Source organism: Scyliorhinus torazame, chromosome 11 (assembly GCF_047496885.1).
Source record: "Scyliorhinus torazame isolate Kashiwa2021f chromosome 11, sScyTor2.1, whole genome shotgun sequence".
In the NCBI taxonomy this organism is placed as follows: domain Eukaryota; kingdom Metazoa; phylum Chordata; class Chondrichthyes; order Carcharhiniformes; family Scyliorhinidae; genus Scyliorhinus; species Scyliorhinus torazame.
The window spans coordinates 15,382,640-15,626,432 of record NC_092717.1 but is presented as its reverse complement, the minus strand read 5'-3'; the positions used below and the strand labels follow the sequence as shown (position 1 = coordinate 15,626,432).

Sequence of the window (243,793 nt, the reverse complement as noted above, 5' to 3'; positions counted from 1 at the left end):
TACCTTGTTTAATTTTCGAGATGAGAATGTTTCTCGCCTGATCAAGTCAGACAGAGAGGAAATCCAGCCCCCCCCCCACCCACCAACCACACACACACACACATCCCGGGTTTTGTCCCAGGGCTCAAGGGATCGAAGAAGCAATCGGATTTCACAGATAACACCCACTGACCTTTTAAAGTGGATGTATTCCTCCCCGCTGGAATCGAACCGTCGAAGTTTACATTCACAATCTCACCTTGTTTGCACTTCAACAAGTTGCTCCCCCCCCCCCCCTTTTTGCAGGACCTGTGGCTTTTCCCTGTCAGATTGCCTTCCAATTGTGCCCGACGAACTGATTTGTTTAAAAATTAATCCTGGCAAGTTGCGAATTACTGAGCAGAAATCGACACTGTCATAACAATGGAAACTGACATATATATATATAAACACAGGAAGCTTATGGCCAGCCATTCTCATGTTACCATTGCCACAGGGAGAAATACCTGAAGTTAATGAATTTTTTTTAAAGCGCTGGCCCTCATTTATTGCAGCTACGAGTTAATAATGACCCTCCTCGCGTTGATTAGAAACGTTTTAAATTCTCCGGATGTGTCCTGTCCAATGCTCCCAAGACCTTGGAATGAACGAGGGAATAGTTCACCCGCGGCAGAAGGCACCGAATATTGAATGCACAGCAACAAAATAACCAGAGGGAAATATTGGGACTTTCGAAACAGCTTCCAGTTCCAGTTTATTAGTTTGCCGTGCGGGGTGAATCATGAGCTTGAGGTGGTGGACAGGAGGAGGAGTGCTGCGTGGGGTTGGGTCTCGAGAGGCTGATGAGAAATGAGGGTTCCCCAACTCCAGTCCGCTTTGCCTGCCAGGAGTGCTAATTCCGGTCCCGCCGCTGGCACAACCAGCAAGTAAAACAAACAAACAAAAAACAAAGCAACTGGGGGTTTAACAGAAGAGAGGAAATGTCTTCACTGGTCACAATCAGGAGCACCAAATCAAGTGACTTACCCAGAAATAACCTGACACCCAATGTTTATTCAGTGTAAGACCTCATGGGTAACCTAATTAGAGAGGGAGGTGGGGACCCTCTGGAAAACATAATGAACAGACCCCCCCCCCAAAAAAAAGGAAAACATGTGAATTTTGAAAATATTCCACATTTTGGTGCTAAATGAGATTTTAATATCCTGTCAAAGAGCCTTGATGCAATGCAAATGTCTGTTCCCCGAGCAGATGTAATATTTTTCTCTTCCCCCCCCCCCCAGAAAGGTCTTGTTTAAAGAAGAAATCTTTAACATAAGCAGCGATCTTATCTTAAAATAGTCTCCGAACCAACTGGGATGGTCACCAAATCAGTAATGAATCAGCCACCGGGCTGTCGCCCGCATATCCCACCTCCGAGGACTGGAAATGTGCCATCGAAACCCAGTCCTTATTACTGAGTGTGTCCGAAATTGTACAGAGGTGGGGGGGGGGGGTCCACACATTCTGGATGGCGCTGGAGACAAAAAGGAAATGACAGGTTACATGTTCACCATTCTGCAAAGGCACTCAGCGAGGGAGGAAATAATCGGCAAGTGTGACCTCCCCCAAATGTTAGCGTGAGCCGTCCCTTGTCAATTAGCAACAAAACGTGGCACCATCACATATTTAGGCACACCTCCGCTTTGGAACATCGATCCGAAACCAATTCTTGTTGGAGCGGGGCGCAGCCAGCCGAGAGTTAATTGAAAAGTATCCGCGTGTGTATGTTTAACACACACAGCTCAACACCAGAAACTGACAGGTTAACAGCGCGGTTCCATTTCTGTTGCCATGTCAGGCAAGGTCCATGTCCCTCTCAGCAGGGAGAGGGGTGGCCGAGGCAGAGGCGAGGGAAACGTGCACACAACTGGAATCGAAACATCTGACTGAGAAAAAAACCTCAGCTGGCTAAACCGTGTTCTCCAAATCATCTACCTCGTTGTGTAGAAATTACAGTTCACTCAAAATAGTTCAGGGGTTAAGGGGGGGGGGGCGGGGGGAAAGAGATACCTTTCCATTTTAAAGGCGGTGAAATTGGGATTGGTTAGTTGCCTGCTAGAATTCCCTTTCCACAGTTGCCAGCTTATTGCTGAAGATCATTAATTTTGAGGGAATCCTTCCAAAGTTTAAAGCGCTGACATCAGTTTCAGCGTCCCAAAGATTGACTCATTGTTTTTTGCTGCCTGTGTCGGTGGTTGTGATGTGTCCCTAATCTAAGTTGTACATTTACACGTGGAGGTCGCTGTGAGACTTTGGGATTCAGGTGGAATTTCAAACTTGCAACAAGGAAGCAGATGAAGGTATGTCCTAAACGGAGGACGCCACTTTATTCCACGTTGGGGGTGGGGGGGGGGGGGGGGGGGGGGGAGGAGATATCATTGAAATGTTGACGGCTCACATCACTAAAGCGATTTGGATGACTGACAACACTTGTCGGCCGGAGTGAAAACATTTGCGTTCAACACAGATTTGCTGAGTGTAAACTGAGAAGTAGGTTCCAATACTTGCCACAGACTAGTGCAGTGACCCCCCCCCCCCCCCTCGCCCCTCCCCCCGTGTGCTTGTAAACGCGTGGAAACGATTCAGGGTAACACAGGAGCTGCAATGCATAAGATTAGCCACCACCCCCCACCCCCATTGCAAGATATCATCTCAACTATTTAACTCTGTAACCGGGGTAGTTACCATACGAACATGACTTGCAAAGTCGATCTGGAGCCTATTGTCAAGTGTCTGCTATCACCTCAGTAAGATCTTCTCACTCTCAATTGGTCGTTTTTTTTTCAACACGGATGCCAGCCTGCTGTGGGAAAGGAATTATATCCGGGAAAAGTGCCGTTACAGTGCTAAAACCCCCCACAACCGACCATTTCACGACCAAACATTTAAAGACAGTGCGGTGTAATAGAGCTGTTTAAACCGTGCATGTTGAAGATGAGTATAGTTTAAGACACATTTTACAATCCCGTTTTATTTTCACTATATTGGCTCAAACCGTTTTTGGATGCACACACACCGCACCCCAGTGGGAGAAGAGGAGGGGAGTCTGCCTTTAGTGGTCCGTGGTCATTGTCCTAATGTTCTGCTAATGACCATTTGGCGGGGAGACTGTCCCTGATTATTCAGAACTGAGTTGTTTCTCCTCTGCATCTTTGACAGCCGACAGCAGGGCTGGCATCAGCTCATCGCCGCCAACTGGGTTAATTTCTTCATGTGTTCTTGGTTTACCCTTCTCGCTTTAATTTTATGGTTTTTGTCTTTTCTTTTGCATTGGCAATGCCATGTGGGCACAGCCACTTTTATTGGCTGCTTTGCATTGTGCCGTGGGTACCATTTGCAAATGGTCACTGCGGTTTTAACCCGTGGAACTATTCGGCAGAAGAGCGGGAGAGTTGACTCTGGTGCCCGAGGGAATATCTATTCCTCAACCAAAGTCGCTGGATCAGATTAGTTGGCCATTATTGCCTTGCTGCTTGTGGGAGGTTGCTGTGCATAAATTGGCTGCGGTTGTTCCCGACATTACAACAGTGGAAAGTACCTCAGTGGCTGTAAAGTGCTTTGGGATGAAAAACACCCCTATGAATGCAAGACTGTCTTTTCCCTTGATATTTCAACTTCATATTTTTACTCTTACAAAAATCTTCCCTAAGGATTTCTTTCTCTAATTAGGACCCACCGCTCTTTGTTTACTAGTATGTTGAATATTCAATCATAGTTTTTGATTTCGCCATGGGGAATTTGGGAATATGTTTCCTGGGGTTGTAGTTTAATCGTTTAAACTTTTGTGGGTAACTTCATGTGAATGTGTTCGAAATCTACTCACGACTGTGCTAACATATCAGGTTTCCACCAGTCTTATACAGTTTGCCTATTTCCTTTGATGTGAAAGTGCAGCTGACTGTGACAAGGGCATAATTTCTCCCCTCCATCCCCACAAAAAAAACAAATTAGTTTCACAAGTGATAGAAAGATGCATTCGCATTTTATACTGGAATCAAGACCATTGACCTCAGTTGCAGCACTCTATGGCAATATGGAACTATTTAAATTGCATTAATTCATCCACATGTTTAAGTGTAATTAGCACATTCTCTGACATTGGATATTAAATTGGTGGCGATGCTTTACCTTATTTTGGCTGGAGAGCTAGATTTAAAACTTTAAATAATTTAACTTTTATTTACTAGCCTATTTTTGAAAAATACACATTTCACATGCATAAATGAAACCTGTTTGGTTGTGCAATTTGATCTTGTTTGAATGAGCCTTTGTCTTCGCTAAGAATTTGAATAATGTTGCACGTATTTTTCAACCAATTCAACTATTGGTATTTAAATGGGGTCCATGTGTCCCCCTAAGAACTCGATGATGTTACCAGGTAAACGCAAGAAATCATTCCAAATCTGTGACATGATTGATTCAGTTTTGTGTGAAAATGATTTATTGTGGATTTTTGGTGTGATGTAGTTTATACATCATCCCAATAGAAAAGGACCAGCATAACTTGAGGGACAAAGTTGGCAATTAAATGGTGCATCAAATTTTGGCAGGCACCATGGTCATTGTCCTAATGAGGTCACCTTGAGGAGGTGACTGTTTTTCAGTGTTAACAAATAAATGTCCTGTTGGTTCTTTGCTCACACTAAAAAGAAATTTGGATGTTCGTGTGTGAAGCATTAGCAAAGGACTGCATTTGACACTATGGGTGAGATTTAACTCATTTGAACCCCTTCCACTAGCAGAGAGTTAAAATCAGGCTCCACAATTCAGCATTGCTAGCTGTGCATCACTACACGCAGATACCTGTATGATGGGGACTTGCTATTGTTCTTTGTTTATGTATTTAGGTACTCTGACTGAAGTCAAATTGGAACACTTCATCCAGATACAACAGTTTTAAGTATTCACAAAGTTCCCTTGCATACTATGCCAAAACAAATGCATTTATTAACATATCTACATGCTTTTTAGATGTTTATCATTTGAACCCTTCATTTTGTCATCTAAAGTTTACTTAGGTTATCTACATCTTTAGTTGCTTCGAAGAGATTGTATGAATGGACAAGTTCATGCACTACTTCCCGTGTGGTTTCTCCAAAGGAGATTCTGTATTTTAAATCTGGGATATACTTAGCATATCCCACAGAAGCACTGAGATGTAATTAGTATTTTCACTGCTGATGCTGACTACAATGTGTTTTCAACTTCAGTTGCGAGTTATTCAATCCACCTCCGGTATTGAAAATACAACAGGCCATTTTGCCTCTGGTCGTTACACAAGTTCTTTATACTTCCCTCAGCCCTTATCTCACTGGCCTAGAAAATGGAAGAAAGTGAAAATGATACTCCGGTATTTTATATATTTTGTATCTCATCCATATCCAAGAAGCATTTATTATCAGTGAGGATCTTGTTTTCCATAGAATCCCCACAGTGCAGAAGGAGGCCATTCGGTCCATCGCGTCTGCACCAACCCCCCGAAAGAGCACCCCATCTAGACCCAATACACTGCCCTAAGCCCATAGCCCCACCTAACTGACAGATCTTTGCACACTATGGGGTAATTATACCCCATATGGTGAAAGGTGGACGATATAGGAGGGATATCAGAGGTAGGTTCTTTACCCAGAGAGTAGTGGGGGCATGGAATGCACTGCCTGTGGAAGTAGTTGAGTCGGAAACATTAGGGACCTTCAAGCAGCTATTGGATAGGTATATGGATTACAGTAAAATGATAGTGTAGATTTATTTGTTCTCAAGGGCAGCACGGTAGCATTGTGGATAGCACAATTGCTTCACAGCTCCAGGGTCCCAGGTTCGATTCCGGCTTGGGTCACTGTCTGTGCGGAGTCTGCACGTCCTCCCCGTGTCTGCGTGGGTTTCCTCCGGGTGCTCCGGTTTCCTCCCACAGTCCAAAGATGTGCGGGTTAGGTGAATTGGCCAATGATAAATTGCCCTTAATGTCCAAATTGCCCTTGGTGTTGGGTGGAAGTGTTGAGTTTGGGTAGGGTGCTCTTTCCAAGAGCCGGTGCAGACTCAAAGGGCCGAATGGCCTCCTTCTGCACTGTAAATTCAATGTTAATCTATGATTAATCTAGGACAAAGGTTCGGCACAACATCGTGGGCCGAAGGGCCTGTTCTATGCTGTATTTTTCTATGTTCTATATTAATTTAGCATGGCCAATCCACCTAACCTGCGCATCTTTGGACTGTGGGAGGAAACCGGAGCACCCGGAGGAAACCCACGCAGACACGGGGAGAAAGTGCAAACTCCACACGGTCACCCAAAGCTGGAATCAAACCCAGGTCCCTGGTACTGTGAGGCAAGAGTGCTAACCACTGTGCCATCATTCTCTCGGATTTTCAATTGGCACACAACACAAATGCTAAATGCAATACAAAGTACTCAAAGCATTGTTAATATTTATATTTCTAATGTTCAAAGTTGTTAACAATAAATCAGGATGAAAGACATGATTGTTGCCCCCCTGCAGGAACAATGATCTTATGCTACGTTACTGCAACCTACACAGCAATTTTAAAGACAGGCAATATTGTTTTGTGTGAAACCATGCAGCTTTTATAGAAATGGGGGATTTAGGCTACATTGTATGTCAAGATACTTGTTTTTAAATTTCAGTCATGGGATCTGGCCCAGCCAGTGACCCGTAAGGCCATTTCAGAGGGGATTTTTAAGAGTCAACCACATTGCTGTGGGTCTGGAGTCACAGGTAGGGCAGACCTGATGACAAATTTCTTTCCCACATTAGTGAACCAGGTGAGCTTTTAACGACAATGGTCATCGTTAGACTTTTAATTCCAGATTTTACTGAATTCAAATTTTACCATCTGCCGTGGTGGGATTTGAACCCGGATCCCCAGAGCATTACCCTGGGTCTCTGGATTATTAGTCCAATAGCACTGTGCCACCACCTCCCCATAAATAAACATAGTGAAATTCAATCTATGAAGTCTGTGCTAGTGCAATGGTCCAGCCATTTAATATTGGCAGGGGAATCAAAGTGAACTTTGTAGGCTAAGGATCTTACGATTCAAATCTTCGCTGCTTGTTTGGTGAGTTGGACATTCTGAATTCTCTCTTAGTGTACCCAAACAGGCGCCGGAGTGTGGCGACTAGGGGATTTTCACAGTAACCTCACTGAAGTAAACCTACTTCTTTAAAAAAAAAATTTAGAGTACCCAATTCATTTTTCCAATTAAGGGGTAATTTAGCATGGCCAATCCACCTAGCCTGCACATCGTTTGGGTTGTGGGAGCAAAACGCACGCAAACACGGGGAGAATGTGCAAACTCCACACGGACAGTGACCCAGAGCCGGGATCGAACCTAGGACCTCAGCGCCGTGAGATAGCAGGGCTAACCCACTGCGCCACCGTGCTGCTCGATGTAAACCTACTTCTGACACTAATAAAGATTATTATTATATCACTGACACAGGTAGCTCCCTGGAAATTGTCTTTAAAGAGTTATTGCTTAATGAACACAAATTAAATAAGGTACAGCATCTCTACTTTCAAAATAATGCTCTAGTTCACAAATTAAGAAATTAACCAACGAAAGATTCTCCCACTTTAACCCCCAGCAGATCATTTAATAATTCACATTTAATAGTTTATTTTAAATTAGATAACACTTACATCAAGTTCCGTTCAAAAAAAGGATACTGCAGGATTAAATACTCTCATTGACAGGTTCTTTAGAAGGACATCATCATTAACCACAAACTTCTATGCCAGTATTCTGGTTTTGAAAATTGACAGGTCAGGAAAGAAAAAAACACTTTTACCTTGCAAATCATATCCTGCATTTTTTTTATTTATTCCATATGACAAAATAGTAACCTAGACTAAGACATCCATTTCAATCAGTAGATGTGTCAAGCCAACAAGGTTTAATAAAAATATTGGATATAGGTAACAATTCCCAACTGGTTCAGGTTGGTTTCCCAGCCCTACATGGTATCGCAGTATAAAAATAGTGTCTCTCTTCACCATGTAGAGAGGAACAACCAGTACCTGAATACAAAAGGGTTCCGTCTACCTACTGCCCTATTTACATTGCTTTAGAAGTCTTAAGTTACAGATCCTTATGGACAAAACACTACATGGTACCAAATGCTAACATTTGGCTAACAAAAATTCACACCAAAAAATGACACAGATAAATAAAACATTCAACTGCTGAAAATACAGCAACGTTAAGCCACCTTACAACTTGTTTTGTTTCATTTTATTTATGCTCTTGAAAGGTTCCCAAATTGCCCACACTTAGTGCTTAAAAGGTGGAAGTAACACAGGATTGATGCATTGTTCTCACTGTAGGAACAACTCCCCTTGCGGCAAATACAATAGCTTTAATGGGGGCATAACCAGCTCTTCTAGGATCAGTCGAGTCTCTCCATGTTGGTTGATTATGACAAGATGGCAGAAACAACCACCTAAAGTGATTTTTAAAAAATGTTCCTTTAGCGAACCCTAAATTCTTTTTTCAATAAGCAGATTGTCCCACTTTCAGTCCGTTCAAAATACCCGCCATGCAACTCCACCGTGTGATTACCGTGTCTTTTGCCCAATCCATATTGCAATATCTCTTCAAAAACAGTTTCATACAAATGGAAGTTTTCACACCACCGTCCACCGTGCTTTCAATGCAAAAAAAATGAGGTAGTACTGTACACGAAACGGTTACTGTTAGTTCAAGTTTTGATTAAGCTCCACCCATCCCGATTTACTAGCTTAATAATATTGTAGATTAAAAACATTGCCAGACTTCTTACTATGGTGCACCATTGATAAATGATCACCAGTTTTGTCATTCTTTTGCCATTAAGGACAGTTGTGCTTGATACCCAAATCATGCCGAGAAGACAATTAGCCAGTCCGAATGGAATTCCCAGCACTTTAAAAAATAAAGAAAGTTTACAACACTTTCATCAAATTCATAACATATGTCTCCTTATCTTACATTTAATACTTGTCTTCAGACTATGGAAATTTGTTGCTCAGTTCTCAATTTGCTGTGTTTAAAAAGGTCAAAAAAGATTTGCACAAATCTCTTTTACTCATCTCAGTCATATAATAAGGTGCAAGGTATTTTACATATCCCAGCTTCATTACAGAATTTAAATTACACAAATCGGTTTGATGTGAAATTCCTCCGGTCAATAATTTTAATGTGAAAGATCACTGCGAGTGCAAAATGGGATTTCCCATTCTGTGTTTCTGCTGCTATATTCAGTTAAATTGTTCACAGGTAGAGTTTCACCATCTTAATGATCAACTGGCACAAAGATCAGACTTAGAAGGGGGTTCAATAGTGTCAGAAGACCCTTCAGATGCAAAATGAAATTTGTATGACTTTGTTTTGCGTCATCCCTGCGTCCTCGTTTTGTCTCATCAGAACAGTTTTACTCTCACACTTCTCTGCCCATGGCCACTGCTGACTTTATGAAGGATGGGTGCAGCCATAATAGCAATGGTTACTGCTGGTAACCGAGCAGTACTTCAGAGTCACTGCCAACGTTTAAAGGCGAACGGATGCAAGTGAAGTTACGCACGTCACTTCAATCAAATGAGATTTCACAGCATCTGTTCCAGATGTGCTTTTACATTTGATGAGACCGAATAAGGATGACGGGTCCAGCCGAAGTAAACCCTAAATCAGCAAGCTTAATGGATTTGAAGCAAAACTCACTTCTCCAACTTGCGGTTAATAGTGGCATGCAAATGGGAGGTACAGTTTCATAATCTAAAGGCTGCTTTGCTTACTGCTTATCCAAAACATGTTGTCAACATAGAAGGTGAAGGCTCCATGAAGTGTGCAAAATATTAGCGACTCTGCAGAGCAGGGGGGCAGAAAAACATGTGCTCCAGTGTACAAATGCCCCTGTCTATGGTCACTGAAAAATGGAGCAAAGCCAGATACCTGCTGGCATATGGGTTAAAAAAAGAATATTTCTCTGTGCCTCACAAATTGAGATTCTGCTGCACCAAAGACAATGGAAGCAGGATGATAAAAGTTCGGAATGCCAGAGTAAAATTACCATGATTATAACACTTAAAAGTGGATTTTCATTTGAGAAAATGACAATAAAAGATTTCATGTTGCCACCTACTTTAAGGGACAAACAAAATGTTCTGTTAACAATTTCTAACCAATTAAAAAATATAGGACTCTGGTGGATTCAATTCCTTTTGTACAGTTTTAACGCACCCATTAACACGTTTGCATAAATTCCTGTCTGCGCCATTTCAATGTAGATGCTAAGCAGTTTGAAATAATTAAGTTACATCAACGTTGAAATAGAAGAGAAAGGATTTATTTTAGGAAGGTGTTAACTGTGCTAAAGATAGTTGTAGTACATCTGTAGGTGCTTTAATTTTTTTTTTAAAAAGCACACGTTATGTGATACAAGTAAGTTTTAAAATTGTACGCAGATCCATGGTATCAAGCATATCCTAAATGGACTCTTGACCCCCCTCCCTCTGCAAATACATGCCATTTAGTAACATACTAATACTGGGTTGGGCCAGTAACAAATATGTACCAGTTGATCAGTTAAATATATAAATAATTAAAAGAGTGTAGCAGGCACCATTGTTAAGGAGGGAATCATCACGTCTTTAGTAATGGGTCTGTGAAAATAACATTTTAACACAGGAATGTTAAAATCAATCAGGCTAACATTTGCTGGGAGGGCTGAAATACTATATTTCAAGATTAAATTAAGAGTGCTGCAGTATACATATGATTTCTGACAGTTTAGAATTAGAATTTACAGTGCAGAAGGAGGCCATTCGGCCCATCGAGTCTGAGCTCCTGGAAAGAGCACCCCACCCAAGGTCCACACCTCCACCCCATCCCCACAACCCAGCAACCCCACCCAACACCAAGGGCAATTCTGGACACTAAGGGACAATTTAGCATGGCCAATCCACCTTACCTGCATATCTTTGGACCGTGGGAGGAAACCGGAGCACCCGGAGGAAACCCACGCACACACGGGGAGGATGTGCAGACTCCGCACAGACAGTGACCCAAGCCGGGAATCGAACCTGGGACCCTGGAGCTGTGAAGCAATTGTGCTAACCACAATGCTACCGTGCTGCCCCTAAGTAACAAATAGGGCGTGCTCTCTCTGTGCAACTGAAGTTGGAAGTGAATACAGTTAGATTCAGTCCCAGTCTAAATTTTAAAAAGTTCATTTAATGGAGGATTTCACTTGTTCAAACATAATCCTACCCTCTTTTATTGGAAATACACATCTCACCTATAAGGGCTAAATAGCAGCTTCTTTAAAACAGTTTAAAATTTTCAACAAAAAAAAGGTCACAATGGCATTCAGTTGGATTTGGGAAAAAGAAAGAAAAATTGACAACTCTACAAGTTTTTGTTCTTTTCATGGGTGAGAGGAGATCTTCCAGACATCATCACGTATCTGGCTACAATTTAAAAACATGTAGATATATATATGCATACACCTTGCATATAATTCTGCCAATACCAAAATTGAGGGAGGGGCTGGATACTTTTTCTGACCCGCATAATCTTGACAGTATAAATAGTACAGACAAGCACAATTTGTTTTTATAGTTTACATCTCTGGGGACACAAAAATCACCTTTTTTTTCTTTTTAAAGAGCAGGATATCTTAAAAAGGAAAACAAAATTAGAATTTCAAGTTTCTACTTCATGTGAAGACAATTAGCACACTTGTCCAGCCATACTCCAGTCAGTTTATGGTTTCCAGGCCCTTAGCGATTCCACTCACAGTATCGTTGTCAAGGAACTTAATTAGAGCAGTGACCCCCACCCAGTTTCCAATCCACCAAACAGTTCATCTGTTCACAGTAACCAAGGGTCTATTAATTTTATGAACGTACAATTTTCTTTTTAGTTTTGAAGTAATTTTCTGCAAAATTTACTATTGAAACAAGTAGTACCATGCAATTCTTGCAAGACAACTCAAACCATAACCAGAATGTGGAACTTTCGTGATTCTGGGTATGATAAAGGAGCAAGAAAACACCAACAACTGAGTATTTGGAGTTGAAGTCATATCTTAACAACTATTAAAGGTATGCTCCAAAAACTGTACATCATATGGTACAAGATTCAAAACTGTCCATGTGTTACTTGTGTTTAAGAGTGCCATGTTTTAGTTAATGCCAATTTCTTTGTTATCTTCAATAAATCTAGCGAATGGCCGATTTGCTCCTCCTTCTGTGCTTGGTTTCTCCAGCCCAGGGATAGGTGGACTGCAGCCTGTGTGAACCCTGTCCATTCCGCTGATCATATTAGTTAAAGCTGGGATACCACTGCCCCGCAGGTGACCAGGGAGCTGAGGAATGCCTCCATTCTGTATAACAGAAATCTCATTATTTTTCAAGGCTAGACCATTCGTAATAGCAGCAGCGTATTGGTTCCAGAATGTTGCGTCAACATTCATTGCCCGAGCTGCCAAATCCTTTTGAAAGATCTCTGAGAACTTCATAGCATCACCACCTAGTAAAGCCAATGGGTTCTCCACTGACAGACGCCTCCCTCGCCTTGCCGGAGCATTATTCCACATATGCGTTCCCATGTGAACCTAACGGGAAACACAAACAGTAACAAAAAAAAAATTGCATTGTTAAAAAGAATATATTTTCACACGCAATACATTTTTGATATGCAATTTTTTTTATTTCAATTACCCCAACTATTACAAACATCTGCACAGACTCGCTTTAAGAGTTTCATTCCGCAGGGAAATCTTGAAACAGTGAAGTGTGCCAAATGGAATTCTGAAATAGAAGCATAAAATGCTGGAAATGTATAGCAAGGCCAATCAGCATCTGAAAGAGAAAGATAGGTTTACATTTTGGATGTGACCCATGACCGAACATTAATCAATCTTTTCCCTTTCAGAGGCTTAACAACCTGAGAGGCATTTCCAGCATTTCCTGCTTTTTACTTCTGATTTCCAGTTTATGTACACCAATCCACAAATGCAATTTTGCTTTGGTTGCAATCACTCAGAATATTCATTCATAGTCACTTTTTACAAAACTGAATACTTAAAAGTATGATTGCAGTTTACACCTCTTAATTGAAAGTTTATAATTCAAAAGATCTGATAATGCAAATCTTTTAGCACCAAATTTCTACTTTCCTTTGCTATTTATGTTGCTTCGTTTGCTTTATTGGATGAATCAGCAACGAGAACTTAAGTCATATCGTGCCTGTGATGTAGAAAGACATTCCAAAGTGCTTCGCTGTAGGTAATGAGAAAGAAAATGTGCCGAGCCAAAGAAGGAAATGTCAGGAGAGGCGACCAAATGTTTGGTGAAAGAGGTAACGATTTTGTGGCCGGGTTGGGGGTGGTGGGGGACACACACAATTACTTCAGTGCCTCTAATGGTTAGCTTGATGCAATGGAGCTTCAGCTAAGAATGAACAGCGGACAAGTAATGAGACAGCACAGTGAGGGCGGAGGGGTACAGAGGTAGTGGAGATGTAGGGCCAAGTGTCACCATGAACGGAAGCTGACCTCACGTCTACAGGCGATCTTGGATAGAGGCAACGCAGGAGATTTTCAGCTTGGCACCCAGGTGTGAATCTGGTCTTGTGGATTGGTTAACCATTGCAGGAGCTGTTAAAAAAAATAACTGGTTTCCGTAACGACGGCCAGTTTCACAACTGGGTGGCAAATTAAAAATCTACCTCAGGCAGCACGGTGGAGCAGCGCTGAGGTCCCAGGTTCGATCCCGGCTCTGGGTCACTGTCCGTGTGGAGTTTGAAAATTCTCCCCGTGTTTGCATGGGTTTCGCCCCCACAACCCAAAGATGTGCAGGGTAGGTGGATTGGCCATGCTAAATTGCCCCTTAATTGGAAAAAATGAATTGGGTACTCTAAATTTATATTTAAAAAAAAATCTACCTCAGCATGTGGACGAGGAACAGGTGAGGAGTCAAGGAGGAGGAAAATAACAGTACATGGGTTGGAAGAGAATCCATTGCTGGAGGACAACCAGGGAGGTAATAGTAAAAAACAAGTGATGGCAGCCCTACAAATTGTTCAGTGCAAAAACACTTTGAATTATGAGTACATTATATTCAATTTTGTGTAACCAAATCCCCCATGATATGATGCATGGTTAGGTGGATTGGCCATGCTAAATTGCCCGCAGTGTCCAAAAAGGTTGGGAGGGGTTATTGGGTTATGGGGATAGGGTGGAAGTGAGGGCTTAATGTGGGTCGGTGCAGACTCGATGGGCCGAATGGCCTCCTTCTGCACTGTATGTTCTATGTTATCCAGATTATTCTGCCCTGCTGTCTGCATGGCCAGGGTCAATAGCCACCCAGCACAGATTGGAAAAGTTGGCAAAAGATTTTCAAATTCTCATCCTTGTTTTCAAATCCTTCCATGACCATGCCCTTCCCCATCTCTGTCTCCCCCTTCCAGACATACACATGTCCGAATTCTTTGCAGTCCTCCAATTCTGGATTCCTGCACATCCCCAATTTGCGTCACTTCATGACTGGTGGCTGTGACTTCAAATGCCCCGGCCTTTACATTTGCAATTCCCTCTTGAAACATCTCCAGCTCTCTACCCCCCTTTAAAACCTACACCTTTGACCAGGTTTTTGGTCACCTGTGCTGACCATCTCCTTATGTGACTCAGTGCCAAACTTTGTTTCATAACGATCCTATGAAGCACGGTGGCGCAGTGGTTAGCACTGCTGCCTCAAGGCGCCGAGGTCGCAGGTTCGGTCCCGGCCCCTGGGTCACTGTCCGTGTGGAGTTTGCACATTCTCCCCGTGTTCGCGTGGGTTTCGCTCCCACAACCCAAATATGTGCAGGGTAGGTGGATTTGCCATGCTAAATTGTCCCTAAAATTGGAAAAAATGAATTGGGTACTCTACCTGTGCTTCAGTGGCTTGTTGTTTTAAGGCCACAGGGTTTAATTGTTAAAAGGAAACACTGCCAATGGTCACTCAGAATTCAACTGTTGCCTGGCCAACAGAATTTGCAAATTGGAATGGGCTTGTCTGTTTCATTTTGCATCTCAGTCACCAGAGTTTTAAGCCTGCTTTGCATCTGTGGTAAAGTGCACCAACTGAACTGGGATATCCACAGTTCAGGTAAAAATAATTTGTATTCGAGAAGATGCTAGGGTAGATATTTACACTCTCCACAAGGTGGATTCTGAGAGTGGGGGGGGGGGGGGAACTTGCCCACACAGATGCAATTTTACGCTTAGGTGGGCAGCGCCTTGGGCATGAATCCTTATTCAGTTTCTTAAATGGCCACTTATTGGCCATATCCCTCCCAGCTTCAAATTTTAGGCTGGTAGGAGCGGGTGCAGGTAAGGTTGGAATGTGACTTGTATACTTTCCCCCACCTTGGGCAGAAAGGGGCCTCACTCTGAAGGACCACTTGGAGAGGTGGTGCTCTTCCCTCCGGGAGGTTGGAGCTCCCGGAAGGAATTCCCCCAACCTCCGGCCTATGACCCCCGACGGCATGATTACCTCCCTCCCGAACCCCTCAGGTATCCCATACCTGTCTGTTCCCGGAATCCTGGGACTTACCTATTCGAAGGTCTTGGGACATAGTCCTAGGCAGAAGGCTGCAGTACCGCTTCTGGTCACTGCAGTGCTGCGCCTGGCCGGGTTGAAGAGCTGTCGGCAAATCTGATTGGTCGGCAGCTGTCAGGGGCGTGACTTCCTTCCAAAGGCAGATGGAAATCCCGGCCACTGCCATTTAACACTCAAATGAGCCTTAAATGGCAGTGGGAGTTTGAGAGATGGCAGCTGCATGTTAGGCACCGTCTCTCGGGATGGCAGGGGAAAGGGATCGCTCGACATCCTTAAAATCCTATCACTAATGTTTCTGAAATAAGGTTTGAGTGCAATCTGAGGGCACTGTTCTGCTGGGGGTGGGGTTGGAAAATGTGGTGAGTGGTTCAAATAGATTTTGACGGGGCCAGAAGATCCCGTCAGTGCGAACGGCCATACAACTTTGTCCCATTTATCGTTCTAGTGTTTGTGAGAAAATGGGCCGCACGGTGACTCAGTGGTTAGCATTGCTGCCTCACGGCGCCAAGAACCCAGGTTCAACCCCGGCCGTGGGTCACTGTCTGTGTGGAGGTTGCACATTCTCCCTGTGTCTGTGTGGGTTTCGCCCCCAAAATCCAAAGATGTGCAGGGTAGGTGGATTGGCCACGCTAAATTGTCCATTAATTGGAATACAATTGAATTGGGTACACTAAATTCATTTAAAAAAACATCTGTAAGAAGAATACATTCTGACTGTGGTCTTCGGACTCCTTTAAAAAATTTAAAAAATAAATTTAGAGTACCCAATTATTTTCTTTTCCAATTAAGGGGCAATTTAGCGTGGCCAATCCACCTACCCTGCACATCTTTGGGTTGTGGGGGCGCAACCCACAAGGACACTGGGAGAATGTGCAAACTCCACACAACAGTGACCTGGGACCGGGATTGAACCTGGGTCCTCAGCACCGCAGGCAGCAGTGCTGCCCCGTCTTCAGATTTCAACGGGCATAGTCTTCTCAGTTTGCTGAAAGCTAAAGTGGTATTGGAAACAAGGCAGATTTTGGGACTTATATAAGAATGCATTTGGAAGCATTTTTTTTAAGGGGAGGGTTGGTAGTCTTAGTTGGGTTGAAAAAGGGACTGTCTTAAAGTGCTACTTGTGCAAACATCCAGCAAAGTTATACTGAGAGCAATCTTGGCAATGGCGATGTGAACATCATGGGAACACCCTGAATTTATGAAGTCTTTTTGGGGAGAAGAAATTGCAAAATATATCTAAAAAAGATGAGGGACATCAAAAAATGATTTCCCCTTGTATTATGCCATGCCCATTTGCTCAGAGGTGTTGCAAAGTGGGACAGACTATGCAAACAATTTCCTCAGGGCTTTGTAACTTTGGAGAAAATCCTGTTTTCCTGTACAAAAGGATCTCCAATGAAGGTCTGCTAAAATGATGGTGACAGAAGCCTTCAAGAAACATGCGGCAATCCATTACTTTGAAGGGTCGTGGCTGTGTTTTCTGGGCAAATGTAGGGCCATTTGGTCGTCTGCAAATTCCTACAACCATCATTGAGATGAATGATTGGTTAATCTGTTTCTGATGGAGTCGATTGAGAAGTGAATTGCCCAGGACACTGGAAGAACTATCTGCCCTTCGACAAATGGGGCTATAAGGTCTTTACCATCCACTTGTACAGAGCTTCCTGACATGGCATTGTCTCTCAAACTACAAGATGTAGAGTCATTTACTGAGCAGAAGGAGGCCATCAGGCCTATTGAATCAATGCTGACTCGCTGTGGAGCAATCCAGTCAGTCCCACTGCCCTGCTGTGTTCCCTGTTAGTTTATTTCCTTCAAGTGCCCATCCAATTTCCTTTTGAAATCTTTGATTGTTTCTGCATCCACCACTCCCATGGGTAGCGAGTTCAAAGTCATTATCACCCACTGTGTAAAATAGTTCCTCTTTACATTTCCCTGCATCTCTTGCAATAGATCATGTTTGTGTTGCCTACCAGCTAATGGAAGAGTTTTTCCTTGTGAACCTGATCCAGGCCTGTTATAATCTGGCACACCTCTACCAAATCGTCCCATTATCTTCTTTGCTCCAAGGAGAACAACCTCAGCCTTTAGAACCTAATCTTGTAACTAAAACCCTCCCATTCCTGGAAAATCCCCCCCCCCCCCCCCCCCCCCCAATCCCCAGCACCCTCTCAACGGCATTCACAGCTTTTCTAAAGATGTTATAGATGCTGGCCTAACCAGAGCTTTAGATAGGTTTAGTGTAGCTTCCCTGCTTTTGAATTGAATGCGTGCGATTTTCTGCCCCCACCCCCCACCCCTTGCCATTGTCCTGCGGTGTTCAGCATTGTTTACTGACTGCGCCACCAGGGAAACTGGCACGGGGGAGTAACCATTTGCGGGCCTGGAAGTGGAGGGAAGGGTCAGAAAACATGGCCCAATATCTCTATTTATGAAGCCCAGGATCCCGTTTGCTTTGCTAACCATTCTCTCAGGAGGTCCTGCCAACTTCAAAGATTGAACATGCGCCCTGAGCTCTCTCTGTTCTTGCACCTTTTTTAGGACCCTGCAATGAAGTCCACATTGCCTCTCCAGATCCCTTCTGCCAAAATGCCAACTCAAACTTTTTTGTAATAAATTTCATCTGAGGCGGCCCGGTGGTGTAGTGGTTAGCACCGCTGCCTCACGGTGCCAAGGACCTGGGTTCGATCACGGCCCCGGGTCACTGTCCGTGTGGAGTTTGCACATTTTCCCCGTGCCTGCATGGGTCTCACACCCACAACCCAAAGATGTGCGGGGTAGGTGGATTGGCCATGCTAAACTGTCCCTTAATTGGAAAAAAAAGAATTAGATACTCTAAATTTATAATGAAAAAGAAAATAAATTCCATCTGCCTATTCTGCTGGTCTATCAATGTCCTGTTGCAGGCAATTTGTATCATCCTCACTGTCTGCCACTCCTCCAAATTTGTTACCATTGGAAAATCTTGAAATTTAGCTCCACGTTTCATGATCCAAGTTATTTATATGCAGCAGAAATTGCAGTGGTCCTATCACTCACCCTTGGTGGACAACACTGTACCCTGCCGGTCTGAAAAACAACCACCTGCCATGACACGCTGCTGTTTGTCCTTAAGCCAATTTTTTATTCATTTGCACACTGGCCTCCCTTAAGCCTCAATTCTGTTAACCAGCATTTTATGCGTATCTTGTCAAATGCTTCCTTAAAATCCACATAAACAACATCCACCACATTCGCATCACCAACCCTCTCTCTGTTACTTCATCAAAAAAGTCAATTAGATGTGTCAAGCATGATCAGCCTTCTACAAATCCATGTGGGCTCACTCTAATCAACTCCAAGTTCCTGTCGATTTTTCCCCCCTGGTTACGGATTGCAAAACCTTCCCCGCCCCTCCCCCATGTTCGATTAACGGGCCTTATTGCTGGTATTGTCCCTGTACCCTTTATTGAATAAAGCTGCCACATTTGCCTCTCTCCAGTCTTCTCGCACCATACCCATTTCTAAGGAAACCTGAAAATTTAAGGCAAGCCCTTTCTGCTATCTCTACCCCTACTTCCTTTGGCAACCTGGGATGCAAGCCCCCCCACACCAAATGATTTATCTACTCTCAGCATAGCCAGCCTTTCCCTTTCAATTTTCACACCATCATTGCATCCACTATCGATAGTTTTGTCTACAAGAATAGTGCCAGAAGACTGGAGGATAGCAAATGTTGTCCCCTTGTTCAAGAAGGGGAGTAGAGACAACCCAGGTAACTATAGACCAGTGAGCCTTACTTCTGTTGTGGGCAAAATCTTGGAAAGGTTTATAAGAGATAGGATGTATAATCATCTGGAAAGGAATAATTTGATTAGAGATAGTCAACACGGTTTTATGAAGGGTAGGTCGTGCCTCACAAACTTTATTGAGTTCTTTGAGGAGGTAACCAAACAGGTGGATGAGGGTAAAGCAGTTGATGTGGTGTATATGGATTTCAGTAAAGCGTTTGATAAGATTCCCCACGGTAGGCTACTACAGAAAATACGGAGGCATGGGATTCAGGGTGATTTAGCAGTTTGGATCAGAAATTGGCTAGCTGGAAGAAGACAAAGGGTGGTGGTTGATGGGAAATGTTCTGACTGGAGTCCAGTTACTAGTGGTGTACCACAAGGATCTGTTTTGGGGGCCACTGCTGTTTGTCATTTTTATAAATGACCTGGAGGATGGGTGAGTAAATTTTCAGATGACACTAAAGTCGCTGGAGTTGTGGACAGTGCGGAAGGATGTTACAAGTTACAGAGGGACATAGATAAGCTGCAGCGCTGGGCTGGGAGGTGGCAAATGGAGTTTAATGCAGAAAAGTGTGAGGTGATGCATTTTGGAAGGAATTACAGGAATACAGAGTACTGGGCTAATGGTAAGTTTCTTGGCAGTGTGGATGAGCAGAGAGATCTCGGTGTCCATGTACATAGATCCCTGAAAATTGCTACCCAGATTGAGAGGGTTGTTAAGAAGGCGTACGGTGTGTTAGCTTTTATTGGTAGAGGGATTGAGTTTCGGAGCCATGAGGTCATGTTGCGGCTGTACAAAACTCTGGTGCGGCCGCAGATGGGGCTGTTCAGCACAGGGCTAAATCGCTGGCTTTGAAAGCAGACCAAGGCAGGCCAGCAGCACGGTTCGATTCCCGTAACAGCCTCCCCGAACAGGCGCCGGAATGTGGCGACTAGGGGCTTTTCACAGTAACTTCATTTGAAGCCTACTTGTGACAATAAGCGATTTTCATTTTTCATTTCATTTCATTTTTTTCATTTCATTTCAGTTGGAGTATTGCGTGCAATTCTGGTCGCCGTATGTAGGAAGGATGTGGAAGCATTGGAAAGGGTGCAGAGGAGATTTACCAGAATGTTGCCTGGTATGGAGGGAAGATCTTATGAGGAAAGGCTGAGGGACTTGAGGCTGTTTTCATTAGAGAGAAGAAGGTTAAGAGGTGACTTAATTGAGGCATACAAGATGATCAGAGGATTGGATAGGGTGGACAGTGAGAGCCTTTTTCCTTGGATGGTGATGTCTAGCACGAGGGACATAACTTTAAATTGAGGGGAGATAGATATAAGACAGATGTCAGAGGTAGGTTCTTTACTCAGAGAGTAGTAAGGGCATGGAATGCCCTGCCTGCAACAGTAGTGGACTCGCCAACACTAAGGGCATTCAAATGGTCATTGGATATACATATGGACGATAAAGGAATAGTGTAGATGGGCTTTAGAGTGGTTTCACAGGTCGGCGCAACATCGAGGGCCGAAGGGCCTGTACTGCGCTGTAATGATTTATGTTCTATGTTTGCCAGATCCTTAGTCAACACAGATACAAAGCACTCATTAAATATTCTAACCTTGCTGTGCACCTCGAGGTATATATCAGCCTCTTTGTCCCTAATAGGACCCATTTCACCTCTTATTACCACTCAAGAGTTTGTGCACATCTTTGTGATTTTCCTGTATCTCTGACTATTTGCAGGCCTATTTAAACCCCAAATAGCATGATCCTTCCTTTTTTGCTTATCAACTCTAACCAAATGGACTCTGTCCTTGGCCCTCACGGATATCTTCTCTTTCTAATATTACAATGTCTTGCTTCATCATTAATGCCACCCCACCTCTCCTTATTTATTTTCTATCTTTTCTGAATGCTTTATATACCTGTATACTAAGTGCCCAGTCCTCATCATTTTTAAGCCAGGTTTCCATTATTGCCACTACATCATATTCCTCCACTGCCATTGGTGCTTCTTCACCACTTTGTGTGTTATGTACATGCATTGTAAAGCTATCTTTGCATTCCAGTAGTCCTTCATAGTTTGCTCCTATCTAACATGGTACTACTCCCTTGTCTGGTGGTGTCTCACACTCTCACTTTATACACCGTATTCTTTTCCTGATACATATTCTGGTCCCTATCCCCCAGCGAATTTAGTTTAAATCCTTCCCAACCACACTAGTGAACCCCTCCTCAAGGACATTGTTCCCAGGCCTGTTGAGGTGCAAGTCATCCCTTTTGAATAGGTGCCTTCTGTCCCAGAACTATCCCAATGGGCCGGGAATCTGAAGAGCTCCCTCCTGCACCGCGCTTCAAGCCATGCATTTCTTTTTCTATTCTGGCCAACATGTGGCACTGGGAGTAATCCAGAGATTACTACCCTCAAGGTCCTACCTTTTACCTTCCTCCCTAGCCCCAGAAAATCCGATCTTAGGACCTCAATACCTTCACTCTCTATGGCGTTGGTGCCAACAAGCACCACGACTTAGAACCATAGAACCACTACAGTGCAGACAGAGGCCATTTGGTCCACCAGGTCTGTACCGACCCTCTGAAAGAGCACCCTACATAGGTCTACTACCCTGCTCGACCATCATAACCTCACCTAGCATGCAGATCCCCGGGGTACAAGGGGCAATCTAGCATGGCCAATCTCCCTAACCTGGCTTCTGGTTCACTCCTTTCTCCCTGCAGAATATTCTGGCCCCTCCCTTTACCATCGCACCAGGGTGGTACACACCATGTGAGACTAACAATGACGGTTACAGAAATCCCTTTCCTGCAACAAATGCTTGACAAATCTGATTAGGGGCTGATTTAGCACAGTGGGCTAAACAGCTGGCTTGTAAAGCAGAACAAGGCCAGCAGCGCAGGTTCAATTCTTGTGCCAGCCTCCCCGAACAGGCATCAGAATGTGGCGACTAGGGGCTTTTCACAGTAACTTCATTTGAAGCCTACTTGTGACAATAAGCGATTTTCATTTTCATTTTTCATTCATTCTATAACTCAACCAGCAACAAGAGCCAATTATGGAACTGCTTGCCATTATTTTAAAGGAAAGCTACACAACAAAGAAAAGAAAATTGCTTTGGCCCACAGTGAGCCATTTTGTGGAGGAGGGAAGCATTTTATTTAGGACAGGGAGGGAGCATTCTTCAAAATGACAATTGACTTCAGCGAAGCATCTAACAAATGTTCACAGGGTTGATGGTCCAGGGAGAGAAATAAAACAGCGGTGGGGATCCCTGACTCATTCAATGATCCCTGTTGGATACAGCAACACCTGGATGTCAAATGCAGAGAGGACTGATAGGACTGTGATGATTCGTATATTGTGGTTAAATAGATGAGTGACACTCCAAGCTCAGCCAAAGTGCAAGTAAAACAAACACCATTTGTTAGATTAACACTTCCGATTAAGAACAAAAGTTGCAGGTTATTCCCACTGGGAGCAATTTTCATTAACTTACTTTTTGGCTGGACATTATTTTTGCGACTGAAAGCAGAGGTCAGATTGTTAAAAAAACATGGTGTATAAGGACCATCAGGATGTGTAGTATTTAAAGGAACTTACAAGCTGGTAATGGAAGTTGACTGCTTCTCTTCTGGTTACATATCGGGCGCGCCCCCTAACAGAAGGGCAATTACTCCCCAGGCAATCCAATACAATCGGGCATAAATCAGTAAAAATACCCCATGAAATCAACCTATGATTGAATGTAATCTCTCATTTAGTCCTGTATTGCTCATCAGCCCTCAGTCCTCATATTCACAACAACTGGGAAACTCCAAATAGGTTTACAATTTGTTAAGAGAACTGCGCACATGAAACTCTGTACCTTTCAAAATAAATAGTTATATCTATGAACCCCTCCTGTCAGGTGCTTGGCAAGTATTTGATTTTTTTCCTGCGTTCCCCCAAAATATGTTATTGTGCTCTCCTGAAAAATGTCAGTTACCATTACATATAGCGATTCTGGACCGGGTACTAATTAGGAAATCAAGATCCAAACTCAAACTACTTAGGAGAACCAACACAAATTTATTTCTGGAGGGCAAAAATTCCACAATGTGTTAATCTGTTCATAAACATTAAATATGAATATTAAAAGAAAGTTTTTGCGTAGTTGGGTGTAGCATGATGAATTTAACGTAACAGTATGTTAATATGATGTTGGATGATGCTGCTAATTTCCCTCTCCTTTCTCTCCTATCTGGCTCTGTGTTTCGAACAGGCATGTCAGCACCTATGTGAAAATAAGCAAGCTATATATTTTGTAAGTATTGTGCTATTTTACCCTAACTCAGCCCGTCCAATTGTAATAATGCACCAGGTGGGAACTGACGGAAACAGGCAGTACACAAATTTTCACCCAATCCAATGGGGTGTTTAAAGTCTACCCCACCTGTCGGGAACTAATTGGGTGCAAAGTTGGTTTCATACCTGCCCAATTTTAATCCCCACTAAAGTCAACATGTGGATTGGCTGGGGTGAAAAATGCACATTCTGCCTGATCCCGTGGGTTTTCCACCTGGTGGCTCAGTTTGAAATTGCTCCCACTCTCTTGTTAATCCAAAACATCCAGTTTGAGAAGTCTGCACGCAAGTGCCTTAAGTATTATACATATTTGGAAGCTCCACTCGCTCCCGGGCTCTTTCTTTTTGATTGGGCTAAAGGTGTAGTGAGGGTAGGGGATTGAAATTTGCCTCAGGAAGAATTATGCCGGATGCAAGTTCCAACTGCAATAGAACTCATCAGGGTACCTCATCATCATGAATCTAACTGGGGTTGGCAGGGAAAGTCAAACTGGACTGGTTGGACCTTACTTAACCACAACTGACATGGATCTGCACTGAATCTATACATAGGACTGGATTTTATGGGGCATGTAGTCCCCACTTTCCTCAGCAAAAGTGTCAGTGGGGATTCCACCTCGGGAAGAATGGCTGCCCGCTGTCATTCAATCTGCCATTGCTAGGCTGGAAGTGGGATTTCAGTCCTTCAGAGACAGGAAGGCCCGCCTCAGAGAGCTTCTGGCCAATCGGATAGCTGGCAGCACTGTGCTCCCAGCAGTACCAGGAGGGAGAGGTGGCCACTGCTGGAACTACAGGCAGTCCCCAATAGAGATTGTCGCCGGAGCCAGTCACCAAGTCAAACAGAGGGGTTTCACGAGGGTCATGCTGGCAGGCCCTGGTGAGGAGGTGAGCCGCTAGGGCCAATGAGTGGGTAAAGGTTGATTGGAGGAGGGGGGGTGGGGGGGGGCTGGAGTGAGGTGTCTCAATTGAACACAGGGCACCTGCAAAGGAGGCAGCCGCCCACTTGTCAGACCCAGCCTGCGCAACTTCCACGTGTCATGGGCATCCCCCTGTTGTGAGTACAATAGTGGCAGGGACAGGGTGGGGCCATTAAGTGGCCATCAATTGGCAGGATGGACAGGCTGCTCGATGCTTACTTCTGTCCCACCCCCCAACCCCATAAGAATTTCATGCAGATCGGGGCTGGGTGGGCGCGTGGCAGGAAGGCCACATGCTGCGTTTTACGAGCCACCCCTAACTCCACCTTCAACCCCGCTGGTGGGGTACGGTCAAATACAGCAGCCCACGGCAACAGAGTAAAAGTATGCAGTGCATATTGAAAAATGTACCATTGCTGTAAGGTTTAAAAACAAGCTTTGAAATATGTGCATGAGCTATACATGCAAATTTGTGAAATGCTGAAAGCGACAGCTTTAATAAGCTAACATAAATTTTCAAGGTTTAACTCTTGTAAATTTATATCCACCATCCTTCCTATAGAGAGTGGTTTGAGATGAAGCAGTGACAAGAGGCAGAATGCTGAATTTTGGCAATAGCATCGGAGAAGAAAAGGAATGTTAAATGCAATCTTACACAGCATGCAGACATTCAGTTTCAATTTTACAGGTTTAGCATTAATTCACTAGAACAAAACAAATTTTAAAAAGTAAATGTTTTGTTGAAAGAGAAATATCAACTCTGCTCATTTTATTGTTTGTGGCACTTTTATGATTGACAGTTCTGGAGTGCCAATGACCATCATTGTATTTACAGTAGCTGCATAAACTATGAGCAAAGGCTGTTTAAAGTGCAGAATGAAAGTTAGTTTGTATTCAATCTTATTAACTGCATGGCTCAAATTGTATGTTGTATGTTTAATCAGGTTTCAGCTGAGGCTCCATTCACTATAATAATCAACTCTTGCACGCCTTTGGATTCAGTCAGTTAAACAAGCAGGCAACTATGGGAGGCATGGTAGTGCAGTGGTTAGCACTGTTGCTTCACAGCGCCAGAGTCCTGGGTTCGGTTCCCGACTTGGATCACTGTCTGTGTGGAGTCTGCACCTTCTCCCCGTGTCTGCGTGGGTTTCCTCCGGGTGCTCCGGTTTCCTCCCACAAGTCCCGAAAGACGTGCTTGTTAGGCAATTTGGACATTCTGAATTCTCCCTCAGTGTACCCAAACAGGCGCCGGAGTGTGGCGATTCGGGGATTTTCCTAGTAATTTCATTGCAGTGTTATTGTAAGCCTACTTGTGACAATAATAAAGATTATTGTTGTAACTATATTATAGAGCATTCAAATGCTTGAACAGTACATGCATGTAGCTTGAATTCCTCATTTATGGTATATTGTACATATGGAACCCTTCTTAGAATTGCAGAAAATAAAGAGTTGTAATTTGCTTCATGACAGGAAAAACATACGTCCCAGAAATTTGTATCTTTGCTGGTGCAACCTGGAATATTTAGCTTAAGCAACTACTCCCTGGCAAGGCTCTTGCAGTGATTATGATGTACCCTGAAATTCGATATTTATCTAAGCTGACCTGTTTGAAGGTATAAGTCCATCCCGCCTGCTGGTTTTGTAGTGAGATATTTTCTATCGGTCTATGCTGGTCAGATGCATTCCAGTGACAAATTAAATGACAAAAGCAGATAGGCTTGAATGAACCAGATGGGGGCATGTTGTACTATGTGTGGGGTAAGAAAAATGAATTTGGTAAGATGATAAGGCCTTTCAGTGGTCAAGGTCAAACTTCTTTATTTTCAAGTCTTAAATAATATTTATCCACATATGCAATGCGTGATTAAATTAGATTGGTCATTTCTTTATCATTTTTATCAGTTCAAATATTCCTCCATTAGGTTAATTTTTGGGGGCTTGTATTTTACTACAGTTGATCACAAATGCATTATTTCTCAGATTTTTAACACTAGGTGACGGTGACTCAGGAAACGATTTGATTGCCAGTCCTCTTGCTCAGGGAATGCAGTGCGTGTGCGTGTGTGGGTGCACGCACATGTGTGTTTGTGTATGTATGTAAATGTGCAAGTGTGTGTGTTTGTGTGCTGACCTATTTAGCACTCTGTCTAAATTCAATGCAGACATAAACAATTGTGACTGGGTCATCTTTTTAACCATTAAAGCATTGCATTTGCTGTTGCTAACATTCTGGATCAGATTTACTTTAGCAGGTTCATGATTTAAAGGATAGCAGCCTATAAGTTCTTATCACTAATTTATACATCAAAATGATCTTACCTTAAGATTCCCTTTTGTTGTGAAAGCTCTGCCACAGATTGTGCAGCCAAATGGCTTTTCACCAGTGTGTGTGCGCTCATGGATCTGAAGAGCACTTGCAGAAGAAAAGGTCTTCCCACAGGATGGACAGTTATGCTGCTTGGGTGTCCGACGAGGTGGCGGTGCCAGAATGGGTGTCATACCTGGACTCATGGCTGTCTGTGGTGCAGATGGAGTCTGTATACCAACTGGAACCTGCGTACCATCACCTAGGGAGATCGGCTTGCTGTGACCATTGACTTCCATTTTGACCACGGTTGGTGCGGTGCTGGTGACCAGGCTAGGAGTACTTTGGGTGGGACCTAGAGTGGAGTTGGGTTCAAATAACTGAGAAGGAAGTTCTTTCATCTTGTGCGTCAGTAAGTGCTGTTTTAAATTACCCATAGTGGAGCAACCACGATTGCAGATTGTGCAAAGAAATGGCCGCTCTTTAGTATGGCTGCGGTAGTGAATTTCCAATGCACTTTTACAAGCAAAAGGTTTGCCACAGATACTACAAACAGTACTTTTCAACTTACCACATTCTTGGTTGGGGAACAGCATACTAAAAGCCTCTTCTTTGATGATCGGCCGACCCAGGTTGTTGGCTGTCAGATCTAGTGCACCTCCATTCTTCCGATGAGTTGATGGACTGTCCGCTTTTTCTGCTTTCACTGATGTCTCATATGGTTCTTCTTGGTTGCCAAAGCCTGGTGACTTTGATCTTTGACTCTCGGCGTTACTATGCACAGGTGACAATGCCTGCATTGAAGAAGAACACTCGGACATTGCTGGGGAACCTGCACTCTGACTTTCCAAGTCACCCACAGCGGAAGAGGAGTCATTAGTTAAGTGATCACTTTCCATGGATCCGTTTTCAACAGATTTCATGCCGGATCGCTGCTGCGTGCTCAAAGCACAGTCTATTATCTTCATCTGATTCTCCAGTGCGGCAATGCTAGAAATCACAGAGGGGGGAGAATTTGGTAATGACCCGGAATAACATAACAATTGCTTTGAAGACTCAGTTGTGGTAATATTTAATTCTGCCTCCTCATCCATTGAATTTTCATCCATCATCTCATCATCAGGATAATCGCTCATTAGTTCAGCATTCATTTCGTCACAAGTTAGGTCTGTGTCCATACTATCTGAGAAGCCCTCTGGCAAAGGTGTATTTGGAATTTGTCCACCCATGTGCATACGGATGTGCTGTTGTAAAACCACAGCATTTGTAAATTTCTTCTGGCAGATGGGGCAAGAATGTTGTACCCGAAGAGGCGGCTTTGCTCGGTGAACTCCAAAATGTGTCTTTAAGTTGCCCTTGGTGGTAAAAGCGCGCCCACAGATTTTGCACTTAAATGGCCTCTCGCCTGTGTGTGTGCGGTAATGCATTTTTAGGGCGCTCTGGCAACTAAGTACGCGATGACAGATGATGCACTGGTTGGGGTCGGTCATCTTTTTATCAATGTTCTCCACCAACTGTTGCAGTTTTGAGGTCTCAGATGTTTGCATAGAGTCTAACAGGCCGCCAAACGGGAACTTGGCCTTAAACTGACTGGATATTATGGGGAGCAGAGGGCTGGGGAGGGTTGTAGGGACGCTGTTCACGCCATTGTCCGCAGAAGTTGAAGATGTGGTCGAGCATGGAGCAGAGGGAACTGGTTGTCCAATTGCACAGCTTTCTGTCGGTTTGAAACTTGAAGTGGGTACATTTAAACCTTGGACAATGGGGACCACATTACCGCCATTAATTGACTGTGGAGATTCTGCGGTTATTGGAATGCTGGATTCGTTCTTGCTCATGTTTGGTGACAAAGAAGCACATTCACTCGATGGAGGAGATGGTCTTTGGGGTGACCTGTTTAAAGGGGTCACAGTCGGGGACTCAGCCAGACTGGTAATGCTTGATAGAGTGGGAGGCAACTGTAATCCAACTGAAGTTGGTAAGGTTGACAATACAGGCTTGGTGTCCAACCATGTCGTCACTGGTTTTTCGGGTGGCAAGGACATCCCATACGGAATACCTGTGCTTGTAGGAACATTATCAAGGTATTCGGGGACTGGATATGGGTTCATCTGGATGTGAGGGTATTTTTCTTTATGCCTCTGAAAGTGAACTTTAAGATTGCCTTTCGTGGAAAAGCGATTTCCACAAATATTACACTTAAATGGTCTCTCTCCAGTATGGGAACGGAGATGAATCTGTAATGCACTGTCACTTCCAAAGACCTTAGCACAAAACCTACACTTATGTTTGAAAAATGGATCTTCTGAGCTTGTTTTGGGGTCAAAGACAGAAACATTGGGTGGTTTTCCTTTGCGATGTTTCATAAGGGCAGCCAGTGGATCGAGAGCATTAGTAGTTGCAGCAATGCTGACCAGTGGGTTTTGGAAGATCACACTACTTGATGTGTTCTGAGGTAGCAGTGGATTAGACATGCTGGAAGCTGGGCTGAGAAGATTACCATGTCCAAGTGATGAAGTTGAATACTGTAACTGCGGGGAAGTGTTGCTCGTATTTGAACTGGAGCTTGGAGTCAGGGAAGATGAAACCCCACTAGTGGATGGAGGCAAGGCGGATTCTGATCTGGGAGACACACTGCTGGGCAAAACAGGAGTGCTGGCCCCAGAGGCAGGCTGTGTTATTTGCTGTGAACTATCAAAGGCAGAAGGGTGGATATTGGATGCCTGTCCTGTTCCCGAGGCTGAAATAACGGCGGACAACTGGTTTGCAGAATGCTCACTGAATGAAACATGCTGGTTCGCAGCAGATACGGATGTACCTTGGGAAGATGCTGATGCGTTTAAAGGGTGCAATGTTTGGGGAGTCATCATCGCTACTTGGTTTCGGATTTGTTCAATTAGTTGAAGCTGGTGGAGTTGCTGTTGCTGCAAAGCCATCAACTGCTCTAGAATCATAGGGATGGCAATGGTGGATACTCCACTATTTGAACTCGGACTGTTAGGTCGTGTGTCCTGCGAAAACTGTGCTACCGCCACTTTCGTACTCTGCAAAGTCTCTAAAGTCACATTAGTGTTTGGCATGTTATAATTGGTCATGGAAGATGGTTCGGGAATCTGAGGTAGCGAAGTAGCAGTACTGGAGGTCCCTTGATTCTGGTAAGCTTTGTCAGCGGAAGCATCAACCTCCATTGGCTCGTCTTGTTCTGCACTCTTTACCTCGGAGCTGTCATTTCCCTCCGCCTGAGTGTTCTCCTCGGCGGCTTCACTCTCCCCTTGGTCACCTGGGCTACTGGCAGGAGAAGGCTCAGGGAAGGCTTCTGAGCGTGCTGCCTCCTCGTCGTTCACGATTAAGACGAGTGGATTCTTAGTGCAATTCCTCTGGTGCTCCATGAAGTCAGACCACTTGAAGAATTCTGCACAGCATTTCTCGCAGATGTGGGTTTCCTCACTTCCACTTCTGCTTTCGTTCCCACTATCAGCATCATCTGGTCCTTCCCCTGGGGCTGCTGGGAAATCAAAAGGACACATCAAGCAATGACTTGCAAGACTCCCTCCCTCCAATTTCAAGTTTTTTTGCGCACAACTAAAATCAATATTTTTTTATTTTGTACAAATTACCTCACTTCAACACATCTCAGGTCCCTCTGTGTGTATTCTATCACTCTTTCTACCTAGCTAATCATTTTCTTTGCACAATCCATCAAATTATGAGGCCCTATCAATTGTGGATACTGCTGCTTAATGAAATTCCATAGAAGCTATTGATTTCCAATATTTTCATACAATTCACAGCTGCCTTGTCTGTTGGGTACAAATCAAGCCTTTGATGGACTCATTAGGATTCTCCTTTACCATCAGGCTTCCTCATTTCCAACAAAATTAGAGAAGCCTTTGCCAGTTCACTTGACATCACTAAACTAATCTGTAACCTTTCAGGCTCAAATCAGTACCTGACAGGACAAACTGGCCCTCTGTTACTCAAATGTGGTCTTGGACTGACCAGATTTATTATCTTTATACAGCATCAAGACAGTATGGATTTAATGCTAGTCTATATAATGTCTCAAATCAATGACCATATCTTTAGGCACTTTAGAAATCTGAAGTGCAATGTACCCTGAAGCATTAACTAGGGTACAGTTCCTTTCAGGACTCAACATGATTAAAATAAATGAATTATTTCCTGTGTTACTAGAGAAACACAAAGACTATGCCATAATTATTGCAAGTTATTGCCAGAGAGTCCATCCATTAAAACTTTGATTAACAGAGGGACACATTTTGCAAGATGAAGTTTTGGCAAATAAACTGTTGCAAGAACTTGTAAAAACAGGCTAAATGGGCGGCACAGTAGCACAGTGGTTAGCACTGTTGCTTCACAGCACCAGGGTCCCAGGTTCTATTCCTGGCTTGGGTCACTCTCTGTGCGGACTCTGCATGTTCTCCCCGTGTCTGCGTGGGTTTCCTCCGGGCGCTCCGGTTTCCTCCCACAAGTCCCGAAAGACGTGCTGTTGGGTGAATTGGACATTCTGAATTCTCCCTCTGTGTATCCGAACAGATGCCGGAATGTGGCGACTGGGGGACTTTCACAGTAACTTCATTGCAGTGTTAATGTAAGCCTACCTGTGACACTAAAGATTATTATTATTAAATGTAAATGTTTTTTGCAACAGGATATTGTCATGATGGCCAACGAAGCCTTAACTTATTTATACCTTGTTCGCAGTTATATTTAGCAAGGCATACATGCAGTACTAGAAAATGTCTTGAAAAGTTTAGATATTCAACAAAACAAGTAAGTTTGACACCCGTAATCTTTCAGACAAGAACACTCTCGGACCCCAACTTTTACAGAGGCCTCAAGAAAGGTCGCAGTGGGGCAGCACGGTGGCGCAGTGGTTAGCACTGCAGCCTAACAGCGCCGAGGTCCCAGGTTTGATCCCGGCTCTGGGTCACTGTCTGTGTGGAGTTTGCACATTCTCCCCGTGTTTGCGTGGGTTTCGCCCCCACAACCCAAAGATGTGCAGGGTAGGTGGATTGGCCACGCTAAATTGCCGCTTAATTGGAAAAAATGAATTGGGTACTCTAAATTTATTTTTAAAAAGGTTGCAGTGAATTATGTGCTAGAACTGTGGCAGAAAACGCACTCATTGATTATGAATGTCGTGAGTAGCCTACTCTCTGGACTAGACTCACCACTACGTGTCAAACAACAAGCCTGCTTAATGAACAGAATACCAATGTGCATTGGGTCAACCAAGCTGTTCTTCAAGAAGAATAAACTGAAGTACTAGTTCCTTCCACAATATGATTTCTGATCTGTATCATGCCTCTAATAAACTCCAATGCGCAGGCTTTGATTATTTAGTTGCTGTCATTTGTCATTATTCATATTATTGAGCATACAGCCACTCCACAATATCAACTGCCTACGATTACTGAACACGTGAATACCACAAGCAGTTGTGAAGAACATTTGTGTTTTGCCAGATATTGTTTTGAGAGAATAAAAGATTTTGTGCTCTCCAATATTCTAACTGGTAGCCTTGTGTCTAGCTGAGCCATTGCAGGTATTGGCGTGGGTGTTTCAGCGACGCAGTGTCCATTTATTTTTCATTCTGCTTCAACAGCTAGCTGCTTGATAGGTGTTTGCAGGTGATTGTGTGTGATATGTGTGTGTGCGTGATGTGTGTGTGTGATGTGTGTGTGATATGTGTGTGTGCGTGATGTGTGTGTGCATGATGTGTGTGTGATGAACGTGCGATGTGCGAGTGTGTGTGCGGGGATGGTGATTCTGCATTTTGGACAAATAATGATCCTCTACGTGTCGTTCTGATCTTGGCAGTGCTGAATCATAGCTTCAGTGTCTTCCTGTAGGGAAGGGATATCAGATTAGTGATATTGTTGTTACGTTGTCATGACTTTTCTTCCCAGCCGTCAGCAAAATAGGGCATTAGCAGAGGTCTGGAAACAGGCTGTGAGGCTATCCTCTTGGCAGAAAACCCATGAGATCCACTGGGACCTTGAATATAATGGAGAGAAAACTGAGGCGGCATGTCCTTCATGGGGTGTGAACTGCCGATCAATATGTTCAAAAATGAAAGAACTGTTGTAAAGCTATTAACTTACAGCGGCATTAGCTGCTGCACAATACAGAGATGACACTGTGGAGAACTAACACGGTTTGCATTTCTCTTTCTGCGTGTTGATCCATAGAATCCCGACAGTGCAGAAAGAGGCCATTCGGCCCATCAAGTCTGTACTGACCCTCCTAAGGAACACCCCACCCAGGCCCATTCCCCCACCCAACCCCGTAAGCCCACCTAACCTGCAAATCTTTGGACACGAAGGAGCAATTTAGCGTGACCAATCCACCAAACCTGCACATCTTTGAACTGTGGGAGGAAACCGGAGCACCCGGAGGAAACCCGCACAGACACGGGGAGGGCGTGCAGACTCCACACAGACAGTGACCCAAGCCGGGAATCGAACCTGGGACCCTGGAGCTGTGAAGCAGCAGTGCTAACCACTGTGCCACCATTCTGCCCCATGTATGTACGGTTTCTGTAAATGGCTTAAAATATTTACAGCTTCAGATTTGGCACGATATTTGCTTATTTGCATATGTAAATACCCGAGATGATGGTGTAGTGTTAATGTCATTGGCCTAATAATCTATTGGAACATCCTGAAGTTGTGAAAGGTGCAATAGAAATGTGTGCCATTTCTTTTTACTGAATACAAACTTGTCCTCTGCAGATCTCTCGTTCACCATTTTTACACAGAAATAAATATCTTTAAGGCTCTGGATGCCCCACATAAGAAATTTTGAGGGCATATTTCAGTCAGGAAGAAGGCACATACGGCACGTGGTATTGCAAACATGTTATCAAAAAACTGTTCATTTGTGGTGTATTAACCACGATGTGTGGGGCCACAATTTTCTCATAAAGTGGTGACTTTGGCATTTAATGGCCTTTAAGTGGACTCAAATGGAGACAGGCTGCATCTCTATGGATAAGATGATCTGAATTTCAGTTAATGGCAAACACTCATATTCTGCAATTCTCTCTCTGTTGTTTCAAGGGTGGTATGGAATGCGTGCTGTGAACAACGTGCAATTAGTTAGCTGAATTAGGAATGATGTATAGTTCATTTTTGATGTGAAATATCTCTCGAGCCGCACCTAAAAAGCAGAGACTACCTGGCCATAATCTCATGGCTGTTTGTGGGAGCTTGCTGTGCACAAATTGGGTGACGCGCGTTCGGAGTGACTACACAACGTTGTTGCTTTCGATCACTATGTGGCATCCCGAGATTGTGAAGGATGCTGCAGAAATTCAACTGTTCCTTCTGAGAAAACCTTTACAAAAAAGGTTAAAAATTTAAATGGCTTGAGAAATTGTGGGACTGAAAGTGTAGCAGTAATGAATGTAATATTTACTTCACCAGGAAGCATTATAGCACTCTTGTGAACAGAGGATGGATCAGTTTCCTTTAACAAGGTTTCAGTAAACAAATCTCTACACTGAATGATTTCAAATTCACTTTTATCCAATACTGATAAAGGTTCACTACTGCTTTATCTAATTTATCAAGAATGTGCTCGATCTTTCTGTTGAGTAGTGACATGTAAAATAATAGGCAATAGGGAGAGAGTTGCCAGACTGTAACCCTGTCTAGAGATCCAGGTGAGGTCAAATGGTTTTGAAATCCTTTTTGGATTCGTGAAATTGCATTACAGATTGTAAATCAGCCTTTGGTACACTGGATAGAGAATTTGCAACAGTTGATAAAAATTAATTATGAACAAAACATTGCTTAAAGCTTCCATTTAAGGGGCAGCACGGCAGCACAGTGGTTACCACTGCTGCCTTACGGTGCCGAGGACCCGGGTTCGATCCCGGCCCCGGGTCGCTGTCCGTGTGGAGTTCGCACATTCTCCCCGTGTCCGCGTGGGCCTCACCCCCACAACCCAAAGATGTGCAGGGTAGGCGGATTGGCCGCAATAAATTGCCCCTTAATTGGAAAAAAAGAATTGGGTACTCTAAATTTATAAAAATAAAATATATATATACTGCTTAATGCCTCCCTCCTGGCGATACTGCATCCATGAAGCAAGATGAACATCAATCACAGAATTGTATCAAGAAGGAATATTATACATTTTTGGTGCCACAACATGGAAAATGCATCATCTTGTGAAAGGTATAAAGTAGTTACAATCTTGTAACTACTACTTTTACCTGTAATGTAGAATCATAAAATTGTAACGAATGGAAGACCATTCTGCCCATTATTCTTGTCCTAATTCTTTGAAAGATCTATCTAATTAGTCTCATATCCCTGCTCTTTTCACATTCACATGAATGATTTTCTTTTCAAGTATATACTCAATTTCCCTTTGAAAGGTATTGGGCATGATTTTAACTCTGTGTATGCAAATGAGTTTGAGTGAGTCAAAATCTGTCCTGTATGAAGATGTTTGCACTTCCCTTTCAAGTAGTGCGTTAGATCACCACAACTCCACATAAGAAAGATTGTCCTCAGCTCCCCTCTGGTTCTTTCAGGGTTAAATCTGCACCCTCTGGTTACCGACCCTCCTGTCAATAAGACATGGTTCCTCCCTATCTAGACTATCAAAGTCTTCGTAATCTGGATGCTGGGTTTTGCCGAAGAGTTCGCTGTACATTAGGTTTAATCAACAGCTTACGTATGTAGTTATGAGGCAGTGAACTGAAGGTATTAAAAAATTCCAGCCCTTCTCTTCCGAGCTTTCCCACTACTTTGAAATACGTCCCATCAGCTTAGCTGTTACGGCTACAATATCGCTGCAGTAACCCCAGAGTTTTCCGGACATAGAATTTACAGTGCAGAAGGAGGCCATTTGACCCATCGAGTCTGCACCGGCCCTTGGAAAGAGCACGCCATTTAAGCCCACACTTCCAACCTATCCCCGTAACCCAACCTAACCTTTTTGGACACTAAAGACAATTTAGCGTGGTCAATCCACCTAACCTGCACATCTTTGGACTGTGGGAGGAAACCGGAGCACCCGGAGGAAACCCTCGCAGAGAACGTGCAGACTCCGCACAGTGACCCAAGGCGGGAATCGAACCTGGGACCCTGGAGCTGTGAAGTAACTGTGCTAACCACTGTGGTGCCCATGTGACAACAGGCTCCCTCTTGATGTTGAGAGGTCCTTGCCAGGAGCCTACTCTACATAGCCAAGTCTGGCACCATCTCGGAGAATGGATTCGGGTTCGGACGGGTTCAAAACTGCAGGCAGAACCCACTACACTATCCTGTCAGTGAGGAAGATGCGGGCCTTTGTGTGTTTCAAGTTCCTTGCTCCATCATTGACTTTGAGTGAGTTAATGCCTCTGCTGGAATAATAGAGGGAAATCTCAGCAGAAGGTGTGAAATGTTCAAATCGTAGAATTCCACAGTGCAAACTCAGGGTCGAGACCTTTGTGTAAATCTTAATAATACAGGCGGTGGAATTTCAACAGTCTATTATGCCAAGTGTACGCTGTCAAAATTGATTAGTTTTACTCTTGCAAACATGTATTTATGGAATATGCGCACACAAAAACAGAAAAGCTGTGGCCCTCCTAAATATCAAAGTTAATAAATCAATGCTCGGGTTGTTGCTGCCTACGGCCTACATAAATAACTTGGAGTTGGGCACAGAAACAAAACTCTCCAAGTTTGCAAATAATACCAAACTGGGAGGCACCACAAACATTAGGGAACAGGCTATACGCCATTAGGGAAGGTCAAAAAACAACTTGTGGATCGGGACTGGCACACCCAGTTGCCATTTGTATCACCAAATACATAGCCAAAACAACACAGTGCGCAAGATGCTTACACTATTAGTTGCCAATTCCAATGGAATTTCTGCACATTTTAGAATGGTGGTACCTCTGAGATATCCGTTTTACTCTCCAAATTCCTCCGCCCCTTTTGTACTTTTGTGTCAAAAGGACATTTTAAATTTCAGACCCAAAACAATATCACATTCCACGGCAAAACAAATAGCCTTAAACTTCGAGAAATGGGTAGGAAAAGGCAGTTGGGATTAAACTACTTTATGCAATGGCTGGCAAATGTACACAGGCTGATTGTATCAGCTAATCCAAGAGAGAGCTAGTTTAAGTACCTGGTAAAAAACAAATTGATATAGCTTCATGAGAAATATTGTGGGATATGATATTTCCTAGACCCTGAGGCTAGCTAGCCAATTCCAGGCCTGTACATTCCTATGTTTCTACAATCACCCTTTAGGGAATTAGTGCAATTACTAACTGCAAACTGTGATATTCCACATTAATCACCTTAACTCAAACCTTTTGGGCAAAAATACTGAAATGTTAGGTAATGGTAAGATTTTTATTTATTGATGGTCGATCGATATAAGGGACAAAATAAAACACCAAGAATCACTTTCTAAAATGAATAGATCATTTGATCGGTGAATCATAAAATGGTTGCCGCACAGGAGAAGGCCATTTGGTTTGTTATGTCCGTGCTGGCTCTCTGAAGGGAAACTTCAACTACCCCCTCCCACCCAGCCTTTTCCCCATGACTCGATAAACCTTTTTTCTTCAGATAATTATCGAATTCTCCTTTAAAGGCCGTGCCTGAATCTGTCCCCACCACGCTCTTAGACAGTGCATTCCAGATCCTAACCACTCCTGTGCAGAAGAGTTTTTCCTCACGTCACGTCTGATTACTTTCCACCAGTGCAAATTTACACAGTGAGGGGAAAAAAAAAAGCAGTTATTTAGCGCCTTTCGTGGCCTCTGGTAGTCCCAAAGTGCTTCACGGCGAATGAAGTGCTGCTGAACAGTGGCCGCTGTTATACTAGGGAACTGTTGCAGCCTGTCTGCGCACAGCAAGCTGTCACAAAAAGCGAAGAAATAAAGGACCAGGTAACATATTTTGATGGCGTTGAATCAGGGATAGAAATTGGCCAGGTCATCTACTTCTCTAATTAGTGCCATGGCAACTTCTCCATCGACTACCTGAGATGGCAGACGGGGTCTTAATTTAATGTCTCCTCAGAAAGACAACACCTCTGACAGGCCTCAGTGCTTCATTGTTCGCCCTGGCTTGAATCTATAATCTTCTGACTCAGAGGTGAGTGTACCAGCACTGAGCCCAGGCTAACACACTGCATTGGTTCTCCAAAAAATCCACAAAACAGAAGATCAATATCTGAGCAGCACGGTGATGAATTATAATGGTTGTGTTGTATTTGGTACAGTTATTATTCCTGATTGTGTTTGTTATGTCAAGATGAAGGATCTCAGACCTGGAGAACAGAACCTAATTTATCACCAAGCGTTCCCAGGTGGAAAAAAAAGGATCATAAATGCAGATTACAGCTCTCTCTGTCCAGAACAACAAGATGCTTTAAACTCATTGCCAGAAAAAACAGTTTCACCACACCAGTGCTTATTTTCATCCATTCCCTACACAAGGTATCCTTGTGATCGCTTCTGTGAGATTACCAGCAAACATGAAATTACATCCAGTTTTGATATGAACTGGCAGTCATTTGAAAATGAGGGCTAAAGTTCCTCTGTTCACTCGGAGGCTAAGAAATCCTTTCTGGTTGCTGATCCCGAACCTCTATGGGACATGTGGCGACACACGGAACCGTGATGCCAACAAAAAATAAGTTAAATATTAGCACATCAGGATGCACTTACAGTAACGATCCTTTAAAGTTCCTGAAGTTGCTCATAAGCTATTTTCCCTCCATAAATCTTAAGTAATACAGCTAAGGGGGAAGGCTACACAGAGGTCGGTGCAACTGCATTAGGTAACTGCTCCAGGGCAAATAAGAAAAGTATATTTTAACGGCTACGCACCATAAATATTTCCAATCTTGGCAGAATAATATTTCTGTGGGGTGAGAAAGGGTTCCATACATGCAGAAGAGGCATATGTGAGTGAGTGCGCCACAAAAACGGACAAAGTCCCTCAGTAGGGATGAAAGGACCTCCCAGGAAATGAGAAATTACACAATTGCAGGAAGGTTGGCAAAGACAGGGCTTTGATATGACTGAAAGGTACCAGCACTAGATGATAACATGGATGATACTAAACACAAGAAGGTCCTTTTGGAGAAAGGGATGTCAACAATAATGCAGCGAGTGTGGTATTGGAACGAAAGACAGGATTATGTAAATGACGTTATGACAAGGTGGAAGAGAGAAGGCCTTGTTAAAAAGTGATTTATCTGTTCTGATGAAAAGAGGGAGAAATTTCTGACATTGTATAATGAGACAAACAGACCTTTTTGAAAAGAGGAGGAAAGCAAAGAAGTTATTCTGAGTACTACATTGTTGAGATGTTCAACAATTTACACTAATGTTACCTTAATGACTCCACAACCAATGATTGTGCGCAAGAGCATAATAAAGCATTTAATGAGAATGCAATACCCATAGGATAAATGTGCTTATATGCTCATTATGTGCCATCTGTTAACTTCTGAGCAAGGAAAACACACTTGTCGTCTATTAGAAACTAAGGGGCAAATTCACCAGAACAATGACCATCACACACTTGATCTATCCTCATGGGAGGGCAGTTAAGAAGGCTATCATTGAGGTGAGAACTGGCTCCAGTTTGTGATGTCTGATGATGAAAGTTTAGAGTCCAGTTACGTTTTGTGTGGCTGCGGTGGAAATCCGATACCTGGACCAGACAAGTCTGAAGTTCTTCAGGGCACATTTGGCAATTGGCCATTAGCCTGGCTCTATTAGAACCCGGCTGGGAAGGAAGGAAGGAGAGGGAGAGAGCGAGAAAGAGAAAGAGAGAAAGAAAGACGATGCGTTTAAATATCACCTTCAATGATCTCAGGATAGCCCAAGCACTTTACAGCCCATGACGTATTTTGTAACTTAGCAAGACATCGAAGCCAACTTATGCACAGCAAGGCCTCACAAGTAGCAATGAGATTCATAACCAGGTCATCTGGTTTTACTGAGGTTGCTCAAGAGATAAATATTGACCAGGGCATGGGGAGAAAAACCCCGTTCGTTTCCAAACAGTGCTGAGGAATCCTATTCGTCCACCTGAGAGGGACGACATAGAATCATAGAATTTACAGTGCAGAAGGAGGCCATTCCGCCCATCAAGTCTGCACTGGCCCTTGGAAAGAGCACCCGACTTAAGCCCATGCCTCCACCCTACCCCTGTAATCCAGTAACCCCACCTAATCTTTTTGGACACTAAGGGGCAATTTATCATGGCCAATCCACCTAACCCGCACATCTTTGGACTGTGGGAGGAAACCAGAGCACCTGGAGGAAACCCACATCTCATATAAAGGATCACATCTCCAGCAGAGCAGCACTAAAGTGTCAGCCCAGGTTTCGTAAGTATCGAGAGTAATGCTTGAATGGATTCCTCTAACTGAGAGGCAGGTTTGCTACTCCTGAGCCACAGCTGATACCTGGATCTACAATTCAATGGGATTCTTTCCACTTGGCTCCGGATAACCTCTAAAGTCAATACCCTTGAATCCAAGCTTGGTCATGCTCTATTAAACTCCTGTAGCGCATCTATTTTTATCTTTATTCTTTCATAGGATGTGGGTGTCACTGGCAAGGGCAGCATTTGTTGCCCATCCATGATTAACCTTGAACTGAGTGGCTTGCACAGCTATCTGGACTAGTAAACGTCGACCACACTGCTGTGGATCTGGAGTCACATATTGACTAGACTGGATAAGGATGGCATATTTCCTTCCCTAGAGGGTATTAGTGAACCAGATGGGTTTTAATGACAATCGACCATGGTTTCATGGACACCATTATTGAAACAAACTTTCAATTCCAATTTTATGAGTTGAATTTAAGTTCCACCAGCTGTCATGGTGAGGTTTGAACCCGTTTCACCAGAGCATTAGCCTGGGCCTCTGGATTACTAGCCCAGTGACATTACCACTACACCACTGTCACATTCTGGGGGTCCTTGGATAATCAACTCTGAAACTCTTTGAATGCAACTAAGAAGAGTGCAGAGTGTTCACTTTATATTGTGCTTTTCTGCCATAAAGGGGAAAAAACCCCAAATGATTATGATAAGGCCCAGCATAGACACGGCTAAAGGCACTTTGTTAGAATTAGATAGTGATATAGATCGTAGAATTTACAGTGCAGAAGGAGGCCATTCGGCCCATCGAGTCTGTACCGGCTCTTGGAAAGAGCACCCTACCCAAGGTCAACACCTCCACCCTATCCCCATAACCCAGTAACCCCACCCAACACTAAGGGCAATTTTGGACACGAAGGGCAATTTATCATGGCCAATCCACCTATGACTGTGGAACTACTGGAGAATGGAGCACTGAGCACAGTTATAATTGAGAAGGGCTTCAGTGGGGCTGGTTGGAAAAAGAGGCATTGATGTCACCCTTTAGGCCTAAAGGCAATAGTGGATTTGTTTTGTAAATGAGGCTGATACAGTGGCTGGACTATACTGACTACTCACTTCAATCCTGAGGGCATCTGGTTATGAATTGAGTAATATTTGCACATGTGTGGGTGCCAAAAATAGACACAGTGTGGTAACTCATGGGTGATATATTGGAGGACCAGATGCCAGGACTGGTTGTTTACCATTGAAAAGGTGGCACCATCGATTTGTACTTAGAATGGGGATGGCAGCTGTACAAACCCATCAGGACAGCGGAGGAAAGTCTCAAGAATGCCGCTGTCGCTATGGAGTCTTTGAGGTGCAAATTTGACACAAAGTTGGGTCGCACAGTGAGCTGTGTAGATGGAAAGATGGGCAAAGCTGTGACAGATAAAGTTCAATTTGGGGAAGCCATCCCAATTGGGTCTAAGAAAGACAAGTCATAATATTTTCTTAACTATGAGAGCAATGGGATTCAGCTGTCCTTTGTAAATTACTAAAAGCCATTGCACAGGTTTAAAAAAATGCTAAAAACCTTTACCCGAAAAGACAAAAACTGCAAATCAAAATTTTGAAAGTTATGCCTTCCTTGTTCAGAAACTTGGTCTGACCTCTTCTGGAGTGATGCGTTCCATTTAGACAGCATACCTTTGGAAAAATCTACTTATCCTGGACCAGGTACAAACTCTGGACTAGATAAAATGGGGTAGGAGATATATACCTGTTGGGCCAAATGGCCTGTTTCTCTGCTGTTAATTCTATATAAAAGAAAAATCCAAGCATGGGGAATAGTTATAGGCAATCATAAGATTGGGACACAGGAGTCCCATAAAGGCCCAGCATCCTGCGTTTAGGCACAGTGAGAATATGCCTCCTACTATTGACAAGAATGGACCAACGGTTGGTTGGTCATGTCAACCGAAGTTCTGTTTCATTACCTGTTGCCGCACACTGATAGCCAGCGCCTTTGTAAGCAAACAGCCCATGGCGCCTCCAGAAAAAAATGTTCCTGGCAAGAAGCAACTTCATCTGGGTCTGTTGTAGATGGGGTTGTTGGGTTTTCTGTACTGCATGCAGCTTGTCAGTTGACCGTAGTTTGCCACCAGTTCCATAATCTCAGCCAAGACAGCATATAACAGTGGCCATCGTGAGCTGAAAAATGCAGAAGTTTTTTAATATATATATATATATATTTGTTCTTGGGATATGAGCCTCGCTGGCAAAGCCAGCATTTATTTCGCGTCCCAAATTATCCTTGAGACGGTAGTGATGAGTTGCTATCCTGAACTGCTGCAGACTATGTGCTGTTGGTACACACACAGTGCTGTTGTGGAGGGAAACGAATGGTTGGCTAAGGCATTTCAGGGGGCAATTAAGAGTCAACTGCACTGTTGGGTGTCTGGAGTCACATGCGGGCCAGGCTGGGTAAGGATGTGGGATTTCCTTCCCTAAAGGGCGTTAGTAAACCAGATGAGTTTTCTTAATGACAGAACAGCAGCTCTACAGTCACCATTACTAAGATTAGGTTTTTTTCAAATCCAGACGTATTAATTGAATTTAAATTCCACCAGCTGCTGCAGTGGGATTTGAATTCATGTTTCTGCGGCACAAATCTAGTCTCTGGATTATTAATTCAGGGACATTGCCACTACTCTGTTGTTCTCGCGGCACATGGGAAAAATTCACTCAGAAACACCATGAAGCATGTAAAATGACACATCCTCTTCCCCCCCCCCTTGCTTCATAAAAACAATTTGGCGATTGTTGTGGAATTGAAGATTCCCCTGGACTAAACACAGTACTGTTATTGCTATGTTAATAATTCTAAATCTTCGAATGACTAATTCCGAGTCCACACAGGCACTGAACATTCACTTTTCAAAGTACATAGGATAAAGAGTCCATTGATTGGCTTGACAAAGGTCTTAATAAGCAATAACTATTTGCTCTCCAATTGTTTTGCTGAAGTTTGTTAATTCATTTTTGGAGTAGACAAATACTCGGCCATGTTTTCTCTCCAAATTCCACATATATATTCAATTTTTCCCACTAAATTTGGCGAGCAGAGGGATTTTAACGTTGGTTTAGACTGGTCAAATTCATTTCATTTACTGCTGGCAGGAACCCTGACCACATTAGTCAAGATTGGACTTGAAATGGAATTTGTGCCAAAATGTTCCCCATTTTGTACATTTAAAAGAAAACCCTCTTCTAACCAGAATGATTTCACAATCCTTGTCCTTACTTTGGAATCACTCCAAGGCTTCACTCCACCCTATCCCGGTAATGTACTCTTGCCAAATGTCTCCTGTTGCGGGCACCCCATTGGCTTGTGACACTGCTGTTATTGCTTGTTCTCTGCTCCCAATCGAAATACACTGAGATGACTCCCCCTGACCCCTCCGTTCGGTAAATTATTGGGGGACTTCCGGTGATGGCAGGCGGGAGGCAACCGCACAATGGAGGGCTCCCATTCGGGAATGGCATTTTCGGGGCTTTAAGCCCGGTCCCAGTGTCCACGGAGGTGGCAACAGCAGGGAGAAGGCACAGAGGAGGCACAGTGAAGGCACAGTAATGGAAAATGTCGAAGGTGAGCAAAAAAACGGCCGTAAAAAAAACAGCTGAAGGTCCGTCGGGGAGTGATCCCGGTCATCGCGGGGTCACCAAGGAAAATGGAGGCTGGAGCACCAGGGGAGGCTGCATTGCTTACGGCTGAAGAAATAACTAAGGTGATGGCTGCCGAATTCGAAAGGCAGTTTACAAAATACATGGAGACAATGGGGAAGGAGATGAGGGAGGTTTTGAGTGCGCCGGTGGAGGAGGCGATTTCCCCGGTGACGACGGCGGTGGCGAGCGCAGTGGCGGAGGTGCGGGAACAAGGGGAGGCGCTGATGGAAGTGGAGGAGACATTATTGCAGCACGGTGATCAACTTACCTCGATGGGGAAGGAGATGCGGAAGGTGATGGAGATTAACAAGGATCTGCGAGGAAAAATGGAAGACCTGGAAAACGGATCCAGGCGACAGAATTTGAGGATTGTGGGGCTGCCCGAAGGAGTTGAAGGACCGAGGCCGACTGAGTATTTTGCCGCAAGGCTGGCGAAACTATTGGGGAGGGAGAGGATCCCTCCCGATATGAACTGGATCGGGCTCATCGGTCGTGGAGGCCTGTACCAAAGGCGAGTGAGCCGCCAAGGGCAGTGACTTCCGTAGGTACAGTGTGAAGGAGAAGGTCCTGAGCTGGGCCAAGCAGAAGCGGGTGGTGCAGTGGGCTGGAGCTGGTATACGTGTATCCCAGGACTTTACGGTGGAGCTGGCGAGGAGGCAGGCTGCCTTCAACCGGGTGAAGAGGGCACTGTACATTAGCAAGGTGCAGTGCGGCATTGTATATCCAGCGAAGCTGAGGGTGACTTACAGGCTCAAGGACTTTTATTTTGGAACGGCGGAAGCAGCGGAGGAGTTTGCGAAGGCAGAAGGACTGTGTCAGAACTGAGAAATTGAGAAATGGCCATGTGCCGATGTTACCTCATGACTGTATTTTCTTCTTTTTTGTTTCACTGCGTGTGGGTTTATGGGCTAAAGGAGCCAATGTTGTATATATTTGGACAAGGGAAGGGACGGGACTTTCACTCGAAATGAGGGCTCTTTGGGGTGTAGGCGGATATGCGGGGTTTGTGTGCTAAAAGGGGATTTCTGGGCTTTCCTAGGGCCGGGCAAGGGGGAAAGGGACCCGGGCGGGGGCCTCCACGCTGGCCGGTTGAATAGATTTCATAGATTTCATAAAATTTACAGTGCAGAAGGAGGCCATTCGGCCCATCGAGTCTGCACCGGCTCTTGGAAAGAGCACCCTACCCTAGGTCCACACCTCCACCCTATCCCCACAACCCAGCAACCCCACCCAGCACTAAGGGCAATTTTGGTCACTAAGGGCAATTTATCATGGCCAATCCACCTAACCTGCACATCTTTGGACTGTGGGAGGAAACCGGAGCACCCGGAGGAAACCCACGCACACATGGGGAGGATGTGCAGACTCCGCATAGACAGTGACCCAAGCCGGAATCAAACCTGGGACCCTGGAGCTGTGAAGCAATTGTGCTATCCACAATGCTGCCGTGCTGCCCCAAAGCCGGCCAGTGAACGGGAGTGAGGTGGGGGGAGGGGCTGCGGCCATCGGAGCCTGGCAGAACAGGGTCCGAGTGGTCTAGCCGGGGTGGAAAGTTGGGGGGAAGGAACTGAAGTTGGGAGGAGGAGTTTTACAAGAGGCAGTGGATGGGAGGAGTTGGAGACTGGGGGTGTGGGGGTACACCTCTTGGGTATCATGTACGGTACTCTTTCAGAGGTTGGATGGCATTGAGTGTAGTGGGGGGGGGGGGGGAGGGAGTGGACTCTATAGGTTAATGGTGACCATGGGCGGTCCCGGACTCCTTTTTCTTTTTCTCCTGTTTTTTGTTTCCACCGTGGGAAGGTTTGTTTTATTGGATGCATATATTGACAGGTGGGCCGTTGTTTGGGGTGGTGGGAGGATGGGATCGTTGTTATTGTTCAGGGGATTGATTTTGTATCTGTTACCGTTTACTGTCTGTGGGTGGGGTGTACATTTTGAAGGAAAATGTGAAAATGGAGAATAAAACCATTTAAAAAAAAAAAATGCAAATTATTGAAATTATGACTAATAATTCACTGGAGGAATAACAGTGAGGCTAATGGAGGCCACTGTTTTTGATGTAAACATGGAAATCTAAAAGCTGCTGTCCAAGATGCACCTCCCCAAAAAGGCATCTCGCTGCCAGCCTCAAAACTGACATGTATTGAACAATGTGAAGTTGCCGTGTTTTTGCGGCTGTTACAAACTGAGGCCGCCACAGAAAATTAAGTCTTGCTCATTTAAAATCCAAGTAGTCTTTTAATGACATGGCAAGTGTTAATTACTGCCAGTCAATCTCTCTGGCTTTGAAAATTAACTATTACAAGTGTGGAGTCACATTCCTTCAGCTTTTAATTGTTGATGGAGACTTCTTTTGAAGTAAAATTTCAAAAGTAAATAACACTCTTTTCCATTCTGTCACATTTCTCTCTTAATCCTTTTCCTTTCTGTCACACTTATCACTCCCTCACTTAATCCTATCTTCCTTTTCCCCTCTTTGTTTCGTTTTCTGTGAATGATTCAACATTGAATTCACCCACTAGACTTTACAATCTATTCTCAATGCTGGTACTGTTAATTTCAAGGTCCTTCAATCTGGTTAGTAAAGGAGCTACAGTTTCTTGCCCTTTTCTTTCAGGCACAATCCACCCCCCCCCCCCCCCCCCACCAACTCTCCACCCACTGCAATATTACCAGCTTGTACTTTCAGCAGCTTACCACTCAAAAATGTAAAAACCTAATGAATTGTGCAAGGGCAACTAGTAGAGCAGGCATCATTCGTATGCCCTGTTGCAACAAATCATGGTCCATTATTTTGAATAGTTATAAATATGCTTTTCTGCTTATTAGTAAGAGTTATAGGGTTAAACATATAAAAGTGCTCCATGGGTCTTGGTTGTATGCACAATTGTTTGAAACTCTCAACGTCCAATTTAATTTCAACTTGCCATTCCTTGTCCAATGGTGTATTGTGGGGTTGTGGTGGGTGAAAGGGGAGGGAGGTGGTGGTGAGGGGAGGCTGTTGTGGGGGAAGAGATCCTTGCCAGAAATGGGAAAAATGCATCACTAGCCTGTACGGTCAAGCTGAATATTTAGCCCACTCACAGCCAGAAACAATAGTGGCCTGTGCAATGAGTAGCAGCATTTATATTTGCGGTAAGCAGCACTACTGGCTCCTGGGGCATCAAGGAAAATCGTTACTTTATTCGTGGCACCTCTGGAGGAACGCAAGCACCAGCTTGTTTAAATTGGAGCATGGCCATTGATCTCGCAGCTCACGTCAATCGGGCAGCGGTGAAAGTACTCTGACCCATCTGGGTCGTTTCGAGCTAGGGAATCCAGCAATCGGCCCATGTGTTTATGCTTCTGATCTCAACATGGTTACAACTTCTGGAACGTCCATGTGTGCGAGTGTGTGTACATCCAGTGCAGAGCAAATCAGAATAGGTTGTGAATATTGCCTGAAATCGCCTCTGCATGGTCATTCCTGACAACTGGTCGCTTCCACAAGGATTTCAGCATTCATTATACCCTAAACCAGTCAGGACCCGGATGAGAAGAAAATTGAGCAAAAACGTTGCTCAATACCAAAGTTGCATCAGAAACAAATTAAGGCTGAAGAAAAGAGACTAGCAATATATTACAGAGTATAAAGTGCGAAAACAAATTGCACCATTGCCCCAAAAAGGAAATAAAAGCCACAACCCTGTTAATTCAATAGCTCGGTATGAGATTTAAAATTTCCCGATGTTTAAGCAAGATCGTAAGGAAAAAACACGTTTTTTAGACACTGCCTGTTTTGGATAAGAGACAAAATAGCTTACCTAAAAACCTATTTGTGCAACCTGACCACACCCACCATCTCTATACTGCACTTTACAGGAATCTGAATTTTTGAGATAGAAATCTTTTTACTCTCAGGTTTTCTTAATGAGTACAGTATTTACTTCCCTGGCAGACACCAATATAATTCATTCCCTTACAAGAAAGCCCTCTTTATTAAATGTTTCTGTAAAACCTCTTAATACAAAGTATCTATTGCCGAATACATACCGATGTAGCAGTAATGTTGTCAGCTAAACTGCCACTGCATGGAAAGCTCCATAAATGACAATAGTCAGATTGCTCCGCGTGCTGCAGTAGTTGTTTTTTAAACTCTTCCCCACTTTTTTTACTGTTCGGTCCACACTGAAACCTGCCACCATGCTTCAATGCCTTCGGCCAGATGACTGCCACACAGTCTTCAACTGTCACAGAGTAAACTGCACAATAGTTGAGTTATGCTTCCGTGGGATTGGGATCGGAGGGATACCAAATAGATTTTCTACCCTTCGCACCGTCTCTCATGGGTTGCAGTGTCTACTGTCGCGTAGTACACCACTCAGTGGCTTGGATCAGAAGCTATGGGGCCGGATTCTCCGCACCCCAATGCCAAAATCGCGGCCGGCGCCGGGACGGAGAATCCACTTCCCCGCATGGAATTGGGATCCGATGCTGGTTCCCCGATTCTTCGAGTACGCCGCGCCGCATATCACCTACCTGCTGGAGGCCTGCCCTGCCATTCTCAGCCCCCGACCGGCTGAAGTCCCGACGGCGTGGATCTAACATGGTCCTGCCGGTCGGGATACTAGTGTGGCGGCTGCGGACTCAGTCCACGGCCGCCCTGGTCGGGGGCGGCCCGATCGGAGGACAGGGTGGGGGGGGACTTATACGGGACCGGGCAATTTTTGGCCGGGCGGTCCGGGTTGGGCACGGGCCGATTGGGGGCACTATGTTTAAGGTCCAGCTCTGCGGTCTGAGTCCGCCATGGAGCACGCGCGGCCGCTGGTGGCCGCACCGCATGCGCGGCATCTGACCCAGAAGTGCTTGGGTCCGTATCTGTAGAAAAAGCTGCTAGTTTTACGATGGTTCTCTGCTAGCCCCCTGCAGGGCTAGGAATATGTAGCCCTTTGACGCCAATTTTTTCTGCTGTGAAAGTCCACAGTTTTTACGACGGCGTGGGGACATAGTCCCAAAAACAGAGAATCCAGCCCATGATCTCTTAAATCAGAATCATTAAATTCAAGAAACTCTGATTATGGTATGAACTGATATGCTCACATCTTGAGCTTCCAGACTCTCCCACTGTGAGACTGGTCAATGCTTCTTCCAAGTACCAGTGTCTGCACTTTGGTGAATCCCCTGTTCGTATTTCCAAATGTGAATTTCCTTCTGTGGGTGAAGGGCAAATATCCACTGCCACAGCTGAAAGGAGCCAAAGAAAGGATTAGGTAAATCTGAGAGCAGGTGATGGCCAGCTTGGGTTTTGAAAGGCCCGAAAGTTTGTAACCCGCAAGTTATAGAGCAAAAGACTGTGCAGTCAGCTTTAAGCAGTGTGGAGGAGAGAACTGTATGGAGGATGGCATCTTGCAGTTGAAAGGAGCAAGGTAGAAAAGTGCAGAGGAGCGTGTATGAAGGAACTGCCAATGAAAGAGAGTGAGAGGGACAAGACAGCTTGTGACAGAGAAAGACATGTTGGAGGCCAATGGTGAGAGATGGGTTGCCTATCAGCTGACCGGATTCTCCCTCTATGCTATTTCGGGCTGTTAAAAGACACAACCCGAGATAACGTTTTCTGATTTCAGCTCTTTAGATGTTAGGAATGATTAAGGAGAAAAGATGTGTTTGGCATGAAAGAGGAAACCAAGCGTTTGGGTAGCATTAGTAATGGAGGAAATGTGAGAGGTTTACTCGAGGTCAGAGGAGATAATGAAGACAAGAATGTTGACAGATGAGAAAGGACTAAAGGTGAGACCATTAAAGTTAATGGGACAAAGCTGTTAGGCTTGCAAGAAACAAAAGCAAAGTATGTAGAAGAACTGAAACTAAATTTTAATTTCTCCATTGAAGATGGGAGAATTGAACTGATTTGGCCATTACAGTGCAAAGGCATGGAATAATGTGTATACTGAAGACATGATCTGAAGGTCATTGATAATTGTAGAGTAGAATTATCAACAAAAGTCTAGATAAATTGAATAACATGTGGAGGAGGTCAGTGTATAAAACAGAAATAAATGGATTAGAGCACAGACCCTAGGAGCTAAACCATGGGGGATGTGTCAGATGCTAGGGGCTGGTTTAGCACAGTGGGCTAGGACAGCTGGCTTGTAATGTAGAACAAGACCAGTAGTGTGGGCTCAATTCCTGTTCCAGCCTTCCTGAACAGGCGCTGGAATGTGGTGACTAGGGGCTTTTCACAGTAACTTCATTGTGGCCTACTTGTGACAATAGCAATCATTATTATGATGCCACAGAATAGATACAGTAGCTTGAGAGGCAACTGTATCATCAGGAACATAGCTTTTGAAGCAGGTCAGATGATAACCTGTTTGGAACTGCATAAGAACAAAGAACAAAGAAAATTACAGCACAGGAACAGGCCCTTCGGCCCTCCCAGCCTGCGCCGATCCAGATCCTTTATCTAAACCATTCTTCTATTTTCCAAGGATCTACTTCCCTGTTCCCCACCCGTTCATACATCTGTCTAGATGCATCTTAAAAGATGCTATCGTGCCCGCCTCTACCACCTCCGCTGGCAAGGCGTTGCAGGCACCCACCATCCTCTGCGTAAAAAACTTTCCATGCACATCTCCCTTAAACTTTCCTCCTCTCACCTTGATATCGTGACCCCTTGTAGAATCATAGAAGTTTACAGCATGGAAACAGGCCCTTCGGCCCAACCAGTCCATGCCGCCCAGTTTTTACCATTAAGCTAGTCCCAGTTGCCCGCACTTGGCCCATAACCTTCTAATTGACACAATGGGACTAGACCCTGTCAATGATCTTGGAGTTGCTCAAAGCAACAATAGATGATGCACTGAAGTGATCAAGGCGAGTTCCAGGTGTGCAGCACATAGCAAAGATTTATTTTAATATAAATTTAGAGTACACAATTATTTTTTCCAAATAAGGGGCAATTTAGGGTGGCCAATCCGCCTCCCCTGCCCATCTTTGGGTTGTGGGGGTGAAACCCACACAAACACGGGGAGAATGTGCAAACTCCACACGGACAGTGACCCAGGACCGGGATTTGAACCTGGGTCCTCTGCGCCGTAGGCAGCAATGCTAACCACTGCGCCACCGTGCTGCCCCAGCCCATAGCAAAGATGTCAACAGTGGAATAACCATAAGAAGAAATCTACATTGTCACTCATGAATTTGATCACAACTTTTAAGTTGAAGTACTGTTCGAGAGTTAACAGCAGACTCCTCTTCCTTTGGAGAGCACCAAGGATCAAAACAGGAAAGAGTGAACATCTTTTATTGGACAACGTAATTCTGAGCATATTTCTAAATGGAAGGAAAATGGTGTGAGTGTTAGAAAGATTTGGAGGATGAGATGGAAGACATGTATCTTGATAGGAGGGGTCAGATGGGAATTCAGAGAGCAGAAGAACTGACAGACTCTGTCACAAGGGTTGAACAGGTCAGAAAATGTAGGAATGATCTTTGAAGCACTCAAGAGGAGTAGAGTTTGAAGAAAAATGTGAACCAAAAAAAGTGCACACGAGGGTGGAGGGTGATGTAGCGGAAGCAATCAATTATTTCAGAACGGTGGGGGGGGGGGGGGGGGGGGCTACAGGGATCGAGCAGGGGAGTGGGACTGACTGGATTGCTCCACAGAGAGCCAGCATGGGCCGGATGGGCCAAATGACTTCCTTCTATGCTGGAAATGATTCTATGGGCGGAACATTGTTGTGGCATCGGGGATCTCGCCTGGCGGCTGGAGAGCTGGTGAGAAGCCCGCATTGTCCCTTTCTGGGAAGGCCTGCCAAACTACAAGCCAAACAGGCAGTGGTGGGGCAATTAGCAGGCGTTCCCCTGGAACCGAGACTCAGGGGTGTACGTCCAACCTACAGTGGTCATTAATTGGTCACTGAGGACATCGATAGATAGTGAGCCAGGAACATTGACCATGGCCTTCCCGCCCAGAACTTAATTCTGGCGGAAGCAGGAAGGTTGCCGTGTTCTGGTATGCCACTATCCTGCCTAATTACAAGTCCTTCCCGTCTCCAAGCGCCACCAGCAAGAGCAGAAGATTCCACCGTGATTCGATGAAAGAGTCAGCTTTTCCTTTAGTAGAGCAAGCAATTACGTCAAGGCGAGGTGGGAAGAAAGATGCTGAGAAAGTGGCAAGAAATGAGGAGTAATACCTGCTACGGTCCAGGAAGACACAAGCTGATATACCTTCTCAGTGAAGTTGTATTTATTGGTGGTATGTCAGACATGGCGGAAGCAAGATGCAACACCAGGTTTGACAGTCGGAGAAGAATGAGGCATGAAACTTTCCAACCAGCTGCAATAGCATCAATTACTTCTCTGGTGCTGGCAAAATTGCGAGAGTAAACACTGCAATTGGACGAGGTAAAATAATTCTCAAGGACTGTCAAAGTTGGTTTATTCGTGCTGCTAAATGGCAAGGAACTGGCCGATCTGATGCTAGGTGTTCTGAAAGATGGAGATATAAGATAGTGATCAGTATGGTCTCATGAGGTAGTTATATTCTCAGAGTTAGAGCTGGACAAAACGAAAAGAAAGGTACGTCGTTGCATTTGTATTGCGTTCCCTTGACTTCAGAATGCACAACCGATGAAGTACTTTGTAATCATTATTGAAATGTAGGAAAACGCAATACTCAACTTGCATATAGCAAGGTCTCCCAAACAGCAATGAAATACACACTAGATAAACTGTTCTTTTTAGTGCTGTTGGTTGAGGGGTAAATATTGACCGGTACGCTGGGTGAACCCTCCCTGCTCTTCTTTTGATTAGTGCCATGGGGTATTTTGCACCCAGCTGAGCGGTAAATGGGAGCCTCCAGGCTGCCTGATCCGAGAAGCAGTTCCTCTGGCAGTGTGGCACCGTCAGCTTGAGCCACGTGCTCATGTCTCTGAAGGTGAGAACAGGTTTTCTGAGCTGGTCCGTTTTGGGTAGGTTGGGTCAGTTATTCAAGGTCACTCAGAAGAACAAACAACTCGGAACTAGTGGAACCACCGCTGATAACAAACACCAAAGTCATCAATGATTGCAGGGGTAGGGAAGCTAGAGAGGACAGGGTGACATTTTACTTGACAAGAGGTTGAGAATGTTCTGGGGGAGCTATTGAGGTCAGGACAAGGATAAACAAATTAATTTAGCATGGTGAAGAGAGGGAAATGATTAAAAACCACTGATTCAAAGAAGCTGCGTTAGGCGGTAGAGATGAAAAATAAACATTGGGCAAGATTCTCTGGCCTTCCAGTGGTGTGTTTCTCGGCTGTGGGAGGTGGATCGCCGATCTTCTGGTCCTGCCGCTGTCAATGGGATTTCCCATTGAATCCACCCCATGCCGTTGGAAAGCCCACGGTGTGGGTGGCCATCGGTGTGACCGGAAGGTCCCGCCAGCGTGAACAGCCGGACGATCTCGCCAGATAGTTTCACCTTGACTCAATCAAAGCAAAACGCTGCATATGAAAAAGCTTGATGGACGTTCACAGACCTTAACTCTGTTCCACTCTCCCCAGATGTTGCCTGACTCGCTGAGTATTTCCAGCATTTTCTGTTTTCTGTAACCTGACTCAAGCTATCTGTCGCTCTTGTCCCAGATTAGGGGTGGAATTCACCCAAGCCCTCGCCAATGTGCATGATGGCAGACCATCAAGAGGTGGTTCTTGAATTCCTGGAGCAAGCGGTGTGAGCAGGACCTGTTTCCAGCTGGATGGACATCACCTCATACAAAAGGATCCAGCTCCAGATTGATCCCCTGGGTGAGTTTTGATTGCCAACTGGGTCTCAGAAGGATTTCTTGGATTTTCTTTCCCCTGGATTGTCCCTGGTTTCTCACTTCTCCCAGGAGAACGCACGTTTTTAGATAGGGTGGACTGTGTGTATATTGAGATACACAAAGTATGGGACAGACTGGATGGAACTGAGGATCTTTACCCTTCTATCATTGTAAGCATAATTATAGTATATGCGCAGTCATGCAGTAAGGTTTTCTTGCCACTGCCAGCTGCCCAAGAGGATGTGGGAACTCCACAGTTAACTCCCACATTCACAGAACAGTATAGTGCTGGAGGCCATTCGACTCATGCTGCTTGTACTGGCTGTTTTGAAAGAGCAAGCCGCTATGATTACCAGAAGATTTCCAGCAGAGGCCTAGAGATTGAGATAATTTCGACCTGATTGCCCAAACTGCTACTATTGAGGCTTTCGGGGATCGGTTAGGTCGGTTGGCTGGATGGCTGGTTCATGATGTGGAGCGACGCCGACTGCGCTGGGTTCAGTTCCAGCACCGGCTGAGGTTACTCTTCAGGTTACCCCGCCTCCTCAACTCTACCCCTTGCCTGAGGTGTGGTGACCCTCAAGTTAAATCGCCACCAGTCAGCTCCCCCTCAAAATGGGGGGGGGGAGCAACCTATGGTCCCCGAGGACTATGGTGACTTTCAATTAATTGAGGCCTTGGACCTCCAACACCCAAAAGGCTCTCCTGTATGCCTTCCCGTGACTTCATGGTTTTGGGAGAACATCTGTTTAGGTCATGGTATTGAACATTAACAATGCCATGAATCAGGAATTGTGTTGTGCTGGAATAGTGTAAGGGGATCCAGCTTGCAATTGAAGTAAGCATGGAAATTGACTCTTATTACAACTGGGCTGATCTGAAGACGCCAGGATGCTGGTGTAGTTCAGTGACTCCAGCTCAGAATGCCCTGTGGGCCGCACCATTGCTGCTCCAGCAACTACTATTTTCTGGTGACCACTGTGTTGGGGACAGAGGAGGCCAGTCCTCCTTTTCCTCTTCCTTTGCTAATACAAGGCCCTTGGGGGTGGATCATAATTACATCTGTGACAGGAGGTTACCCAGGATTGTTACCAAAACAATTCCAGCATCCTTGAGTAAAGTCCCATTTTCTGATTTTACCCATCGCTGTCTGCAATATTTTGACTCCTGGAACATTGTGGGCTCTTGTGCTCTCTTTCAATTTACTATTGTAAACATATGTCACATTGAACAATAATCCAGATCCTGAGTAGAGATTTATATTCCTACAATGTGTAATCGCTTGTAAATCTGGCAATAAAGGGTTAAAAGCAAAGAACAAAGAACAAAGAAAAGTACAGCACAGGAACAGGCCCTTCGGCCCTCCAAGCCCGTGCCGACCATGCTGCCCGACTAAACTACAATCTTCTACTTCTACACTTCCTGGGTCCGTATCCCTCTATTCCCATCCTATTCATGTATTTGTCAAGATGCCCCTTAAATGTCACTATCGTCCCTGCTTCCACCACCTCCTCTGGTAGTGAGTTCCAGGCACCCACTTCCCTCTGTGTAAAAAACTTGCCTCGTACATTTACTCTGAACCTTGCCCCTCGCACCTTAAACCTATGCCCCCTAGTAATTGACCCCTCTACCCTGGGGAACATTAAACATTATTAAATTATTAACTGAATTAAACATTAATTCATTAATTTTATCATTGTAAGTGAGGCAACAAAATGATGGATATCACGGGGTGGATTTGGACTTGTTTAAGATTAAGTGACACTATTCGGATGCTTTACAAGTAACCTATGTCGGCTATACCATGCATTAGAATCAAAATAGGACTCAGTTTATACTGCAACAGCAATGAGCCTGTGTCCCTCTTCCCAAAAGCTCCTTCACACCGGTTACATATAAATATACATTTTCCAATAGTCTCAATAGATCATACACATGATCATTTGACATTTATCAAGGAGCCCTCTTTGGTTGTCTTTAATTATTCACTTGGAAAGTCTTGGATCCAATTTGTAGGAAGGAGTGCAAGAGGAAGGCGATCTGGTAGTGCAACGGAAAGTGAATTATCACGATGCCATCCAGGTTCCCTAACAATTTACAAGCAACCATTAACCCTGCAGCAGAAAACAAGCAGAAAGTAAGGACCCCGACCCCTCTCCAAAATAAACCGAGGGTAGTGATTAATTCACTACACCAAGGCAGAAAATGCTACAAACTCATCGTAGGTCAGCCAGTATCTGTGACGTGAACAGAACATTTATGATATTTTGGGTCCTTACACGTTGTCAGAATTCACTCACGAAGTTTGGATGAAATTTAATAAAAGGTTTTTTTGGGAGGTCGTTCAAAATTTAGAGGAAGGAAATGTTAAGTGATGAGTATAATTGTATTCCGGTAGCCCCAGAGCTTAACCTACAATTTGCTTTGACCCCATTCTGGAAAGTTGAAGTTTTGGGGTTACTTAGCAACTAATAATGCTTCCCCAGGCCAGGCTGATTTTCATCAGCTGAAACATTAGATGGATCACCGTCTAATAGGTATGTTTTATCTTGGGTGGAGAGATAATTGCCACTGACTCAAATGCACTCAAAATTACGATTAAGTCTGTCCACCCAAGGGTACAGGGTTAGATATGGACAGAACTCCTGGGTCAACTTCCTTGACCATAGCAAGGTGCATTGAGGAGGTCTGCGTGGGCAAAAATAACACATGCATTCATGTTGCACCTTTAAAATAACAAGGCATGTCAATTGTTTTGTAATTGAGAATGACATCCGAGCAGGAACCCCTAAGGGGGTTCAGGGAAACAGCCAAAGCTGCTGTTGACGAAGTAGGTTTAAACAAAAATTTGAAAGGGGGCAGGGATGGAATGGCTTGGCGTGTTCCTCTGTATGACAGCAAGACGGTCGAAGACTCTTCTAATGAGTATAAAACAAGACGGAAAGTACATAATGGGCTTGTTTTGAAATAGTATGGACATGAGCAAGGGTCCAGTTACAACGGTGGTGATGGGACAATGATAAGAATGTTAAATTCAATGCATTAAGTGATGGGGAGCCGTCAGAGATTTGACTGCGGTTTGTACGATAAGCAAATGAAAATTCTGTGTCGAATAGAATGAAGATGATAAAGTTTTGAATGAGTTGGGAATGTCTTAAATTATTACGAGATGTGCACATCACTGGCTAGGCCAGTATTTGTTACCCATCCCTAATTTCCCTTGAGAAGGTGATGGTGAACTATCTTCTTGAACCACTGTTGTTTATGGTGCAGGAACACTCACTGTGTTCCTGATAGGGAGTTGAGTTCCAGGATTTTGATCAAGCGACAGTGAAGGAACGGCGATACAGACCCAAGTCAGGATGGTGTGTGGCTTTAAGGGAAGCTTGCCAGTGACGGTGTTACCACGTTCTGCTGCCCTTGTCCTCCCAGATGGTTGCGTGTTTGGAAGGTGCTGTTGAAGAAGTCTTGCTAAGTTGCTGCAGTGCATCGTGTGGATGATACACACTGCTCCCACAGCACACTGGCGGTGGAGAGAGTGAATGTTTAAGTTGGTGGACGAGGTGGAAGTCAAGTGGGCTGCTTTGTTCTGGATGTCAAGCTTTGTGATTGTTGTTGGCGCTTCACTCATCCAGGCAAATGGAGAGTATTCCATCATACTCCTGACTTGTATCTTGTAGATGGTGGACAAGCTTTGGGGAGCCAAGAGTTACTTGCCACAGACCTGTTGTTGTAGCCACAATATTTACCTGGCTGGTCCAGTCAGTTTCTGGTCAATCGCAACTCCCGGGATTCGGATGGTGGAGGATTCCCAGCCTCTGTCCTGTTCATGTAGCCACAGTATTTATAGGGCAGGTCCAGTTAAGTTAGGATTTTGTGTGGGTAAGGTTTGGAAAGCCAGTGGAAAAACTGAGTGAGTCGAAAAACAAAGATGTGGATGGAAGTTTCAGCAGCGGTGGATAGGCTGTCATGGCCTAGATGTGGAAGTAAGTGTTATTGCTGATGGATGCGATGTAGGGATTGAAGCTCAATTTACGATTAAGTTGGATACCAAGGTTATTCACCATTGAACTGTGCTTGAATGCCCATTCAGGGAGGGTGATGGAACTTGAGGACTAGGGCCCAAGAGTTTTTAGCAGAGACCTAATAGAGGGCTTTAATCTTGTCACTCTGCTGAATTCCAAAACAAAAGTTGGCTCATGCGCAACCTCATGTTGGAAAAGGAGCTTGACAATATAGAAACTTGTCAAATCAAGGGCGTTAATGGAAGCACTATGGCTGGGTACCTGTGAAAGCTGAGGGTGAGTGTAAAGGGGAGTGCCAGGTCAAAAATTGAATAATGAGAATGAATTTAAAAATCTTAACACTTATCTGAAAATATTGAGCAAAATCATTGAATAAATTAAAAGAAAAGAAAATTGAATTCAACTGAAATAATCCCTGCCAAACCAAAAATGCCTAAATTCTTAAAAATTACAAAACCTATCAGACATTACTATTTTAAGCTTATTACTCCAAATATTTATATTAATGGAAATACTTCTGAAGCAGACACAAACATAAAAACCATAGCTGAACTATTCATATCCACCTTTCTGGAAAACATTTAAAAAATAAATTTAGAGTATAAATTCATTTTTTTTCCAATTAAGGGGCAATTTAGCGTGGCCAATCCACCTACCCTGCACATCTTTGGGTTGTGGGGGGGAAACCCACGCAAACACGGGGAGAATATGCAAACTCCACATGGACAGTGACCCAGAGCCGGGATCGAACCTGGGACCTCAGCGCCGTGAGTCTGCAGTGCTACCACTGCGCCACCGTGCTGCCCCCTGGAAAACATTTAAGTTGCAACTGTGAATAAGGCCCATTTCACAAAGTCTGCTGATTTTTATCTTAAATATGTAAAATGACTGATTACCATTATTTACCGGCTGAACCAAATGAATGAATATAAACAGCTCTACAACCTTCCTTACTACAGGAGAGGAACTGCGTCAATGAATGCAAATCAAGCGAAATTGAGCACTTGAAATGATGGATGTGGTACAACTAAGGTGCATCAAGTGAGCCAGATAACATAGCCAATTCAAAGAGTTCTCTCATAACAGCATCAGACATTGAGGAACATGCTAAACAACGATGGGACAGGGGGACATATCATTAAAAACTCAGAGAGGAAAGGATCATTTAAAAGGTCACGTCACATATCACTAAAAGATAAATACAACTTATATTTGGTAAAAAGACTTTTCTGTTTCAATGAGATGTATTTTCAAGTATGCATGATTACAGTACTGCCAATGCATGAACAGTTTGGCATACACAGTACCTGGCACTCTCTCATTGAATCAAGGACTAATGGCATGTTAGTCAGCCTTTCTGCAAAACATCCCTTAAAAAAATTCTGTCTGTGGATCAAAATCATTTGTACAGTGTTACGAATGATGGGAATTAAAACCTTCAGGTCAAACAGATTTGTTGTTTTTTAAAATCTGTTACCTCAGCATTACAGTTTCATATCGCAAAAGCTAAACTGTAAGAATTCTCAAAACACTGGCCTTTGAGAAGCTTTGCAAATAAGAGAATTTTCTTTAAAAAGAAAAATCAGGCCTCTGGAACTGGAATATTTACTACCAACGCCTGCATCAACCATTCAACTAGTTATAGACTTGCGTTCCCAACTGTATCTCCGTTTACATGCTAAGTCCTGGCTCACCTTTTGTACTGAATTTGTAACATTTAAAGTGCATCATGCAAATTTTGTACAATGAGTTTTGTACATTTTTTCCCCTGCTCCTAAGGCCCTTCAGAAGATTTATAAAAGTGCATCTATGCCACAGTGCTGATTTTATAACAGCACTGAATTAGTGTGATTCAAATAGAGACCATGTAAACAGCCTGATTCAAATCCCTCGCTGGCTTCTGCCCCCTTGTACAACACAAGAGTATGCATTGACATGAATGTGATACAGTCTGGAGTACCTCCTGCAATGGTGCCACGCAAATAGAGTACCAGGATTGAATTTAGCTTTGATCAATAGATCCCTATAGAACTCAATCAGCAATGCAAATGTGCTACATTATTTTTTTTAATAACCTGCTCATTTTGAAGAACATTGGAAAATATCTTACATGTGCAAAAACAAAGTTAGTATATTGTAATCCAATTCAATGCAAGGACGATAACGTGAGAAGTACTGATACAAATTTTGCCTGGCCACTTAAAAAAAAAAGACCTTTAAAACAGGATTAGAGATTATTTCTATGATATTACTTTCCTCAGTATTAACATATGAGAAAGATTTTTTAAAAATATGGCTGTAATATTTCATTTTTATGGGTAATATTAGGTGTTTCTTGTGTTTTAGTTTGAAGTTCTCAAAACAAATTCCTCTACATTGTTTTTCTGCCCCAGAAAGCACTTAATTTTGGCAGTATTGCATTTTTTTTGTCATTTCAATATGTTGGACTACTTTATTTTGGCATACATGAAATAAGAAACTGCATAGAAGAAACCTGTAAACTGTGCATCCTCGCAAAAAGGGGAAAAGGCTAACGTGGCACAGGCAGTTCTAATTTGGCTAAAGGCTGGTGGAGGCCCAACACTGCAAGCAAATGGCTGGTGGAAAATAAAAAATATTAAATATGAAGTCCTTCTGAAATGCAAGAGATCTGAAACAAACTCAGGTCTGCATTTCAACTACAATGCAGCTAATTGGAGAAATGTGATAGGGAAATGACTTAACTCATTAAGAATGCTACAGTAAGATTATCCAGAGTGTGTTAAAAGGTGGTACAGTAAATAAGTCTTTTGGGGGAAGGGAGTGGGGGAGAAATCACTGATTCTTGAATACTGCAGGTAGCCAATACATGGCTTCAAATCGCTGCTGAATATCTGATCAAACAATAACTCTGCCTGTACTGTGCGAGAAGATTGAGGGCTTTGCAAATCTGTTGAAGGTATGGGATTTGCCAGCTCTTCAAATTGATTTGCATGTCCACGAACTTCCTGGCGTGGAATAGGCCTTTATCCACCTTTTAGATATATTAACTCGCACAATATTATGACGGCTCTTTTAAGGCTGCTTAACCTCCGCATTGACAGTATCTTTTGTGAAACTCCCTCATACACTTTAGAGCCCCCTCTGTGCTGGCGAGCAGTGCTGGCTGTTGCTCTGAACACAGGGAGAAGTACCTGAGCACGGTTATAAAAACGATGTGCATTGAAGCTAACACGCGTTCCGGAAAAAGTCTTCCCCTTGAAAGCATCTTCTGGGGACTGACTGGGTCTAACGCTTTTGCCTCACCGGGAGTACCCGCTAATTTTTAAAGCCCTTGGACGAATCCTAGCTATTTCATTTTGCCGCGGGAATCAATTATGCCTTTTTTTAATCACATTTAATCAGTGCCACTTTTCAGTTACTGTTCTACCGAGAGGACGAGGCTGGGGATATTGTAAATGCAAAGGTGCCACCAACAGAAAGGCAGGACGTTCCACACAATTGGTAAATCACAAACCAGAGTCATGCTTTAGGTATTTCTCTCTATTGTGTAACTAAATGTTTGGGAAAGTAATCGCACAGGGGGAATTAAGGGCTGTAATTCACCTTTCTGCATTCTGCAGACAGTCATTAACTATTCGAACTTCTCTCGCGTGATTTATGTCGTCAGAACCACCAAGTTAAATTATAGCCACTTAGCTTCCAGCCTGGCATTTAATATTCACCGTTCCGACTGCTATCGAAAATCTGGGGGTGTTTTCCTCCTCGATTTCCTTTTCCCCTAAACGATGATCTGAAGTTCGTACATGTTCACACCCAGCTGCCAGAAATTGACACATTTTCCTTCGCCAATGTTACAATTTTCTACTGCCCCAAAATGTTCAATCGAGAAATAACAGCCAACTGGGTGACACAAATAGTCAAGGCAACTTATAACAGCCATCTTTCGCAGCAACTGTAATCCAATATCCCAATCTTATATTGTTTGTACATGGGTTTGAATCTCATTTGCACGACATATATCGCTAAATACGTACATAGCAATTAAAATTTACTAATCTATCAATCTGGGGGGGGGGGGGGGGGGGGGAGAGGCGGGGGGGGGGGGGAGAATGAGTTTAAATCAGGGTCAATAAATCACAACAAACTCTGGCGGTCTTCGGATGGCAACACAACCCTCCAGGAAAAAAAAATATGCAGTGTAGCAAACAATCCGGCTGAAATTATTTTAATGGCATTTCAAAAATATATATATATTTTTATGGTTTTGCTGACACTGCCTGCATTGTTGTATATTTCTTGTTCTTCCATCTACGGTCGCTTCTGCCAAAATCTCTTGGCGGCAAAATAAAAATTAGTTTGTTCCGTCTTATTTACAAACAGTCATTCAATAAGTAAAATGCCAAAGCTGCTGGCTCTACAGTGCGCAATCTCATTTGCAAGGCGTTAGCTTTGCAAACTCCTTCCCCAATGCTGCTGCTATTGAGGGTACAGATGGACCCTACTAGTGTGAGCAAGAAACAGACTCACCCCGCAAAAAACACTTTACTTACCCAAACAGCTATCCCGGGGCTGAATGGGTTATGTTAGGAACAAACTAAAGAGATTTGCTGATTTCAGAACTTTATCCGCAATTTGCTTAAATCCATTTAAATACAAACCGGTTTAAGTGGAAATACTGTGAACACATGTCACAGTATGTATGCCAGGCAAATTAAATGATATTCAGAGGGTGTTTCAAATAATTACTACCCGGAGAGTACCATAGAAGGTAGATTTCCTATTGACAGCCTATAAGATGTTTTTGTTAAAAATTGCATAATTCAAGCTTTTAAAAATATATATATATATTGAAAACCACACAACTTTTTCCAGAAGACTGGAGCCAGTTCTAAATAACTGCTCAGCTTAAATTGGATAAGAAGGAAACTAATGTGTGTGTTACTTGAAGCCGAAGTGTACCAAAATGTGTCCTTGTAAGTACAGCCTGACTGAAAATTTGTGATAAAGCACCCTCTCCTCTGTTGAATAAATGAATTTTCTTTTTTAACTCTTTGCGGTGCCGTGAATGCTGTGTGGAAAAGGATGAATCACCGCAGATAGAACTCACGCTGGGAGACAGGAGGAGATAAATAGGGATTTCCCACAGAGTTTTTTAACAGCGCGGGAAAAATTCCAGATTGAATGTCAGATCCCACCGCGGGCCTTTAGGCAACTCAAAAGGCTGCCAGCAAGACGCTGAACAGAGGAGGGCAGTCTCGCTATGCTAAACCCTGTCACTGACCTGGCACATTCATTATGGTCCATTCAGTGACCCAAGATTCAGGATCTGTAACATGGAACCACCTGTGGTACAGTCTGCAATAGTATTCTATTGGAACAGTTGCATTTTCTAAGTATTACAGCACTGCTTTACTTGGACAAAACAATTAGCCTCTTTGTACACAAAACGCAGATGTGGAGAGGGCTAATACATTCCTACTCTATGCACGTTGAAAGAGTAATATGTGCAATACTGACTGAGATTTTCTTAGTCCTGAAGTACCTTCCCAACAATTTTCCTTCCAACAATGTAAGTTTAAAATAACTTGTTGCTCTTTCTAGAATTCATGTGCGAATAAGGTGTTTATATATAAAACATACTGAATACAATGGATATAACCTGCTAACAAGCATTACCTAGACTTCTAGTGGGTGGTCTTAAGGTCTCCCAAATGGTTGATTAAGAAGCTAGAGAACAACGGGAGATTAAATGAAGAAAACACTGAGCCTTTCTCACTGTGTCATTGTCCACCAGCCATTAACAGAACGCTGGACTTAATAGGAAACACTGTAAAATTGAAAGCTGAAGCCGACCCACAACAAATTAAAAACTTTCAGCATCCCATTGCAAACAGTGGTTCGGCAGTAATGTGCCAACAAATGGTTCTGCCTCTGCACAAAACAGCTCGCTGGTCAGTTGGTGAAATGGCCCCGGATTGCAACCATCACAAAAGGCATTCTTCATCTTTCAACCATATATCCTGGACCGTTACCCCACCCCACCCCACCCCCACCCCACCACCTTCAAAAAGAAATGATCGCCAATCATCAACTGCCACTCAATATTCCTACACTGCACAGCATGTGCCCTTACCTGAAGAGGAATAACTAAATGTCACACCATAATATCAAAATGTGGTAAATGCAAAATTGGTTCTGTACCTGCCTGATTTTGAGATGGTTTCTGTACTGCTCCACTAAAAGGCAGCACCAATGCAAATCAACAGTATGGCAGCGATCCTGCTGTTTTGAAGGTCCCACCTCAGTGATGTCATGGGCAGGGAACTGATACATTCAGAGCCAGCTACATACACCTTCCACTTTCCTCAATACTCTCAATCACATCCCCGGTCCCAGGTTGTGTTTTTTTTTTTTTGTTTGCAGCTTTCACACCCAGCCATAATTCTCCCTTCTTCACTGGCATGTCAAGAAACTCAACACTTGCCAGCAAGCTTGAGACACCCTTCGTCCATGACGTCACTCCCAGGTGATTTCGTTTTGTGCCCTGATACCAGTAGCAGGAGAATGAGTAAATAAAACAAGGCAACAATTGTTTTCATCTTGATTCTGGAAGTAAGGAAAGGGACCCCGTCAAGTACAGAGTTAAAAATCCCCTGACCTCAACACATCCACTTGCAGAACATGAACACCAAACACAAAGTAGAAATAAGAGATGCATCACACAATGTACCCCCCCCCCCCCCCATAAACACTGACGCCAATCGTTTTGCTCCAAGCTTACAACAAAAAAAAACAACATTTTGCACTTGGAGGGTTAAAAAAACCCAGCCGAGCAAAATTTTCCCTACTTAAGGTCTGTAAACACTTCTCTTCATCTAGATGGGCATGTGATAAGCTGTGGCATGTAAGAAACTCACTGGGATCTCTGTTTAACACTCAAATTCAGTGTTAACACTTAACAGAACAGTGGTAAGCTGTGCCGCCAAGGTCAACGGCACAGATGTACTAATTGTATTATGAGTTTGACATCTAGTGGCCACCTCTGGCAGGGCAAAGCAGGCAAAGGTTAAATCAGCAAGCTCTGTCAAAGCGCTTCTAACTACCCACCCTCAGGGATAACCCATCAGATGCTTGTTGGCACACCATGCAATCCCACCTTTTCAGTGAAGCCAAACAAAGGAAACTAATGTGTTACACTGGACAACAATGCAGAGCTAATAAAGAAAGGAAGCACAAAAGGTCAAAACAACCCCAGTTTTTTTTCTCCTCTAAGCCATGAAGAAAACCGGTAACAAATTCCAACTATAGTCAGACCAAACCGTTCCCCTTCCAATCCTGGAACTGCACACCATTCTCTGCCGGCAAAAAAGCTCAGCTGCTCTTTAATAAATACCAAACTAAACAACTATGCCCACAACAAATTTCATTACTTCTATTTTTTTTAAAGAAATGGATGATATAACCTTCCCTGTGCAACTGAACCCCGCCTTTGTTAATATTTTGACAGTGCTGTCATCCACATAAAACGTCCAGCTCAGAAGTGGCTCGACAATGCTACATTATCAAAGCTGGTCAACTTATATTGTGACCAAAACAGGCCGTTTCTGCTCAATGCCTGATCAGACCGAAAATGCAAAGATAGCAGCAGTCAAAAAAATTAATAAAAATTAATTACTCCCAACAGCATCAGAAAAGAATGAGAAATGACTAAATTGTATGATAAATGGTTACGTATGCCAATCTCATACTGCTGGAACTAAGTCCTACTTAAATCTTTTCCATCTATCCAAAATTGTAGGAAGAAAATTGAATACCCATAACAATAAGAAAGGTTTTTAGAAAAAAATTCAAAGAGATTGGAACTTTTTGATTCAAATGTTCTGAAATAAAATCAGTAATATGCAACTCACTTGTATCATATATACGCTGGCTTAACAGCTGGAAAACATAAGCTTCCTTTTAAGCTATCTGTATCAAGACCATTTTGTGATCAGTAGCTTGAGACAACAACAGCCATTATTTACACAAGCTTTCTATATCAAGTTAGGTCCTCTCAAAAACTGAGTTCTACTAACATCTATGGCTGATCTAAAACAATATTTGGAATGGTGTTAAATAAATTATGATTATCAAAATAACTGCACAAGATGCCCTTACCTTGGGCAAACAATATTGTAACTGCAATATTTAATTTCCTTGGCCTGTACATTCAACACTTTCAACCTCTATAAATTCTGCAAAGTGTCCTAAAAACCCACCGATGCAATAGTTTCACCAAAGGGCAAAATTATTTTGTGCAATATTTCATTTGAAATTTCTGATCGAGAAAGGAGAGCAATCAAATGATCAGTGCAGCGTTACAGTATCTTATCCTTAGTTGTCGGAAAATTACACCTCCTTGCAGGATAACGCTGTGCATGCATTCATTTACAAGAGTGCGATGTGCAGAAACAAATACAGTAATTCTGACAGAGCTGGCGGCATCTTAGTGCTAAAGATTATTATTTATTTTCAGGAGGCTAAAGACCCCACAGCTAGTATTCATTGTCATGCCACCCTAAGTGACTGGTGTTCATAATAGTGGAACTGAAGTTTTTCTGTATCTAAAGGTGCAATTTAAAAAGGTAGGCTCATTAAAAAAAATGGTTTCCTCTATTATTTTCCTTTTGGAATAAGAATGCATTTCTTTAGGCACTAACAAAACGAGTGATCTACAAACATCATTGCTTTACATGGCCGGCAAAGCACTCTTGTACAAATCTACCACAGTGCATTGCATAACACAAATCAAGGGTTACCCCTTTGCTCAAACAAATTACTATACTAACCATACCACCATCTGTCACAATTTAAAATTAAATTATCTTTTGCTTCTTCTGTAATGACAATTTGAAATCCCTGTTGTATTTTCATTAATCAATTGCTAATGCAGCAGGAAAAGAAATGCACAGGGCAGTTCTAGCTGTGTGTACAAATTCAGTTAAAGCTGCTGCAAACTCTACTCGCTCTCAGCGAATGGTTTTAATTTACCAGAGCAGCAAGTGACAGAAACAGAAAACCAGTACTGTCCATTGATGCCTTTTACCAAGCCTATCAGCTATTGTACTAAACAGATTACTATCATTACAAATGACAGGTCATAATACTTCCCACAGAGCTATTTTTCTACAGTATTATCATTCAATTCTGCAAATATTAACACAAAACTGCACCCTGAGAGGAGTGTTTGTCTTTATTAAAGATGGTTTTTGAAGCATAAATCATTGAAGAAGCTGAGCCGTGCAGTGTGTCTGGGTGGAAAATGTTAGTGTCTCGGTGGCATGAGAAACTCTTATTTACATTGAACTCCTGTTTCTGTCCAAGTATTTAAGTTCCCCACTGTGTCATCAATCCTTAAACTAAGAGCTTTTCAACAAACAGCGTTCTTAAGCATTCGAAAGAACACACATTTAGTAGGTTAAGCCCCGCAGTAGCATAAATTAGTGCATTTCAATTTCTCATCTTTAATTCTGCAAAAAGTACATTTCTACTGGGAAGTAATTCCCTGAGTGGACTAGGCAAATGAAATTCCATTGTGAACTTCATTGCTTTCTTTTTGTTTGTCGCATCTCTAAATTGTGTCATAATAAGAATTTTCACAGCATTCATTCCAAAGTATTTAACAGCCCAAACCATGGAAAAATAATTAAATGACCCATTACTTCTACATTGAATTACCACGGGGCGTGGAGGCGGGGGGGGGGGGGGGGGGAGAAATAAAACCCAATTAAATAACAAAATGGAAATTTGACTGATAACGCTATTCGACGGGAGTGTGGGCGGGGGGGGGGGGGGTGGAGAAAATAAAAGCTGCCATTCATACCTCTACCTCTGAACTCCAATCAGTTCCTCTGTTGACTTCCAGCCTGAAGATGGTTACAATCTGATTAAACCACCGCATTATACCCAAATCCCAATGTGAATGTGCGAAAACTAACCTAAAACTTGCCCAGCAACCAATTACAACGTCTGCTTAAAAAGTCGTGTAAAAAATGTGTGTGTGTGGGGGGGGGGGGGGGGGGGTGCAGAAGAAAAGTTACCCCTTTCCCAATGCTGTAGCAGGGACACGAGTCAGGATTCCACAACTGGACCATGTTTTTACTTATGTCATTGGTGCATGGAAGTTTGTGGGTAAATATTTAACCACCATTACGAAATCTCGCTATTTTGCACAAGAATGCAGCAAAAAAAAAATATGGATTGTTTCTGAAGGCCCCTCTCCTATTTAGTGGTAAATCTTTAGAGCCCTCAAATCGTTACATGGTTGCAAAGGGGGTGGCTTGCGAGGGAGCCGGTTTACAGCTATTCAACAAACCACCATAATAACGGCAAAAAGAAAAAATCCACACTGGGGCGCAGTGTAGTCCTTTTGATTGTGAGTCTGTCTTTTTTTCCTCCCCCCGCCTTGCAGAAATAAATCCATTCACCCGGCCATGTAGTCATTGAGGACGATACAAAACAAGCCAAGTGTGAGAAATTCTACGTGATGGGAGTAAACAAAAAACATTTCCATGACAAAAAGATACTTTGCACTTAATCTACCTTACCATATGCAAGCTTTTCTTTTAACTAACCCCCCCGCCCCCCCCACACACACATACACCACCACCACCCCCCCAAAAAATAACAAAAATGTTGCCACGTTGAAAACTGGTCTGGACATGAGAGCGGGCCGCCAAATATATATATATTATATATATAAAATAAAGCAGCTCCACATTTACTAATTTATACATATGTAGAAAAATCTGTAAAGTCACTGGAAGTTTTAACATGATGGAAAATGCTTATTGTGCGAGGTTGCAGTGGATTTTTCCTCTGGTGAGGATTTCTTAGTCACCAAATGTTTTATAGAGAGAGAGAAAGGTTCAATGGACAAGCCCAAGTTGCTGAAAAACAAACCACGTTGACACGGCGTCCAATTGTTTTTTTTAAACCTCACTCTCTGCCAGAATTATTTCCCTATCTACGATTTATACATCTTTGATGACAAAAAAAAATGTAGGTATTATTGTTGTTGTTGTTAAGTGCCCACACACGGTGGCCGGTGTGCGGAAAGGTTGAACTCTTGACCACAATGCGGCTCTCTCCCACCCTCCCTCCGCCTGGCACGCAAGGCCTCTTCCACAGTTTAATTCTCACCCCGTTTCTTTTTTTAAGGGGAGGGGACGACTTCTCTCCCTCGCATGTTTCAACAGCAGAATGTCGCTGGCAAAGAGGAAAATGGTGCAGTAAAGTCGAATAAACAAGCCAGTCATGAAAAACTGCAGTTCCCTTCGACCTGTACATTCTCCGTAGTAACAAAATGAACACTGCTCTTTTGATATTTTTAGGATTTAAAAAAAAAACTTGGAATTATTCGGGTTTTTTTTGGGGGGGTGGGGGTGTCTTAAGACCATGGCAGGCAATGAAATGTGATATTGGCTGGATTTAAGGGTCTCCCCCTGTCAAATATATTGTGTGTGTGTGTTTAGTTCGCTTGAACTGGGTAGAATTAAAATTCGATGTTTTTCATTGAACAAATGTGTCCAGGAGTGCAGGAATGAAGTGAGAATTCAAAGATGGCTGGCAGGTCAATCTGGGAGCTCGGCGATCTGCTTGTTTTCTTCTAAATTCAGCAACAACACACACCAGCCCCTCACTGACCCCTTCACCCAACTCTTTCCCCTCCGCCACTGGCCCTCCTTAACCCTAAACTAAACCCTCGAATTAAACAAATACAATTGTTTTTTCTTGTTTAACAACAAGAAAACCAAACTCCCCCCCCAAAAAAAAAAACTCTCTACCCCACCCCCCCCCCCCCCCCCCGGCAGTCATCCTCCTCCAACACCAACCAACCTCCTCTATAAACTTCTGCCAAAGTCACACCAGGATGTCCTTTGCTGATCACACACACACAGTCTTTCTATTTAACACTCTCTCTCTCTTGTCTATCAAACACTTCAAAGTTACTAGATCCGGTATTCTGCGAATCAATAATCCTGGCAGAAAGAAAAGGATTTACCAACCAGTGGTGTGTGTGCTCACATCTGTTACTTAAAACACTCCAACTGGAAGGTTTCTTAGAAGCACGCAGCTGGGAATGAGAGAGGTGGTGTTTGTGTGTGTGTGTGTGTGGGGGGGGGGGGGGGGGGGTGTTGGGGAGGGAGAGAAGCTGTGAGTTAGCCAGTGGAAGGTTGTTATGTGTTAGGATGTGTGTATGCGTGTGTGTGTAAGGGGTTGATTTCCGGGGACCGCCAACCCTACCGCACCCACCCCCAACCCCCGAGTCCAGCTCCCTTTCCAGCCCGCGGTTCTCAACTCTCGCATTGGGCAGGAAGAAACAAGGAGCTTGGAAGCCCCTTCAACACACACACAACACACACGTCTCCAAAAACAACCAGCATCTCAACTTTTAAAACAAAACCAAAAATAAGGGAGAAAAAGATGCTTTGCAAGTGAAATATCACGCACGCATCACTTTGCAAAACTAGCCCAACACACGCGAAACTACTGTCAGATTGCGCCGCTCGCTCGACAGGCAGCCTTCAAAAATGTGTGGCAAAATGCTGCCTTTTCCCAATATTGCAATTTCGGTCTGAAGTCCACATTAAGGGGGGGGGAAGAGATGGAAGAGAGAGTGAGAGAGGTGTGTGTGTGTGTGTTGGGGGGGGGGGGTATATGTGCCAACATTACACAGAGTTTGCAAGTCACCACTCCAATCTAACGTGAGCTTTCTGCAGATACAGTTTTGTTTGGAGATGTAAAATCGCCCCAACATCACCATCACCTCCGCAGACACCTTCCTTATCCTCTGAAATGTGGGAGAGAGGGAGAGAGAAAGGGGGACAGGAGGAGGGAAGAGAGGAGGGGGCGAGAGAAGGAGGGGGGCACATAATAAAAGCTTGAGAATGTGGGTTTTTTTTGCATTGAAGGGGGGAGTGGAGAGTAGGGGAGACAAAAGGGAAAGAAAAGGGGGGGGGGGAAATCACAATAAAGGATGAGAGGGGGGGGGATTTGAGGGTGGTCGTAGAGAGAGAGAGAATTTTAAAAAAGGCAAGACTTACAATTTTGCGAAACTATTGCCACTGCTTCCTCGTCCGACTTGAGATGCTGGGGCTTGGCTTGCTTGCGGCGCGACATGGTGGTGGTGGCAGATACATCAGCAACAAATAAAAAAATAATGTTTTTTTTTCGCAAATACCCGAGTTGCAAAATTACGGAAATTAGCCGGGCAGGAGCGGCGCGAGTGCGCATGTCAGTATATAATTATGATTATCAATAATGCATTGCGATTAATCATCGCCACATCTGACAGCCGATTGGCTCCTGTCCAGAGGGGGGAGACACTTTGAGATTATTCAAATTAGAAACAAGAGAGAGACAGAGAGAGAGAGTCTGATCAATTACCGTCCACTCTCTCCCACTGCAGCCTCCTCCCCTGCTTCACAACTCCACTCCATGTGTGTAACTGACCAGACATCAAGGTACCCCCCCCCCCCACTCACGCACCCACCCACTCCTCCACCACCACCATCAACCCCCCCCCCCCTTTCCTTCTCCAAAAACAAAATAAGCCTTGGCCACACTTTCTTATTCCAGCAAAGCTCCCTCCAGAGTGGCACTCTCCTCTCTCTTTGTTGCAAAGTCTCTCCTCTTCCCTTCTTTCTTCCCATTCATGTCATGCTTGAGACAATATTTTTTTTTGCAGTCTCTCTCTCCCTCTCTTGATTGAAGGCAAAAGGGGTGGGGTGGTGGAGATGGAGGAGGGGGGGGGGTTGTCACAAGAATAGCTGGACGGTCAATTTCAGATTTTTGTTGGTAGATTTTCCCCCTTCCAAATGCAACACAGCAACACAACAACAAAGTTTTGTTCCCTCTGTCTCTCTCCCTCTGTGTCTGTGTTGGGTGTTTATGAGATGTATGTGTGTGTGTGTGTTCAAAGAGGGGGGGAGGGGGTGTAGAGGGAGAGGTAAGAGGAGCCAGAGGGCCAACGAGAAGCCACCGAGTCCCGTCTCCCCGCCGCCGCTTTCTCCTCCACGCCGTTCCTCTTCGCTGCACGGCAAACCGGTCGCTTCGGATGTCGGAGCTGGACGGGGCCGAGACGGCGTCTTCCTCTCTCCCCCCCCCCCCCCCCCCCCCCCCCCCACCCCCCACACCTCGCTACCGAGTGGAACGGAACAAAATCGTTTCTTTCTCCCCCCACCACCCCCGCCCAAAAAAGCGACAAAATCCACCCAGCAACAGCGACCCAAAAAATAAAGAAGAACCACACTGTTAGCTAATGTATAACGTCGGCGAAAATAACGATTGCTGTGGTATCTTAGTCCTTGGGAAAGTTGTCCGCGGGTTTGCAGAAGGCACTTACGGTTATATCCCCACCCACCCCCACCCCCACACATACACACACGCCAACACCCCCTCCGTAGAATATGGAGGGAATTTGACGGTAAGAGGTGCTGGTGTTATATGTAATGAGTGTTCTTGCGTGTCTCTATGTGAGTGCGTTTGGCACTGTAGCCGAGACAACAAGTTGCAGCTTTTCTACACAAGGCAGCACCAGCACAACAAACATTACGACGTGCCGCCGCTAGGATGTACCAGATACTGTATTTACTATCTGCAAACTCTCCAGAAACATCAGCACCGCTCCTCGCTTCTCTCTCCACCGCCCCCCCCCACCTCTCTCTTCACACACATCACTTTCTCATTTCCCCTTTATTTTCTGACTTCTATAAAGTGCCCACATTTTTAAAAGCATCATCTTAGGTGTGTTTCATCCCCCTCCCTCGTTTTCTCTAATTTCTTCCCTTTTCATCGTTAGCACAGACCTGCAAAGACAGAAAGAGAGAAAAAACAATACTTGAATCTCTGCGTTGCACTGCTTGGATGGATGGATGAATTGGCGGGGGGGGGGGGGGGGGGAGAGTGTGTGTGTTGGTAGGTCCTCCTAAATTGTGTTAGCACTGTTTCATCAAGAAACATTTGTCCTGATATTTCCCCCCTTCTGCTTTTAGGCATGAAATGCAATTAAAATGCGATTACAACAATAAACACTTGTTGAACTTAATACTGACACCGGCTCTGCCGCTGCGGCGCGCGGTCAGTGCACTTTGCAATATTTCTACTGCATTCGCCAGGCGGTGGAACTTTGACCCAGACAGACTGGAAACGAAGGGTTTGCACCGGGTTCAACCCTTGCTGTCCACCAAAGTGAATGATATTTAAGGAGAGGGGCTCTCAGCTTGGTCATTTTATTGCATTCAATATGCATTTAAGGAACGCGCTCTGTAACAGGTTATGCCTTAAAATGCTTCGCTTGATCCGAATTACAGAATTCTGAAATGACCGTAGAAGAGCCGATGAATTTCTAATCACTCTTGGTAGATGGTTGCAGTCGCGCACCTTTCTTTAAAAATTTTTTTTTTGTTGCATCATTTCTTAATAAATCATTCAATCCAAGAGATTAAGCGACGTGTATACAGCGCTGCGATCGTAGGACAGTGCGGTGATTTGAAAAGTGTGGCAACATTGCAAACCCAACTGTTTAACCATATGGCCCTCCGCGAATTAGGGCGAAATCATTTGAATATATGTTAAATAAATTAGAGTCATTCGTTAACTTGAAGCTAGGACCAATGTCCCCCCTACCACACCCTCCTCCTCTCTCTCCTCTGGTCTCTGAAACCTCAGTGGGAACTCACACTCAAGATTCACTGCTTGATATGAAACGCATCTTATTTTACAGAGATTTAATTAACTCTTAAAAGACACTGATTTGTGAGACGGTGGAATCCATCGAAATGTTAAGATTGTCACAGCGGCGCCTGGCCGACAAAACCTAAAATCAAAACGAATTCACATCGTAGATGTGTTTATTGTCTGCTTCCTAAAGGCTCCTGTGCTGTCTGAGAACCTTTCAAGTAATATATTGGATCTTCATCGATGCTCCTCGCTCAGATGTGAACACTAAGCTCGAAAGCATCGCGGTGATCATTTCAATTTTCGAATTACGAAAAGGTTTCGCTCCTTGGGAGTATCGGGAGTGGTGTGGGGGGTGTGGGGTGTGGATTCGAGTCTGAGAATTTATCAAATATGAGCGGAGTTTCTTCACTTGTAACTTGATGAATCTTCAGTACCATCGCTTCATCCACAGAGTCCGCACCCAACATTTTAATTAAAATATACAGAAATCGCAATTAAATTTATTGATATTGATACCATTGATATGTTTGAGGGCAAGTTTGAAAATAGGTAGTGTATGAAGCGACAGATGCCCCTACAGACCTTTAAAGTTTAAGGGGGGGGGGGGGGGCGCAATGCTTTATAATCTTCGAACTCCAATCTCTCGACTTCCCCATTCGTCAGCGATATAAGGTTGGGGAAGTATTAGACAGGTTAAATTATCAAGCCACTGTACTTTGTACCTTTACAAGACCGCAAAACTAATAGTGCTTGGGTCAGTTAATGCTTACATGAGCTAAATCATACGCTGAGTGTTTTTTTTCTTCTCCAAACTGATTTATATGAAAACAAAGGATCAATTTCTAAAGGTGGGTCAGGCAGAATCGTTTGGTCAGCAACTCCCAACGCATTCAGCTTGTCCGAAGATTTCTCTTCGCTTTTGCACATCGCTACGCCTGTATCATAACTTTCATCCCCCCCAATCCAGTCTCAAAACACAAATGTTAGCCTGTTTCCAAATATTCGGATGGTTAGACCAAGGGGGAGAGGGGGTTTGGGGAGGGCGTTAGGGTGTGGTGGAGAAATTGTAGAGATTGCTTTATTTTTTGACTACAGGTCACATTCTCCGAGTCACAAAGCAAATAGCGAGTGTGCTTTTGTGTGAAATATTAGCCAAGTGAGCGGCAATTAATTACACATCTGTCCTGTTCACGGGGCAGGTATTAACATTTACCCACATTACATATTGTTATTACACCGACAGATAATTGATAGCGTGGCCTGTCATTCTTCAACAATCACAATGATACATGTTTCCATCAAATGGAAAATCTAAATGCCGCTGCAACACGGCCAAAATCAGACGGCCCCCTGTCAAACATCAATTGTATTCATTATTTTCTCTCTTTTTTTTGGTGGTTGCTTATTGAGACTCTTTTCATAGCTTCTCTTTCAATCCCCGTACGAAGAGACCTCTTCTTTGACTGATGCTCGCAGTCCCATCCAGAAGGTTATTATTAGCCCAGCTTATAGAATCCAACTCGGTCAGAGCCAGAGAGAGAGAAAAAAAATCAGCTATTGATAATTGCAAGAATTGCAGCTATTGTATCGATCGGAGTGTGCCTTATTCCCCTGGTATGGGAGAGATAAGAAGACACACTATTTAGTAGAATATAATTTCTTTAGACCTATCTGCTTCGTACAGACTTATGATGAATAGCTGGTGTGGCTATAGTGCTTTATCAGACATACTCCTCCGTTGCTTCTGCACCCCCCCCCCCCCCCACCCAACCCTCCCCCCCAAAAAACTCCACTATCCCAACATTATCAATATCATTACAAAAAGCGGCCCGAATAAAGATCCACTCCCGATTACAGCGCTGCTTTATTATCTGACTAAGTCATCTTTATTGGGCCGATGATGGGTTTTGAGGAGAGGAAGGGGGGTGGGGGGGGGGGGGGGGCGCAGAGAGAGAGACACACACACAGGAAAAACAAAACTGTAATTTCAACTTTTTTTTTTTGTTGCCAAGCCCCACTCGAACCCGCAGCGGCAAACGAAGCAGTTAGCAAAGTTATTGATCAGTTCCTCCAACCATTGAGTAAAAAAGGACAACAAGGAACGTTCGACTTGCTTCCTATTTCCTGACCGGAATTATTGTTTCTACCTCCTCCTGCCCACCCCCTACCCTCCCCTCTCTGGCTTTCAACTGAAATGTTTGCTTCTCCACCGAACGAGTTTTAGTTTATTTAAATCTCGGTTTGGGAAAAGGGCTTTGTGCTTCTGGGAAGCAAGCGACAAAAAAAAAATCAAACGCACAATTTCTCGATGCGTGCAAAATATGTATATATCGAAATCCCGCCCTGTGTTGGCAGGATTGGCGTTATTTTAAAAGCACGGGGTTTGGGGGGGGTCTATTAGCGTTTACTGCATTGTGTGAAATTGAAAATGGGGAAGGGGCGCACAATTATTTAACAATCCCATTCAGGGCAACGATGGCAGAGGAAGGTTCAATTTCAATGAAATTGACTTTACACTGAGTTAAGATGACTATGTACTTTTTTTTTTTTACCGCCCGCGCACCTTATAGAGGAAACTTGCATTCTTCCACTAGCACAATCGGCAAAATAATAACACCGGCTGAAATCTCTCGGCCACCCCCCTGCAGAGTCTTGCAACCACAAGGAAAATCACAGTGGAAAAGCCCTCGCAAGAAAGCCGCTATCGCCACAACTTTTCAAAATATTGCACCTGGGTTTAAAGTTTCCGCCAGAACAAAATCCTTTAATAGTGCCACCGAGATTTTTATTCGCAGTTTGAACTCAGAGGCGCAATGACCTTTGCTAAGAATTAATGTCCCACCTCAATCCCCCCCCAAAACAACCGCCGTTTAACTTTAGTGAAAGTAAAAGTCTATATATTTTGTGCTACTGTACTTTGTAAACCGCTTTTGAACCCCCCCCCCCCCCCCCCCCTCATAGATTGCACGAAATAATATCAGAAACTGAGTCTCTGGAAGTGTTCTGTAATCCTTAAACAAAGTCTGAAGATTATAGACCAATGGACAGATTACACGTTTTGCACCGGGTTATATTAAATATTACACAGTTGTGCGTGCCAGACATTTATTATAAAGGAGCAGGTCATATTCATGAAGAATTGCCTTTATTTCAGGAAATTTCGGCGTGGTTTTCTCGTCCGCCTCCTTTTATTTATTTTTTGCTCCTTTTTGTTTTCGAAGCCCAAGAGTTGTGAATTACTGAGGCCACCCTAATTACGTTTGTTTTCTTGATGTTCGTTAGTTGGACTACAGCTGGGGCACCATGGACGCAATCTGTCTGCTTCCTGCAAGGTACTCCTGAACTGCTATGGCAGGAGGAACGCTGTCAATTGCTCAGACGTATTCCAAGTGATGCAGGCATCAAACAGGGTTCGTATAACACTTGGTAGTCTGATCTAATGTGTCTGTAGGAGAGAGAGTAAAGGCGATTGTAGGTTGTGCACGCAGCTTCTACTGTGTGCTACTCCAGATAGGAAGGTGGGGTAGCTACTGCTAAGTTAAAGGCAAAAGGGATGCGATGATACTCTTTATCAAGAAAGGTCACATTTGGAGCACACATCAATCTCTTACAATCTATTCAGCAGGCACCGCAAACACCTACCACTCTGATTCTGGATAGATGCACAGCAAACATAATAGATTGTTCTTCTGAGCAAGATATAAACTTTCTTTGGTTGCAATTGTTCAGACAAGAAGGTAAACACACACACACACACACATGTGAACTGCATGAACAGGTTGCTTGCATTTTGAAATTATTATTTAAAAAAAAATTATATTAAAATTCCTGTATTAGATAAAACTCCATTTTCATTGGGGAACTACTTATGAGTTGCAAACGATTTTCATAGCATTTAAATCAGACAACGTGTAGATCAAAGCTTTTCTTCCCCTTTCATGGCCCATCAGCAATGTAAAAATCTATTCCTCATTTATCCAGTAAAACATATCAACATGCTCAGGTTAATTAGTATTTTAACTTAGACATAAAATGTTTGAGTTATTTGATTGCAGGTAACTTTTCAATCATCTGTAAACAGTGAGGTGCTTTAGATTCAATGCAGATGATGAAATGAGATATTTGTTAGGTTTAGAGTTGCAAATTACATTGAATTGCAGGCAATTAAGAGCGATGAAATTGGGACTCAGTTAACTGTGCATTTTCTTTGCATTTGCATGGGGTGAGCTTGAAAATTCACAAGAACCTTATTCTCAAAAAAACTGTCTGCAGCCTCAATCTCTTTAACCCGCTGTTCTTGCAGTTCTCAGCTATCCTCCCTCTCCCTCCCCAAAATATCTGAGTTTATTTGGCTGAAACTTTGTCGAAGAAAGTGATGCCAGATTAAAATGTGAAATACATTTTTAAAAAATCACTCAAAGGTTAAACGCGGGAAAGAAAATCAATTAATTTAGCCTAAAAATGCAAGAATAAGCAATATTCTACTGACTGTATCCTGTTTAACTCACATGGATAATATGAAAGGGAAAAAAACATATTTGAACTTCATAACTGGCAAACACAAGTGGCTAATTTGATTAACCTTAACTAATAGTTGAATCACATTCATGATTGGCGTCTTCCTTTCTCTATGCACTGCATTATGTTTCAGCATATCAAACCATCTTTGTCAATTTTGTATTAATGTGGCTTTACTTTTAATAACTGAGTGCTTATTCAACCCGATTGAAGGCGACGGTTACATTTGTGAATAAAGACAATTGCAGTTTGAAGAGGGGATGAATTGTGTAAAACTGATTGTGAACATGGTCCAGAAATAGAAAGTGCCTATGCAACTATTTTATTTTATTACTTGACTTCGCTTTGGGCAACTGTTGCTGAAATTCATTTGTTGTCAGTCGATAGAATTGCTGTGGTTTGCAAAGCTACCATTTTAGTTGAAAACAAAAGATATATTTGCCTTGCTTTTGATTAATTATTTAAACAATTTAACAAGTTCCTTCGCTCTTTTGTATATCTGCCTGTGCGTGTATTGAGAGGGCTGGCTGGTTGTGGCAGAGAGCTTGTCACAGGCAGTTGCCACTCAGTGAAGTTTCACAAACATTCCTTCATTATTCATGCATGCTGTGCTTTATTACATACACCAGGTGTGAGCTCTGAACACTCCACTACACACAGGCAGTTAAAAAAGGTCAAATGTCACTATTGGAGTAATAACAATAAAAAACCTCAACAGCAGAGGTGTGTTGTCATGTGACTCACCACATGTTTGTCACAGAAATATTATCAAACAGTGCTCATGTTTTTGGCAAAGATTAAGAATGACCATTTCGACCGGGTGTCTTGACTTAGTGCAATGTGAACATGTTCCATTAAGACAGTAACAAGGCCAGAGTCTTGGCTACACTTAACAATATGGTTAAATTTAAACCGCCTTCCTACCTTTGAAATTATTACCATCATGCCCTTTAAGACTTTGTTTTAAGGTCAAGTGACCACAGCGTTGACAAAGTGGGTTCTGCATGTCTCTAAACCAATTAAATGCAGTGTCTTATGGTGTTTATTTTAGGCAAAACCCTTTCTAGCTTCTAACATTCTCCCGCAATTTACATTAAATAAAGGGTTGCGTGCAGTAAGGTGGAAGATATTTCTTAACATCACTTCTTATCTGATTTAAATTCACCACCTTTTAAACTCAATTTTGGCTTCCTAAAATTCAGTTGAAAATCAGTGTTTAGAAATTCAAAAACAAAATGATCATAATAATGAAAAATCACCATTTATTCTTAAACAAAAGTATCCCGATATACAATTACTCGCATGCCTGTAAATAATTCAAATTTTATTTGATAGACAATTAATGCAGAAAGCAAAAGCATATTTTGTTGACCTACCAGTGCAGAATTTTATTTCAGTAAATAAATTGTGTGTGTGTGTGCGACTTTGTGTCAGATTTTTCCAAGAGCTGAGCATGATTTTGCTCAAAACCATGAGGTGAACACCATCATTACTTTTGCTGTAATAATTAGCCAACGTTTTCTAATGTGTTATGCCTCTCCTGTAGCCATGTTAAACTGAAACGCAGTTTACCCCTCGTTGTTATGTCCTTAGTAATCTTGATAAAGTCCGATTACAAGTCCCCCCTTTTCTTAAAAGAGTGTGGTGAGGATCACATTCCATCTCTGAAATAACATTTTAATAGACAAAGACAGTTCTTTGCTACTGACTCTGCACAGTTCTGCCCTTGGGTTTGAAATCCTCCCTCATGATGAATACGATCATTCATAGCAGTTCAGTTGTTCTTTCACTTGTGTTGTGATAATTTGAAATTATTACTGTAATCGCCTTTAAAACTAAGCCTTAAATTCAGGAGACCGCAGCATTGATAAACTGGGTTCCACATGTCTCTTGACTGTTTCAATATTTTAACAGGGTTTTTCAATGTTTATTTTAGCCAGACTCCTCTCTCATGTTCAACATTCACCGTCATTTTAAATTAAATAAATGTAGCGAGACATGTGAAGGATGCTTTTTAACATGACTTCCCACTTACAAAAAAAAACTTCTGGTCTAATACTCAAAAATCTTTTTATCAATATGTAATGATGGGTTGAACAAAACCTTACAGGCACATTACTCACACTGTCCTATTTCAGTGTGGCTCCAGAATTGATGCTATTTTGAAGGATAATAGTCCATGGAGTCAGTCGAGAGTTAAAGCTGTCTGGCTTAATGGCAGTTTCATAGAGATTTTTTAAATCTGTGATGCATACAAAAGCCATTTCTTAAAGACATTTATTTTAGATTATAAGAAACAACAAATTGTGGATGAGTGGGTAAACTGTAAAACGTCACTCTGGAGTAGAGTAGAGATGCGACTGGTTAACTTGGAAAAAGCAAGGGCAGCACGGTGGTGCTGTGGCACACTGGCTAGCACTGCTGCCTCATGGCGTCGAGGCCCCAGGTTCGATACCGGCTTTGGGTCACTGTCCGTGTGGAGTTTGCACATTTTCCCCGTGTTTGCGTGGGTTTCGCCACCACGATCCAAAGATGTGCAGGCTAGGTGGATTGACCACACTAAATTGCTCCTTAATTGGAAAAAATGAATTGGATACTCTAAATGTATTTTAATAAAGAAAAAAAACTTTGAAAAAGCAAAGGGAAGACTCGCGCTCAGAGAATGCAGGAAGTTTCAGGCAGTGCTAAGTTGACTGACCTCACTGGGATGACAGTAGGGTTGCTACTGTTAAGAAGCATCTTTCAGCACCCTGGGCTACAAAGGAGGAAATAAACATCGCGGATGCCAATTCCTATTGACTTACCTCCACTGGGAAGGTGCATGGTGCGTTCATCAGATTAGGGCAGAGCATGACCACTGGTGCAATGCCCCCATGTGGAATTGCTTCTTTTTACTCACTATTTAGCTTTACGTACAAGTAATAACCATTACGGTGAGATGCTGGAGGGTGACCATTTGAACTCTTCCCTAACTTGGATCAATATCTTCAGGAGAAAAAGAGAGAGTTGAAGCTGAGAAAATAAATATACAATGCATTTTTATTCCTCCCAGACATATTTCAATAAATTGTGAGCAGTTGTACCACATTTGGTTTATGTTTTAATGTGTATGTTTTAATGCTGACATCCATCTTATCATTGTCCATATTTACTCCTGTCTCAGCCCATCTCCTGCTGATGACATGATCCTTACTTTGTTAACTCTCGCTTGGCCTATTCTAACATTCTCTTTGTTTGCTTCCCACCTGTTGCCGTCTGTCAATTCATCCAAAATACCACTGCCTGTATCCTAGCTCACACCGACTCCCATTCACACTTCACCCCTGTGCTCGCTGAGCCACATTGTCTCTCATTTGGGAAAAACCCTGGATTTAAAAATTCCTCTTTGCCCTTCCTTCTCCTTATCTCCATAATCTCCCTACAACCCTCCCAGATGTCTGCATTCCTCCAATTCTTTCTTCTTGTGCATTTTGTTTGAGAATCACTTCTGTGAAGCACTTTGGGATACTGTACTTTGTTAAAGGCACCATATAAATGCAAGTTGTTGTTGTTAATAATTAGCATCACGTTGGCAAGAAAGTGGGCATTTTACTTCAGTTAAGTGTGCCCAGCAGATCCAGTGAAAACGTTTAAAATTAGAATTTAAAAAAAACTATAAATTTGTTTTCCAGTAGTTGTGATTATAACGTACATTTACAATGTACTTACAGCTTGAGACGAGTATTTGCAAATCAGGTTTTAGCCTGGCAATATTTCATCTGCATAGGTGGCTTCTGCTTGGCTGAAGGTCCAACTGTTTTCCCTTTGGAAAGCTCTGCACACTTATAGACAGATTGTACAGATTTCTATCTCACCAGCGAATGCCTCAAACATTTAAATTAATGCCAGGAAACGTTTTTACAAAGTGTCCTGGAGGTCCACCATACATTTTAAACACTTTGCAAATTAGATTTGGTACTCGTATGGGTTTATAGTCTATGCAGTGCCCAGGAGCTTTATATGGAACTACAGAGAAATTACAGCAGCGGAACAGACCATTCAACCCAACTGCTCCATGTCAGTGTTAATGCTCCACACAAGGTTCCTCACACCCATCTTCATCAGCAAAACCTCTCATTGCCTTTTCCTTTAAGTGTTTATTCAGCTTTTCCTTTGTGCCTATACTATTTACCTCATCTACTCCATGTGGGAGTGACTTCCACATTCTCACCACTCCCTGAGTAAAGTGGTTACTCCTGAGACTGAAGGAGAATTAAACGGGAAACCAATTTCCTTTGCATCCCACCACAGTTGGCTCTGTAGTCCGATTGTGTTCAACCACTGGATTTACACTGGGCATCTAGCATCAATGCCAAACAGAAATTGACATTGGAGCTACAGTATAAATGCACTCATATTGCGTCCAGTACGTAGCTGCAGGAGTGTAAAATTATCGTACTGTTTTGGGGTCTCTTTATGACCTGAAAGCATGATATCAAAATCACTCTGCAACATTGCAATATCTGTCGTGTAACTGTTTGCAATCTCGTGTAAAGTCACTTTCTTAGCCCTGGGATTTTTGAAATAAAGTAGATTGTGGTAGTCTCAATCTGCCAAAGTAACGTTGACAGGAGATTGACAAACCACCGGACATCTGGTAGGAATGGATGTAAGGGTGGGAAATTAGGGCTACCCCAATGGAAATTCAGGGCCCTTGTTATGATTATTTCAAATTCCATCGGTTGTTGGGAATTATGGTTCGTAGTACCAGCTTTGTTTTTGTGTTGTTCAAGCTGTTGTGGCGGGTTTTGTGAATGCCTTTTGTTTAAGCAGTGATTTGGCACACTTTACTGAGAACTGGCTCAATATACCTCCTCAGCGAACCACAAAAAGAGGTCCCATTAGTCAACTCTGGTAGATGCGAGTAAGCTGATCTCTGCCAGGATAACCAGCCGAGGTGGTTCATATGGCTTCAATACCTTTGGATTATGAAGTGGAAAATTGGCCCAAAATTCTGCCCAATTCTGAGATTCCTTATACTTGGGACTGTTGGATGAAGGCCCAACTGGGACTGAGCAGGAGCTGCCCCTCCTCCACCCCAACCCCTCCCTGCTGCCAAATAGCCTGCCAACAATCAATGGTTGCATGCTCATGTAGGTGGTGGAGAGTTCAACAAAGTGAAACTTGTTGCCCTTTTGAAAAGTCAATATCACACAATGAAGCACCCCCTTTTCTCAATCTAACTTTCCAAATCACTGATTGTGGAGTGGGCAGACTGGAGTTTTTACAGGTAGGCCATGAAAAATCCACTAACTTGGCAGTTTTCAGTCTGCAGTAAAAGTCACATTGAAAATGGTTAAGCATTCAGAACCTTTCTCTCCCTCTGGTGACGAGGCACCGATATCGCCACGGAAAGGTGAGAGACAAGATAGTAACGGTGATATAAAAAAGCCAATGGGCGCTGCCAGTCCGCTGCCTATTATCCTGACCGTTTTGCAGATGAGGTCAATGGGACTCACGTAATTTGAATCCCACCTGCAAACATCACCGTGCATGCATAAAGTATGCTATCCCTCCTTGGCCTCTCTCCTCCCTCTCTCTGCAGCTTCCTCCACTCTCACAACATTGAGAGATCTATGTGCTCTTCCAATGGTGACCTTCCAATTGGCAGCCGTGCCTTCAGCTGCCTATCTGCCCTCCATTCTCTGATTCCCTAAATAGCCCTCTCCACCACTCTATCATCCTAAAAACCTTAGTCTTTGACTGAGCATTTGATCAGCTGTCTAATTTCACCTTCTTTTGTGCCTTGGTGTCAGATTTAGTTTGATGAATCTCATGTGAAACTACCATGGGATGTCTCACCATGCTAAAGGAGCGATATAAATGTGAGTTGCTGTCATTGTTAGCGCTTGGCCAGGTTTTCATAGAATTTACAGTGCAGGAGGAGGCTATTCGGCCCATCGAGTCTGCACCGGCCCTTGGGAAAGAGCACCCGACTCAAGCCCACGCCTCCACCCTATCCCCGTAAACTCACTTAACCTTTTTGGACACTAAGGGCAATTTAGCATGGCCAATCCACCTAACCTGCACATCTTTGGACTGTGGGAGGAAACCGGAGCACCCGGAGGAAACCCACGCACACACTGGGAGAACGTGCAGACTCCGCACAGACAGTGACCCAAGCCATTAATCGAACCTGGGACCCTGGAGCTGTGAAACCACTGTGCTACCGTGCCACCCTGATCTTAAAGATAATTTCTTGTTCTGCACGTTTCCTTGCATTTCTATTGAAACAATATACAGCACTGTTTTCTTTACCATTTTTGAGAGCCCAAGTTTTAGACAGTTCACATGGAAGGCAAGATGGAATTGAATGCTCGCCCCATTATTCAACATGAAAATGCACGAGTGTAGCTTGTTTCTGTTTGGAGCATCACGTTCCATGTTGGATTTGGCCGGTTCACAAAGGTGCATATTATTTACTCAAAATATTATAAATTCACAAGGTCTGCACAATATAATAATAATAATAATATTCATTATTGTCACAAGTAGGCTTACATTAACACTGCAAGAGCTAAGTCACTGAGGTATTGCTTGACTTTTTCTGCCATTTATTCAATGTTAGCTGCATGCTGGTGGTATTGGATTAAGTAAATGTTTGGGAGCAGCAGGAAGCAAGACAAATCGAACAATTTTTTTTTCCAATTAAGAGGCAATTTAGAGTGGCCAATCCACCTACCCTGCACATCTTTGGGTTGTGGGGCGAGACCCACGCAGACTCGGGGAGAATGTGCAAACTCCACACGGACAGTGACCCGGGGCCGGGATCAAACCCGGGTCCTCGGCGCTGTGGGGCAGCACTGCTAACCACTGCGCCAGCATGCCGTCCCAGTGCGAAATCTAAACAGGGCCGGGATTCTCTGGGCGTTCGTTCCCTGGTGGCGAGAATCTCTGGTCCCGCTGTGGGCAGCACGGTGGCGCAGGGGGTTAGCACTGCGGCCTCACGGCGCCGAGGCCCCAGGTTCGATCCTGGCTCTGGGTCACTGTCCATGTGGAGTTTGCATATTCTCCCCGTGTTTGCGTAGGTTTCACCCCCACAACCTGCTGGCTAGGTGGATTGACTACGCTAAGTTGCCCCTTAATTGGAAAAAAATTAATTGGGTATTCTAAATTTATATTAAAAAAAAAAAATCTCTGGTCCCGCTGGCAGTGAAGCCTTGCGGGTTTCCGGGCAGCGTGGGATGGTTTCAATGGGAAATCCCATTGCCAAGCGGCGGGAGTAGAGAATCCTGCCACCAGTGAATGGCGCGCCAAATTTTCTGTCCTCACTAGCAGTGGTAATGGGATGGGCTCGCAATGGTGAATCCAGCCCAGGGCTTTGGAAATTCTTCGACGCTGTATATACATACCATTGAGACAATTTACGTGTGATCTGGCTCTGAATATTCCTGTGATTCAGCAGAAAAATGAGTTGGTGATATTGCTTGGGTTTGATAAGAAATTCAATATACCTTCTGGTTCTACTTTTCAAATTCAATATTCCTTTACATGCTACATTATTAAATTGATATTCTGTCAGGGCCTGTGACAGCTGACATCGTGGACACAACTGTAAGAAACAAATTGCAAAAACAATTATCACCTACATTTCCAAAAATTTATGTGTCAAATTTCAAGCTAATCTAACTTCAGAACTCAGTTGGAAAGCATGTGTACTGGAGTTGTCCAGGTTTATTACATTACTGCAGCTTAGATTGATGTATTGCATTGTAATTAATCAAAAGGCATCCACACATCCTCCATGCAGAGCTTTGAAATTGAACTGAAACATGTTGATGTTTAAAGTGACCATCCTTCCTACATTATGCATACTGATGGCAGAATCGCCAATCCTGCTACTAACAATACTAACTTACTCACTTAATCTGATTCTGTGCAAAGGGCCCTTTAATTAGTTAAAGTATGACAGGCAATCCTGTTTCTCTGACAGCCATAGATTTGTGGCATGTCAGAGTTAATGGTCTAGAAATTCAATTGTGTAGCACTTGTTTTCGAGTAAACAACGGGTGCAGTAAGACCCAACATGGCCTGTGCCACAGGTGTGCTGATTCCACACTGGGACAGCACTACCCGCCATATTGGTCAGGGGAAACTGCAGTCATCGAGGGCACCCACTTGACATTGGCATTGGGCCTAATGATGGTGCCAGTATCATACTCCTTCGTAACACTTCCCCTAACTGCCTACAGTATGTGTCCTTCATTTTCGTTCATGGTTGTGGGCATTGCTGGCAAGGCCATCATTTATTGCCCATCCCTAATTGCCCTTGCTAAGGTGGTAGTGAGCTGCCTTCTTGAACCACTGCAGTCCATATTGTGTACGTGCACCCACAGTGCTGTTAAGGAGGTAGGTCCAGGATTTTGACCCAGCGACGGGGAAGGAATGGTGATCTCAGGGTGGTGAGTGGCTTAAGGTGAACTTGCAGGTGGCTATGTTCCCATGCACCTGTTGCTCTTGTCCTTCCAGGTGGTTGAGGTTGTTTGGAAGGATCCTTGGTGAGTTGCTGCAGTGCATCTTGTAGATGGCACACACTACTGCCACTGTGCATTGGTTTTGGAGGGAGTGAATGTTGAAGGTACTGGATGGGGTGCCAATTAAGCGGACTGCTTTGCCCTGTGTTATGCCGAGCTTCCTGGGTACTGTTGGACTTGCACTCATCCAAGCCAGTGGAGAGCATTCCATCACACTCCCGACTTGAACTTTGTCGAAGGTGGCAGGCTTTGGGGAGTCAGGATGTGAGTTACTCACTGCAGAATGCCCAGCCTATGACCTGCTCTTGTAGTCCTAGTGCTTATATGCCCAGTACAGTTCACCTTCTGGTCAATGGTAACCCCAGGATATTGATGCTGGGAGATCCCTCAATGATGATGCTGTTGAATGAGAAGGGAAGATGGTTAGATTCCCTCTTGTTGGAGATGGTCATTGCCTGGCACTTGTGTGGCACGCATGTTACTATCACTGCAGTCTGTGTTCTCAGACACATAACAGTTAAACCAGCGGTCCATAGAGGCTGTCACTCACTGAGCTGCATTTTACAGGGTGCGGTGGGGGGGGGGGGGGGGTAGGGATGTACATCCTGCCATCCAGCAACTGAAAGGTCGGTTGGAAACTGATCAATGAAAGAAAAGTTTACCCTGTAGCAATAGCAAACAGTGGGTGACTGGAAATGGGATAGGGTGGGACTTTGGCCCCTCACTGGGTAGAGGTCCCACCCCTGGAGTTGCCAGCCAATCTGATTGGCTGGCAGTTTTTGCAGCATCACAACTCAGCGATGAGCGCTGCTGGGACTGCAAGTGGGTCCAGGATGAAGGTGCCTGAATCTTGGACTCACGTAAGTCAGGGGTAGTGGGTGAGGAAGAACCAGGCATCTTGGAGTGGCAGTGTGGGGCAGGCGAGGGGGGTAGGGTGGGGCGGAGATGAGATAGGGTGTGGATTCTGCAGTTCAGATGGGGAGGAAGAAGGGAGGATACTATCTCCGGGGGTCGGGGAGATGCCCCGCCCTCCCATTCCTTCCCGTCCTTTTAAAATCTTTTTTGAAAGAATGGGCTGCCCACTCGTGCCTGCCTGCCCATGCTAACTATGTTACAGCAGCGTAATATTGGGGTCAATTAGCTCGTAAACAAGCTCAATTGGACCCTGAATTATTTATTTACATATGACGAGTGAGTTACCAATTTCGGCATCTGCCCCCATATTATGGGAACATTTCAGGGTTGTGTAGGAAAACAATGAGATACCCTTTAGTTTGTTGCTAGTGTCCTAATGAGGTTGGCAGAGAAATTTGACCTGTACCCAGCTGTTTTCATTGGTGTTGTGTTGGAATCACATCCAAATTCAGATGCAACCCAATTCCTTATTTCCATCTTTCTCCTCCACATGAATAGATGGTACAGGGTGAACGGGGAAAGACTCATGGCTGGTCTTCTTTATTTAATCTTTGGGTGTTGAGCATACCAGTCTCCGTACCAGCCTCCCCGAACAGGTGCCGGAATGTGGCGACTAGGGGCTTTTCACAGTAACTTCATTTGAAGCCTACTTGTGACAATAAGCGATTTTCATTTTTTTTCATAGCAGGCAAGGCCAACTTTTATTGCCAATCCCTAATTGCTCTTGGGAAGGTTATGGTGAGTCCGCCTCGCTGAGCTGCTGCAGTCCACGTGGTGTATTGCTGGTAGGCAAGGAGTCCCAGGAATTTGACCCAATGGCAGTAAAGGAATACTAGGAATACGACCAGTTCACTTATCCTTGGATAACAGCTGATGATATTCCCCACCAATGCACTAAGGGAGATTGTGGCACGGGGCACATGTTTGCTGTGTGTGTGTTGCACATCTGTTCCCTTCGTGTCCTGCCCCTTGCTCATTTTCTCTCTCCGGTGTCTTGTTTGGGCTGCTGACACGAGGAATTCTCTACCATGGCTCTCAAAACTTGTGTACGTTTAAAATCTCTAGTTCATTAATGAAACATCAATATTTTCTGAAGTAGATGGGTTCAACTGACACTAATTTCTGTTAGATTACCCTGTGCCCAGCAATTCTCTTGCTATTACTGCTAGAACAGGCAACGAGGCGATGGATTTCTCTGTCCGCACCAAAGGTGGTCTGGGGCAAGAATTCTGCCCTCTGCTTTATCTTGGATGCAATTTACCGGCTTCATTACGCCTGACTTGGTGACCCGACGAGGCTTTTGAATCCCACGAGAGGCGTCTCGCGAGATTCACGATGCTCAAAATGTCTTGCGAGGTTCAACAAAATCTCGCGAGGTGTCATGATCTTGATCTCGCCCTCACTGGGCATGATCCAGATTAGCATATTTAAATGAGTCATTTGGCTCATTTAAATATCTTTGCGCTGGGTTCTCTCGATGCCGGGGACCTAATGGCCGTGCCTGGGAGAATTCAGCAGGCCGCCGTGTGGCGTTGGTGAACATAAACATGGACCTGGTGCAACAGCACCTGGGGGGGTCTCCCAGGCCATTAGAGACTCATGGGTGGTTGGGCTCTGGGCATGGTGGCACTCTGCCACTCCCGCTGTCACCCTGGCACCTTGGCACTGACACCTGGCACTGTCACCTTTGTAGTGCCACCCTGGGGTGCCTGGTTGGCACTTCCCAGTTGGCAGGGGCACTGCCAGGGTGCCAGGCTGAAAGTGGCAAGGTGCCTTGGTGCCAGGTTGCCCGGTTGGGGTTGAAGGGTTGGCCCAGGGCACCTTGCCCATAAGAGGTGGGTGAGGTGGGGCCTGAGGACCCCAGAAGAGATATGTTGGATGCAGTGGGGCGCTCTGGAGGCTGTAGTGAGATAGATCCCCGAGGAGGGTCGAAAGATCGGGACGACCTTTAAAAATGGCACCCCGATCCGTGTTTCGTTTTCTTGCACCGGCGAGTTGAGCTCGTGAGTGCAGGAGAGGATGTAAGTGCAGCCTCAGAAGGGCATTCCCCACCAAGGCCAAAAAAAAGCAAAGTGCCGTTGAATAATAGGGTGATTCCCGGCGCTGCAGGCTCCGAAAAACACCCTGCCAAGCGCGCCTGAAATGGGCAGGACAAACATCTGAACTCCAGAACATTGTGAAAGAAGTTCCTCAGCGAAGTATCCAGGATGCAACCCGCTTCAGCTGCTTCATCAATACCTCCTCTCCATCCGAAGGTCAGTGGTGGGGATGTTTGCTTGTGATTGCACTGTGTTCAACGCCATTTATAACTCCTTATAAAAGCAAGAGTCTGTGGCCGCATGTGCAAGGCCTGGACAACATTTAGGCTTGGGCTGATAGGTGGCAAGGAACATTCACGACAATGACCATCTCCAGCATTAACCAGCTCTCCCTGACATTGAACAGCATTTTCATCGCTGAATGCCAGACCATCAACATCTTGGGAGTAGTGTCATAATTGACCAAAAACTTAATTGGACCAGTCATATAAATACTCTGGCCACAAGAGAAGTCAGAGGTTGGGAATTCTGAGCTGTCTAACTCACTGCCTGACTCCCTGGAGCTTTTCACCATCTATAAGGCACAGGTTGGGAGTGTGATGGAATGCTAAGCACTTGCCTGGATGAGTGCAGCTCCAACAACACTACACCATTCTGGACAAAGCAACTGTTCGATCAGCACTCCGTGCGTCAACACAAGGATGAGCATCCTCCACCACTAGTGCAGAGTGGCAGTAATGTAGACCATATACAAGATGCACTGCAGCAATTCACCAAAGCGTCTTTGACAGCACCTTTCAAACGCATAACCTCCGACGCTGTGAAGGACAATGCATTTTGGAAGGTCTAATGCAGGTAGGGAATATACAGTGAATGGTAGAACCCTCAAGAGTATTGAAAGTCAGAGAGATCTAGGAGTACAGGTCCACAGGTCACTGAAAGGGGCAACACAGGTGGAGAAGGTAGTCAAGAAGGCATACGGCATGCTTGCCTTCATTGGCCGGGGCATTGAGTATAAGAATTGGCAAGTCATGTTGCAGCTGTATAGGACCTTAGTTAGGCCACACTTGGAGTATAGTGTTCAATTCTGGTCGCCACACTGCCAGAAGGATGTGGAGGCTTTAGAGAGGGTGCAGAAGAGATTTACCAGAATGTTGCCTGGTATGGAGGGCATTAGCTATGAGGAGCGGTTGAATAAACTCGGTTTGTTCTCACTGGAACGACGGAGGTTGAGGGGCGACCTGATAGAGGTCCACAAAATTATGAGGGGCATAGACAGAGTGGATAGTCAGAGGCTTTTCCCCAGGGTAGAGGGGTCAATTACTAGGGGGCATAGGTTTAAGGTGAGAGGGGCAAGGTTTAGAGTAGATGTACGAGGCAGGTTTTTTACACAGAGGGAAGTGGGTGCCTGGAACTCGCTACCGGAGGAGGTGGTGGAAGCAGGGACGATAGTGACATTTAAGGGGCATCTTGACAAATACATGAATAGGATGGGAATAGAGGGGTACGGACCCAGGAAGTGTAGAAGATTGTAGTTTAGTCGGGCAGCATGGTCGGCACGGGCTTGGAGGGCCGAAGGGCCTGTTCCTGTGCTGTACATTTCTTTGTTCTTTGTTCTTTTGACAGGAGCAGCAGCTGCACAGGAACACCACCAAATGCAGCGTCCCTTCCAAGCCACACACAATCCTGACATGGAACTATATCACCGTTCCTACATTGTCACTGGGTCAATATCCTGGAACTCCTTCCCCAACAGCACTGTGGGTGTAACTACCCCACATGGACTGCAGCGGTTCAAGAAGGTGGCTAACCACCACCTTCTCAAGGGCAATTAGGGATGGGCAATAAAGGCTGGCTAAACTCACATCCCAAGAATGAATTAGAAAAAGTATGACCTTCACTTCAGTTTAATTTTGTTCGAAAAGTAAACTAGACTGAATCAAAATAATAAACCATGTTATTTAAGTAGACATTTCAAGCCATGATATTGATGGGATTAGAAGGTAAGTGATGATAAGAGTTGCTGAGGTGAGGTATAGACAATAATCATTTGGCTGCCCAGCAACTCGGAAGCCCTCATGCAGGTAGGTCTATTTAAATTGCTATGCTTGCATGGCCTCGCCTAAAGTTGAAAGGGACGGCACATTTTAAGAAATCACGCCCACACTCGGAAACAAGTTACAGAGAATGTTGGTGGGAGAAGGTTTACCTGCTGCATAAACGGCAGTATTGACCAGTTGGGCCAAATGGTCAGTACCTGTGCTGTATGTTCACTTTTTGTCAGCACTCGGCTTGCTGAAGATGAATCTTTCGTGTTGGAAGCCTGAGTAAAAACATCAACGTTGAAAATCCCGCAGAATATCACTGACTTAGCACAAAATCTTGGAGGCAGTTTTTACGGAGGAAACAAACAAGGAAGTAAATTAAAATAAGATTTTTAGCTCTTATGAAGTTCTATTAAAGTTCAACCTCTGTGGGAATAAACATTACTGAGAATCGTGAGCATCAGCCACACTTTAACGGATAGGAAGATATTTGAAATAGTCTTTCAATTGCATGCTGAAATCGAGATAAATCCTGACAAAATCTTATACCTGTGTCCAAAAGGTGGGGTTACGGGGTTATGGGGATAGGATGGCGGAGTGGGTTCCAGGTAGGTTGATCTTTCCGTGGCTCGGTGCACACTTGATGGGGCGAATGGCCTCCTTCTGCACTGTAGTGATTCTATGATTGTCCCACAGTGTATTCGAGCTGGGCCAAATAGTCTGCGATGCCTGTGCCCCCTTCGCCACCACTCCACCCCTCTCCCCCAACCACCTTGACATTGGAAAAATCATGAAAGTTCCTGTGTTGTCTCAAATGCAGAGTATTAGTCTGGAATTTCCTGAGCCTCTGTAAAAGAGATGGAAACTGAGATGTCCTCTTATAGTTAGGCAACATACTCAATCATCATCTGGAACTCATGGGATAATCAAGACTGAATCCTGGGGTTACAATAGAATTACAAACACTCGCGGCAGCAGAGGTACTCGTCTACTCGTATTGGTGCAAGTACCTTTGAGGTACGGAGGGGAAAAACCCACCCAGATTTCCTGCTCATGATCACAGTCCAGTGCCACCACTGGAGGGTGCATCTGTGTATAAGTGACAGGATTGGGCTATGCCTGACATTGTCAGAGAGGCCACAAACACACACACACACACACACACACAAGGACACAGATGCGCATATGCACAAGAACGTACACACAAATATGCACAAGGACAGACACACACACACATATGCCAAGGACACACACACACACGTATGCACAAACACACAGGCGCACACACACACAAGGACACACATACACAATCAAGCGCATACACGCACTTCATGTGTATCCCAACGAGGAGTTTAAACCTTCAACCTGCAGAGCAAATGATCCATCCATTATTGAGCCTGTGCCTCCCGAACAGATTCTCTGAGGTTTGGCTGTGGTGCTCTGTCACATTGCTGCAGTCCAAACATGTGCCGGTTAGGTTAAGGGGTTACGAGAACATGGCGGGGGAATGGGCCGAGGTAGAGAGCTCTTTCTGAGTGTCGGTGCAGATTCGCTGGGTTGAGTGGCCTCCTTCTGCACTGTAGGGATTCTATGGGTTCTATAAATTGAAGACATACATTTACCTGCAGAAGTTCTTTCACTGAAGATTCAGCCATTGATTGGTCTACAAATGTCAAGAGTTGAATGCAGGAATTATGAAATGGGCAGTCTGTGGAGCTTTTCTCTGGAAAGGCGACTGCAAAAAACTTTGGATCTTATTATTTAAAAATAAACCTTTCAAAGGTTCCCAGACAAAAGGGTGATGAATATTATGTGTGAACTCTACTATATAATGTGATTCACATTGAGTTTGTGTACTTTATAAAGAGATATAATTTACATACACCAAGCACCATGAACTAATCTGAAGGATTCAGCAGTTTTAATCTCAAGCTACCCTCAAAACATTAAAAATTAGTTGAGATCTCTGTTCTGCAATTAATTGCAATTATTTCTGTCTGGGTGTCAGGCCTCCACCTTTCTGATCTTCCATTTGCAGCATTCTGTGGATAATTTTTAAACAGTCAATCCTTTGAGATTATTTAGCTTGTTCCTTTCATTCATCAACATCTTCGATAATATGGCGGGGTTTCGTTTATTTTGCGGACAAGCCTGGACCCAGTTTTTTCAACACTCAGATGTTTGAGGTTCTGAGACTGCCCTCTTCTTTATTTTGCTGGCTGTTGGCGAGTGCCCATGTGCTCCTTTCCCTGTGAAATGTGGCACTCGCCTCTGTTATTTTGGTTGTCTGAAGTTCACTGTAGAACGAAACACAAACAATACTGTGTGGAAGTCTGTATCAGTGTGCACTGCACTTGCCAGAAAAAAGGTACTTCTCGTGTTCCACAAAAGACACTTGGCCTCTTAGCGCAAGCCGCTACTGCATTGCCTTCATATATCAGTAATACCATTGAGTAAGGGTGCATTACCATCATACTCTGTGTACAAACTAGCAATTCACATCAATTGATTGAGTAGGATCAATATGATCCAAATAGCCTCCTATTTGTAGCTAAATGATAAAATAGAGCTGTTGGCAGAGATTATTGTGACCCGTTTGTGTAGCATCAGCATGGAAATGTGACATTTACATATATATTATTTTTTTCCCACCATAATGAATCAGTGCTGGATTTTACCTTCCTGTGAAGCCATGCCATTACTTGACTGAGAAGAGACGACCATGTGATGGCTTCTAGGCCAAAGTCATAGGGTCAGAATTTGACAGGGCAACTAACACCTGCCACCAGTTAGACTTGTGCTTGCACATTTGCGCCTTTAAACTCTTAAATATTTAGTGCACGCCAAGCTGCTGGGAGTGCGAGCTGGGAACAGAAGAATGAGAGAGGGGTTGGGGGCGGCACTGAATGCTTAGCATTTCCCCAGTGCTGCACTGTAGTGTCGATGTGGATTATGCGCTCGGTTTCTGGAATGGGACCATGAACCCACAATTCTGGCCAAGTGGGGGTGGGGGGGGGGGGGGGAGTGCTTCTAGCTAAGAAATATTTAGCATGGGTGAGAATCATACCAAAGCCTGGAATCAATCCAAGGAACTTCAACAGTGCAAAAATGTCCGGAAATACCCAACAGTGTATTAGCATGCCCAAAGATACCATCGATATTTCACCAGTGTAATTTCTGCAGTGCAAATTAATATCTTGTTTACACTGGTACCTCTAGTGTAAATATATTGCTTACTCTGCGTATCGGTCCCTGATCCTTGGGTTTGTTTCATTTGGCATTAAGACTGACTCTTATACTCCCCATCTGCACTGTTTACATAAGTACCTGGAATTACTACAACAGACTCACTGCAGGTGGCAGTCACATGTCTGCAGTCTTTATGCAGCCAGAGACCTCAAGATCCCTTGAATTCAATAACACAGATTCATAGGAGAAGACACCAATTATGTTAAGCCATCACGCTGGCACCCTTTGGGAGACATGCAGAGAAATAAAATGCTGACTATAATGTCATGTTATGCATGCAGTACTGGCAAAGTACTAGTAACACACTGGTAAAAATACCACAGCCAGAGAGGTTTTCATATTAATACAATTCCTTTGTGGACAATTTATATTACAAAATTAACTGGAATAAATAGGGAATCATTACTCACACTTCTGTTGCCTTCCCCCCATGACTTCAGCTGCCAGTGCTGAGATTTTACTCAAGTCATCCATATTTTTCTGTCCCACATGAAGACCTGTTTCCTTCCCAGCTCTGACCTTGTCTGCATTGAATAGGTGGGATTTTCCCCTCCCCCGTGGCGTGCTTTCCGGAGGCAGAGGAATCTCGCCATTGGCACCCAGTGAATCTTCTGGTCCCGCAGATGTTTGTGGCGTTTGGCCTGGCTCGCCCGGCCCACCGCAGGGAATTGCCTTCGGCAGGACTGGAAGGCCCTGCTGGCGGGAAGGGCCTGGAATGATCCCACCCATGGGCTTCGCATTCAATGACGCACCAAATGCAAAATCTTTAATCCTCTCCTGCAGTTCTGCCCGGCCTCCACAGATCTCTGCCACCTTCTTGCCTATTACACGTCAGGTGTCAGCTGTAGCTCAGTCGGCAGCCCTTTTACTTCTGAATCAGGAGACTGTGGGTTCAATTCCCACCACAGCGATTTAAACTCAACAACCGATGCTTGTACTCCAGTGCAATACTGATGGAGCACTTTCATTTGATGTGGAACTAAACTGAGATGATTTTGGGTGGATGTACAGGATGCCATGGCACTATTTCAAAGCTGCACTTGCAGCAGAGTCATTCCTCTCTTGTCCTGGCCTACGTTAATCAACATCACATTATTTGAATGCTATTGCATTGTTGTTTGTGACAGCTTGCTGTGCACACATTTGCTACATTACAACAATGATCACACTTCAAAAGAACTTTGTTGCCTGCAAAGTACTTCTGGATGTCTGTGGTCCTGGAAGCTGCTATATAAATGCACGTCTTTCTATTTTTATTTTCTCCTTGAAACCTATCTGCTAGTGTGCACCTTTTCTGATTCTGCTCTTCTTTGCATTCTCCTCATCCGCTCCACCTCTGGTGGCAAAACCCTTGGCACCTTTGTACTGTCCTACATGGAGCTTTCTCTGGCTCTGAGTTCGAAGATTGTGCATCCAGTCCCCTCCCCAGGATTTGGGTACATATTTAAGCTGACTTTCCGTCCCATACTGCTGGAAGTGCCATCCTTCAGATGCAGGGAGGGAGCTATTCTTTTTTGTTGAATATCCCTGTTCTCTTGTGTTGCTCACAGCAGTGTCCATGAAGTTAATCTTTCATCCCTGGAGACCCCAGGATAATCCTGGAGGGTTGGCAACCCTAGTCATTATGCTTAATGTATGGATTTGTTTTGAGGGAGGTGGCCTGAGAACATGATAAGACCCCATATAAATTCAAGGGGTTTCCTACACACATGTAACATAGAAACATTGAAAATAGAAGCAGTAGGAGGCCATTCGGCCCTTTGAGCCTGTTCCGCCATTCATGATGATCATGGCTGATCATCAAATTCAATACCCTGATCCCGCCTTACCCCCCATTTCCCTTCATTCCTTTAGCCCCAAGAACTGAGCTCTGTTTGTTTAAAGTTCTGGCGCATTATATACTTGAAATGGAATGTAATGGGCTGGGTCCATATTGTTCAATCCTCCTGTGAAGCAAGTGAATATCTGAAAGAAACATTTTCTTTGATATATCAAAATCATGTTTTATAAGCCTACGGTCTAGTCACATCACGCACAATGTGAATGTAATCGCGTGTTGCAAGTGACCCAACAGAGGTGTACACAGGTCTATAGTTAGACACTAAATCAGCATGAAAATAACTTGAAACTCAATGCACTTTTCAATGTAGCTGTGCGGAAACTTTTTTTTTCTTCTTTATTCTTTTATGAGATGTGGGTGTTGCAGCAGGCAAGACCAGCATTTATTGCCCATCTCTAATTACCCTCGAACTGAGTGGCACTTTCTTTTAAGAGTCAACCACATTGCTGTGGGTCTGGAGTCATATGTAGGCCAGACCAGGTAAAGGACAGCAGATTTCCTTCCCTAAAGGACATTACTGAACCAGTTAGGTTTTTACAACAATGGTTTCATGGTCAGCATTTGACTTTCTTAATTCCAGATTTTATTGAATTCAGCCAAGGTTATTCGACCAGGATTCGAACCTGGTTCCCAGAGCATTACCCTGGGTCTCTGGATTACCAGTCCACCGACAACACCATTGCGCCACCGCCTCTCCCATGCAAAGACTTGGAGAGTCTGTTTTTTGTGGAAAAAGGCGCAAAGAAATGTCGCAGACACGAGAAAGATAGGTCAGCTGCATAATCAGTTTTACTTTCCAGAAACCATTAATTTCCGTTGTGTGTGCAATTTGAATGCAGGATTTTGCATGCTTTGAAGCCGTCATCATGATGATTTTGGCACGTTCGGGGATTGACTGCAATAATATTGACAACATTATTTTAACGTGTTTGACATTTGCGTGCCATTGCATTGGCTCTTATGGGATGAATTAAGGTCCATTCTATAGGCCACAAGCACTGTATAAAAGATTGTTACATGTCCAAAGGGATCGAGGTTGTTTACTTTAAGCACATTAAAAGATTTTGTTCAACTAGCAAGCAAGAAACGTTCTGATAATCCATTGAGGCATTTTGTCACTGATATTTCACAGTGTGATTTCAAACCCAGAGATCCTGCTGTCACAATGACCTGGCATAAATAATAGATGCATTGTGGCATAAAACCAAAGATCAACAATTAATGCATTTTCCAGGAATTACTTTTGCGAAGTAGTAAATTACGAAATAATATTGTGGCATGAAATTAGGAACGACAAGCTAACCAAGCCAGCACCCAATGGCATTGGTTGGCTGATGATTCAGAGGGACTGCTGTGTCACATGGGCAGCTTATCCATGTTGGCACCGCAGATCTGCGCGCCAAGAGGAGTCCAATCATTTATTTTGTTAAAAAAAAGAGAAAGATACCTTGGCACAGAAAATACCCTGCCACAGTCACACCAGCAGGAGGTTCAGGGAACATAGGGAAAGCAATAATGCAAAGGTGGGAGCACAGTAAGTTGAGGGGCTTTGCTTGAGAGGTAATTGAGGCCTGCAACATGTTCAGTGCACCAACGTCAGGAGATTGCATTTGTATAGCGCCTTTAGTGTAAATTAAAATGTCCTGAGGAGTGATATAAAACAACAGTTTGGCATCAAGCCACATTAAGGAGATATTAGGACGGATAATCAAAAGCTTTGGACAAAATAGGCAGGTTTTGAGGAAGGTTTTAAAAAATAAATTTAGAGTACCCAATTCATTTTTTCCAATTAAGGGGCAATTTAGCGTGTCCAATCCACCTAGCCTGCACATCTTTTGGGTTGTGGGGGCGAAACCCGCGCAAACACGGGGAGAATGTGCAAACTCCACACGGGTAGTGACCCAGAGCCGGGATTGAACCTGGGACCTCGGCGCTGTGAGGCAACAGTGCTAACCACTGCGACACCGTGCTGCCCGTTTAAGGACGGTTTTAAAGAAAGAGATGAAGGGATAATACATCCCAGCAGATATATTACATGGGGGGACTGGGGGGGTAAAGTGGGGGAGACTGCATCCTAGCAGAAGTATTATCCAGGGCGGGGAGTATGTGGGTGAGGAGGGATGGTTGGGGGGGGTGCTGGGCAGGGTGGGGGAGCTTGTGAGCTGCAGTCAGCTTGTTTGGCTAGGTGGCTAATTTGTGGTTCGGAATTATACCAACAGCACAGGCTCCATGCTGGCTCTTTCTGAGGTTGACTTGGGACACGCCTCCTCACCTGCCCCACACTTGATAGGGTGTGCTGCACCACAAACTTTATAACAAAGTTTCTCTCTGTAAAAGAGAGAGCTGCGTTTGGTCCCTTGTGAACAACAGTTAATTACCTACCTATAAGCATTGAGTTAATACTGCTGGGTGGAGGATGGTGCTAATTAAATTAACCTATTTTCTTCCATAAACAGGTTGAGTGCATCAACATGCAAATCCTTCCAAACACGCCAGTGGCTGGCGGTAAGAGTGGTAGTGTCTCCTGATCAGCCACGCCTTGATGTGGAATGGCGACCCTCAAACTATAAGCCCCTGACGACAGAGTAGCGACCTATTCCGGAATTACTAGATATGGAAACAGACGAACGTCTGCCTTATTGCAACACTAGGCGTGGGAAGAGAAATGGAATTGGTATCTTTTACCATGGTGGGTCCTATTGTTTTCAATAAAATGCCACTTCTCCCAATATTTACCACTAGCACAGGGATTGTGCTATAATGTACAGGTCGGATGGAGACATGCCCCACACCATCGTCTCTTCTTACTGCTACAGTTTTGACTTGCATAGCTATGCGAGGGTTTTGGGCAAATGTGCTGTTTGCTATCAGGTGGATACTTAAATGGGTTGAGAGAAAGCACACTAGAAGGGGTTGTGGAAAAATTTGTGGTGAGGAAATTTAAAGGGTTTGAAAGAGGTTTCTTACATTTATATCGCTCTATCTTCATAATGAAAATGTGCCAAAGCATTTTTGAAATGTGCTAATATATTTGGCAGCCATTTTCTTGCAGAAAAGTGCCATACATGTGGAATGCAATAAGTGAATGGTTTGGTGTTGATGCCTGAGGGTTGAAAGTTAACTAGGTTAACCTCCCATCTACTTCTTTGGCAAGTGCAATGGGTTCAAACTGCATGGGATATATTCTGATGCCCAAAAACCCACATCACTTCACCCAATGAGAAGGGTGGCATGGTGGCACAGTGGTTAGCACTGCTGCCTCACAAGTGCCAGGGACCCGGGTTCGATTCCAGCCTTGGGTGACTCTTTGCGGGGGTTTGCGCGTTCTCCCCGTGTCTGCGTTGGTTTTCTCCGGGTGCTCTGGTTTCCTCCCATAGTCCAAAGATGTACAGGTTAGGTGGATTGGCCATGATAAATTGCCCCTTAGTGTCGAAAGATGTACAAGTTCAATGGGATTACAGGGATAGTGCGGGGGAGTGGGCCTAGGTTAGGTGCTCTTTCAGAGAGTTGGTGCAGACTTGATGGGCTGAATGGCTTCCATCTGCACTGTAGGATATGGGGTAGACCATTTAGGACAGATTATGAGGAGAAATGTCTTCACCCAGAGAGTGGTAGGCCTGTGGAATTCCTTAGCACAGGAAGTAGTTGAGGCAAAATATTGCATGTTTTCAAGAAGCAGTTAGACATAGCACTTAGGGTGAAGAGGATCAAAGGACATGGGGGAAAGCGGGGTTAGGCTATTGAGTTGGATGAGCAGCCATGATCATAATGAAAATCGCTTATTGCCACAAGTAGGCTTCAAATGAAGTTACTGTGAAAAGCCCCTAGTCGCCACATTCCGGCGCCTGTTCGGGGAGGCTGTTACGGGAATCGAACCGTGCTGCTGGCCTGCCTTGGTCTGCTTGCAAAACCAGTGATTTAGCCCTGTGCTAAACAGCCCCTTCAATGAATGGCGGAGCAGGCTCGATGGGCCGAATGGACTGCTTCTGCTCCTATTTTCTGTGCTTCTTTGTAGGGATTCTGTGGATTCATCTATCTGTATAATGGGCGTCATTTAATGTCTCACCTGAAAGATGGCATCTCCAATGTTGTGGAACTGTTGCGGTACTGCACTGTACTTCATTGAGGTTACGTGCCCAAGTCTTCAGACTGGCGATTAAACCTTTTAATTCCAAGGCACAGGGACTGCTACACAGAAGCAAAGCTGGTACACAACTGGGTGACAAAAAATTAGGAAACCTTTTAAAAATGCTGAGAAAAGAATGCATCAGGGGTGAAGGGCAGAAGGCTAACAAAAGGGAAGATGAAGAAAAGCCAAGATGAAGGTAAGTAGCGGAGCAGCCTAGCACCCAGCTTCCTGTTTAATCAAAGGGAGATGGTACTACACGAGGAAGGTGTAAACATGATGAACATTTAAACTCTCCATTGTGCCTTCCCCATTGGTCAGCGTTGCAGTTTGTATCCAAGGAAATGAAACCAAGTTTCGAGCAACGGCTGCCCATTACTGTGCAATGCATATGCGGGGCATATTCTGCACAGTTGGTGCAGGCACCTTGCAGTAGATGCTGCAGTTTCAGATCTACTCTGTGGTGAATGCCAGGTAAGTGTGCCAGGTCCTTTAGAGAGAGTTGGTGACATCTTGGCTGGTACAGCCAATAGAGCTTCATTGGCCTCAGTAACGTTGACATATCTTTTCACATCAGGGTGAGCAAAATTCTGTAGCTCTAAACCTGGCCTACTGCGGGCTTCTAAAGAATCAGTCACATATGGTTTGGCCAGGTATGTCACTGTTGTCAGTTTTTAAAGTGTGGGTTTTTGGAAGCCAGCTCAGTGTATGTCCCATGCAGCTAGATTTGTATTGAACAATTTCCAACATTTGACACATAGGAAAGTAAGGAAATAAAACAAAGGAAGAACAGTTGAGATAGGATCATCAGTGTAAGACTGAGGGCGGAATCTTTTTTTAATATAAATGTTTTTAATTGGATTTTCGAGAGGGGGGAATCTTACCAGATTGTTTTCAAAGTGTTGGTTCCAGTGAGAAAACCGGGAATAGCCCCCCCGGTGGGAAAACTCCCTGAATATATAGCCTCTGTCACACTTTGGCACAGGACGTGAACTCCATGGCAGGGGTGTCTGCTCCATGGTTTATCCAGCGACTCTGGGATCTATGATAACCCCGCTCATTGGCAAGTGCCATACATCTCTGCGTCAGACAGGAGTCAGACATATCACTGAGGATGAGACGAGGATGGCTCTGTCCTCTTTGCAAGTCATCATCATTCTCCTGCAACATGTGCCCAGTGAGCTTTAGCTCCCTGCGCACAAACGTCACCACCATCACGATGATCTCCCGCAGGCACTTCAGTAGTGACTGAATGTCAGACTCTATGGTGGGAAAGGTCTTCACAACCTAGTTGCCAAATCAAGGGTCAACGAGGGTGTCCCTAGCCCTGTGCACCTGGCGGGCCTTGGCCATCACCCGAGATCCTTCCTCCTCCTCCACGGGTTTCCCCTTGCCGCCCTCCTCAACATCCTCCTCACCTGAACCGCATCTTGAGCAGTCCAATCGCCTGTTCAACAACTGCACGCATTGCCACATGAGCGTCATTACAGTGAGTGTTCGCGGATGTTTGTGGCCTCCACACTGGTGTCATCAGCCGCCTCCTGAGCGGGTACCCTTTGTCCCTGAGGACATCCCTCCAGCCTCTGTTCTCCCTCAAAAACGGCTGGGATCTGCAAATGCCCCAGGATGTAATCGCCATTGACGGTCCCCGGGAAATGGCACACACCTGCATGATGCACATCGCGTGGTCACAAACAACTGGACATTGAGGGAGTGGAATCCCTTATGGTTGAAAAATGTAACCCATGCCGCCATGGAAAATGCAGAGCTATGTGGGTGCAGTCAATGACACCCTGCACCTGGGGCATGCCTGCTGGGCGGGCGAAGCCAATGAGCCTGATATCCTGGCTTGCCTGGTTGTGGTCTAAGTTAATATTCATGTGGCCCTTCACAAATAGGGCATCTGTGCCCTCCCTTATGCACGTGTGACGTGTGCGCTGCTGACTGGGAGATGCTGCACATATCACTTGTGCAGCCCTGAAACGAGACGCTGGCATAGAATTTCAAAGCTGCAGTGATTTTCAGGGCCACAGGCAATGGGTGACCACCCAGTCCATGTGGTGCCAACGTTTGCATCACCTGGCACAGGTGGTCCACAGTCCCCCGGCTCAGACACAGTCTCCTCTAGCACTGGACCTCTGACATCCGGAGGTAGGAAGTTCTACGGCGGAATACCAGTGGTTGGTAGTGTCTCCTTCGAGGCTCCACCATCTGTGCTCCTGCTCCCAGAAGATCAACGGGCCCTGCCTCCTCCTCCTCTGCAGGGCGCTGGCCCTGGCTGTGTGCAGCGACATATCGATGTTGCTGCTGCTGCTCGATTGCAATCAATGGAATTGCCAGCCCGACTGGCTCCATGATTTTCTCGAATCAAAAACTGAAAGGAAGAGAAGATCAAAGTGAGCGGTGAGGAGTCCTGATAATGACCTGACCCTCAGACCTCTCAGGATCCGGGACATCCACCCACGTGCACCCCCCAGGTGAGCGCCTTTCCACTAAGCCTCACTCCCTCCCCCGTCACACTTCCCCACAGTTGACCATCTCAAATCCAGCTGAATGAAATACTTTGACCCTTGAGTGTCTCAGTGTGTGGCGTAATTCCTCCAATGGGTGAGAGTGAGGGCAGTTGAGTGCATTCAATTGATCTGCATTCGAACCTCCATGGGGGAACAGGATGCTGCCCCCCCCCCCACCACCACTTCATCTCCTGCATGGGGCAACTAATGAGCAACTTTACCACAACACCTTGCACTGGGGGGCTTATCCGTGTCCCCTCCCTGTTATGTAGCTGTGAGCTTGAGCCTAAGAGCTCAATGCTTGGGGGCAGCACTTCCAACTATTTTGATGAACACAAATAAGCAAGTGACCTAAATCAAATAAACTGAGGGACAAATTAAAGGGACAGTCTCTTAAAGGAAAACTTCCTTAAACAGAAAGCGAATCACAAATGACGCTAAAAAACATCAAACCAAATTGTGAGTAAAAGGTCAATAAGGCACCTCACCCCTGCCGAGCCCAATAGGCATGGAAGGTCTCGAGGGTTAGGGCGTGGGGAAGTTGGGTATGTTATTGTTGGGTTTTTGTCTGTGCTGGACCGCTCTGTTGTTTAGAATGTAAAAATGTTAAAATTATAAATGCCTCAATAAAATATTTTCTAAAAAAAAAGAAGAAAGCCTCGAGGGTGCCAGTGGACACCGCCTGCTCCCTCTCCTGAGGCACTTGGCCGCAAATGTAGAATATAGCCATGGTAGAGGGGTAGACAGTCTTCCAAAGGGTTACAAATTGGGTGCCAATCAGTGGCACACTCATGCATTTCAATGCTGACTAAATTGGCACAACTGACTCTATGAATTAACATGTCAAGGATGGACCAGAGAGTTGATGAGGCAACTGGCTTCCCCTTGTGCCAGGCGAGGCTCAGCTGATGATGTCAAGACTGCAATTAGCATGTCAACTTCATCCTTACTGGGCACCCTCATTCCCCCGGCTCTCAAGGGCTGTGGATTAAATGAGCCATCCACCTTGAACAGCCAGCCACCCAGATACTAATCCCTGACAGCCTGGCTTCTATAACCAATGGCCTTGAACTTCCAGATAGCTCTTTCCTTCACAGTGTTGCCTGAGTTCTTACTGCAGACCCCCCCTCCCCCCTCCTCCTGTTTGAGGGTCATCAGGCCTTGTGAGGCTGGATAACATCCCTTGTCAGAGTCCCCCACTCTGCCCAGTCAGCCCGGCCTCTCTTGGGACCCCACCCATGAACCTCACAGTTGGCCCCAGTGTTGACCCTCAGGATTCACCTGCTCCCACCCACGTCCCAGCTGCCACTCTGGAAGAGCAATCCCTCAGCGGTCACAAGTTCAGCAAGGAGGACATGGTAAGAGCTTCCTGCACACCAGCTCCCAGACCCCTTTGAACCTAGGGGCTCACAGCCATGAATGGCTGCTAAGGATTGAGAAGGACCCCACCCCGGAGATGCCGATACTGAACACCCCTCAGCGGCCCCAAGTTGAACTTATCTGGGTCTTCTGTCCTCTTCGCTGCCCCCTACGCGACTGGCACCCTGGAGGATAACGGAGACCTGAGCGCTCACCTCCGATATTTCCTGTGGAGGTGAGGATGCCAGGTTCCCGTTTTTATACAGGTCCTCGTTCTGATACAGGTTCTCATTTTCATACAGTACCCAGTTGTTGAACGGCGGTTTTCTATTTGTGAATCGCAGCGGCATGACATCACACTGTTTCCGATGAATATTCAGTGACAGGGGGCAGTCTTGGCGGGACGGTTCGCTGATGACATTAAAATGGATTGAAATGAGGGCCGGAATTCTCCGGTATCCGGCGGGCGGGCCGTACCGGCACCAAAGAGTGGCGTGAACCAGTCCGGTGTCGTGCCACCCGGAAGGTGCGGAATCCTCCGCACCTTCAGGGGCTAGACCGGGGCCGGCTGGGTTGGCGCATGCACGGGAGCGCCTGCGTGTTCTGGCGTGATCCCAGCACATGCGCAGGGGGGTTCTTCGTGGTCCGTTACAGCGGCCGGCACGGAGGGAAAGAGTACCCCCACGGCACAGGCCCGCCCGCAGATCTGTGGGCCCCGATCGCGCGCCAGACCACCGTGGGGGGGCCCCCCGGGGCCAGATCCCCCCATGCCCCCCCCCCCCCGAGGACTCCGCAGGCCGCCAGCAGAGCCAGGTCCCGCCGGTGAGGACCTTGTTTGATTTACGCCGGCGGGACTGGCCGAAAACGGGCGGCCGCTCGGCCCATCGCAGAGCGGAGAATCGGAGGGGGGGCGGGGGGCACTGTCAATGGCCCCCGACCGATGCAACCCGATCCCCGCCCCGCCAAAAAACCGGCGGCGGAGAATCCGGCAGCCGGCTTCGGGGTGGCGGGGCGGGATTCACGCCGCCCCCCGGCGATTCTCCGGCCCGGTGGGGGGGGTTGGAGAATCCCGCCCCTCGAGGTTCCTAACCTTCTGCAGTGTTTCCCATCATGCCACTGGGGAGGAGCCTGGAAAATTGGAAAATGCGACCTCACCGGCGAGAATTATGTTTCCCGATTCTCACTGAATCTTCCGCCTGCATTGCCATTCTTGCTGACGGTTAACAGGGGCTCAAAATCTCTGCCCTGCCCCTTGTGTCTCTCTCCAAACAAATGTGGAGCTCACATAGGTTCCCAAGCTCGCTCTGGGGTCCTGGATTCCCAAGGACCAGAGGGGAACATCACCCTTTACTTCACAAGCAGCAAGCAGTCCCCATGATATAAAGGGTTATCATAGAATCATAGAATTTACAGTGCAGAAGGAGGCCATTCGGCCCATCGAGTCTGCACCGGCTCTTGGAAAGAGCACCCTATCCAAGCCCAGACCTCCACCCAATCCCCATAACCCTGTAACCCCACCCAACACTAAGGGCAATTTAGCATGGCCAATCCACCTAATCTGCACATCTTTGGACTGTGGGAGGAAACCGGAGCACCCGGAGGAAACCTACACAGACACGGAGTGCACGTGCAGACTCCACACAGACAGTGACCCAAGCCGGGAATCGAACCTGGGACCCTGGAGCTGTGAAGCAATTGTGCTAACCACTGTGTTACCGCGCTGCCCTTAGTGGGTTAGTGGGGGTGAGGTGAGGGACCAGGTTGGGTAGCTGCTGCTGCTGTACCATCAGCCTACTAAAGGCCCTGCTGCTCATGGTACCCGCTGTGAGTCCGCAAACCTCATCAGGGTCAAGGGCACATGTTGGTACCTCTGCCGATTTCCAGGACCCTGTTTCCCCCCCTCTCTCTTTACCACATTCTTAAAAATCGAAATGTGAATGGTTTAATCCAATAACCATTGTCAGTAATAAATTAAGAAGTACGTTACAGACAGCAGGACTGTGCTGAAACCTCGGCGCCAATGAAGAAATGCACGGCCCAGAGTTACTGATGCTTTCATTTGCCATTCGGGACTCTAAAATCAACATTGGTCTTCCGACTTTTTAAATATTCTTCATGGGATCTGGGTGTCACTAGATTGGCCAGCATTGGTTGGTCATTCCTAATTTCCCTCGAACTGATTGGCTTGCTAGGCCATTTCAAGAGGGGCAGATAAGAGTCAAGCAGATTGCTGTGGGTCTGTAGTCACATGTAGGCCAGACCCGGTAAGGACGGCTGATTTCCTTCCCTAAGGCACGTTAGTGAGCCCAATGGGGCTTGATCGTCAACCGATGATAGTTGTCACAGTCATTGTCACTGAGACCAGCTTGCAATTCCTGATTTATTACATGAATCTAAATTCCACCCAGCTGCCGCGCTGGGATTTGAACCCGTGTCCCCAGAGCCTTAGCCTGGGCCTCTGGATTACTGGCTCAGTGACATTACCATTACGTCACCGTCTCCTCATAAACCCGATAGAAATAAAGCTATGAAACATTTATCAATCCCAATCGTGGAGTACAGAAGGATAATCAGCTTGTTTCATTGTATCCTTATCCAGCTGACAATAACGGTAGGTGGTTCTGGAGAAGATTCATATTTGACTTTAAAGGTGAACATGGGTTCTCTTTACACAGATGTGAGCCAGGCCTGCTGAACACTTTCTGTTCCTTATGTTATGGGTCATGGTTTAGAGAACCCCAAAGTGTATCATGGAGTTCACCTGACCCACAACTTTTAATAGATTGTGGTATTGGGAGCACACGGCCCACTCTACAGGTGTGGTACGGCAGAAAATGGAAAAGTATTTTTAAAAACAAAACAATGTTTTTTCTATGAACGCAAGTTAACCTTTTTTAAAACAAACAGTGAACATCTAAGCAACCATTAATTCAAATATGACCCCAAAGACTACAACCCTAAGTAACCCTGTAAGCTGTCCTTTTAACATCCAAAAGACTTAACAAACCTTCAAACAGGAGCACATTAGGTTTTATATTCAATACTGAGACCTTTTACAATTCTGATTTCACCAAATGATCCATAGATAGTCTTTGGATGGCAGAGATCAGCAGTACTGCTTTTTGTTTAAACTTCAGACGCAGCTCACTGAAAAACAGACACACCCAAGCTTTTTCTCAAATTGAAACTAGAAAGCAGAAGTAGAGCTCAGCTCCACCCACACTCTGACATCACTCCAGTAACATGAGCAGCTCCATTTCTTAAAGGCACATTTCTTAAACGCCCATTTCCTAAAGGTACACTCACATGACACTTACTTATGGTGGCCAGTGTCGTTCCCATCCATGAAAATTAGGACAAAATAATCCTTTGGGAGAATTGTTGCATTTTCTTCATGGTCGGTGAAAATTATGGCTACATTTCTTCTCTGCTAATAAGGTACATTGTACAGACTTTAAAAAATATATTTTTTGTTTAAAATTTAAAGTACCAATTCTTTTTTTTTTCCCAATGAAGGGGAAATGTAGCGTGGTCAATCCACCTACCCTGCGCATCTTTGGGTTGTGGGGGAGAATGTGCAAGCTCCACATGGACAGTGACCCGGGGCCGGGATCGAACCCGGGTCCTCGGCGCCGTGGGGCGGCAGTGCTAACCACTGCGCCACTGTGCCTCCCCAAATGTTACAGACTTTAATGTGAGAATAATCCTGCGGGGTCCTGGAACTCCCCCCTCTAAATTCCTGATATATTCTCTTCACAGTTGCGACTCAATGTCGGGAGTGCAAATATGAAAAATTAAAGCCTAAAGATTAAAACGAGAAACAGAGAAACAAAAGCAGAAAAATGTTGACGGCATTCTGTTTTTTGACCCCCCCCCCCCCCCCCCACTTTTTAACGTTCCAATTTCCACCAAAAGCGCCGATCGGTGCTTCTTCCCCCAACCTCCCTGGTCACCTGGATGTGGGGCCAGGTGGATGGGATCACCTGTATAAATGTTTCCCCCCAGCCCTGCCTCAGCTGTCCTGCAGTGCGCTGTACATCTGCATGACTTGCTGGCGCTTCACCCTGATACGTGTTGGGCCAATGATAATTTGAAAGGCTGGCAGTGACATCTGAGTGATTGGTCACAGTCGGAAGCAGCTGTTCTGACAAGTTGGCGCTCAGTTCTAGAGGGCAGAGATTGAAGATTTTGGGTCAGGGGAGTGGGGGGGGGGGGGGGGGGGGTGGAGGGGTTGCGATGCCAGGGAAAACCTTCCTGTGCAACAAGTGGTAATGACCAGCTGGTGGTGGTGGTAGCAGAGACGGTGAATGGTTTCAAAAGGAAATTGGATGGGAAATAAACTTGCAGGCCAAGGGGATAGAACGGGGGAATAGGGCTGACAGGCTCGCTCCACAAGGAGCTGCCATGGACTCGTTCTGTGCTGTAATGACTCTGTGCCTTGCCTGCTCCTGATCTGTGACTATTTCTGAAGATCTCCCCATTCCAGCAAATTTGCTTCAAAATGCTCGCGTGGAGTGCTTTGGGAGGCTTTACTACATTAAGAGCACTATTTAAATGCAAACCGCATGTTGTAGTTATCCTTGAGCCATGTGTTCTTGAGGGTGGTGGTGGTGGGGAGAAGATTCCTGCTTGAACGAGGAAGCCTCGATTTTGGCGGCAGTTTTAGCAACAACAGAAGAGCAGTGAGATGAGAGGAAAGGAGACAGTGAGACCAAGGGCCAGGTTTTCATGTCGGAGGCAGGAATCAGGAGGCGGGCCCACAAGCAGAGCTGATTCCTTATAGTTGCCAGCAACAGATCTGAATTTCAGTTGCCGGTGCTTAACAGTCCAGAAATGAGCCTCCTAGGCGTCGAAAGAGGGCCCATTCAAAATCAATGCCTGCTCGTAATTTGGCCCTTGCATGGAATTGACCGCTGCCTCGACCCTTACTGACCTCCCTCCACATTAACTTGCCTCCAGTGCCAATCATAAACCCCGGAATTCCTCTAACTCACCTCGCGAGAGGTTTTCTGGCCTTTCCTCTACTGTCTCCATGGAAGTTCCTGGCTCCTAGTTGGCAGGGTTGGGGTGGGCTTCCGAGGCCTACCGGCCCCAGCGAAAATCCTAAGGGGCGCTCTTCCGGCACCCTTTCCCGAGCCCCGCGGATTGGCCACCAGTGGAATTGGAGGTGGCACATGCGCCCACCGCTTTATTCCATCGGCCATTCTAGATTGATGTTCCGCCTCGGTGTGGCCCCGTGACCGATCCGCAAGGTCTGGCCTCAAGGGATCTGATGGAGGACGAGGGCCTTAATGAGGAGCCATCAAAATAAAAGATCGTCCATGCCTGTGGCAGAACACAGCAGTGAGTCTCTAAAAGAGTGAAAAATACATGGTTCTCAAATGAATTGAGGAGTAACGCTGTTGGCATTTGCGGAAAAATCAGGCGCCTCTTGGCTGAATTAGACAGTGTGGAGGTAACACTGAAGGGCAAAGGAGGCACTAGAAAATAAAAATAAATTGGGTCAGGCTGTAATAGTTCTTCCTGAAAAGGAACCTTCCCTACAATCCTGAGAAATAAATAAAAAACCTTTGTGCGCAAGAGCAGCATTTCCTACAACTTCAACATTTGTGCAATCGACAGCATAAATGCAACAGACAAATTCTGTTTTTCTGTTTGCAATGAACAAAAACTTGCCTAAAATGAATGCGTTTTTTCCAGGTAAATTTTAAATTTTACACACAAATATAAAGGAATCGAGTGGTGAAATGTCAGCTGGTTGTAGATTAAGCCCAGAGATTCGGCTGGGAAGATTTGTCACACTAATAATACCATTTCTCCACTCCAGGACAATGAGTAAAATAGACTAAAACCTCAGCAATGAGGTTTAATCTCATTAGGATTCCTTGTCTGAGCTGACCTTGGAGAGATACTAACCACTGTGAGTGACATTGTTTGTCAGAACGTGGGTGCCAGGGGACCTTTACTATCAATGTGATGCTGATACTTGGTCCAGGCTGGGCTGCAGAAGTGTTTTTTCCTCAGAAATGTACAGAGAGGACACACAAAGCAAAATTATTTCAGTTTCAGCAACTTAGGCTTCATGGTGACAATAATGTACTTTCTTAATTAGTCACCGTTGCCCTTTCAAAATGATCTGTTATCTCACTTATATGTGCCATATTTTTATAATTTGCAGGTTTTTCATCCTCCTATTGATCTTTTTAAAATTTAGAGTATCCAATTAATTTTTTCCAATGAAGGGGCAATTTAGCGTGGCCAATCCACCGAGCCTGCACATAGTGGGGGTGAGACCCACGCAGACACGGGGAGAATGTGCAAACTCCACAGGCCGGGATCGAACCCAGGTTCTCAGTGCTGTGCTCCTCCAGTTAATCTTGTTCTATTGTTTATTTATCACCACTCCCTGAACAACATCCATCCTGTGGTATGTACCTCCAGACGTCACGCGCTGAGCCAAGTGGCCTTCTTCACTTTTGGCCATTGACAGGGAATATTTGAAAGATTATTTGCCGATGGAGTGATCCCTTCAGGCCTCATTTGAAAGCTCTCAACCCAGAACGGTTGAAAGGGGGGATAGGAATCGGCTGTCCTCAGGTGGAGCAGCTCCTCTGCACTTGCCAAACCCGTCGCCTCTACCCACCTAGAAGGACAAAGCCAGCAGGTGCACGGGAACTTCACCGTCTGCAAATTCCCCTCCAAGCCACTCACCATCCCGACTAGGAAATATATCGGCCGTTCCTTCTCTGTCGCTGGGTCAAAAATCTGGAGTTCCCTCCCTAACAGCACTGTAGGTGTACCTACACCACATCTGCTGCAGCGGTTCAAGAAGGCGGCTCACCACCACCTTCTCCTTAGGAAAAGAGCGATGAGCGTGGACTTCACCAGTGGCATCCAAATCCCATGATTGAGTAAAAAAAGAATTGTGATGATTGTTGGCTGTTCTGGATGCCAGGTTGGGACAGGGAAAGCCAGGTCACTGGTTATGGGGGTGGGGGGTTGGAATTGGTATTTGGGTGCGGGAGAGCCGGAGCAGAGTAGGATTACATTTTTATGTGCGGCCAAAAGACCCATCTGGTTGTTTTTGTCCCTCATGGTACAAACATATCTCAAATGCTCCCTTCTACAATCCTCGTCTGACACAGTAATGGTGGCTTCCCCACTTAGGTCACAGTCAAAATTGCAGCTGGGATCCAATTATGCCAACAGATCCCAAAATAAAGGAAGGATTCCTGCCAATCATAGGCGGTTGAAGCTGTCAGTTGATTGGAAGAGTAAGTGAAGATGGGCAGCAGCGCACAAGTTGATTTTTAACAGCCCAACCCCAGCTGCTCTCACCAAATAGTTTCAGAAGTTCACTCTCCGGAAGGAGTTGCCCTCGTGAACACAAGAGTTCTGTCTCCAGATATGGGGACTCCAGGTATAGGATCTCCAGGTATAGGGGCTCCAGTTATATGGGCTATAGGTATAGGGGATCCAGGTATAGGGTCGCCAGTTGTAGGGACTCCAGGTATAGGGTCTCCAGAAATAGGGTCTCCAGGTATAGGGTCTCCAGGTATAGGGGCTCCAGGCATAGGGTCTCCAGGTATAGGGTCTCCAGGTATAGGGGCTCCAGGCATAGGGTCTCCAGGTATAGGGGCTCCAGGTATAGGGCCTCCAGGTATAGAGTCTCCCGGTATAGGGACTCCAGGTATAGGATCTCCAAGTATAGGGTCTCCAGATATGAGGTCTCCAGGTGTAGGGGCTCCAGGTATAGGGGCTCCAGGTATAGGGTCTCCAGGTATAGGGTCTCCGGGTATAGGGGCTCCAGGTATAGGGGCTCCAGGTATAGGGTCTCCAGGTATAGGGGCTCCAGTTATAGGGTCTCCAGATGTAGGGGCTCCAGGTATAGGGGCTCCAGGTATAGAGGCTCCAGGTATAGGGTCTCCAGGTATATGGTCTCCAGGTATAGAGTCTCCAGATATAGGGTCTCCAGGTATAGGAGCTCCAGGTATAGGGTCTCCAGATGTAGGGGCTCAGGTATAGGGTCTCCAGATATATGGTCTCCAGGTATCGAGTCTACAGATATAGGGTCTCCAGGTATAGGGTCTCCACGTATAGGGGCTCCAGGTGTAGGGTCTCCAGGTATAGAGTCTCCAGGTATAGGGTCTCCAGGCATAGGGTCTCCAGGTATAGGGTCTCCAGGTATAGGGGCTCCAGGTATAGGGTCTCTAGGTGTAGGGGCTCCAGATATAGGGTCTCCAGGTATAGGGTCTCCAGTTATAGGGGCTCTAGGTATAGGGTCTCCAGGTATAGGGGCTCCAGGTATAGGGGCTCCAGATATGGGGTCTCCAGGTGTAGGAGCTACAGGTATAGGGTCTCCAGGTATAGGGTCTCCAGGTATAGGGGCTCCAGGTATAGGCTCTCCAGGTTTAGGGGCTCCAGATATAGGGGCTCCAGGCATAGGGGCTCCAGGTATAGGGTCTCCAGGTATAGGGTCTCCAGGTATAGGGTCTCCAGGTATAGGGTCTCCAGGTATAGGGCTCCAGGTATAGGGGCTCCAGGTATAGGGGCTCCAAGTATAAGGTCTCCAGGTATGGGGTCTCCAGGTTAGGCTCTTCCTCTCCTTCAGGAGATGTGGACGGAGGTGAGAGGACCTGAGATTTTGGGGGGTTGTCCCGCCTCCACTGGAAGTGAGTTCTGGGCGGGAAGGCCTATGGTCGGCCTTCCCGCCTGCCTGGACTTGAGCCCCTGAAGTGGCCAATTAACAACCACTGAAGGGCTTTTGCCCACCTCTTCCAAAACCTTCCCAGCTCCAGGCAGGTCGGTCCACATGTGGTGTGCATGACTGGTAAATCTAGAGGGAGAGGGTTGTCACTCAATCTGCATTAATCTGTGCATGATTGAGGGCATAGATATAAGACAGGTGAGTGGCTGCTGACCCCCATGCCTGCCCTCTCCCTGCAACCTCATCCGATGAGACAACCCCTACAACAGCAATTCCCTTCTTTCCTGGGTTGCTCTGCAATCCTGGGAATCTGGGGTATGTAGTTCCACCAGCTGCCACGGGCTCCTCCGTGGCACTGTCGAGTGCAAGAGTCGAGGGCCTCTGATTGACCGTGGTGGGCTGGAAGTCACCTTCCGGGGTCCTCAGCCTGTAGGAATGCCCACCTAACTGCCTGATGGGCAGAAGTTTTTTCAGGCAGCGGGTGAGACATTGCCTGGGAACGGAAGGTTCTGCTTAACATCTCACTCCGCACGGCCTTGCTCCGCGTCAGCCCAAATCATAGTTCCAAATCTGGCACTTTGCTGCCTTGTGTGAGCTATCACTGACTGAATCATCCTGGAAAACCCATTGCAGCCTTACCAAAGGATTTTGGGCAGTTTAAAAAAATACTCTCAGTGTCACTTCATTAGTCCCAAGGTAGCTCTTCAATGCAGGAGCTAAGTTGCCAACCAAACTGAAATCTTTGTCATTCTTTCTTTCTCATTTTATTACTCATAAAACTGTTCATGGAATCATAGAATCCCTACAGTGCAGAAGGACACCATTCAGCCCATCATGTCTGCACTGACTTTCTGAAATGGAATTCCACCCAAGCTTAGTCCCCTGCCCTATTCCAATAACCACTTGACCTAACTTACACATCTTTTTTTTGGGACACTAAGGGGCAATTTATCATGGCCAATCCACCTAACCTACACATCTTTGGACTGTGGGTGGAAACCGCAGCACCCGGAGGAAGCCCGCGCACACACGGGGAGAACGTGCAGACTCCGCACAGACAGTGACCCTTGGGAATTGAACCCGGGTCCCTGGCGCTGTGAGGCAGCGGCGCTGACCAATGTGCCACCGTGTCGATAACAATAAAAGAAAACTGCATTCAACCAAGCTGCAACGTATGGCCTGAGCTGTCTGAACATGAATACGATGTAGTCATAATGGAAGGTACACGCAGCTAAGCATCCGGAAGAAATTGCACAATTCCTTCAGCTTTATGACATTATTTAAACCAATATTTTGCTAATAACTACAGAGAATCTTTTTTTAAGATGTCGGTGTCATACCATCTGCTAATCCATGTCCTGATTAAACAAGTAATCCTAAAACCCATTATTCCTAATGACAAGCCCATGATCCTTTGGCCGTGCAAGCTTAAAGCCTTAGCTGTTCTGAGTAAAGGAGAAGAAATAGTGGGGGGATATCAGTGATCTCAGTCGCAATTGAGAAATTGGCCCGTCTTACACACAACAAAAGTGATACAAAAGAATTACACCCTCTCTAAAGTCTATTTCCCCTGTATAATCACAGAAAATGATTTTTCTTAAATATGATAATAAATCACGACAGAAATCAATGTGACAGAGTCCAACTGCTATGGCCTGATAACGCATCAATCAATATTTAGTATTTAGATTTTAATTAATACATAGCAGACAGGATGCCTTTTAAGAAAGAAATATTATCTCAGATAAAAAATCCGGCAGCAGCAGCATACAAAAGTTGTTGTCCGTATCTGTCATTGATCAATAAGCCGCCACTCTGATTAAAAACCCCTTTGAAAATATCAGGCAAGAGTATAAACAGATTGAGCTGGTGCGCGCCTCAGACAACACAGTCTGCCTAGGATACTGGGCGAATTCATCTCCAGTAATCCTGCACAGGAAACTCTCGGCACCTAAATCCATCTGGTTTCGAGCATTTGACATCTACCCAGCCCCAAGAAAAATCGCAAATTTCCAGCTTCACGGGCTGAAAAAGACTTTCTTTCAAAATAAAAAAAGAGAGAGTGAAGGAATGTTGGTTATGAACCGATTCATCTAAAAAATTAAGATGTAAAACTAGGAACGGAGGAGCAGAAAGAGTTTGCAGTTTAGATCGCAGTGGATAACAAGGAAGGGGTCAAATTGTTTGGAACAAAATGCTGTAGCTTTTGCCGGCTCTTCGTAAATCGTATTACAGAATCCGTCAGGTTAGATGCTCTGGGTGACATAAGCAAATACATATCAAACATATTCACAAGTCTTATGAAAAGGAAAGAAAAGTCTTTCTTTGCGAAGAAGCAGCAGAATTCTGCACTTCCTGGCGTATAAAGATTTTTTTGTGTCACGGTTTTCTTGAGTCACAGCCCACAGCTCAATAGGTCAGTCTTGACATAAATTATGATACCTGCAATTCCTTGTTTTTTATTATTGGTTCTGTCTCCATAGAATGCTGATGAGCTTCAAATTTAAAAACACAGCCACCGAGATTTTCGAAAGTTAAAAATATATATAAAGGGATAAATAAAATTTATGGGGTACCAACCAATAGTTGTCTTAAAATAACCTTCGGCAAAGAATATCAGTTCTTATTTTCTTCACAGTATTTTTTGGGGGGACATTTTTAATAATTTTTGTTTACAAAAATATATTTATTTTACGAATTTTTTTATGCATGTGGACCTGTAGCTCAACAGAAAGAAAACTAACCTGAGGTGGCCAAACAGAACTTTTGCCAAGGACCTTCAGTAAACCATCCCGAGATTTTTTTTTTCCCCAAGGTAAGGCTGTACCTGAGATTTTACTCCGGTTAGACGGCCTGTGAATCCTCGGATTTGGGGACATTTACGCCAGTAAGGATAACGTAAAATTTAACTGCTGGAGAACTGGTCCTGTCAAAACTTTTGAAATAAAAACTCGTCGACTTGGATTTGATAAGCATCTGAAAATCTGAAGACAACTTGTCATTATTCAATAATTAGAGAGCATCAAGAAGCCATTTCTGCGGATCCGGAGTTAGTTTTCAGTTTTATTGGCTAAAAATGCAAAAATAAAAGAATATAAATATAACGCAAAAACAATTTACGTTTTAAAAGGCTGGCATTCAAAAGTGGGTGTCTGGAGAATGACAGACTAAGAAACACATGTGTTTGCAATACTTTCTTTCAAAGAATGGGAACATAATAAAATTCTTGTTAACTCCTTAGCATATCTAACACTATATATATATTTTAATAAAAATAAAACTTTGCTAAAAGGCAAAAAGTCTTCGGCCATCGCAAACTACATTTTGTGAGCGACAAAGTCCTAGGTTGCGGACAGGCAATCAAATGGTCAGTGACCATCAAATAATTAGCTCAATAAACTCGAGGCAAGTTCGCCGTTCCGGCCTTCGAAAAATAATCCACCAGAAAATTTGTTTTTGCCCTATTTTCCAGGGGATATTTTGTTCTTCATGCACCCCATAACCCCCACCAAAAAATAAAATAAAGTCAGTAAGGTGTCTTCTCAACTCTGCCGTATTTAAATAAAAGTCCTGGCTAATTTTTTTTTCAAAAATAACGTGTGTTTGCTGATGCCTATTTATTTATTGCTTTATCCTTAGACATCATGAAATCAGAATGAAGGATTCAGACATAGATTTTTTAAAATAAAAAGCTTCCAGCATGACAGGCAGTCGGGAGACAGGGTTGTTAGTTTATGTAGGCTGTAGGCTGAGTCAACTGGAAAATTTTGATCACTTTAATTTACTATATCCAGCATGCCTTCTCTACTTGTCCACCACTTTTATCAAGGCTTGTGCGGCAGTATTGATTTTTTTATTTTCTATGTAGGATAAGAAGACAGAGAGTTAGTAGGAAGAGTGAATGAAGAACTTTCCTCAGATTACTGCTATTCTCTAGCTTATTGCATCCTGTCGTTTGTAGTTTCAGATGATGTCCAGTATGTCAGGATTACTTCAAGCAGGAAATAGGGTGAATAGCAATAGAAAATGCTGGAAGAGAAAGATTGAAAAAAAAAAATAGGCAAGGGAAGAAAGTAGAAAAAAAAGTCGGGGGGGGGGGGGGGGGGTGAAAAGAAGGGAACCTGATGTGAGAATCAAAAACTGAAAATAATCTTTGTAAGTCACTGTAGTGAGAAATGTTGGTTCTCAGTAAAATGTAAGATATGCTGCTTGCTATATTTTGCTTCTGTTTTTCACTTTGAACCATATAATTAGACCAAAGTCTTTAACAGCTTAAAAGCTAATTATTCAAAGTATTGCAAATGGTCTGTTCTGACACAGTGGATTAGATTAAACTGCTTAAATAGTGAGAATGTTTCTAGGTGTATATTTGTTAAAGCTTGTAACAATGCATTTCACTCAAGGTAATCCGCTACACTTAATACTTAAATTTACAAATAAAACAAAAACACTAAACCTGGGAGGGTGGCAGATGAGTTTTATCTAAATGCTATTACAACATAAAGCATGAAATGCAAAACAAATGCAATCAACTGTCCAACAGGCAGATGTGAACAAAATTGAATCTTGCTCATAAAGAAGCAGAATATGAAATTTATTTTTGAGAACAACTGGATTTCATAAATCTATCTATCCATGGAAAACTGTTACATAAATAACACCATTAGCTTGTTGAAATCACCTGGTATGTACAATTCACCTTTCACATTTTCACAGTTGAATACCGATCTCCGTTTTTGCTAAAGTTGTAACATGCTTTTTACCGTCAATTGCTGTTCTAAATGACCAAAACGTTACAAATGACGCTAAATAATGTTGCTATTATTTTGTTTTTTTTGTGGAATATCGATTGCTATTCTTTAAAATATCACGGTTTTGCCAACTTCCAGCATTCAGCAAGTTGTGAGAATTTGGGCGCGATTTAATGGAAAATAAAACAAAGTCCCTTTTTGGGCACCTTTAGCGGGGAGAACGGCCCCGCTGCTAAACGGGATGCTGCTTCATTTCTGGCCCTCAGCGAGGAATGCTCCGCTGGTTCAAATCTTGCAGTAGCGAGCTCCGCTTGCCAGTACAGAAAGGCATCAGGGCGCCATTTTTAAATGATGCCCAGTCCCTAGAACCCCCCCCCCCCCCCTCTACTCCCCAGCTAGGAGATCGTCGAGTCCTCCCGCACCCCACCTCATAAGGGCAGGGCACCACTGGCCCAATCACCAGCACGGGAAAGATGGCAACTGGGTACTGCCAGCCTGGCAGTGCCCCTGCCAGTGCCACCCGGTACCCTGGAATTGCCAAGGTGGCACTGCTACAGTGGCAGACTGGCAGTGCCACAGTGCCCGGGTGGCATCAGGGGTGCCAGGGTGCCACCCTGCCTAGAGCGCGACTGTCCAGGGGCTCTAGGTTGTCAGGGAGATCCCCAAGTGCCACTATGTCGATCCATATTTGTGGAAACCAGTGCTAAACTGTCCCCTAACTAGTGACTAACTTGAACATGCAAATCTGGATCACGCCCTCAATGGGTGGGGTCCAGATGGCGACGCCGAGCGAGATCTCGTTAGACCTCGCAGGGCGTGACGAGGACGGTAAACCTCGTGAGCCCTATAGCTGATATACAAACTTGCATTTGAAAAAAAGTATAATAGGTCAGAATTTAACCATATTTCTTCAAAGTGCCAGACTGAGACTGAAGATCGATGTGAAGTTCTCCAGCTGCACCGACCAGTTTTGATTGCAGGAGCAGAATTTCCCCCCCAAAATGGCAAAGTGTCAGATTCTGACTGAAATTTGGTGTATTTCTCTCCAGAAGAGCCAGGTTTTCGGACCAGATCTTCTGGCACTCAGTCAAAAGAAAATCGGGGGTGGGGGGCGATTTGCGCTGTGGCTCTGGTGGGCCGGGGCCTGATAGAGGAGGTACGGTCGGCTCCACCATCAGAACTGAAGATCAACTACCCCCCCCCCCCCCCCCCACCTTACCCCCAGAGAGATATCGCTGGTGCTCCCTGCACCCCCGCGGCATCGTTAGGGGCTGTCCCACCCTCCGAACTTCGAAGTATCGGCAGCAAGCTCTTCGCTTACGGCCATCTTCCCTTTCCGGGCGTGACGTCACCGACGAGAGGGATGAAAAATGAGGAAACCCGATTTCTCTGGAGAGAATTGCATTTCCCGATTCTCTCCGGATTTTCTGCCCTCGCCGACGGTCCCGCAGACCGCTCGCGCAACTTCTAAATCGCTCCTAAAGAATGCGAGGAGCTGTGGTGATATGTCTGATGAGATTTTGCGTCAGACTCACACTTCAGGTCTGAGGGAGAGAAAACTGAACAAATAGGTCCCTGTTTGTCACTAATAACCCAGTGAAGCCAAACCAGTCAAATACAATTAAGCTATTTTTGGGTGAGTTTTAAAGATAAATCACTCTTGTTTTCCCATTACTGCATTGAAATGGAGCATAATACAAATTTAAGCCATGTAAAATCTGACCATCAACCGACCAGCTCAGGCTGCACTGCCTTCGTTATGAAACAGTTCAAGAGGTTTGGATAAGTTTATCTTCTAATGAAACAAAAATGGTGGTAGGGCAGCACGGTGGTGCAGTGGGTTAGCACTGCTGCCTCACAGCTCCGAGGTCCCAGGTTCGATCCCGGATTTGGGTCACTGCCCGTGTGGAGTTTGCACATTCTCCCCGTGTTTGCGTGGGTTTCGCCCCCACAACCCAAAGATGTGCTGGCTAGGTGGATTGGCCACGCTAAATTGACCCTTAATTGGAAAAAATGAATTGGGTACTCTAAATTTATAAAATAAAAAAATGGTGGGAAAAAAAATCGAATAACAAACCACGTGTGCGAGCAGATTGACAGTGTAAGCCATAGGTTGACCCAGAAATGTTTCTATTTGATTTTTATCTCAGTTTACCTTTCAACCAAATTTCCTCCCATGCTGTCTGGGAAGTGTTCAATCTTGGTGTCTCCTGGCACTTGCAAATGTGGCAGTCCTCTACTATCTTGCTCAAGTGGCCGTGCTTCCTCTGTGAGGCCAGGTCAGCAGGTCAAGAGGCTGTATAAATGCGGTGGATCATTTTGTCACCCAAAATTCGCGGATGACCGCTTTCCACCGGCAGTGAAAACCGCATTCTTTCATCTCAGCACTCTGAGGCTGTTTGCTGTATGTCCCTGACCAGGAAAATGAATCATCTGGCCAGGTGACAGATTGGACTTGGCATCTCCTTGGTCTCTGCAGCTCAATATCAGGTCCCATGGCTCGCAGTAATTGCTTTAAATAATATTCACCTGCCACCCCCAAAGATCTAGCAGGTAGAAACAGATAGATGAGTGTTGAAGGCATTACTAATTCTTTGTAATGAGTGAAGGCCTCCTTATAAGACGTCAGCCTTTTCCCCAGTAACCTCTCACTCTGCCATGCACCACAGTGGCCGAGGAATTAATTGTGGTGAATGACTGTCTGACGGGCTTCCACTGCTGCTTCCCTGATGCTTAGCGTTGGCAACACTTGGGTGGGTGTATTCCTGGAGGCTGTATCATATGTCCTCCCTCCTATGGTTCACGCCATTGGCCCATTCAAGAACACGGAAAAGGAACATTGTCACAGCCTATAGGATTAATTTGACTGCCTTTTCTCCCTTTGCCAATATTTGTGATCTAGGAAAAGAAGGTGTTGCAAGAAAATGGAAAGAAAAAGTTCCGGGGAGACGTAGTGGTATTGTCACTGGGCTAGTAATTCATCAACCCAGGGCAATGCTGCGGGGACCCAGGTTCGAATCCCACCAGGGCAGATGGTGACATTTGAATTCAATAAATATCTGGTCCGGGGTTCTCCCTTCTGGGGACTAAGTCCCCATGCTGGCGGGAAAACCGGCGTCAACCACTCCGGCGTCAACAGCCCCCGAAAGTGCGGAATTCTCAGCATTTTCGGGGGCTAGGTGGACGCCGGAGGGGATGGCGGCGCTCCAGCCGGTGCTGAAGGGACGGTGTGAGTTTGCTCATGTGCCAAAGGGCCGGCGTGATCACGGGCATGTGCGGAACGGCCGGTGTGATTCCGCGCATGCGCAGACTGGCCGGTGTATTTTGCCGCATGCATGGGGGATTCCCTTCTCCACGGCGGCCATGGGAGAGCCCTACAGGGCCGGCACGGAAGAAAGAAGTGCCCCCACGGAACATGCCCGCCTGCAGATCAGTGGGCCCCGATCGCAGGCCAGGCCACCGTGGGGGCCACCCCGGGGTCGGATCCCCCCATGCCCCCCCCACCCCCCTCCCGAGGACCGCCCACACATACTCACCTACCTGGTCCCTCCGGTGCGTGAGTTGAGTGATTCACGGCGGCGGGACTGGCCAAAAATGGACAGCCACTCGGCCCATCGGGGCCCGGAGAATCGCTGGGGGGGGGGGGGCGTTGTCAACGGCTCCCGACAGGTGTGGCAGGAATCCCACCCCGCCCAAAAAACGGCGCCGGATAATTCGGCAGCTGGTGTCGGGGTGAGATTCCTGCCGCCCCCCCCCGGGGATTCTCCGACCCGGCGGGAGGTCGGAGAATCCCGCTCTTGGAATTAAAGGTTTAATGATCATGAAACCATGGTTGATCGTAATAAAGGCTCACCTGGTTCACTAATCTACTTTAGCAAAGGAAATCTACCATCATCACTTGGTCTGACCTACATGTGATGGGATGGGCAATAGATGCTGGCGAAGTCAACGAGGCTCACATCTCAAAAGTGAATTCAAAAAATGATATTTGTCCCTATGTAATTCTCAGCTGTGTCAGGGCGATTAATCTTCATTTGCTTGAGACACAGAGGTAAATCTAGGCTGTTGGCTTCCCTCACCAAAGTCAGTTGTAGTATCTCAGGTTTTGAGCACAGACCCAAGGATCAAATCTTTCCTGGGCTTAATGGCGCAATGGAACATGGGATGGGGCATTTACCCATTGTGTATTGGCGCATCATAGGGGCTGTTTAGCATAGGGCTAAATCGCTGGCTTTGAAAGCAGACCAAGGCAGGCCAGCAGCATGGTTCAATTCCCGTAACAGCCTCCCCGAACAGGCGCCAGAATGTGGCGACTAGGGGCTTTTCACAGTAACTTCATTTGAAGCCTACTTGTGACAATAAGCGGTTTTCATTTTCATTTTCATTCATCTGCTGCAGGAGAGTGGAGCAAAAAGTGCGTAAGCTTTCCAGAGGATGTAACTTAACAGCATCACTCAAATAGTTAACCAATGACCCATAAAAGATGTCAACAATTGAGGCACAGAGCTGTACATGCATCATAACTGTGCTGAAAGGCTGGGACAGGGTAGATGGAACGGGCGGAGAACCACGCGAAGTATCAAAGAAAGCATTGACAAGTTGGGCTGAATGGCCCACTCCGTTGCTGCCTATTGCATGTAATTAATCTCGTGGAAAGACAAAGTTGTTTCTAAATGTGGTCCAAGTCAGTTTCTATGAAACCACAGTGGGTTTTCTGGCTCACAGTACTGGACGTAGCTAGCGTATAGCTCTTAGCTTTTGCAGCAAGCCATGTTGGCAGTATGCTTTTTTTAGAGCAACTCTGCATTCAAGGTGTTTCTACAGCCTTGAATTCAAAGTCGCTATTTTGTAGACCATAGTCACTGAAACTGTTTGTAAATGGAGTCGATGCCAAGCTTTCATTTAATTTAAATCGTTATAGATTACAAGTAATTTTTATACATATTCTGCAGATTTAAAGCACGCAGACAAAAACTTCAGGAATATAAAAGGGCGAACGTTCCTTAATAGGAAGTGAAGGAAAGGATGAAATACTTTTTTCCTTGCTTACCAGACACAACAGGACCGTAAGCATGACATAATAAATTGTGCAAGGCCTAAAAAGAGACAGCGAGAAGCAAATTAAAATCCTTTCTTTTGAATGCTGAATTTAGACAGTGCAACATATAGTAGGAGCAGATAATTAAACTGTTCAGATTACATGAACTACATCCAAAGTGCCTTTGGCATGTTCCATTACCTTAAAGGCTCTGGATAAATACAAATTATTGCGATTGTATATTTGCTACAAAATATAACCATATCTGGATATGTTCCTTTCCGAATCAGAAAACCGAGTAAAAATTAAGGCAAAACAGCGTATAAATATATAATTCTCTGAGTGTGCACTCTATTTATGAGCAGAAACATTTTTATATGCAACCCTGACCCTAAACAACAAATTTTTGCCCTAAGCAGGACAATATCAAGGTGGCAAATGTAACGGATATTGCAGTAATCTGTTACCAAATAGGACCATTTGGCATTGTTTAATGTGGTTGACCGCACCATTCTCTGATGGTTCTCCTCCATGGTCCAGCTGAATGGGGTTGCCTCACTTAGTTCCATCTTTATCGGATTGTAGCCAGAACATCTCTACTAACCCTCCAGTTAAACGCTGGGAAGACTGAATTCATTTACTTCTGCTGATTCCGTCCAAAGTCCGTAAACATGCTATCAATTCCATCCTTTTCCCAGGCCACTGTTTCGGGTTGTCCGCAAACCCAGCACTCCATTCAAACCCGTACCGGCCTCCCCGACCAGGTGCCGGAATGTGTCGACTTGGGGCTTTTTACAGTAACTTGAAGCCTACTTGTGACAATAAGCGATTATTATTATTATTAATCCTGAGTCGAACCTCCAACTTTCTAATCATCCCCATCATAAATGACCTGCTGCCACATCCATAACATCACTTACCTCAACTCACCAGCTGCAGTAACCCTCACCCACACCCTTGTCACCACCTGACTCTAATGTTTGAATATCCATAAACCTCAGCTCAAACAGAACGCGGCCACCCGTATTCTATCCCACACCTCACCCCAGCACCCGCCAAGCTGGATTGTCGCCTGGTCCTTCAAAGTAAAATTCTAATATTCTCTAAAATGTGCGGGGGGACCAGCGAACCATGTCCATATGTTCTGGGCGTGTCCAAAACTTAGGGGATATTGGCAGGGGTTTGCGGACATCATGACCAGAGTATTGAAAACAAAGGTGGCAATGAGTCCAGACGTGGCTATTTTTGGGATGTCGGAAGACCCGGGAATCTAGGGGGAGAAAGAGGCAGATGTTCTGGCCTTTGCTTCCCTGGTAGCCCGGAGACAGATACTGCTAGCATGGAGGGATTCAAAGCCCCTGAAGTCGGAGACCTGGCTAACTGACATGGCAAGCTTTCTCGGACTAGAGAAGATTAAGTTCGCCTTGAGAGGGTCACTGCTAGGGTTCGCTCGGAGGTGGCAACCATTCATCGACTTCTTCGCGGAGAATTAATCATCAGCGGGGGGGGGGGGGGGGGGTTAGGGTAGCGTAGAATAGGGGGTCAATTTGGCGGGTCTTGGTGGGTTGGGAGTCGGTGATTGCACTATGTTTCTAATTCTTTGTACATGGTTTTTATCCTGTTGCTGTTTGTAATGCCAAAAATACCTCATTAAAATTGTTTATTAAAAAAAAATCTAGAATTCTCACCTTTGTGCTTACGCTCCCAAATGGTTTCACCTCTCCCTGTATATGTAACCTTCTGCAGAACTAAAACACTTCCCAAGCTCTCACTCCCCTTGAGTCTGACTGTCTGTCCACTCCTTTTTAAAAATTTAGAGTACCCAATTCTTTTTTTTTTCCAATTAAGGGGCAATTTAGCTTTGGCCAATCCACCTAACCAGCACATCTTTTGGGGTGTGGGGATGAGGCCCATGCAGACACTGGGAGAATGTGCAAACTCCACACCGACAGTGACCCGATGCCGGAATCGAACCTGGGTCCTCAGCGCCGTGAGGCAGCAGTGCTAACCACTGTGCCACCGTGCCACCCTGTCAGTCCATTCCTCAACCTCTTTACCTCCACAACTGGCAGCTTTGCCTTCTGGCCATCTGGTCTGGAATTCCGTCTATAAATGCCTTCACCTTTCCACCTGGTCAATGAACATCTTAAGACTTACCTCCTGGACCAAGCCGTTGGCCAACTCTACATCTCTTTCTTTGACTTAATTGGCAACCATTACACCCCCCCATCCCCCTTCACACACGCACACACTTTATGCCTCTGTGAAACACCTTTCTATCTTGAAGGTGCTACAAAAATGTTAATAACATTTTCTTTTAGATATTTTGGGATTTTTCAGTATCTCACGTATGACATTTTTTGGACAGTTTTTAATGATTTGAGAAGCTAATGATTGATAGCAAGTCGCAATGCAAGCAAAATTTAGTTTTAGTGGGAAGCAATTCATTTCTGAAATATAGTTTTGATAGAATATTTGGCGAATAAAGCGAAATGCACGGTTAGTTCAGGCTGAGATCATTTTGATACATTGGGAAAGAGCATTTAATTAACATTTTTGAACTTTGATGCAACTCAGTTATTTGTTTGATGTGTAATAAGTACATTTATGTTGGCAAAGTCATAATTTATTGATGAGGGGGGAAACAAAAACACAATAGTTAATGAGGAAATGTTGAAAACCATTAATGGGATAAAAGTGCTAATTGAGTGGGGGGGGGGGCACAGTGACGCAACGGTTAGCACTGCTGCCTACGGCGCTGAGGACCTGGGTTCGATCCCGGCCCTGGGTCACTGTCCGTGTGGAGTTTGCACATTCTCCCTGTGTCTATGTGGGTTTTTCAATTGGAAAAGAATAATTGGTTACTCTAAATTTATTTTAAAATAGTGCTAATTGAGAAATGATTCTCATGAAAAATTGAATTGTTCTACAAAGTATGTGCATCTTTGTTTTGCATTTGCTCTAAAATATGATCATTAATAGAATGAAAGAATAATTTTTATGAAATCCATTGATAATTAGGTTCAAATAAATTCAATAAAGAGGCAGAATAATTTAATATGCTATTTTTGTAGGCTTGCCACAGGTATGCCTTAAGTCTGCAATCCTTTAAGACTGGTTTCAGTACATTTATAAATTACCGCTGCCTATTTTTGTCCTTTTTGCAATTAGGCACAGTGCAATTTTTGTAAAATTTGCAGTGCTTGTTTTTGAGTAGTGTCGGATCCGCTCCCAGGAAGAGGGTACATGCAAGGCAAAAGCAAATACCTTGTTCAGTAGTTCTGAAAATAAGGAGACACATCCAGTGGCAACTAATACTATCCAATGCTTGAGTAGATGCTGTAAATGTTCGTCAATCTGAGGGAAAACAGAAGGTTCATCTGACATTGCAGCTTTGGCGGCTAACCGGAAAAAAAAATTGGTCTTTCGAAACATTGCAGAATAAATTTTATGGTGAAACACCGTATCATGGAAACATTGATTGAAATATTACAGCGTAGCGCAGCCTAGTTTTATTCAGTTGGGCTAGTGCCTGTCCAGATATTTCGGTAACATTTACAAGTGAGTTGAGCCGTATTTAATATGACTTTGAACATGCACTAAACACTTGAATTTCCAGACCTCCAGACATTTGTGTTTTACAACTCATATGAACATTTAGTTAGCTGTGCATTAATAGTAATCAGTACTAATATAAAACTTGAGAATTCTTGTTCCAAAGGAAACACAAATCAAGAAATAAGAATCACAGAGGCTCCTTTAATTGTATAAACCTGTTTACAGTCTCTGTGATAAATATGGATTAAACGGATTGCATAATCTTTAATGCACTACCAAGTGTATAGGATTGTTTTTGAATCTTGCTCTCCATTTTTACAAGTTATGCCTGGCGGTTCCTTCAAAAAAATGTACATATTGTTAGTCACTTGAAGTTCCTTTTTCTCTGTCTCGCTGCTAAATGTACAAAGACTCCCTGGTTTTGTGCTATCGAGTGGAATATTGCTGGCAAAGCTACCTAACAAAATGACAGGGGCATCTGTGTCTAGCAAGCGCTGTTGTAATTGTCCAGTCAAACAACATTTTTTGTCCCCTGTAATGAGGGTCTGGGTTACTCTGTTGTTTACAACTCGAGAGTTAGCATAAATTCAACAACGAAGAAAAAAAGCCCAGGAGTGGGCACGGTTAAGTTGTTTTTTAAAAGTTTCTATTTCCTTGCCATGCCCGAGCTGCCCAGTTTTTCATTTAGTCACTCTGCGCTAATCGTAAAAAATTATGATCGCAGAATAAAAAAGATCAAGAATGTTTTTCGCAGCAAAGTCAGCAACACTGTAATTATTGCTATTGACTAAAAACATGAGTTAAAGCCAAGCTACAGAGGCAATGTTTGCAGGAGATCAATTATTCCTTTAGCGTTTAAGGTGAATCTGTTTTCCAAGTCAGGTGATCATTTAGCTGACAGATTCTACTTGGGAGAAAAATGCAATACGCCAGAGATCAGTTGTATTTTACGCAAATACAATTTATACTTTCATCCTATTAAAAAAACGATTTCATCCGATTTCAGTGTATTTTCCACAGCAGGGGCGTTTTTTTTTTGTCTAATAAAAAAAAAGACCATTTAAAACTTTGCACTCTTACTGCTTATAGTCTCCTGTTTCTTTGCCCTCCTTGTGCATGGGTATGGTTCCAAGGTTGCTGGTACCACTCAAGTATCTTGATTAGTTGGCTGGTCTTCGTATGTGTAACGAAAGCAACAAGTGTTTTAAGCCAATGAGTGAGACAGGGCGAGGGAGAAACACAGACAAATCAGCCAGTATTGCAATTGTTGATCGCTTTCCTAGGTTCACTTTGTCTTCCCTCCCTAATTGAAGGGCGATCGGGCCAATTGCAATGCAATACTGGCTGCTACTCCAACTCAGTGGAGACAAAACCCGGGATCTTCCTGGTTTCATGGTTCAATAGCACGCCATGGGGCGCACTTACTCACTCAACGATCAGGAGTGTGTTTATATGATTCATGATCCAAACCAAAATGTACGCTTCCAACCGAGGCACATGGCAAGGCATATTTGCAATATAAAACTCAGTTACCACGACTGACTGTCAAGGAAAGATCCATAGCTTCAATAACAAGTTAACAGTACACTGGCCCCAAATGTTTCCATATCTAATGCCTTCTGCATGAGTATATAGTGACAATGTAAAATAAAGAGAGATTTTGGTCCAAATAGATTCCATTTAAATCCCTCTGTTCGTTCACAAGGAGCAAGAATGTCAGGACAAATGTCTACTTGTGTCAAACATTTTGGACTATGCAGTTGTTCAAACGTACACTGGTATTGATGACATAGGCTCCCATTAAAGTTGCTTTATTGGATATCCTTGAGTATTTTTGCCTCCGCTTCATTCCTATCAGCATTCAATAAATGACTTTGTGTAAACAAATAGCAATATAAAATATCCATCTCACTGAATTAGTTTAAAACGCTAATTAAAATTAAAATTTCTGTTTGCCGCAGGAGAAGAAAGATCCTTAGCTCCTAAATTTTGGATAGCGCCACTTTCTTGAACCGCTGCAGCCCACGTGGTGTAGGTACTCCCACAGTGCTGTTAGGGAGGGCGCATTTGGATTTCAATCCAGTGGCGGTGAAAGAATGGCCAATATATTTCCAAGGCAGGATGGTGGGTGACTTGGCGGGAAGGTTGCCAGTGGTGGTTCTGAGGCATCTGCTGTCCTTGTTCTTAAGTCACGTGTTTGGGAGGTGCTGCTGAAGGATCCTTGACATGTTGCTGCAATGCTTCTTGTCCCTCATGACCAACTAAAGCATCAGGGAGAGTGCACAAACCTCCAAACACCTCGTCAAGATCCTATCTACCTGACTCTCCATGTTCCACCTGCACCACATGTGGCAGAGGCTGTAGATCATCCATTGATCTTCTCCTACACCACGAATGTCGAAACCTCCCCATTCCGGTTAAACACCACATACTCCTCAATTACCTTGCCCATTGAGATCGGAGAGGGCGGGGTGACCGGACTATAGAGAGAAGGGGAGTCGTACCGGTACGTGGGGGATTGGAGGGATCAGATCGGAGAGCGGTTCAGACCAGTGAGAGAGGTGGGAGTCAAAGTGGGGAGGGGGGGGGCATAAATCTGGGAGAGGGAGGGATCAGTCCAGGAATGGGGGGGGGGGGAGAATTTGAACTGGAGGGGAGGGGGTGATTCTGGATGGGTGGTGCGGAGGTGTGGTCAGTCCGCGAAGTGCGGGTCTGACTGGAGAGCGGTGGGGGTTGGGGATGCGGGGTCAGTCCGGGAGGGGCGGGTCTGACTGGAGAGCGGTGGGGGTTGGGGGTGCGGGGTCAGTCCGGGAGGGGCGGGTCTGACTGGAGAGCGGTGGGGGTTGGGGGTGCGGGGTCGGTCCGGGAGGGGCGGGTCTGACTGGAGAGCGGTGGGGTTGGGGGTGCGGGGTCGGTCCGGGAGGGGCGGGTCTGACTGGAGAGCGGTGGGGGTTGGGGGTGCGGGGTCGGTCCGGGAGGGGCGGGTCTGACTGGAGAGCGGTGGGGGTTGGGGGTGCGGGGTCAGTCCGGGAGGGGCGGGTCTGACTGGAGAGCGGTGGGGTTGGGGGTGCGGGGTCGGTCCGGGAGGGGCGGGTCTGACTGGAGAGCGGTGGGGGTTGGGGGTGCGGGGTCGGTCCGGGAGGGGCGGGTCTGACTGGAGAGCGGTGGGGGTTGGGGGTGCGGGGTCGGTCCGGGAGGGGCGGGTCTGACTGGAGAGCGGTGGGGGTTGGGGGTGCGGGGTCGGTCCGGGAGGGGCGGGTCTGACTGGAGAGCGGTGGGGGTTGGGGGCGCGGGGTCAGTCCGGGAGGGGCGGGTCTGACTGGAGAGCGGTGGGGGTTGGGGGTGCGGGGTCGGTCCGCGAAGTGTGGGTCTGACTGGAGAGCGGTGGGGGTTGGGGGTGCGGGGTCAGTCCGGGAGGGGCGGGTCTGACTGGAGAGCGGTGGGGGTTGGGGGTGCGGGGTCGGTCCGGGAGGGGCGGGTCTGACTGGAGAGCGGTGGGGGTTGGGGATGCGGGGTCGGTCCGGGAGGGGCGGGTCTGACTGGAGAGCGGTGGGGGTTGGGGGTGCGGGGTCGGTCCGGGAGGGGCGGGTCTGACTGGAGAGCGGTGGGGGTTGGGGGTGCGGGGTCGGTCCGGGAGGGGCGGGTCTGACTGGAGAGCGGTGGGGGTTGGGGGTGCGAGGTCGGTCCGGGAGGGGCGGGTCTGACTGGAGAGCGGTGGGGGTTGGGGGTGCGGGGTCGGTCCGCGAAGTGCGGGTCTGACTGGAGAGCGGTGGGGGTTGGGGGTGCGGGGTCGGTCCGGGAGGGGCGGGTCTGACTGGAGAGCGGTGGGGGTTGGGGGTGCGGGGTCGGTCCGGGAGGGGCGGGTCTGACTGGAGAGCGGTGGGGGTTGGGGATGCGGGGTCGGTCCGCGAAGTGCGGGTCTGACTGGAGAGCGGTGGGGGTTGGGGGTGCGGGGTCAGTCCGGGAGGGGCGGGTCTGACTGGAGAGCGGTGGGGGTTGGGGGTGCGGGGTCGGTCCGGGAGGGGCGGGTCTGACTGGAGAGCGGTGGGGGTTGGGGATGCGGGGTCGGTCCGCGAAGTGCGGGTCTGACTGGAGAGCGGTGGGGGTTGGGGGTGCGGGGTCGGTCCGGGAGGGGCGGGTCTGACTGGAGAGCGGTGGGGGTTGGGGATGCGGGGTCGGTCCGCGAAGTGCGGGTCTGACTGGAGAGCGGTGGGGGTCAGTCCGGGAGGGCGAGCGCTAGTTTGGGAGGGAGGGTTTGGTGGAGGGGGCTTGGACCAGAGTGGAGGGTGCAGTCTGTGAGTGGGGGGTGTTCAGAAGGGCGCTCATGTCGAGATGGGGTCACGTTGGGCTGGGGTGTGGTGTTGGGTTGGGAGGGGGGGTTCGGTTCGGGTTGGGGGAAGGGGTGGTGTGGTGGTTCCATGGGGGGTCATGTGCGTGCAGGGTGTCCCCTGCAAGGCTCTGTCTGTTGAAATCATTTCTTTTTTCCCTCTAACTCTTTCAGAGTAACTACCAGGGTAAAACTGGCAGAACCACCCAAAGTTAGTGATTTAAATCGATTCTGTCGGGTGTTTCCCACCCCAGCGCACATTATCCAGAGCAAGTTCTCACTTCTGGGCGATTGCCAGGTAAATCCTCCCAGAGCGACTCCCCCATGCATCAATAGGGTATCCCCTAATGCATAACTGGGGAACGAGGAAGTTATGGATATTGTTTTCAGTTTTGTCGGAATTCGCATTTGCCCTGCTTCACTGGAGGGATACAAGGCAGACATGAGTTTGTTGAAGAAGAGAAATTCAAAAATATAAGAACCACTCCACCATCTGTGATGACCACCTTGCAGCAGTGCTCGCATTGAACAGAAAAGCTGGCACGTGGCACCATCTCCTTTTGTTGATGCCCACGAGAGACTTTCCTCTTCACATTGAGAAAGTATTTTTTTAGATGGTGAGGTAATTTTATTGCAAAACAGATAGTTGCCAGTGATGACATACTGAAGTTTTATATGCCCCCACCCCTCTGACAAAAATGATTGCCCACCCATTGTAGAGGTTGGTTCGTGAGTGGAAGTCCCGTCAACACAGATTTTTAAAAAAATCATTTACGGGCTTCGCTGGCCAGGCCAGCATTTATTGCTCATCACTAGTTGCCCTTGAGAAGGTGGTGATGCGCTGCCTTCTTGAACCGCTTCAGTCCCTGGGGTGTAGTTACATCCACAGTGCTGTTAGGGTGGGGATTCCAGGAATTTGACCCAGCGACAGTGATGGAAGGACGATATATTTCCAAGTCAGGATGGTGAGTGGCTTGGAGGGGAACCTCCAGGTGGTGGTGTTCCAATGTATCTGCTGCCTTATCCTTCTAGATCACCAGGCAGGAATGTTCCTTTCCAGTCGGGGAACGCTTCAGCAGTCAAGAGCATTCAAATTCTGATCTCCGGGTAAGCGTTCTCCAAGGTGGCCTTCAGGACACGCGACAACGCAGAATCGCCGAGCAGGAACTTATAGCCAAGCACACATGAGTACGGCCTCAACCGGGACCTTGGATTCATGTCTCATTACATTCAACCCACACCACGTGGCCTGGGCTTGCGAAATCCTACCAAGTGTCCTGGCTTGAGACAATTCACACCTCTTTAACCTGTGATTATCCCTCTCTCCAGTCGCTCCGTCTGGACCTGTAAAGACTTAATTACCCACAAAGACTCGCACTCAAAGTATCATCTTGCATCATTGACTTTGTCTATATATATGTTTGTGGAAACCACCTCTTCACTCGCCCGATGAAGGAGCTGCGCTCCGAAAGCTAGTGATTCCAAACAAACCTGTGGACTTTGGAAGGTGCTGCATAAGGAACCGTGGCGAGTTCCTGCAGTGATTTTTGTAAATGGTACACACAGCTGCCACTGTTCGTCAGTGGTAGAGGGAGTGAATGTTTGTGGAAGGGGGAGCAATCAATCAGGCTGCTTTGTCCTGGATAGTGTTGAGCTCCTAGAGTGTTGCTGGTACGGCACTCATTCAGGAAAGTGGATCCATCATACTCCTGACTTGTGCCTTGTAGATGGTGGGCAGGGTTTGGTGGGCCAGGAGGTGAGTTACTCACCTCAGGATTCAAAGAACAATACAGCACAGGAACAGTTCTTTCGGCCCTCCAAGCCTGTACTGGTCATAATATCACCCTTGGCCAAAACCCTCAGCACTTCCTATTGCCCTATCCCTCTCTACCCATCCTATCCATGTATTTGTCGAGATGCCTTTTGAACACCGTTAATGTATCTGCTTCCACAGCCTCCCCTGGCAACGCGTCCCAGGCATTCACCACCCTCTGTATTAAAAAACACATAGCCTTGCACATCTCCTCTAAACTTTGCCCCACAGACCTTATACCTATGTCCCCTTGTGACTGATTCCTAGTCTTTGACCTGTTCTGGTAGCCACAGTATTTATATGGCTAGCCCAGTCCAAGTTCTGGTAAATGGTAACCCTCAGGTTGATAATGAGGGGTTCAGCGATAATAATATGATTGAATGTCAAGGGGCGATGGTTAAATCCTCTCTTATTGAAGATGGTCATTGCCTGTCACTTGTGTGGCGTGAATGTTACTTGCCACTTGCCAGCCTAAACCTGGATATTGTCCAGGTCTTGCTGCATTTGGACATGGGCTGCTTCAGTATCAGTGAAGTTGCCAATGGTGCTGAACATTGTGCAGTCATCAGTGAACATTCCCACTTCTGACCTTATGATGGAAGGAAGATCCTTGATGAAGCAGCTGAAACTGATTGGGCCGAGGCCACTACCCTGAGGAACACCTGCAGTGATATCCCGGAGCTGAGATGATTGACCTCCAACCACCACAACCATTTTCCTTTGTGCCAGGTATGACTCCAACCGATGGAGAGTTTCCCCGATTCCCATTGACATGAATGATGTTGACTTGAGATCCACTGATGTTTTTTTCTTTGTCTGCGCTCTTGTTCCTGCCATCCTGTCATTTCTTTTGCCCTCTGGTTTTGCAATGCCCTCCCTGACTGCTCATCACAGAATCACAGAATTTACAGTGCAGAAGGAGGCCATTCGGCCCATCGAGTCTGCATCGGCTCTTGGAAAGAGCACCCTACCCAAGTCCACACCTCCACCCTATCCCCATAACCCAGTAAACCCACCCAGCACTAAGGGCAATTTTGGACACTAAGGGCAATTTAGCTTGGCCAATCCACCTAACCTGCACATCTTTGGACTGTGGGAGGCAACCGGAGCACCCGGAGGAAACCCACGCACACACGGGGAGAACGTGCAGACTCCGCACAGACAGTGACCCAGCGGGGAATTGAACCTGGGACCCTGGAGCTGTGAAGCAATTGTGCTCACCACCATGCTACCATCTCCAGGAACTCTGGTCAGCAGCGTGCATGCATGCACCAACTCCGATCCTGATCAACTGGAAATCTTGCTTGCAGACGCCCTTGTATTGTGGTTGTGGGCGATCTGTTTTTCTTGTGTAAATAGAAAGCTCGCCGTTAAGCATATCTTTGAATATGCCGTCATTATCCATTTGGCTCACATGACCCAGCCAATGGAATGGCTGCTGACTAAAGAGGGCTAACATGCTGGGGAGCCCTGCCTGTTTGTGAACTTCCATATTCGACACTCTGTCTTGCCAGAAGATGCTCAATATTCATGAGGCAGCAGAGGTGGCAGCTGTTCATCTACTTTTCGTGGCTTCCACAAGTTGCCCCAGCCTCATTACCGATACAGATATATCTGGTCATTATCACATTGCTGTTTCTGGAAGCTTTGCTGTGTGTAAGTTGGTTGCTGCGGTTCCTGCATTAATACAGTGACTGCACCTCAAGGGCACTTCATTAGCTGTGAAGGACTTTAGGATGTCCTGAAGTTGGGAAATGTGCTATATCCATGCAAGACGTTTTTGTTTAATACTGCTGGCTTTCTGGCAATATCAGGTCTGCAGCCTACAGAGACACAGGGCGTGATCCAACGGCCACCCTGCACCGGAAAAGTAGCTCATCGAGGCGCAGTGTGCTCCCGGGATCTTCCCGGCTCGCCATGCCTATACTGACGGTAATTGTGTACAGAGTGGGCACCATTGGGGGCTACCACGTAACTTCTGTTACGGGGCATAGCTGTGTACCATTGCCAACTGGTCATGGCCAGGTGCGTTCTGGATGCTGACCATTTGAACAGGTATTAGAGGACCCGGTCTGTGGGCCGATCGATCATAACGCGTTTTGCTTCTCAATCTGTGTTGCATGAAGCCATCATTGATGTTGGTTTCGGGCTGCAGCTGAGCCTGAGCGTTCGGAATCGTGGTCCTGGAAAAGAGTCGTCATGCCGACGAGGCCAGGCCCGGTCCGGGTAGGGTTTTCAGGGTGAGGAGCGCTGCACGGTAGTCTGTGTGATCCCGTGCACATTTCTCCAGGTGATGCTCGGCTGAGCGTACTGCCCGTTCCGTCAGACCGTTTGACTGTGGATATAGGCGGCTGCTCGAGTTCTGCTCAAAGTCCCGCGTGTGTGTAAAGTTCCGAAATTCAGTGGAGACGGATTGGCGAGGGCTGTCTGTCATGAGTCTCTGACGGATGCTGCGCGTGGCGAAGTGACTGTGTTACTTGTACGTTTGGCAGGTAGCCGACCTCAAACCACTCGGAATGCGAATCAACTAAGACTAAATATTGTTTACCATTCCATTCGAAGATGTCAGCTGCTGTGTATGACCATGGGAGCTCCAGGACCTAATGTAAATGAGGCGGTTCTTTTGCTTGATGTGGCTTGTGCGTATTGCACGGAGCACATCTGGAAACTTCCCTTTCCGTGTCTGCGTACATGCTGCGCAAGTATAGTGATTCCTTGTCTCTGGTTGCTTTCAACCCAGGGTGTCCCTGGTGAAGCTGTTTGGTGTAGCATCTCTGAAGAGCAGTAGGGATGACGAATCGCTGACCTCGCAGTTCAGTCTATCCTGCACAGTAGTTCATCTCTGATGTGAAGAATGTGTGGAGTTCATGGGGGAAGCTCCCTTGGCTTGTCCCTCATGGTGACTTTGTGCAATTGTCGGCATCTGTAAGCATCTTTGAGTTTTAATAATAATCTCTATCAGTGTCACAAATAAGCTTACATTAACACTGCAATGAAGTTACTGTGAAAATTCCCTAGTCGCCACATTCCGGCACCTGTTTGGGTACACAGAGGGAGAATTCAGAATGTCCAATTCACCTCACTAACACGTCTTTCGGAACTTGTGGGAGGAAACCGGTGGACCGGGAGGAAACCCACGCAGTCACGGGAGAACGTGCAGACTCCGCACAGACAGTGACCCAAGCCAGGAGTCGAACCAAGGTCCCTGGTGCTCTGAAGCAACAGTGCTAACCACTGTGCTACCGTACTGCCCTTCCTGAATTCGATTGAAGGATAGCACCTCTATTGTCATAATGTCTGTGTCTCCCTCATGATCTGCCTGGTCTGTAGTGGGAAGGAAGGCTCTGGAGATGGCATCAGCCAAGTACAGCTCCTTACATCGCTGGCTTTGAAAGCAGACCAAGGCAGGCCAGCAGCACGGTTCAATTCCCATATCAGCCTCCCCGAACAGGCGCCGGAATGTGGCGACTAGGGGCTTTTCACTGTAACTTCATTTGAAGCCTACTTGTGACAATAAGCGATTTTCATTTCATTTCATTTCATTACCCCGTTTGCAGATGATGCTGAGATTGTAACGTTGCAACTTTAGCATCACGTATTGCAGCTGTGCAGACACAGTGTGGAGAAGCATATTTGCGATAGTTATGAGTGGCCACTTGTCCTACAGCACCCAATGGGTTACATGCCTCCCCAATCAATAACCTTTTTATACTCTTAATTAGTGTTATATTACGGCATATGAATAATCATGATCATTTTACACAATGATTTCTTGCTGATATTGGCCCAATCTATTACTTGCTTCAGTGAACCGTTCTGAAGCTCATGTGTCACACTTTAACCCCCCGGTGATGGAAATACTTGCATTTATCCCGGCCCCCTCATTCATTATGGTTACCATTACATGTATAATTCATGAGAAAATTTGTTTGTCGAGCATTCCAGACGGGGCACTTAAATTGGAGATTAATTGATAATGTTCACGGCACCTTGACTTAAAATGCACCAAACTTGGAAACTTTCTTTCCATTTTGAATCTACCTTCTTTCTTTGAGCAGATCTGATCAATCACTGCACCCTGAAAAATGTCATTCAAAACAGAATTCGATATGACTGATTTTTGTTAGTGCACACATTCCAGGACCTTTGGTAACCGATTTTCCTAGAAATCACTATTGCCCGACCAGTAATTAAAACTTCTGGCTGGAATTTCTGCAGTGCTTATTGAATACTGATTGGAGTTGCTTGAATTTATTAAATAGATTACTGTATTCCACGCTTCGGGCAGAATGAGCTACGTGTATCACCCATTGTTTCACCCTTTCTTTTTTTAAAATAAATTTAGAGTACCCAATTCATTTTTTCCAATTAAGGGGCAATTTAGCGCGGCCAGTCCACCTACCCTGCACATCTTTGGGTTGTGGGGGCGAAACCCACGCAAACACGGGGAGAATGTGCAAACTCCACACGGACAGTGACCCAGCACCGGGATCGAACCTGGGACCTCGGCGCCATGAGGCAACAGTGCTAACCACTGCGCCACTGTGCTGCCCGTTTCTCCCTTTCTAATTTACTCCCCCTCGCAAGCAATTGACGGAATTTTATTCTCCCCTTTTGAGGTGGGCTTGGAGGTGGGGGCAACCATTTAATTCGGTAGAAGGGTGCAGGGTGGGGAGCCTGCCGCTTTTCCGACTCTCTCCGCAACCCCCTCCAGCCCAGGTAGGTCTGATGCGGGCAGGTTTGAGGAAGGCCTTTGTGCCTGAAAGCCTATTTAGACCTTTAAGTGGCTACTTTAAAGCCTGGCCTCACCACTGCTGTTATTCAGCCAGCAGAGGGTGAGGACCACAGCATGAGAGTGACCCACCAGCTAAACCCCGCTGGGTCTCCTGTGGCCTGTTGTAGAGGGCGTGGCCCCTTCTGCATCGGCAGCCCAATGGAGGTAGCCACTGGAGACATGAGTGAAGACCTGCACCCGCTCTGAATACTAACCCATTCCCCCAATAACACCCCCTTATACCCTCTGCTGGAGCCTCCCTGCCTGGCCCTGGAGAACCTGCTCCGCCTACCTTATTCCTGGAACCCCATTGTCGGTCCTCTGCCCGGGTCTCCTGAGTGTGGTATTGTTAAAGCATAGGCTTGAAGACCACAAAGGTATACACAAACAAAAGTGCTATAACCCTCAAGGATCTTATGGGGTGGGAACAATTAACTTCCCCGTGAACCTTGCAGAACATGAGCTCCCCCGTTAAGGGGCCGGGTAGGACCTCTAAACAATGCCTAGTTGTCTGGTATATAAGGCCGGCCAGTTTGGCACCGACAGACCTACCCAGCTGGGATCCGTCCTGTGATGTATATAATATTTATTGTAAATAAACTAAGTTTCTTTGAACTATTCGGTGTGGATTCTTGCGTGGCCTTATAAAACTGGTGACGAGGGTCAAAATGGATAACTATCGATGCTGCTACACTATAGGATAAGCCACCTCCAGTGTCTGTTGGATAAAGGTTGGAATTTTCTCTTTATTATGCCTCTGTTCGGATGGTTAAATGTCTTTGACCCCAACTTGGAAGATTGGAATCAGAATGCGGAGCAAATGCCCTACTTTTTCAGGGCAAACAATATCATAAAGAATGATTGGCAAACAGTCATCCTGCTGTCTGGCTGTGGCACACATACGTTCAGAGTGATACGAAGCCTGACGTACCCAGCGGTGCCCGACACGCAAACCTTCGGCCAACGACTAACTCTGGTGGGGCAGCACTTTAACCTAACTCCATCCATTATCGTCCAGCGGTTTTGTTTTAAAACTGCGGAGCACACCCCAGTTTGTCACTGAGTACTTGTCAAGTTTACGGAATATTGCCGAGTTCTGTGAATTTGGCACTTCCTTGCAAGAAATGCTGAGAGATCGTTTAATATGACTGAACGTTCCGTGAATCTACAGAAAACCATTCAAATTCTACTGACCCGGCATAGTGCAGTGCAAGGGGTGCAGGAAGTACAGGATATGGAAGTAAATGTCTTGGGACGCGCCTCCTCCCAGTGTAGCCCCTCCCCAGACCGCTACCCTGTCCTGGACCGAGCGCTGTAAAGGCCCAAAATGTTGGCCAAAGGCTGAGTTATCCCAACGGGAGCCTTCCCCGGAATCCGCTGAGGGTGAGCCGGGTTGTTGCGGGGTGTGCGGTTTCCGGCCCAGGATAGAACGTGGACTGCAGACCAACCAGAGATCCAGGCGCCCCGCTAGAGGTAGGCGTCCGCCTAGACCCCGTACCTTAAACCGGGTTGAGCCTGAGGATGACGACTGCCTGCAGTTAAATTGCGTGGTGGCGCCCCGGGTGGCCCCCATAAGGGATAAGGTGCAGGTGAATGGGCATTTGCTGGACATGGAACTGGACACAGGCACGGCACATTTCCTTGTGGGACAGAGTATGTTTGACTGCATTAACCAGGGTGTACAGGATTTGGACCTGACAGAGACCAAGGCTACGTTGGTCACCTACATGGTGAGTCATTGAACATTGTAGGTACCTCCATGACTCTGGTGGTTTCTGGACATCAATCGTCCCGCACGTTTCGCGGATGGGCAGCGGCAGGAATGTTTCTGGTGTTAAAACTGACAAGACAGTCCGGTTATGCGCGGACTATAAGCTGACAGGGAATACAGCTTTCAAGGTTCAACTTCCTGGCTCAAACCTATGATTCCCCCGAATTGGCATCTCCCTTGACCCAGCCCCCAACTTAAAGTGCTGCCTCCAAATCTTCAGCGTTGCCACCACCACCGGACTCCTAGAGTACATACCCGGCGCCATCGGAAGTGGTGCCGTTGCCAATGCCCTTACACAAACCCTCCTCCATCCTTTTTTTTAGTGTCATCTTAGGTACCCTCCAATTAACTTCACACGCTTCCAGTCCTGAATATCACCCTGGGCCCTCACACAAGGAGGGAAAATGTAACCAGGAGGCTCCTGGAGAAGGTTTAGATCATCCCTAGCCTGCCGCTACAAAAGGACCTTGCCAGCCCACCGGCTGCTCGCATCCCATCACGCCAGCTTGTATGTCTAAGTCCGCCGTGCCAAGGAATAACAGCGGAGGCCCTGTAGCAGCAGGAGTGGAACCAACAAGCCGTCATTAAAAACCACCTCCTCATCACAGATCCACCTTCAATCTGCCCAGGCGACAGTGGGCATTCCTCAACCATTCCCGTACTGGGCCACGGCCTTTGTGCAGCTAATTGGCACGAGTGGCACCTTGCAGAGAACCCAGACGGCAACTCTGGTGCCTCCCAATCAACGGACTCACATCATTGAAGTCTGCCCCCTGACGAAATTCAGCGGAGGGCTCAGAGAGCTCCTGCCTGATTTGGTGACTACTGCACCAGCTGAAAAAACACTTAGCAGAAAGGTTGGCGCAATGAAAGTAATTAAAAATTAAAGTGCATTCAGTTCAAATTGGATTCTATGCAAAAGTTTGCCCGTGATTTGCAATATAATTCAGTTGGCTTTGACCAGCGTGCTCAAAATGAGCTCTGTGAGTGACCAGGAGGTCAATAAAACAAACTCCTTTTTTTTTCTAACAGTAAACTGACATTCCTGTTGTTGAAATGGTTTTATCAAATAGCAGTGAAGGGGGACTCAAAGCAGAAATACATTGGATTTTTCACACCTTGCGCAAAGCATTTTTCGTGTGAGTGGGTGGCCTTGGACAGTCTGGGGTGGATGGGGGTAAGGCGCAGTTCCAGTCATTTTGACTTTGGGTGATAGTTAACATTGGAAATAAAAATGGAGAGAATATGTGCAACGGGTGCTTAATCCGATATCGCATGTTTTCACAGCCAAAGTCATAAGTACCTCCATCTTGAGGTGGAAAGTAGAAAATTAGACTTATGAGAAAGGGCAAAAGCTAATATTGCTTTAATGATACAATTTTATCTTCAAATTTCAGATCAAAAGCAGTCTGAATATTTCCATTGTGTGGCACAGACACACAGGAAGCATGCTGTATCTTTAATGGCTGGATAACATGAATGCTTAAGTGTGCTGAACTTCCTCTTCAACTTTTCAAAATTATGTAAATATATCCGCCAATTAACTTGGGCAAGTAAAAAAAGATGATATCTTATCAAATGTGAAATGTTGAATATCGCAAAGGGAAAATGAACACAAATGGAGGAGCAGAGAATTCTGCAGTGGTTTCTGACTTAACTCGAGAGAGAGCTCTACACAAAAAGCATCGGGGTGAAATCGCTGCAAATTATGAAGATAAACGTTTGCAGAAAGTTTTGTGCAAATCTAATCAGTTCGATTCTGCAGGCATTCTGATTAATAAATGGAACTGTTGAGTATGTTCTTTGCTTTTGAAATTGTAACTGACGGACTTCCTTCGCTACATTGCTCCTGTCCCCCGAAGCATAGCACACGTTGGATTGAACTCGCAAACTGCAACGATTTCCCTTTTTAAATAATCGGTTTAATTTGTCCCCTTTTCCCTCTCTCCCAGGTCTGTCTCGCTGGTTTACTGCCAGATGCACCCAGAGTCCAGTGCAGCCTCTCAGGTGGAAGCCTCTCAGTTTTTCTTTCGCTCTCCTCACCTCAGTGTGGTTTTGACTGAGAATTGCCTGTTCAGGGAGTTTTCGGCTGCCTGCAGCGTCTGTGAACATCCGAACCGTGAGTCAATATCATATTTTTCAATTCATCTGTCAAATTTAGAGCTCGAAACAATTATGGTGATTTTATCATTCAGAACACTTTTCACAACTTGGTCTAGCGGAGTAGGAGGACTACCTGACTAATACCTCACAGCTCTTGTGTGAAACAGGAAGTCTTGATAAAATCACCCACAGCCAGGGGCATGTAGCTATGAGTTGGCATTTTGATATGCACAGCAGTAAATTGATAGCATTTATACAGTCACTTAACAAAGTATCCTAAACGCATTTGAACCTCCATTGCTTTTCATTCCAGATTATCCACTTAGAAACATAGAAAATCTGAGAGGGTGAAGGACATTCGGCCCTTCAAGCCAGATCCACCACTCATTATGATCATGGCTGATCATCCAGCTCAATAGCCTGATGCCGCCTTCCCCCCATATACTTTGATCCCTTCATCCCAAATGATCTCGCCAACTGTTTCTTGAAAACATAAGGGGCGGGATTCTCCGTTTCTGAGACTAAGTGTTGACATTGGCGCAGAATTCGTGGATTTCCACGACAGCAAAACTGCCGCCGCACCGGGACCGATTCAGCGACTGTTGAGGGGCTAGCACTGGCGCTATGTGGATTTGGCGGGTTTGAGAGTTACACTTAGGCGGTTGACAAGCTGCAGCTGCATATACACACTGCACTCCCTGCACAGACCATCCCAGCCAACAAGATTGCAGCAAGACACGTGGCCTCACGCTTCACAAATGCCGAGCTTGAGATCCTCCTGGCCGCTGTGGAGGAGAGACGGGTCACCCTATACCCCGGCCTGGGAAGGAGGCTACCAGCCGCCACCATTCGTCGTGCCTGGTCGCAGGTGGCCGAGGCGGTCAGCGCCGTGGGCAGCACCATCCGGACCGCCCAGCAGTGCCAGGAAGAACTGCACAACCTCCTCAGGGTGGCCAGGGTGAGTAGGGAGCACCATGCCTCTGATACTAACTCCCGTCCCACACACCCGAATCCCCACTTAAACCCGCCAGCATGGAGGCCCCCACCTGGGTCTCCGTCCCCCTTGCCCGGTCCCAGGAAAAGCAAGGAATCTCCTTTCGCAAACAACCCCCGCATACACACCCAAGCCCAAAAAGAACCATCATTGCAAATGAAAGTCCCATCTCTTCCCTTGTCCAAATATATACAGCGTCGACTCATTTAGTGCATACACCAACACGCAGTGAAAAAATAAAGTTACATAAGGCTACATCGGTATACGACCATTTCTCAATTTCACCACAGTCCTTCTGCCTTCGCAAAATCCTCCGCTGTTCCGCCGTCCCAAAATAAAAGTCCTTGGATTTACAAGTCACACTCAACGTAGCTGGATATACTATGCCGCATGCACCTTGCTGATGTACAGCGCCTTCTTCACCCGGCTGAAGGCAGCCCGTCTCCTCGCCAGCTCCACCGTAAAGTCCTGGTATATGCGTATACCAGCTCCAGCCCACTGCACCACCCGCTTCTGCTTTGCCCAGCACAGCACTTTCTCCTTCCTGCTATACCTACGGAAACACAGAGTTACTACTCTTGGTGGCTCACTCGCCTTTGGTACAGGCCTCCACGACCGATGAGCCAGATCCAGTTCATATTGGGAGGGATCATACCCCTCCCCCAATAGCTTCGCCAACATCGTGGCAAAATACTCCGTCGGCCTCGGGCCTTCCACCCCTTCGCCCCACAAACACTTAATGGCCTAGTTTTAAATTTAATGTTCATATATTATGTACTCTTACCTAGAATCCTTACAATCCCTACAGTACTGAAGGAGGCCACTCGGCCTATTGAGTCTACACTGCCCCTCTGAATGAGCATCCTACATAGGCCCATTTCCCCGCTCTACCCCTGTAATCTCATAACCCCACCTACCCTTTGGAGACTAAGGGGCAATTTAATAATGGCCAATCCACCTAACCCGCACATCTTTGGACTGTGGGAGGAAAGCGGAGCACCCGGAGGAAACCCACGCACACACGGGGAGAACTCCGCACAGTCACCCAAAATTGGAATTGAACCCAGGTCCCTGCTGCTGTGAGGCAGCAGTGCTAACCACTGTGCCACCATGTCGCCTGATTGAAACAGAGGGCTGGAATACATGTCACCTCACTGGGCATGTTTTTGACTGGAGGGCGTAGTGATATTCAGATATCAATATACATGATTAATGTATGTAAATGTAATACAGTCATTTCAACACTAGATGGCTCACAGTCAGATACTATAAGAACTGGATTCCTGGGCGCGATTCTCCGCTCCCGCGACTAAGTGCCCACGCCATCGTGAATGCCGTCGAGTTTCACGACGGCGCGAAACGTCCCTGATCGCGATCGATTCAGGGCCCGAAAATGGGCTAGGAGTGGGGCCACGAGGAACTCGGGGGGCGTTACGCGAAAGCAGCGTCGTAAGCGCGCGACGCCCAAATGGCGCGGGGCTGCGCCATAAATGGCGCGATCCACGCACGGAATGACCCAGGATAAGGAGAAGGAGGAGAGATGGCTGAGCCCCGACGAGCCGCACAGAGGTTCCGGGACACGGACCTGGGCACCGTCCTCGATGAGGTTGAAAGCCGAAGGGCCACCCTCTGCCCAAGACGTGGGCATCGCCAGCTGTCCAGCATGGTGAGGCACGGTTGGCATGAAGTTGGCACCGCTGTGAGTGCTGTGGGGGGCACCCCCCAGTCCGGGGAGCAGTGTCGGAAGAAGCTGCACAACCTCACTCGGGCTGCAGGGTGCACAACGTTGTACTCGACCCACATGAGCACCGGGGCCCCCCTGGAGAGATGCCATGGCGTGGCTTCAACTGTATCCCCACCCAGCATTAATAAAGCTTATATCTGCACGCCCTACTGATGATACCCGCCTAATTGTGATGCTTTAGCCAACGCGCACCCCCCCCCCCTTCCCAGGACAAGACAGCCCACAGCCAACGTGAGCATATGAGAACCGGAGGGGGTTCTCCTGTGCTGCACCCCCTAAATGTTCACGAGCAGAGGGCCCTGGACCCCGCTGGGGGATCCGCCACCCGGGAGGTCGCGAAATGCCAGGTCGGAGGCGCAGAAGCAAGTGAGACAACCCTGCATGTCCTCACCCCCCCCTCTCTCGCCCCCCCCCCCCCCACCCCCCGCCCCCAACCCGTCATCGCCCCCCTCACGCTCTGGCCACTGCACCCTCGATCCCCTCCCCCCTCACACTCGCCACTGCACCCTCGATCCCCACCCCCTCACACTCGCTACTGCACCCTTGTTCCCTCCCCCCTCACACTCATGCCACTGCACCCTCGATCCCCTTCCCCCTCACACTCATGCCACTGCACCCTTGTTCCCTCCCCCCTCACACTCGCCACTGCACCCTCGATCCCCTCCTCCCTCACACTCGCCACTGCACCCTCGATCCCCTCCCCCCCTCACACACTGCCCCCACCACCACCATGCACCCGGCCCAACGTGTCTAATGAACCCCATATCGTTGTGTTCCCCAGGGCCAGCCGCCAAATGTCCAGGGTCGTCTCGGCCAAGGCACAGCCGACCATCTCCAACCTCAAGCGCACCCAGGGACGCACGCCAGAGGGTGGCAGTCGGTCGGACAGGAGTGTCATCCTCCCAGTCCGGGACACTGGACGGGGACGCAAATACGACGGACAGAGACAATACTGAGGGGCACAGGACGGACAGTGACGATGACGCACAGAGAACGGCCACACAGTCCACGGATTCACCTGGAGGGCAACATGATATGGGCCGCATGCAGCTTGCGCCGGGCCATGAGGGGGACCAGTACACACCAGACTTCCTAAAGGACGATGACCACGAGCTTGCGGCACTGCTGTCTCCCACACCATCCACCATCGCAGAGATACTCACCTCGGTTGGGCAGATAAGTGATGAGGCTCCCAGGTCACGGTCTGGTGCGCACCCCACAGCCGAGCCGGTACAGCAGGTGGAGTTTGGAGCAGCCGAGGGGCTGGACGGTCGGAGGGCAGCCCAGGCCCAGCAAACAGCTGCCGCCCAGACGGTTCCCGGGTTCCTGGATGTACTTGACCCACCCGGACAACCGATGCATGTGGACACCCAGGGGCTTAATAACGGGATGAGGGCCATCTTCCAGGACCTGCACAGACAGTTGGAGGAGTCTATCCGCGTCCAAGAGCAGGGAGTGGTGCCGCTCATCACAGCCACCCAGGCCGACACCGCACGGGTGGCGTCCGCAGTGGAGGCAATGGGTGAAACGGTTTTGGCCATTGGTCAGGTTCTGCAAGGCGTTGGGCTTCACGTGCACGTGTCATCCATGGCCCAGGAGAGGGCTGCCCTCTCACAGGCAGCCATCTCACAGAGCCAACAGGACATTGCTGCCGCTTTCCGGGCCCTGGCCGAGTCTCACCATGCCATGGCCTGGACCCAGCAGGCGATGGCTCAGTCCCAGCAGTCAGTCGCGGAGAGCATAGACCGCCTGGCACACGTGATGGCGTAGCGCACTCACAGGTTGAGGTAGCACAGTCCCTGGCAGGAATGCCGCACTCCCTGGGCTCCGTCTGTGCGAACATTCGGACCGTGGTCGATACCGCTGCAGGCCTCCAGGACTGGCAGTGCCAGGTGTCGGTGGTGCGACGGGGCATGTCTCCGATCGCACCTCCGTCCCACAGTGAGGCCCGGGGGCCACCGGGCTCCTTGAGGGAGGAGGAGGTTCTGGGGCCCATCCCGGTACATCCAGCAAGGGACGTCCCGGTACACTTGGCCTCCCCCCGTTCCGTCCCTGGCGCATCTGGTGAGCAGCGGGCAGGACAGGGTGGCACCACGCCATCCAGCACGCCCACCAAGCTGCCTGGCCCATCGAAGTCGGGCCGCCACAGGAAATGTGTGCCGACGGGGAGCCATGTCGCAGGGCGAGATTCTCAGCAGTCCGCCTCCACTCTTGCTGTACCATCTGGGGAGACACCTAGACGTAGGGGTAGGGACCGCAAGGCAAAGAGGTAAGGCACAGAATAAATTGGCACGGGTGCAGGGCACAGTTTAGTTGTAGGGGGTAGGGCATCTTTGTGTGAATGTCACAAATAAACTCACTGTTGCACTTAACTTGTTAGGCTCTGTGCTTTGTCCGGTGCCAGGGGGCTGGTGAGGGCGACCGAGTGGCGCTGGGTTAACGAGCGGTTCAACGTCGGTGCCGGATGTGCTGTCCCTTTCCCCCCTGCCTCCCAAAATCGGACACCGTACTCCTCGGCACTCCGACGCCAGCTACCCCACACAGGAACGTGATGAAATGCCCGTTACGAAAGCTGTGACCACCGGAGTGGATGGTTCAGCTATAGCCATGAGTCAGACCTTGGCTGGCGAATCTCAGCTCACAGCTCATCACAGAGCGGGCTGTCATCATTCAACATGGCACTGATCACACCCACTTACACAATCATCAATGTTGTGCAATCCCATAGTGCCGCAGTGGTAAGGTGATGTGGTATTGGTGCCGTGTACTCGGTGCGGGTGTTCGGGGTGGGAGGGGTGGGGGGGTTGCAGTGTGGTGCCCGTGTGCAGGACAGACCGTTCAAGTGGCAGTGTTCAGCGAATCCCTCTCCCACGGTGCGTGAACCGTGCGGCCACCAACGCGTCGCGTGCCTGCTGTCCTCGACGGTGCCGTCGTGCAGCCTCCTGGACGCAACCATCACCCGGGCAGTGTCTGTGTCCTGCGCCCCTCCCCCCACCCTGATGCACACCATCCTCCTCCTCCTCCTCCTCCTCCTCCTCCCCCTCCCCAAGCACTTCGATATCAGTGCCCGCTTCCTGTGCATTCCTCGCCGTCGGGGGGTCAATGTTCCCCTTGGTATCCCCCTGGACATTGCGGGCCTGAGCGCCTGCGGCCTGCGTGGCGACGACGGGCCACTCCGCGACTATCCCCTCTGCTGCAGCAGCAACCGCTGCATCTGCAGCCACTGTGGGCCGTCGCAGTCTACGCTGCCGGATGGCCACCTGCAGAGCTGCGGCTCCAACCACGGCAGTGAACATCGCTGTCTGGTTGGCAAACATGGTGACCTGCAGGAGGGTGGTGGGGGGCAGAGAAACGACATGTTACACGGAGGTTCTTCCACACCTCACCAGCCGGGTTGCATGGGATACCTGTGTGCCCCGATGGGATGGTCGTGCTGCAGATACGCAGCCAGCCTAACACCTGGTCACTGTCTGCGCCCAACGGTCAGTTCACACCATCCTCCTCACCAGTGTGCCAGTCGCCTGTGCCCATCAGCCACACGGCAACCTGCGACCATGTCCTCGTCACTGTCCTGCCATATCAGGGCGGCTGACATGTGGCATCTGCGGATGGACGACACCCTCCACAATCTCCCTCACCCCCCTCCCACTCCTTCCCTCCCCCTCTACCACCTCCTCCCTCACCCCCCTCCCACCTCCACTCCCTCCCTCAACCCCCCTCCCATCTCCACTCCCTCCCTCAACCCCCCTCCCACCTCCACTCCCTCCCTCACCCCCTCCCACCACCACTCCCGCCCTCCCCCTCCCACCACCACTCCCGCCCTCCCCCCTCCCACCTCCACTCCCTCCCTCCCCCTCCCACATCCACTCCCTCCCTCACCCCCCTCCCACCTCCACTCCCTCCCTCAACCCCCCTCCCACCTCCACTCCCTCCCTCCCCCCCTCCCACTACCACTCCCGCCCTCCCCCCTCCCACCACCACTCCCGCCCTCCCCCTCCCACCTCCACTCCCTCCCTCACCCCCCACCACCTCCACTCCTTCCCTCACCCCCTCCAACCACCACTCCCGCCCTCCCCCCCTCCCACCTCCACTCCGTCCCTCCCCCTCCCACCTCCACTCCCTCCCTCAACCCCCTCCCACCTCCACTCCCTCCCTCACCCCCTCCCACCACCACTCCCGCCCTCCCCTCTCCCACCACCACTCCCGCCCTCCCCCCTCCCACCTCCACTCCCTCCCTCACCCCCCACCACCTCCACTCCTTCCCTCACCCCCTCCAACCACCACTCCCGCCCTCCCCCCCTCCCACCTCCACTCCGTCCCTCCCCCTCCCACCTCCACTCCCTCCCTCCCCCTCCAACATCCACTCCCTCCCTCACCCCCCTCCCACCTCCACTCCCTCCCTCACCCCCCTCCCACCTCCACTCCTTCCCTCACCCCCCACCACCTCCACTCCCTCCCTCACCCCCTCGCACCTCCACGCCCTCCCTCACCCCCCTCGCACCTCCACTCCCTCCTTCACCCCCTCCCACCTCCACTCCCTCCCTCACCCCCCTCCCACCTCCACTCCCTCCCTCACCCCCCTCGCACCTCCCCTCCCTCCCTTACCCCCCACCCACCCCCCCCGTTGGCCGCAGCGTTCTCGGGGAAGCCGACCCGGTCTGCAGGAGCTCCGGAACAGTCCGCTCACCTCCTCACTGCTCAGCGTCAGCCAACACGACTGGCTGACGACTTTATTTACCAGGCGTGAATGGCGACGGCGTGAACTGGGGTGACGCCGTCGGGACTTCGGCCCGTCCGGGCCGGAGAATAGCGGGGGTAGCGGAGAATCACCATTTTGGGTGTCTCGGGCGATTCTCCGGCCTGCGCTGCGCAGAACTCGACGGGGCCAATCTCGCCGTTTGGGTGAATCACGGGAGGGCGTCGGACCGGCGTTGCGTGAAAAAATGGCGCGCCAGGGGATTCTGCCAGCCGGCGCGGCATCGGAGAATTTCACCCCCTGCCTTTTCTAAGTCAGATGACATGACGATGTGATTCAGAACAATCAACAAGACATAGAATAGCTAGAGTGAGAGACGTTGGAGCTAGTTTGTTATAATAGCGTATAGTTACATAATTATCTGTATTGTACTTTCATTCTTTATTGTTAGTTTAGTATTGAGTAAAAGGACCCACAGTTTATCATTTTATTACTCATTAAATAGTTCTTCTTTCAACAAGAAGGCTATTGGTCATTTTATCATCCTGGTGGATTCAAGAGTAATATATATATTTTAGATCCGTCATTATTTAAAATATAACAGAGGGCACATAAAATAGGGTGCATACCCACCTTCCTGCTCACCCCCAAAACACAGTTGGTGGGTGGGAGCCGAACTCAGCAACCCGATCTCCATATTTAAATAATTAGTCTAGGGTCAATTGAGCTTTATAACAAGTCAGCTGACCCCAATAATATGTTGCCCGCACCATAATACGGTTGGCCTGGACAGTCGGGCATAGGTGGGAAGGCTGATGTTTTAAAAATGTTTTGAAAAGGGCGTGAAGGAAGGGGGCGGATTACTGGGCTGGATTATCCACTGCCCAACACCGGTAGCGAAGTTCCAGATGTGGCGGAACATCCAGCGTCGGGCAAAAAACAGGATCGGCACCGGGCATCGATGTTCACCTCCTGTGCCAGTGGGAGGATGTCAATGGGTCATTTTGACCCATTTGCATCCTATTAATGGTCCAGGCACTATATTCTCCAAAGGAGTGACTCTTCAAGGGAGTTGTCCCCAAAATCCATCAGAGGGCCACCCTCCCCACGCAATGCAAGATCTGCACAACCCACCCCCAGCTCCACCAGACCCCCCTATTACCACCCAACAGACCCCCCCATGAGAGAGATTCCACCAGAGACCCCCCCCAATTACAGAGATCCGCACCAGATATCCCCCAATTATAGAGCCTCCACCAGTGGCCCCCCAATCACAGAGATCCGCACCAGATTCCCTGCCATGAGAGAGGCCCCCACCAGAGACCCCCATGAGAGAGATTGCCACCAGGGACACCCCAATTACAGAGAGCCCCCCCCCCAGAGAACCCCCATTACAGAGATCCCCACCAGAGAACCCCCATAAGAGAGACCCCTGCATGAAACCCCCAATTACAGAGACTCCCACCAGAGATCCCCCATATTACAGAGACCTCCCCATAAGAGTGACCCCTGCATGGAAGCCCCAGTTACAGAGACCCCCACTAGAGATCCCCCATATTACAGAGGCCTCCCTATAAGAGTGACCCCTGACTGGAGCAGTCCAGGCAGAGGTAGTAAAAAACATCACTGCTTTAAAACTCACCTGTACAATACACTCTGCTTTCTGCAGAGAAAAAGAGGAAGTGAGAGCACTTAACTGTCTTTGATATGGTCCAGGAGCTGTCTATTACGGCTAGATGTCTATAAACATTGTGATTAGTTTCACAGCTGACTACTTGAAAGCTACTCTTTAAAAAGGAAAGCGTGCATAAGTCAAAACAATGCATGGAACATAGTCACTTGGTGGTACAGAACGTGAATATTGCTGAAAAGTGAGGCATATTGCTGAAGCTTTTCATCTTGCACTTATCAGGACGAGTGCAAGAATGACAAATTTCAAACAATCTCAACAATTTATACTACAGGAGAAAAAGGGTTGATTGGTTGACAAGTCGACTCTGATTGGCCAAGGTGTTGCCATGGAGAAACCAATGGGAAACTATAGACTTCCCAAGCTCCTGGGTAATTCAAAAAATGTGTGAGGCTTGAACATATTCCTTTTGTTTGCAGAGAACAGGTCTATGTATGAACATACATCTTTCTAGCAGGTGTAAATGCGCTACGTTACGAGCTTGACTAATTATCTAGAGATTGTATAAATTGTGATTGTTTGAAATTTGGCATTGTTCAGTTTGTCCTTATGAGGGCAAGATGAAAAGCTTTGATAAGATGTCTCCCTTCTCAGCAATATACTTACAAAATAGTGGGAGGGAAAAGTGTGAGGGGGTGGGATCCTTCTCTCCTTGAGTTAGAAACTGCATCAATTAACTTGGAAATTTGAACCAAACTTCATGGGCGAATTGGACATGTGGCAAACCCAAAATTCCTGATCCTATACTTAGACGCATAGCACCCCACTCCCATCCCCCCGGAGGAAATGATGTCACTGGGAAGCATTTTGTTCCTACGGATCATTGTTTGTCTGCTCGCTGTAAAGCCATTTTTCTGAGTAAACTTGCTGGCTGTTTGCTAGTGGGAATAATTGAGGACAAACATCTCACAGTTTTACTGACAATCAATGCATCATTCTTTGACAGACTATTAACAATCTGTTGACCTAGTGAAAACCATGTTTCAAAAAAACAGACAATCTCGTGTTTCTTATCAATAAGATGCTCACACCGCATAGATGCACAAACATATTGAATTGTAGGGTTTGCAGTTAGCACACTTGAGAATCTGCTCACTGTCAATACTTGACTCAAAACAAATGATTTACATTCCAAGCAAAATGCTGCTTTTATATTTCCCATCAGCTCGTAGTTTCAGCCTCTGCTAGCAGGGCAAACCCTGAGTTATCCCCCATACTGCTCTACATATGCGTGACATGAAAGATAATCGTGGCACAGTTACAGTGCTGATAAACTATGGTTTCCTTCGCTCTGCAGCCCTTTGAAGTTGCAGACAGTTTCACGATAGTTGATAATTTAATCTCTGGCCAGCTTGCTCCTTACACTGCTCTGGGACAGCAGAGTGAAAATATTACAGTAGGAGTATTGATTGCCATATGCATGGGTTAGGCAGCATAATGACTTAAATATCTAATGTACATTGAAGTTGAAGTGTCGGAGTGGGGGTGAAGTGGGGGGGGGGGGGGGTGCGGTGGTTGGTGGGGAGCCAGGTGGGGGAATTATTAATCATAACTTCAGTTCTGTAGAAGGATCAATTGGACTCGAAATGTTAACTCTGTTCCTTTCATGGGCGACACAGTGGTCATTTCATTTCATTCAGTGGTTAGGTTAGAGTGGACGTTTAGCGGAAATTCACCCCTTATGAGTGTGATTTTCTGACTAGGAGCACATTGTTTTTACTGTCACCATTAAGCTTTGCCCTTAATGAATGTTGTGGTAATATTAGAACCTGTCAGCTCCAGTATCGGAGGAGATGCTGTCATTTATAGGTGGTGTCACTGGATATCACCTCACAAGGTGTTTCTTCCTCATATTGCCAAAGGCTCCTGACTCCAAAAGTAAATGGTTCTTGAAGACGACTCTGTTTTTCTGCCCCTGGGCACACTGAATTCTAATCTCTCCATTCGGTATTCAATGAAAGTGGCGTTGGTGGTTTAGACACCATTTCTTGACATCATGAAAGTATACGTCCAGAAAGTGAAAGACATGACGATGACTTTTAAACAACAGCATGCCCACAAATGAGCAAATGTGGAATTGTATTTGAGTTACTGCCAGCCATTTGGAAAGCTGATCCACAGCAGGAATATGCCAAGTTACTTAGGAGGTGACAGATGTGGTGGATGTGGTGTATATGGACTATCAGAAAGCTTTTAACAAGCTGATCTCAGTATTAATGACCATTAAACTATCATTGACTAGCCTAAAAACCCATCTACTTCACCAGTATCATTAGGGAAGGACGTCTGCTGCCGTTACCTGACCTGGCCTAAATATGGCTCCAGATGCATAGTTGTGTTGCTAACTCTTAACGACCCTCTGAAAAGGGCGAGCAAGTCATTCAGTTCAAGGCCAATTAGGGATGGACAACAAATGTTGGCCCTGCATCCCATGAAAGAATACATTTTTAAAGGGTGCCACTCAAGAGACTGCTGCAGAATAGGGAGGGGATAGAATTAGGAGGGAATTGCAGCTGAATATCAAACTGTATTTAAAACTGGTTGGAGGAGAGAAAGCAGAGTATGAGTTAAAAGCTGTTTTCCAGAATGGTTTGAAATGGGTTGTGGTGGCCCACCGGTTTTACAATTTCACTTCACCTCGTGCTCTCCAGCCATGGCAAAGCCATTGCCTCTCTGTTTTCACAGAAGGGGCAGAGACTGGGTGGGGGGTTGGGGGGGATGCTGCAGGTAAACGTGACTGGGCGACTTACCTGTCCATATCCTGCCTAGATCCTGTTGTCTGCAATTTTGCTCACCTGAAGAGGCAGCAAAGGTGAGGTCATGTATAGATTGGACTCTGCTGATGTATTTGGGGCCTGAGTGGGGGAAGCCTTTTGTGGGTTTCTGCCAGGTGGTAAGAGTCATGGGGTGAGATTTAATAGAGACGATGGTGGCCTCGCTCACCGGCTGGAGAGCTGGCCAGAGCCCCGTGTTGCCTCTTTTCGGGAAGGCATTCAACTGGCCAGCAGCAGACCTTCCCCAGGATCCAGTCCTGTCTGTCAATCAGAGGTCAACAGCTCTACTGGACGGCAATGCCGTTGGGAGGCAATGGCTGCTGCCAGTAGGATGCTTACCTGTGGCATGCTTACCTGTGGTATTGTCGCCGGATCCTAGGACGAAGGAGAGCGATGGCTGGTGGGGGGAGGGGGGGGGGGGTTGGGGAATTGGGGGTGGGTGGGGTGAGGTGGGTAGCACGGGCTTGGGGGTGGTTTTCAGTGTGCCTGCTCCTTCCTGACGTCAGCTCAATCAGGCACTGAGTGTAATAACAACGCCAGCATTCCATGCAGTAAAACGCTTCAATCCGTCACCAGAATTAAATGGAGGTTTTTAGTGCTGTAGAATAATGGGGAGATCTTATCCGTGATTATTCTCTACGTGTCTTGGGAATGCTTGATGCTTGACTCGGATCATTAGAAATGTACGGCCCGCAAGGAAGCCATTCGGTCTATCATGCCTCTGCCAGATCTTTGAAAGAGTTATTCCAGGTAAGCATGGAAACATAGAAAATAGAAGCAGGAGGAGGCCATTCGGCCCTTCGAGTCTGCTCTGCCAGTCATTCCGATCATGGCTGGTGGCTTGATGGCTGATCATCAAGTTCAATACCTTAATCCTGCCTTTCCCCCATATCCCGTGATCCCTTTAGCCCCAAGAGTATATCTAATTCTTTCTTGAAATTATGCAACGTTCGGCCTCAACTACTTTCTGTGGTAGTGAATTCCACAGATTCACCACTCTCTGGGTGAATAAATTTCTCCTCACCTCAGTCCTAAAAGGTTTACCCCTTATCCTCAAACTATGACCCCTAGTTCTGGACTCCCCCACCCTCAGGAACATTCTTTCTGAATCTACCCTGTCTAATCCTGTTAGAATTTTGTAAGTTTCTATGAGATTCGCTCTCACTCTTCTAAACTCCAATGTATATAATCCCAACCCACTTAGTCTCTCCTCATATGACAGTCCCTTCACCCCAGGAATCAGCCTGGTAAACCTTCGCTGCACTCCCTCCACAGCAAGAACACCCTTCCTCGGATAAGGACATCAAAACTTCACACAGTACTCCAGGTGTAACCTCACTAACGCGCTATACAATTGCAGCAAAACATCTCTATTCCTAGACTAAAATCCTCTCGCTATGAAGGCCAACATACCATTTGCCTTCTTTCCTGCCTGCTGTACCTGCGCGCTTTCTACCAGAGGCTGATGCACGAGGACACCAAGGTCTCACTGAGTATACCTCTCAGAAGGTAGATTTCCCTTGCCTAAAATATTCCTTCACATCTGTTTTATTTCAGTACTTCCTGAATCTGCCGCAATCCTTTTGTTAAGTATTGATTTTTAATGAGCTGGATTCTCAAAATATCGAATTAAATCTAAAAACAGTGAGGCCTTCAATGACATTGCTTAAGTTCACATTTTAAATGCCCATCAAACTCCTGCAATGCTGAAGTTGCACGCATCCACAAAAAACACCTTGAGAAACCATTGTTGCACTGAGCATAAATGATTACAGTAGTTGGAGAGGATGTATCTAATTTGCAATAATCCTTGCGTAAAAGAAGTTAAAGGCTGAGCTTGGAATGCTGGGCGGGATTCTCTCAGCCCAGGCTGGGCCGGAGAATCGCCGGGATGGGTGCGAGTCGCGTGACGGCGCCCCGACGCCGGTCCGGCTGTTCTCCGGAGAGCAGATTTTTGGCGGCATTGGCACCAGCGTGGCGCCGGTCGGGGGCCACTCTACGTGGCCACCCCGGCGATTCTCCACCCGGGATGGGCCGAGCGGCCTCGCAAAAAATCCGAGTCCTGCCGGCGCCGTTCACATCTGGTCTTACCACGTGGGACCATGGCGTGCTTGCATCCGGGGGCGGCCTGGTATGGGGGGAGGGGGGCCTCCGCTGTGGACTGGCCCGCGATCGGGGCCTATTGATCGGTGGGCCGGCCTCTCGGGCTGGGGGCCTCTTTCATTTTGGGCCGGCCCCTGTAGCCCTACGCCATGTTGGCGTCGGGGTCAGCACGGAGAAGGGAGCCACCGCGCATACACGGCAATCGCGCCGGTCCCATTGCACATGCGCGCATTGGCGCCGGTCCCACTGCACATGCTCAGACCCGTGGCGCCCATCTGACGCCAGAGTGGAAGTCAGCAGCAACTGGAGAACGTACTTTCCATTTTATTCACTAAGCCAGGGACACTCAAAAGCACAACTATGGAGATATTCAGTTGGTGGCTGTGATATTCTTTTCCAGTGAATTTAACATCGTTTTCTTTCAATTTCTTTCTGAAGTAGAAGAAAGAAAGATTTATGTACGAACATAAGAATTCGGAGCAGGAGTATGCCACTCGGCCCCTCGAACCCCCTACGCCATTCAATAAGATGATGGATGATCTAACCATAAGCTCAGCTCCACATTCCTGCCCACCCCCGATAATCTTTCGCCTCCCTGCTTGTCAAGAGGCTATCTACCGTTGCCTTAACAGTATTCATAGACTCTTCTTCCACTGCCCTTTGAGGAAGAGAGTTCCAAAGACTCATGAGCCTCTGAGACAAAAATATTTTCCTAATTCCTGTCTTAAATGAGTAGCCCCTTATTTTTAAACTGTGATCCACTAGTTCTAGATTCTCCCCCAGGAGGAAACATCCTTTCCACATCCGCACCGCCAAGATCTTAGGATCCACGTTTCAATCAAGTCGTCTCTTCCTTGCCTCAGCTCCAGTGAATACAAACCTATCCTGTTGAACCTTTCCTCAGAAGACCCATTCCAGGTACGGATCGAGTAAACCTTCTTAGAATTGCTTCCAATGCATTTGCACTTTTCACCATCACTGGACTTGCTGTCCAGACAGTGAAGTACATTTGAAGTGAGTCACTGTTGGAATGGAGGAAGCATGGTGTCAATTTGCACGTGTGCAAACTCCTGCAGACGGCAATGCGATAATAACCAGATAATCTGTTTCTTTGTATTACTGATTGATGAAGAAATCCAAGGTGCCAGAATAACTTCCCTGCTCTTATACAAAATAATGCCAAAGGATCTTTTACATCTCTCCGAGCAGACAGGTGGGGCCTCGGTTCAATGCCTCACCTGCCAGGGCCAAACAAGAGCAGCAGAGAGCGTCATGAATAGTGTTCTTACAGGGAACAGATCAGTCCAAGGGGGAGTCGTTGAGTAGTCTGGCAGCTGTGGGGAAGAAACTGTTCCTGTGTCTGGATGTGCGGGTCTTCAGACTTCTGTACCTTCTGCCTGATGGAAGGGTCTGGAAGAGGGCAAAGCCTGGATGTGAGGGGTCTCTGACAATGCTGTCTGCCTTCCTGAGGCAGCGGGAGGTGTATACAGAATCAATGGGAGGATGGCAAACTTGTGTGATGCATTGGGCTGAGTCCACTGTTGATAGGGTTGTAAAAGAAAACATGCCTGACCTTTGACAGTACAACCAGAGGCAAAGAGGACAATAGTAAGGAGGTTGCACAAAACCTTTAGAAATAACTGGTTAGGCCTCAGTTGGAGCACTTTACCTAATTCTGGCAGCATACTTTAATGAGGATGTCAAGGCCTTGGTGAAGGTGGCAGTGAGATTTACTAAATTACACAAGGTATGAGGGAGTTGAGCAATTCTCCTAAGAATAGAAAAGGCTAAGGGAAGATTTAGACCGTGATTCTCCGCCGGTGGGATTCTCCGTTATGCTGGTGCCCGGGGTTTCCTGACGGCGTGGGGCTGCCCCACAATGGGAAACCCCATTGACCGGCCGGCGTAACGGAGAATCCCGCCGGCCAGTCGGGGCAGAAATGTGGCACGGCGGGGCGGAGAATTCCGGCCTTAATGCCTGCTCAAAATTGTGAAATATTTTGACAGAATAAAGTAGGAGGAACTGTTTCCACTGGCAGGTGGGTTGGCATTCTGTTAGATTGTATCCCGTTAAGCATGCTGTGGGAAGTTAAAGAGCTGAATATTCCAGCTAAAGATGGTTTGAAATGATTGGAAAAAGTACAGAAATTCATGGTCGCTCTTTCCCAATGGCAATCGCCGCAATTGGGAAACTGGCATGTGAGGTGATCGTGGGCACTGTTCCGTCAGAATTGGGGTCCGGCAGTAATCATACAGGTATAACCTTGTGTTGAAAGTGGGGAGGGGGGGTTGCAACTGAGGCGGAATGGGCAGCACCTCAGTGTGGTGGGTAGTACATCCCTGCTGGGGGTGGGGCGGGGGGGGGGGGGGCGGTAGAACAATTGTTTGGTTGAAAGTTAATGAAAATTTTGCTATTTTTACTTGCTGGGTGCGTATATAATTCTTCCAGACCTCTCTTTTTTGTGCCGTGCGGAGAAATGCACTCCGAAATTGGCTCAATCTTAACACCTCCACTCATTTTGATGGTGAGACAGGAGTGACCGACTGGTTGGGAACCCGCTCTGACCTCAGTAAAAGATCTGCAGAGGTCGGAGAGAGGACTTCATCACCTGACTGCCCCCAATGGGCTGCCCCATTTCACGGTTGGCAAAGCGACACCGGCTTTTTGTCTCTTATAATATCGTGCGTCAGGTAGCGTTTGTTTTCAGCAGAAACAAAATGTTCCATTTACTGGAAATACAGGAGATACAGGGGCCAATCCTTTCCTCGGGGACCACATCCTCCTTGGGCCATCCTCTTTTTTTTATTTTTATTTTTTAAATATGTTTGTTCAAAGTTTTTCCAACAAAAATTTTCAACCAGTTAAACCCCCCCCCCCCCATAACAGAAAAGAAAAAGGACAAAAGAGCAGAACAAAACATAAACATATCAAGCAAACGTAGTACAGAACTTATACAATGGGTTTCTCCCGCACATATTAACCCTCCCCTATGTTTGTACAAATACTACCTGGGAAAAAAAACCTCCCCCACCCACCCAAATATCCCCCCCGCGAAAGAAATAACCCCCCCCCCCCCTCCCTGGGTTGCTGCTGCTGCTGACCGAGCTCCTTCTAGTGCTCCGCGAGATAGTCAAGGAACGGTTGCCACCGCCTGAAGAACCCCAGCGCAGACCCTCTCAGGGCAAACTTTATCCTCTCTAGCTTAATGAACCCTGCCATGTCATTTATCCAGGCTTCCACACTGGGGGGCTTCGCGTCCTTCCATAATAGCAAGATCCTCCGCCGGACTACCAGGGACGCAAAGGCCAGAATGCCGGCCTCTTTCGCCTCCCGCACTCCCGGCTCGTCCGCCACCCCAAATAATGGCAGCCCAAAACTTGGTTTGACCTGGACTTTCACCACCTTGGACATAGTGCTGCACAATCAATTACTCGTGAGACAAGGAGAGTCATACTAATTGGCTTTAATCAGCTAAAACTGTACCCAGCAGCTTCGATACAGAAAGTGAAGGCTGCTGGGATGGCATGGGTTCTTATACCCCGCCTCTCAGGGCAGAGCTATGTGCGTTAGCCAATGGTAGACTCCTAGGTCTAGCCAATGGGCATCCACCTCTCAGGTACTGCAATACCTGGTATTACTACACATAGCCCTTGCGAAACCCCTCCAGAACCCTTCCAGTGCCGGGCACGACCAAAACATGTGGATGTGATTCACCGGGCTTCCCGAGCACCTCCCACATCTATCCTCCACCCCAAAGAACCTACTCAGCCTCGCCCCCGTCATATGCGCTTTGTGAACAACCTTAAACTGTATCAGGCTGAGCCTGGCACATGAGGAAGAGATCCTTGGGCCATCCTCAAAAGGTCGAGGGTTGTCCAGGTTTTCCATGGAATGTTGAAATGTGGGAATTCAGCACTCCGGTCAGTTACCAGGTTACGGTTGGTGATGATGTAAGTGTACCATCGAGAGGTGGGGCCATCATTAGCTTGTAGGGTGCGTGGAGCCCCTACGGGGCTTCAGAGGTGCGCGTGGGGTTTTCTCAGGTCCTGTGTAAATGGGAGTGGTCTGTTGGCTGCCTGTTGGTGAAGGTCTTTGACGAGTGTGTTTTTCCTTCAGCCATCAGGAGGATGAAATGACAGAAATGGAATGAGATTCCACAAGGTACATAATCATGAAAGGAATGTGGAGTGGAGCCTCATGAATCAGTAGTGCCAGGCCATGGAAGTGGGAAAGTAACTTAAAAGAAACTTGACTCCCCAGGAGGAAGATGTTTTTTTTTTCAAATTTCCGGTAACCTAGGATTATGCGATTTCTTTTTTGAAAATTGTTGCAAGCCAAATCAAGAGCACGGTCTGTGGCATCTTTGAAGATGTGTTTAATCTGCGACGCTGAGGTATGCTAAGCCTCTTTGCTTTTTTTCTTGGCTCTGCTGCTTATGCTGGCCTCGAAAGCAAAGATGATCCCATATCAGTGGGCGAGAGGAGAGAACAATTAGGTGCGGTTATATTAGGCGGCATTGTGAAAAGTAGGCCGATGAAATCATTCCATGATTAGTCCAGTGGAAGAATTGCTCTGGAAAACTTGTGTCAGTTAGTTGCAGGATTCCTCTTTGTTACATTACTAGAACATATACAGTAGACAATGTTTAGTTTGGATGCCATTCAGATTTGGGTTGACAGTTAAAAAAATAAATGATATTATCTCTTCAACCCTATCTCGATTGTACCCACGCATAATGTTTTTAAAAAAAAAAAAATTTATTAAAGTTTTTTAACACAATTTTTCTCCCTTACAAACAATAACCCCCCCCCCCCACCCCCGTAACAAAAAAAACCGAGAAATCGCGCAGAGCAAGATATATACATGGCAAAATGATATATTTACACAGCTTTGTACACTGGCCCTCACCCGTACGTGCCAGTTTCCCCAACCCTTCATGTTATCTCTTGCTCATCCACCCTCCCAGGCAGTCCCCCCTCCCCCCCCCCTCCCCCCCTCCCAGGACGTCCCCTCCACCCCCCCCCCCCCCCCCCAAGGTTGCTGCTGCTGCTGACCGACCTTCCTCTAACGCTCCGCGAGATAGTCTAGGAACGGTTGCCACCGCCTGTAGAACCCCTGCGCAGACCCTCTCAAGGCGAACTTAATCCTCTCCAACTTTATGAACCCAGCCATATCATTTATCCAGGCCTCCCCACGCATATTTTTCAACATGGACCTCTGGACATTTTTGTCCCTGTTTCATTATGTGCCTTTCAAGATTTCATTCTTTCCATACCAGCTAACATATATATTGCATTAACACAAATTCACAACGTGATGAGGATTTCAATAGATTTTATGATTTTATGAGAGTTTTTTTTTGAAGCCATAGTTAAAGAGTCTGCCAAAACTGACTGTCTAGCTTCACACATGAAGAAGCTTCAACTTGGCAATTGAAGGGCTGCTGACGGGGATAGCTGAATACCACCACTCTTGTACACAATTCACTCCTCTCAGAACAAGCAAGGTCAGGGAGAGAAGAAATGGGCCCAGGTCTTCTGTTCTCCTGAGGGTCATGCCCCAGAGGTACACTGGAAAATGTGCTGGGGCACCACAGGCAAGTTGCCAGGCAACGTTTAACTTCTGTTGGACAATTAGCCTGTATCCTGAACCGTTTGAAACTACAGTTTAATGATGGATGGAGCCTTTGGATGGTTCCAGCTGACTTAGGAGGAGAGGTACCTCGGGAAGGGAATGTTAGAAGGATTAAAATCAGATCTGTCTCTTGGGTGACTATACTATTGATCCCCTCGACTCCCACACTGGACCATCTGAATATCCCCCCCCATTTCCCACCTCACCCCACCTGCAGACTGTCCTCCCAACCTCCTTGACTGCCCTCCATCACTCCAACAACCCTCTCAACCACTCGGCTACCCCGTGACAGCCTGCTGACCACTCAACTACCCACCCTCTCACTCCCCTGACCACCAGGTGCCTCTGGATTACCTGACCCTCTCTTCCGCCCCCTCCAGATGACTCAACCACCCCCTGACCACCTGCTGTCCTCCCCCCACCTTCCTCTCATCGACCACCTGGCCCCACTTCCCACTCTCCACTTGCCTTACATACGTACATCTTTCCGGAGCTTGACAAAGTGACTGGGGCATTTAAACTTACCGGTGTGTGACAGCTAGTGCTGTAACAAGGTGGGGGGGGGGGGGGGGGTGCTGTATTCATTCCCCCTGTGCACCCACACTGCACAGAAGAAGTCCAGCTCTGGGTCAGATGTCCGGGCAAGAAATGTGGAGCACCAGACTGAGGTAGGAAAATAGGAATGGATCAGTGGTAATTGGACAATGACTGCCAATCGATAGGTTGGATACATGGGTAGGGGGTGGGAGAGGAAGGGATCAAGGGCTAGCTTTTAGAAATGTTTGCTTCTAGCACAGGACTTGGTACACTGAGACAACTTAAAAAATCTTGCACATATATTGTCTTTCATAACTTTGGGGTTTTGCAAAGCGCTTTTCAAAGAGTATTTTCTGTTGTAGGCCGGGATTCACTTTTCCCTCTGACAGCACCCCCCACCCCCCACCCCAAGTTTCCTGGTGGAGTGGGGTGGCTTCAGTGGGAAATCCCATTGACAATCGGTGGGAAGAGGGAATCCCGCTGCCAGCGAACCGTGCATTCCACCAGGGAACCCGCCCACCAACGGTGGTCACTGCGCTGCTATCACAGGCTAGAGAATGAAATGACAGGAATAATTTTGTCGCCATTTGATGCACGTACCATTTTAATCCATTTCCAAACCAATGAATTGAAAAATGCAGACATCTTAATTTTATTGAACACCACTGCGGCCTCACGGCACCGAGGTCCCAGGTTCGATTCCGGCTCTGGGTCACTGTCCGTGTGGAGTTTGCACATTCTCCCCATGTTTGAGTGGGTTTTGCCCCCACAACCCAAAGATGTGCAGGCTAGGTGGATTGGCCACGCTAAATTGCCCCTTAATTGGAAAAAAATGAATTGGGCACTCTAAATTTATTAAAGAAATAAAAATAAATGAGGCACCTATGACCTCAGCTCACTACGAAACCTAAGCTGAAACAAAACTGCCATCCAACCACAGGCTATTTAACAACTGGGATTTAAGCTGACGAGCTTATGAAAACCAATTTAGCTGGAAGCTATATTATTGTGGTAATGCAGATGGTTGTGGTATATGTGGTGTTCAGAACATAGAACAGTACAGCACAGAACAGGCCCTTTGGCCCTTGATGTTGTGCCGAGCATTGTCCGAAACCAAGATCAAGCTATCCCACTCCCTGTCATTGTGGTGTGCTCCATGTGCATATCCAATAACCGCTTGAAAGTTCCTAAAGTGTCCGCCTCCACTAAAACAGCAGGCAGTCCATTCCACACCCTAACCACTCTCTGAGTAAAGAACCTACCTCGGACATCCCTCCTATATCTCCCACCCTGAACCTTATAGTTATGCCCCCTTGTAACAGCGAGATCCACCCGAGGAACGTCCACTCTATCTATCCCTATATGTTGCTTGTGTATGTGCATACATGTGCATAAGATCCTGAGAGGACTTGACAGGGGGACTTGACAGGATGGAAGCTGGGAGGATATTTCCCCTTGTGGGAGAGGCTAGACTGAGGGGATCCCTTTTAAGACGGATATGAGGAGAAATGTTTTTCTCTCAGAGGGTTGTGAGTCTCTCTCTCCCCGGAGAGTGGTGGAAGCAGGGTCATTGTGGTGGCTTGAGGCATAGGCTGGAGGCCTCCAGTAGTGAACAAAAAGGGTGTATTGATGAAAGGCAAATAGATAACGTGCACAGAACACCATACAACAGGTCTTTACTCTTCAGTTCCCTGGTCCGCACTGCCCAGGGTCCTGCTCCCAGGGTCCCGCCCAAACTCCCCATGGCCTGGGTTTTGTGCATTCCCGCGCGATTGGCCCTGAGCAGGTCACATGGTCAGTGGAGCCCACCCCCCCTTAAAGGAGCCACACCACCACAGTCATTAGATATTTCTAAGGCAGAAGTAGGTCGATTCTAGATTGACATGGGATCAAACGTTATCACGGTAGGCAGAGGGTGGAGTTGAGGCCATATCAGAGTGGCCATGATCTTATTGAAACGGGGACAGGCTTGAGGGGCCTACCTTTGCTCATAATTCGTATGTTTGCTAGGTTGAGAATGCTAATTACTGTGTGCTGCACCCAAATATAGTGAAAACTGCAGAAGGAGAAAGCAGCCATATGATATGAGCTGACATTGTTAACTGATATTTTAAAGGTACACTACTACACAGCTGATCAATAATTAAACTTTAGCCATGGACAGATAGCACCTGAAGATCGTGTTCCTATTAAAAAACAACCGAGTCCCTCATCCCATCTGATTTGAAGTTATTTAAGACCTTGTGATGGAGATCAGTTTCAGTAACACAAGGTCTGGTTTTCTAGATCTTCCTCCTCTGTGTCTTGTCTCTATGGCTGACAGGAATTCTTGGGTGAAGATCATGGGCGAAATTCTCCCCCAACGGCGCGATGTCCGCCAACTGGCGCCCCAAACGGCGCCAATCAGACGGGCATCGCGCCGCCCCAAAGGTGCGGAATGCTCCGCATCTTTGGGGGCCGAGCCCCAACATTGAGGGGCTAGGCCGACGCCGGAGGGATTTCCGCCACGCCAGCTGGCGGAAATGGCGTTTGTTGCCCCGCCAGCTGGCGCGGAAATGCGGCGCATGCGCGGGAGCGTCAACGGCCGCTGAGTTTCCCAGCGCATGCGCGGGAGCGATAGCGGGCGCCGACAGTTTCCCGCGCATGCGCAGTGGGGAGAGTCACTTCCTCCTCCGCCATGGTGGAGGACGTGGCGGAGGCGGAAGGGAAAGAGTGCCCCCACGGCACAGGCCTGCCCGCGGATCGGTGGGCCCCGATCACGGGTCAGGCCACCGAGGGGGCACCCCCCGGGGTCAGATCGCCCCCTGCCCCCCCCAGGACCCTGGAGCCCGCCCACGCCGCCTGGTCCCGCCGGTAAATACCAGGTTTAATTTACGCCGGCGGGCCAGGCAATTTCTGGGCGGGACTTCGGCCCATCCGAGCCGGAGAATTGAGCGGGGGGTCCCGCCAACCGGCGCGGCCCGATTCCCGCCCCCGCCCAATCTCCGGTACTGGAGACTTCGGCGGGGGCGGGATTCACGGCGGCCAACGGCCATTCTCCGACCCGGCGGGGGGGTCGGAGAATGACTCCCCCAAGGTCAATGGTGTGAGGATTCAAACTGTGTTACTGAACATGATCTCTACAACAATTTCTTTTTGACAGATCCTCTAACCCTTGATTGTTGACTTTCGGGTGATAAATATCCGATTGTGAATCTCAAGGAGAGGGATGAGGTTTGCTCATAATTGGTTGACTAACCAGTGGGGCATATTAAGGGAGAAGGTCTAAAGCTTGCCTACATTACCACAGCGGCTATACTTCAAAAGTACTTCACGGGCTGTAAAGCGCTTTGGCCTTAACTCCTTGCACACACATACAAACAACTGAATTAGGAACAAGCGGAGGGCATTCAGGCCAGGGTGAGCTACTGGACCTCCGATTGGGTGGCAACTATTGGGAAAAGGCCATGGACCTTAATCTGATAGAAGCCTGACAACAGCCACTTAAGTGGCTGCTGCTAGCAAAATGTGGCTCCAGCTCCCACTGAAGTGCAGTCCCTACCTGCTGTGATCCCGGCAGCGAAACCCCTGCTGCCATGACTACATTCTTGCCAATGAAGGGCAGCACGGTGGTGCAGTCGTTAGTCGTGAACCGAGGACCCTGGTTCAATCCCGGTCCCGGGTCACCGTCCGTGTGCAGTTCGCACATTATCCCCGTGCCTGCGTGGGCCTCACCCCCACAACCCAAAAAGATGTGCAGGATAGGTGGATTGGCCACGCTAAATTAAAAAATAAATAAATTAAGAGTATCCAATTCATTTCTTCCAATTAAGGGGCAATTTAGCGTGGCCAATCCATCTGCCCTGCACACCTTTGGGTTGTTTAGGAGAATGTGCAAACTCCACACGGACAGTGACCCAGAGCCGGGATCGAACCTGGTACCTCGGCGCCGCGAGGCAGCAGTGCTAACCACTGCACCACCGTGCTGCCTCTGGCCACACTAAATTGCCCCTTAATTGGGAATAAAAGAACTGGGTACACTAAATTTATTTAAAAAAAAACATTCTGGCTAATGTTTAAGTTATTTATACTCCCACTATGCTCTGTTCCTTAGACTTAAAGATCCATATTATGGCAGGCACACTTTGTACTTAAAAATAGCTTTCAATGCCACACACATATCTTTTATGATTTGCCCCCAACCAATATTATTGCCAGAAGCTACAGGCATGCAGTATTTCAATGTACATGGCGGGTGGGATTATTCAGACCTTCCCACCGTTGGGACCATCTCGTCCCGCCAAAAGCCAATGTACCTTTGGATGGGCCGCCGAATATCCCGCATGATGACTTTGGAAAATCTCAGCCAGAGAAGGAAGGAGTTTAAGCTGGGCAAATAAATTAGCTGTCTCTCTCTCTCTCTCCTGTATCCAACTGGAAGAATCACTGGTGGATGTTGGCAAACATGTCCAAGTTTATTTGAGATCATGGCAGCTAGACTGGAACATGGAACTCTATAGAAGTTGGAGTGGGGCTTTTGAGCACCACTCTTGTCCCATCATGACCCGGGTCTAATCACCTTTGTTGGGGAAATGTTGAGAACACTGGGCCTTCGTGAATAACCACTACCAGTGCGGGAATTGAACCAGCGCTGTTGCATCGTTGGTCTGCATCACAAACCAGCCATCCAGCATTTTGACGCAAGTCATAGTTCAATTCAGCTTTTGGGCTGCAAATGTACTTCTTGAGTAGAATATTTTCATTATGGAATAGCTGCTATCTGTCACTGTCAATCTTGCATTCGACTATTAAATACAAAAGTACCAAACTTACTACAAAGGTTGATAACAACACTATGGGCTGGAATTCTCTGGCCATTCGGATTCTCGTTTCCTGCTGGCAGCACAAGCCCGCCCGTAGGTTTCCTGGGGAAGGGAGGGGGTGTGCACTGGATTCAATGGGAGGTCCCATTGACAAGCAGCGGAAGTGGATCCCGCTGCCAGCGGACAGCGCACCGCCGAGAAAGACACGGTTTGGGGGGGCAGATAACCCACCTGTGGGCTCTTTATTTGAAAATACACATAATGGCAACTTAATAGAATGGTAAGACTGTGGAAGGATTTAAAAAGAGGAATGAGTATTTCAGATTTAAGGTATTTGGGAACAGGGGCGGCACGGTGGCTCAGTGGTTAGCACCGTTGCCTATGGCGCTGAGGACTCAGGTTCGATCCTGGCCCTGGGTCACTGTCCGTGTGGAGTTGGCACGCTCTCTCCGTGTCTGCGTGGATTTCACCCCCACAACCCAAAGATGTGCAGAGTAGGTGGATTGGCCACGCTAAATTGTCCTTTAATTGGAAAAAAGTGTTTGGGTACTCTAAATTTATTTTTAAAAAAAGAAGATATTTGGGACCAAGAAGAATGTAGGTCCCCAATTATAGGAATACTCCTGGTGCAGGGTATGATATAGACATCAGAGATGATTTTCAAAGGGTGAAGGATTAATACAAATTTATACTTCAATATGATTTATGTACGTACATGGCTGATCCACTATGGAATTGCAAGATGTAATAGCAAGGGCAGGAACCTTTATTAATCTCAAATATTTCTTTGTTGCAGTATATCTAATATCTATTTCCTAATATTCCCACTGATATTATTAGGGACTATATAGACATTTCTGACCTGTAAGACTGTTGATGCATTCTGTCTACACAGTCGTGGGTTAGACATCACACCCTGTCTCCTGGTGGGATAGTGACTAGCAGCAGTTGAAGATGTGTTCCCTTGTGGAGTTTGCGCATTCTCCCCGTGTCTGCGTGGGCCTCACCCCCACAACCTAAAACGATGTGCAGGGTAGGTGAATTGGCCACGCTAAATTGCCCCTTGATTGAAAAAATAAGAATTGGATACTTTAAATTTCGAAACAAAGCAAAACAAAAAAAAAATGATGTGTTCCCTTGTCTGTGTGGAGTCTGCACATGCTCCCCGTGTCTGTGTGGGTCTCACCCCCTCAACCCAAAGATGTGCAAGGTAGGTGGATTTGCCTTGTTAAATTGTCCTTAATTGGAAAAAGAAGGAATTGGGCACTTTAAATTTAAAAAAGTGTCCCCTTAAAGACACATGAACATCAGATCACATAAGGCAAGACACAAACATGAAGAATGTCCTGTTTGATGAATTAATGGAGAGCTGTCAGTATCAATGGAATTATATCAATAAGTCACCATTTCAGTAAATGAAGGGATAATTGTGAATAATTTGATAAAAATTACCTTCAGTTATTGTAGACTTCCAATGTTTCTGATTTCGGCCAGGGCAAATAGACAACCATGTATTTACATAAATTGCCTGCTTCATATTGAATGATAAATTTGGATTAATCCTTCAACCTCCGAAAACCATCTCTGATGTCCATATCCTACTCTGCACCAGGAGTATACCTATCATTTCTGACCTATGTTCTTCTTATTTCCCAAGTATCTCAAATCTGAAATACTCATTCCCCCTTTTTAAATCCTTCCATAGTCTCGCCGCTCTACACCTGTGTAACCACCCCCAGCCCTAACATCATCCTTGAAAGCTTCTCTGCTTTTAATCTGACCTTTTTTCCGTATATCTCTCTCTTCACTGCTGGCCACGCCTTCAACCTTCGGAGCACCACTCTGGCAATCCCTCCCCGAGCTCCTCTCCTTCCTTCACCTGTCTTTCCCTCTATATACTCTCCTTCAACCTCACCTCACAGACCAAACATTTGGTCACCTCAGGGACTGTTTTGCCACGCTGCCCCTGTTCCCGAAGAATGCTGCAATCTTTTTTCTGCATTAAATATTTCCACAAGCGCATAAATGCAGGAATGGCTTTAGGGGCAAAGGATAGACAGAGAGAGATATTTGCATTAATAGATGCGCATTCCACCTAAGAAATAAAGTTTACAAGAAGGTAAGGTTTTAAGTATAACACACCTCAAAGAAGTCAATTATGAAAGCTCACATCTTCAAAACGTATCTTGTAGGAGTACTTATAAATCCCAAAAGTAAAGGCAGCACGGTGGCGCAGTGGTTAGCCTTGTTGCCTCACGGTGCCGAGGTCCCAGGTTCAATCCCGGCTCTGGGTCACTGTCCGTGTGGAGGTTGCGCATTTTCCCTGTGTTTGCGTGGGTTTCGCCTCCACAACCCAAAAAAGATGTGCAGGGTAGGTGGATTGGCCACGCTAAATTGCCCCTTAATTGGAAAAAGTGAATTGGGTACTCTAAATTTTAAAAAAAATGAATCGCAAAAGTGAAAATGGAACATTTTCTCCCAGAATAAAATTACAGGACACCTCTAATGTGTATCTCTGGCTGTCTTGTGGACCATCCAAGATCCCCCAAAATTAGAAAAAGGCAACTATAAAAGCAAGAAAGACCTTCATCATAGAGCGTCTGACATAACCTGAGGATGTCCAAAAGTGTTTTACAGTCAGTGAAGTACTTTCGAAGTGTAGTCACTCTTATAAGGCAAAACAGAAATACAGGGACAGGAGTATAGGTCATTCATTGAAATCATGGCTGACTCACTATGGAATCGCAACATGTAACAGCAAGGCCTTTATTAACGTCAAACACTTCTTTGTTGCAGAATTCCTTGTGAATTAATTGAAGACTATTTCCTAATATCCCCACTGATAATCTCTCTTGTGCAGACCTCATTATTAAGCCCACTGGCGGTTGGCAGCACATTCAGACATAAATCGACACAAATGTTCTTATCAAATGGTAATACATACATTCTCAGTAATGACAACAAAAAAATGATGAGTTATGTAACCTCATATCCCATCCTGAAAGTCACACATAATCCTGACTTGGAACTAAACGGCCGTCCCTTCATTGTCACTGGGTCAAAACCCAGCAAGTCCCTCCCTAGCAGCACTGTGGGTGCACCTACACCACTTGGGTTACAGCGCTTCAAGAAGACAGCTCACCGCCCACTTCTCACGGGCATTTAGGGCTGATCAATAAATGCTGGCCTCGCCAACGATACTCACGTTCTGTGAAATAATGTAAAAAAAACAGTGGATCGTCACCAATGATGAAACAACTGAATCCGAAGTTTAGATTTCCGCTCAGCTATCGCTTTCCAAAGTCATTCATTTAAAAAAATTATGAACTACAAGTAAAGCTCTTTTAGGGGGTGTGATTGCTTTGTCTGTACCACCAGGGTGTAATTGGCAGCGATTTTTAACTGCACCAGGTTTTACTTTCCACCAACTTGGAAAACTTGGAGTTTCAACCTTAAACCAAGTAGCAACAATGAAGCTAGGAAACGAGCTTCCAAAAATAGTGCGAACTATCGTTCTCTGAACATTAGAATCATAGAATTTACAGTGCAGAAGGAGGCCATTCGGCCCATCGAGTCTACACCGGCTCTTGGAAAGAGCACCCTACCCAAGGTCAACACCTCCACCCTATCCCCATAACCCAGCAACCCCACCCAACACTAAGGGCCATTTTGGACACTAAGGACAATTTAGCATGGCCAATCCACCTAACCTGCACATCTTTGGACTGTGGGAGGAAACCGGACCACCCGGAGGAAACCCACGCACACACGGGGAGAACGTGCAGACTCCGCACAGACAGTGACCCAAGCCAGGAATCGATTGAGCTAACCACCATGGCTGGTTAATCGTCAGTTGAAGCAATTGTGCTAACCACCATGCTACCTTATAAATAATCTTTATTGTCACAAGTAGGCTTACATTAACACTGCAGTCGCCACATTCCCGCGCCTGTTCAGACACACAGAGGGAGAATTCAGAATTCTCAGCTGGCACAGGAATTGAACCCGCGCTGCTGGCCTTGTTCTGCATCACAAACCAGCTGTCTAACCCACTGAGCTAAACCAATTAGTGGAAAGAAAAGTGGAAGATTGGCTGTTGATGCTGCTAAAAGCCCAATCGCGCTGCTGACATCGACTTCTGTGTGCGGAACAAATCATACATAACTTGTGAATCCACGAGGTGAAAAGTTATGCCTGTTTTCTGCTCCCCAAAATTTAAAGTAATTTATCTCTCCTAATGTGATTATACATTTTAACTCTGGTGATGGTGTAAATTGGTAAATTTGGAATGCTCCGCCCATTACAAGCCCTATACAATTTTCCTTTTTATTAACTTCAATAATTGAGAAAGTCAGTTGTGCTGAGCGATGAGAGGGACGAATTGAAAATTGTCTCTTTCATAATATTGAGCAAAGTTTAAACTGTTTCTCGTGTGTTTCCCATTCATTTCGACCAGCTTCAATCTTTGGTCCGCTGCTAACAGCCAGAGGACAACATCGGGTGCCGCAGTCGATGTCAGCATCTCGGTGGTTGGTCGGGACCAGCTTTTGCGGGGAAAGAGAATGAAAGAGGCTGACTCTGTTGGGACTCCAACCACATTTTCCTGAGTACGGAAAAGAAACACCATTGGAGGAAAGGAGCTTCCGATGGTCAATGGAAATAAAAATTGTGTGTGATACTCTTATCTACTCAGGACAGAACATAGGACGTTGTTCATGAATCTTAATAAAATACTGGATTGGTCTCAATTGCAGTATTGTGTTCAATTCCGGACGCCACACTTTAGCTTGGGTGTGAAGACATTGGGGTGGGTGCAGAGAAGATTTCTCAGAATGGTTCCCGGAGTCGGGAATTTCAGTTACATTGATACATTTGAAGAACTGGGTTTGATCTTCTCAGTGAAGAGAATGTAAAGAGGAGACTTGAGGCCGGATTCTCCGGTATTGGGCTGGCGGGCTGTACCAGCGCCAAAGAGTGGCGTGAACCATTCCGGGGTCGGACCGCCCTCCGCACGTTCGGGGGCTAGGCACCCTGGGAGTGGTTGGCGCCGCCCCAACCGGCGCTGAAGGGCCTCCACTAGCCGGCGTGAGTTGGCGCGTGCGCAGGGCGCCAGCGTGTTCCCAGAACAGCTGCCGTGATTCCTGCACATGGGCAGAGGGTTTCTTCTCCGCGCCGGCCATGGCGGAGCTTTACAAAGGCCGGCGCGGAGGGAAAGAGTGCCCCACGGCACAGGCTCGCCCGCAGATCGGTGGGCCCCGATCTCAGGTCAGGCCACTGTGGGGGCCCCACCCCGGGGCCGGATCCCCCCGGCGCACCCCCCCCCCCCCGAGGACACCGCATGCCGCCCTCAGAGCCAGGTCCCGCCGGTACGGAACTGGTCTAATCCACGCCGGTGGGACTGGCCGAAAACAGGCGGCCGCTCGGCCCATCGGGGACTTGAGAATCGCCGGGGGTGGGGCGCTGCCAACGGCCCCCGACCAGTGCGGCGCCATCCCCGCCCCTGTCAGAAAACTGGCGCCAGAGAATTCGGCAGCCTGCGTCGGAGCGGCGGGGCGGGATTCAAGTCCCCCCCCCCCCCCGCCCCCCCTCCCCCACCCGTCCCCCCTCCCCCCCCCCCCCCCCCACCCGGCAATTCTCCGACCCGGCAGGGGGTCGGAGAATCCCACCCCTGAGGTGTTCAAAACCATGAGGGATTTGGACAGAGTAAATAGAGAAGGAGAGAGAAGTGAAGAGATTTCACGAGGGAATTGCGGAGCTGAAGGCTTGGGCAGCCCGGCTACCAGTGGCGAAGGAACTGAAATGTTCAAGAGGACAGAACTGGAGGATGGTAGGTATCTTGGAGGGTTGAATGCCTGGAGGAGATTACAGAGAGAAGGATTCAGAAACAAAAATGAGAATTTTAAGATGAAAAGAGTTACACTGTCTTGGCTTGTTTCCAAAGATGCTTACAAGATTAAACTCAGCACCTTTGGATACCTGGGGCGGGATTCTCCGATGCCCCGCCGGGTCGGAGAATCCCCGGGGGGCGGTGTGAATTCTGCCCCGCCACTCCGACGCCGGCTGCTGTATTCTCCGGCGCGGCTTTCGGGCAGGGATCACGCCACAACGGTCGGGGTCCGTTGGTAGCGGCCCCCCCCGGCAATTCTCCGGGCCCCGATGGGCCGGGCGGCCGTCGATTTCTGGCCTGTCGCGCCGGCGTGGATTGGACATGGTCCCACACGGCGGGACCTGGCAGGTACGTTGGCTGGTGCGGTCCTCGGGGGGGGGGGGCGCGGAGGGTTCCGTTCCTGGGGGGTGGGGGGCCCACGGTGGCCTGGCCCGCGATCGGGGCCCACCAATCTGCGGGCGGGCCTGTGCCGTGGGGGCACTCCTTCCTTCCGCGCCGGCCATGGCGGAGCTCTACATGGCGGAGAAGGCACCCCCCCGTGCATGCGGCAGAATACGTCTGCTGTCTGCACATGCGCTGAACCACGCCGGCGGTTCTGCGTATGCGCTAACTCGCGCAGTCCCTTCAGCGACAGCTGGCACGGCGCCAACCCCTCCGGCGCCAGCTTAGCCCCCGGACGTGCGGAGAATTCCGCAATTTCCGGTCGGGCCGACGCCAGAGTGGTTCGTGCCGTTTTTTTCACCGCCGTTGGGCCAGTTCGCTGATTTGGGAGAATCCCATCTCTGGATGAGAATATGTCCTGTTTAAAAGTCAGAAGAAGATGTGGCCCTACTGCATAGCTCATTTGCATGACATGAACATGAAGTTAAACTGCTGACTGAGGAATCCCACCTGACTGAAATTGTGGGTGGTCCATATCAGTGTTTTTCAATCATTTGTCCTGGGTCCCACTTTTGCAAATCGGCTGTCCTTCGGAACCCACCCTGGCTGTCCTTCTCAACACACATCGGCCGACCTTCGCGACATATATCGGCTGACCTTCATGATACATGCCATGTTAGCTTACCTTTTCTGCGAACTGACTTTGGGGTCCCAACCTCAAAAGGAATTTCTCACCCACCACTTCTCTTTCAAAATCTGAAATTTCTCCTCTCATTTGCCAATACGTCCCTGCATGTAACACACATCGGCTTTGCGTCCTTATTTGCATTGGCACAATTGCCAAAACCATACCTCAAGAAAACATCTTTACACTACTTTGTTCCCGAGTTAAGTTGTTTCTTTGTGTGCTGTTAACCAGAGGCTTTGGACCTCTGTACAGAGCTAACATTAGCACTGCACTGGCCTGCCCTGTACTCTCCAGGGCAGCTCTCTCCAGCAAATTATGTTGTGAGATCCTGTCCAGCAGGCACACTGTCTCTTTGTGTCTCCAGCCGTCTCTTACTTGTCAGGAAACAATCCATCTTCACAATACATTTGCCTTGTTTACCAACAGCTAGGAAATGGAAGCAGCTCTTCTCTGCGATTTGGCGCCAAAGGGACGTACGCAGGAAAAGCAGGGCGCTTGACATCAAGTGGACATGCCGGGCATGTGACCTGCTCGCTGCTGCCGCCTCTGCCTGGATGATTGCACACAGCCTCAATTCTTCCCATTTAAAAGGCCATGATGTGGAGATGCCGGCGTTGGACTGGGGTGAGCGCAGTAAGAAGTCTTACAACACCAGGTTAAAGTCCAACAGGTTTGTTTTGATGTCACTAGCTTTCAGAGCACTGCTCCTTCCTCCGACAACAGTCCCCGTCCTAAATTTAAAAGCCGGTAGTGGTCTTTGGGTGCTTCTCCCATGAATGGGACCACCATAGGAATGACGTGACCAATCACACCCTGACCCTCCCGACACCCGTCGGCATCACAACCGCTGGTCGCCACCTGCACTTTGATAAACTCTGGTCCATGTTATCAGTGGATGCCCGGTGAACGTGGTCTCTGGTGCTAATTCCAATTCCCATCATGCAGTTAATACCATCAGAACATTTGGAAATCAGCCACCGGGTCTCCACCATGAGGCGGTGGGGGTGGGGTGGGGGTGGTGGGGGTGGTGGTGGTGGTGGTGGGGGGGGGTGCGAGGGGCGATGGCATCGTACGAAGCTTGATAAAGATCCTCATCTGAAGTCTACAAATTCACAATTCTTGTGGGGAGAGGGGCAAGGGAGCTGGTAGTCATTAGATAATGATCACCTGGCAACCACACGTATGTCAATGGTAGCTTTCCCAAGAATGACCCATCAGATAACTCAATATGGACAAGAAAGGAACTTCTGCTGATCTGCAAAGCCCAGTATCAATGCACATGGTGTATTTCTTGGAACATAAGAAGAGGAGAACGGGAGGTATAGGTAGCTCATACCACCTCTTCGGCCTCCTCCGGAGCATACCTTCTCTTACGATCTTCGAACTCAAAACAACTTTCCGATCTTATGTCTCTTCGAACTCAAAACAACTTGCCGATCTTATGTCTCTTGATTCCGTTAGAGCGCAAAAATCTATCAATTTCTGTCTTGAATATATTCAATGACTGATTATCCAAAGGCCACTAGTATAGAAAATTGCAAAACGATCTCCTGAGTGAAGGAATTTTTCCTCAGTGCAGTCCTAAAGGATAACCTCTTGGCCCGGGACAATGCCCCTTCACTCTAGACTCTCGAGCCAAGGAAAACAGCATCTATCTTGTCTACTTCTGTCTCGCGGCCCACACGTCTTTGCTGCAATCCCCCCTTAGCTCCCACCAATCACTGACCTTCTGCTCTGCCCCAGCTGCTGCTCCCCCCTCTTATTCAGTATAAAATCCATCACATTTCTCCCTCTCTTTAACTCTGAAGAAGAGTCATACAGACTCGAAACGTTACCTCTGTTTCTCTCTCCACAGATGCTGCCAGACCTGCTGAGTTTTTCCAGCATTTTCCTGTCTTTGCATCTGCAGAATTTTGCTTTTAGTCTCTCGGCATCGTCCCTGTCAAATCCTTGCAGAATCTTTATCTGTTTTCGGATAAATCATCTCTCATTCTTCTAAACTCCACAGGCCTGTCCTACTCAGATGTGCCTCATTGGACCCGCATCTCATTGCAGGAATCAGCCCAGTGACTGCACGTTGCGTGCCCTCGTAGGCAAGTACACCCTTCCTGAGGCGTAGAGACCAAAGATGTTCTTCAGTTAATGATTATCGAAACCTCAGGCGGGATTCTCCTGTCGCCAGTCGCGTTTTCCTGGGTGACACGCCCTAGCCGGCAGTGTGATTCTCCCTTCCCGCCACCTGCCAATGGGATTTCCCATTGTGGCCACCCCACGCCGTCGGAAAACCCGTGAGCGTGGGTGCTGTCGGCGTAACGGAGAATCCAGCCCCTCATGTTTGGCTCTTTTTAAAAATAAATTTAGAGTACCCAATTCATTTTGTCCAATTAAGGTACAATTTAGCGTGGCCAATCCACCTAACTTGCACATCTTTGGGTTGTGGGGGCGAGACCCACGCAAACACAGGGAGAATGTGCAAACTCCACACGGACAGTGACCCAGAGCCGGAATCGAACCTGGGACCTCGGCGCCGTGAGGCAGCAGGGCTAACCCACTGCGCCACCGCGCTGCCCTATGTTTGGCTCTTTTTAATATCATTTGTTTTTCTGAAAGTGTGAAAAGAAGGAACTTGCATTGACATGATGCCCTTCAGAAGCTCAGGGTGTCACTTCACATCAAGGAGGTGGATGATGTGTAGAGCATGTCATAATGCATGTGATTTTGTGAACACCCTGAATTAATATTGTTTTTTATCCATTGCAGTTTATTGCTAATATCTTCGAAAATGTGTGAAAAAAAACTTCCAAAAACAAATGTGAATCGGTCTTCATCTGTGTAACATGCTGGAGCTGCACTTTTTTTATGAACAGAATTTTCATATAAAATGTTTATTGTCGAGTTTGCAGTTTTAAAAGTCTCCAGTGCTGCCTTTGATGATGGTGATTAGCTGCTTTTCTGTTTCCCTGCAAAAATATGAGTTTCACGGAAATGGATTTCCTTCAGGCTTTAAGTGAAATTTGCGGAGGAACAGAATCTGTTGTTTGCAAAGCTGACCCAACAGAATACCTACTTTATAAAAAAGACTGCGTTTTCTTCCCCCCCCCTGTGCCCATTCAGGTGTGAGATGCCACCTTTACAGAGCACCTTTCCTAGCTTATACATCCAGTGCCATCAGTGAGTACTAAAAGGACAAGACGATCACAGATACCCACCTAACATTTTCTTCACACGGTACCAGAATCTTGCCCTTCAGGGAACACCCCTCCACCAATCAAATGCGTGATTTCCATATTCTATATCAATCATCAACGGAAATTCAACCCTTGTGTTCACTGCACTCCTCCAACCCTGACCGCTTACGCATACCCATTCTTTTTGGTCCCCCTTTGGTGGCCGTTCTTTCATCCACCTGGGCCCTAAGCTCTGGAATTACTTCATCAAAGCTGTCTACCTCCCTACCCGCCAACACCCCCCACCCACACTTCTGTCTGCCTCTCTACCTTATGACCATGTGGCAATTCTGCTTGTTAACGCTACTGTGAAGCACCTTGGTAAATTAAGGGCGCTAGAGCAATGTAAGGTGTTGTTGCACAGTACCGTTACCTATAGGTTTTACATAAAACCACCCTAAAACTCCTTAAGCTGACACTGCTTGAGCAACCATCATCTTTCATTTCCGCACCCCCCCCCCCACCCCCCCCCCAACCTTCTGCGACAAAATTGCTGTCAAACATATAATCCTCACAGCTTGCCACCAAAGAGGCACTTGAAGCTGTCTGCCAGGGACATAAATGACACAGACCTACACGAAAAGCAGGGAATTAATAAAGTTCAACAAGGCAGAAAGCATAGTGGGTTAACCAGTAGTGATGTTTTTCTTTTACAGCTCCTGGATATTTTAACAGTTCCACACTCGAACCTTTTATCTCTGTCTGAATACATCTTAAAAAGAAAAACCCTGTACCTGCCCGTTTTTATGAGATTGTTGACAGAGGGTGGCCACCATCTGTGCAAACTGTCTCAAACAGCGACTTCCTCTCAAAGCCAGAAAGCACATGAAATATCTTGCAGAGAAAAGCTTGGGTCAGTTTGAATAGCAATTGGTTTATTATTTAAGTTCGCTTCGGCATTTTCAGCAAATAAATTGAGATTTATTAGTGATGTTGCTGATGCAGCTTTCAAAGTTATGGCACCATTGGTGTGGTGGTGTTGAGAGCTGTCGCGCCGCACATGTTTAAGGAGCATAGGCCTTTTGCACAGACTAAATACAAAAACACAAATTAAGGAAGTTGGGAATATTGAAACTTGAGAAGCGAACAGCGAAACTATTTGAACTTTTTGCAATAGAGAAAATTAGCGGCAGTGTTGCAACGATATTGATTGGACGAAAAAGTAATTGGACAAATTTTAGACAAAATAAAAATGCCTCTGCGGAGTACTCAGTCTTGGCGGAACTTCTTGTCTGACACCTTTTTGCCTTTTAATAAAGTTAAGATACACAGATACGAGTTGGCACCTATATTCGTTGAAGTCGTAAGATGCCGTATGTGAATATCTCCCGATACAGCGAAAAACAGGTTTGGGGGTGTGTGGTGAGGGGCGGTACTCGCACAAACTCCATTAGTTACACTTACTCTTTAATGGTTCTTGCTCTGCTTTGAAACAACAGTTTACTCTGATCTGCTTTCTGTGCCAAGAGAAAAAAAGGCAGAGATGGTCAATCATTAGTGCTCTTTTGCAGTAATAAAATGTCTAGACAGCAATTAACATCCATTTCCCTCAAGAATTTAACCATGTCATCAGTGACTCTTCACAGCTTGCAGTGACCAATTTGAAGATGTTTCATCATCAATCAATTCCTAAATTTGTTTCGTCTTCCACACCCGCTTCCTGCCCTGACAACTGTGCAAAAAAAAAGATAAGGCCAGATAGTTTTGGGTCAGTCCCAATTAGCATGCCCTCTAGATAACATGTGAGAATTCCAAGCAGCAGCGCTGCTAATTACCTCCAAAATGGAACTTGTGACATTTCCTCACAAACCTCACACAACTCCGCCACGAACGCAAATTGGAACAGGGGAAAAACCAATGGATCCTGTTGATTTCTTTCATCGAATGATCCTGTTATTGTTCCGTGGCACTGGTCAATTGGAAGGGCACTGGCATATGCACAGCTCCTTTTCGAACAAGACGAAGATTATAAAGAAGTACGCCAACAATCCGGCACAGGAGAAAATTGCCAGATTTAGAAGTGGACAGCAAAGTTTTAATTACACCAGAATGGTGGGAGGCAAGTTGTCTGCCATAACCAATTTAATCAGCATCTGCGTCTGCTGCGTGGAAAGTCTGTTTTAATGCCAAGTATTTTCCAGAGTGTTCAGCGACAATTAAAATAAGCTGTTTCTTATGAAGATGAATGTCCTATCGATCATAGCTTAAAGGTCCATTATTTGTGTCCTGCTTTAATCAAAGGATGGCAACTTTATCATTTGTACCCCCAAGGTAATAGCAGAATGTGTCTATTTTGCAACAGTTTGAAACTTCTTCCTGATTCTGTGTTTTGTGGGTAGCTGAGCAGTAGTGACATTTTTTAAAATCGCATTGACTAGTTCCAATATAGGTTTTAGGTAGCTGGGTGTATCGTGAGGTGAGGTGGGCGTAACTGCCCTTGATATCAGCTGGGCAGCATTTGATCGAGTGTGGTATGAAACAACCCTCGCCATACTGGAGTCAATGGGAATCAGGAGGGAAACTCTCCGCCGGTTGGAGACATACCTGGCACAAAGGAATAGGGTTCTGCTTGTCAGTGGTCAATTGTTTCAGTCCCGGGGCATCACTGTAGGAGTTCCTCAGGGTAAGTGTCCTCGGCCAAATTATCTTCAGCTGCTTCATGAATGATCTTCCCCCCGCCATAAGATCGGAAGTGGGGATGTTCACTGATGACTGCACAATGTTCAGCAAATTCGTGACTCCTCAGGCACTGAAGCAGTCCTTGCGCAAATACAGCAGACCTGGACAAAATTCAGGCTTGGGCTGATAAGTGGAAAATAATATTCATGTCACACAAGTGTCAGGCAATAACAATCTCTAACAAGAGAGAATATAAACATCACCACATGACATTCAATGGCGTTATCTTTTTTTTAATATTAATTTAGAGTCCCCAATTATGTTTTTCCAATTAATGGGCAATTTAGCGTGGCCAATCCACCTTTCCTGCACATCGTTGTGTTGTGGGGGTGAGACCCACGCAGACACGGGGAGAATGTGCAAACTCCACACAGACAGTGACCCGGGGCCGGGACCGAACTCGGGTCCTCGCGCCGGGAGACAGTAGTGCTAACCAATGCACCATTGTGCCGCCCTCAAATGATGTTATCATTGTTGAATCCTCACTATCCACATGCTGGGAGTTACAATTGACCAGAAACTGAACTGGATTGCCATATCAGTACTCAGTCTAAAAGAACAGGTCAGAAGCTGGGAATTTTGTAAAGACTAATTCACCTCGTGACTCTCCAAAGCAAGTCCACCATCTGCAAGTCAGGAGCGTGATCGAAAACCTCCCACTGGATGAGTGTAGCTCCAACAACAGTCACGACGCTTGACGCCATCCAAGACGAAACAGCCTGCTTGATTGGTGCTCCATCCGCCACCTCAAACATTCAGTCCTTCCACCATTGCGCACAGTAGCAGCAATGAGTACCATCTTCAAGCTGCACTCCAGCAAATCACTGAGGCTCATTCAACAGCACCTTCCAAACCTTCGACCTGCAAAGGAACACCCCCAATTGCAAGTTCCCCATCAAGCCACACACCATTGGAATTACATCACCGTTCCTTCACTGTTGCTGGCTCAAAATTCTGGAACTACCTTCCACTGTGGGTATACTACATGGCCTGCAGCACTTCAAGATGGTGGCTTACCACCTCTTTCTCAAGGGTTATTGGAGATGGACAATAAATGCTGGCCTAGCCCATAACCCATGAAATAATTTTTAAAAATCCGACCATGACAGCTGGTGGAATTGAAAATAATTCGGCTCCTTTTGGGGTCAATTGTTTAATTGCTGTTCTGAAAATATTAATGAAAGAAAGCCTGACGGCTAGCTGTGGCTCAGTGGGTCTTGTGGGTTCCAGCCCCACTTCAGGGACACGCGCACAAAAATATCGGCTGAACTCCAGTGCAGTGTTGAGGGAATGCTGCACTGTTGCAGGGCAGTCATTTGCGTGAGATGTTGAACTTAGGCTTGTCCACCTTAGAAGGATGCAAAATGTCTCCTGGCACTATTTTAGCACAGTGGCTAGTACTGTTGCTTCACAGCGCCAGGGTCCCAGGTTCGATTCCCTGCTGGGTCACTGACTGTGCAGATTCTGTACGTTCTCCCCGTGTCTGCGTGGGTTTCCTCCGGGCGCTCCGGTTTCCTCCCACAAGTCCCGAAAGACGTGCTGTTAGGTAATTTGGACATTCTGAATTCTCCCTCAGTGTACCCGAACAGGCGTGGAGTGTGGCGACTAGGGGATTTTCATAGTAACTTCATTGCAGTGTTAATGTAAGCCTTCTTTTGACAATAAAGATTATTATTATGATTATATCTGCACCCAGGTGTCCTTGTCCACTTGATGCCTTACACGGCCAGTGGGTGCCACAGAGGCTGGAGTGCATTATCTCCTCACAAAATATTATTTTAGTTCAGTCAAAGTTTATGTGATTGTTTTGTTTTTGTTATTGCGCTCCTTTAAAGGGCTGGTCATTAATTAATTTGTTCATTTGTTTTATTGATATACTCAAAAGTGTATAAAGAGATACTTCCCCTTTAAGGTGTGGTTCATTGGTTAACTTTTTTATTTGATACACAAAAAAGTATAAAGGAATGGCTGTCAGCTATGGCTCAATAGCAACACACTTGCCTCAAAGGCAGATTGCGTTTTCAAGACAGATTCCAGAAACTTAAGTCCATCATCCAGGCCAGAGTGCTAAGAATTATGCTGATAATTAATTTAAGGTTCAGTCGGTGGCATATTTGTGTGCGCTGGAAACTACAGACATTAATCTACAATGCCCTGTTTTTTACAGACAGAAAGAACATGCACACACATTGCATCTGTTTCAGTTAACAAAATAGTGAGAGCCATTCACTGACTCATTCCTCAGGGCAATGCCTTGACCAATCAGGGTCAAACTGCGTGGTTTAAATTTCAAACAATGCTTGGTAGTTAACTGTCAGTCACCTGGCGCACCTTCCATGGCAATGCCTCTACCAATCAGAGTTTACATGCCAACCAACCACTACTTTCTTCTCATACAGCACAAATTGTTGTTTTCCCCTCATATTGGTATTCTTGCGAATTGTCCTGTTGAGTGCAAGACAAAAAGATTCAACGTCTCTTTTTCAGCAGTACTCAAGAAATAGTTCCCTCAGTAATTTAAAAAAATGTACAAAAGAAAGACTCCTGGGACATAGGGCGATAGTAGGCAGACATATTTTATGTAAATAAACAAATTTCAAGAAAATGATTTGCGTCTCGTTTCATACTTGGCCGCTTGACTTGGGATCCATTTAAGATGATGTCTAATTTTGCTTCACAATGCTCTTGTGAGCGTTCTTAGGGCATTTGTACAAGAATAAGCTCTATAAATGCAAGTTGGCGCTTGCTGCCACAATGTGGTTAACAACACTTCTCCAGATTGCTCTGTTTGCTGAAAACCAAGAAGAATTGTGTTTCCTTCTGCACACCATAAGATCCAGGGGTCAACTGTGGCTAAGAACAACTTGCGTGTACCGTAGTAAATCCTGAGGCATGTCACAGGAGTGATTATTGGAGAAGGTACTGGGCTGCATAGGCTGATGACAGGGAACTCACGAGCAGGAAGGTTTATGCGACAATCTTAGCAGCCGTGTGTCTGCCCGTGCTGGGGGAGAACGCTTGCGCTACCGACATGTCACTTCCTGTGTCCACATTATTACAGTGCACACGGGGGACACCCAGTCTACAATTATCAATCCAAATTTAACACTGAGACATGTGAGGAAATATCAGCACAGATGACCAAAATATTGCTGAAAGTGTTTGGTTTTAAGGAGTATCTTAAAGGAAAGAGCGAGGAACAATTTAGGGAGGGAATTCCAGAATTTAGAGCCTATTATATGGAGCCAAGGATAGGGCTGTCAATGGTGAAACAATTAAATTGTAGACGATCTCCTCAGGTTGTGGGGCAGGGGAAGGCCACAGAGTTAGGGAGGGGCAAAGTCATCAAGGGATTTGGAAACAAGGTCGAGAATTTTAAAATCACAGTGCTGTTGCCAAAGTTTTTCTGGGTGGCCTACTCGCAAACCTCTGCTAATAACGTTTCCAAATCAACCACGTATGTGGTGTGCATGTCTTGTCGTTTGATTTATCATTTTCTTTTCGAGTCCTGGCTTGGTTCTTCTACACAGTGATTGAAATATCGGGCATGAAATGCCTGACTATTAATGGAAATATTAGTACAGGTTGAAAATCCCTTATCCGAAATGCTTGGGGCCGAGTATGTATCGGATTGCGGAATTTTTTGGGTTTTGCAATATACTGTGCATGTGCGGCATGCGTTGTGAACTGCACATGTGCAGCGCGTGTCGGGAACTGTGCATGTGCGGAACCTTGGGAACTGCACAGGTGCGGTGTGCGTTGGGAACTGCGCATGTGCGGAATCTTGGAAACTGCGCACGTAGGGAGCTGTGCATGTGCAGAATATTGGGAACTGTGCCTGTGCGGCATGTGTTGGGAACTGCGCATCTGCAGAACGTTGGGGACTGCGCATGTGTGGTGCGCTCAAAAAAAAGTGCGGATTTTGGAATTCTTTTGTTTTTTCCAATTTTGGATAAGGGATGCTCAACCTGTATTGTCATTTAATTGAGACACTGTGTGTTGGTAGTGTAAAACTTACCTCTTGGACTGAACCTTTGGTCACCTGTTCGAATATCTATTTATGTCTCTTGAAGTCAATTTTCTGTCTAATAATCAATGACGTGAGCTATTGTTTTCTGTTTGAAAGCTTCTTTATTAATGCAAGTTGTTGACATTGGGAACCCGATGATTTGAAGGTCTCTGCTATCATATTTCCTAACACTTAATGGGGCTGTAGTTTGGCAGTTCAATCTGCCATGCCAGCTTAGAAACAAAGTGTACTCTTGTAAACAATCCTCAGAAACAAAGCTCTTTTTATTACTTTGCAGTCCATTGCTGTGCACTTTGGAAGTACACCTAGCATGGTGGCGAACTGCTGAAATGCTGAATGGAAGCATTTAATTTGAAAATAAAACATTTATCAAAATGCCAGGGAGTTTTCCATGGTTCACAAGAAAGAAAATTCCCGAATATTCTCAAATGGGAGACAGCCAGATTAGCCGCACGGTCTTACCATTCCCCCTTGCAAGCTCCCACAGCAATATGTCCATTGTCTCTCCTCCATTCAGGTCTTAGTATAACACATCGCAGCCCCCTCAGTCTTGGCATTTTTTCTGGTTCCCAGGTGCAGTCTATTTCATCACTTTTATATCTCAGCGATACACTGTTAGTGATCATATAGCATAGGCAACTCTGTACTGTCGGCGCAACATCGAGGGCCGAAGGGCCTGTACTGCGCTGTAATGTTCTATGTTCTATGTTTCTGCCTTGGTCATTCTGTCCCCAGCGTGACACATTCTAAAATTGCCAAGATTCAGCTTCTGTACAGTTAACTGGGTCTAGCTCTCAGCGCTGTTCAAAGAGTTACATATAGACAGTACTGCCAGTCAGCCGATGTGCTAATGCTCCACACCTATGAACCCATCTACTCCCGTCCCACTTCATCCCATCCTATCGTTTCTCCCGCTGTCCTTTCTCGCTCATGTACTTTTTGAGTTTCTCCTTAAATGCGCCGATGAAATTTGTTTTCACCACCCCTTGTGGAAGCAGGTTCTTCATTCTAACCACTCTCTGGGTAAAATAGTTTGCCCCGAAATCCTTGACGGATTTATTAGTGACTACCCAATGCCATCTTCTTTCATCCCATTCTTCAAACTGTGAGGACGTTTTACTTTTAGATCTGCTCCTCCCACCACCACCCTCACCACCGCCCCCCACAATCGCAGCCGCCAGAGCCTGCCCAATGCATTGTTTCTCGCTGATCATCTGAAGTGCTACCAGATTCAAATTGCAGATCTCATGCTACAATCCATTTTGCTACCTGACAAGCCAAAAGATTGACAGTGATTATGGATAGATCAATGTAAAGTTTTCCATAGTACCCCTACAGTGCAGAAGGAGGCCATTCGGCCTATCAAGTCTGCGCCAACCTTCCCACAGTGCACTCTACCTAGGCCCACTCTCCCGCCCCATCCCGACAACCCTGTGCATTGATCATGGCCAATCCACCTAACCTGCACATCTTTGGACACTAAGGGGCAATTTAACACGACCAATTCACCTTACTTGCATATCCACGTTGACAATCACCCAAGGCTGGAATCGAGCCCGGGTCCGGGCGCTGCGAGGCAGCAGTGCTAACCCCTGTGCCACCGTGCAGCCCCCGGCATCTGTGCTAAAAATATAATTCAGGACTATTACTTTTGCCTAATTATGCGATATAGGTTCCTCCACTTTACCTGTCAGTTGTTTGTCATACGATGGCTTCATCAGGCCTTTTTTGCGCAGGGCTTTGTGTGAAGGTAATTTCAGTGTCGGAGCATGAGCTGCCATTTGATGTCTTGACTAAACAAACAATTTAAGGAGGGCTGATTCCCATGCCTTTTCTCAATGCCAGATCACCTTTCTAATTCATTAATTCTTTTTTTACCCGATACATCTTTTTGGGCTGTGGGGGGTTGGGGGGTTGACAGGCACGCAGGCACGGGAAGAATGTGCAAACTCCACATGGAGGGCAGGATCGAACCCAGGTCCTTGGCGCCATGAGGCAGCAGTGCTAACCACTGTGCCACCGAGCCCCCAGATCACCCTTCCGATACTAATTTGAAACACCATTGGCTGCGCCACTCTGGAACGACAAGCATGCAGATGGAGAAAGCAATGAACTGATGTTCAGTGGCATCCAGAGATCCCTTGCAGTTTCTAAATACCAATGCATTTTCCACCCCCTTCGCCCCCCATCCCCTTCCCCCCTTCACCCCCTCAGTGGACAGCTGGCCTGGGTAGAATGGTTTCACTGTGATTATTAATTCTGCAAGGAGCATTCATCAGTTGCAGCAATGATTGTAAGTGTTTGCTGGAGGGGGGAGGGCTAGATCCATAATAACTCTTTGAAGTGGCTTTTTAACTAAACTTTCCAATGACTAACTTTGCCAGAAAGGATGGGAGGGGGATGGTAGCATCACATGAAAAGGAAATGCAATAAAGGCTTCCTTATGACACCAATTTGCACATTTGTTTTTCTTTGATATGCTAAGCAGGCTTCATGGAATATAAAGCTGAATTACTATGAGATCTTTGGTTCGCGACAGTATATTTCTGAGGGGATGATCTGACTCAAATACAAGGTCTTTCTCGGCAGTCAGCAGTTTATCTTGTTCAGTGAGGCAGGTGGGGGAGTTAGCACAATTTCTGCAGCGAGGGTCTCCTGGTGCCCTGGCTATTGCTTAATCCCTCAACTAACCCCACGAAAAACTGATGATCCTGTCGTTGCTGTAATTGGGAGCTTGCTGTGCAAAGTTTGGTTACCACATTGCAACAGGGACTGTACTTAAGTTGTTCATTCGCTGTGAATCACCCTGAAATATCCTAAAGGGGATAAAAGGGATTATATAAATGCAAGTTATTTTTCTTTTTAAGTGCTTTTTTATTAAAGAAGTGCAGATGGGCTGTTCCCCTTCTGGTGGTTGCATTGTTACAATAGATGGAGTCTGGATGGATTCTTTAACAAAGCTTTAACTCAAAACGTGAGCTCCCTTTCTCTCTTCACAGATCTGCTGAGATTGTCCAGTATATTCTGTTTTTGTATGTTTAAAAAAAATAAATTTAGAGCACCTAATTATTTAAAATTAAAAATTTGTTTTTAGAGTACCCAATTCATTTTTTCCAATTAAGGGGCAATTTAGCTTGGCCAACCCACCTACCCTGCACATCTTTGGGTTGTGGGGGTGAAACCCACGCAAACACGGGGAGAATGTGCAAACTCCACATGGACAGTGGCCCAGAGCCGGGATCGGACCTGGGACCTCGCCGCCGTGAGACTGCAGTGCTAACCACGGCGCCACCCTGCTCACTCCCCCACAATGATTTATTTTCCCAACTAACACAGGGAAAATGTGCAAACTCCACACAGACAGAGACCCGGGGCCATGGTCGAACCATTGCGCCACCGTGCTGCCCCTGTGTTTTTGTAAATTGGTGTGTCTGTAATGGTGTTGTTGATTCATGTCTGTGCAGCTGACGCTGGTTCTCCCAGTGACTCACTCTGCACCATATGTATACTAGCAAGCCGTCCTGAAATGGAATTTGCAGGTTTGATTCTGGGTTTTGGCTAGGGCAATAATTACTTGCTACAGTTGCCTTCATTATCTTTTGGTTGGAGTGGAGACGTACAATAACCCTGGGTGCCAGTGTTTGGATAGTGAGCAGAGGTGGCTTTGGGTGGTTCAGCTCCGATGACCGCTAAGATTGAATTGTTTTCCCCACCTTCGTCCCGCCTCTTTCAGAAACACAATGGGTAGAATTTTACAGCCCCTCCCACCGGCAGGATTTTCTGAGGTCAATGGATTTCAGTTCAGCCCACCCCTACTGCGACAGGGCAGAAAATCCCGATTTACGATGCAGTATTGGCTCCAGAGCTGGTCTTCCTCTTGTACCTTGTCCATAAGATTACGCTTCCTGTGCAATCCATGGCACTACAACAGGGAGTGCACACTGTGTGCGGCACGGTAGTACAGTGGTTAGCACAGTCGCTTCACAGCTCCAGGGTCCCAGGTTCGATTCCCACTTGGGTCACTGTCTGTGTGGAGTCTGCACGTTCTCCCTGTGTCCGCGTGGGTTTCCTCCGGGTGCCCCGGTTTCCTCCCACAGACCAAAAGATGTGAAGGTTAGGTGGATTGGCCATGCCAAAATTTTCCCTTTAGTGTCCAAAAAAGGTTAGGTGGGATTACTGGGTTATGGGGATAGGATGGACTTAGGTAGGGTGCTCTTTCCAAGGGCCAATGCAGACTCGATGGGCCAACTGGCCTCCTTCTGCACTGTAAATTCTGATTCTGTGGTACGATGAGTCCTATTCTCACATGATGTCCGTACTAATCAGCAGGCCAATTCACTGGATAGCGGCCGCGAGTAAGAATGTTTCTCCTCCCAAGCTCAGGGTTAATTGTTACAACCAGCTATGGCTAATACTAGAGGCCCTGCCGCTGCCTTGGCTGAGGTCATTTGAGACCTTGCGCCCTATCTAGCTCAGTGTCTTTTAACCACTGAGCCATTGTGAGATTGATTGTTGGGCCCTTGGCCCTCAAACAGTTGGTTGGCTGAACAGCACTAAATTGCACAGATGAGAGGCTGCTAACTGACACAGGCTAGGTACCAAGTTGTTAATAATAATATAATAATAATCGCTTATTGTCACAAGTAGGCTTCAATGAAGTTACTGTGAAAAGCCCCTAGTTGCCACATTCCGGCGCCTGTTCGGGGAGGCTGGTACGGGAACAGCAGGGAGAAGAAAGATATTGAATTTACAATGATAGAATTTACGGTGCAGAAGGAGGCCATTCAGCCCAGCGAGTCTGCACCGGCTCTTATAAGCCCACGGCTCCACCCTGTCCCTGTAACCCAGTAACCCCAGCTAACCTTGTTTTTGGACACTAAGGGCAATTCATCATGGCCAAACCACCGAACCTGCACATCTTTGGACTGTGGGAGGAAACCGGAGCACCCGGAGGAAACCCACGCAGACACGGGGAGAACGTGCAGACTCCGCATAGACAGTGACCCAAGCCGGGAAACCTGGGACCCTGGAGCTGTGAAGCAACTGTGCTAACCACTGTACTACCGTGCTGCCCTTATCAGGGAGGTGAAAACTGGAAATGGAGATAGAACTTAAATTTTTAAAAAATGCCTCTTGAATGTGTGATATCAAAAATGTGCCAGACCTTGCACCAATGGTCAAAATAAATCTATCAGGAGACAAAGGAACATCATTCAGATAAGGCTAACAAGTATGTAAGTCTCTGGTTACTTATATACTTTGAGAACAATCAGCATATATGTCTGCCTGATGATATTATGCCGTTTGGTACAGATCCATTCAACTGAAAGTACATCTAACTGCTGAAAGTTCAACTTGATTTGCATTCTAGTAATTCGCAACCAGGATTGAGATCTTATGAGTGCAAAGATCGTATAAACCCATTTAATCATATGCAGCTGTTTTTTTCCCCCTAACTGAAATAGATTTTAACAGCGGCAATAGTTGTTTTTTGCAAGAAAGTAACCAGATTCCGTGGGCATCCAGCTAGAAATATTTAACCACTTACAATGCAAACATGGTCAGGCATAGTCAAGAATTGTGATTGATTCATCATACCTAATATACTGTTATTTTAGTTGGCATGGAAAGTTTTAATGCCTCTTCACCTTTTGTCACGGTTGATGCTACATCTTGGTTCAACTGGACTGGCATTATCTGTCAAAGGATCCGTTTTAGCGCATGTAATCATTCAGAAGCAATCTGAGACACTTCTCCAACTGCTCATTACTACTGTGAATTCAATATTGGGAATCGGCTACCTCAATTGTTTTAGACTTTGACAGTCAATGGTTATTATTCTGATCTTCTGGTCTTCTGGCAAAACTGTCTTTCACCAGTTTTGTGCGTTCCCCAAGTATGTTCTCGCTCACGCCAAGTCCCATGCAGTCATCACCCCTTGTGTTCGCTGGCTTACATTGGCTACCAGTCAGACAATGAATTGGCTATAAAATTCACATCCTTATTTTCAAATCCCTCAATCTCTGTCAACTCCTTCAGCCCTACAACCCTCAAGATCTCTGTCCTCCTCCAATGCTGGCCTCACGTTCATGTCCTGATTTGATTGCTCAACACAGGCAGCCATGTGGCCCAAAGCTCTGCAATGCTTTCCATAAATTTCCCCAACTCTCTCGCCCTCTTCAAGGCTCTTCTTGAAACCAGCAGCTTGACGTTATGCTCTTGCTTCGGGTGCGCGACATGGGAATTCTTGGCTCCCCAATCCCGGCATCCAGAAAGGTGGCTCCGAATGCCGAATTTTCAGTCTGCAGGGGTGGAGGGAAGCAGGTGAAAATGGGAGTAATGCCGAGTGACTCTGGAAACGGTGCGTATGTTGCCGGGTGCAGAGGCAGGCTGGGCGGAATCTTTCTCAAAGATTTAAAAAATAAGACAAGACAACATCAAACAGCCCTCACCCCTCTTCTTGCCTCACCCCTCAAGCCCCGCCCATGCCAACCAATGCCACCTCATGCCCTCTATCCACTGCAATGGCCCCTTTTAGCCCCTATGCCAACTTCGTGCCAGAATTTGCCACTCCACCATCCGCCTTTTGTCCTTACATTCCCTATGGCAAATCATCAAGTATCTATCACGGGCAGACCGCAAAGGAATTGGGAAAAGGAAAATGCAAAGAACAAGGGAAAACTCTCCTAACAGGGATCTCAAGCACCAGACCAAAAGGAAGCTGTGTTAATCTAGCTTTTGGGGATGTGTTTAATGGAACCCCCACACGTAAGAGGTCTGAAGGAAAGTTGCTGCTTCTCCCATGGCTGCGCTTACATTGAACTCTCTTCGTTGCATGTTGCTGGAAAGTTTTTGAACCTTTCTTTTTAGTTAATGCTTTAAAAAAAAAATATTATGCGCAAGATTGCGGATCCCGATGGGTTCATCAACTGTTCCTTCAACCTGTTGTAACAAAGGACTTCTAGGAGCAGTGGGCACAAGTGAATTGGGAGCCTCGAATCAGCATCATCGCCAGCAACCTTCCGTCTGTGTAAGATGATGGACATGCAGCAAATCCATTGGGGATGGGTTAGCTTCATATGATGCACTTTTGTTGATGGCTGTATTGGCAGGTTCTGCCACAAGTGCTGTATATGGAGTGGTGATCAGGTGTCGTTGTGGGTTGTTGTTTTCGATTGTTGGCGCCTGTTGCCAAACCACTAATCGTCATGGCTGCACACAGCTGTGTCACTCTTTTTCCCTGTTGTCAGCTAGTGTCTCTCAAGTGCGAGATTGGATGGTTAGGGTCTTCATGGCATGCTTGAAAGCATCCTTGAAGCCTCAACTTTGAAAGTCCCACTGATCCTGAGGCTCCAATGATCTCACCGCATAGAAAACCCCCCCAGCCCAGATAACCTCCATTCCCGCTGCTTCGGAAAGGCAGCCAGCATAATTAAGGACCCCACGCACCCCGGACAAACTCTCTTCCTCCTTCTTCCGTCAGAAAAAAGATACAAAAGTTTGAGGTCACGTACCAACCGACTCAAGAACAGCTTCTTCCCTGCTGCCATCAGACTTTTGAATGGACCTACCTCGTATTAGATTGACCTTTTCTCTACACCCTAGCTATGTCTGTAACATTACGTTCTGTAGTCTCTCCTTCCTTCCCTATGTACGGTATGCATTGTCTGTATAGCATGCAAGAAACATTTTTTTCACTGTATACTAATACATGTGACAATAATAAATCAAATCAAATCAAAATCAAATTATGCGTCTGTCCTCCATCCTGCGAATGTGCCCGATCCAGCAAAGTCACCACTGCTCGATGAGCAGCAGCATACATGGGGGCTTTGCCATTTGAGAGGACTGCCACATTTGAGGTTTGTCCTTCTGTGAGATGCCCAGGATGTGCAGAAAACAGTTGTTGAACCTTCTTTCCTGGTATCTGCAAGTTGTTTGTGTCTTACAGCCATTCAGCAAGGTGCTGAGAACACAGTCCTCATTAACCAGCACCTTGACCATCACCAGACACCGTCAATTCCATCAAGGGTCTTCAGCAAGTAAAGAACCATTTTTACCTTGATGGTCGCAAAATAATTTGCTCACTTCTATGTATCTGAATTTCCAATATGTTCTCTTTACAGGCAATCTCCCAGCAGGAGTATAGGATCAGAAAATGATGCACCATTTTTCTTTTCGGGAGCGGGAGAGAGAGAGGGAGCCGGAGCGCAGCGAGTGCAGCTTGGGATTCAGGTAGGTGTTTAAACTTGCCCCCAGGTTCCAGCGGCCTTCATTTCCGGGAGCGGGAGAGTGAGTGGGAGCCGGAGCGCAGCGAGTGCAGCTTGGGATTCAGGCAGGTGCTTAAGTGTTTGATTTTTACCTCTATTTAAGTTGGGCGGTTGCTAAACCCGAGCCACTACACTTGTAGTGTCTCCCGCCCTTCCACCTCCTCTAACCTAAGGGGGTGAGTGAATATCAGGTAAGCTCTCTCTTTTCTTTTTCTTTTATCCGCAAGTTATAGCTTCAAATATTTGGCGGGCGCAGTGACCAGGGGTCTGTCGGGAAGGTAAGTTTACCCTTTAAAAACTTACCTTGCAGGAGAAGCGGCCTTCAGATTTTCGTCGGGAGCAGTGGCCAGGGGTCTGTCGGGAAGGTAAGTAGCTGGCAGAAATTTAATTCTTCGTGGGTTGGTAACTATTGTGATTGGTAAGTAAAATCCTTATTCCTTTCACTTATTCATTATTTGATATTATATTTGTAATCAGTTAAGGTAAAGTGTAAAAATGGCAGGAGATCCCAGACCCGTGTTATGCTCCTCGTGCTCAATGTGAGAGTTCAGGGACGCGGCCGATGCCCGACTCCTTCATGTGCGGGAAGTGTGTCCAGCTGCAGCTCCTGTTAGACCGCATGACGGCTCTGGAGGTGCGGATGGACTCACTTTGGAGCATTCGCGATGCTGAGGAGGTCGTGGATAGCACTTTCAGTAGTTGGCCACACCGCAGATTAGGGTTGGTGAGGGAGACAGGGAATGGGTGACCAAGAGGCAGAGAAAGAGTAGGAAGGCAGTGCAGGTGTCCCCTGCGGTCATCTCCCTCTAAATCAGGTATACCATTATGGATACTGTTGGGGGAGATGCCTCACCAGGGGAAGGCAGTAGTAGCCAGGTTCATGGCACCGTGGCTGGCTCTGCTGCACAGAAGGGCGGGAAAAAGACTGGCAGGGCTATAGTCACAGGGGATTCAATCGTAAGGGGAGTAGACAGGCGTTTCTGTGGTCGAAAACGAGACTCCCGAATGGAATGTTGCCTCCCGGGTGCACGGGTCAGGGATGTCTCAGATCGACTGCAGGACATACTGAAGGGGGAGGGTGAACAGCCAGTTGGCGTGGTGCATATAGGCACCAATGATATCGATAAAAAACAGGATGAGGTCCTACAATCAGTATTTAGGGAGTTAGGAGATAAGTTAAAAAGTAGGACCTCAAAGGTAGTAATCTCAGGATTGCTACCAGTGCCACGAGAGTCAGAGTAGATATTCAAGAATAGTCGGAATGAATACGTGGCTTGAGAGATAGTGCAGGAGGGAGGGGTTCCGATTTTTGGGACATTGGAACCGGTTCTGGGGGTGGTGGGACCATTACAAATCGGATGGTCTACACCTGGGCAGGACTGGAACCAATGTCCTAGGGGGTGCTTTTGCTAACACTGTTGGGGAGGTTTAAAACTAATGTGGCAGGGGGATGGGAACTAGATTAGGAAGTTAGAGGTCAGTAATGAGGCAGCAACTAAAGCCAGTAAGGTACTAGATAATAAACTCAATGTGACTAAGGGGAAGAGTAGACAGGGAAGAGATGAAGAACGCAAAGGGACAGGTGGTCTGAGGTGCATTTGTTTCAATGCGAGAAGTGTAGCAGGTAAGGCAGATGAATTTAGGGCTTGGATTAGTACCTGGGAATATGATGTTATTGGTATTACGGAGACTTGGTTGAGGGAAGGGCAAGACTGGCAACTAAATATCCCAGGGTATAGATGCTTCAGGAGGGATAGAGAGGGAGGTAAAAGGGGTGGGGGAGTTGAATTACTGGTCAGAGATGATATCACAGCTATGATTAAGGAGGGCACGATGGAGGATTCGAGCACTGAGGCTAAGAAATGGAAGGGTGCACTAACATTGTTGGGACTTTACTACAGGCCTCCCAAAAGCGAGTGTGAAGTAGAGGTACAAATATGTAGACAGATTATAGAAAAATGTCAGAGCAATAGGGTGATAGTGATGGGAGATTTTAACTTCCCCAACATTGAATGGGACTCATATAATGTTGGAGGCGTAGATGGAGCAGAATTTGTAAGGAGAAGTATGTAAATAGTCCAACTCGGGAAGGGGCCATACTGGACCTGGTATTCGGGAATGATCCCGGCCAGGTGGTTAAAGTTTCAGTCGGTGATTACTTTGGGAATAGCGATCATAATTCAGTAAGTTTTAGAATACTCATGGACAAAGACGAGAGTGGTCCTAAAGAAAGAGTGCTAAATTAGGGAAAGGCCAAGTATAACAAAATTCGGCAGGAGTAGGGAATGTGGATTGGGAGCAGCTCTTTAAGGGTAAATCCACATTTGAAATGTGGGAGTCTTTTATGGAAAGGTTGATTAGAGTGCAGGACAGACATGTCCCTGTGAAAATGAGGGATAGAAATGGCAAGATGAGGGAACCATGGATGACGGGTGGAATAGTAAGACTGGCTAAGATGAAAAAGGAAGCATACATAAGATCTAGGTGACTTAAAACTGATGTAGCTTTGGAGGAATATCGGGAAAGTAGGACAAATCTCAAACGTGCAATAAAGAGGGCTAAAAGGGGTCATGAAATATCTTTGGCTAACAGGGTTAAGGAAAATCCCAAAGCCTTTTATTCGTATATAAGGAGCAAGAGGGTAACTAGAGAAAGGATTGGCCCACTCAAAGACAAAAGAGGGAATTTATGTGTGGAGTCAGAGGAAATGGGTGAGATTCTTAATGAGTACTTTGCATCGGTATTCACCAAGGAGAGGGACATGACGGATGTTGAGGCTAAGGATGGATATTTAAATACTCTAGGTCAAGTCGGCATAAGGAAGGGGGAAGTTTTGGGTATTCTAAAAGGCATTAAGGTGGACAAGTCCCCAGGTCCAGATGGGATCTATCACAGGTTACTGAGGGAAGCGAGGGAAGAAATAGCTGGGGCTTTAACAGATATCTTTGCAGCATCCTTGAGCACGGGTTAAGTCCCGGAGGACTGGAGAATTGCTAATGTTGTCCCTTTGTTTAAGAAGGGTAGCAGGGATAATCCAGGAATTATAGGCCTGTGAGCTTGACGTCAGTGGTAGGCAAACTGTTGGAGAAGATACTGAGGGATAGGATCTATTCACATTTGGAAGAAAATAGACTTATCAGTGATAGGCAGCATGGTTTTGTGCAGGGAAGGTCATGTCTTACAAACCTAATAGAATTCTTTGAGGAAGTGACAAAGTTAATTGATGAGGGAAGGGCTGTAGATGACATATACATGGACTTCAGTAAGGCGTTTGATAAAGTTTCCCATGGCATGTTGATGGAAAAAGTGAAGTCGTATGGGGTTCAGGGTGTACTAGCTAGATGGTTAAAGAACTGGCTGGGCAACAGGAGACAGAGAGTAGTGGTGGAAGGGAGTGTCTCAAAATGGAGAAAGGTGACTAGTGGTGTTCCACAGGGATCCGTGCTCGGACCACTGTTGTTTGTGATATATATAAATGATCTGGACGAACGTATAGGTGGTCTGATTAGCAAGTTTGCAGATGACACTAAGATTGGTGGAGTTGCAGATAGCGAGGAGGACTGTCAGAGAATACAGCAAAATATAAATAGATTGGAGAGTTGGGCAGAGAAATGGCAGATGGAGTTCAATCCAGGCAAATGCGAGGTGATGCATTTTGGAAGATCTAATTCAAGAGCAGACTATACGGTCAATGGAAGAGTCCTGGGGAAAATAGATGTACAGAGAGATCTGGGAGTTCAGGTCCATTGTACCCTGAAGGTGGCAATGCAGGTCGATAGAGTCATCAAGATGGCATACAGCATGCTTGCCTTCATCGGACGGGGTATTGAGTACAAGAGTTGGCAGGTCATGTTACAGTTGTATAGGATTTTGGTTAGGCCACATTTGGAATACTGCGTGCAGTTCTGGTCGCCACATTACCAGAAGGATGTGGATGCTTCAGAGAGGGTTCAGAGCAGGTTCACCAAGATGTTGCCTGGTATGGAGGGTGCTAGCTATGAAGAAAGGTTGAGTAGATTAGGATTGTTTTCGTTGGAAAGACGGAGGTTGAGGGGGGACCTGATTGAGGTCTACAAAATAATGAGAGGTATGGACAGGGTGGATAGCAACAAGCTTTTTCCAAGAGTGGGGGTGTCAATTACAAGGGGTCACGATTTCAAGGTGAGAGGGGGAAAGTTTAAGGGAGATGTGCGTGGAAAGTTTTTTACGCAGAGGGTGGTGGGTGCCTGGAACGCTTTGCCAGCGGAGGTGGTAGAGGCGGGCACGATAGCATCATCTAGACAGATATATGAACGGGCGGGGAACAGAGGGAAGTAGATCCTTGGAGAATAGGTGACAGGTTTAGATAAAGGATCTGGATCGGCGCAGGCTGGGAGGGCCGAAGGGCCTGTTCCTGTGCTGTAATTGTCTTTGTTCTTTGTTCTCTTTATTACTTTACCAGTGTGAAAAATCAGCATCTAATTTCCTCTTTGACGAACAAAATATTTTTCAATTGTTTGTACCGTAACTCATTAATTTTCTTAAAGCCTGGCTGTTTTCTGTTTTAATTTGCAGTGTGCCTGGATTCTTGAAATAAAAGCAGTTTCAGGATTGCTTGCATAACAGTGCAAGACTTGCATTGATTATTCAGTAGTTACTGCACAAAACTTGGAATTTTCCAGGAAGAAAAAGTTCTGTTCTAATGGGTTATATTTTCCTGGGGCTGGGACAACTGCTCCAGATAGTAGGGCTATTAAAGGGAGTGGCTCAAGGAGCCACTGTTGCCATCTATGCAGCACCCTGAAGATAGCGAAAAGGCTTGACAGAGTAGCTAAAGAGATGCCTCCACATTGGGGAGACCAAAACTAAGGGTGATTAAACGTGAGATAGCCACTGATATATCCAGTCGGGAATTCAGGGGGAACCTCTTTACCGAAGAGTGGTTAAAATGTTGAACTCACGGCCACAAATAGTTGAGGCAAATGGTCTATAGATTCATTTGAAGGGGAAGCTGGAGGGAGAAAAGAATAGAAGTAAATACTGATAGCATTGGATAAGGAGGAAGGGCAGAGGGTCCTGAGGGACATTAAAACTGGCACTGTCCTGAGAGGCAGAATGGCCTATTTCTGGGCTGTTGGGGGGGGGGGGGGGTTGGGGGGGGGGAGAGCAGAGTAATGCTGACTGCCCAATGTAGCTGGTGAGGGGTTCAGGTCACTTTCACTGATGGACAGCTTCCCATTTTCTGGAAAGGGGTGAAATAATCCAGGGTTCCCATCGGTTTGAGCTGAACGAACAGCCCACTATTATTGGGGAATCCTGAGCTGTAGAGGATGGCTGAGGGGTGATGGGATGGAGGGAGCAGAGCGGGGGAATTATCAGGCAGATAAACCAATGTTTCGGAGAGGTGCTAGATGACCCAATATTCTCACTGTTGCCGAAACATTTTCCCCCAAACCACCACGATCAACAGGAGCAGGAGTAGGCCATTCGGCCCCTCGGGCCTACTCTGCCATCCAATAAGATCATGGCCGCACTCCTACCTCTGATTTCCCGCCCCGCCCCCAAATCCCTTTAATGACTAAAAATCTAACAGTCTTAATCTTGAATGTACTCAATGTCTGCAGCAATCACAGATATGTAGAGGGACAGGTAGTGTTGAGGAAGCAGGGGGGCTGCAGAAGGACTTGGACAGGCTAGGAGAGTGGGCAACAAAGTGGCAGATGGAATACAATGTGGAAAAGTGTGAGGTGTTGCATTTTGGAAGGAGGAGTGGAAGCTTGGCCTATTTTCTAAATGGGGAAATGCTTCGGAAATCAGAAGCACAAAGGGACTTGGGAGTCCTTGTTCATGATTCTCTTAGGGTTCACGTGCAGGTTCAGTCGGCAGTTAGGAAGGCAAATGCAATGTGAGCATTCATGTTGAGAGGGCTAGAATACATGACCAGGGATGTACTTTAAAGACTCTGGTTAGGCCCATGTGGAGTATTGTGAGCAGCTTTGGGCCCCGTGTCTAAGGAAGGATGTGCTGGCCTTGGAAAGGGCCCAGAGGAGGTTCACAAGAATGATCCCTGGAATAAAGAGCTTGTCGTATGAGGAACGGTTGAGGACTCTGGGGCTGTACACGTTGTAGTTTAGAAGGATGAGGGGGGATCCTATTGAAACTTACAGGATACTGCGAGGCCTGGATAGAGTGGACGTGGAGAGGATGTTTCCACTTGTCGGAAAAACTAGAAGCAGAGGACACCATCTCAGACTAAAGGGGCGATGCTTTAAAACAGAGATGAGGAGCAATTTCTTCAGCGAGAGGGTGGTGAATCTGTGGAACCCTTTGCCGCAGAAAGCTGTGGATGCCAAATCACTGAGTGTCTTTAATAGGTTTTTGATTAATAAGAGGATCAAGGGTTATGGGGAGAAGGCAGGAGAATAGGGGTGAGAAAAATATCAGCCATGATTGAATGCCCAAGCACTCAATGGGCCGAGTGGCCAATTTCTGCTCTCATGTTTTATAGTCTAATCCCAGCCCTCGGGGTGCGGAATTCCAAGGATTATTTTTACATTTTCCTACTGTATTCCAGCCATCGCTGAGGGACGCTATTGTCCCATACCTCCCGTTTCCCAGCTCATCTCCACTGCGCTGACAAAATCCCGGCCATAGTTTGCGAACCGTAAATTGAGCTTCAAAAGCAGACAAGAAGCCAGCCCTCACACCAGAGCCTGTGGAGGATATTCTTTTAAAAAAATAAAATATTATGCTGAGCTTTTCTGACATGTCAACCTCGATAAATGGACGTAAAAATTGTTTGGATCATTTATGACCGTTTTCGGAGTGTAATTAATCAAGCTACATGTGGAAGAAGCCAGACAGTAGTTCCTGGAACAAGAAAACGTCTTACTCTGGTGTTTGTGTTCTGTCTGCTCTTGTGCAATTGTTGGACTGACTGTCAGTAATACATGCCTCATCCACTGCAGAATGCGGCAATCTGTTGCTCAATCTACACGGCAGCCAATTCTGGATGAAAGTACTCCTGGATGCTTCATCACATGACCTCCTGCTTCTGTCATCGGTTACCCAGAAGCATTCATCCGGCACGGTAGCACAATGCTTGACACTGTTGCTTCAAAGCGCCATGGTCCTAGGTTCGATTCCCGGCTTGGGTCACTCACTGTCTGTGCGGAGTCTGCACGTTCTCCCCATGTCTGCGTGGGTTTCCTCCGGGTGCTCCGGTTTCCTCCTACAAGTCCCGGAAGACGTGCTGTTAGGTGAATTGGACATTCTGAATTTTCCCTCAGTGTACCCGAACAGGTGCTGGAATGTGGCGATTCGGGGCTTTTCACAGTAACTTCATTGCAGTGTTAATGTAAGCCTAATTGTGACAATAGTAAAGATTATTATTAGATTCTTATAATTATAGACCCCCGCACACCCCACTCACACCACTAATTGGCCCTAATTGGTTATCCAACGCTTGATTCAATGAGCTCAGATGAGCTCTGATATTAGAGCTCATATTCAATGTAACAGAAGAAATCAACTGGAAGAGGAAGCAAAGTTATTTTAGTTAGGGGGGGTGGGGGGGTTGCTGCTTGGTCAGGTCTGCCCCAATGTCTTGGTAAACTCGGATTTAATGTCCTTCATACCGGCAGGAGCGAGTCTCCCAGTCCAGGATCTGCTCCTGATCCTGGTATCGGCATAGCTTCGCTATTACGCCCCCTGGCTGCTCCCCCGCATTAGGTGTCAGCTGGAGTGACTTGTGGGTCTGTCAATCTCTGGGGGTTCAGGGAAGTGCATCCTTTCGACCACATTAGCCAGCGTCTGGGCCACATATCAATAATAATCTAATAATAATCTTTATTAGTGTCACAAGTAGGCTCACATTAACACTGCAGTGAAGTTACTATGAAAAGCCCCTAGTCGCCACACTTCGGCGCCTGTTCGGGTACACAGAGGGAGAATTCAGAATGTCCAATTCACCTAACAAGCACGGCTTTCGGGACTTGTGGGAGGAAACCGGAGCACCCGGGGGAAACCCGCGCAGACACAGGGAGAACATGCAGACTTCACACAGATAGTGACCCAAGCCGGGAATCGAACCTGGGACCCTGGTGCTGTGAAGGAACAGTGCTAATCACTGTGGTACTATGCCGCCCATTCTATGTGCTTTCTGCCCACCATGCCCTCTCCATGCTGGCCCACGATACGGAGATTGTGATGGCGCAGTCAGATCTCCTGGTCCTTGTCCTTCCCCTTTAGTGCTCCTTGCATCGCCACCAACCTCGCCACTTCTGTTTCCAGGGAGGTGGTCCGGTCATTCAGATCGGTCGCCACTTTTTCTAGGTCCTTTTTCTCCGGGTCTGAGCTCTCTTTCCTCCCATGCCACCTTGAAGGGGGCCATAGCATCCATGACCAGTGCCTTCACTGTCATCAACATATCCAGCTTGATGGCATCTCTGTGTTTCTGGAGCTGCTGAGTCAGGATGTCCATCCACTCGCTTATCGGTGGATAATCCGGTGTAGGTCCCGGCGAGCTAGCTCGCTCTGGTATGGCCGGCTCGGACTCAGTCCTCTTGCTCACCATCGTCCGATTCCTCATCCCCAAGCTTTGGCCGACTCTCCAATCCCTTCGGGTCCTGGAGTTTTTGCTGGTCATTTCTCGGTGGTTGCGACTGTCTAGTGAGATGGCGGGGGAGGGGTGGGGGGGTGGGCTCTTCCTTGCGCTCAATCAGCATCTCTCTTTCGCCGGAAGTCCAGTTCTGCTGTTTCTAAGCTATAAACGATTATCTAACAGCCTTTCACTCTCTCTCTCTCTGCTTTTGGTTTGAGGAGGAGGGAATGATGGGAACACTTGAGCAATGTACTGTTTGGAACTTTACCGTTCTTTGACACTGGGTTCCGCGCGGTCCCTTTCTCAGTTGCGGTGAGCCAGCCGACTTTTCCCAGAATCCTCCTCAGTCACTTCTCACTGCTGCCCTCTGTTGGATCGGACATGTCTCTTTAATTCAAGCTGCAGAGGCACGGCGGCGCAGTGGTTAGCCCTGCTGCCTCACGGCGCCGAGGTCCCAGGTTCGATCCCGGCCCCGGATCACTGTCCATCTGGGGTTTGCATTCTCCCCGTGTTTACGCGGGTGTTGCACCCGCAACCCAAAGATGTGCAGGGTAGGTGGATTGGCCGCGCTAAAATTGCCCCTTAATTGGAAAAAATTAATTGTTTACACTAAATTTAAAAAATAATTCAAGCAGCAGAATTCGGCGGTTACGGGGGTGAACGTTTTGCTAGTCTCAGCTGGTTTGGACGTGTTGCAGCTGCAGACACGTTGGCACCAGAGAGAGAGTTGGGACTCGGTTTAGCCAATAGGCTGGTGGCCAATGAATTGGCCCAAAAGGTCGTACTCTACCTGGTAACAGGTGATGATTGGATCCTATCCCAGTGGAATGCTTCTCAGAGTCCCAAGGAGTTTCAGTTTTGATCCTAGCAGCACAGAGGTGAGAACCAGCCACCTCTCTCTCCAGAAAGGTTATTTCTGAACTTGCAGAGAAACCATTACAGGCTGTACAAACAAAGACCACAACCTGCTATCTCTCCACAGAAAAGCTGTGGGTACTATATTCTTGAAACTACAGAGACCTGAATGAAGGATTCTACACAGGAGACCAGTACAGGCTGCAAACAGAGGCTTTAAGCTACAAGCCTGCTCTGAAGGAAGGTGTGCCACAAAACGCCATCTGAAGCAAAGACTATTGTTTCCTTTTACTTATAATTTTTACCCCTTTTCACCCCTCTGTGTTTGTCTGTCTTGTGTGTCTCTGTAGAGGGCAGGGACAAGTTAAAGTGGGGATTAGGAATTAGCTAATGCTTAACCAGTTGTATTTGCTGCATATTTCATTCTAGTTCTTGTTATAAATAAACAGTAATTGTGTTTACATTTACAAACCTGGTGACTGTAATTATTGGGCAGCCAAGGGCCACAGACTTTGGGTGTTTTTCGAAGAATCATTGGTTAATTCACTTGTGCCGTGACTCCCGGTCAAGTGGGGCTCGAATTGACCGCGCACTAGCCCAGGGTGTCGTAACACAGGTAAGGATGGTAGATTTCCTTCCCTCGAAGGCAGTGGACCAGATTTGATGTCCAGGCCTCTGGATTACTAGTTGAGTAACATAATCACTACGCTAGTGTTCCTGTTAACCAAACGCCACCCTGTCGCACCACATCAACTGGAAAGCTGAAAAACCATGTGGATGAGACGTGACTGCTATTCTTCCCCAGTCTTTGATATTTTTATTACTGATTATCGTTGTCTAAGTGCCGTGTTGACAGGTGTAGGTGACAATGGTCCTCCAAACGTTCCCATTACCACATCAGTGGATGCCCTGGGTGTTGTGTCGTGAGATCCAGTTAAGTCAGTCATTAATATTGTCTTGTTGCTTCCTTCACTGGCAGCCTCTTGCTCTTCTTCCATAAATCCATCCGGTGTTGATTAGGCTCCAACCCATCCTCACAGGTAATATGTCCGAAGAATTCCATTCGTCATTCGATATTATTTAAGAGTCCTTTTAAAAAATCGGATTACTTTTAACGTCGGATGTTACTGTGCTTCCCAGATAGTTAAATCAACAGATGGAGGTGTATATTAGATAGTGGGAGTGGCGGGGGGGGGGGGGGGGGGGGGGGGGGGGAAGGAAAGTTTTTGATTGTCCTCAATGGTTCTTCTCTCAGGGCTTCTTGCAGCAGTGGTCCTGGAGATTAATCTCCCATTCCCGGAGACTTCAGGACAATCCTGGAATATTGGTGAGCATGGATTCCCGAGTCCACGAAATGAGCCAGCTGTGATTCACTCTCACACAACCGATTTTCCCCACTGAGGTCTGGCTGATGTGTTATAAGATTACTGTTATCCTGGTTCCCTGGACTGTTGAGTTCCAGTAGGGCAGATGTCTTAACAAAAGGAGATGGCGGTGCTTGGGTGGTGAGGTGGGAGGGGTGGTCAGTGGGGAATGACTGCTAAGGTTCCCTGTTTTGTTCCCTTTTTGACTTTGTCGCCCAAACCGTCAACTGCCAAGATCTCGAGCGGGTGTCTCTGTTGGCCGACGCCGGAATCTGGAAACACGATTGTGCGGAGAATCAGTTTTGATGTCGCGGGCGCCAGTTTCACGCCAAATCACAATCCTCTGGTGGCTCGACAGAATGCACGTACAGTAAACACCGTTGGCATGTCATTAATGGGCGAACATTCTCCAGGGTCTCCATTGGGGTGGGCGGGCACAGAGCACCATTGCCACGGCCTGCAAGGTAGCCATGCAACTGCGCACGCCGCTGACTGCCCACTGTCAACTTAGGGCCATGGGTCGTATGGGTGTCCCCCAGGACACCCCTCTAGGTGCCCTTGGCCTCAGCCGACCCATCAGCGGGATGGGCGCGCTCCAGCACAACCAGTGCCATCTTGTTGGCTGGGTTGATGTGCGTGGGGAGTGAAGTGTGTATGTGCGGCTGCAGCTTGTCAGCCTCCCGAGTGTCAATCACGGACCCGGCGAATCCCGTTTCTCATTGGAATCAATTGTGTTCCACCTGGCACCGGTGCTAGCCCCTCTGCCGTTGCAGAATCGGTCTTGGTGCGGCGGTAGTTTTGCTGTTGTGGAAGTCTGCGAATCCTGCCCCGGCATCAACACTTAGTCTCAGGAATGGAGAATCCCGCCCTCTATCTTATCCAGGTCTCTCAAAATAAGAGCTGGAGGTGAGAAGGGTGAAATACAGCAAGGAGAAAAGCATCAACCAACTTGTTCTTGGTTTGGGCAGGATGCTAATTTTCCCTTCAGCTGCTATAAACCAAGAGGAAATCTTTCCTTTCCCACACGGTAATTTCAACTTTAATGCATAAAAGTCAGAAATGCCTGCTGGTTAATCTGTTAACCTGTTTTTGGGGGAAATATAACCTGACTATTGAGGTAATTAACAGTGTCACATATCTTCACATTAACTAGCGAACGTGGCAATCGAGCGGGATTTTTGTTACATTTAATTAACTTTACAGTGGCACGTCAAGTTTCGAGGTATTCAGTAACAAATTTCCCAACGAGCTCGCAAATAAGTCTCGGGAGAAGGGGAGGAAGAATGAAAAAGAAAGCATTTCATGGTCATTGTGGAATATTTATGGAGTGTAGCTGGCATGGAATAAATACCATTTACATAAAAAGCGTAAAGTAGAGCTGGAATGGACTTGTCTGGCAAGAAAGTATTTCACATTCTGGCTGATGCTTATGGATCATGATTTTGCGATGAGCTATTTACTCTGACATGACTTGGGACATGAAGGTGATTTCGCAGCAATTACTAAACAATCTCTTAGCCATGAAACCCAGCAAGCAAAATAAGACAAGGAAGGGTGAAGTAAGCCCTTCATGCAAGCAGTGTTTCTACAGCAATGGGGATCCTGCAGATTAAACAGTTGAAAAATGTGTCGCACGGTAGCATAGTGGTTAGCACTGCTGCTTCACAGCGCCAGGGTCCCAGGTTCAATTCCCGGCTTGGGTCACTGTCTATGCGGAGTCTGCATGTTCTCCCTGTGTCTGCGTGGGTTTCCTCCGGGTGCTCCGGTTTCCTCCTGCAAGTCCCGAAAGATGCGCTGTAAGGTGAATTGGACATTCTGAATTCTCCCTCTGTGTACCCGAACAGGCGCCGGAGTGTGGCAACTAGGGGCTTTTCACAGTAACGTTGTTGTAGTGTTAGTGTAAGCCTACTTGTGACAATAAAGATTATTATTATATTGGGCTGGATGTTTCTGGAGTTGTGGAGGCTCCGTGGACCTTTAGAAATGGCGTTTGGGGCTGGGATCTGGAAGTCCCACCCCCCCATATTTGATGGAGCCCCTTTTTGTCGGTAGGGGTAAGGGGGGGGGGGGGGGGATTGGGAGAAGGATGAACTCGTCAGCACCATTTGAAATCTGAGCTCAAACACCATTTTGATGATAGTGAGGGCCTTAACCTCCAATGTGCGATTTATAAATCTATGGTGAAAATGTAAATGCCCATGAAGGGCGAACAAGGTATTTGGAATTGTCAAGTTATCTGAATGCCCACCTTTTAAAAATCGAAAAAAACAGCCTGCCTGCGTCAGTGAAGAGTTGAAAACATTCAAGCTGTGAAGTTATTTAAATTCCCTGTCATTTAAAAATGTGAAAAGGCCTGTCTGTGTCAGTGAGAGTTGAATTAGGTACAATAGCTGTTTGTTGACATCACTCCATGAACTATTAATGATTGGCTGCTTTCCACAATGTACAATTATCCTGGGTGGTGGGTGGAGCGGGGGGGGGGGGGGGGGGGGGGGGGAATTGAAAGGTCTCAGTCTTGATTGACCACTCAAAGAGGTTATTAAATGATGTCTTTGATGTGGGGTAATGAATATAAGGTCTGTTCTGATTAGATACTTGAGGGGGATTTTAAAGTTTCGAATGGGCTTTCATGAATGGGAGTTTTTTATTATAGTGAAAGCTGTACTACAGATTTGAACTTTATTTAATTTAATCTCACCATGGCTTCGGAGGTCGGCCCATGGTGGATACTGGTTGAGTTAACATGGAGGGTGTAAGGGCTAAGCATTGTGGGTGAGGGGCATGGGCCGGCATGGATGGGACATGAGGAGCGGTTGAATGGCTGTGAGGGGTAACGGTTTGAGGAACGACGACTAGAGGGCTAATATGTAATGAAACAACTGAGACAAAGTTGTGCTCCTGTGGCTGCCTCTGATCTTTGTCTGGGGACGGTGGGCCCCCGGTGGAATGAAGATTCTGCCATTTTTGGGCACTTTATTTTCCTGAGGCAGGTCCGCAAAAGCTGGGACATTTCCACACTCAGCTATTCCAAGGATGGTATGTGGCTTGGAGGGGAACTTGCAATTGGCCATGTTCTCTTACGTCTGCTACCCTTTTCATTCTTGGTGATCACAGTAAGAAGTCTTACAACACCAGGTTAAAGTCCAACAGGTTTGTTTCGAATCACTAGCTTTCACTGCTCCTTCCTCAGGTGAATGAAGAGGTAGGTTCCAGAAACATATATATAGACAAAGTTGAAAATGCAAGACGATACTTTGAATGCAAATCTTTGCAGGTAATTAAGTCTTTTTAGGTCCAGATGGAGTAGGTTAAAGAGGTGTGAATTGTCTCAAGCCAGGACAGTTGGTAGGATTTCGCAAGCCAAGGCCAGATGGTGGGGGTGAATGTAATGCGACATGAATCCAGGGTCCCGGTTGAGGCCGTACTCATGTGTGCGGAACTTGGCTATAAGTTTCTGCTCGGCGATTCTGTGTTGTCGCGCGTCCTGAAGGCTGCCTTGGAGATGAAGGCTGTGGATTTGGAAGATCCTGTTGATGGAGCATTGGCGATATGGCGCAGTGCATCTTGTAAAGGTATCTGCAGCAAAAACTGCGAGATTCACTCCGGGTCCCTGCTAGCCCCCTGCAGGGCTGTGAATTGTTTCACTTTTTTGCAGGAATTTCAGGAGTAAAACTCCACCAGTTCTCCACCGGCGACATAGGGGACATAGTCTCAACAAGGAGAATCCAGCCCATTGTATTATATGTAGTTTGTGCAGTAAAGGTTAAAAGTATGGGTTAGTGTGTGACTGCTGCTGTCATGTTTTTAAAAATCCTGGTTTGCAATGCTGCCAAGCTTTGTGGCTACAAGATGTGCAAGTAAGGTATCATAAAAGCTTGGGCAAATGGATTTCTGTTTATATTAAGTGGGTTCACTGGGGAGTAGATAATTAGAGACATTGGATGCGATTTAACGGCTTTTCTGTGCCCGGCTTGGTGATGTGACGAGGCTGTTGATCTCGTGAGAGGCTTCTCGCGGGATTCGCGCCACTCGGAACACCTCACGAGATTTAAGGAAATCTCGCAAGATGTCGCGAACTGGATCTTGCCCTCGCTGGAGGCCATCCAGAATGGCTCATTTAGATATGTATATGCTATATTCTCCAGAGGCCCGGGAACTAACAGCCTCACCTGGGAGACCTCGCCATGGTGCCGTGAGGCAGGTGGAATGGTACCTGGGGGGGTTCCCATTCCATTGGAGGCACCTGGGTGGTTGGGGTCTTGGCAGGGTGGCACCCTGGCACTTCTGGTGGCATTCAGGCACTTTGGCTTTGTTAGCCTGGCGCTGCTTGCTTGACACCTTGGCACTACCAGATGAGCATCTTGGCACTGCCACTTGGGCATCCTGGCAGCACAACCCTGACACTGGTGGCACTGTCAGGCTTGCAGCGGCACTGCCAGGGTACCCATGTGGCAGTGCCAAGATGCCCGTGTGCCAGGTTGCCCCTGTCAGGCATCAGGCTTGGTGGTGCCTTGCTCTTAATAGGTGATGTGAGGGGGGTGGGGGTGGCTCGAGGACCCCCTGAGAGGTACATTGGGGCAGTGTAGATGGAGAAACCAGAGGCTGTGGTGGGAGAGCAAAGGGAGTCAAAAGATCTGGGGAGCATTAAAAAATGGTGCACTGATCCGCGAATACCCTTTCTGCATTGGCGAGCTAAGCTCGTCAGTGCCGCAAATGAGGTAAGTGCAGCTGTGACGGGGCAATCCTCACCAACGCCCCCCCAAAAATGGCAGACTCCCATTAGATAGCAGGGTTGTTCCCGGCTATGCAGGCACTGAGGAAGAACTCCCTTTACGGGCCCAAAATGGGACTGTTATTTTTACGTTCAATATTCAGCTTAGTAAGTTGATGTCATTGATGTGAGGAGCGAAGAGCTGAAGCAACCAGATATTGAGACTTCAGGTTTTGAGATTGGAATAGGAACAGAAGACAAGCAGCTGATCTCAAGACAGTGTGTTAAAGATTTGCCTGTGAACAGGACAGGTGGTTTGTACAGCAGGTTGAGACAGGCAAGAATCTGCAGCTGGTTCCTGAAGGGTATCACTTTCTCAAAGTGGTAATATCCAAGATGTGTCTTTACAGCAAGTATTCCTGAGTCTGCGAACTGTATTTCCAAGTGGATTGTGACCTGAGATGGGGGCTGTTTGAGTGGAAATAAAGATACCAGTTAGGGATTGTTGTGTCATTGTATTGATAAGAATTGTTTAATTGCAAATTGAAAACTATTTGTATTTATCTGGCTATCTTTAGTAACACTGTGTTAGTAATAAAGTTTGTTTTCATAAAACATATTCGTATTTGTGCGTGAAATCACACCTGGAGCGAAGTATCCTTTCCTCACAGTCTTACAAATTAAATAAAATATTGGGGTTTCTGTCTGGTATCCCAGCAACTGTTGGGGTCTAGTCTGGGATTGTAATAGCTTAATCAAGCAAACTTTAATACTCAGCCACATAAGGACATATTAAGACAGATGAGGTAGGTTTTAAGGAACCTCCTGAAGACCAACAGGGTGGTGAAGAGGTTTAAGGAGGGAGTTCTGTAGTCTGGAGCTTTGGCAGCTGGTGGCACAGCCTTCATTGGTGTGCAAAGGAAATCAGGTGTGCAGAAGAAGTCACAATTGGCGTGCTGCAGATATCTGGAAAAGGGCTGTAAGCTGCAGGAAGGTACAGAGATAAGGAGGTGTGAGGCCATGGAGGAACCTGAACACAAGAATGATACTGGTCCAGGAATTAATGTGGATCAATGAGCAACGAGGTGATTGGGATTAAGTACACATTAGGATTCAGCCAGTAAAACTCACTGTCGAAACTCACAAATGAGCAATGGTCACTTGGATGAGTGACTGGCGAGTTGCCCAGTACTCGTGGAACCAGAAAAACTGAGTCAGTGGGACTAATTTGCCAAGCTGTCAATGGAGCTAATTTCCTAAATTAGTTGAAAACGGTCTAGAACTGATCAGAACCCTTCCTGAATCTCAAGTGCAAAAATATTCAATTCTCTAGTCTGAGTTAATTTGAATGAATATTCACAAGATCAGGTACAAATTCGGCCAGGTGTCTAGAATACGCAAGGGGTGGGGGAGGAAAATTGAACATAAATGGCATGGAAAGGGTTGGGGGGCAATTAAAGGGACGTGGCACAGTGGTGGGAGAGGGGGGGAAAACTCCAGCAAATCCTTTAGACGGACTTTAAAAACCATCTCAAACAATCAACAGCCTTTACCAGAGTGAAGTGGGGGGGCGGGAGGGCAACCTCTGGGTAAATAATGCAATCTGACTGCAAGGAGATTAAACGAAGTAAGACTTGCATTTATATAGCGCCTTCAAAACCACTGGACCTCTCAAAGCATTTTCTCGCCAATTAAGTGCTTATTGAACCCCTTCACCCCCCCCATATGAGCCCCTCACCACCACCTTACCACACCCACATCTTCCCCTCTTGACCCCCACACCACCCCCACACCAGCCCCACACCTCCCCCATACCACCCCCACACCACCCCACTCCTGCTCACCACTCCCTCAGCACCCCCCAACATCCCCTCATCGCCCCACACCACCCCCTCATCTCTCCACACCACCCCCTCACCAATCCCGCACCACCTCTTCACCGCCTCACCTCCCCCTCACCTCCACCTCACCACTGTTGCCAAATTAACTAGATATGGCAGTTATTAATGATAATATTTCTTTTCAGAGTCGCCAGGTATCAAATGATACCACCACAAGGCTTTACCGGATAGCGATCAAAGACCAAACAACCAGTTAGTCAGTTCAAGTTCAAAGATAGTTTATTTACACACAAGGATTACTTCGACATGCAACATAAAACACTACAAGTTAAACTACACCTAACAACTGCAGTAACCTATGCTTAACTTCAGGGCAACCGGCTCTTTGCAGATGAACAAGGCCTTTGTTCGGATCTTGCGTGGCTGGGTGGAAGAAGTGGCTTCGTTTCTGCTGGGCTCATCCGTCTGGTAGCGATCGCTGGTCTTGAACTTGTCTTCTGGTCGCAATGCTACACTTGGTTTTAGGCGTAGGCCGGGGCCAAGAGAGACAGAACACATGGCTGTGTCTCTTTTTATCCCTCTGGGATTTAGCGCTCTTTGGGGCGGTCCTTAGCTTTGGACCCAATAATTCGACAGACTTCGATCACTGCCTTCGATTTTGGCCAATAAAGGGGCGGGTGCCTTGATGGCTGGGAGTGTCCTGAGCGGTCATTGACCTTGGTTGTTTGGGCTTTCTAAGCAAAGGGAGTGGCGCCAGTTAGTCTGTATCTGTATCGGTTACCTGAGTACAGTCCTTTTGTTCTGGGGAAATGGGCCATTAGAATGCAAACGAGCGGGCGTTTCGATCGCGTCTAGCTAACTGGGTTGCAAATACACACACAAGCTCTGAGTGTGCCTGAGTCCTGGGTTGGCCATAATTCCCATAGTCCTTTGCAGGTGGCCATCTCAGATGGCTACACCACCCTCACACCACCACCCTCACCACCTCCACACCATCCTCTCCCACCCCACCTCTCCATCCGCACCCCTATACCATCCCCGCACTATCCCCCTTCCATTGCATCACCCCCACATCACCTATCACCCCAACCCGCGATCCAATCACGCATCATATCTTGTGTCTTGCAGGTTCACCTGGCGATGAGGTGGGTACTTTTGGTGACCCCCACCCCCTACCCCAACCCCAAGCGGATTCCAGTGAGGAGTTGACAACGGACAGTGACACGAGGCTCCAAACACCAGCCCGAATCATCGCGGAATACCAGTCCATGGATGACAACGACTTTCCATCACAGCTGTCACTAACCCCGTCCACCATCCCAGAGACACTCATCTCGGTTGGGCACGTTAGTTTCTGGGACACTATCTGGTGCGCACCACACATGTGTTGCGGTACATCAGGTGGAGGTAGGATCCCCTGAGGGGGTGGATGGTTGGACGACTGCCTGACCCCAGGGACTAGCTGCTGTCCAGATGTATCTCGGGCTTCTGGAAAGAGTGGTCCCAACGATAATGGAGATGCAGAGACTGAGCCAGAGATTACATGAGGGGGTATCAGCAACCATCCAGCACCAGCAGGAGCAGGAGGCGATGCCAACCATGCGTGCTACCCAGGCCAACACCGCACAGGTAGCGTCCGCGGTGGCGGCCTTGGGGGCGAAGGCATCGGCCATGGATCTGTATATCCAAAGCCTGGGACACTCTGTGCGGGCAGTGGCCGAGGCACAGGACAGGCCCAGGGCAAGAGTTATATCTGGGGGAAAGGCAATTTTGATGCTATAAGGCAAGACTTAGGATGTATCTGATGGAGAGGAAAACTGCAGGGGATGGGCACAATGGAAATGTGGAGATTGTTCAAGGAACAGCTACTGTGTGTCCTTGATAAGTATGTACCTGTCAGGCAGGGAGGAAATGGTCAAGCAAGGGAACCGTGGTTTACTAAAGCAGTCGAAACACTTGTCAAGAGGACGAAGGAGGCTTATGTAAAGATGAGACATGAAGGTTCAGTTAGGGCGCTCGAGAGTTACAAGTTAGCTAGGAAGGACCTAAAGAGAGAGCTAAGAAGAGCCAGGAGGGGACATGAGAAGTCTTTGGCAGGTAGGATCAAGGATAAACCTAAAGCTTTCTATAGATATGTCAGGAATAAAAGAATGCCGAGGGTAAGAGTAGGGCCAGTCAAGGACAGTAGTGGGAAGTTGTGCGTGGAGTCCGAGGAGATAGGAGAGGTGCTAAATGAATATTTTTCGTCAGTATTCACACAGGAAAAAGACAATGTTGTCGAGGAGAATACTGAGATTCAGGCTACTAGACTAGAAGGGCTTGAGGTTCATAAGGAGGAGGTGTTAGCAGTTCTTGAAAGTGTGAAAATAGATATGTCCCCTGTGCTGGATGGGATTTATCCTAGGATTCTCTGGGAAGCTAGGGAGGAGATTGCTGGGCCTTTGGCTTTGATCTTTAAGCCACCTTTGTCTACAGGAATAGTGCCAGAAGACTGGAGGATAGCAAATGTTGTCCCCTTGTTCAAGAAGGGGAGTAGAGACAACCCAGGTAACTATAGACCAGTGAGCCTTACTTCTGTTGTGGGCAAAATCTTGGAAAGGTTTATAAGAGATAGGATGTATAATCATCTGGAAAGGAATAATTTGATTAGAGATAGTCAACACGGTTTTGTGAAAGGTAGGTCGTGCCTCACAAACCTTATTGAGTTCTTTGAGAAGGTGACCAAACAGGTGGATGAGGGTAAAGCAGTTGATGTGGTGTATATGGATTTCAGTAAAGCGTTTAATAAGGTTCCCCACGGTAGGCTACTGCAGAAAATACGGAGGCATGGGATTCAGGGTGATTTAGCAGTTTGGATCATAAATTGGCTAACTGGAAGGAGACAAAGGGTGGTGGTTTATGGGAAATGTTCAGACTGGAGTCCACTTACTAGTGGTGTACCACAAGGATCTGTTTTGGGGCCACTGCTGTTTGTCATTTTTATAAATGACCAGGAGGAGGGTGTAGAAGGATGGGTGAGTAAATTTGCAGATGACACTAAAGACGGTGGAGTTGTGGACAGTGCGGAAGGATGTTACAAGTTACAGAGGGACATAGATAAGCTGCAGCGCTGGGCTGAGAGGTGGCAAATGGAGTTTAATGCAGAAAAGTGTGAGGTGATTCATTTTGGAAGGAATTACAGGAAGACAGAGTACTGGGCTAATGGTAAGATTCTTGGCAGTGTGGATGAGCAGAGAGATCTCGGTGTCCATGTACATAGATCCCTGAAAGTTGCCACCCAGGTTGAGAGGGCTGTTAAGAAGGCGTACAGTGTGTTGGCTTTTATTGGTAGAGGGATTGAGTTTCGGAGCCATGAGGTCATGTTGCAGCTGTACAAAACTCTGGTGCGTCCGCATTTGGAGTATTGCGTGCAATTTTGGTCACCGCATTATAGGAAGGATGTGGAAGCATTGGAAAGGGTGCAGAGGAGATTTACCAGAATGTTGCCTGGTATGGAGGGAAGATCTTATGAGGGAAGGCGGAGGAACTTGAGGCTGTTTTCGTTAGAGAGAATAAGGTTAAGAGGTGACTTAATTGAGGCATACAAGATGATCAGAGGATTGGATAGGTTGGACAGTGAAAGCCTTTTTCCTTGGATGGTGATGTCTAGCACGAGGGGACATAGCTTTAAATTGAGGGGAGATAGATATAAGACAGATGTCAGAGGTAGGTTCTTTACTCAGAGAGTAGTAAGGGCGTGGAATTCCCTGCCTGCAACAGTAGTGGATTTGTCAACACTAAGGGCATTCAAATGGTCATTGGATAGACATATGGACGATAAGGGAATAGTGTAGATGGGCTTTAGAGTGTTTTCACAGGTCGGCGCAACATCGAGGGCCGAAGGGCCTGTACTGCGCTGTAATGTTCTATGTTCTATGGGCAACTATGTATCAGCGCCTCCTGGACATTCCAGAGCTCGGCCCAGTCACAACGGGTTATGGCTGAGGGAGTCAGCGGCATTGCCGGGCGCTGGCTGACCTGCACCAGTCCCAGAGGGAGATGGGCCAATCCCTGCACTCCATGGCTGCGAGCATCGAGACCCTGGTTTCGATGAGAGCTGACCACCACGACTGGCAGCGGCAGGGGGACCCCAGGAGTTTGCTCCGGTCGCTCCCCCATCCCAAGGAGTAGCCTAAGGGCCACCGGGCACCCCGAGGCTGGAGGACATCATGGGGTTCGTGCCAGCGACTCCCGTAGGGGAGGTGATGGAACACCACGGCACCTCGGACACCCCACCTCCAGTCCCAAGTACATTCGTTGGGCAATGGGCACAACAGGATGGCACCACGCTTACTTGGACACCCGAGTGACTGCTTGGCACATTCAGGCCTGGCTGCTCCAGAAGACGGCTGCCAAAGGGAACCCAGGTCACAGGGCAGGATTCACAACAGGCCGCCTCCACTCCTGAAGTACCACCTGGGATCCACCTAGACATAGCGTTGGGACCGTAAGGTCAGAAAGTTAGACACCAGTTAGGTTGACATGGGTGCAGGACTTAGGATGTGTTAGGTGCGAGGGCACAAACTGTTATAGAGTTGATCACCTGTTATGTTCAAAATAAATACCTGTGCACAAAAGTTCCAACCTGCCTCGGTGCTCTTTCAGGGGGGCGGGGTGAGGGCTGGTCTGGTCTGCAGAGGAGCACTGGGGAGGGGGGGGGTTGTGGTTGTGGTGGACAGGCGCCGTGCCCCCAAGGTCGGACACTGCACATTGCCCCAATACTATGCACCTTCCCTGCCCCTCAACCCCAACCGCCTCCCCCTTGCACCCTGCATCTCGTACCCCTTCCCCACCTCTGCCACCCCAAGAACCGTGTGATGGAATGGCCAGGCAGACGTTGCCAAATGACGCGGAGCACCAGAGACCATCGCAGATCGGGTAGTCATCATCCTCCATCGCATGGAGCAGAGCCGGTGTTACTGCCAATCTAGGGCCCACACCGGCAGGTAGGACTAATAGAGGGGGTTGCTTGGGTAGGGTGGTGCAGGGAAGGTGGTCATGGGAGGGGCTTGTTGACCGAGGGGTGGGGCGTTGGGGGTGGGATGGGATGTTCATGTCATCGGCCATACCCCCTACTCGATTAACCTGGAGCCGACTAGAACGTCCCGTCTGCCTCTGGCAGACATGTTGTGCGGCCTCCTGTGCCTGCCCATGCCCTGCCCATCCTGGCCCTCGTCCGCATCCTCCTCGTCGGACGAGGCCTGGCGTTCATCCCCCTCTTCCAGCACATTGCCCCTCTGCTGCATGATGTTGTGGAGGACGCAGCAGGCCCCCAAGGCTGTGGGGGTGAGGATGAAGGCTACCATTCTTGGTTGAATTCCGATGTCCGTTGTCTGCAGGGGCTGTCATGAGAATGTCACTTTAAGAAATGTTTGGCTGCTCATGTTACTGCAGTGATGTCAGAGTGTGGGTGGAGCTGAGCTCTGGCTCTGCTTTTTAGTTTCACTTTGAGAAAATCTTGGGTGTGTCTGTGTTTTGTTTGGTTTCGTTTTTCAGTGTTGGAGCTGAAGCCAGCCAAAGCAGGTGTACTGTTGATACTATCTCTTGATCATTTGGTGAATTCAGAATTATAAATGTTTCAGGAATGAATGTAAACCTGATGTGCTTCTGTTAAAAGGTGTTTCTTTTGTCTTCTGGATGTTGTTTGGGAAGTTATTAAGGATTACTTAGTGTCGTATTCTTTGGGGGTTGTATTTGAATTGATGGTTGCTAAGATGTTCACTGTATGTTTTAAAAGGTGAACGTGAGTTCATAGAATAAACATTGTTTTGCTTTAAAAAATACTTTTCCATTTCTGCTGTACCACACCTGTAGAGTGGGCCGTGTGCTCCCCATATCACAATCTATTAAAAGTTGTAGGTCAGGTGAACTCCATGATACACTTTGGGGTTCTCTAATCCCTGGCCCATAACAAATTGGGGGCACGAGGGGGATAAAAATCTATCTACTGGATTGTCTTAGTGAACTTAAAGACAGTGAGGGCTGAGCATATTATGTGGTTGCTTTTCAGGTGTGGCATTTTAGTTTAAGTAGGGAGTATGTTGTGGACAATGGCTCTTTCAGAGGCTCTGAAGTTTTTGGGGGTGGAGACGATCACACGCAGTACCCTTACGGACAGAGACTAAAAGCAGACTGTTAGATTTGGTAAAAACTTTGCAGTTAACATTACCTGACAAAATGCGAAAAGATGAGGTAATTATGGTGGTGACTAAGCATTTAAAGTTGCCTGAGATACAGTTTGACTCATTGGAAATGGCAAAATTTCAGTTACAACTTAAACAAATGGAACATGAGAAAGAATTAAAGCAGGTTGAATACGAAAGAGAGAGAGAGCGGAAAAAGAAAGAGAAAGGGAGATACAGATCAGGGATAAAGATAAAGAGAGAGCGTTTGAACTTCAGAAAATGGCCATGAAACATGACAGTCAGTTAAAATTGGCAGGCGTAAAGGGAAACGTACAGTTGGATGATAGTAATGTGGATAGTGAGAAAGAGCATCATAGTCGAAGGCTTGGAGGGGATCTATTTAAATATGTCCAAGAATTGCCAAGGTTTGATGAGAAGGGGGAAGAAGCCTTTTTCATTTCATTTGAAAAGGTAGCTAAACAAATGAAATGGCCACAGGACATGTGGGTATTACTGATTCACTCAAAGCCGGTAGGTAGGGCTAGTGAAGTGTTTGCATCACTACCACAGGAGGTATCTGAGTCGTATGAGGAGTTGAAAAAATCCATCTTCGGTGCATATGAACTAGTGCCTGTAGCCTACAGACAAAGGTTTAGAAATTTAAGCAAGGAATTTGGTCAAACATATATGGAGTTTGAAAGGATCAAACAGAGTAATTCTGACAGGTGGATAAGGGCTTTGAAAATAGACCAAACGTATGAAGCTCTCAGAGAAATTATGTTTTTGGAGGAGTTTAAAAGTTCAATTCCTGATGTAGTGGGAACTCATGTGGAAGAGCAGAGGGTTAAAACTGCAAGATTAGCAGCCGAAATGACAGGTGATTATGAATTAGTTCATAAATCAAAGTTTGGTTTCCGACATCTGTTTCAGCCTGTGAGGGATAGAAACTGGAGACATGAGAAATACACAAGTGATAAAGGTAAAGGTGATCTGATGGGAGGTAAGAAGGAGTGTGTACCGCAGTTTAAAAAAGAAATCCAGGACGGTGGAAGAGACATTGAAAATTTCACATGTTTTCATTGTAATAAACTAGGCCATGTAAAGTCACAGTGTTGGTGGTTGAAGAAAAGCACTGGGAAGGCTGATGTGGTAAAACAGGATAAGTCAGTGGGGTTTGTTAAAGTGGAAAAGGAAAGTCTAAGTGAAGCGAAGGAGGTGCAAAAGATTGTGCAGCCTGATCAAGAGGTGATTGATAAGAAGGTGCCAGATGTCTTTAAAGAATTTACTTGTGTGGGTAAAGTTTACTCATGTGTATCAGGAGGAGCAGGTAAATAAGTCACAATTTTAAGAGATACGGGACTAGTCAATCTTTAAGAGATGAGGAGTTATGTAGTTTGGGAAGAATGTTGCCAGAAAAGGTGGTAATATGTGGAATTCAGGGTGAGAAGAGTATGTTCCATTTTATAAGGTAAGGTTGGAAAGTCCAATGAAGAGTGGTGAAGTGGTACTAGGAGTAATAGAGAAACTATCTTGTCCAGGAATACAGTTTATCTTGGGTAATGATATAGCTGGATCGCAGGTGGGAGTGATGCCTACTGTGGTTGATAAGCCAGTGGAAAATCAAACAACTGAAGGGTTGAAGGACGAATCTCCCGGGATTTTTCCGGATTGTGGAGTAACAAGGTCGCAAAGTCACAGGTTAAGACAAGAGGAGAAATCAACGAGTGAAGATGAATTTGAAGTGCAATTATCAGAAACGATTTTTGATCAGATGGTCAAAAAAGAACAAGGTGAAGGGTGAGGCGGATATTTTTAATTCAGGTAAATTGGCGGAGTTACAACAGAAAGATGTAGAAATAAACCGGATGTACCAGAAAGCATACACGGAAAAGGAATCAGAGTGTATACCAGAGTGTTATTACCGTAAAAGTAATGTCTTGATGAGAAAATGGAGACCGTTACATATGCAGGCGGATGAAAAGTGGGCAGAAGTTCATCAAGTCGTATTGCCGGTCGGGTATAGAAAGGAGGTGCTGCGAGTTGCCCATGAGGTACCAGTGGGAGGTCATTTGGGAATAAGGAAAACTCAAGCTAAAATCCAGAAACATTTTTATTGGCCTGGACTACATAAAGATGCAGTTAAATTTTGTCAATCATGTCAAGTGATGGGGAAACCTCAAGCAGTGATAAAACCAGTGCCCTTAATACCCATTCCAGGACTTCCAGTTGCGGCTATGCGGAGCTAAGTCGCACATTTGGCGGCTCCCGCAAAAACGGACCTTTGGGCTCTTTCAGGACCCCTAACGGCACTTTTTTGACTTTTCCCGGTGTGGGAAGGAGATTATAACAGCTCCCTGTCAGTATATGGCTTCTACGAGGAGCGGGGCGACAAAAAAGGTGGTGGTGGACCCGAAGAAGGTGCGAGGGAAGAAGAACAAAATGGCGGCGGTGGAGACCAGGCAGCGTGGATGCAGTGGGAGGAGGAGCAGTAGGAGGGTATCCAGCGCTGCTTCAGAGAGATTAAAGCGGACCTTCTAGAGCCGACAAAGGCTTCTGTTGATAAGCTGCTGGAGCCACAGATGGCCCAGGGGGTGGCGATCCGTGAGGCTCGACAAAAGATCTCTGACAATGAGGACGAGATCTTGGGCTTGGCGGTAAAGGTGGAGGCGCACGAGGCGCTCCACAAGAAGTGGCAGGAGCGGTTCGAGGAGATGGAGAATCGGTTGAGGCGGAAGAATTTGCAGATTCTGGGCTTCCCGGAGGGGCTGGAGGGGCCGGACGTGGGGGCCTATGTGGTCACCATGTTGAACTCGCTGATGGGAGCGGGGTCCTTTCAGGGTCCCCTGGAGCTGGAAGGGGCCCATAGAGTGCTGGCGAGGAGGCCCAAGGCTAACGAGCCTCTGCGGGCGGCGCTGGTGAGGTTCCATCGGTTCGTCGATCGGGAGTGTGTGCTCAGGTGGGCCAAGAAGGAGAGGAGCAGCAGGTGGGAGAACGCGGAGGTTTGAATATACCAGGACTGGAGTGTGGAGGTGGCAAAGAGGAGGGCCAGGTACAATCGAGCGAAGACGGTGCTGCACAGGAAGGGGGTGAAGTTTGGCATGTTGCAGCCGGCGCGACTGTGGGTTACCTACAAGGACCGGCACCATTATTTTGAGTCTCCGGAGGAGGCATGGGCCTTTGTTCAGGCCGAGAAGTTGGACACAGATTGACTGTTGGGATGGGCGATTGGTGACTGCGGTTGATATGTTACGTTTATTCCTTCTTCAAGCGGGGGGCCTTTGCATTGCTCCGGGTATCTTCTTTTTCTCTGTGTTTTTCTCTTTCGGGTCGGTGAGGGTGGTTGGGACGGGTTGGGCACTGTTTTGGTTGGGTTGGCCCTTTGTTTCCCTGACCTGGTGGGCCAGTCCGAAGTTAAGTATAGGCCTGTTTGTTGTAGAAGTAGCTTAGACGTAGAATTTGTGCATGAGTAGCGATTACTGTGTATAATAAATGTGCTTTGATTTGAATCTTGCTAATCGGTGTATTGAGTTATTGATCATCACTTGGACTTGAACCTCGTGGCGGTATCATAAAGATACCTGGCGACTCGAGAGCAAAGGTAATAAAACAGAGCAATTGAACCAACCGGAAAGTTAGCAACATTATTTGGCGACATCCTGACGGGACCTGATCTAGAAGTGGCATAACCTCTCCGGCAGAACCCAGAATTTCAATTAGAGATCCAATTGGGAACAGAAAACCACAAGCGTTCAAGCAGTTCTGATCAATACTCATAATTTGGAAGTGTGTGTATGCATGCGTAACTAACAGGGCGATAAGGTAAAACTGCTAGTTTTTTTTGTTGCGACAAAACTGTCGGGAGTTTGTACTTCGGAAAGTAGCGAAAGCCGTACCTGTATTTACAGCACCGCTTTAATACCCCTGTCCCAAATTTGAAGAGCAGCATTCGGATAGGAAAGATGGCAATGCAGGCAATGCAATGCCTCATGAACCCCGAGCAATTTGCGGTCGCAGCGACCAGCAGCAGTAGAGTGGGACAATGTCCCATTTGGGAGGAAGAAATCAGGAAATATCTCAAAGGGATGGCCCCTTTGGAGTGAATTCTGTGACAACGAGGAATCAGGCCCCGGGAGTATAGGACATACTTGGTGGGAGACCCTGAGCGAGACCCACAAAAAGAGCTTAGGGAAAGCTCGCAAGCCGATGGCAATCGTGTCCTGCTTGGCACAGTTGCGAGGCACAGAGGAGGTCGTTAGGACGCTCCGGAAAGAAGTAGAAGGCATACATCGAATGAGTAAGATCGATGTAAGCGAGGCAGAAAGGGAGAACTTAGAATTGAGAAGGAAGTTGGCAGCAAAAGACGGAGAGGTGGAGGATGCCAAAAGGGCACACAAGTCTTGTCTGGCGCACTTAAGCAGCTTCCAGTCCCAATATGAAAAGGCCTATCAGGACACGCAACGTGCAGTCCTGGTACGTGAAGAAACAGAGAAGCAGGTAGAAGCATTGCAGAGACAGTGTGGTGACCTGAAGGCAGCGTTAAGAGCACTCCATGCTGCCATCACAGAGCAAAGACAAAGCTCACTAGACCACGCAAAGTGCCGGAAGCAGATTGCAGAGCTGCAATCTCTGCTTTCAGTTCAGAAAGGATTCCAGAAAACCTTTGGAGCAAAGTTAGAAGAGGAAGACGGCCCTGATTGGGAAGAATTAACCGAGACAGCGCAGAGATATGTTCAGGGAACATGTGCGCAGGGAAAGCCACAAAAGAAGAAAGCGCCCCAACCCCCCCACAGAGCAGATAGTTCAAGCTCCAATGAACACTGTAACCACCCACCGCACAGCCACAGCAGACGACACAGAATTTTTGTATACCACCCCCTTAACAGTGACCCAATTACGTGACGCGTGCGAGAAAATCACACCGTTCCTCCCCACCTCAGACCCCCACCATTTCTTTGCCAGAGTAAAGCAGCAGGCGACCATGTACGGCCTGGATGAGTGAGAGCATGTGAAGCTCACAGTTTTAAGTTTAGACCCTTCAGTCGTAGCACCCTTTCCCGACCCACAGAATGTAGGAGGAGGCACCCTTGCAGAAATGCATACCGCGATCCTGGATGTGATCGGGTATAACCGGGGTGACCCCGTAGATGGCCTCAACAAATGCAGGCAAAAGAAAGCCCAGCACCCCACAGCGTTCGCTGGACGCCTGTGGATTCACTTTGCAGCAGTCTTTGGAGACTTAGACCGTGCCCATTTGTCCCCAGACAACATGGCCAAATGGACCCACACCCTTATCTGCCATGCCACAGAAACAGGACAAAAAGCTTGCGCCAATTATGATCCCTCAGAGGAGGCTCATAACGCGACGTGTGTAGTAAAATGATTGTCCCGCACCTGGAAGCAGTCTGTACAAAGCAAACCTGCACCTGCTGGTTTCTGTCTGTGTTGGCTGACTTTCCCATCAGCCTTTGCCGTTCGCCATTTTAAATCGGGAGCTGGTCAACTTAGGTGGCTACAGCGGGTAGCCCCCTGATCCGGCTGATAAACTGGAATGTATGGGGGCTGAATGGGCCGATTAAGCGGGCCCGCGTGTTCGCGCACCTGAAGGGGCTCAAGGCGGATGTGGTTATGCTCCAGGAGACACACCTGAAGGTGGCAGACCAGGTAAGATTGAGGAAAGGGTGGGTAGGTCAGGTGTTTCACTCGGGGCTGGATGCCAAAAATCGAGGGGTGGCGATCTTGGTGGGAAAGAAGGCGTCATTCGAGACGTCGAGCATTGTGGCAGATAATGGCGGCAGGTACATAATGGTAAGTGGTAAGTTTCAGGGAGAGAGGGTGGTACTGGTCAATGTGTATGCCCCGAACTGCGATGATGCGGGTTTTATGTGGCGCATGTTGGGTCGGATCCCAGACTTGGAAGTGGGGGGCCTGATAATGGGGGGAGACTTTAACACGGTGCTGGATCCGGCATTGAATTGCTCCAGGTCTAGGGTGGGTAGGAAGCCGGCGGCGGCTAGAGTGCTGAGGGTGTTTATGGACCAGATGGGAGGGGTGGACCCTTGGAGATTTGCAAGGCCGGGGGCTAGGGAATTTTTATTCTTTTCACATGATCATAAGGCTTATTCCCGAATGGACTTTTTCATTTTGAGTAGGGCGCTGATAGCGAGAGTAGAGGATACTGAGTAGTCGGCAATAGCCATTTCGGACCACTCCCCGCATTGGGTGGACTTGGAGTTGGGGAGGAGTGGGACCAGCGCCCGCTGTGGCGCTTGGAGGTGGGGCTGTTGGCGGACGAGGAGGTGAGCGAGCGGGTCCGAGGAAGTATAGAGAGGTACTTGGAGATCAACGACAACGGGGAGGTCCGAGTGGGGATGGTATGGGAGGCGCTGAAGGTGGTGGTGAGGGGAGAGCTGATCTCCATTAGGGCCCACAAGGAGCGGAGGGAGCGGGGGGAGAGGGAGAGGCTGGTGGGGGAGATGGTGAGGGTAGACAGGACGTATGCGGAGGAGCCCGAGGAAGGATTGTTGAGTAAGACGCGTAGCCTCCACGCCGAATTCGACCTGGTGACCACCAGGAAGGCGGAGGTGCAGTGGAGGAAGGTCCAGGGGGCGATTTACGAGTATGGGGAAAAGGCAAGCCGGATGCTGGCGCATCAGCTTCGGAAGCAGGACGCAGCTAGGGAGATCGGGGGAGTTAAGGACAGGGGGGGAGTGTGGTGCGGAGTGGGGTTGGCATCAATGGGGTCTTCAGGGACTTTTATGAAGAATTGTACCGATCCGAGCCCCCACGGGAGGAGGGAGGGATGGGCCGCTTCCTGGACCAATTGAGGTTTCCAAAGGTGGAAGAGGGACTGGTGGCGGGATTGGGGGCCCCGGTTGGGCTGGAGGAGCTGATCAAAGGGATAGGGAGCATGCAGGTGGGGAAGGCACCGGGGCCGGACGGTTTCCCGGTCGAAATCTACAAAAAAATATATGGACCTGTTGGGCCCGCTGTTAGTCAGGACTTTCAATGAGGCAAGGGTGGGGGGGGGGGGCTTTGCCCCCGACGATGTCCTTGATCCTCAAGCGGGACAAGGATCCCCTGCAATGTGGGTCTTACAGACCGATTTCCTTGCTAAATGTAGATGCCAAGGTGCTGGCGAAGGTCTTAGCCACGAGGATTGAGGATTGTGTGCCGCAGATCATCCATGAAGACCAGACGGGGTTTGTGAAGGGGAGGCAGTTAAACGCGAACGTGCGGAGGCTTTTGAATGTTATCATGATGCCGGCGAGGGAAGGGGAGGCGGAGATAGTGGTGGCGATGGATGCTGAGAAAGCCTTCGATAGGGTAGAGTGGGTGTACCTGTGGGAGGTGCTGAAGAGGTTGGGGTTTGGGGAGGGGTTTGCCAGGTGTGTTAGGCTGTTGTATGAGGTCCCGATGGCGAGTGTGGCCACAAACAGGAGGAGGTCTGAATACTTTCGGTTGCACCGAGGGACGAGACAGGGGTGTCCCCTGTTCCCCACTGCTCTTCGCACTGGCGATTGAACCCCTGGCTATGGCACTGAGGGAGTCAAGGAACTGGAGGGCATTGGTGCCGGTTGGGGAGGAGCATAGGGTGTGGCTTTATACAGACAACCTGCTGCTGTATGTGGCGGACACGGTGGGAGGAATGCCGGAGGTAATGAGGATACTTAGGGAATTTGGGGACTTTTCGGGGTACAAGCTCAACATGGGGTAGAGCGAGCTGTTCGTAGTTCATACAGGGGACCAGGAGAGGGGGATTGGCGAGCTCCCACTAAAAAGGGCGGAGAGGAGCTTCAGGTCTTTGGGGGTCCAGGTGGCCAGGAGCTGGGGGGCCCTGCATAGGCTTAATTTTATAAGGCAGGTGAAGCAAATGGAGGAGGATTTCAAGAGGTGGGACGCGTTGCCGCTGTCCTTGGCGGGTAGGGTGCAGTCAATCAAAATACCGGTGCTCCCAAGGTTTTTGTTCCTGATCCAGTGCCTCCCCGTGTTTATCCCGAAGGCTTTTTTCAGGCGGGTTAATAGGAGTATAATGGGGTTTGTGTGGGCACGAGGAACTCCGAGGGTGAGAAGGGTGTTCCTGGAGCGGAGTAGAGATAGGGGGTGGACTGGCGCTGCCCAACCTCTGTGGGTACTACTGAGCCGCCAATGCGACGATGGTGCGCAAGTGGGTGATGGAGGTGGAGGGGGCTGCATGGAAGAGGCTGGAGACGGCATCTTGTGTGGGTACGAGTCTGGGGGCGCTGGCAACAGCGCCGCTGCCGCTCCCTCCAAGGAGGTACACCACGAGCCCGGTGGTGGCGGCTGCCCTCAAAATTTGGGGGCAATGGAGACGGCACAGGGGGGAAGTCGGGGCCTCGGCGTGGACCCCAATACGGGGGAACCACCGGTTCACCCCAGGAAGAACAGGTGGAGGGTTCTCGGGGTGGCACAGGGCAGGCATACGAAAATTGGGGGACCTGTTTGTGGACGGGAAGTTCGCGGGTCTGGGTGAGCTGGAGGAGAATTGCAGACACCCCCTGGGGAACACCTTCAGGTACTTACAGGTAAGGGCGTTTGCCAAGCGGTGGTGGAATACCCGCGGCTACTGCCAAACACAGTACAGGACAGGGTGTTCTCGGGGGGGTGGGTGGGAGTGGGGAAGATCTCGGAAACTTACCAGGTGATGCAGGAGGAGGAGGAAGCCTCGGTGGTGGAGGTGAAAGGTAAGTGGGAGGAGGAGTTGGGAGAGGAGATTGAGGAAGGGACGTGGGCAGATGCCCTGGGGACGGTGAACTCTTCCTCATCGTGCGTGAGGCTCAGCCTCATACAGTTTAAGGTGCTGCACAGGGCACACATGACCGGGACAAGGATGAACCGGTTTTTTGGGGGTGAGGACAGGTGTGTTAGGTGCTCAGGGAGCCCAGCAAACCACACCCATATGTTCTGGGCATGCCCAGCGCTGCAGGAATTTTGGAAGGGCGTAGTGAGGACGGTGTCGAGGGTGGTAGGATCCAGGGTCAAACCGGGCTGGTGGCTCACAATATTTGGGGTAGCAGAGGAGCCGGGAGTGCAGGAGGCGAAAGAGTCCGGTATTCTGGCCTTTGCGTCCCTGGTAGCCCGGCGTAGCCTGGTAGTCTTCTTCAGTGGCAGGATGCGAGGCCCCCAAGGGACTGAGGGGGTGTATATACCTATTATGTTAAGTCGGGGTGTAAATGTTAATTTATTATTTATGTACAGGGGGGAGGGGGGTATGGAGGGTTGCTTTTCTGGACTGTGTTTTGTACTTAACCCTGTTTGGGTTCTTTTTTTGTCTCATTTTGTTATTGATATTTTACGAAAACCTTTAATGAAAAATTATTTTTTAAAAATTCCAGAATTTGAGGAACATTTTACAAGGGTTCTAATTGATTGCATAGGGCCGCTTCCTGAAACAAAATGTGGGAATCAGTATCTTTTGACTATAATGGATGTGTCTACTAGGTTTCCAGAGGCCATTCCAGTACGTAATATTACAGCTAAAAAGATTGTGGAGGAATTACTTAAATTCTTTACTAGATATGGACTACCCACAGAAATACAATTGGATCAAGGGTCCAATTTTACCTCAAGGTTATTCAAAGAAGTTATGGATAGATGAGGAATAACACAATTTAAATCAACTGCGTATCATCCAGAATCACAGGAAGCATTAGAAAGGTGGCATCAGACATTAAAGGCAATGGTGAGGGCTTATTGTCAAGATTATCCAGAGGATTGGGATAAAGGAATTCCATATTCGTACTGTTTGCAATTAGGGATGCACCTAATGAGTCAACCAAATTCAGTCTTTTTGAACTAATTTTTGGTCATGAGGTAAGAGGACCACTTAAATTGATTAAAGAAAAATTGGTGGGTGAGAAATTGGAAATTACATTATTGGATTACTTGTCAAATTTTAGGGAACGATTAAATAGAGCAGGTGAATTGGCTAGACAACATTTAAAAGTTGCACAAACTGGGATGAAACGTGTAGCGGACAAGAAATCCAAAGTTCGTAGTTTTGCCATTGGAGATAAAGTTTTAGTGTTGTTACCAGTGGTAGGTGAACCTTTAAAAGCTCGGTTTTGTGGACCTTGTCAAATTGAAAGGAAATTAAGTGAGGTGAATTACATGGTAAAAACACCAGATAGAAGTAAGACTCACCGAGTGTGAATATGCTTAAAAGATTATTTGAAAGGGAAGGAGAGAAAAAGGAGGAGGTATTAATGATTCTAACTCAAAGTGATAAACCAAATCCAGATGACTGTGAATTTGACATACCTCAAATTAAATTGGAAAATGAGGATGTTCTTAAAAATTGGGATAAATTGTTGAGTTACCTTCCAGAGGAAAAACGGACTGACCTGAAAAAGTTATTGATATCACATGGGCAAGTGTGTAGAGATAAATTGGGAAGTACTAAAATAGCTATGCATGATGTAGATGTGGGAAATGCTGTTCCAATCAAACAACATCCATACAGACTTAACCCTTTGAAATTGGCACAGGTTAACAAAGAGATTGAGAGTATGCTTAAAAATGGCATAATTGAAGTGGGTTGCAGCCAATGGAGCTCACCCATAATGATGATACCAAAACCAGACAGTACCCAACGGTTGTGTGTGGACTATAGAAAGGGTAATGCAGTTACAAGAATGGACTCTTATCCTATACCACGTTTGGAGGATTGCATTGAGAAAGTGGGACAATCAGCTTTTATTTCCAAGCTGGATTTACTTTTTAAATTTTTAAATTTATTTTAATTTATTGTTTTTTTATTATAAATTTAGAGTACCCAATTCATTTTTCCAATCAAGGGGCAATTTAGTGTGGCCAATCCACCTACCTTGCACAACTTTGGGTTGTGGGGGCGAAACCCACGCAAACACGGGGAGAATTTGCAAACTCCACACGGACAGTGACCCAGAGCCGGGATCGAAACTGGGACCTCGGCGGCGTGAGACTGCAGTGCTAACCATTGCACCACTGTGCTGCTTGTAAGCTGGATTTACTTAAAGGTTACTGGCAGGTACCTTTATCCGAAAGGGCGAAGGCTTTTGTGACTCCAGATAGTATATACCAATTCAAAGTTATGCCATTTGGCATGAAAAGCGCCCCAGCCACATTTCAACGGTTCACTAACAAAGTTGTTTCAGGAATACCCAATTGTGCGGTATACATCGACGATCTGGTAATTTTCAGCCAGACAGGGAAAGAACATTTGAAACATCTGATGGAGTCATTCGATCGACTTCAGGAGGCGGGTTTGGTGATAAACGTAGCCAAAAGTGAATTTGGAAAAGCCCAAGTCACTTTCCTTGGCCATACAATTGGACGGGGTCGAACGGTCCCACAGGATGTGAAAACAAAAGTTATTGGGGAGTTTCCGATACCCTAGACACAACGGGAAATAATGCGATTTCTTGGTATGAGTGGATTTTACCAGAAATCTGTACCGAATTTCCGCAGTGTGGTCGCTCCACTGACAGACTTGCTCAAGAAGCGTAACAAATTCCAGTGGACACCGGCATGTCAACAAGCATTTGATGGCCTGAAGGCTGTGTTAACCACTGCTCCTGTGTTAGCCATCCCAAATTACACAAAACCATTCAAAGTAGCGGTTGATGCGAGTGATGTGGGTGTAGGTGCGGTGCTTCTACAAGACGATGATGACGGGCTAGAGCGGCCGATTGATTATTTTTCAAAGAAATTAAATTCTCACCAGAAAAGGTATTCAACGATTGAGAAGGAGACGTTGAGTTTGGTGCTAGCTTTGCAACATTTTCACATTTATGTGACCAGCAATCCGTCTGACACCATTATATATACTGATCATAATCCGTTGATGTTTTTGGAGCGATTCCAGAAGAAAAATGCAAGACTGTTTCGCTGGAGTTTATTGATACAGCCATTTCATTTAAAAATAGTACATGTGGCAGGATGAGAAAACGTGATAGCCGATGCTTTGTCACGAATGTGATGAACAGAAGCAGTTTCAGTTGGAGGAAGGACAACGGAAGAAAAATGGGCTATATTATTATACCTGTTTGCATGTGGTTTTATTTGAAACGAAAAAGGATATTTACTGTGTGCATTTCTTAATGGATAGTGAAAAGGGTAAAATGAAACCATCTTGAAATTGATGGTCTATTTTCTTTTCTTGGGTGGAGGTGTCATGAGAATGCCACTTTAAGAAATGTTTGGCTGCTCATGTTACTGCAGTGATGTCAGAGTGTGGGTGGAGCTGAGTTCTGGCTCTGCCTTTTAGTTTCACTTTGAGAAAAGCTTGGGGGTGTCTGTGTTTTGTTTTGTTTCGTTTTTCAGTGTTGGCGCTGAAGCCAGACAAAGCAGGTGTACTGCTGTTCTCTCTACCATGAAAAGACTATCCCTTGATCATTTGGTGAATTCAGAATTATAAATGTTCTCAGTAGTGAATATTAACCTGATGTGCTTCTGATAAAAGGTGTTTCTTTTGTCTTCTGGATGTTGTTTGGAAGGTTATTAAGGATTACTTAGTGTTGTATTCTTTGGGGGTTGTATTTGAATTGATGGTTGCTAAGATGTTCACTGTATGTTTTAAAAAGGTTAGCTTGAGTTCATAGAATAAACATTGTTTTGCTTTAAAAAATACTTTTCCATTTCTGCTGTACCACACCTGTAGAGTGGGCCGTGTGCTCCCCATACCACAATCTATTAAATGTTGTGGGTCAGGTGAACTCCATGATACACTTTGGGGTTCTCTAAACCCTGGCCCATAAGAGGGCTGAAAGGCAGACATGGTGCATACCCCCCATACCCAACCAGATCCAACAGGCTGCACGGTGGCCTTGGCCTGTACTGCTGTCCCTGTCCCCACATGTCCCCTCACTCTCCCCCTCGCCCACCCTACACCCACCCCTGGCCATTCCCCCTGGCACTCTTCCCTCTGCACCGCACCTCTGGCCCTGTCGGTGTCCGGCACTGCGGGGGGCAATGGACCCAGTACCCCTCCCTGCAGTAGGGGTACCGGTAGCTGGCTCTACCCATTCCAGAGGTAGGCTTTGGGTCTCCCATCCGGCACCACCCTGTAGGGGCTACTGGTGCCCTTGGGTGCGCCACATAATGGCCCGCTGGCCCATGGTGCCAGTTGTGGAGGGGGTGGAGTGCGTGAGTGGTGCGGTGGGGGCACCCATATGGCCGTTGCTATTCTGCACAACCACGTGCCATGGTGGGCGGCCAGTGGGGTGCGCAGCAAGGGGACTGCCTTACGATGGCGATTCTTGCCTGGACAGCCCAGTCCCGGAATGGTCTCCGGCAGCCCATGGTCACGCCTCTGGGAAGATGTCCTACCTTCTCTCTCTCCCTCAGCAGCCATGGCGCCTGTTTCCCGATTTTTAAAATCACCAATGAACCTTGCCGTCAGTAATACCTCCTGGCGAAGGCGGAGCATCGCGGCAGCCCTGGAGAATACCGGGTCAGGCCTGTTACTGATGTGCCAAAGGTGTTTCCTGTACGTGCAGAGTAGAAAGCATTGACGCCGCTGTCAAGGGACCTGGAGCATGGCATTCTCTCAGGCACCGAGTACCGGCCACCATTTTCGGCTCCCGCGCAATCTTCCACCCAATCGTGTTCTGTGATTCTGGCATCGCTGGATGGAGAATCCCACCCCTTGTTTTTGTAAGGCGTTCATTGAGGGATAGATATTGACCAGCACATGAGGGATAACCACTCTGCTGTTCTTTTACATAGTGCCATGGGCGATTTACATCCACCTGACCAGGCAGGTCGGGCCTTCGTTTTCAATGTTAATCCAAAAGGCGGCACCTCCCCCAAAGCGGTGCCCCCCTCGGTTCTGTCCCAGAGTGTTAGCAGCCAGGTTGCAGGCAGCAGTTGACTGTTACTGCCCCTGGGTTAACTCATCTACCGCGTGAGAAATACAGCTTTCACTGCTGACCCAAGTCAGGTCATGGTGGGAGAAGGTAGGTCACCATTTGACTCCCAGGTACGGCCGTGCCAGAGACTCCAGAAAGGCTGGCACTGTCTTCAGCTGGGCACAGCTGCCTTGCGGTCACGCTGGAGTGCCTTCTTTCATACAGCTGAGAGGAAGATGGTAAGATCGAGAGACGGACGGTGTGAAGAAAGCATCGCCATTAATCTGGCCTCTTCAGCGATTGTGATGCCTGTGAGGAATCTTTCAGGCTCAAGGCACCGAAAAAAAGGTTTATATTTAGATGCTGCCTTTTACAAAGACAGGTCACACCAAAACACGTTACAGCTAATCAAATGTCATTGTGAAGTGGCCACTGTCGCAATGTAGGACGCGTGGCAGGCAATCGCCGCACATCAAGGTACAGCAGACCGAGGGAAGCTCCTCCTGCTCCCCTTCACAATATTACCCTGACATTCTTTTACATGGGCGGCTGGGGCCTCAAATTAATGTGTCATCCAAACTTATCATCTGACAGGTTAGGTGGGTTTACGTGGATAGGGCGGTGGAGTGGGCCTGGGTGGGCTGCTCTTTCAGAGGGTCAGTGCAGACTCAATGGGACGAATGGCCTCCTTCTGCACCGTAGGAATTCGCTGGTTCTATGGATGGTTCGATAGTCATAATCTCATAGAGATGCCAGGTTGTGCTGAAGGCAGCTTCTGATGGGAAGTGGTACACCATCAGTGCTACGCCTGGCTAGAAGAACTCAGTTCACCTCTCTCTGCAGGTGTGAGGGTGGGGTCCTTGCGAGGGGATATAAAGCAATTCTCGGGTAGCCTGACTTGTCTGACACTACCTAGCCCATCTCTCCCTTCCCAGGTGACATTGAATTACGCAGCCTTTACAAGGCAGACACAGACCAACGGGTCTCAACCGATGTTCATACCTCACACACCTTACTTCGTCGCATCCTATCCCCACATCCTTCTCCCTCGGGTATGCATCTAGCTTCCCTTAACATGCATCTATTGTTCTCCTTTTTCTCTGTACGTGCCAACTTGGAGAACTCGCACTGGCAAAGTTACCAACTCTAGTCAAGGGATTTGGAAGCAAAACCAAGAAATAATTAATAATTGGCACAAATCCTCATGCGAAAGAACCCAAGTGCCAGGGTTAGAAAGAAAACACAGGAAAGACTTCGAACCAAAGCTCAGAAATTAGTTATAAAACAGTCGCCTTTGAATATAGCTGAAAAGAAGGACATGTTGCTGAATCATTTCACATTGCAGGAGAAATAGAAGCGTCCCAAATTTCGAACAATTGCAACCTTTGTCAGTGTTGAAATCTATGGGAACCTTTCAGTAGTTCTCCCTACCTGAAGTTCATCTGAGAAGGCCCTGCTGTTGTTTTCTGTCTTTAGTTATGGCTATTCCTGGGAAGACCATCATCTATTGCCCATCCCTAGATGCCTTGTGCAATGGAATTACTTATCAGTTAACCATGTTGGTGTGACACTGCAGTAGCATAAAGGCCAGAATGGGTGTGGAAGGCAGGTTCCCTTCCCCGAAACCATTGGCAAATTATTTGAGTTCTTGTGACAATCCACAAACCTCTTGGCCACTTTTACTGATACCAATTATACTTCCAGCTTTACTCAACCGAATTTAAAGTGAGATTCTTAAAACGTTAAGGCGAGATTCAAATTTATGCTCTTTTAGATTATTAGTCCCGGCCTCTGGATTGCAAGTCCAGCGACAGAACCGCTCCACTCCTGTACCCAGGCTTCCACCAATCCCACAGACCAGGAATTGGAACAGTGCTTTTCTCGGCAATAATAATAATAATCTTTATTAGTGCCACAAGTCGGCTTACATTAACACTGCAATGAAGTTACTGCGAAAATCCCCTACTCGCCACACTCCGGCTTCCCGTTCGGGTACACAGAGGGAGAATTCAGAATGTCCAATTCACCGAACAGCATGTCTTTCGGGACTTGTGGGAGGAAGCCGGAGCACCTGGAGGAAACCCATGCAGACACGGGGAGAATGTGCAGATCCGCACAGGCAGTGACCCAAGCCGGGAATTGAACCTGAGACCCTGGAGCCTTGCGAACCACTGTGATACCGAGCCGCCCAACTTCATGAAGCTTTTTCGCCGGCTTCAAAACCATGGCTCCCAGTCTCTGCAAAGGCACCTGATTGCATATTGGAGCAGGTGGTAATTTTGGCCGGAACTTTACCATGAGCATCAGGACCCCAATCGCCTGGTTAAATATGGGTCCTGAACCCTCTCTTGCCGGCAGCATTCCAGCTCCGGCATCTTACCCGCTGGTGGCCTCCTGACTGGCTGCCTGCGGGTCCAGCATCCAATTAAAGCTGGTGGGCGTGCCCCCCATGCTGCTGGGCCAATCAGAGGCCTGGCAGCCGTGCAAACTGAACAATGCCACCATGAGAGGTGACGTCGAGAAGCTTTGAGGTGAGCAAATTTAAAGTAAAAATTCAGGGGGTGCAGAGTTGGAGGGGAAATTCCCCCCCCCGCCCCCCCCCCCCCCCCAACCCCCACCCCCAATCCCCCCTCCCCCACAGGGATCGTTGGGCGAGAATCTCTGCCCTGTAGCCCCTTCTTTTTGGGACATTGAGCCTCTGCCTCCCATTGCCCCCGATCTGCCGCTGGGTCGGTCATCCGTAGCAAAATGTTGGTGGCTCTGTAAGGTGGCCGTTTACAGGATCTTTCATAACCTCTTTCGGGAAGCCTGGGAATGTAGCCCTGTGGTGGGACAGTGACCAGGAGCCATATTGCCGTTTTAATGTCACTTCTCTACCCATCCCCCTCCCCATCGCCCCTCATGCCCCAGTTCTGTCAGCTGGCGTGGGTAAGATTGCATCCTTTGTTCCCGACTGCCCTACCTGTTTCCATTCAATTTTGGGCGCAGAGGACATTGCCTTCTTGAGGTGCGGGCTGAAAGCTGGCATGCAAACAGCAAACCTAATGAAGTAACCAAACATAAGTTTGATGAAAAGCGATAAATCCAATTTATTGTTCCTTTGCACTCCTATTAACTGGAACTTTAGATCTGATCGTGATCTTGATCTTCAGCCTTAATGTACCTGGGCAAATAAATTATGCATTTAATCAGGATTGAAATGATGACATTTATTATAAACAGCAGAAAACAGCAAAAATTAAACGTACGCTTTTGAACTCACGCCAAGAAGAAAGCTGACAACTGAAAAAAGCTCTTATAAACATGCCAAAGGTCGAGTAAAAGCAGCTAATATACTTCAGATGAAACTGTGTGTATGAGTGTGTGTGTATGGGGGCGTGAGGAGGAGTGGAGGGCAGGTGATGCAGGTTTGTTGTTGGTGTAGGTTTGTTGTTGGTGCAGGTTTATTGTTGGTGCAGGTTTATTGTTGGTGCAGGTTTGTTGTTGGTGCAGGTTTGTTGTTCGTGCAGGTTTGTTGTTGGTGCAGGTTTGTTGTTGGCGCAGGTTTGTTGTTGGTGCAGGTTTGTTGTTGGTGCAGGTTTGTTGTTGGTGCAGGTTTATTGTTGGTGCAGGTTTGTTGTTGGTGCACGTTTGTTGTTGGCGCAGGTTTGTTGTTGGTGCAGGTTTATTATTGGTGCAGGTTTATTGTTGGTGCAGGTTTGTTGTTGGTGCAGGTTCGTTGTTGGTGCAGGTTTGTTGTTGGTGCAGGTTTGTTGATGGTGCAGGTTTATTATTGGTGCAGGTTTATTGTTGGTGCAGGTTTGTTGTTGGTGCAGGTTTGTTGTTGGTGCAGGTTTGTTGCTGGTGCAGGTTTATTGTTGGTGCAGGTTTGTTGTTGGTGCAGGTTTATTGTTGGTGCAGGTTTGTTGTTGGTGCAGGTTTGTTGTTGGTGTAGGTTTGTTGTTGGTGTAGGTTTGTTGTTGGTGTAGGTTTGTTGGTGCAGGTTTGTTGTTGGTGTAGGTTTGTTGTTGGTGTAGGTTTGTTGTTGGTGTAGGTTTGTTGGTGCAGGTTTGTTGTTGGTGCAGGTTTGTTGTTGGTGCAGGTTTGTTGTTCGTGCAGGTTTGTTGTTGGTGCAGGTTTGTTTGTGATGCAGGTTTGTTGTTCGTGCAGGTTTGTTGTTGGTGCAGGTTTGTTTGTGATGCAGGTTTGTTGTTGATGCAGGTTTGTTGTTGGTGCAGGTTTGTTGTTGGTGCAGGTTTGATGTTGGTGCAGGTTTGTTGTTGGTGCAGGTTTGTTTGTGATGCAGGTTTGTTGTTGGTGCAGGTTTGTTGTTGGTGCAGGTTTGTTTGTGATGCAGGTTTGTTGTTGGTGCAGGTTTGTTTGTGATGCAGGTTTGTTGTTGGTGCAGGTTTATTGTTGGTGCAGGTTTGTTGTTGGTGCAGGTTTGTTGTTCGTGCAGGTTTGTTGTTGGTGCAGGTTTGTTGTTGGCGCAGGTTTGTTGTTGGTGCAGGTTTGTTGTTGGTGCAGGTTTGTTGTTGGTGCAGGTTTATTGTTGGTGCAGGTTTGTTGTTGGTGCACGTTTGTTGTTGGCGCAGGTTTGTTGTTGGTGCAGGTTTATTATTGGTGCAGGTTTATTGTTGGTGCAGGTTTGTTGTTGGTGCAGGTTCGTTGTTGGTGCAGGTTTGTTGTTGGTGCAGGTTTGTTGATGGTGCAGGTTTATTATTGGTGCAGGTTTATTGTTGGTGCAGGTTTGTTGTTGGTGCAGGTTTGTTGTTGGTGCAGGTTTGTTGCTGGTGCAGGTTTATTGTTGGTGCAGGTTTGTTGTTGGTGCAGGTTTATTGTTGGTGCAGGTTTGTTGTTGGTGCAGGTTTGTTGTTGGTGTAGGTTTGTTGTTGGTGTAGGTTTGTTGTTGGTGTAGGTTTGTTGGTGCAGGTTTGTTGTTGGTGTAGGTTTGTTGTTGGTGTAGGTTTGTTGTTGGTGTAGGTTTGTTGGTGCAGGTTTGTTGTTGGTGCAGGTTTGTTGTTGGTGCAGGTTTGTTGTTCGTGCAGGTTTGTTGTTGGTGCAGGTTTGTTTGTGATGCAGGTTTGTTGTTCGTGCAGGTTTGTTGTTGGTGCAGGTTTGTTTGTGATGCAGGTTTGTTGTTGATGCAGGTTTGTTGTTGGTGCAGGTTTGTTGTTGGTGCAGGTTTGATGTTGGTGCAGGTTTGTTGTTGGTGCAGGTTTGTTTGTGATGCAGGTTTGTTGTTGGTGCAGGTTTGTTGTTGGTGCAGGTTTGTTTGTGATGCAGGTTTGTTGTTGGTGCAGGTTTGTTTGTGATGCAGGTTTGTTGTTGATGCAGGTTTGTTGTTGGTGCAGGTTTGTTGTTGGTGCAGGTTTGTTGTTGGTGCAGGTTTGTTGTTGGTGCAGGTTTGTTTGTGATGCAGGTTTGTTGTTCGTGCAGGTTTGTTTGTGATGCAGGTTTGTTGTTCGTGCAGGTTTGTTGTTGGTGCAGGTTTGTTTGTGATGCAGGTTTGTTGTTCGTGCAGGTTTGTTGTTGGTGCAGGTTTGTTGTTGGTGCAGGTTTGTTGTTCGTGTAGGTTTGTTGTTGGTGCAGGTTTGTTGTTGGTGCAGGTTTGTTGTTGGTGCCGGTTTGTTGTTCGTGTAGGTTTGTTTGTGATGCAGGTTTGTTGTTCGTGCAGGTTTGTTGTTGGTGCAGGTTTGTTGTTGGTGCAGGTTTGTTGTTGATGCAGGTTTGTTGTTGGTGCAGGTTTATTGTTGATGCAGGTTTGTTGTTGGTGCAGGTTTGTTGTTGGTGCAGGTTTGTTGTCGGTGCAGGTTTGTTTGTGATGCAGGTTTGTTGTTCGTGCAGGTTTATTGTTGGTGCAGGTTTGTTGTTGGTGCAGGTTTGTTGTTGGTGCAGGTTTGTTGTTGGTGCAGGTTTGTTGTTGGTGCAGGTTTGTTGTTGGTGCAGGTTTGTTTGTGATGCAGGTTTGTTGTTGGTGCATGTTTGTTTGTGATGCAGGTTTGTTGTTCGTGCAGGTTTATTGTTGGTGCAGGTTTGTTGTTGGTGCAGGTTTGTTGTTGGTGCAGGTTTGTTGTTGGTGCAGGTTTGTTGTTGGTGCAGGTTTGTTGTTGGTGCAGGTTTGTTTGTGATGCAGGTTTGTTGTTCGTGCAGGTTTATTGTTGGTGCAGGTTTGTTGTTGGTGCAGGTTTGTTGTTGGTGCAGGTTTGTTGTTGGTGTAGGTTTGTTGTTGGTGCAGGTTTGTTGTTGGTGCAGGTTTGTTTGTGATGCAGGTTTGTTGTTCGTGCAGGTTTATTGTTGGTGCAGGTTTGTTGTTGGTGCAGGTTTGATGTTGGTGCAGGTTTGTTGTTGGTGCAGGTTTGTTGTTCGTGCAGGTTTGTTGTTGGTGCAGGTTTGTTGTTGGTGCAGGTTTGTTGTTGGTGCAGGTTTGTTTGTGATGCAGGTTTGTTGTTGGTGCAGGTTTGTTTGTGATGCAGGTTTGTTGTTGGTGCAGGTTTGTTTGTGATGCAGGTTTGTTGTTCGTGCAGGTTTATTGTTGGTGCAGGTTTGTTGTTGGTGCAGGTTTGATGTTGGTGCAGGTTTGTTGTTGGTGCTGGTTTGTTGATGGGGCAGGTTTGTTGTTGGTGCAGGGTTGTTGTTGATGCAGGTTTGTTTGTGATGCAGGTTTGTTGTTGGTGCAGGTTTGTTGTTGGTGCAGGTTTGTTGTTGGTGCAGGGTTGTTTGTGATGCAGGTTTGTTTGTGATGCAGGTTTGTTGTTCGTGCAGGTTTGTTGTTGGTGCAGGTTTGTTGTTGGTGCAGGTTTGTTTGTGATGCAGGTTTGTTGTTGGTGCAGGTTTGTTGTTGGTGTAGGTTTGTTGTTGGTGCAGGTTTGTTGTTGGTACAGGTTTCTTGTTGGTGTAGGTTTGTTGTTGGTGTAGGTTTCTTGTTGGTGCCGGTTTGTTGTTGGTGTAGGTTTGTTGGTGCAGGTTTATTGTTGGTGCAGGTTTGTTGTTGGTGCAGGTTTGTTTGTGATGCAGGTTTGTTGTTCGTGCAGGTTTGTTGTTGGTGCAGGTTTGTTGTTGGTGCAGGTTTGTTTGTGATGCAGGTTTGTTGTTGGTGCAGGTTTGTTGTTGGTGTAGGTTTGTTGTTGGTGCAGGTTTGTTGTTGGTACAGGTTTCTTGTTGGTGTAGGTTTGTTGTTGGTGTAGGTTTCTTGTTGGTGCCGGTTTGTTGTTGGTGTAGGTTTGTTGGTGCAGGTTTATTGTTGGTGCAGGTTTGTTGGTGCAGGTTTGTTGTTGGTGCAGGTTTGATGTTGGTGCAGGTTTGTTGTTGGTGTAGGTTTGTTGTTGGTGCAGGTTTGTTGTTGGCGCAGGATTGTTGTTGGTGTAGGTGTGTTGTTGGTGCAGGTTTGTTGTTGGTGCAGGTTTGTTGGTGCAGGTTTGCTGTTGGTGCAGGTTTGTTGTTGGTGCAGGTTTGTTGTTCGTGCAGGTTTATTGTTGGTGTAGGTTTGTTGTTGGTGCAGGTTTGTTGTTGGCGCAGGTTTGTTGTTGGTGTAGGTGTGTTGTTGGTGCAGGTTTGTTGTTGGTGCAGGTTTGTTGGTGCAGGTTTGCTGTTGGTGCAGGTTTGTTGTTGGTGCAGGTTTGTTGGTGTAGGATTGTTGTCGGTGCAGGTTTGTTGTTGGTGCAGGTTTGTTGTTGGCTCAGGTTTGTTGTTGATGCAGGTTTGTTGTTGGTGCAGGTTTGTTGTTGGTGCAGGTTTGTTGTTGATGCAGGTTTGTTGTTGGTGCAGGTTTGTTGTTGGTGCAGGTTTGTTGTTCGTGTAGGTTTGTTTGTGATGCAGGTTTGTTATTCGTGCAGGTTTATTGTTGGTGCAGGTTTGTTGTTCGTGCAGGTTTGTTGTTGGTGCAGGTTTGTTGTTGGTGCAGGTTTGTTGTTGGTGCAGGTTTGTTTGTGATGCAGGTTTGTTGTTCGTGCAGGTTTATTGTTGGTGGAGGTTTGTTGTTCGTGCAGGTTTGTTGTTGGTGCAGGTTTGTTGTTGATGCAGGTTTGTTGTTGGTGCAGGTTTGTTGTTGGTGCAGGTTTGTTTGTGATGCAGGTTTGTTGTTGGTGCAGGTTTGTTTGTGATGCAGGTTGGTTGTTGGTGCAGGTTTGTTTGTGATGCAGGTTTGTTGTTCGTGCAGGTTTATTGTTGGTGCAGGTTTGTTGTTGGTGCAGGTTTGATGTTGGTGCAGGTTTGTTGTTGGTGCTGGTTTGTTGTTGGTGCAGGTTTGTTGTTGGTGCAGGTTTGTTTGTGATGCAGGTTTGTTGTTCGTGCAGGTTTATTGTTGGTGCAGGTTTGTTGTTGGTGCAGGTTTGATGTTGGTGCAGGTTTGTTGTTGGTGCTGGTTTGTTGATGGCGCAGGTTTGTTGTTGGTGCAGGATTGTTGTTGGTGCCGGTTTGTTGTTCGTGTAGGTTTGTTTGTGATGCAGGTTTGTTGTTCGTGCAGGTTTGTTGTTGGTGCAGGTTTGTTGTTGGTGCAGGTTTGTTGTTGATGCAGGTTTGTTGTTGGTGCAGGTTTATTGTTGATGCAGGTTTGTTGTTGGTGCAGGTTTGTTGTTGGTGCAGGTTTGTTGTCGGTGCAGGTTTGTTTGTGATGCAGGTTTGTTGTTCGTGCAGGTTTATTGTTGGTGCAGGTTTGTTGTTGGTGCAGGTTTGTTGTTGGTGCAGGTTTGTTGTTGGTGCAGGTTTGTTGTTGGTGCAGGTTTGTTGTTGGTGCAGGTTTGTTTGTGATGCAGGTTTGTTGTTGGTGCAGGTTTGTTTGTGATGCAGGTTTGTTGTTCGTGCAGGTTTATTGTTGGTGCAGGTTTGTTGTTGGTGCAGGTTTGTTGTTGGTGCAGGTTTGTTGTTGGTGCAGGTTTGTTGTTGGTGCAGGTTTGTTGTTGGTGCAGGTTTGTTTGTGATGCAGGTTTGTTGTTCGTGCAGGTTTATTGTTGGTGCAGGTTTGTTGTTGGTGCAGGTTTGTTGTTGGTGCAGGTTTGTTGTTGGTGCAGGTTTGTTGTTGGTGCAGGTTTGTTGTTGGTGCAGGTTTGTTTGTGATGCAGGTTTGTTGTTCGTGCAGGTTTATTGTTGGTGCAGGTTTGTTGTTGGTGCAGGTTTGATGTTGGTGCAGGTTTGTTGTTGGTGCTGGTTTGTTGTTCGTGCAGGTTTGTTGTTGGTGCAGGTTTGTTGTTGGTGCAGGTTTGTTGTTGGTGCAGGTTTGTTTGTGATGCAGGTTTGTTGTTGTTGCAGGTTTGTTTGTGATGCAGGTTTGTTGTTGGTGCAGGTTTGTTTGTGATGCAGGTTTGTTGTTCGTGCAGGTTTATTGTTGGTGCAGGTTTGTTGTTGGTGCAGGTTTGATGTTGGTGCAGGTTTGTTGTTGGTGCTGGTTTGTTGATGGGGCAGGTTTGTTGTTGGTGCAGGGTTGTTGTTGATGCAGGTTTGTTTGTGATGCAGGTTTGTTGTTGGTGCAGGTTTGTTGTTGGTGCAGGTTTGTTGTTGGTGCAGGGTTGTTTGTGATGCAGGTTTGTTTGTGATGCAGGTTTGTTGTTCGTGCAGGTTTGTTGTTGGTGCAGGTTTGTTGTTGGTGCAGGTTTGTTTGTGATGCAGGTTTGTTGTTGGTGCAGGTTTGTTGTTGGTGTAGGTTTGTTGTTGGTGCAGGTTTGTTGTTGGTACAGGTTTCTTGTTGGTGTAGGTTTGTTGTTGGTGTAGGTTTCTTGTTGGTGCCGGTTTGTTGTTGGTGTAGGTTTGTTGGTGCAGGTTTATTGTTGGTGCAGGTTTGTTGTTGGTGCAGGTTTGTTTGTGATGCAGGTTTGTTGTTCGTGCAGGTTTGTTGTTGGTGCAGGTTTGTTGTTGGTGCAGGTTTGTTTGTGATGCAGGTTTGTTGTTGGTGCAGGTTTGTTGTTGGTGTAGGTTTGTTGTTGGTGCAGGTTTGTTGTTGGTACAGGTTTCTTGTTGGTGTAGGTTTGTTGTTGGTGTAGGTTTCTTGTTGGTGCCGGTTTGTTGTTGGTGTAGGTTTGTTGGTGCAGGTTTATTGTTGGTGCAGGTTTGTTGGTGCAGGTTTGTTGTTGGTGCAGGTTTGATGTTGGTGCAGGTTTGTTGTTGGTGTAGGTTTGTTGTTGGTGCAGGTTTGTTGTTGGCGCAGGATTGTTGTTGGTGTAGGTGTGTTGTTGGTGCAGGTTTGTTGTTGGTGCAGGTTTGTTGGTGCAGGTTTGCTGTTGGTGCAGGTTTGTTGTTGGTGCAGGTTTGTTGTTCGTGCAGGTTTATTGTTGGTGTAGGTTTGTTGTTGGGGCAGGTTTGTTGTTGGCGCAGGTTTGTTGTTGGTGTAGGTGTGTTGTTGGTGCAGGTTTGTTGTTGGTGCAGGTTTGTTGGTGCAGGTTTGCTGTTGGTGCAGGTTTGTTGTTGGTGCAGGTTTGTTGGTGTAGGATTGTTGTCGGTGCAGGTTTGTTGTTGGTGCAGGTTTGTTGTTGGCGCAGGTTTGTTGTTGATGCAGGTTTGTTGTTGGTGCAGGTTTGTTGTTGGTGCAGGTTTGTTGTTGATGCAGGTTTGTTGTTGGTGCAGGTTTGTTGTTGGTGCAGGTTTGTTGTTCGTGTAGGTTTGTTTGTGATGCAGGTTTGTTATTCGTGCAGGTTTATTGTTGGTGCAGGTTTGTTGTTCGTGCAGGTTTGTTGTTGGTGCAGGTTTGTTGTTGGTGCAGGTTTGTTGTTGGTGCAGGTTTGTTTGTGATGCAGGTTTGTTGTTCGTGCAGGTTTATTGTTGGTGGAGGTTTGTTGTTCGTGCAGGTTTGTTGTTGGTGCAGGTTTGTTGTTGATGCAGGTTTGTTGTTGGTGCAGGTTTGTTGTTGGTGCAGGTTTGTTTGTGATGCAGGTTTGTTGTTGGTGCAGGTTTGTTTGTGATGCAGGTTTGTTGTTGGTGCAGGTTTGTTTGTGATGCAGGTTTGTTGTTCGTGCAGGTTTATTGTTGGTGCAGGTTTGTTGTTGGTGCAGGTTTGATGTTGGTGCAGGTTTGTTGTTGGTGCTGGTTTGTTGTTGGTGCAGGTTTGTTGTTGGTGCAGGTTTGTTTGTGATGCAGGTTTGTTGTTCGTGCAGGTTTATTGTTGGTGCAGGTTTGTTGTTGGTGCAGGTTTGATGTTGGTGCAGGTTTGTTGTTGGTGCTGGTTTGTTGATGGCGCAGGTTTGTTGTTGGTGCAGGGTTGTTGTTGATGCAGGTTTGTTTGTGATGCAGGTTTGTTGTTGGTGCAGGTTTGTTGTTGGTGCTGGTTTGTTTGTGATGCAGGTTTGTTGTTCGTGCAGGTTTGTTGTTGGTGCAGGTTTGTTGTTGGTGCAGGTTTGTTTATGATGCAGGTTTGTTGTTCGTGCAGGTTTGTTGCTGGTGCAGGTTTGTTGTTGGTGCAGGTTTGTTTATGATGCAGGTTTGTTGTTGGTGCAGGTTTGTTGTTGGTGCAGGTTTGTTGTTGGTGCAGGTTTGTTTGTGATGTAGGTTTGTTGTTGGTGCAGGTTTGTTGTTGATGCAGGTTTGTTTGTGATGCAGGTTTGTTGTTGGTGCAGGTTTGTTGTTGGTGTAGGTTTGTTGTTGGTGCAGGTTTGTTGTTGGTGCAGGTTTCTTGTTGGTGTAGGTTTGTTGTTGGTGTAGGTTTCTTGTTGGTGCCGGTTTGTTGTTGGTGTAGGTTTGTTGGTGCAGGTTTATTGTTGGTGCAGGTTTGTTGGTGCAGGTTTGTTGTTGGTGCAGGTTTGATTTTGGTGCAGGTTTGTTGTTGGTGTAGGTTTGTTGTTGGTGCAGGTTTGTTGTTGGCGCAGGTTTGTTGTTGGTGTAGGTGTGTTGTTGGTGCAGGTTTGTTGTTGGTGCAGGTTTGTTGGTGCAGGTTTGCTGTTGGTGCAGGTTTGTTGTTGGTGCAGGTTTGTTGTTCGTGCAGGTTTATTGTTGGTGTAGGTTTGTTGTTGGTGCAGGTTTGTTGTTGGCGCAGGTTTGTTGTTGGTGTAGGTGTGTTGTTGGTGTAGGTGTGTTGTTGGTGTAGGTTTGCTGTTGGTGCAGGTTTGTTGTTGGTGCAGGTTTGTTGGTGTAGGATTGTTGTCGGTGCAGGTTTGTTGTTGGTGCAGGTTTGTTGTTGGCGCAGGTTTGTTGTTGATGCAGGTTTGTTGTTGGTGCAGTTTTGTTGTTGGTGCAGGTTTGTTGTTGATGCAGGTTTGTTGTTGGTGCAAGTTTGTTGTTGATGCAGGTTTGTTGTTGGCGCAGGTTTGTTTGTGATGCAAGTTTGTTGTTGGTGCAGGTTTGTTGTTTGTGTAGGTTTGTTGTTGGTGTAGGTTTATTGTTGGTGCAGGTTTGATGTTGGTGCAGGTTTGTTGTTGGTGCTGGTTTGTTGATGGCGCAGGTTTGTTGTTGGTGCAGGGTTGTTGTTGATGCAGGTTTGTTTGTGATGCAGGTTTGTTGTTGCTGCAGGTTTGTTTGTGATGCAGGTTTGTTGTTCGTGCAGGTTTGTTGTTGGTGCAGGTTTGTTGTTGGTGCAGGTTTGTTTGTGATGCAGGTTTGTTGTTCGTGCAGGTTTGTTGTTGATGCAGGTTTGTTGTTGGTGCAGGTTTGTTTGTGATGCAGGTTTGTTGTTCGTGCAGGTTTGTTGTTGGTGCAGGTTTGTTGTTGGTGCAGGTTTGTTTGTGATGTAGGTTTGTTGTTGGTGCAGGTTTGTTGTTGGTGCAGGTTTGTTTGTGATGCAGGTTTGTTGTTGGTGCAGGTTTGTTGTTGGTGTAGGTTTGTTGTTGGTGCAGGTTTGTTGTTGGTGCAGGTTTGTTGTTGGTGTAGGTTTGTTGTTGGTGTAGGTTTCTTGTTGGTGCCGGTTTGTTGTTGGTGTAGGTTTGTTGGTGCAGGTTAATTGTTGGTGCAGGTTTGTTGGTGCAGGTTTGTTGTTGGTGTAGGTTTGTTGTTGGTGCAGGTTTCTTGTTGGTGACGATTTGTTGTTGTTGTAGGTTTGTTGGTGCAGGTTTATTGTTGGTGCAGGTTTGTTGGTGCAGGTTTGTTGTTGGTGCAGGTTTGATTTTGGTGCAGGTTTGTTGTTGGTGTAGGTTTGTTGTTGGTGCAGGTTTGTTGTTGGCGCAGGTTTGTTGTTGGTGTAGGTGTGTTGTTGGTGCAGGTTTGTTGTTGGTGCAGGTTTGTTGGTGCAGGTTTGCTGTTGGTGCAGGTTTGTTGTTGGTGCAGGTTTGTTGTTCGTGCAGGTTTATTGTTGGTGTAGGTTTGTTGTTGGTGCAGGTTTGTTGTTGGCGCAGGTTTGTTGTTGGTGTAGGTGTGTTGTTGGTGTAGGTGTGTTGTTGGTGTAGGTTTGCTGTTGGTGCAGGTTTGTTGTTGGTGCAGGTTTGTTGGTGTAGGATTGTTGTCGGTGCAGGTTTGTTGTTGGTGCAGGTTTGTTGTTGGCGCAGGTTTGTTGTTGATGCAGGTTTGTTGTTGGTGCAGGTTTGTTGTTGGTGCAGGTTTGTTGTTGATGCAGGTTTGTTGTTGGTGCAAGTTTGTTGTTGATGCAGGTTTGTTGTTGGTGCAGGTTTGTTTGTGATGCAAGTTTGTTGTTGGTGCAGGTTTGTTGTTTGTGTAGGTTTGTTGTTGGTGTAGGTTTATTGTTGGTGCAGGTTTGATGTTGGTGCAGGTTTGTTGTTGGTGCTGGTTTGTTGATGGCGCAGGTTTGTTGTTGGTGCAGGGTTGTTGTTGATGCAGGTTTGTTTGTGATGCAGGTTTGTTGTTGGTGCAGGTTTGTTTGTGATGCAGGTTTGTTGTTCGTGCAGGTTTGTTGTTGGTGCAGGTTTGTTGTTGGTGCAGGTTTGTTTGTGATGCAGGTTTGTTGTTCGTGCAGGTTTGTTGTTGGTGCAGGTTTGTTGTTGGTGCAGGTTTGTTTGTGATGCAGGTTTGTTGTTCGTGCAGGTTTGTTGTTGGTGCAGGTTTGTTGTTGGTGCAGGTTTGTTTGTGATGTAGGTTTGTTGTTGGTGCAGGTTTGTTGTTGGTGCAGGTTTGTTTGTGATGCAGGTTTGTTGTTGGTGCAGGTTTGTTGTTGGTGTAGGTTTGTTGTTGGTGCAGGTTTGTTGTTGGTGCAGGTTTGTTGTTGGCGTAGGTTTGTTGTTGGTGTAGGTTTCTTGTTGGTGCCGGTTTGTTGTTGGTGTAGGTTTGTTGGTGCAGGTTAATTGTTGGTGCAGGTTTGTTGGTGCAGGTTTGTTGTTGGTGCAGGTTTGATGTTGGTGCAGGTTTGTTGTTGGTGTAGGTTTGTTGTTGGTGCAGGTTTGTTGTTGGCGCAGGTTTGTTGTTGGTGTAGGTGTGTTGTTGGTGCAGGTTTGTTGTTGGTGCAGGTTTGTTGGTGCAGGTTTGCTGTTGGTGCAGGTTTGTTGTTGGTGCAGGTTTGTTGTTCGTGCAGGTTTATTGTTGGTGTAGGTTTGTTGTTGGTGCAGGTTTGTTGTTGGCGCAGGTTTGTTGTTGGTGTAGGTGTGTTGTTGGCGCAGGTTTGTTGTTGGTGCAGGTTTGTTGGTGCAGGTTTGCTGTTGGTGCAGGTTTGTTGTTGGTGCAGGTTTGTTGGTGTAGGATTGTTGTCGGTGCAGGTTTGTTGTTGGTGCAGGTTTGTTGTTGGCGCAGGTTTGTTGTTGATGCAGGTTTGTTGTTGGTGCAGGTTTGTTGTTGGTGCAGGTTTGTTGTTGATGCAGGTTTGTTGTTGGTGCAGGTTTGTTGTTGATGCAGGTTTGTTGTTGGTGCAGGTTTGTTTGTGATGCAGGTTTGTTGTTGGTGCAGGTTTGTTGTTGGCGTAGGTTTGTTGTTGGTGTAG

The 243,793-nt window shown here is 46.7% G+C and overlaps 1 protein-coding gene and 1 long non-coding RNA gene across 13 annotated transcripts; one reads left to right on the top strand and one right to left on the bottom strand.

Annotated features, from left to right (window-relative positions):
- Window positions 1-7,639: 7,639 nt before the first annotated feature.
- On the bottom strand, window positions 7,640-71,359 carry sall3a (spalt-like transcription factor 3a). Of its 12 annotated transcripts, none has more exons than XM_072466973.1 (5): window positions 70,942-71,358; window positions 64,058-64,462; window positions 27,532-30,465; window positions 26,975-27,315; window positions 7,640-12,631 (listed from the first exon to the last, which is right to left on the bottom strand). In XM_072466973.1, the coding sequence occupies exons 3-5, from the start codon at window positions 30,347-30,349 to the stop codon at window positions 12,200-12,202; spliced, it is 3,591 nt and encodes a 1,196-aa protein (XP_072323074.1). In that variant the 5' UTR covers window positions 30,350-30,465; window positions 64,058-64,462; window positions 70,942-71,358; the 3' UTR covers window positions 7,640-12,199. The 12 variants fall into 12 exon arrangements, with proteins under 12 accessions (XP_072323074.1, XP_072323073.1, XP_072323071.1 ...); XM_072466972.1 differs by lacking the exon at window positions 64,058-64,462 and adding an exon at window positions 42,337-42,550; XM_072466976.1 differs by lacking the exon at window positions 64,058-64,462 and adding an exon at window positions 12,738-12,878 and having other exon boundaries at window positions 12,495-12,631; window positions 70,942-71,359.
- A 5,347-nt stretch (window positions 71,360-76,706) lies between these two features.
- Window positions 76,707-171,246, top strand: LOC140385978 (uncharacterized). The gene is made up of 3 exons (XR_011933499.1): window positions 76,707-76,989; window positions 141,388-141,554; window positions 170,970-171,246. It is a non-coding gene; the product is annotated as an uncharacterized lncRNA (long non-coding RNA).
- Window positions 171,247-243,793: the final 72,547 nt, after the last annotated feature.

Coding starts and splice junctions, on each gene's coding strand:
- sall3a (XM_072466969.1), bottom strand. CDS start 71,131: ATGCGCACTCGCGCCGCTCCTGCCCGGCTAATTTCCGTAATTTTGCAA. Junction 30,466..70,941: donor GGCAATAGTTTCGCAAAATT/GTAAGTCTTGCC, acceptor TTGATTTCCCAG/CAGCCCCAGGGGAAGGACCA. Junction 12,632..26,974: donor CAACAAAAGGGAATCTTAAG/GTAAGATCATTT, acceptor GTTTCCCGTTAG/GTTCACATGGGAACGCATAT.